The sequence below is a fragment of the Larus michahellis genome, chromosome Z (genome assembly GCF_964199755.1).
Source record: "Larus michahellis chromosome Z, bLarMic1.1, whole genome shotgun sequence".
Lineage (NCBI taxonomy): Eukaryota > Metazoa > Chordata > Aves > Charadriiformes > Laridae > Larus > Larus michahellis.
This window is the reverse complement of record NC_133930.1, coordinates 63180523-63468880: the sequence shown is the minus strand read 5'-3', so window position 1 is coordinate 63468880 and position 288358 is coordinate 63180523. Positions and strand designations below refer to the sequence as shown.

General features: G+C 37.9%; 1 protein-coding gene across 1 annotated transcript; it reads right to left on the bottom strand.

Moving 5' to 3' along the window:
- Positions 1-114641: 114641 nt before the first annotated feature.
- Positions 114642-232517, bottom strand: MAN2A1 (mannosidase alpha class 2A member 1). The gene is made up of 22 exons (XM_074569797.1): positions 232212-232517; positions 219345-219605; positions 210326-210470; positions 202695-202866; positions 200903-201030; positions 199218-199391; positions 196670-196856; positions 190595-190772; positions 186594-186796; positions 180930-181115; positions 178885-178999; positions 175884-175951; positions 158792-158957; positions 156799-157029; positions 156564-156686; positions 148376-148490; positions 145193-145326; positions 144082-144223; positions 138441-138574; positions 125293-125487; positions 120175-120285; positions 114642-117965 (listed from the first exon to the last, which is right to left on the bottom strand). The coding sequence occupies exons 1-22, from the start codon at positions 232344-232346 to the stop codon at positions 117813-117815; spliced, it is 3456 nt and encodes a 1151-aa protein (XP_074425898.1). The 5' UTR covers positions 232347-232517; the 3' UTR covers positions 114642-117812.
- Positions 232518-288358: the final 55841 nt, after the last annotated feature.

The following is a 288358-nucleotide window of genomic DNA, read 5'->3' as shown; positions in this document are numbered from 1 at the left end:
CTGCCTGACCACTTCAGGGCTGACCAAAAGTTCAAGCATGTTATTAAGGACATTGTCCAAATGCCTCTTAAACACTGACAAGCTTGGTGCCTTGACCACCTCTCTAGGAAGCCAGGTCCAAAGTGTGACCACCCTCTCAGTAAAGAAATGTTTCCTAATGTCTGGTCTAAACCTCCCCTAATGCAGCTGTGAACCATCACCATGTATCCTGTCATGGGATCCCAGGGAGAAGAGATCAGCACCTCCTTCTCCAATTCCCCTCCTCAGGAAGCTGTAGAGAGCAATGAGGTGACCCCTCAGCCTCCTTTTCTCCAAACTAGACAAGCCCAAAGTCCTTAGCCACTCCTCACAGGACATGCCTTCTAGCCTTTTCCCCAGCTTTGATGCCCTTCACTGGACACACTCAAGGACCTTCACATCCTTCTTAAATTGTGGGGCCCAGAACTGCACACAGTGTTCAAAGTGAGGCTGCACCATCGCTGAATCCAGCGGATAATCTGCTCTTTTGACCAGCTGGTCATGCTGTGTTTGATGCACCCCAGGGTCCCTCTTGGCTGCCAGGACACACTGATGACTCCTATTGAGTCTGCTGCTGACCAGCAGCCCCAGATCCCTTTCTGCAGGGCTGCTCCACAGCCATTCCTCTCCCAATTTATACTTGTGTCTGGTGTTTCTCTGTCCTAGGTACAGAGTCTGGCACTGGGACTTGTTAAATTTCATCCCTTTGATCATTGCCCAATGCTCCAGCCTATCTAGATCCCTCTGCAAGGCCTCTTGTCTCTCAAGAGAGTCAACAGCACCTCCCAGATTAGTATCATCACATCATTGCATCCAGATCATTGGTAAAAATATTGAACAGAACTGCCCTGAGGAACATCGCTAGTGACCGGTCTCCAGCCGGATGTAGCCCCATTCATTACAACACTTCGAGCTCTGCCCTTCAGCCAGTTCTTCACCAGTGCACCCTGAACCCACTAATCCCACAGCTGGACAACTTGTCCAGAAGGGTGCTGTGAGGGACCGTACCAAAAGCCTTACTAAAATCCAAAAAACATACATCCACCACCTTCCATGCATCCACTAGGTGAGTGACCTTATTATAGAAGGATATCAAAATAGTTAAACAGGACTTCCACTTTGTGAACCCGTGTTGGCAGTGCCTGATGATTGCGTTGTTCTTTAAATGCCTTTCGATATTACCCAGTATAATCTTCTCCATAATTGTTGCAGGAACTGAGTTTAGACTAACAGGTCTGTAGTTTCCTTGGTCTTCCCTCTTGCCCTTCTTGTAAACAGGAATAACACTGGCTAGCTTCCAGTCAGCAGTAGGCCAAGGACTTAAGCCTGGTTTTCTAATAGTAATTGTAAGGGTGTAACAATCCTTTCCTTCTCCCTGTTTTCCTTATTTATTCTATATTGAAAATATTTGACACTTAGCTCTTTTTTTTCATCTGGGGTCTGGTAAAGTAGCGAGAAGGTACACTGAAATAACAATCTAATACAATATTTTGCTGAGGATTGAAAAAATACAAAATAAAAGCACTTAGCATGTGTCTTGGAAATGTTCTTACAAACTTCAATGAGTAATCTTCCAAAAACTCCCTGACATACCTAAGTTTTACTATTCCTGCCTCACCAGTGGAAGGGTTAGGTAATCTGTCCAGCAAGCACTTTGATTAGTATTTATGAGCATCTGGCTCTCATTTCCTTACGGAAAAGAAATCTTCCTCTGCAGTAGGTCTGCTGTAAGTATATCACTGAATATGTGCATGTAGTTGAAGTTTGTTCACTAAGAAGCTGTTTCTAATCTGGCATAGTTCTCTCTCTCTCTTTTAATTCTATTGCTCTCAGCTGACTACTTTAGCTCCTAGCTCCTACCAGAGAACTACAAAAGAAAAAAATATTTTTATAAAATCTTATGTGTACTTGCCAACAATGGCCAACATATAATAAAGGCTAGTGTCTCTCACGGCACTCCTCTGCTGAAATTTTCTGTTTAGAGCTAGTTTATTGAAGCTTGTTGAGTAAAAGTTTCTAGGATACCCTTTCCTAGAAAAGGATAGTAATGGGTAGTTTGGCAACCTCCTAACACAGCTGCAGGTATTAAAATAGGTAATAGAAGTGCCTGAGGACTGGAGGAAAGCTAATGTCATGCCAGTCTTCAAAAAGGGCAAGAAGGAGGACCCGGGAAACTACAGGCCAGTCAGCCTCACCTCCATCCCTGGAAACTTGATGGAACAGCTCATTCTGGATGTCATCTCTAAGCATGTAGAGGAAAAGAAAGTTACTGGGAGTGGTCAACATGGATTCACCAAGGGAAAATCATGCTTGACCAATGTGATAGCCTTCTATGATGGAATGACTGTATGGGTGGATGAGGGGACAGCAGTAGACATTGTCTACCTTGACTCTAACAAGGGTTTTGATACAGTCTCCCATAACATCCTCATAGGTAAGCTTAGGAAGTGTGGGTTGAGGTGGACTGAGAACTAGTTGAATGGTAGAGCTCAGAGGGTTGTTATCAGCGGTGCAGGGTCTCGTTGGAGGACTGTAACTAGCTGTGTTCCCCAGGGGTCAGAAGTGGGTCCAGTCTTGTTCAATATATTCATCAATGACCTGGATTAGGGGACAAAGTGTACCCTCAGCAAGTCTGCTGATGCTACAAAACCGGGAGGAGTGGCTGACACAGCAGAAGGCTGTGCCACCATACAGAGAGACCTGGACAGGCTGGAGAGTTGGGTGGAGAGAAATCTTATGAAATTCAATAAGGGCAAGTGTAGGGTGCTGCACCTGGGGAGGAATAACCCCATGCACCAGTACAGGCTGGGGGCTGACCTGCTGGAAAGCAGCTCTGTGGAAAGAGATGTGGGAGTCCTGGTGGACAACAGGATGACCATGAGCCAGCAATGTGCCCTTGTGGCCAAGAAGGCCTGGTCTCCTGGGGTGCATTAAAAAGAATGTGGCCAGGTCATCCTCCCCCTCTACTCTGCCCTAGTGAGGCCACATCTGGAGTACTGTGTCCAGTTCTGGGCCCTCCAGTTCAAGAAGGACAGAGAGAGTCCAGCGGAGGGCTACGAAGATGATTGAGGGACTGGAGCACCTCTCTTATGAGGAAGGATGAGAGACCTGGGTCTGTTTAGCCTGGAGAAGAGAAGACTGAGAGGGGATCTCATCAATGCTTATAAATATCTAAAGAGCAGGTGTCAAGAGGATGGGGCCAGACTGTTTTCAGTGGTGCCCAGCAACAGGACAAGGGGAAATGGGCATAAACTGGAACATAGAAAATTCCATCTCAACATGAGGAAAAACTTCTTTACTTTGAGGATGAGAGAGCACTGGAACAGGCTGCCCAGAAAGGTAGTGGAGTCTCCTTCTCTGGTGTTATTCTAAACCTGCCTGGATGTGTTCCTGTTCAGGCTGCTCTAGGTGAACTTGCTTTGGCAGAGGGGTTGGACTAGATGATCTCCGAAGGTCCTTTCCAACCCCTGCCATTCTGTGATTCTGTAATTCTATATGACTTCAAAGCTTCATTAGGTCACCTTCAGTGGAGTTCTCTGAGTTTGAGATGTGACACCCTGAACGAAGAAATTACTCAAGTTTGCAATTCATTTCATTTATTCTGTCTGAGACCCTTGCAAGCATCACTTGGAAAGGTATGGTGGCTTGAAAGATACAAACAATTATGTCTGAAAGTAACAGAACTTTCTTTTTCTTCACTAGCAGATTTTTAATAAAAAATCTGTTATGGCAGTTAGAATGTGTGATAAAACTAGAATATTGTCTTCTAAGAAAACAGCTTCTTTTTATACACCATGCAACAGGAGATTCCCGTGGAGAAACTACTGAATCAGTTGTGGGTGATTTTCAGTATCCAATTCACAGACATGGACTGTCTAAAAACTGAATTTCTGTTTCTGCTTTTGAAAAATGCTATATTTATTACCGTGGTGACTGGCAGTTACTTGTAACAGAGCAGGCCGTGGCCTGCTGCATGCAGCTTTTTAACGCTGCCCTGGCAAAACACTTGAGCAGGTACTGGGAAAGACCAGGTATGTCGTCAGCAAGTGCTGGTGGTGTTTGCTTACTCCTTGGTCTGCTTTCTAGGAATGGTCAATGTCACATATGTCAACCACATCAAAGAGTAGATTCAAAGAGCTTCAATTTTCTTTCAACACAAAGTCCATAGCCAGAGGTTTTCTTCTAGATCCAGCTGCAACGATATGTGATATTACAACACTGTAACTTCTTACAGTTACTTTCTTCTGCCCAAAAAGGTCTGTCAACAGAGCAGTTCTTGTGAGTTTTTATCTGATTCAGGTCATATCAATCAAGTCAGGTCAAACCTGTTAGCTCTGCTGATATTGCAGGGAGTAGACTAAGAAACAGTCTATCAGCACAGCTGTGTGAGCAAAACCCCACAGCAGAGGGGTAGTAACAAGCAGCTGGAGGGCACTGGTAGCTTCAACTTCTACAGATGTTTACAAAATATGCATCAGTTCATAGTCCAGTAAATAGCTTAAGATTCAGTTCCCAAACACCGTTTGATTTTTTAGAATCCTTTGTACTCACCTACACCAAGTTAGAGACCTAGAGAAAATTTCAGTGGCAAAACCAGAAAGCAACTCCTGCTTGGAAAATACAGCAAGAATTAAATAGCAAATGACAAATGAAACAAACCTCCACAATAACTTTGGTCCCTCTGGATTAACTCAATTCTCAATGCACCAGTGCAAACAAGCAGCACAGAAAATTTTTTTTCCTATGTCTTCAACATTCCTCCCAGTTTGGTTTCTGTGGACAGCAAAATCTCAAGTGTCACAGGAACAGGTTTCTCCCCAATTCACTAAGAAGTTCTACACATTTTTTTCTGGGCTGTATTAATCTATCTAAATGTAGCAAATACAGTTTAGAAAGTGTCCGAACACAATGACCCTCACCTAAGTTTTCTTAGATTGTTTTTGTTCTTTACATCTTCAGCACAGAGTGTCCCATGGATCATCTCCTCTTGGAGAATCCTCTCTCACAATGTTGTCTGACAGAGGTAAAACAGGCACAGGAAAGACCCTTGAACAGAATCCTTACAGTGAGGGCTATATTTACAGTTGAAGTCTAAAAGTCCTCTTTACCTTCTCCCAGTCAGCTATGATTTTGCGTTCAGTTGTGGGTAACTTACAAAAGTATGCTGTAGGAGAAAAAGCAAATTCATTTCCCTTTGTCAGTTGTGCTGGTAGCCAAGCAGAAGTCCTATGAGAAGCAAATGTACCTGCGACACTAGATCTTCTACATGCGTACTCTAAATAGATAATTTAAACAGATAAACTTCCCCTGTCCAAACTGCAAGGTGTGGTATTGAACAGGCCTTTGCATGCACCCCAGGGTTGTGAGCTTGCCAAGGCACCCTGCAGCTCCTTTTTAGCCTCCATATCCTAATTGCCTTTGCCCAGAACTGGGGCATGGAACGTGGAATTGTAACACGGGATCAAAGCACAGCCTGCATGCACACATGAGTTTGGGAGCGGAGGTGACCATCTGCCTCCCTGTTTGAAACATAGCTTTAGTGGCCATTCTTTCCTCTGTTCTCAAACAAATTAATAGAGATCTCCTCACTTTCTATACCTTCAGATCAAATAAATCTGTCAAGAATTCTCTGAACAATAGCAGATCTTAGAGTAAAATGTTTTGATTTGTTGGGTCTTGTTACTCTTTATGTGTGAAAGAGTACACAACAGTGGAGGTACCTGAATCCTAGTACAACAAGTATTCTTCTGAATACCTAAACCATCTGTCTGTTGTGGTCTTGTTTGTAAAAGTTTCGGTCTACCACAGAAAACCATACATTGTGATTTAGACAACTCATAATGCAAGGTGAACAGTCAATACTTATTCCTGTATATGCTAAACAATTCAGAGACTACATCTGAGAAGTATTAACTAGTGGTTTGTATTAGCCAATAGCTGTTACATTCGCAGTAGCTGTTCCTGATAGGCAAAGAATTTTATCTCTAAGAATGGGTTAACAGTAAATGAGTATTATTCCAAATGAGAAGTTCAACAAGTTTCTTTTTCCAACTCAGTCAACAATATACCAATTCTTTGCAATGGTATCATAACAATGGCATTGCTTTGATTACAGTTTTATCCAAGTTAGAAACTCATTTCAGACATGGGAATTTTTGATGTTTCAGTTAAGAATCTGTTCTTCAGGTAGAGTACAAAATACATGTCTTCATATATTGGGTTTGCATGGCAAGGTTTGGTTTTTTTTTTTTGGGGGGGGGGTGGTGGTATGAGGGTGTTGGTTTCTGTAAGGAGCTGCTAGAAGATTCCCTTATGTCCAATAGAGTCAATGCCAGCTGGCCCCAAGATGGATCCACCGCTGGCCAAGGCTGAGCCCATCAGCAACGGTGGTAGCGCCTCTGTGATAATACATTTAAGAAGGGGGGAAATAAACCCGTGCAACTGCAGCGAAAGAGAGGAGTGAGAATATGTGAGAGAAACAACTCTGCAGACACCAACATCAGTGAAGAAGGAGGTGGAGGAGGTGCTCCAGGCACCACAGCAGAGATTCCCTTGCAGCCCGTGGTGAAGACCATGGTGAGGCAGGCTGTGCCCCTGCAGCCCATGGAGGTTAATGATGGAGCAAATTTCCACCTGCAGCCTGTGGAGGACCCCAAGCCAGATCAGGTGGATGCCCTGAAGAGACTGTGACTCCATGGGAAGCCCATGCTGGAGCAGGTTCCTTGCAGGACTTATGACCCTCATGGGGGACCCACGCTGGAGTAGTCTGTTCCTAAAGGACTGCACCCCATGGAAGGGACCCATGCTGGTGCAGTTTGTGAAGAACTGCAGCCTGTGGAAAGGACTCACATTGGAGAAGTTCATGGAGAACCGTCTCTCATGGGAGGGACCCCACACTGGAGTAGGGGAAGAGTTTGAGGAGTCCTCTCCCTGAGGAGGAAGGAGGGGCAGAGAAATGTGACGAACTGACCATAATGCCCATTTCCCATTTGGAGTGAAGTTCAGCCCAGGAAGAAAGGAGTGTGGGGGGAAGGTGTTTAAAGATTTAGTTTTTATTTCTCATTATTCTCCTCTGATTTGATTGGTAATAAGTTAAATTGGTTTTCCCCAAGTTGAGTCTGTTTTTTGCATGATGGTAAATGCTGAATGATCTCTCCCTGTCCTTATCTTGACATAAGATCTTTTTCTTATGTTTTCTCTCCCCTGCCCAGCTGAGGAGGGGGATTGATGGTGGTCTTTGGTGGTCTCCTGGGATCTAGCCAGGGTCAACTCACCACACTTACTATCTCAAGACATATAGAATCATAGAATTGTTGAGGTTGGAAGGGACCTTTAAGATCATCGAGTCCAACCTTTAGCCTACCCTGACAAGAGCCACTTCTAAACCATGTCCCTAAGCAGCAGAAGATGAACCCATATTGGCAAGGTACAAATCTGGATTTCCTTTATAATGTTTTGCTTTATCATTTATACATAACCTTAAGCAAAAACCAAAAAAATTAGTATATAATTCTTCTTGCTGAATGTCTACTTGGAAGGCATACTGAAAACAAGGTTTACAGAGGAGGAAAAAATGAAGTCAGGTTTACAGGTAGCATTAGTAAGAATAGCGTGATAACAAGGCTCTCAGGTAGGCACATATTTATAAGTATTTGTTTCTTCAAGTTTTCTTTGTAAACTCTTCTGAAAAGCTGTTAAAATGTCAGCTTTTCAATATACCAAGAAAAAACAGTCAAAAATACCTATTATCTTTAAATTCAAGACGTTGACCCATTTTTGCAGAAGTACATGGAGTTACTTAAAATAGCTGTTCCAATGGACTGATGTTTCCAGGTCGAATCCTGCATTTCGATAGACTAGGGACCCCTGGTGCAGCCTGATGTCTATGAACACGGCTGTGACTTTTGCTGCACACTGTTGCTGTGTTTGTGGTTTTTCTGGTCAATGAATTAAGGCAACTAAGTGTGTTTAGCAAGATACATTACAGCTGAGGTAAACTCAAGATGTCGTTGCTGAATAGTCATTGCAATAATTTTTTTCACAATAAACATATAAATGAAACAATGCCAAGAAAGAAACATTTCTGGAAACAGTAGCTTGAAACCTCTAGAAAAATATTTCAGAGCTCTACCATCCTGAGTGAGCTCAAGGCATATGAGAAGCATTTGCCTGCTTAAAGGGAGCACTAATCTTAAGGTTTTGCCTCTACTGAGTAAATCTGCTCAGTTCCTCTGGCCCCGTCCCAGCTTTGACAATAGTTTTGGTAACTTCTGCTGCTGAGGGAGGATCCCTGGTATGCAAAAAGTACCAGAGTGCCTCTTCCTAAAAGACCCAGTTCTCTCCCTCCCTGGTGAACTCATTATGCTGAACAAGCATTTAGTTTGGCTTCTCCAGCATTTTTTGGTGATTAAAATGTAGTTTTGACCAGGAAGTTTTCAGATGGCAACTGTCGTAGCCCCTTTTTCTTCTGATTCCACACCTGAAAAAATTCAATGTTCTTTTTTACCTGCAAAAATTACCACTGTTTGGCCCAGCTCTAATCAGGAAATCTCTTTGTTGGAATGGTATTCCTTTTACTCTTAAGAAGAATTTAATATGAAAAACACTTTGTAGAAAGCCTGAAAGAAGACTCCTTTGTGTTCTGCAGTAGGGCAACTATATTTCACTACCATGCTGAGTAACTATTCACAGAGCAGAAAGATTTTGGAAATCATGACTAACACCAAAAAGCTGAGGAAGGTTTCCATTATTATATTGGGCACAGGGAATAGGAATAGACAAACCAAAAAGGTGTTCCCAAGAGATACTCCATTCCTTAGGATTTACAGAAAACAAGGCTAAGTTTTGAAAAAAAGATGGGTTTGAATCTCAAATCTGAATTGGAATCTACAGGAAGTTTCATATCACAGTTTTGTATCATACCAAAAAAAAAAAAAAGATAAATCAATCAGACTGTAGGACTAAAAATACCTCAGCTTTGAACATTTTTTTTCCCCAATCTTATTAGAGTTGAAAGCATGCCCATTGATCTAGCAGGAGCAATTTGCTAATAATTAGACCAGCGAGGGAAGACTTGGGATTTTAACCAGGAAAGGGGGGAGGAAGAGGTGCTCAAACTTCACAATTCCTGGTTTAATAGAGATGAAGATGGAACAGATCATACAGGAAAAACCACACAATTATGCTAGTCACTATATCAAATTACCATGCAAAGCCACAAGTTCAATAGAGATTCAGATAGGAGATTATAGACAGCAACACTATTTGAGATGACCATAAAATATTTTAAAATTTACTGATACAATGTAGATCTCTGGTTCTCCAGAGTTTTTTGCATTTACCTCAGTGCACATTACCATTGCTTGTAGCTGGATTACACTAGAAGTAGTGGCTTGCATTACATAAAGCAGACAGTAACTCAGAAATACATGATTTTAAATAATAATTACCTCTGAAAATTTTTGCACAAATGTTTGTGCACTCTAGCTTAATAAAACTTTTTTAAAGAAATAAAAATAAGTGTGAAAGAATGCAGATTTTTATGAATAGTTAAGAAGCTCATCATCCTCATTGTGAATGCTTATCAACCAATTCAAAAAAATATCAAAGGTATTCATTTTCTCATAAAATATACATTGTTTTATATTTTAAAAGAAAGAAATAAATCAATTTTAGTTTGAAAGGCATATTAAAAATGTAAGCTCAAGAATATGGGATACATTTCACAGAAGATTGCAACTGCTAACATTTTTTTTTCTCATCTACCACAAGAAATAAAATGAAACCCATTAGCCTCTGGGGTTTTTAACATCATTACAATTCATCTTAATAATGAAGTTAAAATTAACTGAAAGAAGACAAAATTAAAAAACCCGAGAATCCTCAACCAAAGACCTTTCCCCCTGCCAACACACGGGTTTATTCAAGAAAAATGGATAAAGGTAATGCCTGCTGTATATGTTTAAAATGAACAGTAAGATATCAAAAGCATAGGTGTCATCGGATTCAGGAAGTACAAGACTGCATATACATTCTGCAGATACATTTTCAAAAGCAATAGATGTGTGTTTTCCGAACTCACACAAAGCATACAAAATATATGAACAAAGGCATGAAGATATGCTATAATTATACTGACAATAACACTCACGCTGAAAATATATGGTTCCAATACAGCTTGTTTATTTATTTATCTGTAGAAGAATGAAAGCAATGGCGCAGAGGTCAGTAAGGGCATCTAATCTGTCCAGGCCCCCTATAAATGCTATAATGAGTTTGCTTGCATTCACTGACCTTGATCTTAAACTGTGCTGAGAGCTTTCCATTCCTACAGTGCGTGGAAAGCACCTTACAGTATTAAGCCTGCTGTCTCCCATCCCCTCAGAATGTGCACTAAGCTTATTAGGAATGTTTTATATCACAAATTAAGTCCTTTAGGAAAAATAAGGTTGTCACATCCCAGCTATGACAATGATGCTGACAATAACGGATGGCACTGTAAAGCTGAACAAAAGGAGAGCGCTGGTCGTTTCTAGAGCTGTCAGGAAAGATCCCCATCTTACTATCTTTTTACCCTGTCTAGCTGTCAATTTTAGTAGCACTAAATCATTGTAGTGCAGCCATTTTAAACATTCTGCATGCTTTAAACAGGCCTGTGGAAAAAAAAACCAAACACGTGTTCACTCCAGCTTGTTGAAGCATGTAGACAGAAAGGAGTCTGACCCCAGGAGGTATTTCTACTTGCCTTTTTGCCCTTGATGCCTGGAAGAAATTTTTTCAACAATAACAAAACCAGAATCGATGAAAGAAGAAGGTTGAATTCGCCAAGGGGAAGTTGCTCGCCAGCAAGTTTCTTCACGGATTCTTTCAGCCTAAGCATTGCAGCGTGCAGCATAACAAAGTGGCTGAGTCAGACACAACTGAATCTGAAATTACAAACTCCCGAGAGAGGGGCATTACAGTCAAGATAACATGAGGGGCAGTCCCTGGAACTGCACTACTCTTCCTACACTTCCTCCCCATTTTGTGTCATTGCCAAATACATATAGAAGCAACACGAAAACCTTGAGTTTAACCCCACTAGCAGATTGTAGAGATCTACAATGCTCTGCAGTAGTCAGGGCAAGTACTTGCTTTGTTACCACCTCCTCACAGTCTGACTGATTGTGGAAACAGCTGCTGCCATTAAAGACTGTGGCCAATCTTCAGCACTCATTTGCCTGCTCCACACCTCTCTGCAAAACACAACCTTACCCTCTTCTGAGCATCTTTGTAACATCAGTTCCTTTGACTGGGCAGGATAGATAATGCCTGTGTGGAACTCCTTGCTTCAGAATGGTTTGGAAGCTGCAAGCCAACGAGTGTCCAGAAAGCAACCTGGAATAAAAATCTGCCACAGTCTATTAACAACATGACACCTCTTCCCAGTTCATAAGTGACCAGCTGCTCTCCAAAACAGGATACCGTGCCAGATGGGCCCTTGGTTTGACTGGGGCCAGTTGTTCTTCTTTTCACCTGCAGTTTTTCAAATTGTTGCTACTTGCTACTGATAAAAACAGACCTAAGTGAAGTGAAAGCTTCAGCTGCAAATTGTGCCCGTAACTAATTACTGCTCTATTTACCATCCTTGGCTAGTAGTTTATTCATAATACCATCATGACTTTTGCTACGACATTAAGTCCTTCACAACTTTAAGGTTTGTTTTAGTAATACATATGGCCAGCAGCTACAAGGAATCCCAATCTGATTTCCTCATCTAGGTGCTATTAGAGTGCAAAGAAAGACTACAACTCTATGATGCTTTTTTTGTGGTCAGATAGGTGGATGTCTAATTTTTCTTTTCTGAATCCTCCTTGCAACTGAAAATAAAACTCCGAGAAACACAGATCACAAGTTTAGCCAGTTTCCCTCCGGAGAAGGTGGGCAGGCTGTTATGGCTCTCTTTGAAACATCTTCTGTCCTTTCACATCTATTTGCCTACTGTACTTTTAAGACCTTTGTGGTTTGTTTCACAGAGTGAATGCTTGAAACAGGTCTGCAAATGCATGAGGTGTCCAAGAGTACAAAAAACTGCTGCAGTTCAAAAAACCCTAACCTGTTTTTTTTGTTTTGTTTTTAACTAAAATTCAACTTTTTTTGGCATTGTGAGCTTTACAAAAGCAATCTGGAGATGTTTTGTTCTAATTAGCCTTTTCAAATTCTTTTTTTCCAATGCACATTGCTTCCAGGAAAATATTACCTTGAAGATCTGAAGAGGCATAGCAGAGAAGATATTGACTGAGCTGTTAGCTGGAAGAGTAGATCTCAGTGGGCTGCGTTGTTGGGCTTTGATGGAGCTAGCATAACGAATGGGTACGTCTCTACAGCCCAAGTAGTCATTTACAGTAAATACCCAGCGTATGGGTGAGGTCTTTGCAACTATTTGGTGATATTGCAAGTGCAGGATCTCTCAGTAAGTAGAGAAAAGAATGGCGCACCTGGAACACAGTGTCAGTAATGCTTGTGATAACAGCAAACTAATGCCTCATTTTTGGTAACTCTTGCTGAGTGGATCAGCATAATTCACTCATAATTTTCCACTAAATTCTTACTTATATTTTAAGTACTCTGAAAGGACTGAGAGTGGGAACACCCCATGACTGCAGAGAATTGTCATTTCAAACAAAAGGAGCACTTAGTAATTTCATTTAGCTTTTCCCAGGCAGTTAAGTGTGACAAACAAAATGACAGCAGTGCACGGACCTCTTACGTGACGACTAGTTTATTACCTTTAACTACTTTGGAATGGTGGAGTGGAGCTTCTAAAATTATTATCAGAATAATTAATGACATGAGACTAACAAGAAGTGATGTTTTTCTGGTCATTTTAGAGACTCACAATGATCTGTTAGGTCCAAAACCCAGACAGCATTGTTGTAACAATCCGTTCTTCTGGTACTAATGGATGTTTCACTCGTGTGGCAAAAGTGATACTCAGCTCCTACAGGAAAACCGTATCCAGCATTATTCATCTGCAATCTAAACAGTTCAATAAATAAAATAGAATGAAACCATGTAATCAGCTAACCATTGTTTTGACTTCAGTGGGGTCTGGGCTTCATCCCAGGCTCCTAGAAGCAGAGAAGATACTGATACAGTAAAGAAGCCATTCCCATATCATTACTGAAACCTGAACTCAGTACTACCCAATGTTATTTCAGAATATCTGGTTACCGCTACACTTCTGAGATCAGCAGAGCAGGTCATTCTATCTGACTGGTATCTGGCTCAGCACAACAACAGTTCTGACTTGATCACGTAATTGCTATCATGATATAAACATTCAATCAAAATAACATAAAAAATAGTTTAGTTCAGATTGTTTACTATTCTGTCCATGCATAAAATGAACAGTGTTCTCTCTTCACCTTGCTAGTAAAAAATTTGCTAATGCATAGCAATAATTAATGGCCTGCTGAATGAAACAGCACTGATTATTCAGTGAAAAGTGACTTTGCTTATTAATAAATCCAAAGCAAATACAAGCTCTGCTTTGTAAAACAACCATAATCTCAGAGGTTATACATTAGAACATTAGACACAGTGCAGTTCACCATCTTCCAAGAAGCAGTAGTAATCTTTTGTGTAACAGTAATAGTAACCACTGTGGCAGTGATAATTTGAATTTTTCTGTTTCAGACTTGAAAAGGGCTTGTGCGCATGAAAGCCTCTACTTTTTTCTGGATATATTGCTTTTTCTAATAAAAGATTTTTCCCTATAAGTCTTGCTTGCCTTATAAACCTTTATGATATTCATAACATAACACTGTTATGGTGGATTTTCATCTATTCTTCCAGTGCAAAATGTCAGGTCCATCACTATACAGTAAATAAGACAAAGGAAGGCAAAGAAAGGTAGCAAGAATGGGTCCCTATCTATATGTTATCTGGAGTCTTAAAGGTAGCATATATAGATGGGAACATATTCATGTACGTGTATACAAAATAAATACATGTGATTTAACTCTTGAAATCCTGGATCCTATGGACGTCAATAGGTAAACAGAAGTCTTAGTGGTAATGGGGCCAAACAATTGAACCCAGTGAAGTATGGGAGATTTTAAAGCTGAGGCTTTCCACTGCTCACTGATATATTTCTGTTATTACGAACTGCTGGCAATTATGAAAAACCTTTAGTGCATAATGTAATGATTGGTCATGCAGAGGGAATTCTCTCTATTTTCTGTTCTGCAGAGGGTAAAGCTGACATTAAAATCAACACCTCTGTCTTCAGTTGTTTAATCCCATGGCTTACATTTAGAAAATATAATAATAGATCAGTACCAGAAAGGAGTAATAATGGTGTTTAGTTTGCTACGCATGAATGATTTCTGCACGTGCACAAAAGTCTAATGTGTTTTTGAATTTTCATTCATCAGTAGGAATTTCAGATCCTTTCATTGCACCACTGGTTTCAATCTCAGCAGAAACACAGAAATAAATTATCTACCTTTAAAGTCTGAGGCATTTGCAGGTGGAATACTACTTACGATTAACTTGCATTGAGTGAAAATTTAGGGATTTCTTCCCTGAATAAATTAAAGTACGTGATCAATAGCCAAGTGAAAGAAAAACATTCAAATAAGCACAGGAACAGGAAGAAAAATCCCAAGAGTCCCTCCCGAGTATACTCTAAATATAAATTCTGAAAAAAGAAGAATAGAAGTGTATTAATGTATGTAAAAAATGTTAATTTGAGTGGCAACCATATTGGTCTGTCTCTGAGTTATATACACCTTTCAAATAACATTCTTTAAAAAATGAACAAAGTTACTTTCAGCAAATTCTTATTTTAGTTATTAAACTGATAACAGTAGTTTGTGAGATAATTGGGTTATTTTTCCTACAGGGAAATAAATACTTACTGCTTTATGTACTTTATATGGTTGAAAGTAAATGATGTAACTTCAAGTGTAGGAGTTAGTTACTGATTTAAATTCAAATTATCTTGCAAGTGAATTCCCTGTCTTTTTAAATTAGTTAATAATTTACTTAACAACTTACTGAAGGGGATCGCAATTTCAAAAAATAAACTGTTGTGTCTATATGTTTTGAACAACTATATGAATCATTTTATGCTGTGAACAAAATTTATGTGTGGAAAATACATTGTTTTCATTGACCTAAATATAGCTTTTTAAGCATATTTATTATGTATGATTTTTCTATTTAACATACATTTTAGAGTGCATTCATTTTTTTATTCCTGATGTTGTTTTCCATTATCAAAAGTGGTATTCTATTCAGTAGAAATGGGATTTTAAAGATTTGATACTGATTTTCAAATTGCATTGGCTTGAAACAGGTCTTTACTTAGGCATATTCTTAAACCTCCGTTTGAATTTACTTGACATCTACAGATGGAATGTACATGCAGAATATTTTCCTGGATGAAAGCTGAAACATTATTCTACCTTTTGTTTTGCTTCGGTTTAAGCTTATAGCAATGAAATCACCTCATTACCTGAAGCTATTCTTCACAGCTCATTCTTCTCAAAATAAGTACCACAAATAATGAGTATAGTCTATTTATAATTATAGGCTGGAGAGGAGGGGTTTGCTTTGCTACTGTTTTGTTGGATTATGTCCTCAGGTATGCTTTTGAAAGTTAAATAATACATTGAAAGATGGAGAGTACTAAATAATGCAGGTTTGCAGGGTATGAGTTTTCTTACGCTAAGTGAGGGAACATTCTTTGAACAGAAAATTGTAACTGGAAGAAAAATATGTCCTTGTGCTAGATAATTTTTTAATTTTAGTCAAAGAAACCAGTTCATTAAGTTTCCAAATTAGCTATCATACATGTATTCTAGATCACAAATTCAGGCAACTGTTTGAAAACCTATGCATTACATACTTTTTATCAACATGTGAACTAACACAGGAAAAGAGTAGACGTTCTTTTGTGCCATAGCCAAGTTAAAAAATACTTATGGGAGAATTTACCTTCTTTACAATTTGATCAGATGGCATCTGATCGCTTAAAAATCCCTTGTTTAAGACATTTGCACTTCTCTGCGCTTTCCTGTGAATTTGGTGTCATATCTCAGGCCTAGTTTGTAACTCAGATAGAATACAACATCTAGAGAGTTACCTCCAGTATTAATTTGAATATTCTTTATTTCCAAATGAACAATGAATATTTCAGGTACCTGAAATATTTTTTTCCTTTTTTTTATTTTTTACTTTTACAGACATAGGAACTAGCAGTGGTAGCTCGGTGAATAGGTATTATATTATTTCTTTGAACATAACACTTAGGAGTGTTATGTTCAAAGCACTCTCTATACTTGAGACCAGAGCCCCCGCCTCTGCTTTAAGAGAGATGCACTTGACAGTTCCAGCCTCTGTGTGTGTGGGCTAGCTCATGTCCGCAGAGCAAGTGTACTCCATGGGGACCTCTTGGAGAAAACACTGCGGCTGAGAAATGGGGAACAGCACTCACCCAGCTGTTGTCCTGATAGGCAGCCAGGATGTGTCCTAGGACCGTGCAAAGGGATCAAGACTGCTGAGCACACCTGCTTCAAAGAGCTACAACACCTACTTCAACAGCAACAACCAAAAAAATAAAAGGTGAATTGTGAGACAACATAAGCCAGTATTGCAGCCACAATCTCAGGGAAACCATTTCTCTTTTACTAAGCAGGATTCAAAACAGCAATTCTGATTTTATACAGGTTTTCATAAAATTATGATGCCTTTTAATCCAGATGAGATAAAAATCCAGGAATTAGAGCAGAAACCCAGAAGGTGCTCTGCAAGGTTTGTGACATCCATAACAGTAAATAAAACAGGGCCAGGGGCCCAAGTGTTGACCCATGCTTATTCATACTGTTAACCCTTTAGGACTCTCTACAGTGGAGTTTTGATGTGTATCAGCTATCATGTGGTCAGACAGTTTCTGAACAGAGTTCAGGGACTTAGGACACGCCAAGCATCACATAAGGCTCTGAAGAGTAGGGTTTTGGCTTTTCTTGGGGAGGTGTGAGCAGTGGTTTGCAACCTGTTTTTGCTATCAGATAATGATTTCAGCTCTTTGGTCTCCAGCAGACCTTGAGTCTAATGCATCCATTCAGTGATGAGCTACAGCTGTCTGGAGACCAGAACCAGGATCCTGCATCACCCTGTTCAAGCGCCAGTGTCACACGTTGATCCATTCAACTATGCAGTCCATGTTACTGCGTCCCAGCTAACTACCATCACCGATATAATCTGAAGTTCAACATTAGTGAAATATTGACTAAACTGTCCGCGAATGTTTGATTAACCTGTAAGATGACTCACTGATATTCACAGTTGGGCTTCAAATTCCGTGTTCAAGCTTCTGATGACATTGATAATACTTCAGCTATCCAAGACACCTCTTCCAAGTTCTGTCTTCTGTTTATACATCACGTTTCACTACTTAACTTTTTTAGGATAACACCTGAATTTCAGTTATTTTTCTCCTATATTTTCCCAGTGATCTGGCACTAACTAACACTAAATATTTAATTCCCCCATGCTTTAATTCTAGGAGGCCAAGATTTCTTTAAAGCCTATTTACCCAAATCAAGTGTCGTAACTTGTAGTCTGATACATAAAAATCTTCCCATTAGTAATTCAGCAAGCACACATTTCTAGACTACATGGTGTTGTTTGATAAGACAGCAGCAAAGAAGCTATTTTCTGATTTAAAGATATTTTATCTTCTTTGACAGTTTTCATACCAGTTAAAAAATGTATCTTGGGAAATACTGTCTTTTCAAATAGAGCATAGATTGTGGTAGGCAGACAAAGTATATAAATATTATTGATCTCATAACTTTTTCTATGTTCATCAGGGTCAATTAGTAGAAATTGACTTACTTGGTAACATATGCATCACAAAGCTAAACCTTGAACTTAAAAACATTGCTTGTATGGCACTGACAACCTATAGGTAACTTCTGCTTACACTGATGATGAATCTTTGATATCTTAAAAAAAAGTCACCAAAGAAAGGATTGTTAAAAATAAATAGAATGTACTGGTCATGGGCATGATGACTATTTCAAGGGATGCCCTGGTGCACAAAAGAAATCATTTGTGCAAACTTCTTTTTCAGTCTGCTTTCCGTTCCCCACTCTCCTCTAAGCACAGTCAAATCAAGAATGACATGGAACTCAGGTATAATGCTTTTCTTTGAGCATTAACAAAGCCCAGTTACTATTAATACATTTATATAACCGGACTCAAATGAATTTTTTTTTTCCCTGATAGATGTTGCTCTGTCTTTTATTCATTAATTATCTCAGATCCCATTAAAACAGCTAATACCAGCCACATAACCATTCTTTTTTGGTTATTTCAAATTGTGACGTCTCTGAGAGGTTCGCATAAATATACAGTACATAACATTTTTGTTTTTCTCATGCTGACTTGTATGTATTTACTTATGTTTCAGATTAATCTTTAAATTATTCTGTGCATGTCTGATCACAAAGTGGTAATACCTGGCATTCAGTTACTCCTTATTTTAAGACAGGTGAGAGCTCTACTGCATCTGGCTAATATCTCTTTGAATGGTTTATAAAACTTCTGATGCTGCCTGCTCTGCTCTCTCACACAGCTAGAAGCTGCTGGAATTCATTAAAGCTGCTCTGCGAAATAAATATAGATATGCCTTGCGTGCTGGAGCATGCGGTTACTTGGTTTCCAGTGCATCTGCATGTGTCACGAAATGTTAATTCTAAGATCCTGCACAACTTTGAGGTAGCAGCAATTTAAGGTTTATTAACTCAGGATTAGGTTGTATGGTTTTTAACAATACTTAATAATCAGCTAATTATCAGAGTGATTTAATAAAATTCGCTATAATCAACACAATGACTTAGTTAAAGGTTCAAAAATGGTGAGGTTAATATGAGACTTATGACAGAGTTTCTTAAATCAAATTGCACACACAAAACCACAAGACTTACAACGGAGCTCCCTAAATGAAATCACACACACACAAACAGATATAGAATTTAACCTGTATAATTAAGATGTTTCCCTATTTGCAAAAGCTAGTTAATTATTGCTACCAAATTGTCTTTGAAACCTCAGGAAATGCAATAGCAGTGAATTACTCTTTTCCTTTGTTGGCATTTGTCAGCAGAAGGTCTCTGAAATCCTCACAAAATCTACTCTTTGAAATCTTTGCAAAATCTGCATTTTAATATCATCACAAAATCTACGCTGAGAGGCGTCCCAACTCAGGGGGAGACACTGGGTCACAGTCTGCTGCGATCCTGGGGGGCAAAAAGGGTCTCACTATTTATAGCATTGCAAGGCGATTGACTTTGGTCAGTGTTTTTCCATTTTGGCCACAATTTTTGTCAGGTAATTCTGGTACCTTCCAGAGTGGGCTATGATCCTGAGCAGGAGTTCCAGGTACAGTTCCCAGGCAGCAAGAGTTTCAGGTATGGTTAGGGAATGCGTGTCTCCTTCTTACTAATGGTGTTCAGACCAAAAGGCATACCAGTTCTCTGGCTTTCAATAGGGTTTCATGGACTCTTCAATGTCACTGAAGATGCCAAACAGCCTTGCATTGTTTTCTTTTGTAAAGACAGCAAAATGTTTATAGGGAGCAACACTGTTTGCAGTAATGTTCTTATTGTCTCTGCCTAATGTTTTATACCTGAAGTCACACATGCCATAGGACAATTTAAGCATTCATGGGTAACAGAAAATATACCTTAATTAAGGAACAACTGATTAATGAAAAGCTAGAGACGTTTATTATTATATACCTACTAATTTATTTATGTATTAAGTACAGCTAATTATTTATATATTTATTTATTATTATTCAATATACGTAAGCAGTTCTTAAACTTTTTTATGGCTCAGGATTGATAACTTTTATTGACATTTCAGATCACAGCACATGAGATTTTCCACAAGTGTGGTTAATGAGCATCTGCCTTCCAGACTCGGATGCATGGACAAATGCATGCAAGTCCATGGGTCCCGATGGGATGCACCCAAGAGTGCTGAGGGAGCTGGTGGCAGTCATTGCTGGGCTGCTCTCCGTCATCTTTGAAAGGACCTGGAGAACAGGCGAGGTGCCTGAGGGATGGAGGAAAGCCAATGTCACTCCAGTCTTCAAAAAGGGCAAGAAGGAGGAGCCGGGGAACTACAGGCTAGTCAGCCTCACCTCCATCCCTGGAAAGATGATGGAACAGCTTGTTCTGGGAGTCATCTCAAGGCATGTGGAGGAAAAGAAAGCTATCAGAAGTACTCAACACGGATTCATCAAGGGGAAATCATGTCTGACTAATCTGATAGCCTTCTATGATGGAACGGCTGGATGGACAGATGAGGGGAGGGCAGTGGATGTTGTCTACCTTGACTTCAGCAAGGCGTTCGACATGGTCTCCCACAGCATCCTCATAGGGAAGCTAGGAAGTGTGGGTTGGATGAATGGACAGTGGGGTGGATAGAAAACTAGTTGAAAGATGGAGCTCAGACAGTCATGATTAGGGGCACAGAATCTAGTTGGAGGTCAATAACAAGTGGTGTTCCCCAGGGGTCAGTACTGGGTCCAGTCCTGTTCAATATAATCATCAATGACCTGGGTGAAGGGATAGAATGCACCCTCAGCAAGTTTGCTGATGACACAAAGCTGGGAGGGGTGGCTGACCCATCAGAAGGCTGTGCCACCATACAGAGAGACGTGGACAGGCTGGAGAGTTGGCTGGAGAGAAACCTTATGAAATTCAATAAGGGCAAGTGTAGGGTGCTGCACCTGGGGAGGAATAACCCCATGCACCAGTACAGGTTGGGGGCTGACCTGCTGGAGAGCAGCTCTGTGGAAAGAGACGTGGGAGTCCTGGTGGACAACAGGATGACCGTGCGCCAGCAGTGTGGCCAGCAGGTCAAGGGAGGTCATCCTCCCCCTCTATTCTGCCTTGGTGAGGCTGCATCTGGATTACTGTGTCCAGTTCTGGGCTCCGTGGTTCAAGAAGGACAGGGAACTGCTGGAGAGGGTACAGCAAAGAGCCACAAGGATGATTAGTGTATTGGAACATCTCTCTTATGAAGAAAGGCTGAGAGATTTGGGTCTCTACAGTCTGGAAAAAAGGCGACTAAGGGTGGATCTTATCAATGCTTATAAATACTTAAAGGGTGGGTGTCAGGAGGATGGGGCCAGGCTCTTTTCAGTGGTGCCCAGCAACAGGAAAAGAGGTAACGGGCACAAACATGAACATAGGAAGTTCCATCTCAACATGAGGAGGAACTTCTTTCCTTTGAGGGTGGCAGAGCACTGGAAGAGGCTGCCCAAAGAGGTGGTGGAGTCTCCATCTCTGGAGACATTCAAAACCCGCCTGGATGCGTTCCTGTGCAACCCGCTCTAGGTGACCCTACTCTGGCAGGGGGGTTGGACTAGATGATCTCAAGAGGTGCCTTCCAACCCCTACCATTCTGTGATTCTGTGAAATGGACGTGAACTGGGTGTCAACCTACTGAGTGAGGAGGGCTTACAGTGTCTGTTTACAGCCAGTACAGCTGTAATAGACCACAACCCTCACAGCTGCCACTACAACACTGTGGTTCTGACCAAACATGACAGAAGCGACCCAGATGATCAAGTATTAAGTGCATGAGCAACCATCACAAAGTTGAGAACAGTTTTCAGAGAATGTAGTAGCTGACAGCTCGCAGTTTGGTACTGGGGTAAGGGAATCCATAGCATGTCCCATACCGTACACTGCTTGGAGCTCAGTTTTGTTGTGGTTTCACGGAGATGGCAAAACAGGATGAGACTAAATGCTTCATGGGTTCTCCTTGCTCCCCATACTGACTGATAGCAGTGAAGGACACACAGGTTTAGGTTTTCCCTGAAAAGCTGTTAAGCCTGGAGGTAGCCTCTGAAAAGCAGAGCAGCTGCTAGGTCATCCTGCCCCACTGCTGTACAGTGTCAGGGCAGAGCCTACAAAATCAGCTGCTTATCCTGCCCATCTACTTCTTCCCTGAGGTAAGCTGATTCCTCTCAGTCAGGTACGTAAGTATCCTCATGTATTACCTTGCTGTAAAGCAGCTCCTGACAAAATCCTATGAAAATCCACACAACAGCTCCAAAATATTTGGATTTTTTAAAAAATAAGATATTATACAAGAGAGAATATTATTTGTAGGTTTTTACCTGTCTTAAAAATCACACTGAGAACAGGCTGTGAATCAGGACACAAATCTAAAGGAGGATCATAAGAAGATGACACAAAGCACAGATATTTTGAAAATTAATGCATTGTTTTCTCCCACTGAGTGATGCTGAACTCAACAGTTACTTTTCAAACAGAAAGTTAATTGATAAAAAATACCCACATTCTCCCATTATTCTTACCACAAGCCATCTACAGTATTACCCAGAGAGGCATTCAGTTAAAACAGCTCAAGTTTGGCCTCCAGACTTCATTTTACATGATACTACTTGTTGCACTTACTGTCACTTTTTGACCTGTGAATGTTTCTGGTCCAGTCTTTGGTGGGCTTCGGTAGATCCTTAAGCCTTCTCTCAGTTATTTTTCTCAGTTATTGAGGTACTGACATACTGGATCACTTCCATTACACGAACTGGTTCCTTATTTCCACTTGGAAGTAATTTCTGGATGCTATTTTGATCTTGGAGATTTATGGACATGTTTCAAATTAATTTCCACGTCAGCTTTTCTTCAGTCTCATTAGTATTCATTACTGTTTCTAAATCACTTACTTTTGTTGGTTTTGTCATTAGTCTTTTGTGTCGCTCTTTTCCTGATGGTGTGTTTTGCTTAGATAGATATTTTTTGGCTATTCATGTTATATGTAAAGTTAATGTGTCCAACATTTTGGCATTTGTTACACCTGGCTTTCTATAAACACGTACGTGGATTAACTGGTTTTATTTACCCTAATGAAAGTTTTCTAGTGCTTTCAGTTTTCTTCTGAAGTTACACAGCCTTGATTTGTCTATTTGTTTCTTTCCAATCTCATGGTTTCTCTTAAACATTTTTGCATGGAGTGGTATCACTTTCTTTCTTTCTGAGATAAATACAAGTTTGCCCAGTAAAGCTTCTTCTGAAAATTGCCCGAAATGACATGTATTTTTCACTATAAGCTCTTTCTTAGATGAATTTCTTGTTTCTTCAAATGAAACTATAAGAAAAACTCTGTAGTGTGGCTGTGAAAGAACTTCCCATTAGGAGTAGCGCAGGTAGAATCTTACTGATTTCAAGATGGGTCTTGATTCAACTACTATTGGACAAATACACCACTGTTGCCTACACTAGCAGTGCGTTCAACCTCATGTCCCATTGTACGCGCTTCGCACCAGCTGAATTTCAAATTTCAGTCATTAATTAATTTTTCATGCCCCAGATGCTTGACTCTCTAGTAAAACACATAATCCAAATGCATTAGCAAGCTCTTGGTCTGGTAAAATTTCTTACACCACTTTAAGCAGAACATTTGGGGATACTAATCAAGCTGTTTGCTTTCTCTACTCACACTCCCAAAAGACTGTCTTTTCCACTTCCCCACTCCCCTCTTTTTTCCTTTCTCAAAGTCAGCTTCAAAATCTGGCCTGGCCTCTGTATACCTTAATTTCATCTGTGTAATCTATTTTTCTTATGCATTTTTATTTGCACTACAAAAAAACACAACTCAAAAAAAAAAAATACCAGCCCAACCCAAACCCCAAGTGATCCGACATTCTTAGAAAGACCACTAGAATCAGATAAGCTCATATTTACTTCATTTCCCTGCTCTTCATCACCCACACTCATCATCACCCTTGCTAGTATTTGGTCTGTCAGCTCATTTGGAGAGACAAAAACTTTTCTGCCTTCTGTACAACACTCACTACAATTTGGGATACCATTAAATGAAAAAGCCATCAACTGGTGACTATGCAGTATATAGTTTTCTAAGTTCTCTCCTTTGTGACAAAGCAGCAGTTCTTTTAAAGGCAGATTGTACTGTTAACATTTTCTTGAGAAAGACACGAAGATCTAGAAGGTGATCTGTGTGAATTATGGTCAAACTTATTTTTTGTGCCTCGTTAGAATCTTTGATTGTATTATCATCCCTACCTGTATGTTGCCAATAGTTTTTCTCACCCATGACAAAGCTGGGCCAGGAGACAGGGTGAGTACACTTTATCTGTGTTAGGGCAAAAGAAAACCCCAAACAAATGCAAACCCCCAAACCAGAGTAATCAAACCCTTAAAATTCCATCTGTTTTCTTTTAAAGACAATGCAGGAACACAAATGTTATCATTTTCATTATTTTTTAGTTAGGCATATGCTTTAGTATGTCTGGAACATACTATTGTTACATTAGTGATAATAACAAAAAGAGGGACAATTTACCTAATATTTGATTGTAGAAAACAGGGATTTTTCTTAAGAAAAAGACTGCAAAATTTACTCTAAGAAATGCTATATCAAGATATTGTTCAACTGTCATGAAGTTTTATGTTTTCTTCCATATTTGCCATTTCTTTTTAACTCAGAACTTCAGGGCCAATAAAGGGACTCATTTTATGTGCAGTGAAAGTCTTGTCACTGAGTCTATAGATTGTTTTCCTCAAAGGGTCCTCTTCCAAATCAGAATTTCAAATGGGTTCGCATTAAAGACAGAATTCAAAATGGTGAGTTTTCCGGTAATTAACTGTGATAACACAGGGGATGTGGAATGCCCTTTAAAATATAGCTGTAGGCTTGCAGCTGTCTTTCTGGGATGTACTACAGTTTAGTCATTGTAGTGTGCATTATGATTTAACAGACCTAGAAGCACTTTCAAAAGATTGACATGTGTTGTGGCAAAATTCAGTCAACCGAGCAAACATACAACCAGCTCTTCTCAAGCTTTTTAAAAGTACCAGAAGCCGCATTGCCATTACTAGAGTTGGCTAAAAGGTTAAAAATTTGAATTTTGCTCGCCATGAGTGAGATTTACAAAGGCATAGAAATAGCCAGTCAGCTTCCACTTAGTATTTCATGAATTGCTGTGCTAAGGTACAAAGGAAAAGAGTCTAATTAGTGATTACAGGAAAATGATTCCTGTGCCTCCCAGCTTCCACCTCCTCTGCTTACGACAGATTGCCCTCAGCTTGTGCTTCAGTCTTATGAAATCCAAAAGCACTGCCCTCCTCTCTGACGTGTGGTTCCCCATTCAGAATTAATAATAACTTGCAGGATGAACTTGCAATTAAAATGATAGGTGAACTTGTTTATTCCGTCAAAGAAGCAAACAGCTATAACAATAAAATCTGCAAAAACCGCCCACAGGGAGAGCTAGAGTGTATGTTGAGAATTCATAGTATAACATAAGGAGTTTGCACAACGCATTTGGTGCTATTTGAGCCAAAGACATCCTGAGCTGAATCTTTAAGAGAAGGCAGTGTATCTGCTTTCCTGAACTCTGCAAACTCACAAAATGTGAGTCAGCTGGTAGCAGAACAAAAGTATCAACGATGGATGGATTAATTGAATGCCAGGGGACAGAAGCAATGTAGGAATTGCCTTGAGGTTCTTGCCCTAATGATGAACTGTGAATAAGTTTCCCTCCTGCATTTTCCTCACGGGAGTACTTCACCCTCTCATGCTTCAGGAGGTTGAAAAGACAATGAGTGATAATGTCTGGCTACAATTTAGATTCACAGGTAACAAAGAGACACATAAACGAAAGCTAACCCTATATTTTCTGCCTCAGTTTGATTGCAGTCTTGATCACATATATTTGGAATTTCTAAGCACAAAGCTCTGGGGAGGTCTATGTTTGGTTCTATACATATGTATGGGATTATCAATATTGAGGCAATAATGCCTTTCCTGAGAGAGAGGTCAGTCAAATGCACAGAAGAATCATGAGAATTGATCATGAGAATTGGCTGCCTGAGACTCCTGAGGTAGTTTTCCTGACCTGAGATATTGTCAGAGGAGTCACTTTCCTCAGTAACTGGGTTAGTGGCTTCAAAAAAGCAATGTCGTTGACTGCTCTGCCCACCTGTCAGTATGACTGCTTATTTGAGATCAGGGTGATATCCTGCATCTTTAAGACAGCACTAGTGTCTGATCTGAAGTTAATATTGCTATGTGGAGTGAAAGAAAATAAAATTGAGGTAGATACTGTCTCACTCGGGCATTCAATTCAGAAGAATATCTAAAATTAGTTTTCCCCTTTATTCTACCTATTTTATTCACTTCAGGTCCACAGTCACAAAAATACTCATAGGTAGGCTTTCTTTTCTGTTTGTTTGCCTTATTTTTTTTTCCTTTTGACTTCCATATACCCTTTTTATTCCTTGACACACCATCACAGTCATGATTACTTGCAACCGTATGCAGTTTTTTTTCTCTGTTGCACAATTTTGTTTCATATTCTACTGAGAAAGGCACACAGTAGAAACAATGAGAATGCAATTATGTATTTCCAACATTTGTTTGAATAGAGTTGTACCTTTTAATGGCAATTTTTATAAAAATCAGACATATTTATGGACAAAAATAGTACTTACAGAATAATACAGGGGAGTAAAGCAGTGTTCTGCCTTACGATGTTTGGCAAGTCATTACATAAAAAATACCTAAGGAAAGTTTATATGAAATAAACTTTCCAAAACATCATAAGTTGTACCTGAAACAGCTTAAACAAACATTTTTAAGGGAACCTTAAAAATAGATTTCTGACTCTTTCCACTTACAAGCCTGGCAAAAATAGCAATTCACATTTCTATAAACATTTCTTTGGCTTCAATTTATTATGTGACAAGGGTTTTTTTTGTTTAAATTGAAAAAAGGACAAACTGACAAAGTAACGCATAAACAATAGAAAATGTTACAATACTGGATGAATAAGCAGACCAATATTTTAAAGGGTCAGACAAATCCTGAAACACATTATCCGTTATCATTCTAACGTTTCTTATAATCTATCATTGTGACAAACACACAAGCTGTCTTCATTTTTCTGGACTGTGGACATTTTGCGCACCTAGTGAATTCTGGGTCACATCTGGGTCTGTGGAAACCGCAAGTACGCCAAAACACAAAATCAGATATTGGTGTTGCAGAGAAGACCACTAAAAAGTTACAAGAGATTCAATGATACTTAAAATACCTGAAAAGTGAAAACATCAGTGGGGAAGATTTTAAATGCAGATAAATGGAACTGCCGTGGATGCTCTAAGTGCAGAGAGCTCTCAGCAGAGGGACGCAGCCACACACCTGAAAAAAGAGAGCCCTGTAACCCCCTTCCCTGGAGGGGCAGTGGGAGTCGCTGTGCCGTCTCTAAATGCACCACTTCTTTTGCCTATCAGCAGGACTGCGATACACACTGGCTACTCTTCAACTTGAATAAAATGTCAGATACCTTTAACCCATTCACGGTTTTTACCCCTTCCAATCTTACTGATCTTCATTTTATCGAGTCTTTGTAGAAAAGATGGTGAAAAAGCACTAGTAGAAGAAACAGGGAATTGGTACAATGGAATGGAAGTAAGATCGTATTTGGGAAAAGGTGATGATGGGATTTGAGATGGAAAGACTAAAAGGAGAGAGAAAGAGAAAAAAAGGAATCTTTTCTCCTTCAGCCTGTCAGACCTTTCATTCAACTCCTCACTCACTCAGCCTTCTTAACAGAATACTAAAATTTATCTTGCATGACACACCCAATTCATCAAAATTTCTCCACAAGCTATTTATTGTCTGCCACAATGCTAGAGACTCCCATAGGAATAATTACTTCTGTTGTTCTTCACAGACATTCACACGCACAATAGAGATAATTTCACCAATGGTGGGAGTGAACATGATATATGTGCACGCATGCGTTCACAAAAATCCATGGGCATGCATGCACGCACCTATACATTCCCTCCCCACTTTTCTGAACATATCTCCATTGTTATTACTACATATCCCAATGCCAATTTGCATTGCAAATACTTTTATAATTTCATAAAATGAAGCCAATGCTTTTCATAAATTGGTATCTAAAGTCTCAGCCAAGAACTACTGCTAATTAAAAAAGACATTAATGTGTTAAATATTTTGTCATAGTTCATAAATGGAGTTCCTAATTATCCTTGATGATCTATTTTAATGGCTCATGAGTTACTTCTTCTCTTATTAATTGTTTCATTTTTAAGAATCTGAAATAAAGATTTTCTAAAGCTATGAAAGCCATATTCATATAATGTCTGACATTTCAGCTTGTTGCTTTTAAGTGCCTATGATCCAGGTATTACGAAGTATTTGAATGTCTAAAGATGTATTACAGTTCTCAAAAGTATCTAGATAAATAAGGTGCAATTGGAGCATAAGCTGTGAAGTAGGCAGCTGACACGTTTATGCATTTGTTAGTCCTGTTTTGATGATGCTAAATGCTTTTGAAATCTAGTCGTGTAATGCTAAATTTAGTTTTTAAAGAGGAATATTCTGAAGGGCAAGTACAACTATAGTCCTGTCCAGAGATCATAGACACATAATTCATGATCTTGTGATACTCATTCTTTGTCCAAAATAGATATTTTTAAATCCATTGCTTCTAGTTTTGTTAAAAACCAGCAACCTTACAGATTAGGTTGCCTTTTCTTTATTTATTACAAAACCGACCACCAACATAGCGTCAGGCTGGTATGTAATAAGTGATTTACAAGCCACTATCAGAACATTGGTATAAACAAGATAACAGTCATTTGTCCTTTAAGGTCAATTTTTACAGTATTCACCAATTCCGAATAAAATGAGAATATTTTAATTAAACTATATGACAATAATATCTATGGCTAAAATAACTACATTTTACTTGCAGTTGTGGTTTACAAACTTCAGACATGAAGCTCTCAGACATGAAACTCTCATGGCAAGTCTATTTTATGTAGACAGGGGGCTAAGCCTTGGCTAGTTTAGGTTATTTATTTTAAAGAAAGAGGTTTTGGAAATACCTTGTCCTCGCCACCTATATTTTAAAGAGTCTTACAGTTCTTTCACCAAGAATGTTGGAAGAGAATATCTGGAGTACAGCAGGGCTAATCTTTTGCTTTAATATTACTCTTTTTGCTTCCCCCTTTCCCTTTCTCTGACACAGGAAAAAAATCAATGTTAGTAATGTTTGAGAAATCTGGGGTGACAGACTATGGAGACTACTGAGGATTTTTCAAAGACTCTGTCAACAAACAGACGTTCAAGAACCCCATCTGAGCAGAAAATCTCCTGCTGTCCTGTGCCATAGCCTGCTGTGGTCCTGAGGGACTGTACCTCTTATAAGCTTCCATGCCCCTTGCCAGCATTTGAAAAGAAATAACTGCATTTTAAATCAGAGACAATGAGAAGTTCTGCACAGAGAAGCTGACTGGGGAAGCCAAAGATTGACTACAGAATGAGGAGACAGGGGTTAAGACTAACAGCATTTGGGAACGGTAACATTTTGTGAGCTAGTGAAGGAAAAATTCTAAGATCAAAGTAGCAAACAATGGTAGAAATGGGAGAAAACAGGAAAAGTGGTGAGTTAAAAGGCTTGACTGGGAAAGAAAAAAAAATTAGTATGAAAAGTTTCAAAATAAAATGACAGGATGAGAAACTGGAAAGGACATGAAAACTGGTGTATAGAAGAAGCAAATGGATTTGGAAAACAGGCTCAGGGGACAGGCAATAAGGGCTCATGCCCACTGAAGTGCACTTCCCAGGATCTGATAGAAGAGTGTGTCTTGGACCAGACATCTAGATTCCTACAGTTTACTATTGCCACACTGTCAACAATACCTGAGAAAAACATGCGCAAATAAAGAAAGCAAGCTCAAGTTGTGTTTCCCATCTCTCAGCTGTCTAGTGTGATCAGGCTCTCTATGGCCTGCAAGGAGGAGTAGGCATGCATACTGCACTCCAGTATCCCCCAGCTCTACTGACATGTCTTTCTGGGGACTGAACAGATTCCAATGCTGCTGACGACCTATTTCTGTGTCACTATGAATTCAAGGAATACATTTTTTGGAGGTTTGTTTTCATTTTAGTTTTCTTAAAAAAAAAAAAAAACAAAAAACACAAAAGACAGGTAAAACTATATTAAAAAAAAAAAAAAGACTTGTAAAAAAGTGCCTATCAAGAAATGGAAGTGAAAGGTAGTGTGGTCTGTGAGAACTTAATACATTTTTTTGTGCTCTTGCATTCCATACTGGTAACCTGCATCAGCGCACAGGTGGATTAGACCTGTTGCTGAATGCAACTGTGTAATGAACAAAACTAATCTGTAGAGTACCAGTTTCTTTTGTTACAGAATTCAGATTGTGCTGCAGTCACTGGGAAAGATTGTTCTCATAAAAGCAGTGATACAAAACTTAAAGATAGAAAATGTGGAAACAAAAAATAAAGAAGGTAAATAGCAAATGTACTTACTTGAGAAGGTAAAAACATTAAGGGGGAAAGCAGAGGTTGACGTAACTTAAGGAAATAGCAAGGAGCTTTTAAAGCATCCAAGAAATAAAGAAATACCATAAATATCTTAACAGAGGATATCATAAAATTGTAAATAATGAGGCAGAAAAAACAGAGACGACAATTCTGCTCAGGATTTGGAAAGAAGCACAACACTTTACTAACATCACTTTACAGGGATCCAATTCAATCTATCACTAACTAAGGGGAATGTTAAAGAGAATGTATTAGAATTATGTAGTTTTACATCAACAGGTACATGTAACTTTCAGCCACACATTATTAGTAAGTTGGCTGAAGAATTTTCTGGACTTTTATTAAGTAGCATTACGTTAGCTAGCATATTGAAGGCACTCTAGAGGATTCAGAAAGTATTAAGAATTCTGCAATGGGAAATTGTGGGTAACTGTGTCGTACTAGGAAAAAACACGGAAAAGCTTTAGAAATTTAATGCAGGTGATAACATCAAGGTCAACTGATACCATGTAAGTGAAAAAAAAAAAGCTCTTGTAATCAAATCATATTCAATCTTTGGTGAGATTAGAATTTTGGTTGGTGATTTTACTGCACAAATATAACTTTTATGAGGCTTTTGACTCAACGTCTATTAGCCTTTAATTAACAAATTAATGGTAAACTCTACAACAAAGTGTATATAAAAATACTAATAATTAGATAATTGATTAGTTGCAAAAACTACTGACAATAAAGAATCAATATTAAACAGGGGCAGTTTCTAGATGTGAGTAGTATAAACCACCATATTTCTAAGTATGATTCATAAGTATGTATTGTATGAGTGCTGAAGAAGCTGATAAAGGTCACACAAAACTAATAGACAAGAGTAAGGCCAAGGAGACCAGCTCTGGAATTGAAACACAATGCATTTTTTACAGAGAAACAAAAATTCCCTTCCTTCTCCACTCCCTACCCACAAAATGCAGTACATATCTACACAATAAGAATTCCTATTCTCTATTTCCTGATAGAAGCGAGTCTAAAAAAGAAATTCAGGGTCATTACAGACAAAAAATAAAAATTACTTTCTAGTAAAACAGAGAGAAAATGTGGTTTAATGCAAACCTTCAAGGAACAAGCAAGGAGGAGTAATGAAAAACACTGGTGATTTTATGCCTCTAGATAGCACTGGTGAGACTGATATTGGCAAAGTGACTCCTGTTCTGCATACTACACGCAGTTCATTTTTGAAATGTCACGAAAAAAAATTGTAGATGATATAGAAAAAAGCTGCAAAATTATTCCAGGCTGCAGAAAATTCAGGTGAATGAGGACTTAGAAATATCAGTGTGTTTATCTTATAAAAAAAAAAAAAAGACTGGCAGGTAGCTTGATTGCAGTGTATAAGCACCCTCACAAGGAACTAACAAACTCTTTAATCTAGCAGGGAAAGACAGAAATCAACAGATAGAGGAGGAAGGAAGGCAAATTCAAAACAGGAATAAGGTAAAAAATTTAACAGCATAGGTGATTAACAGTTGGAACAAACTCCCAACAGGAATGGCAGATTGTCCGTTACTTGGTGCTCTCAAATCAAAGCTAGGCACCTTTCCAGAAAATGTACTTAGTCTGGAGTCACTGGAAAATATTTAATGTCCTGAATTATACAGGACATATGTGTCTAGATGATCTAATGGTCCCTTCTGGCCTTAAAATCTGTCAATCAAAGGCAAGATTGTAAAATATTGCCACACAAAATTGGATTTTAACCCTCCTTCTGCCACACAGAATACCTAGATAATGTGTGGCAAATCACTTGATTCAAAATGTCTACAAACAGTTGCTGCCAGTGTACTACTGTTTGGTGCTTGGGTCCCCATCTTAAAGCCTTCCATACTGATGCTTACAAGCACAACCAAAATCGGTGAGAACAACGCAGAGAACTTACCAGTGTGACATGGGTCACTAGCTGAGTATCAGCCTCTGGGAATTTCAGAGTAATAGGCCTTAACTTTTTGTGCCTCTGCTCCCTACATGTTAATGCCACTAAGAGTATTCTCTTCCCATCTAAGCACAATGAAAATAAACCAGTCTCCACAAACGTTATCATACCAAATGCCAAAGAAAAGCCTGTAAGAAAACTAGCGATTTTTAATCTCAAATATAGATTTCAGCGAGTAAGACATGAAAGTGTACATTACATAACAACAGTTTAATGACCAAAAAGCCTTTGAGTTAGTTTATAGATGATTTCATTCGATTAACAGGGCAAGGAACCTATGGATAGGGTGCAGTTACAAAAGACTGTATTAAACATTTGCCCAAATGACCCAAAACCCTGATGTTGCATCTCTTCACAGTATTTTTTATTTTTTTCACTGGGAATACTGTCCCATCTATGGTGGATTTCACACTGCCCTGGTCATAACTGGCGAAGTGGCCTCTTCTCCAAATTGTCACAAACCATAAGAAAGTTGGAAAGTGAGAAATATTAAATGGATGCAATAACACTGTCTGGGAAGAAATGTGGTCTATCTACTCCCAGTACAACAGCGTAACCAGATAAAAATTACTTTGGATGCCAGATGGTACAACAACAAAACACCTAATGACCTATCCACCTTGCAGTGCAGTTTGAGAAATCTCTGAGCCTCCCTGCTCAAGACCCTATAGTTCTGGGAGTGGATAAGGCACATGGATAAGGACAAGGCTTGAAGGGGGACCAGCTGCCTCTCATAATTCAGTAAAACTTGAAAGCAGGGAATAGGAATGTAAGCCCACCCCCATTGTTCTGTCTGAACAGTAAGTGAAGTGATAAGTTATCAGCTGCTTGTCTTTTGGATTTGCTTCCTCTGCAAAATTTCACATGATGAGTAAAATATCCATTTGTTGTGTTTCAGTTCTGGCCAGAATATTCTAAGAATCAACTTTAGCTTCCCAAAGTGGATAGGATACATGTACATGAATAGTTTTACAGCCCCATTGTGAGGTAATGGAGTAGTGGTTTTCATCCTGTTCAGACATGAATGTATGGTAAGCTGTAAAATGTTTTCTCAGCAGTTGATATTGTCCATTTTGTATGCAGATAAACTCAGGCACAGAAAAGTTAACTCAGTTACCTGGTCTCACTTGGCAATTCAGGGGCAGACACAGGAATGCATTTACACATTGTACAAGTTTTCATGAAATGGTCAAGGTAAAGTTTGTCTTTTACACAATTTTGGAACAAATTTAATCTGTTTGCCTTCAAATGTTGTGTTTACAGTTAAACTTAACTGTGTAAGGAATTGTCTATCCATGAAAATTCAGCTTGTGTCCTATGCACATATATCCTACCTGCCATGTCCTCTGGTGTAGATATGAATTTAAAGCTAATCATTTTAACTCAATGCTTATCAGTAATAAAATACAATTGCATTATTTTCGGCCAGCTATGTTTTCTAAGTCTGCAGGCCGGTGAGATCCTTTATAGCTTCACATGAAGACAAATATTAAAGCTTCCAGCAGCGTTCTCTAAAATCGATTCTAAAGTCATGGTAGTGTATCTTTGTCCATCCTCTTGCAAGTGAATTTCATTACTGTCACTTTGTCTAGAAATCAGGTTATTAAGTGCCATCCTTACAGAGAAAACAAATAATCATTACTTTATCATCCAAAATTATACTATTTCCAATGCATATACTTGAACATTTTTGCTGAAATAGCAAATTGCATTTATGCAGCATTATGACCGAGACTGGGTCTATTATTCAGATTCAGATCTAACAATCTTCTTTTAGAAAGGCAATGGTAGAACCGGACAAGGAGCCTAAAGATAGGAAAGGGTTGTCCTGTACCCACTTTACAGAACAATTAGTCAAATTATGGCAAGTACTCATGTACAGACAACACAGGCTGTTAGCACACACAGCAGAATCTGGGGGGTGGCACCTACACGAGTAAGTTAAAGAGAGGTCTGTACCTTTTTTTATGACTAGAATAACAAAAACTTTTCACTAGTCCTGAATCAGGGGCAATCTCAGTATTCCAATGCAATCAGTTGTATCACTAAACTTATTCTAAAGTGTGTGTGGGGTTGTTGGGGGTTTTTGGCTGTTGCCTTTTTGTTTTTGTAAACATGTAACACTGCTTTTTATTACTTGACAGTCCTATCTATGCTTTGATTGTAAGTTAGTGTTTGTGTGAAATGTGTCTGAATGGCTATAATAAATCTTGACAAATTTTCTACAACCAGGAGCATAATATCTTAACTTTCTCACATCTTGGCAGGATTTAAGAGAAGACTATACCCACAATGGAGCTGACAATCCACTAGTTGTTTTCTCTATTAATTTAAGTTTCTTCTAAAAGGTATTTTAGCCTCATTTGTTACAATTAATTAAGTCTATTTGTTCATAATGATCATCCCAAGACTCCTGATGCCAATGTAGAAAATGTAGTATGACTGAGGAATTCAGGCATCATGTGAAAGCTTAGAATAACAAAGCATTCCCTTACACATTCGATTTCTAGGAACTAAAATCTTGAGAAGACTATATGCATGTGTTTGGCTACACATTTCTACCACGTGTATCTTTGAACATATCTAAAATGCATAAACAATTATGTGTTTGGAAAGGCACAAGATACAATTAGTTTCATCTGTCATCTGGGTACCACAGAAACTTCCCCTCCACTTTCTTTTACTGATCTCCTCCTCCCATGTGTCCTATGCATAGGACATATAGGTTACATATTCTGGTTGATAAATATAAATAAATAAAAATATAAATAAAAACTGCCTCAGATCAATAATTGAGTCTCTTTTTGTCTTTTTGGAATACAACAAGCTACGGCAGTACCAGCTAATCTCAATCACACTGCAATCTGCTCTCTTCTGTTTTTCATTATTTCTTCAAAACAGACCTTTTGTTTCCTTTGTTTCACACCAGGTGCCCTATGTAAGGGCTTTAGCTTTTAAAGACATAAGCTACAAGACGACAAGAATGCAATGTTTCGAAACAAGATATTAATTACATTATGTGAAAGATTTGCATGACCATTTTTCCGTAGCAACAGTGTGCACACCCTTGAAGTACGCCTTCAATGGATGAGCCTAGCAAAGAACATTGGTACATACTGCAATTCCCATCTTTTCTCTAGCACTTAAACATTGAACAACCTACCCCCCCCCCCCAGCTTTGATATCATTCCCCTGCCTCATTCATCTATAAAATGACATAATACAGCAGAGTGAGAGATATGAACCAAAAATGAAAGTCCTAATAAAATAAGGGACCCCAGTTTCCTGGTATTAATAATTTTTATTCTCATGGCAGATCCAGTTCACCAGTAGAAAGTGAACTCTCAGAAGAATAAGAAGGTCTTTCATTAGGGGCAATGGTGATATTTCATATTAGGCAGCCACCAGGCACAGACATAGTGGGCCTGCTCAATATAAGTAAAAGGCAGCACAAAAAACAAGGGAAATTATGAGCCCTAGTGTCGCTTCTTGCCTTTTTAGGTTGTTGCAGTCATGATGTGATAAAACATACTCATGTGGGAATTAAACACATAATCTTGTTGTAAGAAATAACATCTGGTTTGCCTTGTTCTCATGTCCCAGAGGGTTAATTTGTTTGCTTTTGTTCAGAAATGGAAGAAAGACCTGCATTTGAAAAGGCAGCTGGAAAATGATCTTCTGGATACTTACAAAAGTAGCAGCAGTGAGTAATCACTCAAAAATCTGTGTTTCTGAGACCTCAGTGTGCCTGCGTATCTCTATCTGCCAACAAGCATTGACAGCCTGCAAATGCACTTGGCTTGAGACCTTCCTCTAGAGAGCACAAGTCATCGTATAGTTTCTTCTTATATATCAATCTTTATTCCCAAGTCCTTGGCACGTTACATTGCACGCATAGCCCTATAGTAGTAAAGGCATGCCCCAGGGAACAGGCTGTTCAGTGAAGGGTATTAAAAAATCCCCAACTATTTCTGGAGATGCAAATTCTGTGTCTATTACTAAAGCAAAGAGATTCAGTGAAAACAGAAATCTGAATTCCAAAGACATGCCTGCAAGTGCTGCAATGCCAATACTGATACTGTAGACCTACATATAGGGAAGTGGTGAGGAGCAAAAGCAAATAGAGCTGTTGAATCACTTCCTGTTTTTAAAATAGTGCATTTTGCTGTTTTAATATCTAAAGATACAGGAAAATTAATATTAAAAAGCATCTACTTTACATGAAACGTCACCTGCTTGTTCTGACAATCAGCATTTTAATACAGAAATTAAGAAAAATCCCAAAACTGAATAAACTGTTCAGAGAAAGTAATACATTCAGCTATGTCTTCATAAGCTTAAGTTGTAGAACTGTTGCAGAATTTCCTTAACTATGGAGCTTCAAACGGTACAGCAGGTCTGCCAGCCATATGGGCAAATGCTTACCTGCTCATCTCCATTTGCAGGATACTGCAGAATTCAGATTTCTCCTCCCTCTTCTCTACTATGCTTGTGAAACCATTAGCTAGTGAAATGAAGGCTCTAAGGTTTTCTGCCATGTTGGTAGGATGTACCCATTTCTACCTCCCTGCTGTGATGGAAGCAACACAAAAAATGACCTGAGTGTGAGTGTGGCTGGGTTTTTTTAAGTTGTCTTCTTTAGAGTCAGTGAAGCAACACTGCAGGAAAAAATCTGCAGATTTCGGTGATGATATCAGCCCTTCAAAATGAAACAATTTAGTTGCTGTTTCTTAGTTTGGCAATTTTTAGGGTCCCAAATTTAAACTCTTCAGACCTTTCAGATACATTAAATAATGCATCTACTCAAAATGTCACACTTCACAGTGTCAGAACTAGAAAGCTCCTGACAATTCTGAACTCTGAGATCTGTACCTTCAAGAATTGTTGCATTACCTCTGCAGTCTTTCATTTCATTCTCTCGACTTAAAAATAACAGCTTAAGTGCTGTTCCTCAAAGTCTGTAGCTTGAGACAAAGCTGCAATACGGAAAGAATGTGGGGGAAAAAATAAAACAAACGGCACAAGAAACTTCAAAGGTTAACAACTTTGAAAAAAAACCACCTAAAACCACAGCCTCCCCAAAACTCAAAAAACCCTGCTGATCCTTAACAATAAAGAGCATTGTCTGTGTTCACTGCAATATACATGTTAGGCAGGAACCTAAGAGCTGCCATGAGTAAAGCCTTGGAAAGCACTGAAGCTGCCTAGACTTGAGACTATCTTTTGCAGGTAAGCGATTAATCAGTTGTTGAAGGGTAAAGAGGAAAAAAAGAACCAAAGCTAAGCATAAAAATGATCAACCATGTGGAACCACTGCCCAGCCCAGTACGCAGTCAGGCTGAACAGGACACAGGCAGCTCATAGGCTGGAACAATGCCACCCCTCAGCACTGTCCTGATCCCCTTTAGGGTCGCGCAAGATACAGCTCTGAACAACGAAAGCAGAGCCACTGCGCCTGGTCTCGGTGTGGGTGGCTGCAAGGTGAGCAACACTTACCTTGGTTTTTCAGCCACAGCCGCAGAACCATACCAAGTTTAAAGTGAAAACCAGAAAGCTACAGCTGTTTGATATTAGCTTGCATTTAACAAAAGGACATGATGAGGCAGTCTTAGGGTATGCATAAGGCATGCATCTCTCAGAATACCGTGAGTCCTTAGAAAGGTGAGAAGCGAAGGCTGTTTGTGCACACGGACACGGTCTGCCCACAGTGCCATACTGATGTGGCCAGTGAATTTTACAACAGGTTGAGCTCTCTGTACTAGAAACATAATGCAGACCTAGAGCTTACCAGTGTACCACTAACAAAGATAGAACTGTAACTGCATTTGTCTAAATTCAGCTATGCCAATACAGTCCTGTATTGATTTTGCTGTAACATGAGTGAAAACCACAAGTATGAAGCTACACTGACTGTTTTTGCAGATTAAATGAAGGCTGTTCCCATAATTGACTGGATGTTGTCTTGTTGTACAGTAAACAACCACATTAATTGTAAGCTGTGCAAGAAAGAGAAAGATGAGTGTGTAGTGGGGGATGACTGTATGAGGAAAGGCAATGCTTGCTAAATGGAAAATTGAAGAAGTTGAGAAAGTACATTCTGACTTTTTATTCTGAATAATAAAAACCAGGAATTTTAGCATTTTGACAAAACTTCCTTTAAACAGAAAAAGAAAAGGGTGGGGGGGGTGAGAAAAAAGCAAGCTCATTCCTGGCATGCATGCACACTTTCTTTGCTGCCTTTAGTAAAGGATCACTTCCAAAGGTGATTTCCCACTTGGATGTGTGCCCTTTGCCTTTTTTAGCCCCTTGAACCATTTTCACGTGCAGTTCAGGCTGAATAAACTGCACACGCAGGGTTTGGCTTTTAGATAAGAACAAAAGCTATCCCCAAGACTGTGCAGGAAAGAGAGTCAGAGCTTTAGATTAATGCAATGAAATTTCAGGACATTCAGCATTTCTTTATAAAGAAATAAAAAGCTTACAAACAAACGGGAAGACTAGTTAACGTATCTCTAAGGTATTCCCCTAAGGAAAAAATGAGAAGAGATATTCCTGGTCTCTTGTGACTCATCTTCCTTATGCCATTATTTCTGCTTTATTTCAGCTGGTCTTTATATGGTATTATATTGTCTGATATATTAGTGATCAATTTTATTGTTGTACATGGGTTTTTCTCTCCTCCATATAGGGACTAAAACAATGTAATTATGGCTACAATCTCAGAAGCAAGATAATTAAATATAAGTATTGTATTTTCACATACATATCCATTAAAAAAACAAACAAACAAACAAACAAAAAAACACCACTGTTTTTTCTGCTGTGAAAATCTCCCCACAGAAGCACATTTCTATGTAAAAACCCCAGGAAAATAATACAAGAGCTCAAAGACCAAAGTGGGGTAAACTTCCATGGATGAGATCAGCACAACATGCTGTGCCCTGAATGGAGGCCCCTTCAACGCCTTGTGATGTGGGGTTCCTAGCATCTGAAGGGGTGTAAGGTTATCTATACTACTAACTCTTTCCTTATATTGTTAATGGCATTCTAAATGGTAATTCACAGAGTCTTGAGTGCTTTTCTTACTGGGATCACAAAAAAGCAGTGTAAAATTGGTGCAAAACACCTTCCTCCAAGCTTCCTGGGGAAACTGCTTTTTCAAAATCTACACCTTTAAGGCAACCAGCTATGAGTTGAAGATACCAGTGACTCCAGATCCCGTAACTCCAAGGCTGTCTTCCAGCCATAGAAACTACATCAGCACCAGAAACTTAGGAGTTTCATTGTTTTCACCAAATATATTTTTTCTGCAGAATTTTTAACCCAAAGACACACACCTCTTACATTTCGTAAATGGCAGCTCACTAAATTTATTCTGTCGCCATATGTCACTCCTTATAAGAACAGCAGTTTCTTCCCCATATAAGCCTTCTAGCTTCCTCCCTACCAAGATCTCGATAAAACACGAAAGTATCAAGATATGAATCTTTTCTCAAATACTGACAACCAAGACACAAATAAAGCTTTGAGAAAACCTTCTTTGTTTTGTTCTTCCCATTTCATGTGCTTAGTTCTTTATCTTATCAGTTTACTCATTTGCAAACGTTCTTCAATTGAGATTCCTTTAGTAAGTCTCTTTTGGATGTATCTCCAGCTATGTGTTCCATGATGCATATTTCTAATTCTTTAAAAATCCAAACTGTAGCTAGTTCTATCACGCGAATAATTTAGAAATTCAGAAACAGTTGAAATCTGAAAATTTTTGATATTGTTATAAATGCATTCCACATGAAAAGCAATATTTTTCTGGGATATTTGTTCTACTACTCAAAGATACTTAGGTGCATATGTATATTTGATGGATTTGAAGCTCTCAGGTCCATATGCTCAAACACAAATAACATATGAATTGAAGATTCATAGGCTGGTCTTCAAGTTGTTGATTAAATTACTAAGCCTTTAGAAAAAGTACAGGAAGACAAGCTTCTGCAAGTTTCAGACACTATGTCCTGCTAGGTATCTACACTGCCTTATCATATTGATAGACTTGTGTCTGGTTTTCTTTGCCATCTTTTCTGGTTTCCCGGACAGTTGAGCAAACATGCACAAGCATAGGTACATAAAATCACCAACCATGCAATATAGATAAAAATTATGATTCAGAGCTTGCTTAGTTCTTTCATGTTTTGCTGTTTCTCATAACCCAAAAGCAATGTCATAAAATTTTTAAGAGCTTGTTTCTGCTGTGTATGGAAATAAACATTAGGGTTATTAACAAACCACAATATATACATACCTTTACACTTCCTGACCAACAAGAGTCAGGCATTTGGTTGTGGGAAAGGAAATAAATCAAGTTATCGTCCAAAGAACTCAGTGTACTGAAGGTGAGTGAAATAGATCAGCCGAACCATGGTCATCAACAGCTGTGTAGTGAAATTATGACATGGAGAGAATGAATAAGTATCCTGCTTAGAAATCCTCTGGGCCGATGCAGTGAACTTGGCCAAAATTGCTACTTTTGAGAGTCTGCTTTCAGTATGTATTGTAACTTTTGTGAAAGTTACTTGTCGCTTGTTGAATTCTCTGGGTAAATTCAACTCTTTTGCATGATGGTGAGATACGGTATTTCACACCTGCTATGGTTTCTCCCACAGGTGCATACTATGTGGTGGTAATTAAATGATTCTCAACATTATAGATAATGTTTGAAAAATACTCCAGGATTTTTGGAGATTGTCTACATTTACTGAGTTGAATGACACCGTAGAGATTTAGCACACTGCATACTCTCATCTACTTAAGAGAACCAAAGTTAGGAAAGTAAATGCTCTGTATCACTAATGGGGAAATGCAGTACCTTCCAAAAAGATGACTCAATGCAACCAGGTTATATGCTTAAAAGTGGTCAACGACTCTCCCATGTATTCGCAAACAAAATATCATTCACAATGTGTATTTTGTATGAAGAATAAAACCCCACAGAAACAAAAGTGCCCACCTAGGTGGTGCTCTCTTAAGAGTGACAATATGAAATGCATTTATTTATGGAATTCAGTCAACTACTTCAAGCAGAAGACACATGCAATTTAAGTCTTACAATATACACACAATATTGCTGTTAAATATCTATGGCTAGCAAGTAACTCCCCCTTGAAGGCATCTTTACTAGCATGAAAGCAGCAGGTGGGTAATTGACATGTTGTTGTAAGTGCTCTCCAGCTCTTCAGTGGAGTAACACTCTTATGAATTAGCCATCCTCAGGCTGATGTTCTATTACAAACAGGTTCTCTGTGGCAAAAATGTAAAGATAGTCTGCATCCACAGTACTCAAACAGGGAATCAGAGGAATAGGTAACTTCCGCATGATGAGTGCAAAGCATTTATTAAAAATTGAAGGGAGTTTTGATTCATAAAATAACAGAGATAGCAGAATCAGCTTTGACCCTTTTCCAGAGTGCTCCCCTCACACTAGACCTACTGTGGTCTCTGATCAGAGAACTGAACTGATTTTTATGTTGGGTTTCTGAAGAAAGGAAAAAGAGATGGATTTTCTAAGAAAGGAAAGACACTTCAGACTTGATTATGGATTTGTTTTTTTGTTGATCAAATGCTGTTCCATAGACATTAATTCTTCTCATTCATTAGATCAGTAATTGTTATTTGTCATAGAATGTTACAGGTAACAGTTGCAAACAAGATAATGCAAGCGCAATAGAATTGATTGAGTGCTTAATCATAGACAATTTGTCTCAATATATTTGTATTGTACTCACGTTCATATCAGGCATAGAAAAAGAAAAAGTAAATAAGGCTGAGCAAATCCAAAACAAGATTTCTGCAAGTCATCTCAACTTAGTGGCTCTGAATTAAGACAATGGATTTAATCCTTTAATTATAATTTGAATTAAAATTGCCCATTTTGGAATGTTCTGGTATCAACTATTTGTACTTAACACTCCAGCAATAATACAATAACTTAATTTTTTTAAGACACTCAAAGGATAATGTTTTTTAAAACAATATGAGCCTGAGGAAAATAATCTATAACTCTTGCTTGTATTAAGTATAGAACAGGTTTGTGTTCTACTTACCTTTGGATTAGCTGAAAAGTTTTATATCAGTGAGAAATGAGTAGCTTAATCTTGAAGTCCTTCCTCAAGGAAAATTAACAACAAAGAAGGTGAAGATATTGTTCAATTCCTAAATGAAGATAGTCACAATATATAACAAACATAACAGAAGCTTATGGTGCAGCTATGCTCAGTTTCGACTGGAAGGCAAGGTTTTGGAGAATTTAATGGATTAAAAGAATAAAATATTTATTCCCTGTATTTAGGCTATATAATGCATGAGTAAACCCAGATTTCTCTGAGAATTTTTATGCATTTTTACTTATACTTTAGGATCAAAGACTTCGACATAAGACATTTTCATATTCCTTTGTTTAAAAAACTATTTGTTAAGATTTATACTTTCATATAGAATTTGAAATTCACTGTAATAAATTCTGTAATAAAAAAGGTAATTTCTGTTGAAGTTCAATACAAATCCAACAGTTAATTATCACCCGAGTGCAGTAAATTCCAAGTTCTAAGATAATGGACAATCACATATAACAAGCATTTCTCTTACTGGCATGAGGGCTCACTCTGGTGATGTCACATTACTGATAAATTCTCTTTTGTTACAGATTTTCTGTAGAATTCAGGTCATAAATATACTAAATTAATTCCAATTATTCTGCATTAAAAAATGTCCTATTGTTCTGATTTTCCTGTTTTCAAAATTATGACCATATTCAGACATTACAACAACTTTCAAGCTATGGATAAAGTTGTCTTTAATAACAAAGAGGTCCATAGGAGTAAACAAACAGTTCAATGTTCTTGTCTCACTCAAGGCAACTATCATGAGATGCTCCAGGAAAAAGGTAATTATCACAACCAATTTGAACAAGCAGATTCTGTATAGTCTGCTAAATGACAATATAGTAGCTTTGTATGCTATAAATAAAGTACGTAAATCTGAGAGACACAAAAGAGAATTTTGATTAAGCTGTATAGTAAGTATACTTCCTATCTCACTATTGCAAAAAAAATCCTGTTTGGTTTAGGGATTTAGTGATAGGTAGGTGTGAAGAGCTGTTGTTCCTTCCAAATCTGTTTTCCCTTCTGTGATATGAGGCTGTTCATTTAAGAAGATTCATATTAGCAGAGCCAAAGAATGTCTAAATAATTAGTATCTTCACCAACTACCCGAAAACTGGATTAGCATGGAATATATGCTGTACCTTTCATACTGTAATCATGTTTATTTATTTAAATTTTACCATATGGAAGCAGCAGAGACATTACAGAAATCCAGAGACTCGAACACAGCTGTTCTTCCCATCCTTTAAGCTCAATATAAATTATATTTACAAAAGCCTAGCAATTACATTCATGCTAAAAGATACTAAATTATTCATGACAAAAAGACATGCTATAAATAACATATCAGTTTTATTACAACAATTCAGTTAATATTTATAAGGCACCAAATACCCTCCAGGAGTAAGAGCTCAGCAAAAACAAGGGCAGTTACTTTATGACACCTGCTTTGCTGTATCCTCATAGAATTAGTCATTCTGAGCCAGATATTCAGACAACTAAACCTAAGAGGATCAGCTATAAATGGCCTCAGCAATCTTGCATTCTGTCAAAGACAAGGGCCACAAAATTTTAATTGCTGCTTTAAAAAATAGAAGCTGAATATCACTACAAAGATGAAACACACTGTATATAAAAGATTGGATGAGATCAGTCCCTATCTATAAAACCCTGACAAGCTTCAATTATCAAACTTTACATTGTAAAATGTCAAAATCCTTTGTAGCATTAATTGCATTACTCCATAGAGAAGGAAAACTACTGGCAATACAATTTCCAATTTTTCATCAAAATGGGCTTTGTCTTGTTTTACACAATTAGAGTTTTGTTTAATATGTCCCAAAGAGCACCATTGAATAAACTTGTAGACATGACGTACGTATTTTTTTTTTCATTGACTGCTGAGAAGACCTCCTACAAAACACAGTTTCCCAAGCTGAGCCGAAACTAGCTAAAAATGTGGAAAAAGTAGTGCCAAGATGCAGCCTTATCAGAGATTCACGTTAGAGATATCCGGCTAGAGCTACTAAATGCATTGTGCTAACCTAAGTCTACCAGTCAAGATTCACAGCTCGTGGCAAAGCAAAATAGGACAAGAGAGCTTGAAGAAAAACAGACACAAAATCATAGGATCATTTAGGCTGTAAAACACCTTTCAGATCATCAGGTCCAACCAGAAACCTAACACTGTCAAGTCCACCTCTGAACCATGACCCTAAGCACCATGTCTACATGTTTTTTAAATAACTCCAGGGATGGTGACACAACCATTTCCCTGGGGCAGCCTGTTCCAATGCTTCACAGCCCTTTTGGTGAAGAAATTTTTCCTAATATCTATTCTAAAACCTCCTCTGGCACAACTTCAGGCCATTTCCTCACTTGTTACTTGGGACCAGAGACCGACCCCCACCTTGCTACAGCCTCCTGTCAGGCAGTTGCAGAAAGCAATAATGTCTCCCCTCAGCCTCCTTTGCTCCAGATTAAACAATCCCAGTTCCCTCAACTGCTCCTCATAGGACTTGTTCTCTAGACCCTTCAGCAACTTCATTGTTATTTTTTGGACATGCTCCAGCACCTCAATGTCTTTCTTGTAGTGAGAGGCCCAAAACTGAACACAGTATTCAAGGCGGAAACTCACCAGTGCTGAGTACAGGGGGACAATCACTTCTCTAGTCCTGCTGGCCATGCTATTTCTGATACAAGCCAGGATGCTATTGACCTTCTTGGACACCTGGGCACACTGCTGGCTGATATTCAGCTGGCTGTTGACCAAAACCCCCAGAGCCTTTTCTGCCAGACAGCTTTCCAGCCACTCTTCCCCAAGCCTGTAATGCTGCATGGCACTGATGTGACCCAAATGCAGGACCCGGCAAATGGCCTTGTTGAATCTCATACCATTGGCCATGGCTCATCGACCCAGCCTGTCCAGATCCCTCTGTAGAGCCTTCCTACCCTCAAGCAGATCAACACTCCTGCCCAACTTGTTGTCATGCAAGCTTACTGAGGGTGCACATGATCCCCTCGTCCAGGTGGTGTGCAAAGATACTAAACAGAACTGGCCCCAATACTGAGCCCTGGGGAACGTCCCTTGTGATTGGCCACTAACTGGATTTGATTCCATTCACCACAACTCTCTGGGCCCGGCCATCCAGACAGGTTTTTATCCAGAAAATAGTACACCCTTCTAAGGCATGAGCAGCCAGTTTCTCCAGGAGGATTCTGTGGGCAACAGTGCCAAAGGCTTCACTAAAGCCCAGTTAAATAACAACCACAGCCTTTCCCTTGTCCACTAAGCAGATCACCCTGTTATAGAAGGAGATTGGGTTAGTCAAGCAGCACCTGCCTTTCATAAACCCATGCTGACTGGGCCCATTCACCAGGTTGCCCTGTACATGCTGTGTGAAGGCACTCAAGATGATCTGCTCCATAACCTTCCCAGGCACCGAGGTCATACTGACAGGCCTGTACTTCCTCGAATCCTTCTTTCGGCCCTTCTTGTAGATGGGTGTCACATGGGTGTACACCCATGGGTGTATCCCATCAGACCTCATAGACTTGTGTGTGTCTAAGTGGTGTAGCAGGTCACTAACCATTGTCCCTTGGATTACGGGGGCTTCATTCTGCTCCCTGTCTCTGCCTTCCAATGCAGGGGCCTGGGTACTCTGAGAACAACTGGTCTTAATATTAAAGACTGAGACAAAGAAGACAACAAGTACTTCAGCCTTTTCCTCATTCTTTGTCACTGTCTTTCCCCCTGCACCCAATAAAGGATGGAGATTCTCCTTATCCCTCCTGTTGTTGTTATATACTTATAGAAACATATTTTATTGTCTTTTATGACAGTGGTCAGATTAAATTCTAGTTGGGCTTTGGCCCTTCTGCTCTTCTCCCTGCATAACCTCATGACACCTTTGTAGTCCTGTTGAGTTGGCTGCCCCTTCTTCCAAAGGTGATAAACTCTCATCTTTTTCCTGAGTTACAGCCAAATCTCTCTGTTCAGCCAGGCTGGCCTTCTTCCCCGCCAGCTCATCATTCAGCACATAGGCACAGCCTGCTCCTGTGCCTTTAAGATTTCATTCTTGAAGACTGTCCAGCCTTCCTGGACTCCTTTGCCCTTCAGGACTGCCTCCCAAGGGACTCTGTCAACCAGCCCCCTAAAGAGGCCAACATCTGCCCTCTGGAAGTCCAAGGTTGCAGTTCTGCTAGCCCCCCTCCTTATTTCTCCAATAATTGAAAACTCTATAATTTCATGATTTCTGTGCCCAAGATGGCCTTCAACTATCACATCAGCCACAAGTGCTTCTCTGTTCACAAACAACAGGTCAAGTGGAACACCTTCCCTAGTTGGCTCACTCACCAAGTGTGTCAGGAAGTTATCTTCCACACACTCTAGGAACCTCCTAGACATATATTTGCTCTATCGGCCTGTGACTGTAGGCAGGCCACACAAAGGAATTCAAAGTGTGCATGTGTGACAGAAGGTGACGTGGCCTGTGTGGATGTTTTACTCCTGCTTTGCCATCCTGTGAGATGGATGGGCTTACTTGGTGCTGACCTTTGTGCTTGTAGACATGATGGTGCTCTTGGTGTCTATCCTTGTGGTAGGACAGGGCCTCTCCATGGCAGGGCCTTCGTCCTTGTTGCGCTGGTGAGACATCAGCGTTCCAAGACATTTCCAAATGGTGATGAGGGGGTGCAGGAGGGGAGGTGCTTGGTGCTGCAGGACACTCCTTCCTCCTGCACCTGTCCTAGCTGTGCCTCCAGCTCTCAAGCTGCTACTCTGCATTGGCTTGTGTCCAAGCCTCCCACTGCTTCAGCAAGAAGTGCATCTGGAGGCCCAGTCTGCACTTATGGTGCTTGTTCCTCCGCACTTATGGTACTTCTTCCCTATGCAGAGGGATCACCACTTGGATACCATGGTGTCCACCTTCCCAGGGGTCGCACCTGGGCAGCGCTCTTGCTCTCCCCGGGGTTGGTTTGCTGTTCATCTGGTGCAAGCCCTCTGACAAGCACAGCCACCTACAACAGACTACCCAGGACCATGTCCAGATGACTTTCAAAGGTTGGAGTCTCCACAACCACCCCAGACAGCCTATGTGAGTGTTAGAGCACCCTCAGACTCATAGAATCATAGATTCATAAAATCGTAGAATGGTTAGAGTTGCTAGACCAGGTTGCTCAAAGTTCCATCCAACCTGGCCTTGAACACTTCCAGGGATGGGGCATCCACAGCCTCCCTGGGCAACGTGTTCCAGTGTCTCACCACACTCACAATAAAGAATTTCTTCCTAATAACTAATCTAAATCTACCCACTTGCAGATTAGAAGCATTACCTCCCGTCCTATCACCACACTCCCTGGTTACTTGTCCCTCCCCATCTTTTCTGTAGGTCCCCTTTAGGTACTGGAGGTACTGGAAGGCTGCTATAAGGTCTCCCCAGAGCCTTCTCTTTTCCAGAGTGAACAACCCCAACTCTCTCAGGAGCACCTGCTCCATGATCTTGCCGGGCACAGAGGTGAGACTGACAGACCTGTAGTTCCCTGGGTGTTCCTTTTCTCCCTTTTTAAAAATGAGGGTTACGTTTCCTCTTTTCCAGTCAGTGGGAACTTCTCTGCACTGCCATGACTTCTCAAATATGATGGATGGTGACTTAGCAACTTCATCTGCCAGTTTCAGTCATCTGTACATGCCTTAGATAAAATTAGCTAATTTAAATTCTTTCATTTGATAATAGAAAACAAAATTACACTCAGTAATATTTGTGAATATATCTGGCACAGAGAAGATACTTGTACATTAAGAACAAATTACTGGATTACACCTCCTGGATCATCCAGTGCTGTCCCCTGGTGTCACAAATACTTAGTTTGTGTTCTGCATTCTGAGAAAAGAATTTTTTTGGTCCACAGTGGAAGTTTGCTTTAGAAAGGAGGACATCTAATTACTGAACAGCTTCATGTAGTTTCTAGAATTAATTCATGGCCTGTTTACCCCCTTTGTCCTTTATTATAAATAGTCATTTTCCTCTCTAGGATTAAGTCTTTGATGTTCTTATATCCATGCTTGGGTATCAGTAGGCTAAATAAAGTGAGCTCATCTAAATTCAAGAGAAAGGGTTCATACCACCCCAGCCATCCAAGGAACCCTCATCTACACCAGCCTAACTTTTATTTATTTCTTTTTTAATATAAGAAACCAGAACTGAACATGAAATATAGAAAAACCTCTTACACAAGTCCTGAACAACAGCACTAAAATGTTAATGCTTTTCTGTTTCCTAAGAATTCTTCTCCTGTCATTTTAGGATCATACTTGCCTTTTTCAAGACTACTTCCTGCTGACAGTTCACAGTTATTCTGTGATAAATCAGAATATCCAGCTGCTTATTCACATCCTTCTCCACCTGCCACCCCCTCCCCTCCCCCTGCCCAACTGATGAACCCCTATTATATAGCAAAAGCTTCTGTTATGAACTCCCAATGCAGGCATCAATAAAGGGCCTTAGGCACTGTGATGTTCAGCACTGGAAAGCTTAATAGATATTTAGGTCAGGGACTGGAATATATGAAACTGACTTTTGTAAACAAAAAGTCTTACGTGTAGAACAAGGGTGAATGAAGAGGCTGCTTCAGGAATGCAAACAGCCAACATTCTGAGCGCTAGGACCCCAAAGAAATCCAAGAGGAAATGTTAAAAATTGATGCACGTGTGAAACCTTGTTTCCTGCATAGGCTTATATACCTGTCTTGTGGCTGCAGTTGAGAGTCCTGGGAGATAGAGATGGACCCTAAATTCTCTTACCTCACTTTGCGAAGGGCATCCACATAGGATTTGAGGCCAATGGAATTCTTCACATTTGCCTTCAAAGGAGAAGAAACTGTGAAGATTCCCATGTTAGGACCCTCTGTTGTGGAGGATTCATCACAATACCTGTCTTTTTAGCAAAGTAAGAAGCCATGGTATAAAAGGAAAGGTCCTTGTATGGGCAAAATAAAAAAAAAAAGACAAGAAACAGAAAAACAATAAAAATTGGTTAGTTCTTGAAACGAAGGGAAGTTAGCGGTTCCATAGGTATATGTGGCTGTTCAACATTTCTGTATGTATCCTGAAAAAGGGGACGAGCAATGGGATGGCAGTTTGCTGTCACTCCTGTTATTCAGTGTCATGAGTACTGGTTGAGATGAACTGCATTTCACATGACCAAGGAATCTATCTAAAACGGCAAATGAGATTCAGTGTGATTAAACGTAACACTAGGCAGGGGATGGTGTGGGGGAAGACACATGTGAAGTTAGAATTGTTCTCAATTGCCCATTAACCCCAAGACATTGCTTGCAAGTAGTATGATAAGCAGTTTGGTGGTCAGCAGAGATAAAAGAAGAGAACAAACAAGCAAATCAAAAGTCAAGAAAGGATTAGCAAATAAAGAAGAGATCATAATTGCTTTGCTACATAAATCCATGCTGCATATGAGCCGTGAATACTATCTGCAGTTCTGGTCTCCTTATCTCAGAAAGGATATGGTGGAACTGGAAGCTACTCAAACTTCCTTGTTGCTTTAGCTAGAATTATAAAACAGTTTCTTTTTAAGAAATAGTTAAGCAGGCTAGGACTTTTTAGAAAAATAGAGGACCTTGAGGGAATATGACAAAAATCTACAAAATCCTGAGTGGTACAGAGAAGATGGATAGATGCTGACAATAACCAAATCTGAGGTATCGTCTGATAGCAGGAGGGGTTGGAACTAGATGATCTTTAAGGTCCCTTCTAAGCCAAACCATTCTGTGATTCTGTGGTTCTAAGAAGTATGCTACTGGTTTTCTTTTGTTTATGGTGCTTCATAACATTCCATGTTTATGGAAGCTCGAACAGGTGAAAAATCTGTGTTTCCACCAGATGACTGGCACCTTCATGTCAACAAGTGTCTTCAGCCATAGCAGCTCAAAACCTTTTATGCTTAATCTTTCAACAGTGGTGCAGGGCACAGTGCAAGACAGTGGTACAGATAGTGTGTGCCACAGTGGTATTCCAAAGGGTTTTGGGGTTTGTCTGTGCAGATAACAGCCTCTTGCCTTCAAAATGCTCACTTTGTTGTCACCATTCAACAATAACTAAGGCATAATCGAGCTATTTTGGTGGGATGCACTACAGTAATCAGAGTACATGCACATAAGTAAAGGCAGAAGGTAACTGTCAGTCAAGCACATTTAAAGTAAAACAGCATCAAGAACCAAGGATTGCAACAGGCCAGTCAATGATCAAAGAAGGCACAGAAAGGAGGCTAATAGGGGAATAGTCTGTATGCAAACACAGTACATTAGTATTAGGCTGACAATAGAAATGAAAAATTAAACGTGTTATTGATTGCTTTCCCAGGTAACAGTGCCTCCATTTCTACAAAACAGCTTGCACAGTTCAGCTCCATGGAAAACTAAAACACATGCCAGCAGGAAAATAAAAAATATTATTCTAAGTAAAACTAGTAAACTGATCAAGTAAGCATATAGAAGATAAATAAAAACTACAGAGCTTCCTGTGGCTGGTTGAGCACAAGCTAAAATACAGTATTTTAGCTGTTTTTCTCAAAGTGGGGGACACAGATCCTTGACTATACGTGGCAGTGACTGAACTCTGCATTCTAAGGCACAATCCAGCAAAGACTCACTCACAGGCTGACAAAAAAGGTGCATGTTTAAGAGGTATATGGTGTTGTGTCTCCATTAACAAGGAAGGAACAAGTCTTAAACATAGCCATGTGCTGCCTCACAAAAGGCTTTTAAAACCCACAGGGGCAGTGTAAAGCTAGTCTGCCGTTCCACTGTCAGCCAAAATAAAACAGGTCAAGCATTATGCGTTCACAATTGCACAAACCAAGAACAAATACGTTACTCCATTCTGAACAAGCTTTAAGTGGTGTAGACATTGTGCTTCTAGGAAGAAATTACAGAAATGAGCCTCCCAGTCAAGCAATTAGATGTTGCTTCACAATTTTTTCATGAGATCATTAGGCTAACTGCTTGCACGCATTAAACCAGTGGGAAACTTACACATGACAAAAAAGCAAGTCAGAAGGAATACATAGCTTCTGCAGGAGCTCACTAACACTAAAAGTATCATCTTGAGAGAAGAGAAAACCCTTTTCTGGCTCGCAAAGATTTCTTCTCCACAAAATAGTCTTCTTGGACTCACTGGTGAGGCATATACACAGCCAATCCAGACAAGGTGAACCACAAAAATAAGTAAATTAAAGTTTAATCCAGTAGGATAAGCACTATCTTGAAATAAGCGAGTAGCATTTTTTAGTCATTTGCGTCCTACAACATAGATTAAAACTTTAAAAGTCCACAAAAAAGAAGCTACATTACGCTTCTCAATAAAAACACTGTTGGGTCTCCTGAGATGCTCCAATGAAACATAATTTCTCTCTTTCTGGAGAGTGAAAAAAGGAGTGGATGCCAACAATGCTTTGCATAGAAGAGGAGGCATCAAAACCTGTGGGAGTTAAAGTTAGCTTTCCTTTCTGTCTATTCCGTGGTCACGTGGGAACATAAGAAAAGGCAGCAGAACAACACTTGTGTTGTCCCTTAGTTACATGAGTTGAGGATGAGTACACGCTGGGAAAAAGAAGAAAGAGTATATATACAAAATAAATTATAAGAATACATACATGATATAAGCTGGGCAAAAACCAGGACAATAAAAAAAAACAGATATGTTTGGCTTTTCTTAATGCCATAGGATACATGGCTTTAAAAGAAGAGATAAGGAAGAGGAAAAAAGAAAAAGTTAGAAACATGACCTAGGGCAAAAAGTACGATGAAAATGAAATGAAAGAGGTGTTTGTGAGAGCAATGAAGGAAAAAAAATAAGTGAAGGAAAAGAAAGTAAGTGAAAAAGAAAGACAAACCAAAAGGACAAGGACAATAAAGCTACTTTTAAGAGAAGTATTGTGGCTTAAGTGCTACAATACGAAAAACAGGTATCTCCATTAGTTCAGACAATAGACATTTATACTTTTATCGCTGAAATGTTCCAGCTTCCATCTCTGTGGACAATTCTGCTGTCTGGATTTGTGGCATGACTATATTCGCACAGAATTTGGACAGAAAATATGCGTCTCTGTAGGAAAAAATAAAGCAAGAATAAAAGAACCACTTAACCCAATAAAGAAAAACCAACCAGAGATTGGGAATTGCCTATAATTTAAAAAAAAAAAAGAAAAAAGAAAAAAAAAAGAAAAAAACAGTTACAAACTAGTGAAAACATATGAGAAAGTCATCCCCAGAGTCTACAAAGGTAAGCTGTTTAAATGGCTTATTCTTTGATTTTTGTATTATAAAAATGTATACCAAACCGACATTCCCCTGCTACTGCTGTACATGCATATTTATTTTAAAGCATATCTGCACTCTGGGTAGCTATTTAATCTTTTGGTTTCTCTCCTGTAGCAGGACTGGAATCTATTATTTCTTAATGGACAAAAACACTTGAACAGTCACAAGTAATGTGCAGACATATAGACAATCTGGCAATTTGTTTAATTAAGGCTTTAAAAATTTCAGATCCTTCTAAGAAGTTGGTGGCTGCCAGTTTGGACAATGCCAGTAATGTGAGGGTTAAGCAATGCATTTAGAAGTGACAAGTGCTCAAACACTCCTGAATTATAAGAAAAAGATTCTGGACAGCATTGACATGACACAAACACAAGCACTGTCAAACATGACAATAAATCACTTGTCACAGGAAAAGAGCAAGAAATGTTTAATGCAAGCAGATGCTTCTGTGATTTATATGCAGCCCTGATCTTCGTCAAGAACTACAGTGAATAGGAACAACATGAAGTTTATTGTCACCAAGGAAGAGAATGCATATCCTGCAACTATGAATGAAGCAATTAGACTATCTATTGCCCACACATGTACGCATAGCAGCCCTCTACAAATACTGGCAGGATTAATGCTGTCTTTAGAATGACAGATCTGCTGCTTTTTTTTTTTTTTTTTTTTGCACAGCATGTGCTAGTAGCTTTTCGTTTAAAATGTGAACATTGATTTTTGCCTTTTTTCCTTCATTTTTAAAATGGCACATCTAAAAAACACACACCATAAATAAGATAATTTAAAATGACATCTATATCAGGGAACAAGAGAAAATGTTTTTAAATGATTCAATACTATCCCCTTTGCCGCACATATAGCTTCTTTAGCTGTGCAAATATTTCAGTTATTTCTCTCCTCCTACCCTGTCACTTTACCTCATACTCCTTTAAAATGTTGCTGGATAGTAGCTTAAGAAATTATTCAAACTAGAAAAAAAGCCTGCAATTTTCAGGCTAAATCCACAAAGCCATTTGTCTACAGTGCAAAGAAAAAATAAAGACAAAATTAAAAAAATAAGTACTGAGATACCAAGTAAGATCCAGGTGCTTCAAATCTTTGTGGCTTTCGCCTTAAATGATTCGTACCTTTGACCCACCTTTCAGAGACAGACCCAAATGATTTGTGATCTGGAGCCCAAAGAGGCTGAGGAAGACAGATTTTTCAGCCTAGAGAAGAATAATCTGAAATTGATTTTATCAGCTGCCTAATAGGGTGTTACAGACCCAGAATGCTCAGAGGTGCACAGAGAAGAGGCAGAAGTTGTGATAATGCAAATGCCAAACAAGGGGAAAATCTTCCACAGAGAGAGCAGGTAAGTGAAGGGACACATTGCTCACAGAGGTTGTGGAACCTTTTAGATGCTTTTCGAAATTCAATTTGATAAGGACTTGAATAAAACACTCTAACTTGGAAGATATCCCTGCTTCGCGCTGACTACATGGGACCTACAGATGTCCCTTCCAAATGAAATAATTTTATGATCCTAAATGAGTTTCGAAAATAGAACATACAACTAAATCACATGAGGACTTTTGGGTTTTTTCCACATTTTCACAGTGTATGAATGTGAAGGCTTCTGGATATTAACTTTAAATCTAGACTGATAAGCATTACCAAAATAACGAAAAGTGTTTACTTGTAGTTCTGATTTTGACTATCCTGGAGTATCAGCATGTCCAGACTCTAATCAATAGAAAATGAATGAGTCATGAGACTGGATGCTCTGCATCATCATTTAATTCTTCAAATGCAGCTCAACTCAGTGGCAATTCATAGATTCTTACCATGAGAAGGCTGCTTAACCTGAATAGAAATGAATTAGCCACGCAGTTACCACACACCCATGCTACATAAATATACTTTCCTTGGTAGATTCAACACTTTTTCCTAAATTTTAATGAGCATAAAATACTCGTATTTAGAGATTGTCATTTCAGCCCTTTGTTTACTTGCACAAGGAAACCAGACAAAATTTTAAACCTTTCCTGCATTTTATTGTGTGTTTTCAGTGAATAAGGAGAACAGTCCATCCTCCAGGAATATTGATCTATTCACAGGCACTAAATTCATTTTTTAAAAGACAGTATAAGAGCTTTTCCACACTGGATATCTATACAAAGCTGTGAAAAATCAAAGAAAATTAAATTTGAAGAGTAAAGTTTCTTTTGATATATGCATGGTGAACTACCAACACAGAAAGCCCTGTTTATTCAGCAACAGAAAAACAGATTCTATAACAGAAAAAAAAATATATATTACAGCAAAGGTGGGGAAGGCAAGAAAGTAATTAATTTTTATTAATACTAATGACTGAAGGAATGTGGGGTTTTTGCAGAACCCTACAACACTAAATCATCACATTTTCTTAAAAAAAAAGATATGTGGTCTTCTCAATTAAACAAATACAAATTCAGAATAACCCTACTCAGTGATTTACTCCACTCTTCTAAGTGAGCTAACCTAATGCAACCTTGATGTAAGATCAAAATCTGCCCCTTGTTAAAATTGGCTACTCATAAATCCAAATTTACTAACTATCCTTTTAAATCTGCCAGAAATTTAAGTGACACCCACAAATACTTGATTTAAGGTCAAGGCATATAACTATATTTCAAAGAAAGCACGTCCAATGAGGTATGCAAATTAGGAGTTATGAGTAATAAAAATATAATGTGCGTAACCTCAGGGGGGTTTTATATGGTTATAGCTTAAGAACAACTTCATGAAGAAATCCCAAATGTTAACATTTCTCGATTGTGTGAAACAAAACCATCCAAAACACCCTTTGATAAATTCTGTGGATTTACTATGACTTCAATTTACAGCAGGAGTCTATGGTGCAGCACAGGTTCAAGTGGAGGGTTACTTGTCCTCCTCTTACTAGCAAAGACATTCAAGATGGAAAACAGCCAAGGTGATATGGCATTCACAAACCTGACTGAATCTGCAGCATTGGCAGTCTGGAAATCAACATCATTTAGTATATAACGTAAGCGTTCTTAGTACAGAAACAGACAAAACAAAATCCCAGATTGCCAATTTCACAGTGCTTTTAGGGTAGAAATTTACAGTATTGTATTACTGCTGAAGCTGAAATGGTAAAATTCTATTAAACACTTCAAGTTTAAATTATCATCTGAGTTTGGCCGGTACCAAACACCAAGCAACTCTACAAAACTATTCTGAGGTACATCTCCTATCAGAATAGGAATTGGATACATTTATCAAAGCAAGAATTTTGTACAGAGGTCACACTTTGAAAGTTCATTCCATTTGTGGAGAAGTTGTCAGTTCCAGTGGTATCCACCTTTTAACTATATGGATTCTCTCTCAAAGCTAGGGAAGCAACCAAAAGAGAATTAACTTTTTAAGTGCAACCACTGTACATCAAATCAGTCACCTTTCAGTGAATTACAATGAGCGTACCAGCTATTGAATCAAAGTTATCACCTCGTAAATCATACTAGGATCAAGCCAATGTCAGATACACCGCATGGTTGAGTAGTTATTTCCCCTGGTAAATTAAAATCCTGATATCCTACAGCTGCTAACATTTACAAAAGCAATTATATTCAGACCTGACGTGGTATAACTTGCTGGGAAAAATCCTGATACAGTAGGTTTTTAGGAAGTCATTGTACCTTCCTTTAGAGGGAAGACAGCAAAAGCACTGGATTTTTCACGTGTGCAATCTAATACTAATTCTAAAATGGTCATCATGCTTTATAGAGCAAATTACCAAGTAACAAATACTGCACTCATACCTGGAAAGTCCTTTTGCTTTATGAGGCTTCCTGTAAAATAAACAGATTAGCAGATATGCATTCACTAAATTTAAAAAAAAATATATTTGAGATTAGGAGTACTAATTTAATATAATATAATGAAGTTGTTCAATCACACACAAGTAATCTCACACAATAAGATCCTCTTTATAATAACTTTGTAACACTTCAATTTTTTGTCACTATATTTTCCAGATGGGCAACTTAAAATCTGTAATTTTATTTATAGTTGTATAATTCATAATATGTATACATTTAAAGTTGAGGTAATATGCTTTTTCAATGAATTGAAAGAATTTGAGAAGGTCAAAATATTTCACTGTCAATGTTATTGAGACAGTCTTATACTGTTTTGCTTTGAAATTTTACTTTTATTATATTTTTCCTTACATTGTGATTTACAAAATGGAAGTTAACTGGCTCACTCCAATCTATTTTACAAAAAAACCCAAAACTGTTTCAAAATTAAATATTTTGTTCCAATTCAGAATGAAAACTAATGTGTAAAAATGTACCATGTTTTGAGAAATAAAACCTCTTCTTCCTATGCAGCTACTTAAGAGAAATCAGTTTGAAGTAGTATTCACAGTGCCTTCATCATTACCGCTTTTGGAATAAATAACATACCCTCATTTATATTTTATTTACCACAAAGCTTTTTTCTATAATACTTAGGTCAAGTGTTATAAGATGCTGCCCTCAGAAACTAGAGTTACTATATTATTCCATTCCCCAAAATGTCAGGAACACAGAGTAGGAATCAATTATTTCCTGCAGCACTCTTAAAATATTGTACTTTCAAAGAAAAGAAAGTGAATGTTCCAAAATGAAAACTCAAGTGACAGAGAACTGACATTATAAAAAATCTGCAAGATTGGCCCATTTTATTTAATTTAATTTAATTTTATTTTAATTTAATTTAATTTAATTTTATTTTATTTTATTTTATTTTATTTTATTTTATTTTATTTTATTTAAGAAATCTGAACTGTAGGGCTGAAAGAGTAAATATTGATGTATGTCTTTTGTATGGAGATATGGGGGAAGGGACGAATTTGGGTTGGAATAAATGAAGTTTCTGGGAACCCTTTAGTCAATTCTCTTTCCCCTAACATGGATGCGGTGCCCGTGACAGTGAGAAAAGAACAATACGTTATGTAGATAACTTCCGCATGTACCTTCCAATTTTTCATACATATAGTTTTGAATGTGAAAGCACACAGCAAACACTTCAAGAAAGAGGACATTAAGAAAATAACTTAACAAATCATAGTCACGTAATCCCATATCTTTTCAGACCACTAACCCTACAAATTGGGAATAGTTCCTTAAACTATAAATTTTACATCCCGTGTTGAACTAGCAGCATAATTTCTGTTTAAATCCCATATAAGAGCAGCAGAAATGGCATGCAAGCTTACAGGTTAAAAAAAACCTGAGCCAGCATATGTGATTTCCAGGACGTAGACCATTAGAGCTAGGCATGTCTGTTAAGATGTCATGATGATCAACTTTCAAATCCTTGCTAGAGGTTTTTCTGGTATAAGCAGAACAGGCTATGGGAAAAATACCCTGACAATGTTCTAAGCTAACCTTGAAAAGTAGTATATATATTATACAGTAATATATGTAGTATATATTTTATATCTTAAAGTTATATTGCATATATTATAATACATTATTATTATTATATAGACTATATATTATATAAAATAATCACTTATTATATAATTTATTAAAATATTTCAACACAAAGCAGTATCAACTTAAATGAGTGCATCATGTAAGCCATGAGAACATGTGATTCTATTAAATGTTTCATAATGTCTCACATCAGAAGATAAATATTGCTCCTTAGGAAATTCTCATAAATAATGATTCCGCAACATCTGGTTGCTTATTTTTGTCAGGGGGTGAAGCACCGTTCTATTTTTATAAAATCAGTATTGAGGAAATGTTAATTCTTAAGTAACTGTAGACTTGTAGTCTGAAAGAGCTCAGGGATTTTCAAAGGACAGATTTATTGAAGCCAACCTCATATCCAAGCAAAACAGACCATATGATTTGTAATGCACAATTTATTTGACAAATTTTCCTGTTTCTTTGTAAATTAGCCGCTAACAAATGGCAGTGTTCTCAGATATTCATTATTCAAAATTATTTGTGAACACAGTGAGATAATAATTTCTATTTGGCACATTGTTTAGGACACTTAATTTGTACTGTTTTGCTCATTAATATAGCAGATGTTATACTATTCCCTAACAGAACACCTTATTCAATAATCATTACCTGTGTGCAATTTAAGTTATGCATCTGAACGCTATACTCAACATAAGAGCACTAATTGTGTAGATTGAAGTTAACTTTTTTGTAATATTCAAACTTACTTTTTTAAGCTTTTCTTGAATCTTTGTTCTAGTGAAGCTGTGGTGCTTTAGAAAAATACAGAAAAGAAAACTAAAAAAAAATTTCTTACACCTCCAGGATGACTTAACTGAAAATTAATATTCATCAAATATTGATCAGCAGTTTTGCAGCATGCACCACATTCCATATGCAAAGCTGGAAGTAGAAAGACTATTCTTCTCAAATCGGGAATCATTAGCTGAGAAAGTGCAACCTACATCTCAAACAATAAATGTGTATACATATATTTTTTTCCTCCACAGAGGTAAACAAACATTAACATAAATTACTCCAGAGGTATTCTCATATATTGAAAAATTAAAATTTAATGAACATAGGAAAATTATGGCCATATTTCTCTCAAGCATCTAAGGAAAAAATGAAAATATTCTCATTTATTAAGAAAGGAGCAGAATGTTACAAAGAACCTTTATTGTTTGCTTTTTATTAAATCATTTTAGAAAAAAAATAACTTTTTGAGACATAAACACAATTTTTCTGAAAACTAGTTTTCAGTACAGTCCTTTTTTATTACATTTTTCTAAAATCTCTATCCTAGTGACTACAACTCTTTAATCTAGATAAGTCATTCTATTTACAAGTTGGTGCTTTTTTTATTAAAGCACTGTACACATGGCTGGTATCTCTCATTGTTTCTCAAAACTGGATGCAGAAACAAATAGAACAGGTGCATAACTGTCTTTTCATTTTTTTTTCCTTTGCAGCCCCTCAGAGACAATTGATATTTCAAAATTACTACTTTTTTAAAAAACATTAACTGAAAACTTTCAATACATCGAATATTTAATCCCATTTCCGTATGGAAAAAACTGTTGACCTGTGAGAACTTCTTCAGCAACAAATATTCTAATTTTCAGTCAGCTCATATTGGAAAGATCCACAGCACAAGGACAGATATTGTGTTACTAATACTGGAGAGCACGTGAATAGATACAGCAAACCTAAAGTTAGAGAGATTAAATAATCCTATTTATGTAAATAATCCTATTTAAGTAACTCCGAACAAACCTAATAAAGAAGGAGATACAGTGAAGAGCATGAAAGTGGACTTGAGATGAGTCCAAATGTCTGTTTTGTTGGACACTTTTTGCATTGATGTGTTTTTTATGTTCATATATCATAAACACAGAATGATCAGTGCCTTTGTGTCTTCCATCATAAACAATTCAAACTAACCTTGTTAGGGTTCTGTATACTTTTGGATGATTTAGAAGAGTGTTTCTGTTCATAATTCAGAATCTCTGAGTGCCTCATAGTAAATAATTAATTACAACTACTATTGAATTTCAGTATTTTTATTTTTTCAGGCTGAAACAAGGATTGTATCTTATGTACCCAAGAACAGCATTTCAATTTTCATTTTTTCATACAAATATTACTGGATTCTAGGGACATAGCCAATAAAACCCATTTCTAATTACTTTAATTTTGACAAGTTTGACCACTGAAGCCGAAAGTTTTCAAGCTGGTTTGTCTGCCTTCAGTCAAACAGTCTGAAAAATTTCAGGTTCCACTCTTGTTCAGAATAAGGCTAGCGATCAGAGTAGAGACAACAGAAGAGGGGAAGACATGCCAGAAAAATATGGTGCCGGAACTAACTAAGCAGAAACACAACCAAAAATGGCAGAAGAGGGGTTAGCAAAGGATGAGAAGGCTCAGGGAAGGAGGAAGGGGTGGACAACAGAAAAAAAAAGGCAGGAAGTAAAATCTTGGAGAAAGATACTGAGACTAGACGACCTATTAGTTAAGTTTTGTCATGTGAAGACCCATGTGGAGAAAGCATAAAGTAGGACATAGGGTCTAGTAGACAAGGAATAGCTGAACAGAGTGACAGAACACATAGCAGGCCTCAAGAAACAGAAAGGAGACAGACTGAAGCAGAAGTGGGGTCTGTGAGCATTGGGGAACCCTCTCCTTTCACAGAGCTTCAGATGCTGGCTGCTCATCACTCTGTAGCTATCAGCATGTATCTGTGACACCTGCTAGAAACAAACAAATTTCATCGCTCTCCAGTGCCAGTTTGCCTGTGGAACAACTACGTTTCACATCAGTTACTTGCTTGACAACTGGCAGTGGTACACACAGCAAAGGTGTACACTCACTTTCGTACTGCACATGGGCATTTTTCTCTCCAGCACACAAGAAAAGAATCACAGAGATAAACTCCTCCTTCCACAGCCAAAATGACCATTAAATTAATTCTCCTCTCCTTATCTCTTTTTTTTCATACAAAAGTGAAAATTCTTTTTAAAATTTTCAAAATAAAAATTACCTCAAATGAAAAAGACAGTTGCAGAGGATCATTCCATGTATAATACCTGTATATATATGATATACTTGCTTTCTACTTTGTGTTTTTCTTGCCTACTTCGAGAGTTGGAACAGGAATTGTCTCTTGTTTTGCAGAAGATGGCTTTGCTCTTGATTAAAGTACAACAGTAACAAATAATTAACCCTCTGCACATATACAATGTCATATACGTACACAAACATTTTGTGTGCATAAGTCTGGCAAACTTGTGTGCAGTTGAACCATTTAATTGCATGTACTGTTCACAGAGCCAGCCTTTATTTTAAAAAGTAGACGTAATTTCTGAGTGTATTCACAACCGGAGGTTCTCAGCATATACTCTGCCAGAAATAAGGGCACACAGACTGGAGTTGGGACTTTTGTGAAGGATCTTCATTGAAAATTAACTGTTCTGACTGCACAACTGTCAGCCATGTTCTCACGTATCATTAAGATGGCAGAATCCTGTGCTTTAATAGTTGTGTCATTCCATGGAGCAGAAAACTCTGCAAGAATGTTTTTGCAGTAATAAATAACTAGTATATATGACCGGCCATTTTGCATGCAGAAGTTTGTTGGCAAAAGAGTTGTATGAGATGAGACTATATCCCTTTTCCTTCCTCAACACCCATTAAATCACCAGCACTACTTGAGCCCTCAAATCTTTGAAGCTTTTGACCTCTAAGCACAGCAGGATAAATACAGCTTAAGATTACTAGCATTTGCTCCATTCATTACACTTTTCTCCTAAAAGTGGCAAAATGGCTTCAGGTTCAGCCATTTTCCTATAGTCAGTGTTCATACAGGGTCCTCTAGTCTGCCTCTCCACAAAACAGGAAATTTAGTCTTAAACAAAGATTAGATTGGCACTGGATTCATGTCTTAATTGATCTGCATAAGGCAGTATGGCAAAGAACATATTGCCAACAGCAAGTATGCTATCAGTCAAGTGACAATATTGTGGAGTCTAGCAATGACAATGAGCTGCAACTCCCCAAAAACGTGGAAAAACACACATTACTTTTTCATGCTGGTTTTAGTCTTCTAACATACTGATCATATGTTTCTTAGTTGTCTAGACCATGCTTTTGCCAAGACAGGTTGGACCGGATGATCCTTGAGGTGCCTTTCAACCTGTTATTCTATGATTCTATGATTCAATGATAATGAGTTAACTAACCTAGCCACAAACTAAACAGACCCTACAGGCAGAACCAGTTCGTGTGCAATGTTGTATAACTGTGAAAGCCAACTGAGATGCTTTGTGATCTGTATATCCCCTGACTTTCCACTGCTTAATACAATCTTCCAACACTCATCATTTCGCTATGGGCAGCCAAACCACAAAGACAATTTATATCTTTTCCAGACAAGCACCTCACCTTAGCTACCAGTTTAGTCAAAATTAAATCTCAGCAGAGATAATCAGGCTTCTTGTTTTCCAAATATGAATATGTAGTGTGCCATTTCAAGTCCAAGTCTTCATAACACCGCTTGGCCTCAGCCTATACAGCATTGTTTCGCTCTGTCATTCCTGAAAACTCTGGGCATTCAGCCCCACAATGAGCCCAGCTGGCCACTCTTTGGTAGCAGTTACACAAGTAAGAAAATGACGCCATTAACTTGAGTGCAGGCTTTTGTTTGGCCAATTATTAACTGAACAGGCTGGTAAAATTTTAATAAATACTGAAGTGATTAAAGTGTAAGAAAACTGATATTTGCAATGACAATATCAAATGGCTTAATATGGGTTGCAATAATAAATCAACAAAATTAGCAACTAGCCTTATCAAAGAGCAGTTTCTCAACCAACTATAAGAATATTGGCATTTTTCCAGACTGACCTCAAATTAATGTTTAAAGGAATGCATTTACATAACACATTACACAGCACATACACAGAGTTACTAACAGCTTGTTGAAACCATCCTGTTTTCTCACTTAGGCAGAAGCAGAACAGCAGCTGCTTGCATACTAAGCTCCCTGCTCGGTACTCCCTTACCGCAGCTGGGTGCACGTAGGGAACTGATTTGACTTCCTCTAGAAGGCAGAGGTAGGGGTGACCTGTTCATTAATTCAGTTCATTTCCAGGTATATTTGTTTTAGTAAATGTGTATAAGCAATGACATTTGTGCACTTGATCTATTAAGTGATAAGGGTAATGTAACATGCCTCTCCTTTTATGTTGACTATTACTGTGATGCAACAGACTGTATTCTGCAACACGAAGTACAGCAGTGTTCTTCATCAGTACAAAACGTGTAATTTATTGTTTTTCTACCTCTCTGTTTTACCACCACTTTTTCTGCATTTTCCTCAAATACTGTTGACAATTCCATCTTTGTTCTTGAAATTTGTCCTTCATAGAGGCATATGAGACTCTGTTCACTACCGCTGACATGTGCTGGGCTCATTATGGCAGGCAGGGCCATGCTGGAGCCGGGCAGCGGCTGTAAGGGCCGCATCCACAGCTCCTCCACCACTTCTGAGCTTCTCTAAGAACTAAAGAAATGCAACAGGCAAGCTCAGCGGTAACATTTTCCTTCATGAAAAGGCAGCAGCAAAATCCATGCCTGTGGTATGAGCGAACCAGGGGTACACACCTGTGTGGAGAAAGAAACGGGGTTTCCCCCACACCACTCTCCTCCCTGTGGGTGGGCAGGTGGCCAAGCTGCCTTGCTGGGCTGTCTTCCAAAGCCCACACATCCGCCAAGGGAAAATTTCACCGTATTCCGCAGGGAGAGCAGCATCCCAAAAACATGGAGTTTATTGAAGCTCCACGGCAGTCTGGTGTGTCCCAGGGTGGGCTGTCCACGGTCTGATAAGCCAAGAGGGGTTAAAAGCGTCCTACAACATTGTGGCAGCTCCTCCTTCTACCAGCCAAAGAAGGGGGCAGCGGGGGGGTGGGGTGGGTGGCCAGGAATTACTAAAGGAAAAAGTTTGTGTGCAAACAGGCAATCACAATTCACAGGGAGACTTCTGTTAAGTCACACAACCAAGTACACAACGCGCATTAGGTTACAAGTGAAGTTTCTGCAGAGCTAATGCAACACTACAATGAATATAAAGACACAGTTTAAACATATGATCACATACCATTTTTTCCCAGGGTTCCCTCATTTATTCACTGCACAGTGTGGATGGTACTTACTTCAAAACCAGCTGTTCAATATTTTATTTCTCTCCTCATTGTTCTTGTGTAGTTATAACGTTATTCAAGCTCTGCTCTGAAGATGGAATTTCTAATTTCCCTTTGGGCTCTTTTAGGGCTCAAATCAGCACTAAATACCTAAATTTCTGAGTGAGTGCATTTATTTAGTTTCATGAGACCCTTGTACAGTGAGAGCCTGGTTAACTCCATTTAGCAGACAAATCAATACCCGAACTCCACAGGTGTTTAACTAGCCCAACCTGGTGCTATCACCCCACACTCCTCCCAGCCCCAGCCCATGGCCACCCATTCCTGCCTTCTGGCTACGTTATCCTTCTGGCCCAAGTGTCCACACAGGCTTTTCTAGGAAGGAGTAGAAACCAAATTACCTTAACCTACTGAAAATCTCCTTCTTCTGGCAGAAAACCTACACATCTAGGACACAGTACCAGAACCGTTGCTTTCAGACAGGCTTCTTGTGGGTATGATAAAGCAGCTATCTCAGACTTGGAACATTAAGTAAAGTTGCTTTGTGGCTAAAAGCACTTAAATGGACTTTCTAATAACCTGAAAGGTATAAACTAATCTATAAAGCAGCTTTTAAAGTATAGCAAAACGGCAAAATGAATGGCCATTTCCAGGCAGGCCTGACAGAACCTGGCACTCTGGCATACTGCAGAAGATTCAGAACCCTTGTAATGGCTTTGAGGTTTTTCCTAGTCAAGACAGGAAAATATCTACATAGGAAATCTGAGAATGTAGTAAGTGTTTATTCCTCATTTGTGAAAAAGTGACTGCCTGCTCTTTCTTACCATTAAGCCACAACTAGATCCTATTTAGTATATAGTGAGAAGAGGTCAGCTTTCAGTTGTCTTTAGGGCATTATAGATGTCTTATCTTATTACAGTTTTAATTTCTGTCTAGGGAGTGCAGAGATCTGGAATATTCTCATAAGTACAACCCAGTCAACATTTCTCTTTGGCTCTTTCTGCAAATGTCTCACAGGGCCACAGCACAGATCCAGTTTAAACCATGCTCCAGGTCCCGTTAGCACACCCCTAAGTAACTAAAGACTCAATTTGATGAGTTTGTAAATGACTGCTTCTTCTCCTAAAAGGAGATATTTGTAAAACCCCTGTTAAGATACATGTTGAATTCCCTGGCAAGTACTCAAACACAGTTCCTTAAAAGCCTCCATGACTTGAACTTTGCAAACGGGAAGTTCTCATTAAGTAACTAAGGCCAAGATAGTTGTAACTTAAAACTGCCCTGGGCAGTTGAGGAGTGTTCATATATCATTTTTGAAGCTGAGGGGGACTATGCCTCCGTTTTGATGAGATTATTTTGAATTTTTCAATGACCTTGATGTTCCTTCTGGCTAGGTGCTGCTTACAAATGTAATAACTATACTTTTGCTTTCATCATCTATATCATAATGAAAATATTGACTAGTATATCCCTCAGGACAGTCCCCAGCAGAATCCTAGTCAATACACCCTTTCATTTAGACAATGAAACATTGATAATTCTAGCGAGCTTCTGACCAGTCAGGAAATACCATCTTTCAAACAAAGAATTGTAAACCATTTGACCATATGATTACTAGTCATTGTTTACTTTGCAGCATTCTACGTCATACAACACAAAGTACAAAATAATTTCCACCATTCTAGCAGCTGAAAGGAGGTTGCAGATGTTAGGGATCAGCGAAGTGACTTTTGACTGGTGCAGAGAGACACCACTAGCCAGAAGTAGACATAGCGTACTGTCTTGAGCTAGGCTGTTTCTCAGGGTGGAATTCAATACTGCAGAGCAGGATTCCTCTGTTGCAAACTGGTGACTAATCTGCCAGTCTGTCTGGAAAAGTAGGCAGCATTGATCTGCAGAAAAAGTGCTGAACAGCATGTGGCTTTTCCTGTGATGCTGCTCAGAGCCTGCTGCATAGTGGTTTCATCCACCTCAAATTCATACTTTCCTAAAACTGCAGCTGCCAGAATACTTTGAGTAGCTTATACTGATCCTTATTTTAATACAGTAATTCCCAAACCTAATTTTCAAGATAGCAGCATCAGTCCTAATGAACTGGAACCACAGTACCTGGATGGGTCAGGTCCAGCCAGGGAGAAGGAATGCACGTCCATCTGCTCCACCATGCTATGTATCCTCTTTCTTTGCAAAATTTACAACACTAGCTTTCCCCTATCTCCTACACTCACCACAAACAGGCACTAGTCCTTTCTCCTTGCTTTACCACCCTGGCATAGGTTGTTCTGAGCTCTTTGTCTCATTCTGCCTTGCCAGCCCACTACTGATACATGTTCTGGAGACCTGCATGCAGGGCAGCTGGCTGGTCCAGGGCTCACGTAAGCACCTGCACCCCAGAAAGCAGGCAGGATCTGGTACAAGGAGCTCCTCAATGCCTGTCTTCAGCTGCTTATCTGTGAGTCATGATTAAATCAGCAAGGAGCCTATAATCTGGTGATTGCTGAATGCATGTAACTGCTGATGTACAGGACCGTGGATCCAGGAAACACCTCTGTGCAAGTAATTCATGTCATAAGCCCCCAAGACCATGACTTGAGTACGTCTGTTGTCCTGTGGTTACACAGGGTGTGCAACAGAAGAATGTCACCAGCTCAGTAGGTAAGAGGCTGGGCAGATGCTCAAATAACTTTATCCTGTTCCTGGGTTTTGCACTGGCTTAGTCCTATAAAATCAGATGTAACTTCTCTAGGTGCCTATACTGACCCTCAGACCTGGTTTCTTTTGCCTGTTTTGTCTGAAAAATCTTTGTGATTGATACAGATGGGTCCATCAACGTGCTGACATGGTGCCTTGCAAAACAGAACCCATGTCCACAGGAGCTAAATGCAAGGAGTCCAGAACACTCGTGCCTGTGGTCTTAGTTCAAATTGAGATTTTCATCAAGAAAAACAAACAAAAACTGACTTCAAAAGAAGCCTAGCCAATCTGTCAAAACAACAGAGAGGAGAATGCCTTTACTCTAGTTTAGCTTTTGGTCCCTTCCTACATACCCCCTTTATTGTATTAGTCAACTAATACAATAAAACAGGTGCATGAAAGACTATATTCAAAGGTAGTCGTTATCTTTTTTCAAAACAAAGATGAAAGGTATTATCTAGAGTTTTCTTTCTGGAAAACAATGTTATAGTAAATATTAGCTACACTTCTTTGATATAACACCTTTAATGAGAATTGTTCAAATGAAAAGTGTGTTTTCTTTTATATGAGAAACGACCACTGAAATAGGTTGTTAAGGGTAATGTTTTTTCATGGCATGTTTTCCACTTTTTTTTTCTCCTCCATGTGAAGAAAATCAAGTTGTCTGGAAAACCTTAGATTCAAGTATCTTAACCTATAGTGGCTATTCAACTACTCTTCCGATTTTTTTTGTTTGTGTGTGGTTAATCTCTAAACAGAGACACCAAATTCTGCGCTAGTAATAATAATAATGATAATTACTATCTGTAACCTGTATCAATAAGCATGCTTTCATAGAGATTTACTACCATAGAAGAGGACAATGGTAGTTAGGCCCCTTTTTTTTTTTTTTTAATTTATTTATTATATCACAAGATACTGAACACTTACTTGTTCAGGTAAAGAAAGGAGACTACTTGGATAATCGAGTTGAACTTAGCAAAGGAAATTAAAATAGAGATTTTTTTTTTTTTTTACCCCCATTCCTATAATTAAGAGGAGGAATAACAAAAGAGGGGGAGAGAAGAGAATGCACAGACAAGTATAAAGTTTATATGGTTTGAGGGCTTGTGGCATCAGTGGATTCTGAGCAGCCCATAGAGTGTGACTGGGTGAAACTGATGCTGGAAACCTTGGAAGCTAACCAATAAAGTCAATATTCTTCATGGTTTTGTTACCATTAGTAAAAAGACTAAAGTCCAGGGTGCTTTCCATTCATAGGAAATTACAAGAAAAATGGAAGGGTACAAAGTTGGTACGGCTCCAAAAATTAATATTTTACCTGAGTTTTCAAGATACATAATAACTTCTAATGTACAAACAAAAGCAAAAAGAAATTATTTGTTTTTCCACTAGAGGACAGGATATTTTTTATTCCAGAATTGTGAAAGAGTTGGGAAATGAAATCACATACCCAGCAGTGAGAATTCACAATGAATCTTTCATTCCAGAGAAAGGTACCATCAATCTAGAAACCAGAACATGATTCAATATTAAGATAGGCTCAAAAAGGAAGTGTTAAAAGGGAAATGAGTTGGGAAACCACATGGGCAATAGTTTGGCCTCTGCAATAGTTAGGGCTCAAATTAGTCTTTACGTGAAAAATTGTGGGTAAACTGAAAACAGACTAAGCATACAACAGTGTTAGAAAGGCAGGTTGTGTCATCAAGCATTTTTCACAGATAAAAATAATTCATATTCTGGACAAGGGAAATGCTCCAGGTCTCTTCTCTTTGGAATTCAGTGGAGGAATTTGACTTAATGCCACGTAGGAAGTTATTAGTTCAAGTGGAAAAGGTGGGAATTACTACACGAATAATAAAAGGATAAAGGTTTACCTATTGGGAAGGTAACAAAACCAAAAAGCACCCTGTAGGGATGTGATTAGTGGACTCCCCAGAAGTTGTAGAAGCCAGCCTGGAGTGAGTACTTTTGTTGATGATCTTAGCATAATATGCTGTCGTGTACTTCTGAAACAAAGTCCCGAGGCATTGTCACTACAGAAGGGGGAATCAAATGTAGCTCGAAAACCAAGATAGAGTACAAGTGTCTTTTGTTGTACAGCTGCCCCAAAAATACAAACTCTTTTAAGGTTATTGCTGAACCTGCCAATAACTTGCATAAATCTAATCACTTGGGCGGGTGGAGGAGGAGGGATGGGATTGTCAGAAAAGTGTAGAAATTGTATTACAGAACACTGTTGATAGATTTTTAAATTTTTTTTAGAAAAATCCCAAACCAAGCAATGTATGCATTGTTGTCAACTTTTAGAAACAAAGATCAGACATATGATTTTTCTACAGATTTTAGTGCAAACTCAAGATTAGTCCTTAAGCAACAAGAAATGAGCATGCCAGAAACATGAACCAATTTAGATTTCTTCACATCCACCACTGGAGATATTTGTATACCTCAGGCTAGAATGACAGAATGATCAGCAACATGACTCTGCAACTATGATCTGGCTAGATGTTCGGAGTCATGTAAAATTAGAAGCATTACTGTTTCTGTCCCTCCCTGTCACTGCAAATGCACTAGTTTAGGGTTTAAATACACTGTTAATTACTGCTATAAATGAAGGATAGCAGAGAGGCCTTTCTCGTTCTAAACAAGGTATATAAAAAAAGGAAGTTATGATTAGATGATCTTACCCTATAGAATTTCCTTTCTGAATGTTATCTTGTGTAATTCAGGTAGAAATTTTGTGTACATACACAAATTTCCAGGGTGAAAATGTTCAGAAGAGACTGGAGCTCCTGGTGCAGTCATGCCTTAAAGCACTAGGTTGCATACAGGAATCATCTGGCACCTCATTGCAGAGATAGGGTGTATTTCAGAATTTTTATCAAATTGTTAAATTGGATCATAGAGACAGCTGTGAAATATGCAGCTGATAGTTTAAGATATGAATTTGACCATATTATAGCTTTCACTACAGAAATATTGTACTAAAGATGAAATTTAGAAAAAAAAAAATGACTTACTATACTTGGTCCAGCATGCAATGTTACATGGAATTCATTAATATAGATGTTCATAATTCTGCTGCATCTTCTCTCATGTTGAGGACTTATTGTGAATTATTTTGGTTTAAAAATAAGATTATTCAAGATACCTAAGAACAAAGATAAAAGGGAATACACGTTGGTTACTGCAGAAATTAATAATGCTCCACTAAAATAACTTATTTGAAAAACACTTGTTGAGCCTTAATTGCTTCCCATGAAGCATCACAATTTCCATTACCTTTCACCAAGTCCAAGGAGTCTTCCAAGGGAATCTGCAGGAACTCCTTTCATACCGCTTGAAACTGGAGATGCCAGGGTCTTACCTTTGGCTTGCAGGTAGCCACAGTGGAGGCCCTTTCCGAAGCTGGGTATCTGGCAAGTTCCGATTCCCAGGTGGTGGAGAAATATCTGCCCCACAGGACTCCATCCAGGCCTCCCAAGTAGATTCCAGCAGCTTAGGAGGTAGATTTTCCTGGTACGTGGCTCGAGGTCAAGGGCTGCAAATGAGTGAGAGTAATCAAAAGGCAAAAGCAGCAGGAAGGTATTAAGAACCCCAAACAGAGCCAAGGCACTCAGGCTCCTATCTGCAAGGTTGAAACTCTAAGGATAGAAATCCTAGGGGAGTTTGGACGGTCCCTGGCAACAGAGCAGTCCGTATAGAGCGTGGATGGCTGCAAGCAATGCCGGGAATCCTGAAAGCCAGCCAGTGAAGCTGATACTCCTGGGTTGGTTTGTGGGGTTTTTTTGCTGCTAGTAAGCAGAACAAAGTCCAGGGTGCTTTTAGTTCACTGGAAATTAAAGGTAAATACTTTATGTTAATTTTGTATGAAAACACACAAACAGTAACCGCCACACAACCTTACTGTCTGTACTTGCAGTAAGTATCTTACTGCCATACTTGCAAGCTTTGGTTCAGCCCATGACTGCTGCTGTTATAGGTTCAAAGAGGTGGATTTGCACTTAACATGGTGCTCTAAAAAGTACTGTGCCACATTGTGTGCATCTAGACTAATACTCTCAGGAGCATTTTACTAAAAGCACACAAAGATCGAGAGAAACTATATGTCTCATGCAACTATATTCAGTTACCCAACATAAAAGTGCAGAACTTTATGTGAACAAGAGCTACAGGAATAATGAGGTACTTAATACTTTAGATAAAGTTTTTAAAGCATCTTACAATTGCAAGTAGGCCATGCTACCAGAATACATTCTGGTGGACAGGTGAGAAACACCTCCAAGCAAAATAGTAGAGAGAAAGAAACCGCTCTTGAACACTATCTTACGTTTTAAAAACAAGCAAATCACAAGCATCTTTCATTGCTAATAGTAAACTTATATTAAAGGAGTCTTAAATACAGATATCAATAGTTTCTCTTCTGATTTTCTGATATTTGATCCTTATTCACTGCCAAATGATCACTGATCAATAAAGACAAGTTTATTTTTTTAGCAGAATTCAAACACTGAAATGGTTCAAGCTTTGGTATAAAAGACTTTCCTGTAAAGTAGTTACTCTACTGCTTGGTCACTATTTTCTCTCAAGAAAGAAGCAAGGCAGTTGTTAGTGAAATTCCTTCATCAGTAACACAACTCTCACTTGTAGGAAATCAGCAGTGGGGAACCTAGATGCAGTTTGCTGGTCACATTGTTGCTTACGTATCTGCTTAGTTTCATCTAGCAGTTTTCCAGCCAGTGCGCCTAGAACAGCCTGAGCCTTTGCAGAAAGAGAAACCACCTTATTTGGGCCTCACATTCTCAAAGTGTGGGCCTCTTTGTCAGCAACACGGGGGTTGTATAGAGCTTTTCTGATGTCGTCTCTGTCACAGGAAGTCTGCCTCATCCCTTTTCTTTTTTCCTCTGTTTGGATTCCCTTTCTCGGTTTTTTTTTTTGTTTTTTTCCCCCTCATCCCTTCCGCTTTCCACAGCTTGTACTCTCAGATATTCTTTAACTGGAATTTCAACTTTCTTCCAACTCATACAGAAGAATTTGTGGTGTATAAACAATTGCTTTCAGACTCATGACTAGGAGTTTTAGTCCTCTGGGGCTCTGTTCAAACAATTGTGTTTCTTTCTCTGCCACGCTGTTAATTTTTTCCTTTGATAAGCCCTTTTAGCAAAAGGCATATCTATATTGTTTAGTATGTCAGCTGTATTTAAAACACAAATCCATCAACACTACTGCCAAACTACCAAGCAGACCATACTATATAACCTGTATTCTAACAATAAAATAACCTCTGCCGTTATAGTTTGAATGTATAACTTAACAGTACAATGAACTGTGAAGGCTGGAAGGGATAAACATGAAATGGCTGCACTGTCATGTCCTAAGCAGTAATAAATGTACCAATGAAACATTACGAATAACAGGCAGTCAGAAACATCCTTAAACAATGTGAGGAAAGTAGCCACCTCTTTGTTTGCATTCACAGAATTACATAGTCTGCACTTAAATTACTACAAAGAAAAAAGGTCTCCCAGAATTTCTGAGCATACCTGAAAGATCATCTGTGGGAAAACACTGGATAAAAAGTCAAACATGAAGAAAGGAGATATTCTTCTCCTCCTTCTCATTTTGTTCCCTGCCACAACAAACATCCTGTATTTGATGTGCAATTTGTAAAGCTCCTTTGACATCTTGGTTGTGAATACTTGCTGTGAGTGTCACAGCTGCACTCAAGACACAAATTAACACCCTCAAGGTCAGGCAGCTGTGGGGACAACTCATATACTATCATTACTTACCTGCAGAGTAGCCCTCTTAAAAGTCTTTGTTCTGCAGATAATGCGTGTAAGCAAGTCATTTTAATTTCTTTTCCACTTTATCATTTCTAATGCTACTTGCTATGTTATTCTGCAGCTTAAAACTGCCTCAATCAGTAAAGGATTTTTTCAGTCACTCTGGCCATGCTTTGAACTAGGTCCCCAGGCTGAACAGCTGCAGAACTTAATCTAGCTTTTCAGTAATGAATTCATTCACCTCATTCATATGCAAGTCATGCATAAGTACCACAACTTTAAAGTAAGACCAAAACCAATCTTTTTAAATGGAGTGAATGTACAGTAGACTTAAACTGAAGAAGCTTGCACAGAATTCACAAAGGATTTGCTGTGTTAGTGAATAAGCTGCACACATTGCAGTTAGAAAAATTCCTTTCAGTGTTGCCATCTAATTCTCTTTCTCTCCCACAAAATGCTATCAGTCATTGCTGTGTCTTGGGCAGAGACATGAACAGCTGACTTCCAACAGCACCCCTTAAGCTGTGGCCTTTTAAAGGGGCCTGTAGTGCAGCCATAGGTGTAAGGACACCTTGCTTCTTGCTTGCCTGCTGCACTCTAACCTGGATGTAGAAGTGGCAAATGAGACCTTTATCGGGAGCGTCTCAAATGGTTGTCAATGCATTGCAGCATCGTCTATCCAGAACAGCACGCTTCAGCTGAGCAAACTGCCTCGTGGGTAACCTGGGTCTGGTGCAGCTCAGACAGTATTACAAGGAGGGTCTCTGTAACAAACTCATATATTAGCATGCTCCAGGGTATACCTGGAGTGCCTTCAAGCCTAGAATCTTCCTATTTTTTTATTGGTAGAGAAGATAAAGTTGAAGGAATAATGGTTGGAAATAGGTAGGAAAATGATGCTACTATGGGCAGCCCAATGCTGGCATTGCACATTTTATATTTGGCCTTTCTAGTGTGGGGTTATTTTGCTATATTCATGTGCCACAAGATGCTCTGCAATGGTCAGATCAATCAAGAGTCTGTTACCAAGGACTACGGTAAATATACTGCTCAAATGCCATTCTGCTCAGTGCTAGAGAGGTGGCTATCTGTCTGAAATGTATTTTTCCTCTTTTTAGTGCTGCCAGTAGTGTAGTTTCAAAATAAATTAAGTTGAAAATTTAATTGCATCAGTCCCAGATAATTTTTTCGCACCTCTCATAGATCCATAGCATGCTGAGTGGTATAGGGCTCTTCACTGTTTTGCTTCTCCTTTATATTGGACTACATATGATTATTCTTAAAAGAGTGTATAAAAGCTTTGTGAAGAAAATTTGGATAGCTGAATGCCTTTGTCACTGTGGATGCTAATGTATTAAGTGAGAGCAGTGTTTTTCTTTAAATGTCATTTTTTTGAAGAGTAGTAACTTCTTGACCTCGTAAAAATTTCATTCTGCAAATTGGGTTTTGTGCTTTGTGGAAGACTCTTTTGTCCAGTTTTTATTTCACTGCCAAAGCTATCTACTTGAGAAAAACCTGAATTAAGGTCACCAGCAAGCCACTTGAAAAATTATGCTTGTTTAGTCCATTCCACGTGTGTAAGTGTTGCTCTGCTGCATGTTCCAAAAATGCTCTAATACAATATTGCTCAGTGACATTTTTTTTTTGTCACAACTGTAGTACTTCACATATTTAAACAACTCTTTGAACAAATGATGAAATGGAAAGTCATTGTCATTCTGACAGGATGCAGCAGCGTCTGTATGGCTTTTGTTTGTCAGAAGTGCCACTGTTGCCAGGATACTCTGAGGGAAGATGTCAAAAGACAACAAACTGAAAGGACAGACTATCTGGACTTTCTGGAAAACTGCCCCTTGCATACTAACAAATTTGGGGAGTGCTCCTTTTCTCACTGACTTCAACAAAAACAAAATTGAGTTGCTAGTTTCACTTAGGGACAAGCTGGAAAGGATCCCATGAGGCATTGTTAAATTTCTGACACCAAAGAAGCAGCTAAGATAGTATCTCTGCTTCCAATAACTTTTACGCTTTCTCTGGATGTAGCTAAATCATCCCTGCAAGAAGCTTGTAAAAGTTGTTTGCCTTTTGAATGGATTCTGCTGTACAGTGTTTTCCTGGAGCAAGATCTCTAGAAAGTGTAGTTTTAAGACCTTCTTAAATTGTACAGTTCCTGATAAGATTTGGTTGTTAGTACAGGATACAGTTTAGGCCCTGATGCTGTGCCCTCACTTCGGTGGGCAGGTTGACAAGCCTCTCAAAGACCCAGTGTCTTAAAAGGGAAATTACCCAAATTAAGACTAGAAATATGATAGAAATGTAACTGACAGCAGCGTAACTCTTACTAAACTTTCATAACTTTATGTGTGGAATCACCTTTGCCCGAAAGAGGACGACTGCACTTCTTTATCAAAGTGGTACCCACAGTTCAGAGGCTGCCAGCTGTTTTTGTCATTAATGCTGATGAATCACTGTGTAAATCAGTGCTCCAGATGGCCATCCTTGCAGCTGGCACACAGTGGAGACACAGAGAGGACATGCCCAGCTGTGCTGCCATACCCAGCGATCTATGCTCAACTGCCCATACTGCGGATCCTCTTTCATTTTCTCTTTACCTACCACTCATTTCCCCCGTGCTGCTAAACCCCTCTGTCTGCGTCTGTTGCTCATACCCCTACACAAATAGCCCTTGCAAGCCGCACAACAAACCTCCCCCCCAGCCTGGGTCCTGGCTGCAGAACTCACACCGAGACCTGCCCCATCTCCACAGCCGTCCCCCCAGCCCGCTCCTCGCCGGGCCTGCAGCCACCGCACTTCCCTTCTCTGTTGGCACAGGCACGTTTCACACTTGCTGAATAAGAAATGTTCGTACTGCTGTTTCCCTTCCCGGAAAAGGACCCCCTAATTGCATGCGCTGCCGCATGCACTCTCCCTCCTCCCTGATGAAGGCAACGGTTAGCAAAGGCAATAAAGAGCTATGTGTGCAGCAGGCCGTTTCTTGACAGGTTGGCTGCCCCTGCGGTCACCAGTGGTTACAGAACTGATTCACCACATCGCCCCTGTGTGCCTGCATTATAAGAGAGTCTTCAGAATAACCTTGACATTTGTGCGCCTCTGGAACAGACTGCAGTCTGAGAGGGGGCATGGTGAGCACGCCGTGCCAGCCCCAGGCTTCCCAAGCACTCAAGTGTTCTTCTTCTGCAGCTTATTTATGAGTAGTGAGGAGTGGACACCATGCAGCGTTGTCAGTGTCATCAAAACAGATTTCAGAAATAGAATACAGATGTTACCAGACGATGCCCTTGAGATTGCACTGTATGCTTGGTGGGAAGGCACCTTTCCTTGTTTTGATCATAAGGAAGTATTTTTGTTTCAGACAGAATCCACAGGTCTCTTCATCTTCTGTGGAGAAAATATAGCTTGAGGTACAGGAGCTTATCACAGGCTGAGTAAAAGTGTTTAAGGGCACATGAAGTAAGCTGAAACCAGAATACTACCAGGACTACCATTCTTTTATTCTGTGTTTCCCATTGCTGGTATAATAAAACAAGGCTATTTATTTGAATTCTGTGGAGACAGACAGAATCAGTTGTTAAAGGTGGCAATAATAACCCTTTATTTAAATATAGCACTAGCATTTAAGAGGGTGATTCATTAGTACATACCTCTGATTCATCATAATGCATAAACAATTATGCCACCAAAACATAATGTTGTCATAAAGCTTTGCCTAAACCACGTTGAAAGCAATAAAAAAATTAATTCTGCTCAGTGAACTTTGTGTCAGACTCTTCGTAATATAAAAATAAGGCTTTTTAGACTTCCTACTATGTGTTATTCAAGCCTTTTTTTACAGTTTATTCAACATGAAAAAATTATATTCACAATGTGAGAAAATAACACAATTTTCAACTGGGGCCATTCATTAAAATTTTTAATAACTCATTTCCTATATGAATAGTTGAAGAATTTGTGTTGCTCAGTGTGTGGTTTTGAGACATTCAGAATAGGTATGAAAGCCTGTAAAGTACATTTAAAAGGTGCACTTTTTCTCAGCCTTCATTAAAAATATAGTCCAGAGAAATGCAGAAGTGCGTGTGCGTAAAACACAGACTGGAAGGTATATAGTGGTGCATTTACAACCCAAATTGGAACATCCCCTCATAAAGATTTCTGGGCTACCATGGAATTATACAACATTACTATCCAGAGTCCTAAGTCAGTATGTGAAATGACTACTGTGTATATTCTTGTTGTTTGTGTGTAATGGCTGTACAAAACAAGGGACTTGGCTTTGACTGCTGAGTCAATGAATTCATTTTCTTCATACAGATCTCCAAAGCACCTGGCTGCTCATGATTTGCAATTCTTTTTGGTAAAAGACTTAAATATTAGGGCATGACATGACCAAAATTACATAAGATCCTATGGAGAGCTGCTGCATTGACTGAAAACTATCCAAAGCCAAAATGCATGTGAAAATTTAACCTACAAAACGTCAGTGTAACTTCCTATAAAAGATGGAGCAGAACTACACTTTGAGCACTTGGAGTTTAAGATCCTGTCTTTTACAGGCTCAGCTATTGCAATTGCTAGATGGTTACTAGCCCCTTGTAAACGTGAACATTTTCAGAAACTGTGATTGCATATGGCAAGATTTATTATTATCAGAGGCCAAATTACAAAGATAACTGAGGAAAAAGAGGTCTGAAATTTAGAACGTCTGATTGCTCCAAGGTTGCAAAAATAAATAGATCATAGTCCAGCCACCACCCTGGAGGAGTTTTTCTGCCTCATTTCTTGCAGCCCCAGCTATATTTAGAAATGAAAAATGGAAGGAAAACACTCTGTCTATATAGACCTAAGGGTATGTCTGTATTGTAGAAAGCAGCGTGTCACAGAAACTCGTGGGCAAAAATGGCATAAGCTAGCTTCAGAAACAACTTGCGTAGTCCCTTCAGATCAAGACTGTGCCAAAGCTCATGAGCACTGTGCTGTGCTATGTTGACAGTACATCATGCACTGAGCTGGCAGTGGGAGCCCTGTGCTCTGTACTAATGTCCTTCATAGACACACCCAAAAGGCATCCACTGCCTTAAAGCATCCACAGTTGAAGATATAAAACCTGACTTTTTTGCAAACGTCATTCTACCACTGCTTTCAAAGACAAACAGTGTTATCACCATGCTCAACTTATAGTACATTTATTGTACAGTCAATTGATTACAATGACTCATGGCAAATGGCAAATAGGATATGATTGCAAAAATGCAGCACAAGGGAAAATGGGCACATTTTACAGAAAACATGTTTTACGTAGCTTCATATCTTAATTGTTTTACTTCACCTTAGCAATTTACAGTGTGATGTCAGTATGTCAATCTAAATATGATGTACACAACAGCCAACTCCAATTTCTTACATGCTCAGGAATGCTGAAGCCTAGGTACCATGAGAAGGAAAAAATAAAAAATAAAAGGCAAAGCAGCTCAGAAGAAAGGGAAACAGAACTCCTTCATTTAAACCAACATCTTGGAAGTAAACTTGGGAGCTTATGTTTATACTGGATTTTAGAAAAATGTATTGTACAAAAAAAAATGAACAGAATTTGCTGGAGAAATGTGTCGGATGTCATGTTATAATGATTGTCTTTCCCTGAATCCCCAAGGATACACATTAGTCTTCTAAATTCTCTATTAAAAATACCCCACAAAACCTTAAGTGACAGATTCCTGGAAACAAGGATTAAGTAGAAAATGAGAAACTTAAGTTTTTGTTTTGTTTATGGTGTGTTACAGATTTTTGCATGCTTAAAATCCAGACCAAGAAGAAATTTTACATTGCATAAATGCATCCCATTAAGCATTGTGCTCCAAGCTAAACCTGAGAAAGATTAAAACGCAATTGCAGAGTACATACTGACACACTGGAAGAAGTGTGATGACTTCAGCGGCATGGAACAAGGCATAAGCTGCCTGGATGAGGATCAGGGAAGAGTATTAAGCTTCCACAGATGCTGACTTTATAGCATTTTTAAAATACTACTCAGAGGGTTATTTAAATACTCTCCACAGTTCACCCATGCTTCTCACCAGTCTCTCACCGTTTGCTCCATTTTTTCCTTTCATTTTTGATCCTTGCTGCTCCCAAAGGTTCCTTTTCTCCCCTGCATTCCAGTTTCCCTTTTCAAACATCAGCAGGTTCCAGACGCCACCTTCCTGTGTCCCTTCCTCATCACCTGGGGTGGCACTGTCCCAAAATTGCATTTATTTCATCTGTACTTGCTGCCCATGCAATCCCCTTTGTTTCCTTCTTCCCTTTTACATGCTGCCCTGTACCCTTCTCTGAGTTTCTGAAGTGTACGCTCCATCTTTAACATGATTCCTAATGGCTGTTTCTAGGGAACTAAGACATTCATGACCTTTCAGCTTGCTTGTCTCTACTACAGCCATTCCTGGATCCCTGTGTCACATACAGTGACACAGAAATTACCTTGATTTTCCTCATACAGAGAATAATTTAGGCACTGGGCTTCTTCATGTCTTTCCACACCCTGTCACTTCTGGCTTCGTAGCTTCTCTCGGCTTTTTTTGGGCAGCAGCCTCAGAGCCTCTTTCCTCCGTTTGTTCTCATATCAAATGTACCTAGCCATCAATCTGTTTTCTAGATTTAAGCTCTTTGGTTTCCTGGATTTTTGTCTTTTGTGATAGTCTGTTAAACATCATCTATGATGATGTCAGCCTTCGTGTCAATGATCAGTCCACCCCCTGCTCTGCACATTACCTCACCCTGATGTTTTAATATAATCAGGAGTCTTGGTTTCACATCCACCCAAAAAGCTATTATTTGATTACAGTCTTCACCAGGTGCTACTTTAATTTAGCTTTTTGCTGCCATTCTCCTTTTTAATCATCCTTCAGTCTTTTTCCACAGTACCTACCAGTGTCAATTTTGTGCCCTTGTCTTTAGTATTTCTATGACTTTCTCTCGTTCACCACCTGTGACTTTTCTGTTCTTAAGTCGTTCTTCCCTTTTTTTTTTTTCTTCAGTATGATGACTGAGTCTCTCAGTGCTTCACATTTCTCTGTCCACAAGTCCTATTCATCTCTTGCCTGTTGGAAGGTCCATAGTTCTAGTCACTACCTAACAGCCCTTCTCATGCTCTGCTGTTGCCCTTGCCCTTGCCCTCACCCTTGCCCTCACCCTTGCTGTGGAAATCATAGAATCATAGAATGGTTCGGGTTGGAAGGAACCTTAAAGATCATGTAGTTCCAACCCCCCTGCCATGGGCAGGGACACCTCCCACTAGACCAGGCTGCTAAAAGCCCCATCCAGCCTGGCCTTCAACACTTCCAGGGATGGGGCACACACAACTTCCCTGGGCAACCTGTTCCACTGCCTCACTGCCCTCACAGTAAAGAATTTCTTCCTGATATCCAATCTAAATCTACCCTCTTTCAGCTTGAAGCTGTTACCCCATGTCCTATCATTACACTCCCTGATAAAGAGTCCCTCCCCATCCTTCCTGTAGGCCCCCTTCAGGTACTGGAAGGTCGCTATAAGGTTTCCCCGGAGCCTTCTCTTCTCCAGGATGAACAACCCCAATTCTCTCAGCCTGTCCTCACAGCAGAGGTGCTCCAGCCCTCTGATCATCTTTGTGGCCCTCCACTGGACCCACTCCAACAGGTCCATGTCCTTCTTGTGCTGAGGACTCCAGAGCCGGACGCAGTACTCCAGGTGGGGGTCTCACAAGAGTGGAGTAGAGGGGATGAATTACCTCCCTCAACCTGCTGGACATGCTTCTTTTGATTCAGCCCAGCATGCCATTGGCTTTCTGGGCTGCAAGTGCGCATTGCCTGCTCATGTTGAGCTTCTTGTCCACCAGCACCCCCAAGTCCTTCTCCTCAGGACTGCTCTCAAGCCATTCTCTGCCCAACCTGTATTTGTGCCTGGGATTGCACTTGGCCTGGTTGAACTTCATGAAGCTCGCACAGGCCTACCTCTCAAGCCTGTCCAGGTCCCTCTGGATGGCATCCCTTCCCTCCAGTGTGTTGACCGTGCCATACAGCTTGGTGTCATCAGCAAATTTTCTGAGGGTGCGCTCCCTTAACCAATGTAAATCCTTTAACCAATGTAACTTTCTCTATGTCAGCTTCATTCTTTTCTTAGTTTCTCCTTAGCATTTCTCTTTCTGGATGATGGGCAAGATTCCTGAGCAAGACAGTAATGCGTATAGTGAATATAAAATAGTATTTCTGAAAATTATATTAAGAGGTGGAAGTAAGTCAATATTCCAAAGCATTCTTACAATCAATATCTGTTGGTAATATTTGCTCTTCAAGGCGCATCTGATTTTTTTTTTTTTAATTTTATCTTTCTCCAATAAACTGATTTTGTTTTCCTGTGCAGGATACAGAAACAAAGGTTACAGGCAGGTAATAAGCTTGTTGGATATGGACGAAGGGTCACTAATAGTTGTTGGGTGATTTGTTATTATTTCAAATAGCACCTAAATCTTGAAATAAATATATTGTGAGACTTATCCCCAGAGAGAACATGGATCATTTTTCTTTCATTAAATGGAGCTGGAATAGCATTGTTTTTATTTATAAACACATTTCCAGGCCTAAAAGCTTGTCCCTTTAAAATTGCTAGTATTAAATTCTGATCAGCTCTTGATGAAGAAAGAACAATTGTTCAACAGCAACCCTGTTGACATCTGTGCTTGTTAAAAAGAAACCTAAAAGCCTAAAAAGGTTTTGCAAAGTTTATCAGTTTTTCCTCCAAAAGTAAGATGGGATGAATTGCACAGTTCTAAGTCAGTAAAGAGGTAAATTGCATTATGTTTTGCAATATTGGAGTCCCCATATGCATTGTAATGTGCAGCTGCCCTCCCTAGAATGTTGAGTGTGTTTTTGCAACACATTGCAGGATAGTAACCTCTGCTTTGTACACCAATAACACTGGAACGTGGATTTTATAAGTCCTTCTACATACCTACTTCAATATTTAATGCACACTGCTTAACCAAGCATTTTTCACATGGTTAGTATGGTCTAAACCTCAAAAGCTGGGGCTCTAAAGCATCGCAGTAACAGATGATGGTCACTAGATATAGTTCCACAATTTGGAGAGATCACAGAACTTTGTGTGAATTTATCTAAGTATAGGACTTAAACTTAGAATTATAACCATGCTATTGTTATATCATTTAACAGGTTCCACAGAACAAACAGAACACAAAACAAAGGTGTTATGAAATGTTTTCAGAACCCTCAACCATGAATTCTGGATTTTACAACCAGAAAATTGTCTCGGTATTTTTACTAGAGACAATCTAAAGCAACTTAGGTACCAGAGGACCTCTAGCCTCTCAAATCTGTGTTATTACTGGCTGATGAATCTTTTGTCAGAATGACTAATGGGTCATTCATTGTAGGACAAGGCAAATGGTTGCAATTCTCTATGAAAGATCAAAACACTCCATTTGGCTTGTTTCCATTTCACAATTACTGTTACATTATAAATAGTGTCTGAATCCAGTATCCAGTCTCCATACATGAGAAGGCAAATGTGCCAATGACTTTTGAAGAAGAATCCTTGTAATCCCTACATGTGTGAACAGGAGCAATGTAAGTAATTCAGATGGAAAACATGGAAATGGTGAATCATCTGACAAGTCTGCAGAATGTCTAAGACCAGGTAGAAGAACGAAGTTCAACATGGTAAGCAGAGCCTGTTCTTCTCAAGATACGTATAAAGGATGTTGTTCCTGCCCTTTTCATAAGTACCATTTTGTGAATCAGACCAGTTTTTTAGAGGAGATTGATGTTCCTTCGTACCTAAAACAGCATGTCTTTTCTAGACATAAGGGTCTAATTGATTCCAATGACTGTCTAGACTTGAGTAATGCTCTCAAGAACAGATGCTTCAAACACCAATCAGGTGATTATTTTTAAGTGTCTTATTGTAACATTGTTAGCAGAGGCATATGAATTCTCCATGTGTAGCTTGTGATATTTACCCCTGTAACTTTAAAGGAGCTCTAGTGTGTTGTGGTTCTGAGATCTAGTCAAGGATCAGTCTTGCTGACAAACTTACTCTGGGTTCCCATTCAAGATGGATGCTAGGCATGCAGCCCTATATCTGCTTTAGGTCCTGTCTGTCACTGAGTCTGCTGTGACTGAAGCTAAGGCTGTGTCTTCATCACTCTTTGCTGAGCTTTTTAAACCTGTTATGACTTTTGACAGACAGGATCCCAGTGATTACTTTTCAAATAGTAAGAATGCTGAATCTTTTTGAGTGCCTTGTTTGAGAATGATATAACAATATCGCCTGCTGGGTAACTTGCAGCAGTCAAGTTTATTAATTTCCATTATTTCTCCTGGAAGCTGAGTCCTTCTCTTGTCTCAGAGGGGCACATCATTTTGTATTTTATTACAAATTTAATATGCATTTTGAAATATCTTGTGAAGACCTTTTGTAACAATATGCATTTTTTTGCATACAGAACATTTTCAATTGGTGTGTCTCAAAACACCGATAAACACTAATCAATTAAAACTCACAAAACTTAAAAGATATGAAATTTCTGGTTTTTACAGTGATATAAAGAGAAGTTTAGTTACTTCCATAAGATTTCACAAAAATCCCAAACTTCAGTTCTCAGTCCCATTTTTGACTTTTTAACCATTCCCCCCAGTTGTGATCACTGTGCCATTTCACCTGCTATTCACCTCTTTGATGACATTTTAATTTTCATCCTTCTGAAATATGTTACTAGCAGAAAACAAGATACACTTGAGTACATTGTTTATTATAGCTCAGTTCCTAGGAAGTCAATCCCTTAAAAATTTATATGTCAGAGAACAATGAAGAACATAGAGAAACAACAAGGTATTAGAAGGCCTCTTGAGGAAACTGAAAGGTCAACATCATCATCATTTTGGAGAGATAAGACACTCTTTTGGTTTCTTCGTAGTCTACTGCAAGAAATAGCCTCTTTACAGAATGCACTGGTTCTCACAATTCTGCATGCACTCTGAAAAGGTCTCTTCCCCAGTCAAAACATCATCCAACAGTTCAGGTTTTTACACCAGAAAATACCCTAAGTACCATATTTGATCTCTGTAAATGTCCATAACTTTGCAATGCTATTGCATTCAGTCTATTCAGTCTGAAGAGTACAAACATTCAGTCTATTCTGCAGAAAAGCGTTGTCTCACATTGGCAAAGTCCCTTCCAGTTCAGTATGGAAAACCACTAATTCCACTAATTAGTGGACTGTTAATTCATAAGAGATTTAAAGTTGATAAGGCATCAATTAAATTGTGATAATGGATTTATATAGCACTAGACCATTAGACTTGTTCAGTTTATCAGCTTTCTTTCCCTCCTGAATTAGAATAAAAGACCCAAGCTCTACAGATGATGCTACCGTATCATTTATTCATAGATCATCAATAGAATAGATCATGCTTCCATGTAATTTACATGCAATAAAGCTTTTTCACACACGAGAAGTCAGTTTCTGGTCCAATTAGTGGTTAACACTGTTTCTGAAAAGAAGAGGAAGAGTCGTATACGCACTTTCCAAATTTGCAGTGCCACCCATGAGACACAGATGTCCCTTGTGGTAATTAGTTTACACCCTGAAGCAAGAAGCTTGATTACCCCTACATAATTAAATTAACTGTGGCTACAAATGTAATTAATGGCCTGAATGTTATCCAGCCTTTAAAAAAAAAAAAAAAAAAAAAAAGGCAACATTGTAATCCAGTGATCTCCCCAGACTGATTACAGTGTACATAGCATAGAATCATATAAGCATAGAATCCTTTAGGTTGGAAAAAACCCTTAAGATCATCGAGTCCCACCATTAACTGAGCACTGTCAAATCCACCGTGAAACTATGTCCCTAAGTGCCACATCTACAGGTCTTTCAAATACCTCCAGGGATGGTGACTCCATCACTTCCCTGAGCAGCCTGTTCCAAAGCTTGATAACCCGTTCAGTGAAGAAATTTTTCCTAATATCATAGAATCATAGAATTGCCTAGGTTGGAAGGGACCTTTCAGATCATCTAGTCCAACCATCAACCTAAATCTGACAAAAACCATCACTAAACCATATCTCTAAACACTATGTCCACCCGTCTTTTAAATACCTTCAGGGATGGTGCCTCAACCACTTCCCTGGGAAGCCTGTTCCAGTGCTTAATATCCCTTTCAGTGTAAAAATGTTTCCTAATATCCAATCTAAACCTCCCCTGGTGCAACTTGAGGTGGTTTCCTCTTGTCCTATCGTCTGTCACTTTGGAGAAGAGACTGACCCCTACCTCTCTACAACCTCCTCTCAGGTAGTTGTAGAGAGGAATCTACACCTCCCCTGGTGCAGCTTGGGGCCATTTCCTCTTGTCCTATCACTTGCTACTTGGGAGAAGAGAATGACCCCCACCTCACTACAACCACCTTTCAGGTAGTTGCAGAGAGCGATAAGGGTGATGAGACAATGGAACAGGTTGCCCAGAAAAGCTGTGGATGCCCTGTCATTGGAAACATTCAAAGTCAGGTTAAACAGGTCTTTGGCCAACCTGATATAGTGAAAGATGTGTCTGCCCATGGCAGAGGGGGTTGGAACTAGATAATCTTTAAAGATGCCTTCCAACCAAAGTGTTCTATGATTCTATGATTTATTAACCTTTTTCTCTTGTGGAGTCCAGTTCAAGACACAGGTTCAAAACAGATCTAGTGAATTGAGTCAAGGAAATTAAACAGCAAGAAATAAAATTTTTCCTGGCTGCCTATACTGCATCAAGTACCTCAGTGGCTGGGGCAAGCAAATTAATATGATCATTATAATGACTTGAGTAATGTGTATTCACTGGGGAGAAAGTCTAATTTTAAGACAGCAGATCCTCACCAGAACCCTATTAAAGGAACTGCAAGTCATTTCATAGGCGTAATTTTAGACATGTAAATGCCATGTTGCTCATGAGGTCACGTATGTTATATTGGTCAAAAACAGTTTGCCAAAATTATTTTAAATTATCTAACCCTGGATATTGATCAGATGCAGGACTCTCTCTCAGACTGCTGAAAGTATGTGGCGCTGACCTAAGGAGGTCTTATGGCAGAGACATAAGCTAGTGTACAGCCATTTTAACCTAGAGGGAAACCTTGGGTATTTGGCACTAGAAGAGTAGTTATCCAGTGACCAAGTATTTGAAACTGATTTGTCCCTTCTTGTTCTAAAATTTTTCACTGATGATATACATTTATTAGTGATAACTCAGTTTGATACAATATTTTCATAGAAGGATATAAAATAGCCAAACTTTCCAAGTATTTATAAAAATAGGATCCAATTAGGATTGCTGTACAATCGTATGAGAAATGGTTGAATTTTGGAGCTTTCTTTCAGGTAGGAACAGTATAGTGACTGTAGATGAAGCTACCTGGTTCATATTTTCTAACTTGACTTTAGTTTTCAAAGAAAACAAAAAAAAAAAACAAAGCAGGAAAGTTGCTTCTTTAGTTTAACAAGGCTTCTTCTCTTCATCAAAGTTTCGTTTAATTCATCAGTCTTGCTACTGCATACAAAGTTAATTGATGTCATTAACTATATTACATTTCTAAAAAAAAAATCTCCCCTTGCCTCCAGGGAAGGGGATTGACTATTTACACCTTTGAAAATAAATTATTTGCTAATCTTTCATTGTAAATTACTGGAAAAAGTCCTCTGACTCAGCACCTTTAGGACAACATTGTTCCTGAAATATCATAAAACAACCAAAGTACATTCCTGCAATGCAAATGGAAAGTTATGTTACCTTAATATTGATGACAGTTTACTTCAATGAGCCACTGTGTAGCATGGAATTTAATGCTTTTTTCACATATATAATTCAAGTAAATACCTGTAGATCTAGGATAAACAATGTTGAATTTTAGTCTGCCCATAGCTTTCCAGCATTTAATAGTTTTTGCTTCACTAATCTGAAGTAATTTCCAAAAAATTCAGACCTTTACAGATATGGTTAACTGGTTATCCTGGGCAAATTAAATTAAGCCTCTGGCATATGATGAAAAGTTTGTTTCACCTAATTGAGCATCTAATGAGTATGGATGAATTTAAGCTACTCATAGAAATTTTGTTTTTCAAGGCTTTTCTGATTAACATCCATTCAATTGGAGAAAGAAACACATTGTATTTATATATACAAAAGGTTTTGAAAGAAAGCTTAAAATAAGATTCTGATCCCTCCAGAAGGTTTCACCTCAAATTTTTGTGTCCTGTAGTAATAACTGTAATTATTACTGAAATACCCTGGCCCACTTTTCCTTTTGATTCATACAATTGCCTCTTCTTATTTCCCTCGGCTTTTCTGTGCAATATTGTGTATATTCACTAAAAAGGTGCGCTCTTCAGAAGCTTTACTATTACTCTGATCAAACTAGCATGTCAGTTTTCTCCCTCTAGAATATGCACCTGGAAACTAGATATAGCCTTTTTACCATCAAAATGTCAAGCAACAAGAGAAAGGGGTGGATAAAATTTTGGACTCTTTTGAGATTACTGAAAGCTTTATACCTTTGACCTTGCTCCATTTGATAGTATTCCTCTATGAATTCTTCATCTTAATAGTATTGCAAAAGCCTGAGATGGGCACTTTATTCTTTTTTACTCGTTATTACACATCAATAAAGCTCTGGACTCTATCTTGTCTTTTGGGTTAGGATAAAGGAAGAAATTCTTGTAAAGTAAAAAGTCAAAAATTTTTATCCTAGAAATCTTCTCATTTTGAGGAAACCCACAGGCTTTTAGACAAAGGATTTTAAATGAAGAGATTGTGTCCGAAGAAAGTTCACAGCCAGTTTTTCACACCACACAGCTTGGTCACAGTCCTGTTACTAAGAGCTCGTGTGGTTATCTACACTTGTTTCCCTCAATTCCACATTAAAAAAAAAATAAGTCTCTTGTACAGCAAAAACCTGATTTGACCGTGTCTTTTTGAAGCTTGCACTAGCTTTTTTCCTTCAAAACATTTTGTTCTGCCTTCCCTTTCCTTTTAAATCACTACACATTTTGATCCTGCCTACATCCAGACCCTAATCCCTTCTTGCTATTACCCTACCGCTTTTGTTTGTTCAGGCTTTTCTTGCCATTTCCTTTGTCTTGAACTAGGTGCTTTCATTTAATGTCTTTATACCACCATCCATTTATCCTATGCCTACACTGAGTTTAAAGATGTGATTGAAGCACATGGAGGTGTGCCCATGCTAGCCTTAATCTACCTGTTTGTGCTATGAGATTATTGCCTTCTAGTGCAAACCTGTCAGAAATTTGAGTGACCTACTCAAAATGTGACTCCCTTTGCCCTGAAATCTATGACTCTACTTCTTCCCTACATTGCTTCCAAAATTGCCTGGTTTAGAGCTAGTGTGGATATATATCCCAAAGAGTGCCAGTCACCTTAATTCTGGCTGCATAGATTCACATATAGTATATTTTTAACCCAGAGCAATGCATGGCTTATTTCATTGGGGTGGTTGTGTTCCTTACCCGGAGAAGGATTTGTCTCTGTGCCCTGCTTCCACGAGATTACAGATTATGGTTTAATTGGATAAGGTTTCTTCCAGTTCCTACAGATACTCATGAAAGGACCCTATGTCATTTGCTGTTAAAATAAGCTTTTTTCTATTCTCAGAAGAAATCAGATATTACACACTATTCACTGATGCCCTATGTTTCTCAGTTTCAAAGCATCTGTTAGGTGAAGCAAAAGGAAAACATAAGTAGGAACTTAACCACTGCTGGGCTGACAAACTGGCTTCTTGCTGTAATGAGGTCCATATGAGGTCCAGCGAGTTGTGATTCACCTCCCATTACAGGTATGGTCTTGGGCATGGGAATATTTTCCCACAGAAGTGAAATTAATACCCTAGACGACATATAGTTTTTTAGATAATCTAAGTAAAGCTATATTTGCTTTAATACAGAGGATCATTTTTTCCTGTGGCACTAATGTGGGCTTTCACTTGACCTGGGCTGTTCAGTTATAGCAAGGTTTAAAAAATTCAACATTGATCATCTAAGGCTAGAATAAAACATTCTTAGATTTTCTCAGGATTTACCATCCCTAAAGGCCTTCATTTATCCTTTTACACAAAGTATTCCATAATACTTTATGAATCTTCGTCCTTGTATTAAACCAAATAATGCTAAAAAATGAAAACACACCTTCTTCTCTTCTCCAGCTTGCAACAAAACCCAGGAATATACTTTCACAGATGCCCATGCTAAAAGGTACAATGCTTTCTTTGTGGTCTCTCCCAAAGCAGTACCTTAATCTGTGATAATTCAAGTTTATGGTTTTGTTTTATTTTTACTAAAAAAGTTAACCACTATTGTATTCGGACTTTTCTTTGCTATATTACACTTAAATGCCAGAAGGACTGCAGCTGCTCTCAAGTGCTTGTGCACGTTCTGATGTTTTCAATTAAAGTATTTACAATAATGACATACCATGGACTAAGAAGAATTTTCAGAGATGAAAACGGACTCAAAATGGAGTAGTTGGGAACCACTTCTGTAAAGAATGTTTTTGCTCTCATTCATTTTAACAACCCTTGTCGGCCTGTATAGGTGGAAAAAAAATCATCTCCACTTTCTCTCGGGGGAAGGAATAGGGAAGGGTAAAAGTGCCTGTTTGCCAAGTCCCCTGCTGGTAATAATAATTTGAGATTTTTGTTCCATTTTGGGTAATGCTTGCCTTCCATCAAGACTTAAAGGCTTTTGTATTCAGAGAGTTCCTCTGCATTTATGATGCTTCATTTCTGCTCGCTTACCTCGCATGCAGACCAATGGTCTTCAATTTTGAGCAGCAGTTTTCACACTGCTGAAAAGAGGATTATGCTAATACCCCCTTTGGAGTCATCTGTAGACAACTGAAATTGTTCTTCCTGGTGTTGTTCCTGACCACTGCTGCTTCCTTAATTCATTATTAAGGGGGGAAACGGGTTCAAGTTACGTCAGGGGAGGTTTAGATTAGATATTAGGAGACATTTTTTCACTGAAAGGGTTATTAAACATTGGAATAGGCTGCCCAGGGAGGTGGTGGATTCACCATCCCTGGAGGTGTTTAAAAAAAGGGTAGATGGGGCACTGAGGGACATGGTTTAGAAGTGGCTCTTGTCAGGGTAGGCTAAAGGTTGGACTCAATGATCTTAAAGGTCCCTTCCAACCTCAACAATTCTATGATTCTATGATTCCTCAATTAACTCCTTCAGCTTCTTTTATTTTGTGTTAAGGTTTTCATTTAATGTCCACAGGACATCAGTCCAGAGTGGTATTCTCAGATTACTGTGCTGAGCAGCTAGATTAGGCACACTTCTTATGAAGCATATTGTTCCATAGGATCTTTGCTGGAGCAAAAGTATTACTGATGGAAACAAATGTAGTCTGTGCTACTCCTAGGCTTTCTTCTTTTGAGGATGATTTTTGTCTCAGGTATGCTTTTTTATAGAATTACCTGTGTAATACCCATGCCTGTTTTCATTGTTAGTACTAATTAGTACCACTTCTGGCAACACTCTCTTTTGTACATCAGGGTCCAGCTCAAAATCCAGCTCATTTAATAACTCATTTCCTTTCAGGCTTTTATAGAGAATTTGACTATGATGTTATTGGCACCTTTGCCAATTTTGTGCATATTATGCAAGCTCTTACTAACTGTTGTAAAATGATGTAATTATGTTTCTTGCAACATTTATATGGGTGCTGAACATTGTCTTGGCTCCAGTATCCTCCTGAGCAGTTGTTAGAGCTCACCAGTCCTGAGGTCTGCCATTCTAAATTATGTCTTTTTTCATGAGATTTTTCAGATTTGGGGGTTGGGGGGGTTTTTTAACCATTCTTGTTGCTCTGGAATGGTGCCCACATTTTATAAATTTCATTCTGGGCTGGACTATTTCCGATGCCTGCCCAATTGCTTTGTCAAAAGGCAGACTGACGTTTTTGGTTTTCTTGCCCTCCCTTTCTATTCCCCCAATTCTTTTGTTACACGTCCAATCAAGGTGTACTCTTCGTCCTAGAGTACTGTTCATCTTTTAATTCTTAAATAAAGTCGCAGGGGTTTTTTGGTAGTTTCATTCGCTTTAGGTACAACACCCTCAAAGATTTTACTTTAATGTGAAATGCAAAAATACTCCCCAAACTTTTTTATTGGTTTCAGCTAGCTTCCTGTTTGATTTCGCTGCTGTGCTCATCAAGTGTGTCAGAATTAGCCGTTTGGTAGAAATATGGCAAGGTTTTCTCTGTCTTTCAGTTCTTTCAGATATAGAGTGCGATACAGGTAAAATTTCTCCACCCTCCCTCCATATCTAGATTTTTTAGTCATTGACCACTTCAGCCTCTCATTGAGGCAGTTTTCTTAGCTCCTTTTTAATTCATTATGCTGTGGTATTCAGCAGCTGCCCAGTGCTTCTAGCATTTTGTCCTCTATCGGCTGAGCTTCACGTCTGAAGCCAGGATGAAAAATTCTGCACTCAAACTGCCCCCAATTAAGGATCCAGCCAGTTCCCTTGCTGTGTTAGAAACTGCGTAACTTTGAAATGGGCAGTGGAGGATGAGCTACCATCTTCAGGCTGTGATTCCCACCAGTGATACACCTATCTCAGTGCTGTGCCCTTAAGGTTTCTGAGATTTCCTGTGTCAGACTCCTCCCCTGCTGGGTGCAGCACAGAACTATCTCACTTGGGACATCAGCAACCATGTAAGCCCATTCACACAGAGAAAATATGTCAGGGGAAGGACCCTGGCAGCACTTTGGACTTGCCTTTAATGGTTGTTGCCCCAACAGCTCCTTTACTGTGTCTGATGCTGTCCCAGAATGATTTACACTTGTCATCACTAAGATCCCAATGAAGACCCAGAGCAATCTTGTCTCCTCATGCAGGACCCTCAGAGTAGCAAACTATCTACATCGGTGACAACTTTCTTCCTCGCAGCTGAGTGAGTGCAAGCTGAAGAGAGAGGGTTGAACTGCTCATAAGAGTGGAAGAGTCATAACACAACTGAAGCTTCACACCAAACCCACGTACTTGTTGCATTGCTCACTGACCCCTTGCACTGGTATACCTTCATCTCTATCTCCTCTTTCCATCGTCTTCAGCATTACCAGTTATTACATTAACCTCCTCTCACCCAGCAGCACTGCTGTTCAAGCCATGTGTAGCCTGCAAATACTCTAATGAGCAATTACATTTCTAAGATTTCCCTCAGGTGAAGTAGTGAATGCTTGCACAGCATCACTGTGCTCAGTAGGTGCAGTCTTTTCAGCTGGCTAATTCTCTCCCCCAAAGCAATGCAAATGTGAGACTGGAAGAGTTAGTCTCCTTCTCCTTTGTCAGAAAGACTTCACAGAAAGAATATTTGATCACTTTGGGATTCTGGATTGCATAGAGCTAGAGCTTTATCCTCTGTATCAGTAAATTTTCTTGTACCTCTTTATGTCCTCCAACACATTTCTCTGCAGAACATGGTCTCTTTTTCTTTGGTATTCAATACCTAATAAACACTGAACGCTTTTAAAAAACAACCATGTGATTATATAAAAATAAAAACAAATTATCTGCTTCATTCCAGTCTGGAATCTGGTAGGTAGGAAAACAATTCTATTTTATCTAGATTGCTGAATCTGGATAAAGAAATATTCTTCCTCAAGAAGTCTCATTAACTGTATTTCTGTCTCATCACTTCAAATGCTTGTGGAAATAAGACAGCTAACATTTCTTCTCTAGAACGAGCCATTGCATTCATATACTAATAGAGATCTTGGGAAGATTCTCTCCTTTAAAAACTATGAGACAAGTTTATCTGTAACTTTGAAATTGTTGTTCAAATGTTAAGCTAAAATCAGTGAAATTTGATTGAGTATACCACAACACCTTTTTAAATCACACTTATTTTTAGAGTTAGGAAGCCAATGAAGTTTTTCTGCTCAGTTTTTCTTCTCCTTTACAGAAAACTGATAAAATTAGGTTCAGATGTCCTAAGTGGGCAATATATCTGATCTTACAAAACAGTCTAGTCTGTGAGAAGTACTTAGATTTTTCAGCAAATTTCTCTGTAAGAATCTAATAAAACTTTCTTTGTGTAAGCACACTATTTCATGTAAAACATCTCCACTTTAAAATTAAATTTTCTTCCTTCTTGCACAAAATATTGGTTGTTTTTTTTTAAGACTTAGGATTCTAATTTCAAAATTACATCCTGTGAATTAGAGCAGAACCTAAACCGCCTTTCTGTTGAAGCCTTAGAAGAAATTTTTGAATATGTGAACACATGGATTATAAGTCTTAAAAAAAAAAAGTAAAATAAAATTGTTTTTTAGATGAATGAGTGCTATAATAGTGAGAGCATCTGGTATAACATTTTGCTGACCTCTACATGAAATACAGTTTGGCTAACACTTAATCAAAATTGATCATTCTTTCTGTAAACTAAAATGCAATCCATACAGCCTGAAAAGCCTCCTAAAACACGTTCGGTTTAGATTTTGCCTATGACTTGCACTCTAATTTGAAGACCTCCATCTATGAACAGAATAATCCCCCAGCTTTCAAGGCACTATTTTCAGCACAAACTGCACAACTACCAAGCTGAGAAGTTCTGGCATGGCATTGGATATAACTACATCTCTATGTATTTATACATATGTGCACACAGAGAGAGATTTTTTGTGTTTAGTTTCTAGCAGAAAGTCATTCATTATTCCATGAATTTCAGACTGGGACTTGCAGTTCTTTATTAAATGAATGACAAAAACGTGAATGATACTGAACAGAAACATTAATATAAAGACTAATCAGTTTCCTTTTTTGTATGACTTCCATTTCAAGGTCTTCCCTTCTCAATTAGTCTCCATGAATTGATTGTTTAATGCATACCTAATCTTGAACTTGTTCTTCTCTTGCTGATGGGAAAATTAAAGTTAATTTGGTTGAAGTCATGATGCTTATGTTGCCCATTTATCAAATGGTGATATTTTCAAAATCCGTATGGCAGCTGTTCTGTTTCTCCTCAGCAGTACACGGAAGACAATTCTATTTATAAACATGCAGACCTCTACCCTGTTTCCTGGAAATAACAAACAAACAAACAAACAAATATTTTCTCCAGTAATATAGAATTTTTCTCTCATGGTGGTAGGAATTATGTTCCCATGTGCTGCATTACAATAGGTTAAAAAAATATTGCTTAGGTTGGAAGGTCTAAGCTGCTGGCAAAAAGGGATAGAAAAACAACAGAAGTTTATTTCTCTCTAGAAGGCACACAAAAAGAAAAGTTGCAAAGGTCTGTTTATTTGCTGCAGCAGTTATATTTTAACCAAGTAAAACAATACCTGTGTCATACAATTACTTGCAATGAATCTGAACCTCACCTCCATGCCTTTTGGGAGTACTTGACCAAGTTCACCTCTGTTAGTTGTTAGTCCCCTATTTCCAGCTTTACCTTTTTCCAAGGGAATTTTGCTTCATAAAACACTGGGACAACTATATTCTCATTCAGAATATAGTTGCAGCTTTTGCATTTGCCTTCCGCTGATTTTCAACAAATCTTTTGTAAATGCGTTATCCAACACAAAACTCCTATTAAGTGTCTTGGAGTTGTAAAGAAAAACGAATGAATAAAGGTGAAAGTAATGATAAAACCAGTATCAAATCCTCACTGCAAAATCAACTAGGAAAAGACTGTGAATCCTCATTTACAGCACAGATACAGAGTGCTGACCATTTCTAGAGCTATTACTTAGCAGCTAAGAAATAGCATAAATTCAGACTATTGCACTAATTTTGCAAGGATTTTTGTTTCCCCGGTAGTGCACTATCCAAATTCCTTCAGGCCTACTAGAGTCACGTCAGTCATTCGTACCATATTTTTTTGCACGCACAGATGCCGTGGGTTTATTTCACTGGATGAAGTGGAGATGGAATCTGCCTTTCTCTCCTGTGCCAGCATTGTCTTGTGCCCCAAGACACAGCAGAGCATCATGTGCCAGCAGGAGGATGGAAGAGATTCAATTCTGTTCACTCAAGTTTAGCCACAAAATTATTCATATGGTCTGAGCCTTGAGCTTTGGAATGCCCAATCCCTAATCTTGACCCAGAAATGATCCCCAGATCATTTCATTAACTATAATGAACTATGACAAGTGAATTTCCTCTCATTTAAATAAGGGTGTGACAGTTTTGCTTTTCTGTTTTTTCACTTTACCAGCTAGTTTTTTCTTAGCAATTACTAAGAGGTCATATTAAGTTTAGTTGAATCCCTTGACCTATGTGCTCAAGCATCATGGGAGTCTTGTGATTTAACATACCACAAAGAAGCTTTTATCATCATTTGGAGATAGAAAAATACAGATACGTATCCAAACATATATAATTGATGAAATTAGCAGCCTGAAAGCACACAACATTAGTAAGCACTGAGAATTAATATATGAACTTAAAAAATTACTGAGGAGCTGCCTGAAAGGGAGATGGCCTGGAGCTCTGATGAAAGAAGAACTACTGGGCTGGAGAAAGCCAACTGGGGAGTTTTTCAAGTATTGGTTTTAGAACTGATGGTATTTAAATATTTTCATCAATGACCTTGGCAAACATAGTAGGAGTATGCTAATGCAATGTGCCAGCACCATGTTTTGTCAGGTCATGGCGACATTCCAGCTGCAATATAAAAAAGGCCATATGGATTTCTCTTCACTACATAATAAGCTGCTGCTGCCAAAGCAGTTTGGCTTTTGGATCACTCCATGCCACTGTTCTCCCCCAGCCCCCTCACACGTGGAAAGGGAGCAAGATACAAACCTGAGGACTGTTTTCAGAAGCTGGTGAATATTCTGGGAAGATTGCAGACTCTTCCCTACCATTTGCTCTCCCAAGAGCCTCTTTGTCTCCTCATATTGACATGACCAGGTATGTGTATCACATGAATAAGTTCAGTTACTTAATTATCCCTGGTTACATACCAGACACACACCGAGTTAGGGAATGGGAGCACACATGCATTTCAAGCCACATGGGAAGAAAGAGCATGGGAGTCCTATCTTACGACCTACACAAAGATTAGGGGAAGACATTCAGGCCAAGGCAAGAAATTCTGTGTTACAGTCTTAACTGCCTCTGTTGCCAAAAGTTACGTAAATTAAGCTACCTAACAAGGCTTTTGGGGAAGCAAAATGTGAATTACCCAGATATCCTACTTAGGAATGTTCTTGATGTATGAATAATATACTTGGTTCAATATAACTTTTAGAATGTCTTTCTGTTGACTTTTATTTTAGCACAAAGTGAATGTATAGGATACAGATGAAGTTTCTACCGGAACAGCTCTTCTTTTGAGTCAGTCATCTTCTTATGTACGTAACCTAATAAGGTTTTCCTTTTGTTATAAGAGTCTGATAAAGAACAAGAACAACATGTGAACCTGTCTTCAACAATGTCCTCTAAGGCTACATACCTTTCATGTGCTTTTCATGTATTCCAGCCTCACAGAAAATGTTTCTAAACTCACACGAGTTCAAACCTTCATGATCTCTGAGGACCCAAGAAAAATGCATTTGCTAGTTTTTCAGATTATTGTTTTCAAGTTTACAAGTTTAAAATTATGAATAGTCAAAAACAGGAGGAAAAAGGAGAGTCACTGCTTTTTCTTTCCTAACACTCTTCTGTAGGTAGACAAACCTTTCCTTTCAGAATTTTGCATTTTGCAGATGTTTTATTTTCTTTACACCAAAGATTCTGAGGTACCTGGAGGCATACCTCTGTTCTGGAAACTATTCAGTGTTCTTATGGCAAATAACAGTGGGCAGCTGGGTGAGCTTGACTGACATGATATACTCCAAATGCAGAAGTCATTTACGCTACACAAGTTCTCTTAAGCTTTTGCCAACAGAACTAGACTACAATATCATGCTATATCAATTATGTAAAAGAGACTACAACTCTCTATTTCTAAGAAAAAGCAAATTTTTGTTAGTGATTCACCTACTGAGTCATTAAAATACTTTTTAGTAGAGATGCGAAGAGGCTACGCATACTTTTTATTTTTAGCTACAAGGGAGGTAATGCTTATTTATGAATTTTAGTCTGTGTGTCTGAATTGCACTTATTTTCCTACAACCACCATTTCAGTAGAATCTTGCCTGAGAATTACTCTGCATAATTCTGCACAAATGGACGCCATTCATAAGAATAGCCATAAAGTGCTCTACAGAGAGGAATACATGATTTATATCTCGTGTGAGCAATTTTGCATAATAATTGCTAGATTTTTCAGATGTGGGGTGTATGTAGTTTAACAAACAGTGGCCAAAATATTATTTTTAAGAGAAGACCATTACTACAGGACCACCATAAAATAATCTTTATCCTGCTTTACTCTCCTGACTTCCAACAATTAATGGCTTAGGGATTTTCAGTACCTGGGTGGTTGTTTATAACAGCCCCTGGAAAACCTATCTTTTGTCTAACAGCTTTTTGAATCTATTTACCTATTGGGTTTCCACAAGTTATACTACCTCCTTTTTTTAGTTTAAATTTGTTAATCAGTAATTTCATTCTGTCTTAACTAGTTCTTATGAGATAAAAAGATAGTAAGTAATTTCCTATCATCTACTGTATCCACACACATTTATAGTTTCATCATTTTATAAATGCCTTTCAGTTTGCCATTTGTTGATGAGTCCCAGCTCTTTAGTCTTTCCTCATATGGCAGCCACTCTAATCATCCCTGTTGGGCACCTATATATTTTTCTAGTTCTACTATATCCTTTTAAAGATGAAATAATTAGAACTGCAGGCAATATTCAAGACAGGGGCATACTGTTGATTTGTGCAAATTCAAAACAGTATTTTCTGGTTGGTTTTGGTTTGGTTTTGGTTTTTTTTCCTCCACTCTCCTTCTACCAATAAAACCCAATGTTATGTTTTCTGTCTTGCCTGAGCACCGGAACTGACCTTTTCAGAGAACTGCATGCAGTGCATCCTGCATCTCTTTCCTCAGTAGCAGCTAATTTAGAGCCCATAATTTTGTATATCTATATCGCTTACCATATGTACTTACCCATTCTGAAATACATCTCCCAGTCCCGTTGCCCTGTCTCTGGTATATACATCGCAATGCCTAATCCCGAATAGTAAGTGTGGTGCCAAAAGAATACAAAAGTATAAGAATTATAGAAAAAGCCTCAATAGATATGTATGTCCAAAAATGAAAGATATGTTTCTGATTAAAAGTATTTACATGCCAATAGAGAAGATATGTTTAAGGGAAGATGCTGAAGTATCAAGTCTATTAACATTGTTGCAAAGTTAGTTAAAAGTCTGGACAAAGTGTTATAGCAAATACTGGAATTATTTCACAGAAAAAACTCTAGTCTCAAAGACATCCAAAGACTATGAAAATATTAACAGGAATTTAATCTTCATGAAGGCCTAAAGCTACTGAAAGCAGAGAACATTCAAGTCAGAAAGGTTTGATACCAAAGAAATATCACTGAATCAGAAAAATGAGGGAAGGATATTTTCCACTATTGTTCACAACATGTGTTTCTTCTGATAATTTTTTTCAGTCCAGGAAACACAGTATCAAGAATGAAAAGTGCTGTGAGAAGACATTTTTCTTTCTTTAATAGATAGAACATGCCTATAATATCATATTCATCTAACTATGGATAGGTGAAGAGATCTGGAAGGCCTGAAATAAAATTTATAATTGACAAAACCCCCTTTCTTTATCAATAGAAATTTAAGACAATTCAGAGAACTGCTTATATCACAAAAGCTAGTTGAAAAGAAAATTAAAATTTTTCAAACAGATTAGAATCAGAAGAGATCAATCAAATAAAACTTTTAATTTGCATACATAGAAGTAAGCATGTCATTGTAGCAACCAATAACCTTGTATTCTCTCTGTTGGTCATGTGATGCAAATATTGACATGAATTATGTAGTCAGCCTTTGGGAATACTAATGAACGTTTCATATGGTAAATAAAGTATTGCTCTCTTTTTCCTTTCAAATCTTCTCCTAAGACTCATTACTACCTAGATGCCTACAAAAACCTTAGCAGATATATTTTGCTAGGTAATAGGTCAATCATAGACAAGTATTATTGCTTATTTATGACAAAAAGATGAACTGAGAAATAACTGGTCACATATTTAACAGAAATAGAAATGCTCTCTAATAATTCATGAACATACAGGTTAAGTCTAATGGCAGGTAGGACAGGGACACAGAGGTTGGAAGAAGCAGAAAAAAAAGGAAAAAGAAATCAAAATAACTTCTTCACATTTCATTAGCAATAAAGAGTTAAGAGAAAATTCTATGAAAGGACACGGCTGATGATAGATCAGAAAGGCTACTGCAATTCTTTTTTGTTTTTTAAAGAAGAGGTTAGCTGCTGTGGTAGCTTTTATAATAGAATAGACAAATGCACAGACACCTATTGGAACATCTGAAGATGATAAGCATTCCAGGATATAGGATAGATGTGTATATATAACACTCTCTCTTTTAAAGTCTTTCTGCTCTGTTCTTACCATTAAAATAAACCATGCATTGTATTGGTATCCATTTATATACATCCGTGCTATGGGTACAAGTGTACTGACATTGTTAAGCAGAGACTTTTACACTTTTATCCATCCTGGAGCGTCCAAGACTCCTGCTCTCACTTTCAATTTATACAGAAATACAAATGGATAGATCTCTCCCAGTCACTCCTTCCAGTCCAAGAATCTGAACTGAGGATTCTGAGGGTGACAAACAGAAAGGTAGGTTATAAAGGTACATATTGGAAACATTTCTAAAGAACAGTTATTATTAAGTAACTTTTTTTTTTTTTTTTTTTTTTACTTTGCTTGATCATCTCTGGATGTATTCCCATTGGGGAAGATTCTCAGCCTTCCCAAAAAGTGTTACGTGGGGAGTTTTTGTGGCAAAGAATAGGCACTTGTTCGTGCTATCTAGCATCTCTTCAAAAGCTTGATTTTATTGTTGAGCTTATCTATTACAAGAAGCTGGTGCCAAGTATAAAACTGAAAAAAAGAAAAAAAAGAAGTCAAGAAATGGCACTTAAGAATTAGGAAGACCTGAAGAAAGCAAAGAAGTTTTAGTACTGGTGACAGAGAGAGTTTCAAATGGCAGTGAAGGAGGACTGAAGGATGTCACAGTGCAAGGGGACATCTTTAAACTATGCATACTCTGTAGAATAAAGCAGATCAGCCACCTAGGCAGCTGATAGCAGGCTGATATGTATCAGCTCACTTCTGGGTGTTAATCATGCCCCAACAAGTCAGGATCAAACATGTCCAATAGCAACATTAGAGAATACCACTCGAAGAGGTCATCCACCATTGAGTGAATTAGAGAATTAACTTTTTCAGCACAACTCAAGCAGATTATCAAATCAGACAACAAGAGTAAGTGATGACCCCTAAGAATTTCTGGGTGAAACCCCTTTGTCATGAGAGATTAACCATATTCTGTCACTTTTACCTTTGGGGAGAACTCAAATCACAAGCCTAATAGAAGGGAATTCTTAATTAACTAAGAATTATCCCTTATATATCTTAATATCCCAATATCGGTTTCTGTCATCATCCCAGATGCAGACATTCGGGAACCTATAACACAAATGCCACTAGCTAGCTAACCTACAGCCTTTTGGAACTCTGTAGCTTCCTGAATCGGATAGTTGGTAAACAAGTGCAAACCACAGAATGCCATGACACCCCAGCTAAAATGCCAGTAAATATAAATGATAGTCAAGGGATTCTTGGGCTGCTGAAGAGCGGAGTCTCGTAGTAAGTGACATAAAAGTACAATATATGCATACATTATCATTTTAGCTTACATTGATTTTCTAACATATATGCTACTTACTATGCTCCTCCATCACCATCCTGCTGGCCAGCACAAATTGTTGCACAAAAGAATTTTTAAAAATATCTCAATATTGAATAAAAACATTCCCGAGGGTTATATGGCAGGCTGCTATTTCCAAGCCAACTCACATGATTTTTCATATTTCATCATTTTCAACAGCCACAAGACAAAGTGAAATTAGAGCATCCAGGTATTTGTATACATTTTTAAATTTTATATATTTTGAAACTTTGATCCTAGGAAAATACTCATGAGACAAGTATCTTCTTTGAATATTCATCTAGATGTAGGAAAATTTGCAAATTTGGATCTCTGACTTAGCCGTTTGAGCCAAAATGCCTCCCACAGTTGTGCTACATATGCATATTTGTTAAATATTATCCCCTTTCTCCTGCAACTCTAAAGCAACCCTGTGTATTCCCAGCTAAGGGACAGATGTGGTTTGTCATCTACAACAGGCAATATTCTGACTTGCACTGATAAAAAAATTAAAGTTCACTGTCTAACAGCTTAATATTAATAGATATTATTTATAAAGACAATATGAAAAAATACCAAGGTTCACAATAGCTGTCAATGTACTTGTAGTTCTGGAGAGTCATAAACTATTCTGCTTTTAAAAAGTAGGATATTCTAATAAAGAGAAGAGTAAACCGAGTCTCTGAAAGCATCAGTGCTTTCCAAGTTCTGGATAGTTGGCCTTCTGGTACCAGACAGGCTGACAGAGCTGGAAGAGCTTTGTATACTGGAATACAGGAAGTATTTTTCCGACATGCAGAGGAGCAACCTTTCTTAAAATTCACAATCTAACATCCTTTCTCGTAACACCAGTGGCTGACTGGAAACAAACTTCCTGAGAGATACCTCTCAGTGTGGCGTTCCTGGTATCTTGTTTATCTTACTATAAATTAGCATACATACACATAAGAATATTTATTAGACAACTATTGCCGATTGTATCTGAAATGGCTTCTTTGTAAACTCTAAGAATACAGTCTGGATCTAATGTGTAACAGAATGATTTGTGAGAAAGATACTCTTTTTTTTTTATTTTTTTGCTAGAAAGTAGTACTTGGGAAAGACCTGCATCAGTTTTATAGCGTGATTTCGTTTAGTATTCATAAAGGAGATAGCAGAATTAGACTCACTGAAAAGTACACAGTAGAAAAGCAGAATGAATTATGAGACTTAACTCTATGAGATGGCTAAACTGAATTGTTGAATTGTAGGGGTTTGCAGTTTTCTTAACCCTACAGTCCCTAAACTTCAGAGTGGCTCATCCACATCTGAATCCCTAGAAATTCCAGCAGGCATCTGGAAAGGAAAATCATGACCATGTATGTATTTCAAGACCAGTTCAGATAGCCTTGTCAATCTGCAGATACAGAATCTTAGAACCACAAAGGACTGGTTGAAATAGCTGAACATTTACAATTTATACTCGTTACTGTCTAATGTGAATAGCAAGCTTGCAGAGCCCTCTGGAGAACACACAGTAGGCACCCTTTGGGATACAGAAAAGCAGACGTATTCTCCCCAGGCCAACTGCACAATGACCAAACCCACAGTGCGATCTCCAGCACAGCTGCCAAAGTCAGCACACGAGCAGTTTTAAATTTCATGCAGCAAAGTCAGCAATCGAGGGCTACGTCATCTTGAAAGAATGGGATCTGTGAGACATAACAAATGTGGTCTAAACTCAGAAGCAGCCAAAAACACCATGCTGAAGGGCAATACTGTCAGCATCTAATTTCTCTGAGGGGCAGCATGTTCTCATTCCAGAGAGTTAATTTTAGAAAGACCCATCCCAACATACCATTTTTCCAACACAGCAGATGACAGGGATGTTTGCAACATGCCGAACAGATGTGCAAAATGCTCCCAACTTTCTTGGAACCAGAACTGACTTGCTATAATGGAAGTGGCTATGATCACAATGTGTAAGGCCTTTCTGGCTTTATTATTGAAAACTATGGCTTTTAGCTATATCTCTACAGCTAGGAAGTCAGATATAGCAATACTAAAATGATGTGGAAGCTAGATTCTTCTGTTTTTATTGGATATGAACAGAAGGTTAATGGTGTTGCCTTTATACTATGCATCCTCTCTGTGAATCCAACAAGTAACATCCCGTTGTGATAGCTGCAAGCACTGATTATTATTTTTAAACTCTCAAACACTTTCTAGGATGTTTTCTACATAAATTAGGTGAGAAATTTTTTTTACATAGGTGATTTACTTTGTGCAGCTTTCCCAGGCAATTTTTGCCAAGTGATAATAAAAATTTGGAAAACCAGGCATAGAACTGCTAGTGAAGAGCGAGAAGTGCATGTAGTCCCTGTCTGCAAGAATTACTGTTATTTGCTACTGAAAGGACTGGAACACTGTTACATGTACTAAATGGTACTATGCAGAAGACTCAGAGATTTTTGCCAGTGCGAAGTTACTTTACCTGCTAAGAGACAGAGGACACTGAAGTCACTTCCTGTGCTAAACTCAAAATTGCATTTTCCACCGTGGAGTAAGTAGCAGAGGAATGACTGGAGATGTGTTTTTTCAGATGAAGTGACCCTAATTGATTGCTTGCACAGCTGAACACAAAAGTTTAAACAGTGAACAACAGAGAAAGTGAGCTGGAGTAGTAAAGCTCTCTGTTTTCTGCAGTGTCAACAGTAGGACACTGACTTTAGTAGAACTTCAGGAATGTAAATGACACTGTATTTTGGCCTGCTGGCTTCAGACACAAACCTCATCACGTCCTAAAGTACAGTGAAAATCAAAATTCTCATATCCTCCACTTCATTGTATTACCCTTCTTATGAAAGCAGAGATGTATAGTCGGACAAACTTGACCATACATAGGCCTACATTTTAAGAAATTCTGCATTCGCAACTTTTCCTCAATTGTATTTGAAGGCACACTTACAATCAAACATGTTTTCTTATCTTGTTTGTTGTTAGTCTTCTATTAACTTTATCTTATCTTTCTTCATGTAAGGAATTTGGAGCAGGAAAAGCAAGCTGAGCGTCAGGCTTGGAGAAAGAAAGCAAGCTCTTCCAAGCAACAAAAGAGGGACCAAAGCCATTGTCATGGCAACAAGAATCAGAAGTGAATGCTCCTGTTGCCCATATTCTAGTAGATAGGTGAAATAATTTATGTCTGAACTGGAGGTGCAGTATTCCTTGTTATTGATTGCATCTCTGAATTATAGAATAATTCATATAAATTGCAAGGAAAAAATATGCAGAGAAACAGATTTGTGTATTAAATGATCTAAATATAATTTGTAAGAATGTGGAACAGTGTACAGGTATTATATAAAAATCAAATCTCTCCAATATGTTATTTTTTAAAAAAATCATCCATTCTGAATAGTTGCCTCTCAGCATTTTGTGTTGAGAAAATATTCTGTTTTCCAAATAGTATGTCCTAAATATAATTATTTCCTGAAATTCAAAATACAAACAAAATATACGTATCTGCACACTATAGTGTACTAAACAACAAATTGAAAAAAGATCACTGTAATCACTTCACTAAGTAATCTAATAGGTACATGATTTTTAACTGTGTTCTTTTCCTTTATATTTTAAAAGAGGATTACATACATTTGAAAAGGCTTTTGGAAGACTACAGATCCAATGATCCTGTACTATAATCCACCAATATTTGCAGAATACATTAAACACTTTCAAGCATTATGTGCTGAATATTTAACACATGAAACACTCAGGAAGACCAGAAAGTCTGAAAGTGTTTTAATTTAAAAGCTGGGACTCTGGAATAATTTGTTCCTTTGCTCACAGGAGTTACACACGGTACCACTTTAGGTTTAAAGGAAAGTATCTTTTCTCCCATTTTTAACATAGAATCATAGAATCATGGAATGGTTCGGGTTAGAATGGACCTTACGGATCACCTAGTTCCAACTCCCCTACAAAGGGCAGGGACATGTCCCACGACAAAGTCTTACCAGCTTTCCATCCTGACTGTGCTAATTCTAGCTGCTGCCTAACACCAAATCTTTGGTTTCTCAGCAAGAAGCTTCCAACTGAGCTGCCTACCCAGCAATTCACTTTGCAGAGCCTGAGCAGCACCTGCCTGCCTGGCACCGCTGCTTTGTGCTCCACTGCCTGCCGCAGCTGGGAGTGCTGGCTTCATCTTCACCTCCTCTGCGGCATTGGTCACTGTTGGCCATGACTACCTCTACACCTGTGTGTCACCTAGGAAACATGGTGTGTGGAATTCTTTCCTGAAGAAAGAAACCCCACAGACAGTAACGTGAACCTGCATCATGACCTACTGGCTTTTCAGCCCCCAAATCTCACAGGAGCATTTTGCTTGCAGTACCAGCCAACATGCCACCTATAGGGAATCCGCTGTTTTGGTGTAAATCAGAGCTCTAGCAATATGCAGGTGATAGTCCCTCTACTTACTATCCTTGGGTGATGATCAGAGAAATGCTTCCGTGCTTTAATTTAACCAAGTACTGAATGAAAAACTGTGATTCTGTTCAGCTGCAAGAGAGAGGCTGATTTCACAAAGTCATTGGAGCAACTTTCAGCCACAGCCCACCCTTCTGTGCTAGAAGGTACGTATACAAATTAGTCAGTGTAGCCTGTATTCTAGTATTGATATTATAATCTTCACTGACAGTAAATTGTTATATTGCAGCGTCCAAAAATATGTCTTTTTGCCTTTTGGCTTTATATCCTGTTATATCCTTTCTTCAATTTTTTTTTATTTTTTTTTTTTTTTAGATATCTTTTTGGCTCAAAGGCTGCTGTGCCCAATCTTGATCTCTTGATGTGAGATGATATTCGGAAAGATAAAGTTGAGCCCCAGAAGATTAATCTCCCTCAAAGCACCTGTATATAAACATGAGAGAGGGCTGTGCAGTGAATGTTTCAGTGCACATAAAAGCAAACTTCTCAGAGTCACTCTGCAGAAGACTTATTTACTCTCCCTGAAAGCAGAGAACCAAGAGAGAAATTAGCCTCCTGTAGCTAAAGTATGCTCTTCCACATGCTTTTCCATGGTTGCTGCCATGGAGCATCCTCCTTCATGAAACTACTGAATGCCTTTAGTACTTCTGTGTTATGACAAAGTCTGCCACAAACATGTCAAAACACATCCTCTGCCTTATGCGCTGGTCCCTTATATCGTAGAGAGACTTTTCCAACGTCTCAGTTCTAATTTTCAAGAGTCTTATGACTTCAAACAGCATATCTAAATGAATTCTTTCCATGTGAATATGATGATAGTAAGAAACTTACAATTTGAATCAAGATGAAACATTCAAACAGCTGATGAGAACTACACCAAGGTCTCTCTGACTTCAGCCACTACTGTAAGCCATCTTTCAAAGTAAACTTGAGGAAATCTGTGTTTTCCAAAAATCTGCTTTTCCTGGCTTTTCTGTTTTAATTCACAGGCACAAAATTTTTACAGCATTTCCTCAACTAAAACCTCAAAATTGAGGATTTTTAAGTAATGTTGCCCTTATGATAGAAAAATCCTTAATCAGACTTTAATGAGGAAATTTAGGTAAACCCTTGAAACCTACATTCAACTTATACATCATTTTGCTACACAGGTCAGAATAGTTATAGAGTCTCTCCCTTTTCTGGATGGAGGCCGGTCTTGTACTGTTTATTCTTCTCAGACTGAACCAAATCAAATATCCACTTTTTTTAAAGGGCTTCTTCATTTGGCTTGTCACATTTTCTCTACTCAAACTGAAACAATTATCAGTTTGAGTTGGCAGGATCTGTACACTGCTCAAATGACAGAAATCCATTTGCGCTTTCCAAATCTCCAAACAAGAGTTTTGTAGGGTTCTTTGCTGATGGTCAGCTATGAGGAATGCTGCTGTGGGCCAACCAGATTGTTACTGTTGTTGAGCAACCAGATGCTGTACACGGATCTCATCTTTATAGCATTAGTTTACAAAAGTCATCATGCCAATCCCCACTGTCCCCTCCAAATCCTACAGAAGTTTGCATGTTTCCTAAGATAGTATGAATTTTTAGATTTCAAGTATCTCAGCTTGCCAAAGCACTATAGATTCATGTTTCTCCCTTGGTCTGTAATAGATGCAAAAATGTGCATTCACTGTAAACTTTTCTTTCTGTTTGTTAAGTTTCAGACCTCTTACACAATTCAAAGCCCCAGTTATGTTAACAATATGTACTTCATTGTTTTTCCAGTGACCTAGTCTTGGCTAGGTGCTCGCTTGACCCCACTTTTTGCACACTTTCCACTGCCCAATTTTCTTTTTCTCCAGATAAATTCTGCCTTACCTTGACTGAAGTTTTTAGAACTGCAGAATGTCCAACAGTTTAAAATAATGGCATAATCTTACAACCTTCCTCTTCCTGGCAGAAGCAGTGGAGCCATGCTCTGATCATGAACCGCCTTTCATCTCTCCTGTGGAATACTTAACCTTTGAAATCCAAGCATTCTCTCTGTGATCAGGAACAATTTACCATGGACTTGAAGATGGACTGTATTTCTAGAATGGATCCTTGCCTGTTGATTTTCCAGTTCCATAAATTTACTTATTTGTCTCTTTACCTTAAAAAAAATATCTGCTGCCTTTGAGTGCAAGCCTGCTATCCTATACCTATTTCTCAGCTGTGGAAATGGGCATATTTATATTTCTTCTAATCATTAAAGCATAGATATAAATCTCATCTTCCAGAGCAAACCACATCTTTTCCACAGCAAATTTATTGCTATTTTCCTGAAGGGCACTGATTTAACAAGGATGAAATGCAAAATGAATATAATAGAAATTCAGATTTGCTGATTAGCAAGTAGTTACTTGTCCATTACATAAGATGGAAGATCTCTGCAGTAACCGCAGACTTCCTTCCATAATAATAGTGATACAAACAGTAAGGAAGATATCTATATACTTGATTCTCTCAACAAGTTCTTAAAGTAGATGTTAGCTATTTTTGTAATATGGACATCAGCTTTGCAAAACTTTGGGGTTCTCATGCCTGTGTCCAATGTGGACAATATAGGTAGATGAGTGTATGAACAGCTGCCATAACTTTACCAACTTTGACCACTAGAGCAAAAATTGGTGTTTCTTATCCATAAAAGAGTTCTGAAAAATTGGCAAATCCACAAGCAGATGATGTATAATAGGAGCAAACTCCAACAAAACTCCTTCCATCTATGTCTGTCTGGGAAATTATCCAGTTTTGAGCATTCTCAGTTCTGGTTTTGCTGCTGGAAATTTCTCTTTGTTGATTGTGTGGCTAAAATAATCACTTTTGAAATGATTCACATTCCTTCACCTTTGTTCATATTGACAATCTTGTGTTTTCACAGGCCAGTCGAAACTATATTGATTCTTGTTCAAACTGTAATACGGACAAAGATACCATCTTGCAGCAAACAAGCAATAGCCCTCAAACATGGTTTGAGGCATTATGTAAGAGGAGAGAAATCACTTTGTATTATCACAGCTCTGGCATTACCACAAAAATTTTTTCACTTTGCCCTTTGGATTAGTTTCCATTTGCCTACCTACTTTTAAAGCCAAGTGTAGAATACAAAATTAAACCGAACACTGGTGCCAAGTTACTATGCATCAATGACAATTGATCAAAATCCTTTTAATCTCAGTTTCCAGCTTGGTCCAAACATAAGGTGGCGTTGAATTGGTGATTGCCCTCACTTTTATAGGAACTATAATGTCCCACCCTGACCACCCACAGTTCCACACCTCCCATCACAACACAGACAGCACCTTTACAACCCAGTTACTCTGTGACCTTCACATACAAAATGCTACCTGTCATCATGGTCACAAGGCTTTGGGCACCTAATGACTTACATGGTGCCAAAGTGAAAGCAGTGTGCCTCGAAAGGCCAGTAAAATGCATATCTTGACAGTTTGTGCTACAAAAGTGAACTGGACTTTTATAGACCTTATATTGTGGAATTCTAGATATCATGACAGAGATGATGTGACATTCCCAGAGATTGGATGAAATATAAGTGTGTTGGGGGTGGGGGTGTTTCTTCCACTGAGTTTTTAGTTGAAACATGGAGAAGATGACAAGGACTGCTGGAAGACTCCTTACAGATTTTTGACAAAGTCCCGAGGAATGAGATTTCAATGCTTGGGGTTTTTTTTTTGGCTACTGATGTTTATTTAGGTGGTGCCTGTTTCACACATACCACCATACCAGATTGCTGTTAGGTCAGTGAATCATAGCCATTTTTTTTTCTTGGATTTAGAAGTTTGCTCTTGAATCCTAGCTTTTTGGTTCTCCCCACTTAAAAGTATGTCATCATCAAAGAAGGAAACTGTATTTGCTTTTTCCTCTTGGCTAGTACTTGCATGATTCATTGTTTCTTATATTAAAAATACACACCACACACCCCCTCTCCCCCACGCCCCCCAGCACTTGGTTACTAGTTGTCAAAAACATCCAGAAAATCAAGAGAGATCCATTTCTGGTCCGTATCTGCAGGAGGTTTAACTGCTAAAATCTCCCAAACTATGGATTTTCCCTTTTCAGCTACTCCTCATGTATTCTGCACTGGAAAGCTACTAATAGCCCACAGATCACAAGTTTCACACAGACCTTATTTTTAAAGATGAACCTCCACAAACTCAATTTATAAGGCACCTTTCCTAGCAGCAATTACACATTTATTAGCTATATTAAAACCCAACTCAACCCAATTATTAGTGTCTTGGCTTATATTCCAAAGGCCCAATTTTTGATGAATGAAAAATCACAACTCATTTTCTCTATTTGGAGACCAATTAGGTTAATAGTTTGCGGATCTCTGTGCCAAAACCATTTGAGTAAGTTCGCCTTACAGTTACATTTGAGCTTTCACAGTTTCTTTCTCATGTCTACTAGCCAAGCCGGTAGAATTCATTTACAAAGATATAAGCAAAAGAAATGGAACTGATTTTGGCACTGTCAAAATAAACAATTTCCTTTATGGGGTGCAAACCTTAAGTCTCTATCTGGATGAAGGACTTTTACTAGAATGCTCCATTCAGAATTAACACATTTGTAACATCTGTATTCAATCTTTTGTCACAATCAAAATTGTCTATTTGAATTTCTTCCATTAAACTGATATTGTTTGACTTATTTTGGCTTGGAATGGGTTACGGTTTTAAATAATTAAAAACATATGGAACAAAGATGATACTTCTTTTCACTGTCACAGGTATTAAACAAAGAGTTTTGCGAGCAAAGGTCATCAGTTTTCAAAGGTGTTTTTCTCAGTACACTGCTGCAAGTGATTCAGACCACACTGCTTAGGATGTATAGCAACCCCAACAGGCATTTTAAAGGGCAAGTCCAAACTCAACTTTAAACTTGCCCATTTCCGTTTTCTCCTGGAAATGTTCAGTGCTGCACATTGAACCAGGAAAAACATTTCTGGTAAAGGTTGTTCCTTCTCTGAATTTTCAGCGATCATCTTTGGCATCACATCCTCAAACATGCATCTGATTCTCGTAAAAGTTCTAGTTATCAGATGAAGCCTTCCTTCCGCTTCACAGGAACAGGCCATGCAGCACCACAGAATGACTGAATTAATGAGGTTGGCAGGGACCTCTGGAGGAGGGGGCTGGCAGGGACCCCTGCTTTGGCAGGGGGGTTGGACTAGATGATCTCCAGAGGTCCCTTCCAACCTCTACGATTCTGTAATTCTGTGATTCTGTGAAAATGCTGCTCAAGCAGGGCCTCCTACAGCCAATTGCCCAGGACCATAATGTCTAGACAGCTTTTGAGTATTGCAAAGGGTGGAGATGGCACCGCCTCTCTGGGCAACTGTGCCAGTCCTTGGTCACCCTCACAGTGCAAAAGTGTTTCCTGATGTTCAGGAGGAACCTCCTGTGTTTCAATTTGTGCCCATTGTCTCTGGACCTGTCACTGGGCACCACTGAAAAGAGCCTGGCTCTGTCCTCTTTGCCCCACCACTTTATGTGTTTATATACATTGATAAGATTCTCCTGAGCCGTCTGTTCCCCAGGCTGAACAGTCCCAGCTCTTTCAGACCCTCCTCATATGACAGGGGCTCCAGTCCCTAGAAGAACAAAACTACATAATGTCATTAACAGGCCTTTTTTATTATTTTCTTGCTCCTTTTCACATCTACTGCTTTGGCCCCCATGCTGAATTAAGCCTAGTAAGTCACCAAGGAATTTTCTCAAAGTTATAAGACTTCTGCATGAATTGGATTGGGACAATTTGCTTTCTCTTCCTCAAGCCTTCTTGAACCTTCAGAACTGCTCTAAATGTACAGTATTGCTGATAACATTTAACTGATATCATTAAAAAGATTGACCTTCACTGTCATCTAGAACTGCGCATTTTCTTTCATCAGTGCATTTTACTGATGAAGTCTTTGAAGCTCTTTCTGTTATTAAGTTCAAAGTTGGCCAAAACTTTAATATACTCTATTTTCCAGACAGCTTTCTGATCTAGCACAATCAGGTTGCTGTCTCTCTCTTTAATGTGACTTGAGTGTCCAGTTGTTTTATGGCTGGGTTTCTCAATATGCCTAAATCTTTTGATCTAGCAAATACTTCATCTGTGCTTACAGGTCATTTTTTTATCTTTCCTGGAAATCCTCCAGTTCTTCTTGTTTTTTTTTTAAAAAAAAAAAAAAAAAGCATACCTACTTTTGCTGTCTTAAAAGATGGTGGAACCTAGCAGTTTCAGATATTTTGCCTGCAACAATATGTGTATAATACAGATCATATACCTTTGCTCATGGTACGTTATTTCTCACTTTTTGCGGTACTAGAAGACAGTTGCTATGCAGAAAAGTCTTTGGAATTGACTTGAAGCTATTATTTACTGGAAAACTGAGAACTTGCAAATGATTTTGATTTCACTGTTCTTATTAAGTTCTTCCAGTACAAAGCCTATGGTTTAATCTGATTTGAGTTCTAAAGAGAGAGCTGTAAAAAGCCTAATTTCTTCAGAATGAATTGGGTTGCATCCCATTCTTACTGAGATTTACACACACAAATTACTTGAACTAGAGATTTCTTTTTTCAAACTATCTATACCTATAGTTCACCTGCTTCTGGAAAACAGAGAGTTAGGAAACATCTTACATCAAACTCAAAGTGAAAGTAGCCCAAACCACAGAAATTATAGATTTTGTTGGTCACTGATGTGAACAGGTTGCTCTTAGAGGGTGCCTGGTAGCCAAAGCCCTAACAGTGGGCATTATCAAAATGTCTCTGATTTATTATTGTCTGATCAAGACAGATCAATTGATTCTGAGCATATTCAGGACTTCTGGAAAGTAGGTTACAGGTAAACTTGGGGATGACTGACAGGTCCTGAAATGGAGATCACGTTACATCATGCTACCACTGTCAGAGCACTCTCCCATCTCTCTTGATGAGCGTCAGGAATACCTGGATTCTTCACCACACACAATTCCAGCTCACAAATGTATAAATTTATTTTGGAAAACTAGGGAAGGAAAGAGAGGAGGAGAAAAAGGGAGAACGGCAGCAAAGTGTGTTCAAATGGATTTTCAGAGACAGAAAAATGTATGTGCCTGAAGAGCAGGCTAGAGATGGAAGGAAGTTGTGCCAAGCAAATAGGGTTTGTGCCCCATTCACATGCTGATTGATGTAGATTAAAAAGCTGGCTGAGTGCTCACATCCAGCCCATCTCATGTTTTGGATCACACTGCAGGCAGTCGGACTCCAGAAAGCTCTAGGCAGAGCTGGAAGGCTGTGTACATGCTGGAGTCCACAAACGCCTACACGCTTAGCTGGCATGCTAAGAAAGGAGAAAGTTGTACAAAAGGAAAAACTCAGACATCAAAATAAAAATAGACTAGCCATCTGAGGAGATCACAAGGTACTTTGCAGGTCATGATTTGAGAGGAAGAGAGGCACATGCCATCCATGTGTGGTGGTACACCACAGGGCCTGGCGGTGGTGGTAAAGCAGGACAGACACTGCTGGGATTAAAGTCTTCAGTTTAGTCATACCCATGATATGAATGATTATATAGATTGACAGTAAAAGGATATCCCCTTAGCACACAGTCTACGAGGAAGAGTATAAGAGTATGTTATACTGAGAAACTAAAGCTCTGAAGCTTACAATTAAAAATATCCATCTTTACAGTTCAAATACCACAAGTTTACATACGTGATGGAAGTTTTTTATTTAATTATTTTCTCATTACCCTCAGCGTTATTAAATAATTTACCTAAAGGAAGGAGAGTAATGTAAATAATATATTATTGCTACTCTGCATAGAAATTCTGGCAGACAAAAGCTCGTGGTGCAATATGGACTTCAAATATCTATTAGTTCATAAAAATCTGTATATTACAAGACTGACGGCTCCACAATTTAGTATTATAATTTACAGAAATATTTGGAGACAGAGAAACTATGTATCAGTAAGAACATTGCCTGAAAATCCCAAGTCCTCCACTGAATTGAGCTTATTCTAGGTAATGTACTGCATTTTTTGTATGTTCCCTCTTTTAGAAGACAAAATTAATATTTTGTCTCATTTTTGTTGTTGCAATTCTTAATATTATGAAAGAGTCATTATCCCAAAATAAATAGGACAACAAATTGAATGTCTATTTTATATTTTGCCATATATGAAACTCATTACAAGTCAGATAACCATTTAAATCTCAGCAATATATTTTAGTGTCGGTATCAGTAAAGATACAACAATGGACAGGTATATACCAAATACAGTTAATTTAATTTCAAAAAGTAAAAGACTTTATTGGTAAAAGGAATTAATGGAGTATGTTCTGTCCAGATGGCCATTCTGATATTAATGGATTCCAGAATAGGATGACCTTAAGAAGGTGAAGGCGTGCTTCAAATTGGACCCATACCCATTGTTGTCTGCTGCAGTTAGATGTTACATACTTTTTTTATGTTGAAGCACCTTTAAAATTATGTGGATTTACACTGTATATGTTTATGTATACTTTTATATTTATAGCTAAGACTATGCAGTCCAAAATCAAATAGCTTCAGGCACTGACTGAAATTTATACTAATTGTCTTTGCAACTCATTATGCTCAAGCTCCATCAGCACTTTGGGAAACCTGCAAAGCATCTATGCCTGTTCAACCTCTCCTATGTAATTACAACATATTACAATAGCATTATATTATTTTCTTAAAAATGTTTCATCTAATTACAATTGAACTGTTATTTTGACTTTATTTTCAAATGGTGTGTTAGTTAATTTAATTTACAAGAACAGCTTCGAGTCAGTTACTCTCAAATGCTTAAAGGAAAAATGAGATTAATTCAAGTAAAAAAAAATTTTAGAATTTTACACCTTCTACTATTTTCTGCTAAGTCACTGCAAGGTTTCTTTTGTGAAAGAAGAGCTACCCATTATGTCTGAAGTTAGCATCTATCTTCTCTGTTTGGCAACTGTGAAATAGATTGCATCTTTCACCAGGAGTTCATCTCACTACAGGTAATTGTCACTCCCAACCTTCTCAAAGGCGGCATGCTTGTTGTTTATCTTTTTTTTCTTTTATTTAAATTAAAGGTATTAATGACACTGACCACATCTCACAATAACATTATCTTTTATTCGAGATCTTATTTTACATATCCCCATAAGATATAAAACCTTCCAAAAGAAAATATCAAAAACCTTCAGTTGAAATCAGTTTGTTTCAGACAATATGAGCAAGTCAACCAAAGACATTTAAGATAAAGAAATGTAAAAAAAATTCAGTACAGGTATAACTCTGATATGGAAAGTAATTACGAGGTTTTAAACCATTTATTACATAGCATTGTCTTTAAAACCATATTGTAAGGTAAGGATGCTTGGTTCTCTTAACCAGTAGTTATAAACCCAGCAGCTATAAAAATAGAAAAAAAAGAAAATAATATGATTAAATTAGCTGGCTAATGCACAAAAAGCCCAAGAACTTAAATGAAATATCCAATGTAAAGAAAATACGGCGTAAGAATTCATTAAGAGTTGTCAGGAAAAACAAAACAAAACAACAACCAAGCCCATCGACAGCCACATTCTGAACCAATTAAAGTAAAATTTATTATCAGACTTTGACTGGGGCCTACAGGAAGGATGGGGAGGGACTCTTTATCAGGAAGTGTAATGATAGGACACAGGGTAATGGTTTCAAGCTGAAAGAGGGGAGATTTAGATTGGATATCAGGAAGAAATTCTTTACTGTGAGGGTGGTGAGGCAGTGGAACAGGTTGCCCAGGGAAGCTGTGGATGCCCCATCCCTGGAAGTGTTGAAGGCCAGGCTGGATGGGCTTTGAGCAGCCTGGTCTAGTGGGAGGTGTCCCTGCCTACGGCAGGAGGTTGGAACTAGATGATCTTTAAGGTCCCTTCCAACCCAAACCATTCTATGATTCTATGACTGGAGTTTTGACTTAGTCATGGATTTCAGGAAAGGATCAGAAATTGAAGGCTGTTCTGTTGTTCACAAAAAAAAATGCAAAATAAAGGAACAACGATTAAATCTGCTGGTTAAGGAAGATTCAGGCATCATGATTGTACAACTGATGATAAAAGAAATGATCGAATGTTATATGAAACATCTTTTGGAAGTAATTCCAACAGGCAAAATACTTTAAAACTTTATTGCATCAAAATTTTCTTTCTTCTGCCTAACAAAACTGAAATAGTATTTTGAAAGCTCTCTTGCAAAGAACACATAAAAGTCTCTGAAGCATTTTAATTTTGAAGATGCAACAAAATAGATGTTATGAGAAAATTCTGCTGGCAGGTCTACCAAGCTTTAAGTTCCAACAAAAAATAGGATTTTCAAATACTACAGCTAAGAAAAGTTACAGTACATGTTTATTGCATGAAAACATCCATTTATTGGATCCATCTGATTCTTCCTTTTGTGGTTAGTGGTTCTTATATTCTTGATATAACTTGCACCAGATCCTACTAAGTATTCCATTAATTACAAAACACACAGTAGCTTGAATTAATTAGGGAAATCTACACAATCTCAACAGAGATCCAACCTGTGACAATGCATGAAATCAAAGTTTCACATTCATTTTCTTTTAAGATAGCCTGTAGCTACATGATATAATTTGATACACTGTGGACCAACAATGATGAAATTAAATACAGTAGGCAATATCAGAGTTAGAAAATAGCAAATCTTTTTAACAGTTATGATGACTTTTCATGCATTAGTATTAAAGATAAGCAATGATGTATGGAAAAGTAAAGCATAAGCAAGGGATAGAAGAAAGAGTTATGAAGATAAATGAAGACTAGGAAATGGGATCACACTCAGGTGCCTGTTTATATATATAAACTGTAAACAGCAGCTCTACTTAGGGAAATACTTTTCACACTTGAACAACTTCAGCACTAAATATGGATTGCTTGATATGTGAAAACAAAGCAAAAAGTAAAGATTCCATTTTTCAGTAACGTGAGCACTGGCAATGTAAGTGAGGTTGCAAGTTTGAAAAATGTCATTTAAAATATAGGCACATGATTTTGAATTAACAGGTCACCACAATCTGTGACATGCAAGCACATATTTTGATGGGTTTGCAAACTATGTCTTGCTTACTATCAACTCTGCATCAAGTTGCAATTTCCTTGAAAGCAGCTGAATTTAGATTTTACAGTAATTCTTTTTTTTGTCTGTCTCATGTTATGACATCATTTTAATACATTCAAATAGTCAAAATGTTCAGAATAAGATAGCACAAACTTGGTGCAGGAGGACATAGATCAGAGTGTGGCCAGCATTGTCAAATAGGAGATACACAGCTTAAGTATTATATAAACTACCTTTCCCCCAAAAACATTAACATAGACACCAAAATTGTAACAAGACGTATCAAAAAATAAGGCACATTTATCTTGATATGATAATCTTGAAATAGAAAACTCATTTCAGAGAACATCGGTATCTAAATGAGTTTTATAAAAAATCTTGTATTCATGATAATTATGGACATTTCTCATCATACATGATAATGGAATAATTGCACATATCCCAGTGTGTCAAGTAACAAAATGGGAGTTTTATTAAACATTTCCATTGCAAAATTATTTTGTAGGTTCATGTTTTCCTATTTACATAACTCAGGTGAAGGATAGAAGTATTAAAATCTACCATCACTTATCACAAGTACTGCAGGCTTTTATTTTACCACAATTAATAATCCCCTTTATGTTGAATAAATTGAAATTAATTGTGGAATAAATTGAGATTATTGTCATTTATATAAATGATTGTAAATATTTGGACATTAGCTACTACACAAGAACATTTTATTTCATTTAATTTCCAAGCTGCATCAGGACTTTCTACACTGAATTATTTGTACATAAATTCATCAAGGATCAGCAAAGAAGGCTGTTTAAAATCCAATCCCCTCTTTATGAAAATTAAAACACCAGAAAACATCATTAGTTAGCATTTAACCTGAGATATAATCTGTTGAGAGGTTAACATCCTTAGAAATTTCTTCACTTGTTGCATTAAATTATACTGATGTTGCTATTTTATGAAAACAAAACAAAATAAAAACCCCCAAACAAAAAAGTTGCTTGCAACATGGCTTTTCACTGTGTTGGTCAAAAAAATTATAGAATGCATGTTTTTGTCACAGTATCCAGAAGCTGGAATAATAATAATGTGCTTCTTATTGCACGTAAAACTTAGAGGAGATATATTTGCAGATTCCTGTTCTCTATCTGAGTAGTAAAGCCAGATTTCATCTTAGCCGAATCCGGAACGTATTTATCTCCATAGAATTCATATTTATTTCACTTATATTTCTGGCATCCGGAGGTGAATGCATCAAAGATAAAGATGTGGGTGTAAGACTTTCCACTCTGAATTTGTTAAAGAGTTTATGCACCTTTATCTGAAAAAAAAATAAAAAAAATTAGAAAATATGGCATATATCTTAAAATTGACTTTAATCTAATCTCTAACAATGATTCAAATGATACATCTCCTTATGGGTATTACCACAGCAATTCTTACACCAAACATTATGAATATTTTTAAGTACCATCTCTCAAATGCTATACACTATATCTTTTTAATCAGCGTTCACTTGCCACATTTCAAAGCAGGTAAGTTAAAATGACACATTAAAAAACTCATCAGAAATATTTGGATTAAAACTCTTCTTGTTTCTAAACAAAACAGCACTTACTCTTCTGTTTAAAGAAAATCTCAATCAGATTTCAAAATTTGATTACAAAATTGCTACAGATTCATAACCATCCAGTCCATCTGTAACCCTCAGAACAACATTGTATAATTCATACTTCATAATTTTACATATCACATCAATTCTATAGCAACTGCAAAACACTCAGGTATTTGCAATGGCGTAGGCCATGCATGTGAACATGGGTAGACAAAGGACATACTATAATAATCAACAGTTTTCAAAGTAACAGACACATAACTTGTGGATATGTTAATAATATTCAAAAGATACACTTCACAGAATCACAGAATTGTTGCGGTTGGAAGGGACCTTTAAGATCATCGAGTCCAACCTTTAGCCTACCCTGACAAGAGCCACTTCTAAACCATGTCCCTAAGTGCCCCATCTACCCTTTTTTTAAACACCTCCAGGGATGGTGAATCCACCACCTCCCTGGGCAGCCTATTCCAATGTTTAATAACCCTTTCAGTGAAAAAATGTCTCCTAATATCTAATCTAAACCTCCCCTGACGTAACTTGAACCCGTTTCCCCTCGTCCTATCACTTGTCACCAGGGAGAAGAGGTCAGCCCCCATCTCTCTACAACCTCCTTTCAGGTAGTTGTAGAGGGTGATAAGGTCTCCCCTCAGCCTCCTCTTCTCCAGGCTAAACAACCCCAGCTCCCTCAGTCGTTCTTCATAAGGTTTGTCCTCCAGACCCCTCACCAGCTTTGTCGCCCTTCTCTGGACACGCTCCAACACCTCAATGTCCCTCTTGTAGCGAGGGGCCCAAAACTGAACGCAGTACTCGAGGTGGGGCCTCACCAGTGCCGAGTACAGGGGGATGATCACTTTCCCTAGTCCGGTTCACCACACTATTCCTGATACAGGCTAGGATGCTGTTGGCCTTCTTGGCCACCTGGGCACACTGCTGGCTCATATTCAGCCGGCTGTCAACCAACACTCCCAAGTCCTTTTCTGTCGAGCTGCTTTCAAGCCACTCTGCCCCAATCCTGTAGCACTGCATGGGGTTGTTGTGTCCCAAGTGCAGGACCCGGCATTTGGCCTTGTTGAACATCATACTATTGGTCTCAGCCCATCGGTCCAGCCTGTCCAGATCCCTCTGCAGAGCCAACCTACCCTCAAGCAGATCAACACGCCCGCCCAGTTTAGTGTCATCTGCGAACTTACTGAGGGTGCATTCGATCCCTTCATCCAGATCATTGATAAAGATATTAAAGAGAACCGGCCCCAGCACCGAGCCCTGGGGGACACCACTTGTGACTGGACACCAACTGGATTTAACTCCATTTACCACCACTCTCTGGGCACGGCCATCCAGCCAGTTTTTTACCCAGCGAAGAGTACACCTGTCCAGGCCACGAGCAGCCAGTTTCTCCAGGAGAATGCTGTGGGAAACAGTGTCAAAAGCTTTGCAAAAATCCAAGTAGATAACATCCACAGCTTTTCCCTCATCCACTAAGTGGGTCACCTTATCATAGAAGGATATTAGGTTTGATAGGCATGACCTGCCCTTCACAAACCCATGCTGACTGGGCCTGATCACCCTGTTCTCCTGTAATATGACTCTTTTTACTTAGTAAAGTCCTAAAACACTATCAAAAAAATATTTGAGAAATACCGATGTGTTATACCAAAATAACATTTACAGGAAGATGATGACATTAAAACTGACCTAGAAGTTTACCAGTTGATGCTTACATGCCATTCCCCCACACCAGCAGATCCATACATTTATCAAATGGAAAGCAGTTTTCAAGATAAACTTAACTATTACCCTGAAAGTATAACTCTTGAGAAATAAGTACCTAGACTTTTCCTATAATTTAACTTAAAAGATCAGTGTTTCTGCAATACTTGTAAGGTAAGCTACCCATAAAATTTCAGTATACCTTTCCCTGAGTAGTGGAACAGAGCAGACCCATGTCTCTGTTTGAAAATCTGCAGTCAAATCCCTTTCTGTGAAGAATCAGAGCAGCTTCATCAGACGGCTCAATATCTACCTACAAATAAACAAAATAAAAAATTACTCAGAAAGTAGCAGAGCTGGAAAGACATTTTAGGACCTCACAAAATTATCACTACCTTACAGTGATAGAGCCACTTATGCCTTAAATAATTAATGTTCAGCCTAGATTGAACAGTCATGTTTCTTTTAATGTTTGTAAGACTAAACATTGAAAGAGCTAAACAGCAAAGAGAGTTTAGATATACAAAGTACCACAGAATATGAAGGTAAGTGTTAAGCAAAGAGTTCAAAGCTCAATAGATGCACATGTACAGACTCAGAATTCAAGTGTATAGTAGTATTAATTGGCTTCCCAGAAAAATGACATGGCAAAACTAAAAACTGACTAGAAATCACAAGCTAATTACAATATCCAGTTTTTAACAGTCATCGTGACTATATTCCATCAAGCTTTCATTTTGCAAACCAGATCTCTAAAATCTGACTCAGATTAAGGTGTACATGACATACAGTGCTCTTGAGCCTCAACAGGCATCAAAGAGTAATCCACAATTTCAACTTCCTAGTTTGGACCAAATCACTAACATCACTTAGGACGAATGGTCACAAGGATAGCACATAAAGACCTCTAATCAGAATATTGTTTTGATATGTACTTCATAAAACAAAATAACCTAGAACTGGCTGGGAAACTTCAATTTACACAAAAACTTCATTATTTCTTTTTCTTTTACACTAAGATGTAGACAACCACTCTTGTTCAGCAAGAGTAACAGAAAAGAAATTCTTCACATTACAGAGGGATGTGCATGCAAGCTATCTTCATGTCACAAGATTGGCACATGACAAGATGTCCTTTGTGCTGCAAGATGGCTGCTGTATCGCTACACTCACCTTAGTAATTTATTTTCCATGATGCATTCCTTTATTTATTTTTTTTTGTTGTTGACATTGTTTTACATTCTTCAGCTCTTCATCTTATTGCATATATAATAAGGGTATAAAAAAGATGGCTCTATCCACAACCATGACAGGTCTTCAGGCTATTTTTCTCTAATTTATGTCTGGTTTACTTGTTTTTGTACTGGTGCTTTTTCCCAAAAGTCTCTGCCATGAGTTAGGTTCATTTCTGGTACTTCAGTAAGTATCTATTGCCTTGGAGAAACCTATGCCAACAAGCATTAGGCACTTTGTGATGCTTTAGCTCTTGAAGGTGTAACAAACAAGAGAGGTCTTAATCTAACACACTTCAGTTCATAACCAATCTTCTAATAAAGGAGGTCTTGGAACAGCTTGAATCAGCTTCTTTGAAACCCAGCACAACACAGCTTCATGGGAGTACAAATTCATAGTACTAAGTAGTCATTCAGATAATAAAAAATGGTAAACTGATAAACTTAATGTTAGTGTTTTCTAAATATTTAAGTATTTAAAATAGCAAAAAATTATTTGCTCTTTTCATATTGATAGCAATATTGATATTGCTAATATCAACAGTATTTGGAATTGAAATGAGATACTTTTCAGTAAAACATTGCCTGGTAAAAACTCTGCGTAGTTTACAAATCATGAATAAATCTCAGTATGAGAAGATTTTAATGAACAACAATAGCTTATAACCACGTAAAATCAGATTTTTAATTAATGAATGATGTCTATAGTCAGCACAATGAAACTAGTTTGCAGCACTTAATATCACTGATGGTTGAAAGAGTTCTTATCCTATTTATTGGAACAGTAGTACCACCTTCTACATTAAGTAAGGTAATAATGACGCTGTGACAAAATTATTTTCTGTCTCCAACTATGAAATACCTGACTTGGTTTTCACTGTCACTGATGTGACAAAGTTGCACTTGAAAGTAGACATTTTTATGTACACAAAATAATGCTGTCTGCCTAAACATCAGAATACTGAAATTTTAAAATTCATACTGCAAAAGCCTCACTTCCTATGGAGTAAACTGGTATTAAAAATGACAAGCCAATAATGGATATCAAAATTTTCTCTATTAAAGTGGAATTATCTTGTAGTAATCTGCATAACAAATGCATTTCTGCATTTCAAATGATGGCATGAATATTTCACCTCTTAAGTTTTTAAAATTAAATATTATCTTAATTAAGATTCAAAAGATTTAAAACATAAAGATAATAAACAATTAATGACACCTTCAGGAAAAGAGTTTTGGTGAGTATAAATATCTATGATACAGCAGTCAACCTTTTAGAATTCCCAGGACTTTATCATGCTCACAGCATTCATATGTAATAAATTAAGCTGTTCTAACCTATTATCAAAGCAGGTGTAAGACTGAGTAGGTTACCACAGCCTCTGCATCTACTTTAACTTACCTCTTGTATCCTTTCTAGGTGAATTAGATTAAGTGTATGCAAGCCTCAGGAATGTCTGAGCAAGGATGAACCTAATTTACATCAAATACACCTTCTAAACATGATCATGCTAACTGCATGAAAACCTGTAACAAATTCTCAATTTTCAACGAACACCACCACTTTTAATTGCAGAACTTTACAGCATTGTTATATGACAAATACTGTACTATCAAATCTCTGTCTGCCTCTCTTGGAAGAGCTGCCAAAGCTTGATTTGATTTTGATCTCTGAGAAATAAAATGTGGTTCTCACATCAAGATGTCTAGATGGAAAAAAAAAGAGAAAATTCTCATAAGCAGCACTCCAGGGCAGTGCTGCTAAAATTTTGATGAGAAAGAAAGAAACGTTTAAACACTTTTTTTATCTGATTACCGTAAGCTAACAGGCATGCATTTAAAAGTTCAAGGAACATGACAAAACTATGTATTTATATTTAGTATAAAGGGACAAAAATGTACTTAGTTTTTAAATCTTGAGGGCCAGTCTATTTACAGTAAGTAAAATCTGTGTCAAACAATCTAAAAACCGGAGCTTTATTAAAAATTCATAACAAAAATTTCATATTCCTGAGGCATTGGAATCTTCCATGACAAGATCACTTATCTTACAACAATAGCAGTATTATTCCCACTAAGAGGAGCAGAGTTTAAAGGGAAACCAGGAATCCCCTTAAGTTTTTTCTCATTTATGCTTTAATGCACTTGCTTGCATTTGATTTCTACCTTAAATCTTAAAAATATTTTAATTTGGTATCCTTTTATGTGGAATTGTAATGATATGATTTCTTGAAAACCAACTTCAACGGCTAAAGCAATGGAGAAGTAGCCCACATTTCTGGAAAAAATGGCACTGTATCGATTAGCCAGAATTATGACACTTGTCATTCAAATTCTTGGAAGACAAAAAGGAAGCAGAAAGTGAGAAAAGATAAAAAGAGGCCACTTTGGCATGCAAGAAATTATTTGCAAGGCATAGCACCATTTCTGCTGTGGGGAAGAACTGTTCTGTACCTATAACGATAGTGCTCCTACCCTATGACTACTGATAACTTTCACTTTGAAGTGCACAGAGTAATGCTGCAAGCTCAAGAGCTGTCAAACAAGTAATCATTGAAATATACAGTTGTGGACAGGGAAGAGATCATAGCCTCAAACAATCTTATACCAATTGGGATAGTGGGGCCAGTATAGCCCAGATAAAATCGCAGAATTCACCTATGAATAGTAACATTGAACTCAAAAAACGCAGACACAGAGCCAGCCTTCCATTTCATAGGTTTCACACCCACATGATACAAACAAGGGGAGGAAGTTTAGTTCTGGAAACGGGAGAGGGGCACGTTCATGAAGGTCTGCCCTGAACTTGACATGCTGAAGCAAACAGGTGCTGCTGAGCTGGCTGAGGTAAATGAAAAGAGTTTACAGTGAAGTGTGGAATGTGAACTTCGCATAAACATTTAATTCATTACAAAGCTTCCTCCTAACTCTTCAAAGGCATAAGACCTGCAGAATCAAGAGTTATTCCACTTTGAAATTTAAAATAATAAATGGTCACAGCTGAAGGAGCGTACATGAGACTGAACTACTAACAGAGGAAGTGTGAGAAACTAAACTAATTCTTTAAGTTTTGAAATAAGGATTAAGACAAAAATGAAGAACTACAATAAAACAGCAGCTAATGGCAAGTTTTTTAGATATTCTGAAGATAATCTGGGGCTATTATAGATGAGCAGTTCTACCTCAGCCACCACAGAGACTCTATGGGAAGAGGGACAACTGTAGTTTCTAAGTATCTAAGCATGGTAGAATTAAAAAGGGATTTCACCTATGGTAACAGCACTGGTGAGTGATACTGCAATACAGCATAAAGTTAATATACTCACATTTTAAAAGGTGTTGAAAAACTGAAAAGAATTTATACAAGAGCTGGCAGAAGAAGGATGTCTAAACAGTCCTACTTCTACAGTTTATCAAACAGAAAACAGAAATATGGTTGTTAACAATTGTGTAAGTTCCTTTGCAAGGAAAAAAAATATTGAGTAGAAAACAGGTTTTTTGTTTGGTTATTTTTTTTTTGGTAAACCTACCAGAGAACAGTTTCACAGGAACCAAGGATTGTAAGCTGATATAAGAATAATTAAAATAGGTCTTGTATTTAAGCTTAACGATATTTTAACAATTTATTCCTATAGATGTTAAGATGTGGTAAATTTTCTTTAAGCCTTCCAAATGGAATCAGATGGGTTTAAAACTATATGCTTTAATAAAAACACAAATTATTGTACCCAGAACAAAGTCCAATTACCTTAATTTCAATTCCTCTTTATAGAGGAGAGGCCAAGGTATATGAGCCCTTCCGCTCTTAAATTTTGGGAATGCATTGAAATGTGCCTCCTCCAGACAGAGAATAATACACTATGCATATTATTATGTTGTGAAAAAACAAGTCCTGTATTTCATGTTACTCAAACAGACACAAGTCTCTAGTTCTTGCAGAATTAACCAAAACTAGTCATCACAGAGCAGTTTATCAAATCATACAAAAAAACTCCCACAAATTACTTTCCTAGAATGAAGCATTTGATTAGATTATATTACTAAGCTATATCATATGTTTACTTATAAGAATAGTGGTTTGAGCTTACCTTTGATTGGATTGTCCTCAGATTGACTATATGCATGTCACAAGGCATAGATGACACGAGTGGAGAAAAAGTATTTAGCATCTCTGGGACACCTGAATCTGCATATGTTGTCATTGGAATTACAGGATGATTTAAGAAAGAAGAAGTCATATGGCTAAGAAGTGAGGGAAAACTGACTGATGCCTTCTCTTCATTCTGCAAAATACAAGAGAAAATATTTGTAAAATCAAGTTAATATACCATCACGTTTAAATTTTGAAACCCATTTACTTTATACATGACTCCATTAATTTAATACAAAATTTTAGTTTATAGACTGTCCCTTTAATTGGTTTTGGAAATTTCTAATCATCCACTAATTCTCTTCTAGTTCTAGGTATACTTCCTGTTTTTACAAATCATTAGTACATCTTTCAAGAAGATCATTAGATGACACTTCATTTTACAGTATTAGCCCTTGATGTGTAAACAATGTAGTTTAGAGAAAGAAACTAGCTACTACTTTAGCAAGTTACTCCTATCTATTCAGAATCTACCTGAATACTGACAGCCAGCTAGTCTTTTGGAGGCTTCCTTTTCTGCATAAATTTTCTGTCCTGTATTTCTTATCTACTTTCTTCAGATTCATCTAACTTTTATCCTACATCCCTCTTTCGTCTCAAATCCAACTTCTTAAAACTTTTTGCTGGAAGAAACTGCAAGTAGCATCTTTGTCTTAGCCTGTAATGTAAAAGATTTCATGTCCTGCCAGCAGGAACTGAAGGGGCTCTCTCCCAAGATTTTACAAGTTCTGTACTTTCCCAAGTTTTGTATTTGCAGTGCTTTTACATGACTGCAGAAGCTGTGTTACAAACACAAGACGACCCAGTCCTATGTATTCACAACAGCTAGTTAAAACTCCATAGAAGCCAGAAAACAAAGGAAGTTCAAAAACACGATTTCTGTTTTAGAATGTCAGTGAAATTAAGGTAGAAATGGGTGAAAACTTATTTTGCTCTTATTTTAACTTGCATACTTAATCAGATAAATCCCTGCTTGTTTATAGTTAAACAGGTGACTTTTAGTGAAAACTTCGCAGAAAGTTTATTGGAAACATAGTATCTTAAGCATTGATATCTTAAATTTGCATTTTACGACAGGCTGAAAATATGAAACAAAAAAAATAAATGGAAGACACTTAAAGCAAAAGGGAGGATTATTTATCAACTTAAAATGGACAACCATAACAGTAATTCCTGTTTTAGGGTGCATATGCATGTATGTATATTTATTTATACCTCTGCAGAAACATTTAATACATCTGATAGTGTAGCAATTGAAAATATGCCAGAACTGGATTGATGCAAAATGATAATTTCTGTTTTATTCTTGGTGCTTTTCTTAGTAATGACTAACACTGTTTGCCTGTTTGGTAGCCACTAAGCATTAAGGCTAGTATTATAACACCCAAAATTGCTTTCCAAAAATGGTAATAGTTGATAGTTATAGAGGATTGCTTCTCCATGCACTTCACTAAATTTACTTACATTGAATTCTATCTGCCACTTTACTGCATGCTAAATCACCGAGTCCTCCAACTGCCCAGTTAGCCTTGATTTTTTTTTTTTTTTTTTGTACTACCTTGAATAGTTCAGCATCCGTGGAAAATGTGTTTGTCGTGATTTTATTCTTTTCCAATGAAAGTATGAGCAAGCTTACTCTAAGTACAGCAAAAGCTAAAAGTCTTCCATTCAAGTGACTGCATGCATGCCCCACCCACACGGAAAATGCGCATATACATGTTCTTTCAAAGAATTCACTGTTTCACACCAAAAGGAACACCGTTTACTCTGTTGCCTTAGATGTGGTAAAGTCAGTCAAAACATGTTCTTGTCAGTTTTCATATTATTATTCTATCATTTTTTCTCTATAAAGTAAGTTGATTGCTTGCATCTGAGAACTTTAAAAAGGATCTCCTAGAATATCTTACAAATTACTCATGAATCAGTCAAATAATTTATTTATACTATTATATTTAAAACAAAAGATTTATCAAAAGCCCTGCAACTGGTTCCTAGTTCTAGGCATGTAACCTGAGAATGAGCAGAAGATAAAACTACTGTCCAGCTACAACAGATAACTGAGATCAGTTTTTCACACACCCTTTTAAACTCAAAACATTTGAGATCAGTGATTTTGCCTAAGTGGGATTCACAGTCCATCATTTCCTCCCCTACTTTCAACCATTGCCTAATATACACTACAAACACGTTGAAGCAAGAAGTGCACACCCCATATCCAACACAGTTCTCCTCAACTCCATTTTTCTAAAATTTAAGAGACTCCAAGGAATTGCAAAGACGAAGAAGGGTGAGCCTTCACAGAAACAACTGGGGTTTTGTTTTTTTAAATAAAATGTTTTATCTACTTGCAAATTCTCACTGTAAGACATCCCAAATACTTACTTGGAGAAGGGCCACAGTTTGTTATGAGAAGAGAGACTGAAAAACCATTCTGCTATGTGCAACTTTACACCTGGAAATACAGTGCTTGCTGTAAACAAACAAAACTCATTTAGATGTACTCAAAACTTCCTTTAAAAGCTTTTAAGCTTTAAAAAACTTCCTTTCTGTTCCTCAGAAAATGCCACCAAGGTCATCTGAGATGAAGAGACGTGAGATCTTTATGAAAGCTTCTGTTCCATGTACAGAAGAATACCACGTACATAAACACAAGCATGATACCATGGGTCAAAACCTTGCCCAAATCCCAGAAATCAGAACTACAGGAAAAGATGGGAAGCAAGTTTGTATATTGGCGAACATGACTGTAAAAAATCACCCATGGCAAAAATATCACGCAAATCCTCAGCTTTGTCTAGGAAAAGATAGCACAGAGCAGGTCAATCTTCTAGGACCGAATCCTTCAAAGCCTTCTATAAGGCTAACAGAAGTAATGTGAACAAAAAAAAAAAGCTGTTTTTAACATAAAGATGCAGTAACATATATTGCAGATGAGAAATCAGGAGAGATGGAAGGAAAGACACTGGAAACTTTGAAGAAGAATGTGGGTGGGAGAGTATCATCTACTATTTTATGGGCAATGGGACAAAATTCTCAGATAACCTGTAGCAGAACCATGAAGAGTGGATCCTCAATTCCTTGATTCTGGAAATAACCGAGGACTGCAGAGAAACACAGTCTTGAAGGTCTCTGGCAAATGCTAGAACCAGAGCTGATTCACCTTGACTCATTTTTCTCCTGCTGTGTTTACATGTTTTATCACGGGCACAAGCATTCTATTTAAGCATTATGCACTTTGAAACTTTGAAAAGCTGCACTAAAACTTAAGTGGAGATTTTATCTTGAATCTTGTATTCCCACAGTTCAAACAACAGTCAGTTATGCTACCACAGAAGATCCAGAAGGGATATTTCAAATCCCACTCCCCGCAAGGTACACCACACTCACAAAAGGACTGGAGTACGTCTTTGCCCTCTCAACCTAGTGATCCAAAATTTCAACAGGACTCTGAGGAAAGAGAAAGATGGGAAGGTTTTGCACGTACAGACAACACATTTGGAAGAATAGTTACTCTATATGCACATTCATTATATGGGCAGCTTTCAGCAGTACCCTGCTAATGGTAAGTCAGAAGACATAGTCCCACAATCTCCATCTAATTAAAGTACTACTCTCTCAAAAGTGGCATTATTTCCTCAACTTCAATAACAGTGTTTAGCACTCAAAAGTGTGAATGGAGCTCCACTGGCAGCCTTACAAACATTACGTACTGGCAAGATTCGGACAAATGCCACTGATATAGCTGAGTGCTGGCTTTATGAGCTCTAATCAAAGCAAATACTGCCTTTTTACCTACCTTACAGTGCATTCATATACAGTTATCCAATTGGAAACTGTGTTGAAACACAACCCCTTGAATGACTGTGCAATAGATGTAAATGAAGGATCTTTCCTTGTCATCAAAAGTAAGGTGAATAATTCTAAATTTTTCGTTTTGAGGAAAAACAAACAAACTAACCACACTCCAGTATAACCTTAGGTTACAACTCGCAACAAGTTCTGAGAATGGCCTCATCTATATAAAGTGCCCATATAACAGAAATGAGCTATTTTATCAATAAATGGAGGATGGAACAGATTAAGAAAAGACTCAAAGGGTTTGCTGCAAGAGTTTAAATTGAGGAACTGAGGTCCTTAATTAGAGGGGAAAAACACTAATTAGACTCTTCAGGAATCATTTAGTAATTGAATGGAAGAAAGAAATGGAAAATACTGTAGACAAGAAAGTAAAGCTGAAGCAGTTGATAATTAGAATTCAATTGAGCTAACAGAGAAACAATTAACTTTTCAACACAGACAAGTAGTCTTAAATTTCCCATACAAAAGTAAGGAAAGGAAACTGAGGCAAACAGAATATCAAATCACAAATCTTGACTATTTAATCCTCCTCTAAACTGTTCTCTGCTATGAACAACCCTGGTCAGGAAAGAAATTTAATTATAAACCAAAAACCCACCAGCATCCAAACTATCTGATCAAACATGCTGAAATGTGGATGCTGAATTTGGACGCCAGTGCATTCAAATAAAATCTGGGAACAGATAGAATTCTGGTCCTGCTAAATCAAGGGATGCAGATCAAAATAGTCTGATACCAAACAATCTGGACTATTCCTGCAAGGAAAAATTCTCTCACTCTCTCTCATGTTGTGTGAGGAAACAATTTTTACCAACTTTCCCTGTTACCAGTTCAGAAAACCAACTGGCAGCACTCTTCAAAGACTGGTAAATCTAATCTGTGCAGTAAAATGACTCTTCAGAACATCCCTAGGCCCAAGACAGAGGGAGACAATACTATTAAATCTCTCTCAATCATAATCTAGCAACTGATAGCAACCGCAATGGTCCGCTGAAGAATCTAAAGCTTTCCAAAGACAAACATGGAAAGAAAAATTTGTTTCTTTCTGCATGATCCAAAGATTCACAATCCATCTGCATGTTTGATGAGATGCCGGAAGTGGTTGTGTAATACTGTGCTAGCCTGCTTATAGGTGAGAAACAAAATGGCAGACAACATCACTGACTATGTGAATATGCAGTTTTACAACACATAACAAAAATAAGTTACAGGTAAGGACAGAAGCCTTAGCTTTAAAATTACATATATTCTTCCCCAAATGCAAATATCTTGAATCCTTAACTATTTAGAGTGCTCCCCGCTTGAGGTGTCTGTAAACCAAAAGAGAGCGAGAAAATCGCACAATATTCTTGCATGCACATTGCCCTAAAGCTTCCAACTTGAAAGAGAAATTCAGATTTTATTTGGGACTGACACTAGTCAAGTTAATGAAATTGACATCAAGCTGTGAATGGTTTCAACTTAGTTGCAGGTTTTACACACGAGATTGCCTGGCTGTTCCCTCACTAAATGAAAATCAGATGCACGTGCTTTAAATTCACCCAAAGTTGCACACTGTAACACAAAAAGAATAATTGAAGTCTGACAAGTTGTGAAAGTCCTCCAGCTATGGATAAATCATTCCCTTTCTTCTGAGGTCAATGTCTGGAGCTAGATTTTTGTGTGTCTGTAAAAACTCCCAGTGCTTTTGAGAAAGAAAGGAGGAAGATACATAACAGGGCTTAAACCCGTAATGCAACAAATGGCGATTAGTCTGATGAAAACTGGGTTAATTCTTCTGAGGTGAGTAATTCCTTTTCAGTGTCCAACAGTACAGTGTGATGTAACCAAGTGTCAAAGGAAACACTGACCATCACTTCAAGCAGCCTTCAAACTGCCTAGTGGTTGCAGAGGTAATTTTGTATGGAAATCAGATAAGGTGATAGGAAGACCATCTTTTCTGGCAACGGGATTCAGAACACCCAAGACCTCAAAGCTGTACAAGAACAATCTTCAGGTACAATGAATCAGACTTTTAGGAAGGCCTGGATAAATTGCAACCAGAAATAACAGCCACAAATGTGAGTACTGAACAGGCAGTTACCCCGGAATCTTACAAAGACTATAAACAAGAATACCAGGTGCCAGATTATTTTCTGCTATACTACAGCATCAATCTTCCCTGAAATCCTGGGGGACAAAAATACTGAAAAATATAAGGATGAGATCAGCCTGAATTGTTCATATACACATTTTCGTCAACATTGAAATATTCATCAGTTACGTTACAGTTTTGCACATCAAAGTATAAATTCTTTTGGCAACATGTTTCAAGTCCTTTATTGAAAACCATGACCTGGAATGCTTAGGGTTTTTTGATAGCTATTGAAGTGACCAGCAAAGGGGGACTCAACTGAGCAGACAAAAACTGATATTACCTCTTTACCTCAGGGAATGGAAAAATTTCTATCAGTTCACTTGGAGACTATTACACTGGAAATGAATTTCTGCCACACTAGGTGAAAGGGGTCCCTGGAGGCTGATTATAGAAGTAATGAAAATTCTGAGTCACTGTAAAATGTCCACGAGCCTGTGAGTTGGTTCAGAGTGACTCTAAAATCACCACAGAACTTCTGTACTGCCTGTGGATTCTTAGCTGGCACTAAGACTTCAGGTGAGGAAACCTGGGACAGCTACAGGTAACCAAATCCAGGGAAATTTGGACCCACAGGAGGAGTTCCTCACAGGCTGCTAGAGCCAAATTTGATGGTCTCTAAGACCAGGGGACTCCACTCTTCCCAGGTCAAGAGATGGGAGCCTGCTATACTTCTGCTCCTCCAAGACCAGGCTGGAGAAAGTCAGAGCATATATTTCCAGTAGGCATGCACACACACATGGCCAGCCATACAAGCGAGCAGAGAGCAGCACTTTTACCAGCACCCACATAAACACAAAGCACTTAGGTAACACGAGCAGAAAATCCAAACCTGACTGTGCTCTCCAGATGATCAGGTCTGAAGTTCACTAGTCAAAGACCCTGACCTTCATGATTCACAAGTACACTCAACAACCACTGATCCCTCAAAAATCAGTGTGGGCCTCAAGTCTGTCTGACATCCAGGCCTGGACTCACCAGCTCAGACTCCACATCCTTACAGGTGCTGGACCCCAACCTGTCAGCTTGAAGTTTGCTAGCTGTTTACATGCACTCACAGAAAATATAGGTCTTGCGAGCAACTAGCAGCCAGTTGCACTGGTCCCTCAGTCCCGTGGTGTCTCTCTCCAATAACTAACACACAGAGCTCTTATTCTACTTGCTTCCTAATTCTTACCTGAAGTTGGCTAATAGCTCACACAAATTCAGAGAAGATTGTGCACTTGCTCAGAAACAAGATTTAATACGAACACAGGGTAGGCTGTGGTGATCAAGCACTGACCTATTTATGCCTCTTTTACCCCTATTTTTCCCACTTGTTCCTCCTCAGTCCTTTTCTTTCCCCTCCTGCGGCACTTACACTGAACATCCCATAACAAGCCTCTAATTTTTTTATTTTTTTTAAAAGTACAAAATTCACTCCTCCTCCAAATCCTGTAAATCTTGGACACCTTTGGGCAATAATCCCCTTAGTCTGCATAAAGTGATTTCTGCTGAGTTGTCCTGCTAGGTTTCACAACAGGAACAATCTTAACTTCTCCCTATCATGGCCTCAGGCACAGCCAGTTCAGTGCGCTCCACTCCTCGCTGGTTAGGTTCCTTCACTTTCTCCACCTATCACTGTTCTTTTGATGACTGTCAGGTCCTTGCGTTTAATTTAGTTAGTCTTTAATCAGATGCCATAATACCAATCATGTTCTATAAACAGATCATTTGGAGAACAGCTGCTCACTGGTCTACAGAAGAGTGCAGACAGCAAAGAAAGTAACTAGTCACTGTGACCATAAGCACACCACCATAATTGCTGAGGTTGACAAATATGTAGCCATCAGTATAGTCGGATGAAAAGGACCACAAAAGCAGACCAACAACACAAAACACTTTTCTCAACAATAAAAGTATTTTATACTTTAGTTATAGACTCTCCCACCAATTTTATTTCTTCTCTTCTAGTTCTTCTTACAGTGTTTATATTGTTCAATAACAGTGCAGGAAGAAGGAGGAGGGACTTAATACCTAAATAAATAAACCATGTTAAGAGTTACGGGAGGGACATGGTGCTAAATTTTGTTTCCTGTTGACTGGTAAGAGCTTATCCTGTTCCCGACGATGGCAGAACACAGTGATCAGAAATTTTCTGGAATTCTGCTTTGATGAGAAAGTAGGTCATCAAACTGATGATAAAGACAGAAACTACATAGTGATATCCTCCTGAATTTTGTCCTCCAGAGAGACTACCTGCATTGGAAGACTGCTACTCACGGAAACTTCTTGTTCCATGTGTAAGGAAATTATCCCTTGAGAGTTATATGTCTTGAGAATACAAAAAGCCGCTCTGGACTTTGCAGCCTTTCTCCCTTCTTTAAGAAGGATTCTGCCCTGCTGCCAGACCTTACAGCAGGAATGAGCAGGCCTTCCTAGAAGTACTGATACAGAAAGGTTTAAATCTAATACCTCAAACTGCACCAGCTCAGATAGGCTCAGAAAAGACCTTAAAGAGGTAGACTCTCCCACTTTGGTGAATTATATGGGCTAAAAGTGGAGAGACCAAGCTTGAATACTGTGCATACTACTGAATAAAATACTTCCTTTCAAAACAGAGCTGGCAGACAGGTTATGCACAAATGAAGACAAATAAAAACAACACGAAGTAATTCCCTGTAGAGATGTACACACATACATACAAAGAAAACCCACAAAAAAGACACAGCTGTAAGCCCAAAAATCAGAGGAAGGCAGTCCTCTGGACTACCTATTGCACCATGAGACAGTTATAACAAGTGGCTGCTGCCCTCTTGTAGGGGGAGAACATTCACCCCTGTGGCTTTGGACAGTTTCACATGAATGGAGCTTGGAGGCAAATCTGTCTTTATTTAGAACCTGTCTGCAACACATCTTTGTCACAATGTCAAGAAAAAACATGTGAAAGAAATTAAGCTGTAAGGTGCCCTGGCATAAAAACAAAGACAGTGCTGACCTGAAAGCAGATAGTATTTGTAGATAAATAAGAGATGGAAACATTGTTCTTGAGCAGCAGAAACAAACTTCCAGCATAAGAAATACAGTATCATCTGTATAGTAAGTAGCAGTAATAATTTAAATGTAGTGTTTTAAGCAAATTTGTAAAAGAACTAATGCATGCCTGAATCTCTTTTCGAATGAAACAAGAAATAAGTGTATTTCCTTTACTAAATATATGTGGCAAGGCTCTAAAGGAGAAGCATTGTGTTCTGTTTAGAGAGAGGGAGAAAGGGAAATGTCTTTTTTCTTCTGTGGCTACCATAAACCCCTAAAATTTTAAGTTTTAAGATTTTGTGTACATTTGATAAGTTCGCTATGGTAGTCATAACTAAAAGTGATATTAGAATATCTGAGGTTGTCACACATGGGCTTGAAAATGCTTCTAAATGGTAGTAGTTAAGCCAATGTTAAGATTCTACTTTTTTGAAACATCAGTTATGCTTGTTAAGGTGTGGTTACACATATCATAGCAATGCACAGTATAGTATATAGCTACTATGTGAAAGATACACATGCATTATAAATATGCACATCAAGTAAGTGGAAAATGCAACTCAATAATCAGACAGAAATGGCTGTATTACCAAGCAGACATTTTCAGAGAAAGTGGATACTGATGGATATTTAATAAGAAAAAAAGAATAGCTGTACGTGGTGGAAGAAAAGGGGTTTGATTATCTGACTGCCATATATCTGTGATTTTATTAACTGTCTGTATCATTTTTTCTCTAAACAACCTCCCACAAACCATAGCAAGTATTTGAGCCACTGAATCCTGGATCTCTTCTTCAGACTAGGCTCTAAATCCAGTTATATAAATTGAGCAGGTCAAGGCAAGGTATGAAAGAGGAATCTGAACAAGAAAGCATGTGCCTGGCACAGCATCTTTTCTCCAGCTATGTCATTGATGAAATAAAGATATTATTACTTCCTATAAATTCTATTTCATTTTCTTATACTAATATAACGCACTAAGGGCCAGAAAGCAAAACAGTATCAATGCTTATTTTTAACCAAACTTATAGTAAATGTAAAATAAAGATACCATATTTTCAAAAATAAAGAAACATTTACTCTTTTGACAAACAAGTATTGGTAACTGTACTCAGTTTCATTCTCAGCTAAATAATAATCCCTTCAGTTTAAGAATTAAATGCATTCAGTTCTTGCTTAAAAATCTCAATTAATATTAGGAGAGAAGACAAAAAGATATGCAGAATCAAAAAAGGCCTGCAAGGACAAAATGAACATGTAAGCAGAATTAGTTAGATCTAGGTAGGAGGAAAAAAAGATGTATACAGAAATTGTATCAAAACACAGTAACAGAATTCATGAGCCAAAACCCAGGTAACACTAGGACTAGAGACTTAGCAGAATACAGGCCACCTCAATTAAGAATTCCACCTTCCCACTGGACACGTCAATCTTACACTTCAGAACACTCATGCAGTTTGACTCTGCCATTAAAATACACTGTTCAGGGTGGGGTTGGGAAAGAAAAACAAGTATTTCAGAGATGTAAATTAAAATAATTGGAATAATTGGTTGAGATTGTCATAACCAAAAAGCTCCTCTGTAATTGCACCACAGTGGTGCATGTTTATTTGAATTAATTTTAAAGAATTGTACATCTTACACTTCACACACTCTCCTTTCATGGAGAAGTTTCCCAGAGAAAAAATCCTGTTCTTCAGAACTGTTTTTGAGAAAAGACAGAATGAAATATTTTGGAATACACTTTAGGAAAAGCTTGTACTGGCAAAGATGCCAAGTGATCAAAACTCTCTCCTCCTGTAGCTTCCATGGTTCCTCAAGTCAATAACAAAAACGGGCTTGACAATAAAATTAGGGTCAGTGTATGAGTCACGCTGCAGCTGGTTACATATATAAACTGCATATAATTTCTTCATAACTTTCTGACAGGGCTATTTTTAAACTATTATAACAACTACCTTCTGAGTAACAATGCACTAAAAAAATATGTTTGTACATTTGAAAAAACTGAAAGAAAGGGTACTACTACTCTTCCTTACTTTAACACATCTGAAAACGTTACATTAATCAGAAAATGTTACTGAAGTTCAAATAAATTTTGAAAGACAAAATGCTAGAACACTCTTAATATAGCAAAGGGGAATTCCAGATACAGCACCAGAAAGATAATGTTTCCTTAAAACACCTTGCTTGGCTCCTGGGCGTTATGCACGCTGTATCAGTTGGGCCAACAGCACCTCTTTGACTGTGCCCATTCCCCCATAACTTTGATCCTCCTTCCTTTCGAGTCCCTGCAGGCATGTATAAGAACCAACAGTCATTAAAGGCTTACTCTGCAGCTATTTAAAACCATTACACGCTCAGCAGAAAGAGTCAGGGAGAAGCAACATAGATGCTGTAACACAGGTACCCAAAACACCTCAAAGATTTTTTGATTGTAGTGGGTAACCGTCCCTGCTCCTTTGAATGATTCTCAGCAACTTGCACAGAATCTTTCAAAGATGGAGGAAAAGAGGAGGATTTTAGTAATAAAAGAAAAATACATTGTTATTCCACTAAGCTTATATCTGACTTGTATCCCAAACAAAGTGGTAAATGTATGCAAAGCCACATGTAAATGTTTCACTAACCAGATAATCCCAGAGTTGTTTAGGCTGCCTGTTCTGCTGCCCATTCTAATTGAGGTTTGTCTGTTCTGACATTAAAATAGACCTGCTCTCAGCAGGACTAGAAGACTTCCAGAGATACCTTTTAGTGAGTTATTTTATGGTCCTATGGAAAATACCAAAACTGCACACAGTGTCAATGCAAGCACCATGGTACTAACTGATTTGATCTGCTCCTGTTGTTTCAAATTATTTGCTAATGTAAACATAGATGTCCATGTCCAATAATTCTTACTTATCTGCTTCATATTCTAATTTAATACAACACAAATTACCCTCGGAACTCAAAAAGTTTTCTGTGGTGGTATAGATCTCTCTGCAGGTTTCTTCTTGTGAAGGTAGATTAACCTGGGCAATGCTCATTGCTGTCAAAGCTAGACTGCTGCAGAACTCAAGTTAGCTTCTTTCAAGTTAACTAGGATATTTGCATACCACACTGATAAATGCAGTTAATATGCTGCCTGAGTTATACAGGATGAGGAACTAGAAAATCATAATGACACGTACAACCTGAAAAAAACACCGGCAATCACTAAGTGGTGAAAATTAGCTTTAAGCTTGATATTATCATCTTCTCACAGTGGTTAATGATATCCATTATAAACCAGAAATAATTCCAATTTATCTGCATATTCATTAGTAGCTCGGTATACAACCTCTCATGTTTAGCTATGTGATGTTTTTAAAATATACTCAGTGCTATCATCATGATTCTACTGCTTCAGTACGAAGATGTACTACTTATTTTGTCCTCAAAAACGACAGGAAAAAAAAGCAGAGATGATACGAAAAGAACTGAAAGAGAACTGAAGAGTTATTTGAAAGACTAATACAGGAAAAGGTGAACTGAAATTATCTGTGTGAGTAAAAAAACCCACACCCTTACAATAAAGGGTGTCAACTTTCCCAGGATCATAATGAAGTGAGAAGGTTTATATGTCTGACAACTTAATATTTCAACTTAAATCTTATTTCCTAAGAAAACTAAATTTATAACGTTTTTTCTTTTCACCCATTTATCTAAAACAATTTGTCAACCTTTTTCCAGATTCAGTTAACTTTGTTAAGAAGCAGAAGTCTCGCTCATTAGCAATTTTTTAAAAGCTCCCTCATTAAAAAAGAAAACAGGAAAAAAATAGAAAGAAAAAAGAAAAGACTTCCACAACAGTACCCCAGTCATGTGTCGAAGTGTGAGTGAGAAAGTACACACTGCAGGTACTTGTCTGAGGAGTAGTGAAAGATGAAGTCTTTACGATAACAATATGCAAGCAAGCTGACAAAACTCCCTTGAAAGTTATTTTTCCTTAGTTCTACTGGTCTTAGAGTAATTTCTTTCCTGAGTTCATGGCTGCTGCAACAAAAATAAATATTTATATCTTAATTAGCTGGAGAAATACAGACAATGAATCCTACCACATCTGTTCCATGTCTTCTTTCCAGCAGAAGTCGGAAGATATTCGCTGTAATCTTGTTATCTTGGACACCTTGTCCAAGGCCACGGTTGTCATCCTGCATAAGACGACGATCCATGATCACTTCCAACTGACCTGAAAGAGCAATACAAGGATTAGGCTGGTAATAACAGCATGTAAAGCTTCTATTAAACATAAGAAAAATACTCTGAAACATAACTTACAAAGAATCACAGCTGTTCTCTTGTGTATGCAATAGCAGATCTATATTGTTTGGACTGATTATGAAAACAGTTAATACCCTTGGGTTTTGGCTGTTAATAATCTTCCAAAAAATTTTCACTAGCCTTTCAGCACAACGTCCTGCAAAGTTTCAATGTAAAAGTCTAAACTGAAGTTTAGCACTGTTAACAGTGACAAGTGGCATCCCTCAGGGGTCCAAAATGGTACTGGTACTGTTCAATATCTGCATAAATGACACAGATAGTGGATCAAGTGCACCCTCAGCAAGTTTGCGGATGACACCAAGCTGAGTTGTACGGTTGACACACCTGAGGGACTGGATGCCATCCAGAGGGACCTGGACAAGCTTGATGAGTGGGCCTGTGTGAACTCCATAAGGCTCAACAAGGCCACCTGCACCTGGGTCAGGACAACGCCCGGAGTCAATATAGGCTGGGGAATGAAGGGATTGAGAGAAGCCCCATGTAGAAGGACTTGGGGGTACTGGTGGATGAACAGATGTACATGAGCCAACAATGTGCGCTTGCAGCCCAGAAAGTCAACTGTATCCTGGGCTGTACCAAAAGAAGCGAGACCAGAAGGTTGAGCGAAGTGACTCTGCCCCTCTGCTCTGCCCTTGTGAGACCTTACATGGAGTACCGTGTCCAGATCTGGAACAGGAAAGACACGGACCTGTTGGAGCGGGTCCAGAGAAAGGCCACAAAAATGGTGAGAGGGATGGAACACTTCTCCTATGAGGACAGGCTGAGACAGTTGAGGTTGCTCAGCCTGGAGTAAAGGCAGCTCCGGGGAGACCTTATTGCAGCCTTTCAGTGCTTTAAGCGGGCCTACAGAAAAGATGGGGACAAACTTTTTAGCAGGGCCTATTGCGATAGGACAAGGGATAACGGCTTTAAACTGAAAGAGGGCAGATTTAGATTAGGTACAAGGAAGAAATTTTTTATCATGAGGGTGGTGAAACACTGGAACAGGTTGCCCAGAGGGGTGGTAGAACCAGAGAGGTAGAACTTTGCACCAGATGAATGCTGAGTATGAAGTTCTGAATTTATGTTGAACTGTAACATTGCCATTCAGAATAGCTCTTTAAGCATGATGTTAAATCATAAATAGCCTTATGGAAGATGAAGTTCATATCTTTTCAAGTTTATATCTCCAGAGGGAAACCAGTTCAGGGCATGTAATTAAGGCTGTTACGGTTTTTGCACGCTGAATCTTCAAACAAATGTATTTGTTTCCTAAATAAAACTGGAAGATTGAAGTACTTGTTTCCTAAATAAGAAACGCACAATTTAAGCTACTAAAAGAAGCTGCTTAGTAAGACGGTCTCTTTTATAATTCTTCATTGTTTTACAAACACTTATCCAATTTTCCTAAATACTTATTCTTCTCTTCCTGCAAGGAAAAACAGATTTTGTGTATTCAGGACAGAAGTCAGCTGGCAATAAGTAAGAAACAAATTTACTATTTCATACTAAGGTATAAGGCTAGGATTGTGCCTCAAATTGATGGTCTTTGTGGATCGCTGTACGAACATGGGAGACAGGCATGATAAGTCTCTGAAAAAACCTAGAGCCACAGTAAGAAGGACAAACCTACGATACACTTAGGTCAAAGTTTTTTAAAAAAACAACTTAGATCCAAAACTATCCAACTGCATTTCCAACTTTATTGGAGAAGCTAGGATAACGAAGGCTAACAAAATAAAGCTTTATGATTCTTAAAGCCATTGTGAACAGCAAATACAAAAAAAAATGATCAGTCCTGTTATAAAAAACATTTGAAAAGTGGGTCAAAGATTAAAGATTGTTTTAGGGAAATTTCTGGCTTAAAAGTGGTGTAAGTGTACTGCATGAAGCTTCAGGACATAAGTGATCCCTGCTACGCCATTAGTTATCCACTAGACTGCAGGGAAGTCCATCTCTAAATGACTGGTGCATCCCATCTGGAGGTCTTCCCTAGGTCATGGAGGATAATCCACTAAGCAGTAAATTAGAGCAGAACTGGATGGAATTTACAAGGTGAAGCACGTTCAGCATCTAACATTAAAAAATGCTTATGCATCCAATTCCACAAATGGAAGAGAGATGGAAAGTAGGAATAAAGTTGTGGCATATGTACTTCACAGTTTTTGATCAAGTTTCTTAGAAGCTGATATTGAAGACTAATGATAATACAGTGAGAAATCCTAATCCATACTGCTGAGATCACCTGACAGCATGACAGTTAACTAACTGCTCCTTAGTAAGGAACGTGTCTCTAATCCAAGAATGAGAAGTGAGAAATAATCAGCTGTTCATGTCTCAGATGGTGGGTTATGCCTTGAGACACACAGTCTCAGACACACAGATACACAGCTACTGAAGGTGGTTGCCTAAACTGTAATGTTTCGAGATCCTGAGGGGCCTTCAAAAGGAGTGTGACGAGGTGTATGACTTTCAGCAGCCACAGAACCTTCAGCTTCATTTTTTGTTTTCTTTCAAGGAGTCCAACATGCCCTCAGGACAAAGGCAGTAAACACACATTTCATTAAATGTTACCTAATGATAAGAAGTCAGATTAATACATTCTCCTGCTTTTTTTAGTGGGCACTGAGTAAATATTTGATGTTGCTAACTATCTCTTAACCTTGAGTGGTATAACAGAGTTTGCCAAAGAGTGACATTGTTAAGAAATTAATGCCATGACCAGGTATGGGACACATCTTTTGCTCTTTTATATTACTGGAATAGGGGAAAAGCCTCTAATGTCCTCTGACTGTGGTAAAATCAATGCTCACAGAAAGCCAGTTTCTCCCTGATACTTAACTGCAATATGTCAATCAAAGCTAGCCTTAATTTCCCTAACTTGGAAGCAGATAGAGGGGGTCTCTGTGGATTTAGATGTTCCACTATTCTATGATGCAGAGACTAGGATTGTTAAAGAACAAATGCAGACACTATTCCAAGGTAACTGAGCCTCTGCACACTAATTTAGTCTCCAATACCTATGTAACAAGTGTCTACAAACATTTGGTGGTGTCAAGATAATTCACAAGATCAGGCCAAAGGGAATTTTGTTCCTATCAATGAAAGACATGAAAATACGTATCTTGTATCAGGCAGCCTTGGAACAAAAGGCTGATATTTTCCACTATGGCTTTATTAAAGCATCGGTCTATAGGCCAGTGTTAACTCTTTGCCCTGAAATAAATTAGGTTTGCTAATACTGCCATCAATCTAGTACACTATTCACCTTTTGTCAGAACAGACATTAATACGACACTTTTCTGAAAAGCGACTGGGAAGTAGGTTTTGGCATAGTTTCTGATGGGCTATTTTTCTAAGTATTCATTCCATTGTTTTTTAAAACTATGTAGATTTAAACTCACAATATACTACTGCAAGGAATTATACATCTTAAATTATGAATTACATACCTTATTTTGTCAACTACTTGCTAGCTTTAATTCATAAAATCATAAAATGGTTTAGTTTGGAAGGTACCTCAAAGATCATCTAGTCCAACTCCCCTGCCATGGGCAGGGACACCTCCCACTAGACCAGGCTGCTCAAAGCCCCATCCAGGCTAGCCTTGAACACTTCCAGGGATGGGGCATCCACAGCTTCCCTGGGAAACCACTTCCAGGGCCTCACCACTCTCAATAGTGAAAAATTTCTTCCTAATATCTAATTTGAATCTACCATCTTTCAGTTTGGAGCTATTAGCCTTTGTCCTACCGCAATAGGCCCTTGTAAGAAGTCCTTCCCCACCTTTCCTATAGACCCCCCTTAGGTACTGGAAGGCTGCTATAAGGTCTCCCTTGAGCCTTCTCTTCTCCAGGGTGAACCACAACTCTCTCAGCCTGTCTTCATAAGAGAGGTGCTCCAGCTCTCTGATCATGTTTTTCACCCTCCTCTGGACTCACTCCAACGGGTCAATGTCCTTATGTTGGAGGCTCCAGACCTGGACCCAGTACTGCAGGTGAGGTCTCATCAGAGCAGAGTAGAGAGGGAGAATCACCCCCCTCAACCTGCTCGTCTCACTTCTTTTGGTGCAGCCAAGGATACAGTTGGCTTTCTGGTCTGAGAGAACACATTGCCAGCTCATGTTGAGCTTCTCATCAACCAACACCCCCAAGTCCTTCTCCTCAGGGCTGCTCTCAAGCCATTCTCCACCCAGCCTGTATTTGTGCTTGGGATTGCCCTAACCCAAGTGCAGGACCTTGTGCCCTAACCCAAGTGCAAGGTCCTGCACTTGAGCTGGCTCAACTTCATGAGGTTCGCACAGGCGCACCTCTCAAGCCTGTCCAGGTCCCTCTGGATGGCAAGCCATCGCTCAGGTGTGTCAACCACACCACTCTACTTGGTGTCGTTACCAAACTTGCTGAGGGCACGCTCAATCTCACTGTCCATGTCACTGACAAAGATGTTAAAGAGCGGTGGTTCTTTAATACTGACCCCTGAGAAACCCACTCATCACTCATTTTCACTTTGGTATTGAACTGTTGAGAGCAACTCTTTGAGTACAACCAGCCAATCCCTTTTCCATCGAGTGGTCCATCCACCAAATTCAGGTCTCTCCAATTTAGAAACAAGGATGTAATGTGGGACAGTGCCAAATGCTTTGACAAATGTTTGTCAAATGCATTTATTTGAATTCCTCCTCATTCTGGTAGCAGTATAGACTGAACAACTGACTTCTGTTTCCACCCCTCCAAGGCCATTCATCATCACCTTCTTTGCTCTGAGGGACAAGACTGTGTATCTTTTGGAATTCTTAATATGAATTGATTTTTCTTGCCAATGTATTCATCAGCTCTTTCAAAGTACTCCATTAAATTTGTGGGGTACAATTTTGCTTCAGAAGAAGTACATTGATTCTTACCCAGGGTAATTTTTATCCTTTATTTCACTAATTCTTGTCTTCAAAAAAGCTACCAATGTTTTCTTTGATAGGGATGTTACACTATATAGCCTATACTTTAAGACTTGTGCTTTCTACCCTAAAGCAAACAAACAAATCAAAAAACATAATCAGCAACACATTGTCCATCTTAAGCCTTCTGCTACCAGAGCATTACAAAAAAGAACAAATCACTTAGTTTCGCTGTTTCACCCTTGAGCTCCACGTGAGTTCTTGGGTGAAAAACACTTGGTTATGACAACTTATTGCTCATTTTATCTTCTTTGTAATCTCTTTCCTCTGTCTCTAGTTTGAGACAGAATTTCTATTGAAGATGACAGGATCTCACGTGGGAACAACCTCTACCTCCTTCCTTATGGACATATTCTAAAACTTGTCAGAATTGGAGAACCGTATTTCCTTTCTTCAAATGTTAGTAGGTACGGCAATCTCTGAATGAACTATTTCAGACAATCATGAAGGACAGACCTTTATAGTATCTATCCTCTTGTACTTACCATTTTTCAAGCTTGCAACACCTAGAGATTGAGCTGAATGAAGTGTCAAACGCACGCCAACATCTTGGATATAAGCCATTGTAGTCATAGGATAGATATTTGCTTGAAGAGGTAATTTGCTCATCGTCAGTCTGGGCTGGATCTGCAGTATGAACAGGAACTTCAATAAAATACATTCTTTTTATGCATTTAAATTTCAAAGACCTTTTCAGACATTTATCCCATGTGCTTTAGAAGCACAACTGGCACCAAAGCACTCACTCAACTGTATTATTTAGCTTTTTGGAGATTTGTGGCTAAAATTACCACTTTGGAAATGATAACTTCAATGTACTTTTAGATCAAAGACTATTTAAAAAAACCTGAAAGATTCATCAAGGGAACCTACAAAAAAAGCAATAATCACAGTTATAGAATGAGAGAAAAAAAATTCTCCTCTAGAGAGAAGGCAGAGAATAGATTCAAGGTAGCAGAAAATGAACTGTTGGTTTATAATTGGAACTTATTAAAGTGCTAGTGGAATTCTTGAATGGTACATGACAAATGAGTGGTAGTACTAAAATTATTTTCATGTTTATATATTCACTTTACTGTCTCCAGCAAAACACAGGACTACACACTAACTGGAAAAAACACAGGTATGATTTTAAATGTATTTGCAAAACTATTTTTAGCAAGGAAGGAAGATAGGGAAAAGAAAATTTTCTTTCTTTTGTGTGTGCTGCAGTGTCCAAGTTAAGAAAATAGTCACGCTATATTTCATCAGATGCATTACCAATAGAATAAGTTACTACACTCCAAAAATACATCACTTATTTCCACCACAGCAGCAAGAAAGTGTTCTCTAGGTCTGAGTTGCTGGGCCTTATGCACCTCTAGCGTTGTGCTACCCAAAGGGCTCTAATTAAATAGAAAAATCAGGGGGGGAAAGGCACGCAGATATACAAGCTACTACATGGTAGCTTGTCATAACTTCCTTTATTACAATTCTTATGTTAAAAAGGACATAAAGGAATATTTAGCAAACACTTTGAAACTATTTACAATCAGAAGTATTAAGACAATCCAAAACTGAGACCCTAGGCTTTTATAATTAATAGACGATCATTACCTGATATCCATTAAGATCAGTATAGAATTTATTTTGACTGTTTATGTCAGATGAAATTCTCATGGCAAGCTCACGATTATATTCTCCTCTAATATCCACAATATTGGAAACTTCAAGAGACTGGCCTTCCAAACCTACATGAAAAAGATGCATTTAAAATCTCTCAAATTTTAAAAGTGATTGACACATATATAAGAAACACTATGCTCCCAGAACACAGTGATTTATCTAGTTTTTGCCTGCTAGTTTTCCTTTTCTGTTATATCTAACCAGATATCTGAAGCCAGTTCAGTTTTATACCATATGATATAGCAATACTTCTAATCCAGTACTCACTGAGCAGACAGTCTGAAACCTTCACTGAAATAGAACAGAAGCAATTAATGGTAAAAACCAGTGTGGGTTCCAGAAGATCAGCAGGAAACAGTACACAGCTGTTAAGTGCTGTCTTTAGCAGCAGGTAATACACTGGAGCAAGAGCTAGGCATTTATGTGGTTGTCGCCATTCACAGACAAGAAGGAAGTCCCAGCTCCTTGACAGCAACTGTTCCATTAAGCAGGAAACTAGTCCGCTGTTTTAACCAAAACAGGGAGAAGCTTCCGTAAGGACAGTGAATTAAGAAACCACATACTCATATGACCACAACCAGGACACAAGTCTTTGCTGACAGGGAAAAGATGCCTATTTATTAAAAGAAGGATTAAGTATTTGAAAAAGCAGACATATGTTCACTGAGATTCTTTTCTACAGTGCCTTGCCCTGAAAATTGAATACCATTAAAAATAACCTGACCTTTTCCAACAGTTCAAGACAGAGTTTGGACTGGAATCATACCATCATTCAGCATGACCACATCTACCCCTTCTGTAGTCTAATGGGACTAACAGTTGTGAACAGAATTACGCCAAGCACAACACAGATATGAAGTCTCTCTTTGTAGTGAGATGAAATTACGTGTGCTTGTCTGAGGGATTGCAAACAGAAGAAAGCAAGGCATTGATTAACCAGCGTAGTCCTTTAAAGTTTGAAGTCAGGATTTAAAAATCTTAGGTACTTAACACTTTTTTTTTTCCTCCCAACACTTCACTGTCAACTCACAAGACCCAGAGGTGTGCTAATCAGTTAGAGGCTCATCACAGACAGAGGTTAGTACAACCTCTTTTTCCTTCTGCATATACAGTTTTAAAATTTTTCTAGCAGTTCTGTTTGAGAGCATGTTGGAGTAGTTTCCTTAAGAAGGTCTTTACTTTGTCAAATTCTAAAACAAACACTGAACCTTTACACAATGGAATGCTGAAAGTGTCCGCCTGCTTCAATTTTTATGCTATTATTTTGTATGTAAAATGCATACTAAATGGGTTGTGATTTTGTCACCTGAAAAAGAAGGATGTCAAGCTCTATATCTGTTATAAAATCTGAATGCCACCTGCAGCAGTACCAGCAACTGTTAAAATGTTAACATTTACCAATTACTATTATGCTACATTGCTAAATTAAAAACATTTGATTCAGGTAATTATTTCTATTTTCACAGACATAGTCAGTAAAAAGTGGATCTATATGTTCCACTTTTGACGGTCTTAGTCATAGACTTTCCACCTATTTTAAAGTAGGACTATTAAAGCATGAGTACATTGAACAAGGAAACAATATTTTAGTTTACAATTTCGGAACGACCAGACCATTAATTACTCTCAGCTCTTTGCTACTGCATTATTTGAGTTAATACAAAAATACAATTAAGAAGATAATGAAACATAAGAAGCTTCCTATAAAAAGATTAACAAAACCCTGCTGATGCCAGTGGAAGCAGAAAAAGACAAAAATCACTCACTGGCCAACTACTGAGCAGAGTTGCCAAGCCAGACTATTTTCTGCTGAAAATTAACAGAATCCTAAAGCCATAAGTGGAAAAAGCAGTGTTTTACTAAAATTGCTGAAGAAGTCATAGGACTAGGAAGTACTGTCTAACAGTTGGATTAGGCACATGATCAGGCTTTCCAACACCTGGCAAGCAGGAGTACCAGGTCTTTATTTAAAAAAAAGGTACATATTCACATACACATATTTCTTTCTCTCCACGTGATCCGTTACTGTGCATATCTAGTAAGACTTCAAGATACCTTCTTTTAACTGAAGTAATGCTATACAAATAACTTCCCTTACAAAGCCCAGGAATCAGATCTCAGCAAAATGATGATGCAAAGACATCAAATTTTAAATTTTGAAAAAGGCTATTGCATATGAAGAAATTAAAATAAAACAAATCACAAAAGTAAACAGAGACAATATATAAAATAATGGCATCATTTTTCCTTGTAAAAGCTGTGAACGTGGTAAAGGACTTCACCATGATGACTGGATAGGTAATGGTGTAAGTACTGAACCAGTGCGACGAATTAAAAACTGTCAAAAAAAAGAAAAAGAGGAAAAAAAACTAGATAGTGCACTCAGAATGAAAGATAAATTTATGTTTTAGGAAAGATTTTCACTGACAGCCCATTTTCTGTGAACTGTGAAATGGAGTATAATACTTCTGGTTAGGTACTTACTAACAAATTAAAGAAAAAGGAGTATTATAAAGAAATCCATTAAAAAAACCAAACAACCTCACCCTAAACAGACAAGAGAATTTTCAGGCTTTTTCTCTCCCCTTCACTACAATAAACATCCTCTTTATGCAAGTTCCCTCCTTGCTAAGAAGTTTAATTTACTGGAAGCCACGTAAAGTAACTTTCTTTTCACATTTTTGGCAATCTAGTATATCTTCACCTCAGGGTACCTTTTCTTTCATCTAGACATCATTGGTCACATAAAACCAAAAAAATTTCACATCACCTCCAAGATATTTCTAATTATTTTTTTTCTCATTTTCATAAGTTATAGCTGCCTACAGCATTCAGATGACCCAGTAAAGCTCAAGACGCCCTTGTAGGTAATTTATAAAACAAAATTTCCTAATACTGAGAGGTGTATCTAACAAATATGTTAAGTCTAAGCACGCCAGCTTAATGACTAGCATGATGCTCAGAAAGGGATCATTGTGCACTGGACTCAATAAGACTTCAGTCTGACAAATTCTGCACTAGTTCAGAAGTGCATTTAAACATTAGTAAGTCAGGTAGGATCCAAGACTGTAGCAATGAAAAATAACTGCTGAGACAGAATTTTACAAGTCTTACCCTGGACTTTATACAGTCGCATGGTGTGTGTCACGTGGTGGAAAAAACAAACAACTTCTGAGAAAATCTTTCCATGAGCAACTCTTACGGTAGGTGGATCTGTGAAAATATAAGGCTACAAAAAAAAAAGGAAGTTAGACTAATTATTTTGAGAGTTTTGCATAAACATAGTGTCAATAAATCAAAATATTTAATATGTATTAAACAGCCTTTTAATTTTCTTGAGTTGTTCTATGTATAAGTCTAGTCTAAAAACTGGGAATTAAAAGCTACTCCTGATCTTAAATTCAGCATCTTCTCTTCAGTGCCTCACTTATCCTTTGGCTAAAATTAGGATAACCCTCATTACATATCTCACACGTATTTTATGAGGATTAATGGATACAAGGACTACATATAAACACAGCAATGTATTAATATTGCAAACATACAGATTGAGGTTTTTTTGCTAGCAAACTACAGTAATCAAATACTGTAGTTTCATAATCTGTGGCAGATGATTTAACTGTTGTGTTTGCTTACAGTTTACTGTATCACTGGTACACAATGCACGAGGAAAACTGCCTCCACATTGTCTTGTGGATCAGTTTGCATATCCTCTTGACAGTGAAAGAGGAAGCTTTGTCTGCATCAAAAGCAGCTACAGGTGTCAGGGGAGTCCCCTGGAATGCAGGGTATTGCTGGGAACAATTAAGAAACCTCAAGAGGGACACTGGCTTCTTATTAATGTCTCTCAAAGACTAGCAGAAATTTTGCACATTCACAGTCAAACCAAAGAGATGAAGAAAATTATTTTTCCATGTAGTTACAGTATTTTGAGTCTCAGCTAAGCAAAAAATGACTTTTTTTTTTAAGTTGATCCCAAACTGAACTGTATATACTATATAGAAACACATGGATGGCTACAAAGGTAAAAATGGGTTAAATATTAAGCGTGTACAAAGCCAAAAATAAAAACACAACACATGCAACTACTACTATAGGGCAACAGCAATAAAGACTTCACTCAAAAAAACCCAACAGAATACTTGAAAAACATGTTATTCAGAAGGATCTATGCAGAAAGCTCTTAGAGGGTGGCTGCCTTCCTCCTGTATGTACCAATGTCATAAGAACAGAACATGCTTTTTTTCTCAAGAAAAAAACCCAAAGATCAAATGTATCTTGAGGAAGAGACAAAAATCAAGATTACATACATACAGAGAAAAACAAGTACAGATACATAAAATCCAATCATCTTCTTCGAGCATGCACTATATGTATATTCACAGAGAAGATTTCAAGAAGTATTGTATAAAAGAAGAAACTGAAAGAGATTTTCAAAGACTAAAAGCCTGCCTTTCTATTCACATATTTATTCTTAAAGCTTCAGCCAGAACACTGTTTAATATGAGCTTTGCTAGAGCTCCGAGAGGCAACTCTGCAGCTATCAACTAGAGGAATACTTCGTACAGGAATTTGGTAGAGGAATCATAATTGCTTACACTTCGGTAAGATGGGTTGTTTTAGGGAGAGAGGGACTTTTCTGCTGATCATCTTACACCAATGTTGTATCCCGTTAATCAGTACAAAAACCCAAATGAGGAAATGGTTTTTTGTACTTCTTAACAGTTGACATAAAAAAAATGATGAGATACTTCCAAGGGGTCTCATCTTGTCACTAAGACAAAAAAGTGTTATCTATTATACAAAACTGATTTTCTAGCTGAGAAATAAAAGAGGACTATGGTATTAGGAAGGCACGGAAGCCAGACGAATTATTATGCTGGGATTATTATTTGAAGATCAGATTTTAGCTTAGAATTTGAGATGGCTTTTGAGTTCTGTTATTTCCATGAAAAACTGCCAACATAAGTAAATGTAGACTGAATCTTCCCCTTTCTTCTGGCAGAAGAGATTGTTATCTATCTGCTTATCTATCACACATAGGTATAGAAGACAAACTCATTTAAACTGTGACTGTACGCTCTTAGAAGTATAGCTTTAGATTAAAATCCCACAGAGGAACTGGATTACTGACAGGAAGGTGGAATAATCAAACCCTTCAAAATCCTACCTACAGGGTAGGGTGACATGAAGATCCTCAGGTTAGCAATGAAGGACTGAAACAGCAGCTAAAGCAACTCTCAGAAAATGAACTGAGAAACCCGAAGTTTTCAGATCAAGCAAATACCCTCACCAATTATTACCTAGGAGAACACTACTTGCATGAATAACAGCCTGACAAATACATTCTGTTAGCACAGTAACACCTATCTTATGGGCTTATTTCTGTTGTTTGTAAGAACATTTCTCATGAGATCTTTCACTGGAGCTATACAGGACCAAACCAGCAAAATACAAAGATGCTGCATGAGTGACAAAGGAACGCAAAAGGCTGTGCGCTTATTAAAAAAAAAAAGAGAGAAAAAAAATAAATTACCTGAAGTAATTTTTTTTAAAACAAACAGTAAAAAAAATACTTGGAGGAACTCTGTTCCATCTAGCTTGTTAGTATAAAACATGATGGTGACATTGACAACTACCAAAATACGTTGTTCCCATACAAGTAGAAAGCTGCAATTAGATGCATTTAACAGCTCTCAGATTCTGGGATATTGCCACAAACACTAAGTTAACACATGCAAGCTGCACATGTAGCCAGATCAGCTCCCCAGCTGAAGATAATGACAACCATACTTACCATTCTGAATTTAAGGAAAGATGACATCGTAAGAAAGAAAAGTAATTATGTGTCATTTTACAGATATTGCCTGAAACTAATTATTTTTCTTTAAATCATAATTTGTGATTCCACTAGCATACTCACTGAGAGAAATGTATCAAACCCAGTTTGCAAGCCTCTAATTCAGACATGGTGCAGTGAAAAGGTGCAAACGAGGAAAGAGAGTTACAAAGGCACATGCTATCATGTGATTTTGGGGGTTAGACAAGTTCTTTCTGATACAAAGAGTGCAGATATTTGATGTATACTTGAGTTCTTAAAGACGCCTGTTGCTTCCTGATTGTTGGACAAACAGGAAAAATGAAGAAAAAATACAGTACTGAGTGAAGAGGGAAGCCTCCTAATTCATATTTAGTTCTTAGAGAAGCACTAATCCTAGAACATTATTTCTTGATAGTCATCTGGAGACATACTGAATTCACAAGCTACAAAGATATAATTGACCTGCTTTGCCACACTGAAAACTTTTCAATGATTCAGGCAGGAAAACACCTTTATGCATTGAATGTGCAATTACTCTAGTATCATTGTAAAAATCCTCAGTGAGATGCACAAAGGCCTGTGAAATGATCCTGGTCCTGGATCTGAAATATAAAGATAGCTTTGATGTGAAAGTCTGGCTAAAATGCCAAAATAAGCCTCTTACTACTCAGACACAATCCACTGTCCTTTCTAAGTGGAAGGAATAAACAGTGATAGAGCTATTTGCAAAACTGATTGGACAAAACCCTGGTCTGAATTCAGTATTTACTCTGCTTTGAGTGGGAGCTTGGACTAAATGACCTTCCAAGCGTGAAGGACTATGTTTACTTAGACCTTAAATTAGGAAGAAAAAGATTTGGGTCTCATACCCAGTGGTACTCTCAAGACTCCACTTCCTCAACAGTTAAAATGAATAGTTGCTGTAAAATCTGTTCCCCTCAGCTCCACTGGAATGAGTTCCATTCTAAAAGATTCAGCAGCTACTGTGGCAGGTTTTCTTGAGCCTGGAAAACAGTATATTCAGAATAAGGGTAACAGAACTATGGGTCAAAGGGTCCAGAAACCATTTTTCAGTACTTATATTGAAGAGAAACATGTCAACCTCCCCTTGTGGGAAAGAAAGAAAAAAAAAAAGCAATCCAGAAATTTTAAGAGAGAATACTTGGAGCAAAATAATATCCCATAGTTCCCTAGCATATTTTAAAATACTTGCCATCAAATTGTGTGCCAAAGTGCCAAGGGGCAGTGAAAACTGGAGAGAGGTTTACGGGCTCACTTAGCAGCTGGCATGGCATATTGCAGTCTGAAGGCATGAAGCATGGGCAATAAGCCTTTCCCCTTGCAGTCAACCGAAGCACTACTAACCATCTTAGTGCGGCCTAGAAATTTCTGGCAGCGCAGCACACCGTTGGTGCGGAAGTCAAATAAACTATGCCCAGAAGAAAGGTTTCCAACACAGACTGAATTGCTCTTGATATGCCTGAGATTTTATTAAAGATCTCAAGACAAAGCCTTCAAGAAAAATTGCTTCTCAATAGCAGATTACCCTTCATTTGGCAGGGTTTGAGATTAGACTGGGCTTTGGGGCTGTGAGGGGGAATAAAAATCAAATACAATGAACTCTTGAGAACTGTGTTTTTAAGAATTAGGTGTCAGAAGTGAGACAGTTGTCATTTTAAATACTTTTGTCTGCAAAACCAACCCCACTAATACGTGGGGCAGATTTTTAGACGACAGATAAGATGCTTGAGGAAAATACATAGCACCAAGGAAAGAAGAGAAGCTTAAAAGGCAGACGATTTTTGAGCATTGTGAGCACCCTCCAGGTAATGGTGCCTGCATACTTGTCTTTTCCTGTTATAAGGCACACAATAATGACGGAAGCATTAAAAATATGCTTGAATGAGGATCCTCTCCCCTTTTGAGAGAGAAGATCTGAAGTTGGATACAGTGGGATACCCTAAATGTATAGTCTGTCTCCTTTTGGGCAGTGGAACTTCCCAATCTCACTTACAAAAATGCAGAAAGATACCATTATCTCTTCCTTAGGTTTGAAGGCCAAGCATTTAGATAACTCAGATAAGTGCTCTCTGAGAAGTAGAGGCAACAGGTAATCCTGACAGATTAAAAAAGAACCTGTCACGAAAAATGTTTCTTGAAGCTAGTGGCAGCAGCTGCAGCTATCCAAGTCAGAGATCATCATCAGTAAAGGAAGTCCAACCATGGAGACAAAGTGTGAAGAAATAAGGAGAAAAGCTCTAGCACTAGAGATCCAGCAGGCTTAAAAAAAAAATAGATCTCTCTTCTTATATATTCTGTTACTACTTAAGTATCTCCTACTAGTACATACATAGACACAGCTGCCTGAGGGAGAATCACAATTTCCCAGTCTGGGTCTACCAAAAAAGTCCACTTTTATTCTAAAAAACTGATTTGCAAAAAAAAGAAACTGAACCACTCACATTGATCCCACAAACACTTAGCATCTGACTCCTTGGAAAAAAACTGTTTTGTTCTATTTCCTACTGATATTGAACATGGCTACTAAGTAGGTCATCACATACTGAATTCTCTTGAATACATAGAAGAAAACGTAGACAGTTAACTGTTCAGAATTTATTGAATGCTGATCTAACAGATTTATGGAGGTGGCCATCCTTCACAAAAATCACAAGAGATACAAATGTTTTCCCTTCATAGGCAGAATGCTTTTGTTTATAGTTGTTGTGAGGTCCACGGGTCCAAGGGAAGCCCCTTCCTTCCAAACCTTGACAACATTGTCAGTCAGTTAAGCAGCACTGATGTTTTAAAAACTTAAGATACTCCCTGGTACTTTGCTTTTGCTCTATTTTGCAGAAAATACAAAGACATGGTAGGGGTACTGCCTTATCTCTACAGCTGCAGCACGGAGCTTCTGCTCTGTGTCAATGTCCTGGCACTGATGTCCCAGCCTGAGGCTGCCACTGAACTACTTTCACACTTCAGAGACAGCAGGGACAGCATGGTCATGACCCTATGCCACAGTCCCAGAGACTCCTCTTACTGGGGGCTGTCTAGCTGCACCATGGCAATGTTTGCCAATGTGTCATAGAGCCTTAAGTCCAGCTATTCTTTCAGAGCAGTGACAGAGTTATCAGTGTTCAGTGTACCTTCTATTTAATACTGTGTAAACCACTGTCATTAACCCAGGCGTCTGCTGATGACCAAGTTAGTGCTGATACTAAAGGCTTACCACGTCTTAGCTGGAATGTACTCTTTGCAGTACTCCAGGCTCGTTTTTGGTCAGCCATAAAGATAATTAATCCAAGGAACCTCTTGAAAGATCCAGATTTGTGTACATTCTAAGCACACAGACCATCATCTGCAGAAAACATGACATTCACTCCTTACAGCCTACTGATGAACAGAGCTGCACTGTATGTGTCAAGTGTGAACATGGCTTTAAGTCATGGCCTACAAATGTAGCATGTTACAGAACCAAGTTTCCAAAATAAAACTGGCAGAAGAACTCAAGACCAAAAAGGCTATATAAGTCCTATAGTAAGACAGACAATTAAACTAGGTGAAGAAAAATAATGAAGAAAAATAATTTCTGAGTATTGCAGAACTGAAAAGAAAGGAAGCAAAAGACTTAATCAGGTGACAAAATAATCAGCTAATAAAGGCAAAGAAAACATAGAACTGTACTCATATACCAGAGAAAAATGACCCAACATCAAATGCAATTTATTCTTTGCAATTTTTGCAGTAATACATAGGGTAAGGGGGATAGAAAAAAACAACCACCTAGCCAAAAAATCAAGAAAACTGCCTGTAATCTACCCTATATCCACTCCACACAAGAACTTTGGAAGTGTCAGTCCACCTCACGTTGAGAACCGTGAACAGATGGCATTTCTTTAAAGACAGAAATTAGTTCAAACTGGTGTAGAAACTACTATAGAATTACATCGTTATTCCCAGTTGGACAACCCAATTAATGTTATTAAAATGTAAGCCAAATGAGCCTTATGGTATATTTATGAAGCAGAATTTTTAGAAGTATCATGATTTAATTTTTATTATATAAAAAGTTACAAAAGCTGAACCCACCATCCTTTTTAATGTTAACTAAAAATGTACTTTAATTTCATTTTTCATAAAAGTTCAATATGTACCTTATTTTCTAACTGTGCTTGCAGGCATGTGAGACAACTTCTGTTCAAACCATAGCATTATGCTATCTAGATTTGTCTACGTTATTTTATAAAGCAAGTAATTCAAAAGTGTAGTTAAAATTATATAATTGATACATTTAGGGATTATTGTTTTTATAAGCAAAAGACGAAGAAGTATCTAAAATAAAAGTGTCACCATGCAGCTGATGAAAGGTAAAAAATCAAAAAATATAATTGATATTATTCATGTATTCACAGATCAAACCCACTGACATTTAAAAATTAAGAGTAAGTGAACCCTGGTGAATATAACTAATGCAAACAATTAGGGGACTAAATACACGAATTTAAAACTGCCAACTCACAGACCTCGGAACGTGTGCTTCTAGGACAGGCTGCGAAAAGGAAAAGAAACTGTTCTGTCCACTTCCAGACTGATTTACGAGTGATTACCCTTGTGTATTTCCTGAAGTGGTGAACATAGAACTCCCAGTTTGCCTTATGCATGCAGCTTAAGTTTCCCCAGGAGAAAATGGGCAGAAGAAATATGCTGCAAACTAGCTAGCTTTTTATAAGTCTTCATTATCTCTTCATTTTCCTCCTGAAATATCGTCTTTCCAGTTCCAAAAGTGATACAATACATTTTGTGTATTAAGTCAGTATATTCCTTATATTAAGTCACTGTAAGAACACTGTCATTTTCTGAATTTCCAATTTGAAAACTAATATGAGCATGCTGTTCCCCTCCAATAATTACACAGATTAAAGTATTGATAACTCTAGACAACTAAATCAGAACAGTTGCTTGTTACTCCAGCTTTATACTCATCTGTTGGGACTCAGTATCTTAATTACTGTATTAAACTACATATGCTAATATCAGCTTTAAAAGTACTACACTCTGAACTGGAATCTCCTAATTCACAATAAAGAATGCTTAAGAATCAGAAAAGTGAAGAAATGCAGGAATGCATCAGTATGTCCTATACATTTGCACCATAGGAAGTGAAAGTGAACTTATTTTATTGATAGTGAATGGTCACATCTCACTGGCTTTCTTGCAAGGGTGTCATCTTATTTAAGTTTTTTGTTGAATCATGAAATAATCTGTCTATTTTTACGCTTCCAAGTTAATGCTGTCTTTTTACCCAAATCTAGGGTTATGAAGAATGAAGTTCTGAGAATCATTTCAATAACTGATGTCATTATTTCTAGTCACACAGCTGTATTTCAGTGTTGGGGAAAACTAGGTCTTCCAATCTGTATTTGCAGAATGCTTGAAGTTACTTCAAGATGAGAATCTCTCTGCAAATGGAAGATTTACCTTGGCATCTCCATCTGGTAAGAAGAGATAAGCTCCACTTTTATCCCGGTTACTTGTCGTTCCATACCAAGAAAACTCAACCTTCATTTGATGATTTTTACCATCTTCTTTGGTATTTATTTTCTAAGGACAGAGAATCATGTTTGAAATAGTTGACAGATTTACGTTTCCACAAATAAGAACAAAAATTCTTAAAAAAGTAAAACACCGTGTTTCTAAATATAATGCAACACACCTCAAGTAATCCAGACATTCCAGAAAACCACAGTTTCATATAAGAATTTTCTAAGATGATATTATCCACAGAATTCTGCATCTCTTTTATCTTGAAAAGTCTGTCCGGCTTCTCCTGCCTACTATTCCTTGTGTATATATTATAGTCTGCTAAAACTGCTTCTGAACTCTGAACCTCCAAAAGCTGGTAAACTCCAAGCCCCAGAGGTGGTAGATGCGCCACGAAAGAGATCTGTTGGGATCAAAGAAGAAGCCATTATTAAAAACATCAAAGTATCAACTTTCTATACTACATTTATGCTCAAACTAACTCCTTTTGTTTCAATTATTTTAGGATGGCTGAATTCTTTCCAATATTCCATAAATGAATATGAAATTACAAATGTCAGTCCAAAATTAATAGCTGAAGCATATTAAGAAGAATTAGGAAACAAAAATGTCTGCATTGTTAATTTGTTAATCAAGAGCACTGTTACAATAATGCAATAATGATTCTGAACCTTATTAAAAAGGAATGTTAGTTGTGATGTGCAGTTCTGAGCATATTTGCTGTACATTAAAGATGCGTGTGTAGCGTATCAAGCGTGCACAGACCCTACTTCTAAGCTGCATTTAAAAATTCACAAGTTTAAATCGTGAACTATAAGGCAACTGTCTCATTTTTAGTCGCCGTAATTTTATTTTTCCTTCTTCAGACTCATACAGTGCTATGTTTTGATATCAACAATGTTAAAAACAGAGGGATGTTTTATCTACAGCTGAGTAGTGCTCATGCAGGACCAAGGCCTTTTCAGCTTCTCAGTCGACCCTGCCAGCGAGCAGGCTGGGGGTGCACAGGAGCTGGGAGGGGACACAGTGGGGACAGCTGACCCCAGCTGACCAAAGGGATACCCCAGACCATGTGACGGCATGCTCAGCAATAAAAACCGGGAGAAGAAGGAGGAAGAGGGGACGCAGAGAGTGATGGTGTTTGTCACGTAATGGAGCCCTGCTTTCCTGGAGATGGACAAACACCTGCCTGCTGATGGAAAGCTGCGAATGAATTCCTTATTTCACTTTGCTCACACGCACAGCTTTTGCTTTACCTATTAAACTGTTATTATATCAATCCTCCAGTGTTCTCACTGTTACCATTTCAATTTTCTGCCCCATCCTACTGGGGGCAGTGAGCGAGCAGCTGTGTGGGGCTGTGCTGCTTACCGGGGTTAACCCATAGCAATTATCAATAATTACCCCTTTGAGGGACGACTGAGAGACACTTATTGAATTATCTTCACAGGAACATTATCCTGAAACATGTTCAATTTAGCTCCCAAGTCAAAAGGAATCACACTAAGAATGTAAGCCTGCAAGTAATACAGTGCTGTTACACTAATACAATACTATTATATCACTAAGAATTTAACATAATATAGTTTCTGATGTGTGATCATTGAGGACAATCTTCTATAATGACGTAGGATTCAAAAATTATCAGAAATTTTGTTTAAAGCCAAAAACAAGAGGTGGACCCAAAGTCATCTCCCTGGCTTGAGTACAAGAGTAATGAAGATTACTATCCAGCCTCTATATCCGAAAGATGGAAAAAAAAAAATAAAAAAAAATCAGAATCTAACTGCTTAAGCCATTGCACTTACAAACCTTCCAGCTGTAGTGCTTGAGCACATACAGACAGTGTGACTGTGTATAGACTATCATTTGAACGAAAAAGCAGCTTTGGAAAGACACACATCCAGTATTTTCTGTTCACACAGCTGAGACTGACCCTTCAAATGTAGTACACCATATCAAAAAAATTTAATAACTTCTCAGTTTAAGAAACATTAATGCTAAATATATGTATTTCCTTTTTTCCTTAAAATGACTAAATTAACAGGATGATCTGCAGAAGACAGAATTGCCAATACTTGAAGTATGCTTTCCATTTCCTTAGACTGTGAAGCTACAATATCTGTCAAAAAAAACTTTAATGCCTTTTACTTAAAGCAGCGTACCTGATATGCTTCATGTGATACTGTAGTTGCTCCGTCCCAAACAGCACTGATCTGGACACTAACAGGTTTTCCCAAAGGAGATAATATTTTAACTCTGGGTGAATTCACATTGACTGAAACAACTGAAAATCGCTCCTGTTCCGTAGGATTATATATCAAAAGGTACCTGCAAAAACATATTTACCAAATTATCTTTTGGCAAACAAGCTTCCTCCTTCAGGTTTAATATTATTGCACATAAATTTTACATACAGAGCGTTAAAACAATGTTAGAACAACAGATACATACCACAACAAATAAATATGCAAAACATAACCAGGAAACAATGGATATTTAACATCAATTCTTGTCAGATCTTCTTTTCTTAATGCTATTATTTTTCCAAGCAATTTTGAAAATACCTTACAATAAAAATACATCATTTTCCCCATCTTAACTACTAAAAAATTGCTATTAACAGTTGCAAGCACAATCAAGATATTTAAGGACATTTTAAATGTACTTTTCAGGGTGAACTACTAAATTCTTATGCACAGTTGCTCTCCGTTTAACATAATTTAAAAACAACGAAAGAATGAACAAAGCCTCCTGTATATACATATAATTGATATATATTCTTTAAAGCAACCAGTTTCTTTCTGCTATAAGGGAAAGTTAAAAATTATTTAAATTATAATTTACCAAAATTCCCTATGGCAACTGCCTACGTATACATTGAAATCTTTTTATTAGGTACATCGTGAACAACTCATTTTTATGTAATCTTATGCCTGTTATTCTGTTTGAACACAGATTTTGTTACTAACCAAAAGAATCATCCCTGAAATTGAACAGAGCAACTTTGTCAGCCTCTATAATTTTTCTTTTTAATTACAAGTTCGTACATTGTAAGGTATAGAAAAATAAAATTATACTAGAACATTTGTCCCTCACGCATCTCTAGGACTATCGTTGTACTTCTTGTCTTTTCACTGCCAAGCTCAAAGAATACACTATTTTAAACTGTTCTCTGAAGTTTCCCTCTCTTCATTTCATCTTTTAAAAAAATTGTCTTTTAACAGTGAAAAATGTTCTTGCCAAAATTTCTAATAACTTCGATACACAGCAGAACCACTATTCTATCTTCAACCTCCTTGACCCTTCCGCACTGTAGAACATAGTTTACTTCTTCATGAAATCTTATCTTTCATCAGTTTCCATGATATCCACTTCTCATTTATCAAATCACTCCTTCAGCATTTCTTCTAAGTAGATTCTCCTCATTCTCTGCTCCATTTTCTATGCAGATTCCTCAGGGTTTTGCCGGTGATTTTCTTCCTTTCTCTTTCACATCTTAACCTTCAAATTCAATTACCACCTTCACAGAACAAACCGCTTCATCTAGAATTGTTTCCTTCCACCCAAACTAGAAATCTCATTCTGTCACTCAGGTCTTTAACTTAAACATGACCTGTAGCTTGAATCTCTTTCTATAAGCGCACATTCTGACTGTAAGTCTTCCAGGTTCCTTACCCATACATTTAGATGCTCTGTGCTCCATTATTCACTAGCCTAGCACTACAGTACAACTAAGGTCCTGCTAATAAGTTACTTACATCACAAACCCTTTCATCTTTTCTCTTTTCCAACATTATCTCTAAACAGACTGAGGGTAGCCCTCCTCTACACACACGCCAGAGGACAGTGAGGTCTTCTTGGCACCATAAAGTCTGGCAGGCAGTGGACAAAACTGCTGAGACGATACTTTGGAAATAATGAAACAGCAAAAGTTCAAGGCTGAGAAGCAGCAGCAAACTACTTAGAGTTAATAAGGAAGTACAAATTTAACTCCTCTATTCTGGGAGAGAGGACTTCCACGCAATTTCAGTGTAAAGTCTGAGCAACTATGTTAATCCACCTTTAAACTACAAACGCAATACAGGCATAAAAGGAAAATTCTTCCTCCTTCTCCATACTGCTGAAAAATTTCACCTACTTTCTTTCCATCCTGCTCTTTTATTTTTTTTGCAACACTACTCTAATTTTAACAAGTGCTGTTTTGCTCTATGGATACTCAAAATCCTCATGAACACTAATGAGGCTACCATTTTCCCGTTTTCTTTTCCTTGGCTCCCTCTTTTTTTCTGCACCAAACTTAGGTTTTTCATCTTCAATTTCATAGCCCTTCACTGCTATCCTATTACCTCACAGTCAGTAGAAAAGAAAAGATGAACTCCAACTTCTCATTCATTGAATAAACTAAAATCAAAGGCTATATTAGTTTTTCTATCCAGCAGCTTTGGATTACCTGCCATATATAGGATGAGCTTCCCATAAAAATTATTTTCCTTTTAACTCTTCAAATGAAGATTCCTGTGCTTAAGTATTGTTAAATCATGACTTCTGTGTATAACAACTACTTTCCTCCCATATTTGTGCAACTAACTGTGGTCAGTTACCTTCTAGCAGAACTAAAAGTGCTTTGGGATGCTCCTTTTGCCCTGTTTCATGTTGAAGACTCCTAGATTATGAGATATCACAAGAGTTAACTGTATTCTTGGTCAGCTATTGGAGTCTTTAAGAACTTGCACAAGACTTTGTGAGGGCCTCCACTAGACTTGGGTAGGTCATTTTACAGTTCTGCTTTACTGAAGATGTCTTCTTTTTAGATAAGATTTTAATTTAAATATTAAAGTAAATTTCTTTAGTAACAGTTGTGGAACCAAAACCAAATTAAACCAACACTGCTCTCAGTCTAGACCCTTTAAAAAGTAGGAAGCCACAAAAAATAAAATTAGTGAAATACTTTTTTCAGAACTCCTCATATACTGTCAGAAACTATACATATCTAAGAGATGATCCAACACCAAAGCTCAGAATAAATCATCATTCTCATCCATCAACAGAACATTACAAAAATCTTTTGTTTATTCTTTCTATACAGTGGAATTCTTCAATTATTATGCCTCCAAGTAAAATGCTAGCTTATGCTTACAATTCATTTCTAGTAATGCTATACATCTTCATTAAATTTAAATTATCTGTAAAAATATTTCCAGAAACTTTGTTCACTTTCCCATTGATACAAACATGTTTCAAAATTTTAATTAACTGCATGACGAATTTACCCATGACAGAAGACCTTAGGAAGTGCCATAATATCATTATATTTCAGCAGGTTATTTTTTTGTTATGTTTGGATAAAACAAAGCTCCTCTTGTACCAAGGTATATATGCTTTGTACCTTCTTGAATCAAGGTACTGTAAGTGCATTATGTGTATGTAGAATAATAAGGCAGTCAGATGAAGCTAGTAATGACAGATTTTCAGCAGTTGAAATGCAGAAATACTAGACGCTACTATTTTATTTTCAAATTCTATTACAGCAGGACTGAAGTTTTTATGCTCCATAAGATATAATTCTTGTGCATATACAAAAGCACTGATTAATGTAACTAACTCATGTTAGTTCTGAAGCACCATTCAACTCCCAGCTTTAAAACAGAGTGGGATATTATTTAAGTTCTTTATGAAACGAAAGAGCTACACTTAACTTAAGCTGTATCATTACAAAGAATGTCATCCACAAATGTAGATTACAACTGCGTAATGTATTGTGGTTACATTACACAGAGAACCAACTTGACAATATTTAAAAGTTTTCTATTCCAGATTTTAAGGAAAAAAAATTAAATTACTGTCTTTCAGAAGCAGCAAGCAATTATTTTCCTTTCATTTTTCAGATCACTGGTCTTTGGCAGCAGCACCGAGAAAACTACAAAAGCTCACATATTGTCCAAATAAAGGGGGAGGGTTTTTAATGACTACTGGTAAAATTCAGATGAAAAATTTTACCTGAAATATTTTACTTTAGAAACACCACTATGGCCAAGTGTCAGCCATCATTTCTTTCACTTACTCAAGAAACCAAAGAATTCTGAAACTATTTTAATATAAACTGTATTGAAACAAAAGGAAATCATGTAACTTTCTACAGCTAAAACCACGGCCAATTTACTCACACAGAGACCACATATTCCATCTGTGCACTGGAAGCAGGAGTAAACTGCTCTCAGCCCCTCAAAAAAATGAGAAACAGGTGCACATTTGAGCTCTTAATCCTAAATTGGACGCATCTCTGATGTGCAAATATTTGCAATTTCAGAAAAGCAAATCCTGCCACCTGCTTTTCAGACACTTTTGGAAAGATTTACCTTGAATTTTTTTACCCCATACTTTTTTGGGTCTCTGAAACCTAGAATAAGTACTTTTTATTCATTTTCCCTATATAGCCTACCATATGCCATTAATAAACCCTTCTAATATTCGCATACGTCCAAGCATCAAGGAATATTTTGACTAGTCTTTCCTGTAGTAAAAATTTAATTTGCTGTGGAACATTCTCAGCCAAAGCTGAAAAAAGTCACCCCCTATTTCCCCCCATTCTTATTTCAAATACTTTCTTTACTAAATTATCAAGAAAACACGTAAACTGGTGTAGCTATATTCACAGGCAAAATGTGAATAAAGCTGATACAGATCTTTAACAACTTCTTGGTTTCCTGGAAGAATGCTATTGCAAATTTTGTTTCTTAAACTGAAAAGTTACAGTATTTCAGACCACTGTTCTTTTTTTTTCCATTGATGTGCATAAACATATGGGCATACATATATATTGATACATAGACACATTTACTGGTAACACCTGCAACACATACACCATTTTCTTCTAAAGTTCATTCAATGCTGTCTTCACAAGCAATGCCTTCAACTAGCATGAGAAACTAGAACTCATTACTAGTAAAAGTCAGAGGATCATCAAGTTACAAAGGATTATTCAGAAGACCACCTCTTCAAGACACTTGGACTCATGACAGCTTAGGACAACAGCTTGCATTGCTCAGTGGAGAATCTTTATTCAAGTTTGCTTTGACAACCAGTTCTTTCAGGCACTCTAGCTCAGACTGATCAATTTTACTGGAAGCTCTCTGACAAACCTGCACAGACAGATGAGAGAATTTCCCATTATAACTCATCAGAACCAGTCCTCTGGGCACATACGGATGATTTCAATGCAAAGTTATGTGAACAGCACCTTCAAAGCTGGTTAGTTTCTTTCCCTCTCCTATTCTAGAGGCTAAGCTAGAAAATCACTAAGTGGTGAAAAAAAGCAAAACTGCAAACATGTACAACATCTCTGATGAAAAGACCTCAATGATTCTTGCATTGAAGCCCAAGAAAACATGTTAATAGACACTTAGTTTCCTCAGTTTTACTCTCGTGTTATTTAAGAAGCTCTTTCCTTGCTTTAGAGGACCATGGGAAAAAACTCTGAACAAAAACTAACCACAACAATCCCTTTTTCTTAAGAAGAAATACTCTGCAGAGTTATTTACTCAAAACACTAAATTAAAAACCAAAAAGTTATATCAAGTTACTTAGTTCTGTTCAAAGCTCTTACGGTCTCTCACGTAAGAGTCAAGGCCTCCTTAGTCAAAAGTATGACTAAAGTGACATTTTAAGTACAGATCCCCATATCCACTTTTTTACATATCTGTCCAAGTTTGCATTCATTTCTGCTATGAATTACTAAAGATGGAAAGAGTCTACAACATCATTGCTCTGAAAATAAATGCCATGTAAATGCCACATATACAACTTGAAGTGTCCTTTAATCAACTTCAGTTTTTTGAAAACAGGGATTCAGGATATCATCTGAAATCATCTGGTCATGCTGCTCCTCTGGTTCTACAAAAATTAGACATCTTCTAATATCTCAAGCCATGTTCTTAATATTCCTTTAGGAACATGACTAATCAAAAGCCAACTATACAGGCTCATGATCGCGACACTCTCCTTAACAGCAGATTAATGCTTTTTCTACAACTCTTCTATCAGTTACTAAATTGAGTTTTAGAAACTATATGTTTCACAGCATTTCAAGACACCTTTAAATCCAATTCAAAATATATTTAGGAAGAAAGTTAGGTAATGGAGAAAGTTTTGGACAGTCATTCAAAATCTACTGCATGAAAACCATGTGACCAATCCACTTTCCAAAGGTATTCAAGTCTGATCCATGCTTGTTTTAAAGAAAATTTGACTCTGCAGGTATTTTTTAAAACCACCCTCATTTCCCACTCTGCCACATGGGTATTTATTTCTGAAATGTAAAAAGTTCTCCTGATTTCACCAAAATTATACTTTTTCTAATACATGTTATTCAAAACACTGAACACCAAGCCTCTGTGTGTCAAAGACATCTGGCTCACAACTTTCTTTTAACAGTGGCAAACCCTACCAAAAAATAGAAAACAAAGAATGTGGAAACCAATTGTCTGTTAATTTTTAGTTAAAAAGTCCATAAACCCCTGAGGAATTTTTGAATGTATTTTTGAAGACATATGCATGGATAGTTGTCCAATAATACAAAATTAATTTTCTTCCTAGTTCATATTCAGAAAGGAAGCAAAAATAGTAATACCCATAAGATGGAATAATTGTGCATCAGAGTCTGTTTTTTTCCCAGAAGGGGAAATACACTTTTATATCAAGCCATACCCACTAATTTACAGAACTACAATGTTAGGGATTCAGGACATTTCTTTTATAAATATAACTGGATACATACACATAGTATATATGCTACTTATGGGTGGGGGAGGGGTGGGCCAGGTAGAGGGAAAATCCAGAATTTTCCAGTATTAGGACATATCTTGACCTGTGCATTCCTATAGAAAACTGATCTGTTGTTACTAATGTAAATAATTATTAGTTTACTCAACACTTCGCACTTCATCAGAAAGCCACCTACCCACAGTAAAAAAACATAAAATAAATGTATTACTTTGCAAACATTTAATGTGTAAAACAGTTAAAATACCTAGCACTGAGACAGCTCTTTTATCAGAAGTGATACAGAAACACTTTTCCTTTTATAGCAGATCCGCCAAGTGCCAAAATAATGCTTGTCAGAAGAAAAAAAAACCCTTTTTATCCAAAACAGGAAATTATTTTTGCCTGTACGACAAACTGAACACAAAATGCAGCGCTTGTGCATTAGGGACAGCAGTTGTAAGCAGAGCTGTTCTCATTAGAGCAACTAGTTCTCATACAAACATCAGGTAACGTTTCAGGTCACTGGAAGGTCTTGTATGCCTTAAACCTGCCCACTTTTCTCATTTATTCCAGTTGGTCAAATAAAAGACAGTATATACAAAACACACTACCCTATAGCCTTAGGCCATGCTCAGTACTGCAAAATATACTGGGTTATTATGACTCTCAAAAGTCAAAAGGCAAATCTATATATTAATAAAAAACCCAGAGGACTAGAAGGTTGCTGTAGTTTGACCTCTTACCCAGATGGAGAATTCAGTAGGACAAGCTTTGACAAATGCTTTAACCACTATTCTTGAAAACTTCCAAAATAGTTTATACTGTTCAAGCCTTCTCAAAGTCTCATCTCCTGAAGTATGCTTTCTAAAACTATATACCATATTTTTGATGCAGCCTTCATCACACAGAGATGTGATAGCACACTATTTCAACTGTATTTTACACAGAACTTCCATTTAAATAATCCAAAAGCAAAATTGTCTCTGACACCATACAAGTAACTCTTTCAATTTGATCTTTTGTAATGCCTTGTCTTTTTCTGCTTCACTAATGTCTACTAGGTTAGTCCCCACATTATTTTTCCATGTGGTGTTTAATACTTCCACTTGCCTGCTTCATGTCATTCTTTGACTATGAAACATTGGCTCCGTTTTATTAAGATATTTTTAAATTTTAATCCTATATGGAGTGTTTGTTCCCAGTATGATTTCAAATTTTATAATCTATTTACATTCTACTCAATCAGCATGACTGATACAAATAGAAAACAATTTGTGATTTTATGATCAGAACTGAAGAATTTCTTCTTTGTTTTTGGCCTCACTTTGCACAAAAAACTCCACCCTGTTCAGATGGATACTCAAGGATATAAGTTGAATAATATGTGATATCCAAAATTTAGCAATGGCCATTTGAGTCATTGCTAGGCAACCGGCAATTCTGTCTATTAACTGAGTGAAGGTAGCACTGGCAAAAATATATTTACAACAAACGGACTAGAAATTAAAGTGTGGAATTAAAACATGACGCTATGTCTTATTTTTTACTTTCTAGTTTTAAAGAAAGGGGATCAGATGTACTTCAATATTCCTGTTTGGGTTAGTGTTTTTTTTTTTTTAAATTTAATCTGCATATTATGAGAATAAACTTTCAGAAAAAGCTGTAACAAGTTAAGCTCAAAGCACCAAACAAAACTACAGTGAAGGTGTCCTTTAAATTGCATCAACACACCTAATTGTATTACAACATTTAGTTTCAATAATTGCTACACCTTTAATGTACACCTCCTCTAAGATATAGTAGATGCTGAAACTTATGTTAAGAGTTCATAACTATACAATCCTAGACATTTAATTGAATAGAGAAGTCTTGTGTAAGGAAAACCTTATGCTTACAGAGCTGCAGTCTCAGATACACTGCCAAATGTAAACATGAAGTTTGGGGCAGTGGGAATATGGGTGGCTTAATAAAAATTCAAGTTAAGCAAGCAGTTCTCCTCTATGTAGTCAGAGAAAAGCAAGTTCTTCCCAAAAGGAGATTCCGATACCTTCCCAAGGGCCTTTTCATTGAGTGGATAAAGTGTAAGGAGATTTTTCAGCTTACTTAACTGGGTAAGATAAATAATGCTAATATGGTCCTCTGCATCACATCCAGCTAAGCTTCTTGTAAATTTAAAAATCCTAATTTGTGACTACCAATACTGTAACAGATGTAACAAACAAACAAAAAAAAAATCAATTTACATTTAAGCGCCAATTCTTATAATCCAATTACACTGTTTATTATAGAGTAGAATATTAATTTTAAATATATATAATCAAATATTATCATATGTGAACAAATATTAAGATTTTTGCCTCCTCCTAAATAAAACATCTTTTCTAGTTTATGAAAAAAATCCTACAGAAGAATTAGTAGAAATCAAATCTCAACTTGAAACTACAAGCACACAATATAAATTTGTGTTGCTTTCATAAGGTATAAAAACCAAGGTGGAAACAGTATCTATTATCCACAGATCATCTTTTCATTATAAAATCAAACTGGTGACATCAAGAGATTAAAGAAAGAGATAGTATCAATAAATCAGTAAATTCACAAGAACTCAGTAGCTTTTCAACCAACACAAAATAGAATTATGCTATGTTTATAACAGCATTTGAAGAAGTAGTTAAATGCACAGTATAGAAACAAAGGTATAACGTTAAAATTACACATTCCTTCTAAAAGAAGTAGTGGCTGGCTGACAGTTCTGATTAACATACAAATAATTAAAAGCAATGATAGTGTGCTTAAAAAAAAAGTTCCATTATCTTAGCTTGACATTTCAGAATTCTGAATCACTCCAGGAACGCCCTTCCTAATGACAAACCCAAAGTCGAACTTTAGATTCGTTGATAAAGGTAAAAGAACTCGCTCACACACGTTCCTATCAATTCTCTTTTCATAGCTCTACAGATATATCTTTATAATAGCCATTACTCATGCAAAAGGCAGAGAATTAGGCAGACAATCGGCACATATTCCAGCCCTCTACTCTCACAGGAAACAGGACCTTTGTGTGGCTTTCTCAAGAACAAACCATGGAACACCCTCAAGAAAACAGCGTTCACGATAAACACAGACAACAGCACAGCAAGAACTATAAATTTTGAGAACACAAAAAACCAACATCAACCTAAGACAAGACTTTTAAAATGTTATGTACCTACTACATATGCCAGATACACATACTTCCTATGATTTGGATGGATTGTAGTGGCACACATATCCTAATCTGGAGCACATAACTACTCTCCAATTAAGGATAAAAGGATTAAGTCCAAAGGCACTATTTTAAATTTTTCTTTTACCACAAAGTTGTGAGGTGTTCTGAAGTCCAAGATGGGCTTGAAGCCCCCTGACTTTTTCAGGATCAGGAAGTACCTTCACTAAAATCCTTTCCTTGTTCCTCTTGTAGTGCAGGCTTTATAAATCTGCATTTAGAAGGGAAAAAAAATCTGGTTCAGAAGAGCAGAAAGACTTTTAAGTATGCCATATCGCTTCAGTCTGTGCCTTGAGAGCCTTGGACTAACTACAGTATTGCCTCAAAGCAACTCCAGTAAAAAGGCTGAAGGGGCCAGTGCCTGGAAAAAAAAAAAGAAATAATACACAAATATACTAATATACTGAAAACGTGTATCTTCTACTTCCAAAACTGCTTCAACAAATACATGCATACAATGCAGTATATTTCAGTTATATTCAGTTCTTTACTAGCATATTCCTTCATAATGATCACTTTTTGGTTTTTGAAAAACAAACACAGTTTTTTTTCCTCCCCCCAAAGTATGTTTAGTTAATCTATTCTTTCTATATTTCATATGACACTTCCATTACAAACAGCATTTTCAGAGAAACCCAGAATTTACTTGTAACACCTAATTGTGGGATTTTTCATTTAGTGTTTAAGTTTATATAGCAAATGAAGCACTCTGATTGCATTGGTACTGCAAACCCCAACAAAAACTGTGCATTGAACCGAAAATCCTAAATTTGTGTAGTTTTGAGAAACTGCAAAGATTCTACAAATGCTACAAATTGTATCAACTTATTTACTGGTTTAATTTTGCAACTGTAATTTCAGAGACAATCAGTAAACAAAAATACTTAGAACAGACCATCATTGGTTTACCAACAATAAGACAGACCAAAAACTGAAAATGCTTGATTTATAAGAATTTTTATGCACTGAAAAAGTAATTATTAAAAGTTCAAAATTTAAGAAATTTTAGAACAACTTGAATTCAGAAGCATGACAGTCAAAACTGAAGTTTGAAAAATAAAGATTAATTACACAGAAAGCTTTGGAGTGCAATTAATTGCAAATCAAAGCTGCTTTTGTCTTCTTAATAATGAAAATTTATAATAACTAAAAAAATGAACCACTGTTCGGTTTTAAAGAGCTACACCTTACATCAAAACAGACATTCATCCCTTAACTTATTTGTTGTTTTGTTTTCAGAGTTCACACATAAACTTTTAATGAAGTCAACTGCCAGTGCAGTTCTGAGATAAGCCTGCATGTGGTGTAATTAACACAAGTAGTAGAAAACACACAATAAAAATGGAAATCTCTGAAAAACTGCTGTGACCTTACAGAAAAGAGTGGGAATTAATAGACCAAGGTGCTGTGAACTCTTCCACACCCCTCGCTTCCTCTCCTATTAGACATTGTCAATGCATAATTTGCTGGGTTTGGTCATAAAGATAGCTGCACAGCTAACGTACACCCATACAACAGAATGAATGTATCCTGGTTTTTGTTTTGTTCATTTTGTCACCACTATTGCCAGAATGACTTTTACTGAAATATTTATTTCAGGTTCACAGTAACTGATGTTTCAGGATTCAGATGCCTGAGTTACCCTGTGTCAGCCAAGCATTTGATTGCCTTTGCAACTGCTCCTCCATCATGAAAATCAAAGTGAGAGACTGCTTTTTAAATACCCATTCAATTTAGTCAAAATGACCTTGAGTTTACTACAAACAGAACATGTTCATGGCAGTTATAGGTCACGGGAAATCTAGTAAATTGATCAGGCAGCTGAACACTGAGATTAACACTTTAAAGTAATTTTTAAAAAATCATTAGGCTGATTTTCAGCTTAAGCTGCCAGGGTATTGGAAACTGAAAGTGCGACTCTTCACATATAATTTCAAAGAGTTTTCTCATTTTTTTAACTTCTTGCACTACTGTGCTGAGAATATAAGTGCTTAATTAAGTGTTGTTTCTTAAGAGAAGAAAAGAGTCTTAAGGCTTGATTGCACGACCATTCAACCTGTCCACCTCCCTTAGAGTTATAATACAGAGGTTTCACTTTAACAAAAACATAACAAGGCTGTGCATATTGCTATCACTATTTCATCCAATAAAAAGCTAAAACTGTCGGCTTGGTTTTGGTTTTTGTGGGTTTTTTCCTCCCTGGGAAACAAGTGTGCTTATTAACAATATATGGACCCCCACAAATATTTTTGGCTTTATTTTAAATGTTACTGTATTCTTTCTTGTTTTCTTTAAACATTTTTCCCCCTCATTGACAACTGAATATACCCTTGTTTCAACTGTGGGTTTTTTTAACTGTTTCAGTATTTAACTAGACATACATATGCCTCAGAACTTGTGCAAGCATAAAAGGTAATTAAAATGTATATTATTAAAATGTCAAATGCTGTCAGAGCAACCTCTGCTTGTACAACTGTTAGGCTGGACAACTGCTTAGACTGATTGTCCCAACATGGAAAACACAGGTGAAAAAAAAAATTAAAAAACCCCACCACCAAGGTAAAGTTGCCAAATGAGAATATTAAAACATTACCCCAATCCAGTCACCTTCTAAACTCAGAAAGATACAGTTTCTTTGGTGTGAAGCTTTAATCAATTTCTTCACATCATCAGGACAGCTTTCCCTTTTGGCATATCACACCAACAGAGTTTCCTTCTCAGGCAAGTTATCCTTGCTGTCATCTCCAACAAAATACACTAACACAGACACTGCTCTGCCAAGAATTTTTGACCTTTGTACATTATTCTTTATCACGCATTAAACTTAATAACTTAACTTCAATTTTCTACATTATAGTGCTGTGTTGAGAAAGCAGTAGGTTCACGTGCCAAGCAAATTTTTGAAAAGGTAAACAACTTGCAAAATCTTAATGGTAAATCATCATTTTCTTTCTCAAAAAAGACCACAAATCTTGGACCTAACAGGATGAGCACATCTTATGTCAAAAGTTTGTTAATTACAATCTTATGCCAAAACTTGCTCACAGATACTGAAGTACGGATAATAGCCCAGAATACTGTGAATCCTCAAATTTGGAAAAATGAAACTTTCTTTTATAAGGTGGATGTCACTAAACTGCTTGGTCCTTTGACAGATCTTTGAAGAACCATTGATTACAGTGTATCCTACCCAGAATTAATCCCCTAGGCAACCTGAATATTTAAACCAGTGGAAAATGTCTGCTAAGCTATTGAAGTAGCTTGATAAGAAGGATATAATGCCATTCCTCCACGATGAGCTAACAAAAGTAACTCGTGGGCAAATTACAAGTATTGTTGGTTTAGCACTAGAAATAATCCCAAATAAATAATTTTTTAAAATCTTTCAATATCATAGTATCTTCAGTTCAGATGGGATGCCTTATACCATGCTTGCAGAGTGCAATGGAGTTCAGGACTGAAACTCCACAGCCAGGTACATGAAGGTTCAGAAATGGATAAAAAAAAGGGGGGGGAAAGGGAGGAGAGGAGAGTGTGTCTCATTCACTCCTAGGTTCATCATGTTGTGCGAAACAATACTACTACAAAATCCAAGCTGGTACAGACTGCCAATTCAGTTATTTGGTCATGTATCACATTCCCCTTCAATGCTGTCTCGGGAAACACTGTAGATGGAAATAGCTATGAAATCTTACCAATCACTTTATCAACACACCCTTCATCAACAGCTGACAGCTTAAACTGGATGGCGTGAGGTTCAAACCCACATCCCCCTCCAAGTCCAGTGAGTGTGAGTCTTTTGCCATTGGGAAGTATGACCTCTGACAGACTATTCCCAAGAAACAATGATTATATCAAAGGACAGGGCTCTCGCAGAAGTATGATGCAGCATCCACTTTATCAGCACACTCACGGGCTTTGTTTCCAAGACTCACTGTAATAACTGTTAATTTCAGAACAAGGTAAAAGTAGTTCCATATCTAGTTGGATATTAACTTGTGAAAAGCTTTGTTTTTCAGCTGGAAGTAACCATTTTTTAAAAAAACATGCAACTCCATTTATCAGTTAAAAGGGGGTTATAATAATTAAATACACCATAACTTCAGTACTTAAAAGCCTAATCAAAGACCACTTAGTTCGTCTAAGGAGGCAGAGTCACAATAAGATTTAAAATACTCTACATACCTGTTTCATTGAAATTAACACATTACTTTTCTTATGAAACTACGGATTCATAAAAAGATGGCAACACAGCACTACAAAGAACCAATGCAGGGTGTGGTGAGGGGGTGGGGGAACCACGTCAAATATATTAGAAGTGGTACCTACTTAGAAGCGGTTTGAAAGATACTTCGCCACTACACAACCATCTGGAGCTGCTTTGTACTACAACAATGACTACCGAAAAGATAGGTTCTTTTCCTCTTTTTTTTTTTTCCATGTAATCAAATTGTACTAGCTCTCCTGTATAGTCTGTCCAATCAGTTTGCACTACTGACTACAACTTTCACAAGCAGTGAAGAGAACACAACTAAAAAAAAAAAAAAAAAAAAAATCGAAAAGGAAGGCTGTTTGAGAGAGGCAAAAGCATACTATGAAATTGTTTCCTGTTGAAAAGCAGGTTAGATTTGAAATTCAGTATCAACTCAGTAAAATAAGAAAAAAAATAGGAAAATGACTGAATAATTAATCAGATAAAAATATCCATTATCTTATGAGCTTCCCATCAGCAGTGCTTCTCTAAATTTATAGCTGATATGAACCAAACTTTTTTAAGAATAATCAATTTACAATACAGTTATTTTTAAAAATCTTGACATGGAAATGCAAAACTACAAAAACCTAAACAGTCAATTAAAGGAAAATAACACTTTGCCAGTTACATTGACTTAATTTCTATCCCACATAATGGTATATTAGAACACATCAACAGAAAGAAATCCAGAGATTTCATGCTCCAGACATAAATAATAAAGACTATTATGACTAGAGGATAACCAAGCAATAAAGTTTTGAAGATAATCAGTATTTTCAATCTGCTGATGCCTCAAAATTTGAAATGAAAAAATCAGCTTCTGTCTTAGAAGCTTCAAACTCTGGAGTTTAAGCACAGTAATCCTTAATGATAAATTTATCAAGTTAAGTTTAAGATTCTACTGAAATGAACTTTTCATATCTTTACTGGTTACCTAGAAAACTCAGATGCACAGTCATAATATTCACATACTAGATTTAAGCAAAAGTTACTGTCTCAGCTTACATATTACTTTTCACAATAATAATAATGTTAGTGGAGATTCAGACTACACCCAGAGATAAAGCTAAAAGCCTAGAAAGACTATGCTCATTTTTATAAGAGAAAATAATTGAACATACAGATACTCAAATGAAAATTTTAACAACAAAGTAAACATGATGTAGTGTGCACTTCAGCATTGCTTTGAAAGCGTTTCCAAACAGGAAGTCATTACAAAAATACGTTTTCAGGCAGCAATATCAATATTCTCTTGTAATCCTTCTCCTCCCCTTCTCCCTCACATTTTTCTCCTGTTTAGTCTATCTCCCATAATTCTTATTACACAGTCTTTGGAACACGAACTGCATCTTATATGACTGTATGGTACCTTCACAATACCAGACAAGTTAAAATTAGCAATTATCTACCAATGTCATCTTCTTAGTAAGTTAAGAAAAGTTTGGAGAACAGCAGCAAAAGGCTGCTAGGATAATATTAATTTTATAATAAAAAATCTTGACATATATATCTATTTAATGAACTACTAAGAGGGGGAAAAAAAAAGCAAATGCCTGAAATGCATAAACACCAAAAAGGGAAAAACTTACTTAGCATACTATGCAGAGAGATAAGTGGAACGGCAGATGTAAACAAAAGGCATATCAGGGGATGGAAGGGGCATGGGGAAAATTTCAACAGTAACCTAGGCAAGGAAAGCAAAAGCATTAAAGCTATCCTCAAACGGAAAGAATGTCTATATTATAACTTGCCTCCAGCCAAGTGTTTATGTACAATATATACAGTCCTCTCCTAGTGAGGATATCTGAGGGGACATTTTGAGAAAGTTGAAAGATTTTAGTTAAATAAATAGCTAGGCACCTGAGTTTTTGACCATTTTGGACAAGTTTAAGATAACCTATTAGCATCTATCTAGTACTCCAATACAAGAATAAAACTCCTATCTTAGCAAAAATGTGTGTCTACAGGACTGCTCCGGAAACAAACTTATATTAAAACTACATATACACACACATTATATACATTTAACTTCAGAGCACAAAAGACAGCTTCCCCAAAAAGCTCACAAGGACCAAACTTCACTCATTTTTTCAAAGAATCTGATTAGAATTTTTTAACAGCAGTTAGTCTGCTGAATAGCCTGACACCTTCATGAATTAGGCATGTAAGTTTTATTAGCTTGCCACTTGCTAGAACTAGAGAAATTAAATACTAACAACAGCAAAAATAGCATTCACTACTTTTTAAATGGATCTTAAATCTTCTCTTCTGTAAGCAAAAACCTTGGTACTACTTGATTTACACTCATAACAGCTCTCATATCCATACAGTTTATTCACTTGGTGTGGATTAGTCAGCATCGAACAGATGTTTAAGTTTTTTCAGGTTGGATACAGAATGTTCACAGGGAGACCAGAATGACACAGTTTCAACTAATACTCCAATGACAGTTTCAACTGAATACTCTGGAACTACACATAAAGAAGTAAGCCCTCTTAATACAATGGAAAGTTGGAGTTAAGACAAAACAGAGTCCTAGTTTATCTTCTACTTGAATTTTAAAGACAATCCAGCACTTATGTATTGTGATTTTTAGGCCTCATAAAAACTAAGGTTTTGCACACAGTGTTAGTTGAGCAAGCTGTAATTACATTTAATTAGAATTTTCTACTGCTAAGGATTACAATGCTCTAAAAGCACTTAGTAAACAGACTCTTTACTTGCTGCAGCTGAATTAGTGATATGTGAGAAACTTCTATGGTTTTAAAGTGCTGTGTCCTCTTTATACTAGACATACCAGTATTAACATAATATGCCAGACTACCTTTTTAATTCATTTATTTTTTTTTTAATTTTACCTTTATTTTGACTGAAAGTTAAAAAGGAATGAATTGGCATAAAAACCTAGTAGGCAGTGAAAACACACACATTGCTAAAAGAATCTCAGAAACTAAGTAATATATAAATTATTTACCTTGGTTGTGATGTCAGCTTTATAACTGTCTTACGTGGCAAAGAATCTTGGGAAGATTGAACATCATCCTACAAGAGAACATCTTTGAATTTGTTTGGAATACACTTAAACATATAATATATGAGCTTTGTCTATTATGTGAACTTTATGAAGTAAAAAACCATGATGGCTGTACCATAAACAGAAACCTGTTTTAGCATGTTACACAGGACGATGAACCACAAAACTGTATAAACTAAGTACTTCAGACTGACAAAAGAAAAGGGCTCACTTTGACCAATTCATTGAGAAACCTTTGCTTTCACTAAACGTCTCTTACCAGACCATTACCAAATTGTTACCCCCATGTTTTCATTTTTTGCATAAAAGACATCATAATCACCAACTTCCTTGAAGTTTTGCATATACTTGTCATATTTTTATTAACTTTCTCTTGCTATAATCTACTCTCTGAAACCTTCTGCTCCTGTGTATTTATCACAAGAATTTAGAGTTTAGTTTTCTGACAGACCTCATTGTTACCTTATATTGTATGTAAAGAAAATTTTCAAAAACATATTTTGGGATGTGCTTTTATGATTTTTATGTGATATAAACCACTTGAAGAATTGTTTCACAATATTGGTTAATTCTTATTTTTCACTAGTTTCTCTCTTTTCCTAAACACAATACAACTGAGGGCTCAATTCCAGTGAGAAAAGGTAGTGACAAGCCATTGCTGTCACTATTGTGTTACTCTTTAATTAAAAGAACAGCCAACCTGTTGATGTACTGTTACATTCCTATTGGCTCATATAATGGTGACAACAATAGACCTTGCAACTGAAGTACAAAGCTCCTAGTTCCTCAGGGCACTCCAAAACATCCTCAAAATCATGGTTTTCAAATCCAACTATTGTCACTTAGACGAAATTTTTCTTTCTACACTCAAAGAAATAAGACTAATATACAGGAACGGTGCAATGGTTGGATAGCTTTACTTTTATACATTGGATCTCATCCTGTTGGTTGGATCATTCAGGGATCTCTAGGTTTCTTCCATTTTTCAGTGTGTTGTGTTCCAAGAGATCTGGGTTTTGTTTGTTTACTAGTGTAGAGTCTGTAAAACTTACACATGATGTACAAAGTATTCAGTTATCGTCTGAGAAAACCATGATGCTTTTGTGTGTAACTAATAATTAAGAATAGCAGAAACACAGTGCAAGCGGTGTCATTCTGTAATCTTTCCATCCTTCTCTTTTCCAGCTTCCTTTTTTCTAGCTTCAAGAAGCAATTTTACCCTGGTTGCACCTACTACCTACTGGAATGCTGCTAGTTTCTTGCTCTGTTCCTTTGACCATGTGTTTTTTTCCTTCTTCACCCCCGCAAAGACAAATGAAGCCTGTTAGATCAAAAACAGCTATTGTCTTTCTCAAGTCTCTCAGCATTCACTCTGCATGCCCATCTCTGAGCAATGATTGATGTCAGCTTCCATCGGCCACAAAAATACCATGATAGTATTTCAGAACAAGTGCCTCTGAACTTTCTACTTGCTCAAGGTTTGCAAAAGGTTTTTCGTAAATATCCTTAAGTTCTCCCATTAGCATTCCCCACATTAAAAACATTTTGTTGTGGTAAACAAAGTACTGTGGGAATATTAGGTTTATGATATGCTGTAGTTACTGTATAAGATACAGATAAATCATAATCTACTTCTTTAATCATCTTTTCTTTCTGTGTTATATAGATATAATAAATTCATTGAAATAAGAGCTTTCTTTTTCATTTCTGCTTTCACAGTAGTAATAATGGTGGGTTTGACTTAGTGTGCTCCTAGGCAATATACAGTTTAAACAGCAATTAGTACTTCTACAACCCATTAGTATTAACCCAGACTCATAAAGAACAGGAACAATGAAAGTTTATCAAAATATAACATCACAACATCCTCCAATATAATTCAGAGCAGAAATGAAAACTTCCTCCCATGAACAACTTCCAAAGATTCTTAGTTTATGAAGGTGCACATTCTCTTTGTTACCCTTTCCAACCGGGAGAAAAAGGACATATTTTTGTCACACAACCACAGGCACATATATGCATCATGCACATATATATTAGTATCAAAGTCATAAAATGCATAAAGAACTGTTTTAATAATTCATTATTTTTTTAAATATATGTGACTGAAGATTCAAAACATGATACACCTGGCACATCTAAGCCAGCACGATACATGTCATGTTAGTTACATTAGAAATGTGAGGTAATCATATAATAAAAATTGTATTAATCCTGCTATGTTTATCCACAAAGAAATGAAAGCATCTTGTTTCCCCTGTAGTCCAGGTTTATGGACTTAGGTAGACTTACGAAGACTACCTAGCTATGACAGCAGAAAGTTTTCATTCAGAAAGTGAAGAAACTAAACGGAACAATATTAGCAAGCGTGTTTCTTCAAGGTGCTCTTCACTGAAAAATGGGTCACAAAATGATATGTGTGGATCTGTTGCTGACTTTACCATCAGTAGATCCTGTTTCAAATAATTTCAGCTAAGGAAAAAAGCACAAGGTCATGTCTAGACCTGGTCTTGCAAATTTAGCTTAGGTTTATTTCAGGATGGAAATTTTCAACTTCCTACATTTGTTAAGTAATAAGGTGAAGTCAAATTAGAGGACTGCATACCATTCTGTATTCATTTATCATACACATGTCACTGAAGTCAACAACAAATTCATGCCCATAAGAAAATTAGAACACCTGGCTTTACTATGTGATTCACGAAGTGGAACAAAATAAGCCTATTTAATTTAGGTATGTGGTGGTTTTTCAGCATTAACTACTGAAGTTTTCAGTTTTTACTTTCCAGTATCTTCAATTAATAGGAACAATGATAAGCAGCAGGTTTTGAGCAAGTATTAGCAGCAAATTTCATTCTGACTTTTAGCAGACCACTTAAACTGTATTGAAACTGCATGGTTCACATTTTATTTTTGGAGAAAATCAAGAAAGATAGCTCACCATTTTCAGGAATGGAGTTGATGTGTCATAATTATAAGCACCTTTATCCTTTAGGATAAGAATATGAGCGGAGTCAATTATCACTTTCTTCAAGTTCATTATTGAATGGAAAAGCCTGTTAAAAAATTTAAAGTCTTAGTTAGTTTTCAGTTGTTTTTATTCGATGTGATAATCGAAATTTAAAAACATTAAAGAACTCAAAACTATGAGTTATAAAAAAATAAATGTAATTTTTAATATCAATATAGCATGAAATTAACAACAGCTAGTTGAAATAAGTGACTAGACTGCAAAATGCAGACATATTCTGAATTTCATTATATTCCTACCTTGCATACTGAAAATGAGGTACATCTCCACCCCACTGTCATGCTACAAAATGTATACCCTCAAAATAACAAGTACTTTTTCAAAATACTAATCTTAGGAAAGTTTATGCTTTCTATGTTTGATTTCCAGTATCTATAGTGGGGACAACGTGAAATGCTGGTCACAAAGTCAAGTCAGTCTGCCTTTAAGCAGTATTAGAAAAACAATCAGAAGCACAAAAATTTAAATTATCGTTATTTCCATTGCTTCAACTGACACAAGGTTTCCAAATTCTTATATACAGAGTGCTGTGTAATTTTATTTGCAAAGTGAAAAAAGCCTTTATTTTACTCTCTCATAACCAAATGCATTGCACATGTTCACACCTTGATTATACCTGTGCTTTAATAGATAAGAAATTAACAAATTTATGGAACTTAAAAATACTTGTCATGAATGCAGTAGTTTAAACCAAAAAAGAGTATTTGAGAGGCATTTAAAAAAATAACTTATTTAATGGACATGCTCTGCCATCAACCATCTACCGCAATTAATCAAATGTACTAGTGTTTAACATCCCAGTATGTAACAATTTTCTGAACAAATGCATAATTAAAGCATGTATCTGCATACACAGACATACACATATAAAATTCCACAAAGTTGCTAGTAGACTAATTGGTCAATACTGAGAAAATAACTACCCACCAGATATAACAGTGTCCTGGTTTCAGCTGGGATAGAGGTAGTTGTCTTTCTAGTGGCTGCTGTATTTTCAATTTGGTATGAAAGGAATGTCAATAATGCATATTGGTTAAGTTCTTGCTAGGTGATGTTTATATAAATCAACAACTTTTTTCAGCTTCCCATAGAAGCTGAGAAGGCGTGCACACAGAACAATGGAATGGCCAATGGAATATTCCACAACATAGGCATCATGCTCAATATATAAATGAGGGTTGGCCAGGAGGAAGGAATCCACAGATCACTGCTCGGGATGAGCTGGGAAACCAGTTCACCAGGTGGTGAGAGTGACTTGCGTTGTATTACTTTATCTTATATATTCTTTTACTGCTATTATTATTATTGTTATTTTCATTTTTCTGTTACTGTTCTATTAAACTGCCTTTATTTCAACCCACGAGGTTTTTTTCCCTTTACTTTCCACTCCTTTTCTCCCTCTGGGGGAGGAAGGGGCAGAACCGTGAAAGCAGCTGCATGGTACTAGCTGCTGTCTGGGGTTAAACCACGGCAAACATCAATACAGAACAACAGACAAATTAAGTAAAGTTTGGCAATATGAAAAAGATTTCCCACATTGAAGAAAGGCAGGTTACAGAGGGTGTGGGACTTTCCAAGGAATATATGCCTAAATTAGCATGTCTCTTGATCATTGCTTAGCACAGGCAGATACAAAGTGTTCTCCTATACAATAGCTACTGCAGAAAATAATAGCCCTGTTAATAAAGAACTCTCAGCATGATGTCTACCTAGCTTCTTTTGAAACCTCAGAAAGTTTGTTTGGACATCAAATTCTTACTTCAGAGGATTAAAAAATATTTCATAAATGAAGAGCATGGGTAATCGAATCCACTTCTTATCTACAGCACCACTACACTTTGAGTACTGAGTATGTTGCTAGCACTAGCAAATCTGCATGTCTGAAATAAATACCTGTGTTTTAAAAAAGGTAAAGGGAAAATAAGATTTAAGTTTATATAGTCATAATAAATTACCTAGTGCCATAATCCACAACTACCCAATCTTTAGACGTTCCTGTAATAGCATCATGATGCTGAAAGAGTCCAAGGTTCCTCCTAGCTTCTGTCAGCAATTTATAGTTATCCACTGAAGGAAATAGACCCATTTTCTCAGATTTGCTGGACTGTACCAAAGCCAAGGAGTAGAGGATTTCAGCTGCTCTGGAATTGCAGAGAAGAATCAAATATTTATATAGGTTTAAAAAACAAAAAAACCCACACATTTTATATGAAGAAGATACCAATGTTTTTACATCTTTCCTCATGCCTAGTTCCACGGGTTCTTTAAACCTTAATCTTGTACTTTTTGGCCTGTTTCTAGCTTCAAACAGTTAAAAATCACTGCTGCATTTGATCGTCACTAGTTTTGCATCTTGTAAACTTCCTGCAAGTTTTCAGTGATGGAAAACAGAGGTTGAGAACAAAAATAAGACAGTACAAAGTACCATAGCATTTTCACAAATGTGTGAGGTATACAGAGCTGAACTCAAATGATACAGCAATGATAGCCTGCATTACAGGAGGCATACAATTCCCATTTCAAAAAGCAACTTATTAAACCAATAAAATTATCTTAAAATAAATACATTAATCTGTACACTCTATATAATATCTACTCTGCCATTTGTACTCTAACCAAAAATAACTTCTAAAGACGTAGGCAGCTGCTCACTAAACATTCACCTGAATGGTGAGAACATTGGATTCAAAGACCCTTAGACTGAACCAGATGCAGAGCCCTTCTCTCCTTCTTATACAAAAGCCTAGCACTAAAATATTGCCATCAGGTTCTCACTTGATTTATGAGAATCTAAATTTATTTTACCAAAAAAAACCCCCAAACAACAAAACTAAAACAAAACAAACTATAATTGCCAGTCATTATGAGTATCTGACTAACAAGATGCCTGTAGAAATTCTGGGAAATAATTTGTTAACTTTTTTTGTTATCTCCTTATCCTAAAATGTTACAGTTCTGTTTTTCTAAGTCTGATAAGTGTCAGATTCTTTTTCAAACTTTATTTGATCTTAATCAAGGTTTCTCATGTGTTTAAAGAAATCAAGAAGATACAGGTTAATGTTATAAAAAACAAAAAAAAGCAAAATAGCATGTTCTTGAAACAAACGTAAAACTAACTTCTAAGCATATAAAGAAAAAAAAAAAGATTTAAAAAGGGAAAATGTGTTAACTCTTATACTTACCCAAACTGTCAGTGAGTGCATGTGTTCAAATTTAAACTAGGTACAACAACAAATTTTAAAATAATTCTCAACTTGGGTTTTCAGACTGTGGAGTGCTATTAACTGTTAGCATGAAAAATAAATGTATTCATAAATGGATTCAGCTTGATCTCTTTCTCTTTGTGCATCACATAGTTGACAATTATGTAAAAACTGCAAGTAGCATGCGTCAAACTAAACTGAAGTGTACGCTGTACATATAACAGATCAATTCACTTTCATATTGTCAATATTTGAGGAATAGGGTGAGATTTTGCTCTTACAGGTAACATAACTGCTCAGAAGCTACGCACAAAATCAAGGAGCTAAAAGTTGTAATTCCTTTTTTTATTACTAGTGCACTTAAGCTTAATGGCTGTGATTTTAATGTTCCGTAGTATAAATTCATACATCTATGCATTCCTCCTACTTTGTTCTATTACAGCTTAACTTTAAATGAAAACAATTACATTGTAGTTAAAATGGCATCCGATTCACATTCATCTAGTGGATAAGCCTTGTCTGAAAGTGTTTTACTGTTTTTTGTAAAATTTGACTTAGCCACTAAACACTGACCCAACTGTCAAGTAGAGAACACAAAAAATTCTAGTCCTCAAAATACAGGTTTGATTTCCCTCCCCACAATCCACCTCAATTTTTTTTTGTTAAATAGGGAAGTCCATTATATGTAAACAAGGTAACAACCTTAAAGCAAAAGAAATAACATTAAAATGAAGTTGTATAGTAAATATATTCTGAGTTCATACTGCTTCCAGAACTTCACTTTAAATCCATTTTGTCTATAAGGAGCACTCAGAACTCTTTTGACTTTCAGAAAAACAACTGATTTTGTTTTACAGATCCCTTCAATACATCAGTCTTTTAGATGCAGAATTTTCCTTTCAAGTCTCAATATTATTCTAAATAATAGAATTGTTCAATGGTCTCAAAGATGAAAGACACTCAGAAGTGAAACCACAAGAAACACTGTATTAGAGAACACTTCATCTTATAAGTAAACATTTACCTCTCCGTAATACCTTTCTACAAAAGCTGTATAAAGCCTTGGTTTTCTCACCTCTATTTCAAACTACTGCAGATCACCTGAAGTAGTTACCCCAGATTATCTACTTTGGTGTAATTTGTAACTGTATCTCTACCTAATGGGACACTGCAAATAAACCAAAATTTCCTTCACTGATTGCTCAAAGTCTACACTAGGTTACATTTAGGTATACTTTATAGGCAATTTACATAAATAATAAATGATTTCTACAAGAGTTTCTGAACTCTCAAGATGTGGTCTTATCTATCCGTCTGTACAGCTAGAAATATCACTGCAGCTCTTCTTCTGCTTTGGAATTACTGCAACGATCTCTTTTGCAGACTAATCATAATTTTCCTCCGATTACATCTGTAAAGAATGAAATCACAGAATGCATTCCTAACTTACCCCCAACTACACTATTGTTCTTTGCATCTTCCAATTACTACATTAAAAAAACTTCTGGTCACTGATTTCATCACCCTTCAAACTACTTTGATCCATCCATCCATCTCTCACTTAGGATTAAAAAAATCAGTTATGTCTCAAATTAGCAGTGATGTCTATCTCCATTACAAAATCCTTAAACTTTCATGTACTTTAATGCACAAACCAAAAAGTTTTTTAAAAACAGGAAAAACCCATCCAACCAACTGTTTTTCTGGCTTAAATGGCCAGCCATCATAGCAGGTCCTGAGGCTGAACAGTTTCCTGGCTATTAAGTAGCAGCGAAGTACTTCTTAATCCTGATACTGCTGGAACTTAAAAGCATTCATCCTTGGTAAAGAATACACGCACACATATTTATCTCCTGTTCATGGTTCATTCCCCTACATGTATACACATACATATGAACACTAGATAGATAGAAAGAACTTAGCTCAAAAAGAACTATGGAAAATTTAATCACAAGGGTGGGATGAGGGTGTTATTGATTAAATATGATCATAACATATTTCTTCTGACTCTAAAGAAAATAAAAAAATAAAAGACAAACCCCCTAATTCTGCTAATATGCCAGCCTTGAAGATCCTCCAGGTCTCTGAAAGCACAACTGCCAAAAAACCTGATACTAAACTGACAAGAACACTTCTATACATTTTGTTCTTGCACGGTATTCAAAGAGGATAATGAAGGATGAAAAACTTCCCAGGTACATTTTTAGAAATGTGATTTGTTTTAATTCATAAGACTGAAGGTTTAGTTTTCTTCCAGAGATTCTTTACATGTAAGACTAGCAGCTTTTTCATGAGTTAAAGGTAATTGAAATCCTTATGTGAAGGAACCTTTTAAGAGTGTAAAGTTCTAAATACTACAAAGAAACTTGAAAGCAATTAATACTAAGTTTTATGCAATGTAAGTAATTAAAAACAGAAAAATGTACAGTACAATAAAGTAAACATACTTAAAAATTTTGAGAGAATAGGCTATGATAAAGCTAAAAGAAAATTAAATCTTGGTGCATTTTAATAAACAGAAAGGAATTTAGGCAAAAGTATGAAAAACAATTCAATAGGGAATTCAATTTACAAGGACACCATCTTTCTATACATTCTATATTTCCCAACAGCAGTATTAAACAAGGTTGTTTTCACTGAAAAGCAAAGATTCTTACGATAAGCAAGCTAATAAGAACAGAGCTAATTAGTATTTATAATGTCAATACAGCAAACAAAAAATAAAATGCTTCTAAGAAAATCATATTCCTAGTGATGCTTGATAATCTATTTGTAAACTATTTCTGAATAGCTGTCAAAATTCCTAATTACTGTTAGCCTTATAAATGCCCCCTTTCTAATCTTCTAACATTCTTGGTTTTGTACATAAGTTAAGCATAACACTTTTAACATTCCAAAGTTCTGATTAAAACACTGAATAAGTCACTGCTCTAATAACTTCTTACTATATTATTTTTACATTCTTCTGCCAAAGGGATCCTTGCCTTGCTTTTTGTCATTCCTCTAAGCATTGGTCTTATTTTTCTTCTTCTTCCTGACAGTCTTTGGCTTCTTTCATCCCTGCTTTCCCATTTGTGAGCACCAAGGAGAAAAGTTTCAATGTGATGCCTTCAAAGTTACATTACCTTGTCTCTTTCCTAACACCGTTCTGTTCTCAGGCCCTTGATCTCACTTCTCCTTACACATTTCTGAGTCTATTGCTTTCATTTGTTCTTCATTTAGGTTCTTGATTTCCCCAGGTCTCATACTCTGTATTCATAGAGTGCAGAGAGAAGGCTAGAAAAAGCCACTTTTATTACGAGAAAAACATACTACGGATCACAGAGTAGCTACGTCCCAAGTTTGCGAAACCTCCATTGGACCAGAGTAAAGACTTGATTCCTTGTCAGAACGAAAACAAATTCTTCTAGATACGGAGGTTTCTCTTCCAAAAGGTACTTATATCTGCCTCCAAACTGCTGCTTTCCATGCTCCCAAAACACTACTTTCCACACCTCTTTTGCTTTCTCCACTACTGCAGCAGCCATTACAACACAAAAAAAACATAACTGTAAGAAATCCTTAAGGAAGGATTTCTCAGCTTTACAGAAGTTCTTCTCTAGCATAAAAAGGTCTGAACAGCATATAGAAGCACGAATATAGGTATATTTTAAAGGGTCCTTCCAAAAGACAAAAAGCGTCCTTTGACTAAGGATCCTTGGAAGAGTAATCTTTTGGAAACCTAGTCTCCAAGTTTTGGCAATAGATGAAACGTCCAGGGTTTACATCACATGCATTTGCCCCAGAGTTCTTTCTGGAGCTTTAAAATACAGTGTGTCTTATCTACAGCTGCTACATGGGAGAACCACTTAAATACTCCATTATAAAAATTCAAAAATTCAGCAGTAACTTTTTCTGTAAAGGTGCAAACACTTTTCAGCAGAGCAGTACCTTACAAACTGAGATCACTTGGCACACAATATTCCTGACTACTTCTCACCTGTATCTAACAACCCTTGGAAAATTGACACCTTTGTATTTCTCTCTAAGAGTTCACAGTATAGCTATAATGACCAATTGATCTGACAGCTACTCAAATCTGATCCAAAAATAAAAAGCATATTACTTGCTATTTTTCACAGAATCAAGCCTTGCTGATCACTTGAACAGTATTTTCCAAGAACTTCATTTGTTAGGATGGAAAAAATATCATTGCATTTCTCTCAATTTACTAAAAAAACAGATAGACCAACTAATCCTTATAACAAGAACTACATTTGAGGGCCATTTAGGCTATCCTTATTGTAAGTAGACTTAAACTGTGCATTTTGAAATCACTTTTCCATCTGCCCAACAGATTTGGAGTACTTATACGTACACTCATCTCTTCTGTGTGCCAAGACATATGTTATGAATTTACTGTATGGCAGTATTTACCGTAAGTAGGATTCCAGAACTCTATCCAGTCGTTTATAGAAGGGTCGCGATGTAAAATATCCACTCCAGTAATGATGATCTCTGTCTGCATAGGTGAAGAAGTCTCCACTTAAAACAGGGAAAAATGAATTGCTGCTCTTTTCACCCAAATTGCTTTCTTTGCGCAGAGCTTCAAAGTAATCTGATAAGGTTCCAAACTGGGCCTGAATGAAAATTAAAATTACTATAACATAGTTCCTTTTTCTTTATTTAGACATATGAAGAGAATTAATATGCTTGGTTTCATATACGTTTCAGAAACATGCCAGTCTTTCAGCAGAATTGTAGCACAAATCCTATCCTAAAGAGCTTTAGTTTCCCTGCACACTTTTCAGACAAGCTGAATAACTCTTCCAAAAGCATTTCAACTTTATTTCAACTCAGTACAAGGAAGACATGGACCTGTTGCACCAGGTCCAGAGGAGAGCCACAAAAAAGATCAGAGAGATGGTACACCTCTCCTATGAGGACAAGCTGAGAGAGTTAGGGTTGTTCAGCCTGAAGACGACGCAGCTCTGGGGAGACCTTATTGCGGCCTTTCAGTACTTCAAGCGGGCCTAGAGGAAAGATTGGGACAAACTTTTTAGCAGAGCCTATTGCAATAGGACAAGGGATAATGGCTTTAAACTGAAAGAGGGCAGGTTCAGATTAGATATAAGGAAGAAATTTTTTATGATGAGGGTGGTAAAACACTGGAACAGGTTGCCCAGAGAGGTGGTAGATGCCCCATCCCTGGGAATATTGAAGGTCAGCCTGGACGGGGGTCTGAGCAACCTGATCTAGATGTCCCTGCTTCTTGCAGGGGAATTGGACTAGGTGACCTTTAAAGGTCCTTTCCAACTCAGATTATTCTATGATTCATGAAATATGAAAGACGCAATATTATGTAAGTAGACGTCTGGACCAAACAAGGAACTTAATGTAATATGACAAGAACATAATTGTCTTAATCCCATGTTTTCAAAACTAACTCTGTTGTGCTCCAGATCTCCGACATTTGCCTAATCCAAAATGACTGATCAAAAAATTAGCATTTGCTTTCAGAAGCTCGGGGTTTTTTTTGAAAACTATAAACAAAGAAATTGCATTTAGAGATGTAACACAGGGGAGTACCAAAAATTCATTACCTTCTGGTCATTTTTAAAAATGCTCAGTCAAATAAGGCAGTAACAGCCCTTCACAGGGTATGTCAAAAGATGGGGTACAAAAAAGGGAAGAAAATAAAAGAGGGACAGGGACCAATGTCAATGCTGCCAGCTTTGAGAGATGTTGTTAAAGAAGGCAGAGATGGCAAACTAGATTTTGAATGAGAGTGGAAAAACAATTAATGGAAGTGCAAACAGCACAGAAGATCACATTACCACAAGTATCCTCATAATAAATTATAGTGATAAATCTTCAAGTTTAAATTAAGTCACTTTTGGGTGGGGTTTTTTTTTTGGGCAGGGAGGTGTATTTTTATTTTATTTTATTCTGAATTTTTAATTTTAATAACAAGCATATGAAGTAGCATGCTACAATTTACAACACCAGAAAACAAGTTTCTAGTAAAAATTCTTTTTAAAGTGACTTGGAATATAAGGACTGTTACTGTGACAACGAAGATACACTATTTCAATGTTAAAAAAAACCCAACAAAATCCCAACAGTATTCACTCTTCAAAATCATTCAGAAGATCCAAGTATTTGTTAGGTCGATACAATTTGATAACTTGCTACTTTGAATGGAAGTAAAGCAGAAAAAGAGACACGCTGCCACAGAAATCCCATTATTAGTGATCCTTGCCTTATCAGGCACTTCTAGGACACCTGGCATTTCCACTCACTATCATAAACAACTTCAAGACGGAATTCAGAAAAAGTAAAAATAAAAATCAATGGAACAAAAGAAATCAGGTATAGGTGGCCTCCCTTCTGCATGCTGGGCTACACCAGAGGAACAAAACCTCACCAGAGGAACCGACAAAGTTGAAGAAAACTCACTCTCATGTCAGGTGAGTGGAAACAGTGAAATAATCTGGTAGACTCTTCTACTGGCACATAAATCTCAGCTTAATTTATGCATAACAGATGTAAAGGACATCTCCAAAAGGGAGATTAAACTCTCTGAGAGCAAAATAGATATCTTTTCAAGTAATCTACCACATCCTTTTAGGACCACAGAAGAGTGGCTGGCATGAGAATCTCAAAGCTAACAGACATATCCACTAGATAAACATCTCTAAATTTGTCTGAAAGGGTAAATCTCTCATAAAATCATAAAGGCAGAGTAGGCAGTCCCTTGTGTAAATAGAATATCCTAGGCATCTCAGAACCTAAGAAATGTGAACTCTTCCTTTACATAATCTAGGTTCATAGGAAGCTGAGTGTGACCCCTTACTTGCCTGTGGAGTTACAGTCCAGTGAGGAAACTAGTACAGTGTGAAAGTTCTCCACCCAAGCTTATATTTCCAAGGATAAATGACATCAGTTTATAAAAAGAATGAACGAACAAACAAAACCAAACATTAAACAACCACGAAAACCTAATCCCAAAATACAGAGAGAGAAGGAAAAAAAAACCTCAACTAAATAAATTAAATGAAAAGAGATGCGCTCGAGTGCCAACAGTGCACCGGCTAAGCAAAGTACCCTACGTATGAAGTGGCTGAATCAGAGTATTGCATATCTTTTTGTCTGGGTATTAAGAACCAGAAAAAGGGTTGGATAGTCTATGAGGGCCACAAGGCATGTTGTGATTACTACAGCATTAATCTTGGCAGGCAAGCCAGGGCTAATGAAGTAAACTTCTGGAGTGGCTGAGCAGAACCTTTTAGATAAGGATCTTTCAGATAACTCAGGACAGGATTGGTCCTTGAAGAATGACGTCAGAGCTAAAGCCTGCAAGTTTTTGCCCCAGAGAAGAGATCATTCAGCGCAGGTTAGCAGGAATGGAGACTACAGAAGCCATGCTGCTGTTAGTATGCAAAAAGTAACTACCTGCACACTATATCCAGTTTTGAGGGGAGTAAAACTGGTGAGAGCAGCAAGCTTTAGGTTTAAAACATAGACTTGAGATTTAAAAGATTTTAAAAATACTCTTCAGCCCCATCTCCCTCTACTGAGACATAACAGGCATTCCCACACATCATGTCACCCACAATAGCTCTCTCTCATGTGATACTCAAGAAAAAATAAGGTTGTGGTCCCCTATTTTCTTATTCCCATGCTGAAAGATGATGAAAAGGTGTCTCAGTACAGAAAACATCTATAGTACAAGAAGTCTCTAAAGTACTCAGCTTACACATTAGAATGTATGAATGTGTATTATAACACTCAAACATAATTAATGAATTAAAGTGAAACATAATTAATTATTTAAAGTGATATCTCATCCCATAATTGTGGTAGTATATTCACATATATTTTGTAGCCAGGTCACTCTCCTTGATTTTATTGTATTCAAGAACATGTGCTAGCAATGGCACCTCTTTGGAATATTTTTTTGGTTTGGGAGATAAAACCAAGGGGACACAAGCAAAGGAACAAAATTTGATTGAAATTCTAAAAAGAGAAAATACAATAGTTTTAAATAACAAAGCCTGCAAGCCTCAAATAACTATGTCTGATGCCTGTGGAAACATGAGTACTAAGAAAACAATCAAACCTAATAGCTCCTCTCTAAAATAATCTAGCTTGGATACTATTTACAGTTTTCAAGCGGATATTACTAACAGAAAAGTTTTTGTTTTGGAGGGAGAGAAGGCGGTAAAGGTAAAAAAAAAGTTATCTGCCAAGACAAACCAATGTGCTGTTAAATAAGATAAGAAGCTCCACAGTTTAAAAAAAAACAACAAACACACACACAAACCAAAAAAACCCAAACACCAGCAAAAAAACAACCACAACTTATTTCCATGAAGAATCTTAAAATACTAAGAAATATTGTTTCCTCCAGAAATCACAAAAAGTGTTGTATTTACCTTAACATGCCACTCAGGATGAGAATTCATATAATCAAACAGCTTCTGATAATTCTGGTACTGTTGATCCCATTCTGAGCTCTCAGCATAGCGGAAATCATCCCCTAGTGGAGCCAACAGAACTTTAGTACGGAAAAGCTTTGACTTCTTCCTGTATTGATCTAAAATCATCCAAGCCCTTGAGGCAGGGGGGAAAAAAAGAAGACAATTTAGAAAACAGAAGAATAAAGGTCAGATTTTGACAAAACAATTCTTAGATATCAAGTTGTGCATTAGGGTGACCCTACACAAGAGATATAAAACTCTGCTATCTCATTTTGTAACAAAAAGCTGGATGCAATTCCCCCCACTGAGACACCACATTCAACCTACTATTGTTGCAAACGCTATGCTAATTAAATCCTTCAATAAGCTTATCAAGTTCCATCTCAAACAGTAGGTCAGTCTGCATCAATTTGTTCCTGTGCCAAAACTAACCTTCAGTTTAAATTATGTTTACCTGCTTTATATTTAGATAACAATCCTAATCCTCTCCAACCCTTATTTACAACAATAAGCAAGCCCTTCTCATCCCCTCTGGTAATTCCCTTGGATACTTTGCTTCATATCTTCATGTCCTTGACAGAAAAGCTGCCCATAAATTAATCTTTGAGGAACTCCAGCCTTGCCAAAAAAAAAAAGAATATTCTGGAGGAAGTTCACTAATAACAATCATTGTTCTCCCTCTCAGAGACAGCCCTCTTAAGCTTTAAGCACATTCTAAAAAATTAAACACTCTGCTTTTCTGCTTTTGGCCTTAAAAAACAAAACAAAACACAAAAATACCCCAAAAACCCCATACAAACAAAACCCACACATGTACACACAGAAAAAAAGGCAGTAAAATTATCCTTTGGCACTTACTAACTCTCTGACAGGTAAAATATCGGTTCTGTCATTAAGCAGCAATGTATTAGAAGTTACAAGTCTGATGTCTTGGTTACTGAAAAGTTCCATTTCCCCCTCCCTCCCCCTCCCAACCACAATCACTATCAACATTTTCAGATGCTGATCCTCTATAATCAAAGTTATGAAAATATTTTTAGTAGGAAGTATAAACCGTAGTAACATATTTAAGAAAACAGGAGTATAAATTACATTTTAAAGAGAAAATAGCAGCAAAATCCAGATTCCAGTGAGCTTTTTGTTTCTACAAGTCTGTTGAATAGATGGTCTAGCAAAATCTACTTTCAACTCATACTCTTGAAGATTTGTTACATAAACTTTTATGTGAGAATTGAATCTAGTCCAATATACTTGAAACCCATATTTCTTTGACCAGCATGTCAAGGTTTATTTATCAGATTATAAAAGTATTTAGCAAACATGTGGTCTGACTGTATTCTGGAGGGAGAAAGGGGGCACAACAACATCTTTAGTTAAGGATCTACATAGTTCTGCTGAGACTACAATAGACCCAGCTAGTGGCTTCCCTCTCTCTCTCTAGTTTGATTTACTGTTCAGATTACCAAGTATTTGCTTGACTGCTTGACTCGGTATTTTCCATGACTTTCAACAGGCTGACGATTTACACATAAAAACTTCCTCTCCCCACAACTAACAGAACAACTGGCACAGCACAAGACTTTGTAATTCTGCCTTCTAAGAAGCCAGCCTAACTCAACTTTTCTACATGCAGACTACGGCTGGAAATATACTTTATTTTAGACCGTCCAGAAAAATACAGGTTTACAGTTAACACAATATTTGACTTTGACATCTATCTTCAAATTATTCCTCTAGTTTCTTCCCAAATCTCCTGCAAAATTCATAAGTGCTGCTGTTCTTCCTTTCTTCAAAGTACTTCAAACTGCAGGATTATTAGGTGTTTTTAAGGGGGCAGCAGGATCTTCCTCCATTGCAAACTAGTTTCAATTACAATAACGCTAAAGAAAAATCAGATATCCTAAGTCAGGTATATCCTCTTACATTTCTCTCAAATAACTTCCTAAATCACTATTTCATACAGGAGTGAGAAATAATCAGCAGAAAGCCCCTGACAGAATCTGCTGAAGACGAAAAACACTTCTGAAGGAAAAAAAAAAAAAAACAGACTTCCCCTTCTGGTTCCCCAGCAAGACATTATTATATCTATTTTGATATATGTTTATCCTGCCTACCTGACTGAAAATTTGAAAACCAAAGAGATTGGTCATGATAAACTTTTTACAGCACTGTAATTACGAATATAGCATATCAGCAGCAACTCCATTGTAATGGCTTTAAAAAAAAAACCTCAAATTTTCAGTTTTATACAATTAAGAGTTCTTGGAATTGTACACAATGCATTATGTAGTTTTCACTATTCAGAGCAACCCTAACTGCACTCTTAGTTGACAACACTGAAGTATATCAACATTGTCAGTAACATTGTCAAGAATATTTTTCACCTTTCTTTTGGAAGCTTTCAGATTATCATTGAAAGACTAAGACCTTTCAGAAATGAAGAAAATCCCTTCATATGACAGGTGTGTTCTTTTAACACAAAAAACCCAAATATTTGTCTAAAACATATCAAAACAAGTAACATGTCTGGTTTTGCCCCTTCCTGTGTCAAAGAAGGAGGAGCAGTAGCCACCCAGAATCTGTGGGAACCACAAGAAATTTTGCAGCAGCTATAGCAAGTCCTATGTAGACAGGTTTGACAGTGGTCATGGCTTCACAGTCCCTACTACATCAGCCCATACTGCACATGAAGCATTAGGGACTCACTCTGCTCAACTATCTCAATTAGAAAACAAAACCATTTAGTGGATTGGCAATTTTCTGTTCAAGTAATTTTATGGAGGACATGGCTATGCAGATAGGACAAGTACTTCCTAAGGGGGTGATCTCAGATTCTTGAGGTTGGCAGTCACAAACATTAACGATCAAAGCCACATGAGCAATATAATTCTGAACGCCAGTTGCATGTTGTGCAATGTCACCAACCATAAAGCGAAAAAAGCTGAAGCATAAAATTGGGCTCTCGAACAGCAGAAGGTAAAGGGGAAAGTTCATTTTCTACTCCTTCTCTGAATCATGTAACTTGGAGTACAGATTCTGTCCTATTTTCCATGCACAGGAGAGAGACATACACCAAAACAAGCTATGCTTCCTTTAACAAAACAGCTCATTCCATTCAAGGAAAAAAACAGCAACAGCTGTTTTTTCTTGCTATAAGGACAGGCTGAGAGTTGGGGTTGTTCAGCCTGGAGAAGAGAAGGCTCCAGGGAGACCTTATAGCAGCCTTCCAGTACCTACAGAGGGCCTACAGAAAGAATGGGGAGGGACTCTATCAGGGAGTGTAATGATAGGACATGGGGTAACAGCTTCAAACAGAAAGAGGGTAGATTTAGATTAGATATAAGGAAGAAATTTTTTTATGATGAGGATGGTGAAACACTGAAACAGGTTACCCAGAGAGATGGTAGATGCCTCATCCCTGTGAATATTCAAGGTCAGCCTGGATGGGGCTCTGAGCAACCTGATCTAGTTGGAGATGTCCCTGCTCATTGCAGGGGAGGCTGGACTAGATGACTTTTGAAAGTCCCTTCCAACCCCAATTATTCTATGGTTTATTCAAACATATGGATAAGGATGCAGTTGCAAAACAAGGCAAGTGCAGCAGCAATCTTTATAAACTAAGGTGTGATGAAGTGCAATTGAACAAGTACAGGCTTTCAATTAGGCTGTTGTTTCATTCCTTCCTACCAAATCATAACTAAAGTAGCAAGATAATGATAAAACCAACAGCTACTAGTTTTAAGTTTTCAATTCAATATCTCTTCAGTAGGTATATACGGCCATAATATTATCAAAATCAAAAGCAAGAGTCCCATCTGAGTATTCAAGATCTGTGTTTTATTAATTTTGTTGCACATTTAGTATTGAAGAAAGGTCAGTGATCTAAACCTTGCCTCTAAATTAATCATGTGTATCAAATACATTTTTCAGATCCATGTACTGTAGATCTCCTGTATTTTTCCAGTCTTAAAAAACAAAGCAATCAGAGATGAGAGACACATTAGTGTGCTACAAACTTTTAACCTTGGAAAGCTTATTATGTAAAGACAGATTTTACAATTACTTCTGCATCTCATACATCTCCTCATCATAACAGCTGTAAAACTTGTGTTGTTACTGAGGTCACATCAGAGAAGTTTTTGATTGCCTACAGTATTCCAACTTTTTATTTTATGTGACATATGAGTAGCGTCTTTAGCATTCTCCAGCAAAACACTGCTTCCTATGTTTTAGTGGATTTATTTGAAACTACACTCTCAAAGTATGGTTCCTGTGTTCCTTCCAGTGTTCAAAATGTAAATAATCCAGGCTCACCACTCAAAGACCATGTTTGAGTTTTTACTTTTCCTTTAGGTATTATCTTAGCTATTATAATACTGCTCTTTAAACTCCCTGTTAGAGACCGAAACTGATTTTGTCTACCAAAAGCTGCCACAAAAAAATTAAGTTTCAGAGACTATACTGAGATGATGATCTCTTCAACTCGATTGTACGTTAACTACATACCTGCCCCATTTCTTTTATTCTTTGATTTCATATGACATGGTGAAAGAAGCATTTCTTTTACAAGGCCTAATTTAGATTATGCAAAGGTTGCATCTTGGAAGTGCAGGGATAAATTAAGATTTAATTGAAAAACAAAAACCTTAAAAAGCATTCCGAGTAGGCTCACTCTACATTATATTTATAGCCTGTATGTTCCAGGTATTCATTAAACAAGCTGTTACTCTTCTACAAATATTTGTCTCAGCTAATTGGGACACATATTCAATGTTTTTCTTCTTACAACTTAGATTAAAAGACACATGAGCTTTCCTTCACATTTCATAAGCACTGGGTGTGTCATAATGATTCTTCTATTAGGTCTACTTGTTCTCCTGTCACCTTCAGCTTTCATTTTCCTATTTTTAAAGAAAATTACTTTCTCCTATCATCATTCCAATTTCTACCTTACAATATGACAGTTGTGATGTATTCTGTTTTATTTTGGTTTTATCTTCAATAAAATTTCATAATTGAATTCTACTGACAAAGTGCAGTTTTCAAGATGCTTGGTAAAATCCACACTCAAAAAGGACATGCAGACTTGACATGTAGACAACCAACGCATCATCATCAGATCATCACTTCAGAACTTCAGCATCAAGACTAGAACCAAAAAGTCACCCTGCTATCCTTAATACATTTGTTATACGCAGCAATTTGCAACAATTGTAAACACCTACCTGAATTTCTAACTCTTGAGCTTGGGATGGTTTGAAGGCCTGAAGACAGTAACAGGGCCATAGAATATAATCTTTTTCTGGAAAAAACCTTCAGCAGTTCCATCTTGCCTTTCTTTTTTCCCCTTTCTGTTTTGGGGTTTGTTTCCCCCACCCCTTTTTTTTCCCCCTCCTCCACAAACTGAAAAGTAGTTTTGTAAAACTGTAGACTTGATTCTTACCCATGGCAAAACAACTCAGTGTTTCTATTTGAAAAATAAAATTGAGGTTAACATGATTACTCTCCCTGCCAGGACATGTAAGACATAGGACAGATTCACTTGAAAGTGCCCACTTCAGGAAACCTAGGTCACAGATTGCCAAGTTCTGCAAAGATACACCATGAAAAATACCTCATTGTTTGCAGTTACAGCATACTATACCATGTTGTCCCTGAAGTCTTCCTCTGACAGAAGACAAATCACTGTCTATTCATAAAATTTGCAAAAACTACAGTAACATAACTATAATCAGTTGACTATGTTCTGTCTAGCATTCAGAGATAGTAATAGACTCATGCATTATGAAAGGAAAAGAAAAAAAAATTAATGCATCCTTCTTAATCATAACCCATCTTCAAATTTCACTGTCAATTACATTCTGAACTTATGAACAAACACTAGGCTAAGCAATAGGTATCTTGTTTTCCAATTAAAAGTTTCTTTTTAGAAGCATATAAATTCAACAAACTATGTTAGATACCATCTTTGACCAGCATGAATATTTTTGTTTTAAACTTAGTCCCTTGAAGAATATGTAAAAACTGTACCTGTGCTGAACATTTCCAGCATGAATGGCTTCTGGTGGAACTCTCCACGGACAGCTTACTCGTCCTCCAGGAAGACGTTTGAAATCAAACTGGCAGCAGATTTTCGGATCTGGACCGCAAGTATGAGGAACATCATAGCTATAGAAAGGCATCATATGACAAAGGATATCTGTACTGGATCCCAAATCTGGAATTAAATACATAGAGCACATCTTTAAAATAAACCCTCTCAGATTTGCCAAAAACTATATCAGTTCCATGCTCTTATTCCAAGACTTGTATTAAAAACATCAGATCAAGACAATTCCTTGCTTTGAATAGCCATACCTGGAGTCTCCCTTTGCATGTACCTTACACATAAAAAGGCTGAAAAACAGAGATACAAACAAGATTGGCATGCTCCAAACAAGCACCAGCTGGTGGACAAAGATAGGAACAGAATGTTAGGGATTTTTTTACCCAGGTAGGTCTCACTATTACCAGAATTTTAGAGGTGAACACACATCTTTTATACTTCGAGTGAATCAAAACCAAACAACAACAACAAAACAGCAACAAAAAAACCAAACCCAACTATCCTGTTGTCATCACTTCATTAGCACAACATATTAATTGGTTGACTTTAGCGATATCCTTATTTCTTGAACACATAACTTCAATACATTAACAGTATGATTCTATGCACTTGTAGATAGATTATGTGCACTTGTACATAGAACTGCATGGAATCCTCTGCACTTCTGAGACCATCGTTGCAATCCCAACTTTTCCACCTAGTCATTCCATTCCCTTAAGTTTGACCCACCAGGAGCAGATATCTACCCACATTTTGTCAAGTCTCAGTAGAAAGTCTTTCAAAATTTAACTTTAAAGAAAACCTGAATTTCTCATAAAATTTAAGAGAACCTTAAGTTTACTCATCTGGTAAAACAACTAAATGCTGCTTAGCTATTTCCAGCACTAACTTACAGCAATTTTATGCCCAAAAAAAGGGATGAATGCTGTAGATGCGCCACAGAACCTGGCTCCTAAGTATGTCAACAATACACAAAACCTTTAATAGCATAAGTCTTCACAGTTCTAATCCAGATCTTTTGTTTAAAAACTCCTATTTTACTACTACTTACTTATTACTAAAAAGGTAAATATATTTTATTTTTCAGCTACAGGTGTTCTCTTTATGTCAGATAGCATGTCTACATATTATGCCAGATAACTGTGCAGTGATCTTTGATTTGTGATCTGGTTTGAAAAGATGTCTTCTGAAGCCTGAACACTAGACCATACACGTGATTTACATATGCAAGTATTTTGGAAAAAGTCCTGTCAACTAAGTATTCTGTAGACTGAGTGGCATACACCAACGTTCAAAGAAAAATCTCTGAAGTGTCAGTATCTGACAAATTCTTTCACAGTGGCATGCTTTCCTCAAATGAAGCTTACTTGTGCAGCAGATTGCTTTCTCTGAATAACCTCCTCCCTACAACTTCTGATTAAAAACACAGAAGAACTAAAAAAAGCTTCAAAATCACCACCATCTTTCAATAGTAAGTACTAAACACATTTGTTTCACCCTGTATCGATACAGCAGTGACATATTAGCTTAGTTTAAAAACCAGAAAGACCAAAACCTACGTACATTCATCATACAGTTTACTGGAATGACAGTGCAGTACAAAGAAAAAGAAAGTATTCATATAGAAAAGTACATTCATTTACAAACACATCAGTTTCCTAAGGCATAATCACTACATTACCTAAGAAAACTTTCATACTCTATATTGTATAAAGAATATCAAAGAAGCAGTCACATTTATTCTAAGAATAAGGTTTTAGATGAGACTTCAATTGCAAATTAAAATGGTGACATTTTTAATCTATTTTTCTGACCAAAGATAACTTACAAATTTCAACTCCACAGAAAGCTACTGTAACTAATTATGCTAATTTGTTACACCAGCTGAGGAAAACTGGTTGCTTGAAAGTTTTTTCCGTAGTAAGAACATAAACAAGACGGATCTCTTCATCTTCAAATGTTCACTTTTGGCCTTTTTTTTTTTTCCTCTCCAAAAGAAATGTTCCTTCTCCTCCACATTATTTCCACATAGTAGAGTAAGAGGAAGAAGACAAAGAAGTGAGAAAAGGAAAAAGAATATTTCACTCCATTTACTTTTTCTATATATATTTGTAAGGAATGTGGGAGTAGGGAAATAAGAGGAAGTAAAAGCACAAAAGAAAGTGAAGAAACAGAAAGATTGGAGGAACAATGGCAATAATACAGCTGGGTTTTTTTAACTCTTTTCCCAACACACAGGTACTCACATTCCCTGTCTGTTATTTAAAAAAAAATATATATATGTATTCCTGGAACTTAACCTAGAAGACTTTTTTTTTTTAAACAGAACTACAAGTCAAAGATTTTCAAGTCTAGGTTGACTTCTCTAAGTAAACTATTCTGTAAAGATTTCCATAGTATTTATTCAAGTTCTCTCCACATTTTACCTGTGTAAATTAACAAAATAAATTGACATAAAGGAAAAACACATACCCCAGTTCTGTCTCCAAAAAAATTCCAGTGTCTTCTGCATTGCAAAATGTTTTTTAACTGAGTAATGAACTCTCTGTATAAGCATATTGGAAAATCCTGTGCGTTTTAGAAGGTAGGCCATTGTTGGTGAATGCCCAAAAGGATCAATTGCCCAACCAGACTTTGGTTTTACTCCTGTTGACAAATGAAAAAAGTAAAAAGGAAAGAAAGTTTTACTTTATACTCAAAGAAAGCTATATCAATATAATTCAAATCAGAGCACTAAAGAAGATAAATTAAAATATACAGGTGAGTATTAAGCCTCCTGCAGAACACACCCTGGAATTAACAAGCTAGAATTAAAACAGATAAACAATTAACAAAAAAATCAGATGTCTTAGAGGCAAAGCATTCTGTCTAACTACATAAAAACCCTGAGATTAGTACTCTACATTGTTACAGTATTTCAATTGTGCCTCAAACATCTTTACATGGAATGATAATGAATGCACCTCCTTTTTCACTTCAAGTAGTTTACAGATGTTACAGTTGGAAAGCTGACAGAAAATGAACGGATGTAGATGGACTGATGTTGCGGCTTGTTGCATTTTCACTGTAATTTAAATAATGTTAACCTTCGTTGGCTTTAGAACTAACTTTTCTTTTCTTTTGATTTATTTGGTTGGCAATCATTAGAATCATGTTGATTAATACTGTCCTTTCACTGAACTTCATACTAGCAAATAAAGAAGCTATATCTAACTCTTGTTTTACTGATTCTTCAACATGGTTCCTTTACTGTCGTATCAAAAAAAACAGTAGGGAATGCATTATTCTTTTATCAGGCCTTCCTCCCCGCCCCTTAATTATGGCAAGCTGCATTTATGGAAATTTCAATTTTCCATTTAAGAAAAACAGTGAAACAGCTTTTCAAAATAATTTCAGTTAATTGGATGAAGACATGTGAACTTATTATTAAAATCACTATACAATTTTTTTCTGTAGAAAAAGGGTTCTCTACTTACAGAACATTACCTCTATTTATAGAACTAAACAAAAAAAAACCCTCCCAAAGCCACCAAAACAGTTCAGCGAATGTTACTGCAGCCAGTAATTCCTCAAGTTTCAAAAGTGAATGAGTCAGCTTTTTTTTTTTTTTTTTTTTAATATGAACATTACAATGGGTTTAGGTTTTATAACTACTACTGGTACAACAACCACTACTAAATTTCACATTTACTTTTTTGAAAGCCTTACATAAGAGAGCCTAATGAATACACAGCCTGCAGAACAGATTCAAACACATGAAAGGAATATTAATTTTTAGGTCATTTTAAGGCCTTTGTCATGATTTTCAAAAGACAGAAACAGCAAACAGAAACTGTTTGTGACACCAGAGACATGATCTACAGTTCAGAATGATCTAGTGTTAAATTTTATTATACTAATATACTACACACTTCTTTCATTGATCAAGACAAAATGTTACGACATAAAATTGTTTAAATGCACTTCATCCAGGAACTTCTATCTGCAAACAGTAATTGCAAATATTAGATTCAATCCTCTAGCTTACAGTAAGTGGTCTGATTTAATGTTTCAGGAAAGCAGAGTAGAGAGTCTTCTAAGCACCTCATAAATACAAAAAGCGTTTTCAAATTTACTTCTTCTATTAACACAGTTAAATTTTGGATCAAGATACATACCGAGGTTCTTTTCTAGCCATTGATGTCCTTCTATCAGTTGGTCAATTAAAGCAAAATAATGAGGAGAGGCTTCATCAGGCATGACCCATCCTCCTGTTACTATTTCAAATTGTCCATCTTTTATCAACCTGAAAAATACGTAAATTGTGTTCAGAATCTTGCACACGAAAACACACTCTTAAAAATCAATTTCTGAATACCCAATAGCTATTTACCAGGGACACAATACCAAAATCTAAATCGTTTGTGCTACTTCCATCACTGGACTACATTTCTTTAATCAAACTGGGAAAGAATGAATAGATGGAACAGTGAATCTTTTAATGCCTCTGTGCAATTAAAACTACCAGCTCTACTGCATATGCCATAATACTTGATTTTTTTTTTAAATCAGGAAGAGGCTATTTCCTGCCTAGTTTATCAAAACAAAAGTGTATGTGCCACAGTACCAAAGGTCAATTGAGCGAGACCTTTCCAAGCACATTTCAAGCATTACTAACATGTCCCCATCTTTGATCTACTCTTCCTTTTATTGTTTTAGAGAGCTGATAGAGCTTCAAAGTTTACTGTATCTATAAAGGCTTCAAACCATCTCCCTCATTAAAATGCCTTCTTGAAACAGATCACAGGACGATGACATCAATGAAAACAATGACCACGCTTACAGTACCAGGTAGTCCTTACAGTAAAATAATGTAATTTCAACACTTATACTGTACACTGGCATATAAACGTTTAATGAATTCAAGAAAGGAATACAGTAAACTTAAGTCACATTATAGATAATACCTGTAAGAGTAATGAAAAACATACAGCAAAAATAATCGCCAGTGCAGCTTCTGTAAGTCTTACAGCAGTTTAACCAATACCTGATTCCCCTGAAGAAAGGACAGAGTTTCTTAGCGACTATCATTTACTGTTTATTGTGTGCCAAGGGATCTTTTTAATCTCAGAAAACAACAGCTGTGCTATAATACCCATGCATTGTACATAAATTTTTAAATAGACAGTTTTCTGTCATACCCAAGATTTCCAGCTCTACCTAACCTTTGCAGCTGTGAGGCTCTCATAGCATAATGTACACTGCAACTTCTGCATCTTGAAGAGGGGCATGAGAAGGAGGGCATCGCAGAGATGAGCTAAGAAGTGTTGGATCCTGTCTTAAAGCCAGCCCCTTTTGGAAAACTTCAAACTATATCCTTTCTTCAAGTTTATACAAGCAGCATGCTTTCTTGTCTCAATGTGTATGCAAAACTTTTACTTTTGTCTCACATTTTGAACTTGAATTTTAAAAAGAACTGAGAAGAGCAAGGGTGTGGAGTATGTACTACTTTACCATTAAAGCAGCTGCATGTTTATAAAAAAATACTCACATTTAACACCAAAAAATTCTCATTTCATAATTGTGTTAAAACTGAAGAAAAAATTACCACATATAAAGAGCTAATATGAAAAATTATTTTTATTCCATTGCCAATACTTCAATGTGACTTCAAATAAAGTTTATAATCACAACTCTATTACAATTATAATGACATCTTTATGGTTGTACGTGGAAACTTTTAGTCAATTTTTTCAGTAACTCAGTAATTTGTCTTCAAAATCTAAACGCATTTTTATTTTGTAACTGGCAAAAAAAAGAACCAAGGCCAAAAATATTAGGACTTGAGTAGTCAATTATTCTAGCAATTCTGCATTGCAGAAAGTGAAATCTCAAGTTTACCATGTAGTCAAATACACAGAGTCCCAGAACATTCCACATAGAAAATAAGAAATAGTTCAGTGTTCAAACCTTTTAACAGCATCCTTTTTTTGGCTATCTATTCCATCCCACCATTTTGAAAAATAAGAAATCTCAGACCACATAAATTTCCTTCGATTGTCTTCTTGCAGTTTTATAACCATATTACTTAAGATATGCTGTGTCTGATCTCTGAAGTAATCATCAAAAGTCTTCAGCCAACCTAAAAAAAAAGAATATATGAAATTCAAGTTGCTTTCAACAGTCTTAGAGATCTGCCTTCTTCCCAATGCCTACAAGAAGTGAAGCATTTTCTTAAAGAGCTGAACTTTACACCCTGCGGACAGTTCAAAGTGCTAAACTCTCCAGGAGTTTCTTTCTACAAAGTTTAGATGCTTTATTCCCTAAACACGTAAGTATATGGAAGGCTTTCCACTTGGATCAACAGGATACACAGATTTAAAAAACTGTGGATTTTTCTTTTTTAAGCACAACCTAAGTAGTTGAAAAGGAAGATGTATACACCTGCAAATTGATCTTTGATAACTTCCACCAGATTTCCTCGTGTCTCACATCAGGACTGTAGCATCTACTCACAGATCATCTTCCCAGCCCCAGCACTATTCCAAATACACACACGCACAATACCCTCTAATACTTCCCCCAATGTCTTATTTCTTTTTTCAAGTCAAAGCACCCCAAACCTACTTTATGTAAAACAACCAAACAAAAATCCTTACTAGCAGCATCTTACACCTACGGCTTGAGGAGAAAATTAAGAGTTATCCCACAGACCTTGAGGGTAAAGAAATCACATGGGGGCAAACCAAGCAGCAGTAAGCCCTGCATCCCATGTTCAGCATCATTTGTGAATGAAGGGCTTGTTAGCAACGACTGAGAAAAGAAATATGTTATAGCTGCAACCCTCATTAAAAAAAAGATATTGGTGAGACGCGGAATAAAAGAAAACTCAACTTTAACCATATATTCAGACCTCACAGTACAAAGCCTTCCATGAAAATTTTTAACCTCTTCCTAAAACCTTGCATGAGAAAGTACATGTATCTTCCCTCCCAGAACCTGGAAGGGGTATATTCTTTCTGTAACTATAACTAGAAAAAAGAAGCAGTTAATCCTGGCTACTAAATACACAAGTGGCATATTCCTACTCTTCATACCATGTCACGTATGGGCATTTTCATTAAAGTGCTTCCAAAAGGGATTCAGCAGTTGAGTTTGAAGCCTAAGTATCATGTACAACACAGTAACAACTGAAGAATGGAAGTGATGTTATGAAACTGTCCTATAGCGTGCATCCACACAGTGTGAGGATTGTGCTCCAGAAAAATATGATCGTAGTGATTCCACTCTGATTTACCAGTTCTGTTCTGCAGAGGCACTGCCATTCTAGCACAATGCCAGTCTGCTTATAAGATACAGGATGAGGCTGCTCTGGACTGAGATTATATTGTTCCAAGGCAGTTATATAAATGCAGAAAATTTCAGTATTAAAAAAATAATTTTTAAGTCTTATAAAAGAAAACCACTTTATTTCCAAATAGGGTCCAAATACGGATTCAGAGAGGATATATTATCCTTTATTTTAAGGATGAAAAACAAGTGATATTCACCTTAGGTAGAAATGTAGAGCTAACATAATTTGACAATACGCACATTCTTTTCCAGTTCACATCGAATTGTTCATTATATTTCAAAGAAAAACTCTTGTAATTAGGAATAACCACTAGGCACAGGCTCACTCTTACATTTGTTGCAATACTTTCAGGCTGGACTCTCGCTTTGTAAAGCTCAGATTTTAATAAAGTAGTCAGAAACAAACAAAATCACCACGAATTTCCAAAAACCTCCCTTTTTTATTTCGCAAATGAGGAAATAAACCTGTAACACTCGAGAGGAAGAGTGCTAGCTCAGTATTTTTTATTTTTTTTTAACAGATGTTTAGCATCAAGAAAAATCATCACATCTGATGTAAGTTTCTATACAGATAGAACAAGAGAGTCTAAATTATCTTAAGGAGGAAAATACATTTTGTCAAGACAGTTAATATGAGGACTTGAAATTTAAAAACTTAAAACATTTTCTTTAAAGGCATGGAAACAGCTTAGTAGAAAAAAGTTGTCAGTAAATTACTATTACACAATAATTTCATGGAGACTGAAAACAGAAAAGCAATGAATAAGCTGAATTTATTTTCTTTTTGTGCTCCTTTTACTCAAAATTTGTTGTGATCTCTGCCTATTTCAGTGTTTTTTTTAATGGAAGTTTTCACTCAAAGAATTGAGATCACATAGCCAATTAATCTTTTTCAGTGCTCTTTGACTTTTCAACAAATCAAAGAAATATTGAACTGATATTTACATAAGAAGATCCAGATGTAGCTGACTACAAATTTATAGCTTTTTACCAGGAATTTCTTCTGCAAGAGACAGTATCATGCTGGCACACAACTAATGGAAGATGAACTTAACCCATCCTATGTTTTTCCTACACAGAAATATATCATAATCATAGAACCATAGAATGGTTCGGGTTGGAAGGGACCTTAAAGATCATCTAGTTCCAACCCCCTGCCATGGGCAGGGACACCTCCCACCAGACCCCTGTGTTGAAGCACTAAGTCTGATTCAGAAGAAGACAAATAGAAGATGAGCCCCTTGTTCCCCAAAAATATTGTCTGAAATAAAGTCATTTAGGTAGAAGCAGAGACACTGATATTAGAAAGGCACGACCATATTGATTTTTCCAATGGCATACTTTAACTTGTAAAAGATCTCTGCTCAATGGACCACAAGAATCATTTCATATTTATCACATTTAATTTCATAAGCATAGCTAGAAACTCAAATAATTGCACATTTCACCAAAAGCAAAATCTGTCATGAACCATAAGGTACTTCAAAAATTATAATTAGACTTCTTATGTATTAGGCTTACACAGTGCAAGGTATTGTATATATCAAGTCTGCTGCCCTCATAACTAAGATGGGAAGAAAATTTGTACTGATCAGAAATTAAAAGTGTATTCTCTGTAACTGTCCTGTCAATTTGCAATGTAACTTCCCTGAATTTTCTTCCCCCTGCCTCCACCACCTGACAAAGGAAAAAGAAAAAGTTCTCTTACTAAAAGTACCCTACCACCTCATACACAAACACAGAAACATTGAGAAGTGAGCCAGCAATAAAATTTAGATTTCTGTAATTCAGCATGTCAAGAAAAACTCGTGAGCTGCCCGGTTTCCCATTCTATTTCTAGGTCTCATCATCCTCTACAATAGAAAAATTAGGTGTACACCATTCAATGTGTATTTTTATAGTCTTTTCATAGCCACAGAATCACAGAATCTTCATGGTTGGAAGGGATCTTTGAGATCACCGAGTCCGTAGCCATCATAGTTGTTTGGGTTTTTTTTTGTTAGAAAACTCTATATACTGTTCATGTTTACAAAAAGGAAAACAAGTTCTGGACAGTGGTGACAGATTTTTATTTTTTATCTTCCTATTAAAACACAACACGAACATATTAATCATTGAACTTTCAATTTACAGTCTGAAACTTTTAAAGGTAAAGTTTTCAGATGTTATTCAACTAGCATTTTTTCTTTTCTGCTTCAGTTCTATACTAACCTGTTCCTACATTTTGGTGGGTCAGACAACAGTCTAAATAACCTGTGTTTCAAACATGTCAGAGAAACAAAGATACCTGAAAACCATATCCAGATCTGGTCAACAGAAAACAAACCTGAATCTCCATGGTATATCAACAGCCTCAAACTGCTATGCTTAAGTTTTCTCTTATCTTAACACTGCAATTAGCTTCACAGGGCTATACAGATTTCCTCTTGAGAACCAGAGACTGTCTTAAGTAATAAAAATGTATTAACATGAGTGCAAGTAAAGTAAAGTTACCGATGTTATGGATAATTAATGAAGTGTTAAAAAGTAGCATTTAGACCTGACATATGTGCACATACACTATTAATTAGGTAGAAATTAGGGGTGGGCAGGCAGAGGGGCAAGGGAAAAATCTATTTTTCCTCTCTTTTAATTCCACTTAAGCACTGTTTGTACTAGGTCTGTAACAACCACATTCAGCAATAAAATAATCTGATCTGCTACACACATATATTACAAAGCTCATAAGTCTCAATTCTTAAATAATTTATTGAGAAGCCGTTACCAAAATCATCACTGCCAACAGAGCAAGAAATGCTAGAGGTGTCTTTCAACCCCTCAGGTGATATCTGAATATCATCTTTCAAGTCCAGTTGTGCTGGTTGACAGTGTCTCTGTCCCTGACCAGGATTCTCCCCTCTGGAGTTCAGCTGCCTAATCCACCTCAGGCAGTCACATGAAACTGCTGCTGAAGCACATGAGAGCTAACATAAGGGCTTTGCCAGCACATCATGTTATATGATCGCTCATTAATCTGCTCCAGAAAGAAAAGTCACCCATCTGCAACAGCTATAACCTCACACAACACAGCTATTTGTAAATTGAACATCTCTCCATGGCTTGAGATTAATCTGCACTGGGTGAATCCCCCCCAGATCAGGCATGCTACTGAGGTGCTCAAATTTTCATCAGCTGTCAGCAATTAAAAGACAGTTATGCCTGCCACTAAGCAAAAGTGTGAAGGGTATCCATCCTCATACCTGATTTCCCAATAACAGGTAAATGTATTAGCTACTGAAGGGAGAAGCACAGACACCCCAAGTTTGTGGGTCCTGGTTGAATCACACAGAAGCAATTAACTCAGATTTAGCAGAATTTAGCAACATAAAGGGTTTTGGAGCACATAAATTATTCCCCAAAACAGAACTTGGAACCTAAGACCACTCCCTTCACTACTGATTCTGTTTCAAGGCAGTTTCTTTGCCTTTTAGCTACAGATTCTCGCTAGCTAGCATAACTGGTTATGTGAAAAGTTAAAGTAGCCTCAGATAAGAAGACATAAAACGTAACGAGAATTTAAAGCTTCTGCAGCTAATACAGTTATAACTTTACTGATCCCATTTCTTAGTAAATATTTTTCACATACATTGTTACGCTATAGGTTCATTATGCCTTAAACTTTTTCGCTAGAAGGCATTTCCTTTGCACTATGCCTTTTAATCCTCTGTGGGAAAGGAATAATGTAACCATTAGCTATACAAGAGGTTTCAGATCTCTGTTACAGATAAATTTTCCTTCTTTCAAGTGCTTATTAATATGCAGTTTCATACTGCAGACAATTCCACAGAAATGTCCTTACCAAAAGCAGTACCAACTCAGGAGATTTCTATATCACTCTTTGTAAAAGCAAACAATAACCAGTCTCACATGATCGCCTTTGGTGATGAACAGTTTACGTTTACCAGGATTATATCTCAGTTTAACTCTACTTGATATCAACTGAGGAGCCTGAACCAGCTGCGAGATACTTAGATTATATGCATGAGGAGATGCAAATGTTTTGATTTTAGTTGCTGCTGGTGGAAGGACTGATACAATTTTATAGTATAGTAAAGGCATGAAGAACTTAGGTATCAAGAAGGAAGACCTTAGGAACCCAAACTAGACACCAGTGAGAAAGTCAACTATTAAAAGTGAATGACAACATCATTAACAACAACTTCAGACTAGTCCTTGGGAATAACCTATGCAGGAAAAAAGTTGTAACAGAAAGATGCGAGACAGCTCTCATAACTTCACAGAATTCTTCAAGCCTTATTATTGAAGGGGCAGTCATAGAAAGGACTTCTTTCAGAGAGCTGAAAGAACAAGTACCTTACTATAGATTTAATGAGTGACTCCCTCCAAAATAGATATCTGAATGCTGAGAAAAAATCCATCTGTGAAGCCAAGTTCATTATGGCCCACACCCCTATTTGGAAGAGGGCCAGTGCAGTGCTGGAGAGGGCAAAACAGAATCACATTAAACTTCCCAAGTGCACCAAGAGACATCATTCAGATGTAAAATTAAGGAATAGACAGACACATCACGAACATGTTTCCTGCGTAAGTAAAAAAAAATCCTACTGGAAAGTACAGGAAATTCCAAGATTGGTAAGAAAAAAAATTAAACAGGAAAAAGTGTTGGTGAGGCTACCTCTGGTTGTAGAGCAGTATCTATGCTTTATCTGTCTTAGAAGTTTAATAATTATTTTTTTAGAGAGGGTGGCAGGTTTTGGTTGGGGTTTTTTTGTTTGGTTTTTTTTGGTGGTGTGGTTGGTTTTTCTTGTTTTTTTTTTTAGACACAGACCAAGAACCCAAACTTGACAGAGAAGAATGCTGTACATAGAGAGGGTCTCCAGACCTGGAGAAAACCCTTGTTATCCTCTGACCTTTCAAATGAAGGTGTAACATTTTAAGAATCATAGCAAATATATAGCAAAGCTCAAAGCATTCCTCACTGAATGAGTTTAGTAACTTGACATCCTAATTTGGAGGCTATTAAGATATGTGTCCATCTTCTCAAGGATTCCACTATTTTTGGGACCCTTCTCATATGAGCAATACAGAGCTATTCAGTCTGCTAGACCCAAAAGACACATACCTAAAAATTTGGAGGCTCTGATGAAGCCCCCTCCAGCATAACCTGATATTGATGGCTTCTGCTACTGGCCAGCTCAGCCAAAAAATGACTGTAAAGACTGGGGCTTCTTTCTAGGAAAGTTTCCAGAAAAACAACAACCAGAGAGGAAATAAATAGACACCGGTTTAAAAACAGTTCTACAGAAAGGCAGATCAAAGTTTATACTGGGATTATTTTACCTGAATATTTTTACTATATCCATACTTTGTTATTTTAGCTGTCATAACTGGACAATACAGTCCCTCCAAATTCCATTGCTCATTTTCTTTGAAATGGCTCGATATGTGCAAATGGAAGTCACTTACTTCACTCAGATCCACAGTACTTCAAACAACAAATTAAATTGTTAGACAGATACACAGCACTAAAGTTTGAAATCACTGAAATTTTGGCTTTCCACAATAACAAGTAGCTTCACCAGCTTCTCATGGTCAGTGTACATGTACCAGGAGTATACTACAGCAGTATAACTCACTGCTTTTTGGTGCGTTTTACAGTCATTTCAAAATAAAGTGACACTTCTCCATTTTATTCATTATACAGTAAACATCCACCCAGGAGGAAGTGAAATTACGTAAGCATAACTAGGTTTCGTTTAGATCCAGACTTTATTATCCCACTGTAGGTTGTGGGTGGGGGCATGCACAAAACAGTAAAGAGTGTTACAGTAAAAACCTCAGATTTGCCATTGTCACGTCTTCCAAAAAGCACAGGCTGAGGGTTAAATATCTATCTATGACAGACCAAAAAGTCAAAATCAGAGCAGGCCATATTTAATGCAGCAGTGAATAAACTGACTGGGTTACCAGCAGGATGAACACAGAAAATCCATATTACCTTCCAATATCAACACCAAAGTTCTAGTCCAGTTAATAAATAAGTATGCATACAACTTTTATCATAACAGTTGTCACTCAAAGTCAATGGTACTTGAATTACACATCTGCTTATGCACCCTGCTAGACTTAAATCTAACATATTAAGTTGTATGCTTCAAAAAAATAAACCCAAGTCTTAACAGAAATGGCAATATATTTCTTAATTCAAAAGTTCCTATATATTCAAATCAATACAGTTAAAATATTACCTGGGTCATTATGTGAGTGAGGCACGACAAAAACTTGAAGTGGTTCATTGTCCCATTCATTTTCATTGTATGTGATATCAAATCCTTGTTTCCACACGCCACCATCTGGATTATCAAAAGGAAGAATGTCATAGACATCCAACATCTAAAAAAAGAGTAAAAGAAATACAAAACATGAATTCACAAAAACACTTCTGCTATTAAAACCCAAAGCTCTTTTCATCAAAAATGGATCAGCTTGTTCATTACGCAAGGAGAGACCAAGTGTCAAATGAATAGAAAACTGACAAATGAGAGCTAGTTTCAAGTCACACTACAACACCCAAGACACAGCTGCCAGGAAGAGGAGCATTTTGGCAGGCCCTGTTCTAAGGAAACTGAAATTCATTAGATAAACAGTAGGAATAAGAGCCTTAAGTCACAAAAATTATGACAGCTCACAATGGCATTGGAGCAGGAAAGCAGGGAGAGGATTATAGACAATTGCACAATACCCTAAATAGGGGAATGCAGAAGATGATGAGGACAAACTAAGGAAGCAGTAAGAAGGGAGGACAAAAGGAGAGAGAAGGGAGGACAAAGTGAGAGAAATTGAGGCAAAAATCAAACTCACAAAAGGGAACTGAAAGAACCTATCAAGGACAAATGTTCAGAAATACAGCCAATTGCTATAACAAAGTTACTTATATATTTACTGTTGCCCAGTATACTAATTACACAAGGAAGGACATATTTCACTTGTCAAGGCAAATAATAAGGTTACAGGTAAGTAAATCAACTCTAAGAGTTATTTTAACAAGTTCCTATGAAATTCAGAAACCACCAGATAGCTTCAAAAGAGAATTTTCTAATGTGAGTTCAGACCAAAGTTACCATATCCAAGGTTTTTTTGTTTGTTTGGTTTGGTTTTTTTCTTTTGTAATGCTCTGGTCTGCTTTTAGGAAAGAAGGCAAACTTTATGAAGGTGGACTATCATTTGGAAAAGCCTTTTACTGGCAATAGTTTAAAAAACTTAAACTAAACTTTAGTTCTAGCCCCATGTTAGAATAGAACTGTATACTTGACAAACTTCCTTCAACAAACATTTCACTTGCACAAAAATAGCCTACAGGAGTCATTTGCTACATGAACACCACAAGAGTTAAAACTTTCCAGTGGTAAGCCAATTTCTGTCCTGCTATGAAACTTTAGAAAAATACAGGTATCTGAAACAAACATCTGACTAAAGAAGTTAAGGCCTTGTGATGGGTTGACCTTGGCTGGCTGCCAAACCCCCACCCAGCTGCTCTCTCACTCTCCCTCCTCAACAGGACAGGGAGAGAAATAAGATGAAAAGCTCATCAGTCAAGATAAAGGCAGAGAGATCACTTACCATCACAGGCAAAACAGACCTGACTCAAAAACATTACATTAATTTATTGCCAATTAAGAGAGTTGGATAGTGAGAAACAAAGACAAAACTAAAACACCTTTTCCCCACCCCCCTTCTAGCCTGGTTCAACTTCACTCCTTCATTCCCAACTCCTCTACGTCCCCCTACCCTAAGTGGGGCAGGGGTACAGGGGCTGCAGTCAGTCCATAATGGTTCCTCTTTATTACTTCTTCCTCGTCACACTTTTTTTCTGCTCCAGCATGGGGTCCCTTCCACAAGCTCCAGTCCTTCATGAACTGCTCCAGCATGGGATCCCCCATGGCCACTGTTCCTTCTGAAATTATCTACCTGCTCTACCTTTAGCTTGAGACACAAAGAGAAGTAAGCAATGTTAGACGGGAATACAAACCACTGTAATCCTAGAACTAGCAGAGCATCAGTTAGGCCTACAACGTCCATACGCTAGATATCTATGGCCTGTACGAGATCATCTTGTCGCATCACTGCTCTACCAGGATTGCTTCCACCTTTGGACAACATTGCTTAGTGGAAAATACAGGTGCAATACTTGCAGATATACGCATTCTGTAAGCCCAGCTTGAAGGGCCCAAATAAAGGTTACAATGAAATTACTGTAATACCATACTTTCTTGCTTTTCTAACATTTGATTTTGAGTAACTGCAATTTTTCTGTGAAATGCAACCTTCTGAAGAAAATTAAATGAATGCACACTCTGTAAATTTGCCAGTTACCAATGTGTGATCTTAAGACTGATAAACTCATAGGAATGTGGGCAATTCCAGGAATTGTTCTTTTTAAACAAATATGTTTTCAAGGTTGAAACGTCAAGAGCTTCTCTCATGGACAGAGCCTGAATTTCACAAGCAACTTTCTGCAGCCTGCAGGACACCAGTTTTTATAGTCCATAACATACATAACTGTAAGGTAATAGATGTTAGGGAAAAAATTATCTCAAACCATGCTCCCGTTATTATGAGCTCAAGAGCTGTAAAGTGCAACTCAGGAAATAGATCTTGGAATCTTAATCTATAGTTGTTTGATGTAACTGGCTCAATGACCTGATGCATCTTCTACAGAGGTTTGCTCCCTGACAAGGGCACGGATCCAGGATGTTCTAGAGGAACTGTCAAAGCTTGTCCAACTTGATGACTGCTACCCCTTGCTCTTCTTCCATGCGGGTACCAACGATACTGCCAGGGGCAACCCAGACTGCATCAGAAGTGATTACAGAGTTCTTGGGGTAGCAGTCGAAGTCATGGAGGCCCAGGTGGTATCCTCTTCAATCTCACCAGTGAGGGGTAAGAGTAAGAGTGTGAGAGGAGGACACCAACAGCACAGGTCAATAATTGGCCTCAGAGCTGGTGCTGGGAACAGGTTTTGGGGTTCTATGACCACAGGACCCTGTTTGCAGATCAGTGTCTGTTTAGGAGAGAAGAGATCCAACTCACTAAAGTGGGGCAAAGGCATCTGTGCCAGGAGGATGGCTAACCTGTTAAGGAGAGCTTTTAGCTAGGAATAAAGCCTGAGGAACAGAGTTACCAGCAGGCCTGTGATGGAGTGATGGACAGAAGTAATGTGACACAAAAGGATTTAAAAAAAAATAGTTAAAAAAAAAAACAAAAATAATCAGGGCTTAAGTAGGGTCACCTCCAGTGTTTGCATGTAAGTAAGGAAGTGCCTAAGGCACAATAACAGAGAAATCCCCAAAATTCTCTCTGGGAAATCAGCATCCTGGGGTGCCTCTCTGAAGCACACTAACACACACAGCACGGGGAATAAACATGATAAACTAGAGATCTGTGTGCACTTGCAAGCCTATGATCTTGTCAGGATCATGGATATATGGTGGGATGACTAATGACTGTAAATGGAGGGATACAAGACAGAAGATCTTGAGGAAAGACAGACCAGGAAAACAAGGAGGGAGAGTTGGCCTTTATACCAGAGAGCAGCTGGTATGCATGGATCTCTGCCTGCAGATGGATCAGAAGCCAACCGAGAGCTTATCGGCAAGGACTAAAAAGCAGACCAGTACAGGTGACGTTGTAGTGGATGCCTGCTATAGGCCGCCTGACCAGGAATACAAGTGAATGAGGCCCTCCACAGTCAGATAGGAGCAGCCTCATATTTGCAGGACCTGTTCCTCATGGGGAACTTCAACCATCTTGTTATCTGCTGGAGGGACAACAGAAAACTGGTTAATATTCAAGGATCACCTCATGCAAGCTCAAGTCCATCCCGACAAATAGGAAGTCAGGCAAAAATGCCAGGAGGTCTGCATGGATGAACAAGGAGCTCCTGGCAAAACTCAAACACAAAAGGAAGCATACAGAGTGTAGAAGCAGAGAGAGGTAATGTGGGAGGAATACAGAAACATTGTCCTGGCATCCAGAAATGAAGTTAGGAAAGCTTAATTTCAAATGGAATTGAATACAGCCAGGAATGTCACAGGCAAGAGGAGGGCTTCTATAAGTACATGGGTGACAAAAGGAGGGCTGCTGAATGAGACAGGGGGTCTGATGACATAGGACACAGAAAGGGCTGAGGTACTGAGCCTTCTTTGCCTCAGTCTTTACTAGCAAGACTGGCTTTCATGAATCCCAGGTCCCACAGACCAGGGGAAAAGTCTGGAGCAAGGAAGACACACACTTGGTGGAAAATGGCCAGGTCAGGGAATACTTAAACCAACTGGACATAAGTAAGTCCGTGGGCCCTGGTGGGATGCACCCACAAGTACAGAGGGATCTGGCTGATGTCACTGCAAGGTCACTTGCAAGATGCATTACAAATCATGGTGGTTGGAAGAAGTGCCCAAGGACTGGAGGAAAGCAATGTCACTCCTATCTTCAAGAACAGCAAGGAGGAGGACACAGGGAACTACAGGCTGCCCAGCTTACCTTGGTCCCTGGGAAGGTGATGGAGCAGCTAATCCTGGAAACCATTTCCAGGCACATGAAAGACAAGAAAGTCAACAGGAGTAGTGAGCATGGATTCACCAAGGGCAAGTCATGCATGACCAACTTGAGAAACTTCTATGATGAAATGACTGGCCTGCTAGACGAGGGAACAGCTGCGGATATTGTCTACCTTGACTTCTGTAAGGCTTCGGCCCTGACTCCTCTCACATCCTCACAGAGAAGCTGCAGATGTATGAGCAGTGAGATGGACCAAAAACCATCTGAACAGCCACGCCCAGATGGTAGTGATCAATGAGCGGCATGAAGTCTAGTTGGTGGCCAATAACCAAGTGGTTACTCAGGGGTCGCTACTGGGTCCGATCCTGCTTAACATCTTCATTAATGATTTGGATGATGGCGCAGAGTGCACCCTCAGCAAATTTGTAGACGATGCCTAACTGGGAGAAGTGGCTGATACACCAGAGGATCATGATCCCTCATCCAGAGGGATGCCAACAGGCTGGAGAAATGGGCTGACAGGAACCTCATGCAGTTTAACAAGAGGAAGCGCAAAGTCCCGCACCTGGGGAGGAACAACCCCAAGCATCAGTACATGCTACAAGTAGCCCAGCTAGAAAGCAGCTTTGCAGAAAGTAACCTGGGGGTCCTGGTGGATGACAAACTGAATGCAAGACAGCAATGCGCCTTTACAGCAAAGAAAGCCAAGGGCATCCTTAGCTTCATTAAGAGGAGTTGCCAGCAAGTCAAGGGAGGTGACCCATCCCCTCTACTCCACACTGGTGAGGCCACACCTGGAGTACTGTGTTCAGTTCCGAGCTCCGCAGTACAAAAGAGACATAGACACAATGGAGAGAGTCCAGCAAAGGGCCACTAAGATGATGACGGGACTGCAGCAGCTTTCCTATGAGGAATGGCTGAACTGTTTAGCCCAGAGACACTTGGGGGATCTTATCAATGCATACAAATACCTCAAGGAAAAGTGCAGAGAAGGAGGAGCTAGGTTCTTTTCAGTGGTGCCCAGTGACAGGACCAGGGCCAACAGGCACAAACTAGAACACAAGAGGTTCCTCCTGAATATCAGGAAACACATTTTCCCTATGAAAGTGACAGAGCACTGGCACAGGTTGGTGGTAGTCTCCATCCTTGGAGATACTCAAAAGATGTCTGGATGTGGTCCTGGGCAACTGGCTCTAGGTGACCCTGCTTGAGCAGGGGGTTGGACCAGATGACCTCCAGAGATCCCTCCCAACCTCAACCATTCAGTCATTCTATGATTCAAACATTAGTCAGAAGCAGTTAAGAAAATACAAGAAAAAACTTAGGACTCAAAAACTTCCACTGGAATAAACTGAAGCCAGATCAGGCCGAAATCTATGCACTTATACAAAGACTTCCAGAAACAGATGTTAAGTCTTTTTTACCTTTCACAAAACACCATCCTCTGTAAGAATTGTGCAAAGGATTAATTACAAATTGCACCATCACTTGACCAAGTTACACAACTGCAAGTGAAGAATAAGTTCCAAATACCCAGTCAGTAAGGAGCAAAAAAGATTAAAGACAAGCATTACCTGGATATATTTTAATTTTATTTCTAAGTATAAAACACCGATATACTAAGCAAGGACTTTGTAAAAAGAGTAAACAAACAGAAACTCAAAAAAGATGCTGCCTGCTTTCATTACAGTTGCTTCAGAAGACAGTCATGTTTTTACAAGCTTTTCAATTAAAACATTTAAAAACTTATGAGTTTTCCTTTTTCCCTCTATATGGCCTTATTCTTTCTCTACACTGAGGACTCAAACTGCTTAAGTAATGCAAGTCTTGGGCAAACATCACAACATTTACCCCACTGAACACTAAACTACCACACGGAAGAAATAAAAGCATAGTCTGTGCCTCTTGAAGTCACCTTTTTAAAGAGTGATTCGTGACTCATTTTAAAAGGAGCAACATTACTAAGCACAATGTTAGATCCTTCAGTACTTGAAAGGGACAAGAGAGGAGACACCTTGCTGTATTAAAAGACCTTCCAGCTTAACATGATGGCTGTTCAGAATTCTATCTTCTTTGAGCACAAATTCCAGATACTTCTTGAACTACTGACCTAAAAAAGCATCAGGTCACAATGATATTTGATCCAAGTTCTTCATTTTGTTGGTTTTATTACCTAGCTCTACTTTTACCTTTTGAAAAAAGTACACATTAGTCTTCTATTTCATTTGAATTACATCAATTCTCAAGTTAGTGCTAATTTCAGTGGCCAGCTGTACTACAGTTTCCCACCTACTTAAAAACACCACAAGTAACAGTTGTACTTGTGGTACATGTATATTACCTGAACCATACAAGTATACAATTTCTTGATTTACAATTCCTTCAGGAAAAAAAATCCTTTAGCTCTCCTATCCAAGAATCTTTTGAGGCTCATGTTATTAGTAACTTGTTTTGTCTGATTTATGCAAAGAAAATACATCTCTGAGTAGCAAGTCATGGTAATATTTCTCACTGAAATATCACAAAGGTTTTTAATCCATATTTGAATGCATTCTCATAATGGTTTCTCTATTATGAGAGACTATAATAAGTTCCCATAATTTATTCAGTGAAGCCTCTTTCGCCTTAATTCTCTAAAGTGATCTTTATCCAAACACTATGTCTCACCTATATTAGCTTTTACTTCTTTCTAGTCTCTTGTTTCATTCTCATACACCCACTTAAGAGACAAGCCATGGAAAAAGTAAGGTCTAAATCTGTAGGTTTAAGTTAATGTTTATGAACAGCAGGTAATTAACACAAGCTGGTTTAGAATTTAAAATATAATTAAGAAAAAATACTCCAAGTAATCTACTCAGAATTTTTCAGTCCTTATAAAAAAAAAAATCTAGAAGAAAATAAATTAACTGAGCTTGCAGAGCACGTCAGGCTTGGCAAATTATTAAATAGTAAAACCATATTCAAATACAGTAATTTAGATCAGCTTTTGAACGTGGTGTTACAAGAATTCTGCTAAAGTCAAGGTCTTAGATTTCATAACGGAAATGTGGGTCAGGCTCACAGGATGAGAAGCCACATACAGAAGCTGTATTAAAGTGACTTAGTGACGATGGTGGATAACCTGCTGAGTACAAGGTACTAATGCAATGACACAAAAAACACTAGAGCCCTCCCTCCCTGTGCAAGGCAAGGAAAGAAGCGTGAATATGGGAGTAGTCTAAGAATATTCCATGCTATATTTATTGCTTAAGTACATGCATATAACTTTAAAAGTAAAGTTACCAAAAAGCAGTTTAGCTAGTACAGCCTACCATTAAGTGGGTAGCTACATTAGCTGACAGTAGGTACATGTTCTGACATTCTGCAAATATGAAGCAAAACATGGGAATAGTTTAAGCAAACATGTTTTGCTTCCCATTCACAACAGGTTAACACATCCAAGAATTTAAACCAACTCATTTTACCTCAAAATTCACAATTCACATTTACGATAATTTATTTCTAACGCTCCTAAAAAGCACACCACTCATATGGCAACAGACCATACAAGGAATAACCTGTTAACAATCCAGTAACTTGAAAACATGTAATCATAGATCCACATGCTTTAGTTTTCTGCACAGAAGTCTTAAAATATATTAGAAATATGAACAGTCAGATATTGTCTTTAAAAACTACTTTTCCTGTAAAAGACATTAAGGTGGTGCCTACCCTTGAAGAGCTTAAAGGAATTATGAACAATAATACATCAGAGGTTACAATTGTTCTAATATGTGTACTTATTCATCCTAAGTCCACTGTCTTTCTTCTGCAATAGAAATACTTTCAGTTCTAGACTGAGAAAGCTGGACTTCAAAATTTAATCTTTGCTTTAGAGTACTATGAATAGTTATAGTACTCCCACAAGACTCCTGAAAACAGTACAGATCACAAACTTCACATAGTATTCTCAGTGCTCCAGAAACACTCCATTGAAACTGCATACATAAGAGTCCATGAACTCACAAGCATCACCAGAAAGCCAAATAAATTCAACTTGAAGTGTTTGACTTTAAAAACTTCAACCTCCCCAGTTCATGGCAACCAGTCAACATGGTATATGTTCCTCCTTTCTGATCAAAGTGCCTATACAAACTGGAGACACACGAGAATGCTGAAATACAGAAATGTCATTTAAAAGGTTATGCAGTACCTGAGATTTTTTTTAAACTGTTAGTTCTTGAACACTCTTTACCTCCCCATCAAGATCCATCTACACAGATATCCCTAAAACGTAAAACCTATTTAAATCAAGACTATCCACCATTTCCAGTCAATTTCTCATTGATTTTAGAACAATTTTGGGAAACTGAAAGAGACTCTCAAATAAAGTCTTTCCAAAGAGCTTCTGACTGGACAATAATCTGGAAAATAATCTGAGTATAATTGTTTTAAAACCCTGGGTTCTGTTTAGCATTTTTTAAGAACTTTCAAGCTTTCTGAAATGTTGGCTCTTCACAATCATTAGTCAATTTCTAGACAGTTTAAAACCGGTAAAAAAGAACAGTTTCATAACATCTGTTAAACACAACAGTCACCTGAACAATTCTATTATGTCTTAGATTAGAAGCTTAGTACCAAGCTTTTACCAGTAAATCAGACATTTTCAGAATTAAAAGGTAATGACAGCTAGCACTTCGGTAGAATGAAAGAGAACGACATACGGCTTACCTGTACACTTGAACCGTGACTTCCACTTTTTGAAGCAAACAAACAATCCTCAGAGTCAACTGAAAGCAAAACTGAAGCAGAAGGAAAGAGCTCGGAGACAGATCCTTGACTGAAGTTTATAGCCTCTGCATTTTTTTGACCATCCTTTACTGATTCACTCAGATTGATCACAGAATCTCTTATGTTTGAAATAATCTCATTATTTTCTGCCAATAGGCGTTCTAAGTGATCTATTTTTTCTTGCAACATTGAAAGTTGGCCCTGTAAAAAAAAAAAAGTAAATTTTAATTATTTCTCAGACCAATTCTTGACAGAATTTTAAAAAAAGTATCAATTTCACAATAGTATATGATCACACACACAAAATCAAATCTTTATTCTATATTTTATGTAAAGTCAAACTAATAAGAAATTGAATGAACATATGAAGTTTTCTCCTTTCAGAAAAAGGGAAAAGAGCAAAAATTACATTTTCCACTATGAACTTGAATTCTCAGCACAAGATTTAATCAGTGATACAAAGGTATCCTTAAAAGGTCACACTGTTTCAAGTACCAATTATGCAAACTTCAACTTTTTTCATGTCTTTCACAGATTTGCAAAAATCTGATCTTTTCATTTATCTTCACAGCAGAACATCAAAGAGAAAATCATTTTTAGAAAGACGTCGCATCGTTATGGGATTAACAGGATATATACATTTTAGGTTTTTCCTGTACATGGAAAATAGTAAGTCAGTAAATACTGAGTTGCTTATTTTCAGTGAAATTTTGAGACAAACGAACAAAAGCACTTAAACTGCCTGATCATAGTAATAATCTGTATAATTGGAACATCACAAACATCAAGATAACCAATAACACTTTCAGTCGGAAGGTCCTATTCAGTTGCCAAACATGAATTTGTAGATGATTCTAGTCTATACCACAAGAAGGATATAGCAGTGTGAACTGACAGAAGTCAAAGTATCTCCCAAAAATACTTCAAAGGAGAGACAGATACCACAAAGCAATTTAATAGCATCTAATCACTGTATTGCTGGAATACAGGAGGGAGCATAGCAGAACAAGGTATCTGGAAGTGCTACTGCCCTCTCATGTACTAGTAATCACTCCTTCCAGATGATTTGAGGTATGCTTTTTCAGGCATGAATGTGTTAGCTTTTACACAATCACAAAAGGCCAGATTATTTAACTTGTTTTTAGGGATATTTACTTAACAGTAATTTCTTTCTTTCCCTAGATTGACTTCAACCTAACACTATTAAGAAAAGATAGAAAAGAAAAAGCCGGTCGCTCCTTGTTATTAAAGTTGTGGTTAGACCCCAACATACACAATACATGTTTTTTTTTCAAGAAGCTGTCATTACAGCAAAAACCCCACTGCAGATTCAGGCATTTTCATATTACCCATTACATTCAACACAAATAACATTGATTTGGTAGACAGCTACTCTGTGACCTATGATTTTAAGGACAGGTAAAACTTTTTCCTAGCACCAATGACTTATTTTCTAAGTAATACAGAATAAGATTAGAAACAACAACTGTACATGGCAACTTTTTTCCTCTTTGACAATAATTCATTTGAGGTCTTTGCATTTTCCTTTTAAGTGACAAAGTGCTTTCCTCAAATGCTAAATTAATTCCAATTTCTGTAGTTAGGCTGTAGTTTGCAAAGGACTAAGCCTCCTTTCTAAATTGTGATGCGTACTTACTTTTAAATTCTGTTCACTTTGAGAATAAAAATAAAAAACAACCCTTACCAAGAGACATTAATCAGCCTTTTGGGTTCTACTAAATCGGCATTCTTAGAATTCTATCTTTATGGAAGTTCTGTGTAATTTTGCAGAACATATGTTTTAGTATTTTTTTTTTTTAACCTGTTGGTAAGTTTTTCCTCTCATTTTCTGAGCTGTATAAGGCGCTGACCCACTGCTTTGGTTTTTTTCTTAGATTGATACATCCTAAAAATGCTTACAGGTTATAAGATGCAACATGGGCAAACTGTTATTGCTCCCCAAAAGACAAAAACATATTTTGACAATAGATCCCGATTAAGCTAATTGAGATGTAGGGCAAACATTCTAGGATCTTGGCAGTTTAAAGACAAATACTAGAAACTTAAAAAATAGATGAACTGAAAACAATAGGAAATCAATATGCAGATGATGGGATGCTCGAGAGAAAAAAAAAAAAACAAACAACTGTTGTCCCATGCCCCCTGGTGGCACAAAAGAAACAAGAACCAGACTGAAATCTTTCAAATGCTACATTAAAGACAGGGTACACACATTTCTGTGTAAAATTAGTATTTTTCCTTTCAATGTCTGCAACATTTTAAAAGAAAACAAGGTTTCTCTACTCAGAGAGAGTACTCAGTGGCTTAGTATGCTGCTCACTCTAAATATAACATATATAAAATAATACTGATTGGGGCTTTATAGGCTGCCCAACATAGGCTCTAATCTTTAGATTCCTAAGAAGCTAAAGTATAGCTGCCATCTATACAAATTATTACCTGCTTCACTGCACATGACTATAGTTCACCAAAGTTACCAAGTGTGTAAGCAGCTAAAATGCCATTCACACCTATCCCACCACTATATACGCTGCCTCTACAACTGTAAAAATCAGACAACTGTTTAAAATTTATATTCTCACTCACATATGTTATAGAAATACTTTACCTCTTCCTACAAGAAAAGCATTTTATACTGCTTAGCAATAGCCTGTCAACTACCTGGTCATAGATTACACCACCAATCTGCCTTATGTCATTGAGCCAATTATGGTCTCTCCAGCACTGACCGACAACAGGCACACACAGCAAAAACCAAAAAAACCCTGAACCCAAGATTAAAAAAAAAAAAAAAAAAAACAAAACACCAAACACACATTTAAACTGATCCTTTCATTATCATATACTGCCAACCCCTAGCAGTCAGATATAAACTTCCAGTTTAGAGGTCATGTCATATTTCACATCTCCAAGATGGACCTTTCATTTAACTTATCACACTTCAAACCTTCAAATATCTGCAATAACAAGTTCCACCATTTTACCATTTATTATGTGACAAAACACTTTTCTTTGTAAACTAAGTTCTCTGCTTCCTGTTTCACAATAAATAATAATTTGTTCCCTGATAATCTTCAAAAAACAATGATTTTATATGTTGCTATATACTTCCAGTAATAATTTATTGTTAAGCTGGAGGGTTCAAGCCTACCTAGGACTCTGAAGAGCAGTGGTTTTTAGAATTCTGTTAAAGTATGTTAGTTTAACTTTGAAGGTAGATATTCTGTTATTTGGAGAAAAAAAGAAAAAATCCTTACAAAGACCTCCCATTGTGGAACTTAACAGAGGACATTAATAAAGACAATCCTGCTTTCTTTTCTGAAGACTATGAGATGCATCCTGCCTCTCTTTTAAAGCATTTTGACATGCTATGTACTAACTCAATTTGAATGTAAAACATGAAATAAAAAGCTACAGTTAAGGACATATAACTATGACCTCATGCAGTACTCAAGTTAAAACTGACAGGCAACCAAACCTTTTGAGATTTTAAAAATATTTTCCATTTGAGGTTTTAAAAATATTTTCCACTTATGTTGTGAAATGCATCAGCCATGAGAGTTAACTTTAAGAAACAATAGTGTGACAAACTAGAAACAAATCCCAGTTTTCATTCAGTATGAAAATAGTTCATGTCAGGAATCCATTCTCAAGTTGAAAGTTTCACATGGATCCAAATTATGCAAAAGCTAAGTCTATTTCTATTGCACATTCACCTTTTCTTCTCACTCTTTTTAAAAGGGAGTAGACAATGCCTAGAACATAGTATTCAAGAGAAAAATTATTTTAAAATGTGAGCTAAACGTGGAAAATATGGCAACTCTTCAAGACAACAAAATTAACATATGAAAATAAATGAAGTTCAGTTTCAACATTTTTAGAGGAAGGCAAACAACTTACACTGCCCAACTTCAAATGTCAAGGCCAAACAGTACAAAACAGTGAAGTTACTCTAAAACTGTTTCATCTTATTGATTGCTAGTAACAGATGTTGATTTACTAGTAAAACAGATTAGAAGCATGTTGCAGGTGGCATTAAATAGGTCTAATTAAAAAATTAAAAACACAGGTCCTCTCCACTACAAAAAAACATACTCTAAAAGTATGTTGGTTTACAATAATTTTGAAAATTTTTCATCCATTTAGGGGGCAAGGGGGGATTATTTTTCTTTTTTTTAAATCTGAGCAAGAGATGCACCATTTTTACCTTAACCAATTCTGCCTCAAAAATTTGTAATCTACATGGCTTTGTGGATAGCAAAATTTGGCCAGCTGCACGATCCATAAATGTCAGCAGACCTCCCCCTGACTTTACAGCATCAGTTCTTCTCAGAAAAGATGCAATCCTGATCTGAGACTTTGAGCCCTGCCTAATTGCACAGAAAATTGGAGATACGTTGTCTGGATAAGTATGTCTTAGTCCAAATTAACGTCATTAAAGGATGCTCTGTTAATGTACATACTTGTTTTAAAGAAAGGAAATGCAATGTAAAGTTACGTGAATCACCTGGCCTATGCAACCACTTAAAAAGTTAATAACAACTTTGGTGAAAATATCTTTCTTTCGTTTCTCTCTGACTTTATATATCGATCAGATGGTGCAAATAAAGGTCTTACTAAAAAAGCAAGAAAGGCAACCCTGCTGTTACTCCACGGCAAAGCAACCACTTCTACAGTAAGTACAAAGTGCCAACAAATCCAACAGTACTGAAAGTAGGTACAGCTGCATCGGTAGAGAAGTGGCATCACACGAGCAGCGCATCTGGTCACCATCCCCATGGTTACACAGGGCTGGACTTAACCAACAAAATCTGCCCATGGGAGATCATCTCTGAGCAGAGACCAGCACACCTTCCTCCCACCTGGAACAAAAACTGTCCATACCTGCAAGCTGCACTGAGCAACCCGCCACTACCACCACATGAACCAGCTACATAAACAGTTCCTTATGCTTCAGTCAGTCCGAACCCTTCAGCAGTTTTCATGCCCCAAATACTCCAAAGCAATCTGCTTTCCCACTGCCCTCTACTTGTCCTTCTCTGTTTGCTTCTGACACTGGTCCAATCTGCAGCAAGGACTCTCTCCAGAAAGGAGTATACTGCCACCCAGCACAAGGAGGCAAGTCCAGTAAGACAATGAAAGATCATAGAATCATAGAATGTGTTGGGTTGGAAGGGACCTTTAAAGGTCATCTAGTCCAACCCCCCTGCAGTAAGCAGGGACATCTCTAACTAGATCAGATTGCTCAGAGCCTCATCAAGCCTGACCTCGAACGTCTCCAGGGATGGGGCATCCACCACCTCTCTGGGCAACACGTTCCAGTGTCTCACCACCCTCATTGTAAAGAACTTCTTCCTAATGTCTAATCTAAACCTACCCTGCTCTAGTTTAAAGCCATTGCCCCTCGTCCCATCGCTACATGCCCTTGCAAAGAGCCCCTCCCCAGCATTCTCATAGGCCCCCTTCAAGTACAGGAGGGATCAAGGTGCTTTATTCTGGGGAAGTGGAAAAAGGACAGTTTCTCCCATCTAACCATTGTACACTGCAGAAAAGATACTAGTTGCAACTTTAATTTCCTCAGTGAACGTTCATGGCTTCTCTAAATGCAGTGCTTTCAGCAGGCCACTAACCACCATTTCATCAGGAAAAAGACAGATAGCTCAAATAACTGATGTGGGAGTATGACAGGCCCACAAATGAGGAAATCTCATGGAAACAGGCAGGCAGAGGAGAAATCCACATTAGAGACTTCTGACGTTAGGTCGGCTGGAACTTGATTATTTGAATCCAGACTCAGCCAGCAACCACTAAGCGCTTGGTCCAAAACCAGCCAGAGTCCATGCTCCTTCTCACCCACATGAACAAGTAACAGACCACAAAGGAACTGGCAGTGTCCTGCATATGAGGCTCTGGTGCACCGATGAGTGGTAGTGAAGAAAGCAGAATACCACAATGAACAGAGTTCTCCAGGGGACGTGGAATTCAAGTCAAGATAGTTGCCTATACAGATTTACTGCAGTAAGAAGTGAGGAAATTGGAACTCAAATCTCATTTTCTGTCTGCGCTGAATGGCAGTCATCATAACAATATTCCACACCAGTCTTGTAAACTATTTCCAGGTACATTTTCAGAAATCGCATACTACCTTCACTAAAATCTTAATATAAACCTCTGATCAGATGCCAGTGTACCAAAATGGTAAGACCAGCAAGCATTCTCTGTTGACTGTTAGAGCACTGTACAGTGAACAGAACATACTAAATGTAGAATTAAATGGTCAGCTCCTGTACAGAACAAGCAAGCAGGTAAAAGTTAAAAATGCAACCTGATGTAGCATCAAAGCTTAATATTCAAAGACACTGTTTCAGCATGTATTCACATTGCAAGGTAGGTCACAGAACAAAAAACCAAGCATACAAAGCATCTATCAAAAGGACAAGTCAAGGTTTAAAGCCTTTACTAATCTGAGCAGAAGACTTATGTGCCTTTGTAATGATGAAAATTGCATAAGTAACCTTGTTAATAATTTCCTACCTTTAAAGTACCATTCAAAACAAGCTTACTTTACAAAGACACTGGAATTCTTCTGAAGTAACTGAACTACAAAACAAAAGTCGTGTTCTCTTAAAAAATGAGAAAGTTCTATTCCAAAGATGCATCAGCCTAACAAATGGATTCGAAGAGGCTGATGGACTTCCACATTCTATTTTACCAGAGGCAGCAATAACAGGAGTACTTAATGTACTATTATCCTAGACTTAAGTTTCACGTAATTTACTGAGATAAAAATAAGGCATGCTGTTAGGGACTAATTTGACACCATCATCAGTGATCTGAAGGTAAGGAGAAAGGAAAGGGAGATGGAGACAAATCTAGAAATATTCCCTGTTTACAGTCAATTACTCTGAAAAATGTTCACTACTACTCTATCTGATATGTTTCAGGTTCATTTCCTTTTTGATTCCCCTCTCTGTTCTATGTTTAATCCTTATTTAAATGGCTAGCAGTACAAAACTGAAGCACAGCTTACATGGCATTAAGAGCATGACCATTTTAATAATGTTTATTTTTATTTGAACAAGTCAAAACTTAAAATAACAAAACCACGTGTCAGACAAAGAAAAGGTCAAGTAAGAGCAAATTAGGAAACTTTCTCTCTCCATTTAGTTTATACAGTTTAAGTTAGGCATTGACTCTAGGTAACAGAAGGAAGTGTTCATTTAGAGGTGGTGGTACTACTTTGCCGCAAAACACATTTCACTCAACAGTTTGCACCAGATCTAAAGACTGTAATTGAAGGACACTAGCTTCTGCTTGACTGCTGCTTAGCCAAATAACAAGCAACAAAGACAAATACTGTGAACATTAGGAAGTACAAAGAATTGTTACTGACCTGCAATTATGTTCACAAAGACGCCCCCTCCTTCTTTACAAACCTACTAGAAACTCAGCAGAAGAAATCCTAAATTTTTGTTATCTTACATTCAAGATAATTCCCATGACACTCAAAGGCTTGTAGATTGTGAACTTTCTGGGTGTTGTTAATAGTATTTTGTTTGTTTGTTTTTTAAATGAGTCAACATGTTTCAAATCCAGGAAAATTATTCCGTCTGTGGATTTCTTCACTCAACATTCAATCTTCTCTGATGTGAAACTCATAAGAATGCTAATAAAAGTCACTGTGCCCACAATTTTTCAGTACTCAGAAATCAGAAAATGCCAACTTCAAAATTACGTACAACCTTAATTGCCACTATTCAGATTTTAGAGTAAGCCAAACATTTCCTAAATACCTGATCATACTGCTTCCAATACTTCTGCATACAGAAGTCCTGTTTCTTGTTATACAACATAGGTCTGAAAGCTGCCTAACAAGCTCATAAAAATACAGCAATTGCTAAGAACATGCAGCAACAAAACGTGTGTATTTGTAGTCCATGTAAGCCATTTATTTCAGCTACTTCACTATGACAAGGCACCTAGCAAAACTATAGCTGGAAAAGGTGTTTACAGTGCATCAGGAGCTATTTCAAAACAGGAAGCATACAAACTTGCCGACACTGGAGGGAGCTGAGGTTTGCACTGCACAGCATTGGGACATGGTAACTACCAAGCATAAGCTGATACACTACAGTTACAGCCACCTAATAGAGACTCAGGGCTGACTAAAGGTATTGCTTCCTTACAGCAGGGGAAATACTACCTTAGCCGTGCTCCAGAGTAAAGTTCACAAGGTGCCTTTGTTCAACGCAGATTCAGAGAACTGCTGGTGTTTCTGCCATGTATTTGGTCCTAATTTCCTACTGTTACTGCTACACCCTACCATGATTCATATTTTGGCCAGGTGGTACTACTATCAAATCATTGGCAAGCTCGGATGAAATAACACTCCATAACGAAGGAATCACCACTTGCACCATTTGTGCAGAAGTATTTGATGCATTGTGTCGATGCCTTAAAAGTATGAATCCAGTAAAGAAGCTTTAGCAGTACCACCAACAGCCAGGCCACTTGATGCTTTGCTGGAAGGATACTGCAAACAAAACAAGCCAGCTGCTTTTATAGGAACTGTACTTGATCACCTCTGCTCAATGCAATGCAACCAGTGAGCCCATAAAAGCAGTTAACACACATGAGAAGATCTAAGTAAGCTTCAAATAATGGTGGTGAAAGGTGGGGGCAGAGAAGGTGAGGGGGTGGGGAAGAGAAATCTTATTCAAGTAAGAATTTGTTTAGAAAAACGGAAACAGTAAGGATGGAAGTTGCTGTACGTTTGTGCTTTGCCTTTTAATAAATTTTAAGGGAAAGACCAAAGATAAAAAGGAGCAATCGCTCCTTGCCATTCCAGTTATCAACTGGAATCATGGCAGACCTGAGTTTTAAAAATGTATTTACAGAAACAACAGAATGTCTCCATGGGGAGACATTCCATAAAAGCCAAAGCAAGCTGTGTGAAAGTAGCTAGAGGGAAAAACTCCTGTCCAAAGCATTCACCTATGAGGTAGTATCAGAGGATGCTGCGTTGTGTTGCTGTTGCCTTACTCAGGCATAAAATGCATTAAAAATAAACTTTCATGTGAAGACTACACAAAGGCCATATATTTCTGAAGCAAGATACTCTTACAAACAAATCCCCAGCTTTTTTTTTTTTTAAACTGGATTTTTAATGTGTGCCATGCGTGCTTAGGTGTGAATCTAGCAAAATTTAGAATTGAAAGAACTATTCCACAGACTTCTATAAATGAACAGCTTTTATGGATCTGTTCTAAGTCAAGATAAAGTTAGTTAAGAAAACAAGCCATGTTAGGCTAATGATTTAGTGTTTGGGGTTTTTTTTCCCTATTTAGGTCCAAAATACATAATAGATTAATATGGGCTTATCAGTATTTGGTATTCATCTGTATACAGTAACATAGGTTCTTTAATACAAGGTGCTTATGGACTTGTTCCAATTTAGACTTGATTTGAATGTAGTTTTCATTTAGTAGTTATCAATTTAGCCCACAAATCACTTGCACCTGACACTAGTGCAGAAGCGATGGCATAGGACTAACCACCACTCTGAACCTCCCTCCACTCTACAGTCACACAAGATTTCTCAGAGAAATCTGTGTTATTACAGACAAAAACAATATACTCAACCATTTTTCCACTATATTCCACTAGACAACTCTTAGACAATGATCTGTACTGACAACTGGTACAATAATAACCTAAAAATGCACCCAAGGCATTCCTCCACCTTGAGCTGGTCTCTGCACAGTGTTGTAACATTGTTCCTAGACTGAGATAGGACGCTAGGACACATCGTATACTGATATGTGTCCTGAGACAGGAGCATCCTATGGCTATTAACAGGCTCATGAGAAAGACAGAGCTTGCAATATGGCCATAGTAAGAATAGTATACACCTGACAACTAGGCAGGATCCATAAAGATATATGCAGGAATTACAGAGGAGAAGCCAGTAAGTCTTGATCTCTTGGGAGAGAGATCCCACTCCTCTTGGGAGATCTTGTTCAAAAATTATTTCTGCAAGACATTTCCATTGGCATCCTTGAACAACTACCTGAACTCTCAAATGGGAAAGCAAGCTCCAGAAGGACAACTCTTGACTACACTGGCAGATAAGCCTGAAAGAAGATGGGTTCACAAAATTGAGTCTGATGCAAACTTCCCCAAGACCATGCAAAGAGAAGGTGTTTTGTCTGGAAGAAAAAGTAGAAATGAAAGTGGAGCAGCAATCCTAACCATTTATTTCAGTACTGGTATTAGGTACTGTGACACACTAGGTGAATGCAGACCAACAGACACTGCCAGTTGAAGAATTCCAACTCTAATCCTGGCAGAAATTAAATAAAAAGCCTAGATAGACAAACACTCATAAACTAAACAGGAGACCGCTTGCAGAGGTACCCCCTTCTCTCCTCTGAGCTTAATGTAAGCCACGTAAGTCAGGAAGAAACTAATCAATATGCAACTTCCAGGACACAAAAAGGTGACGTGTACTGTTACCAGGACTGCAAAGAGGAACAGAAAAACCAAAGAATTAGCACGCTGTCAGAACAGAAAGAGGTATGAAGTGAATCAATCCAATAATCTGTGAAAAAAAGTCTCAGTTCCTTTTTCTAAGCAAAAAAGGTTCCGATCTTTGCCATCAGGAATGAGAATGCCTTCTTAAATCTACAGACAGATGATCTACTGCTGCCGTAACTTATCACAAACAAAAACAGCTTCAAGTTTTTACATCTGTGGCTAGTTTCACTTACAGTACAATGAGTTCTGGCAACACTGCACTGACACAAACAACTTTTTGTCAGCTGAGGTAGGATTAAACTTGTTTTTTTCAAATATTTGTGGTGGCTTCTATTTCACTTTTCATCTTTTGCATTTACTTTAAACTGATGTTATAAGGCTCTGAAAACATTTGCTAGCTGTCAAGAGGTTTCCCAGTTGTAGCAAAATGAAAAATTTCTACCCTATGGGCGGCAAAAGGAAACGACAAAATCACATCGACTTCATCCGTAACTTCCTCACAGGATAAAGCAGTAAGAAAGGAAAAGGTAACTGTTCGCCTAAAGGAAGGACAAAACCAGCAACACACAGAGGATTCTCCAGTGAGAGTCAGCAGCCCCAAAGAAATTTAGGTACGGAAAAGGCAGAAAGAGTAAACACTGACAGATTGTTCTAGAAGATCAAGGGGAAGGAGGAGGACGGAAGGAGAAATGGTTGTCGCCAGCTGACTAGATCATGTAGAAGTGTAACAACAGATTAAGGTACTAAACCCTTGGTGACAAGAGATAAGACCATGTTACACAGCAAACCAGTGTTACATGTAGGACAGAGACAGGAATTTCAACTGCAAGACACTGACAATGGAATACAAAACACGTTTAATAAATATAGTGCCTGTTCACTCAAGTATTTCAAACCAAAATCTAACATCAAAAAAAAAGACCACCCACGTACAAGATTTCCCGTTCTATACTTTAGCTGTATTATACTCAACTGGTGGTTTAAAGACACATGAAGTGATTTCCACATATAAGATACTGACTGTATCACCAAAGCAGCGCTTGTACTTAACTGTTACAAGTGTCACACATGGCATTACTCTCCTGCTGGAGTTATATATTGAGCAGACACCGCTGCTGTAGCCAGACTTCTTTTGCTTTCTTCTCCTAAGCTTCTTTGCCATTCTCTTAGTTCCTGAAAAAAATAGTGGCTGACCTCTGAACTGTAACTTGAAGGAAAAAAGGCACTACAGATCTGCACTCTTTCTTTACATTTAAGTCAAGGATTTTATCGTTACTGCTAACAAACTGTATCAATTACTTTTGCATTAACCGAAAAATTTGTGATTCTATCAGAGAGAGAATTGTCACTTTTTAAGTAAGCCTTTTGAGTTCTTCCATTCACTTGAAGCCTCACTGCTGTACTAAAAAAAAAAGTTTCATTCCTTTTATTTCCAAAAAAAAATAGTACAGTGGAACCATAAATAAGCTGTAACTTCACTTTCTAATTGTTATTCTTTTTTGTCTACTACTATAAGAAAACAGACCTATTTATACACGGCGGTACTCTGACAGCATACCATGTGCTCTCTGAAGTACTTCTGTCACGGTTAAACATTCCTTATTAGAACACTACCACGATACACAGCTTTTAAATTTCTCTGCCGCACAGACAAGAAGGGAAAGTGAGGAACTAAAGAACCGCTTCGTTTCACCATGCGGTGCAGTCAGGTATCGGCCAATTACGGCTCCAAAGCAAGGCTTAGCGAAAAGGAAAGCAGTAACATAAAGTCAGCATTTTTCTAAACCTACCTGTTGATGCCATAGCTGAGGTCTACCCCCGAGTTCCCGACTTTCCCCGCCAGCTCCCGCCCGTTCTCAACACTAGTTTCCACAGCGCGGAGTTAAAGCCCTGCGCTCCCCCTGCCCCGGTGCCGCGGAGGGCGGCCGGACGGTGAACCCACAGCGCGACCCCGGCCCGGCCCGCCCAGGGGGAAGCCCCCCCTCCAGAGGCCCCGGTGCCGGACGGGTGGGCTGCGCCCGCCTCCCTCCGCAGCCCCACGCCGGCAGCAGCGCCGCCCCGAGGCGGCACCGCTCGTCCCCCGCCCCTACGGCCCGGCAGCCGCCGCACCTCGCCGCCGGCCCGGAGGGGGCGAGCCGCGCCTCGGCGCTCCGGCACCCCCCGGCGGGGAAAGGGGAAGAGGCGGGGGGGCCCCGTGGCGGCACCGCCGCCCTCCCCTCCGCCCCGCGCCCCGGCCGCCGCCTCGCTCACCTTGGGGAAGGTGCCCTCCCGCCGCGGGCTCTTCGGGTGGTCGAAGTGGCCGCGGTCCAGCATCAGGTAGAGGGAGAAGATCACCACGCAGAAGACCGCGCTGCCGAAGACCGTGAACTGCCGGCTCAGCTTCATCGCCGCTGCCGCCGCCCGGCCGGCCCCGCCGCCGCGCTCCTCCCGCCGCGGCCGGCGCTCCCGGGCCCCACTCGCCGCTCCGCGCTCGGAGGGGAAAAGTTCTGCCGCCGCAGCGGGCGGCGGGGAACACAGGCGCTGCCGCCGCCGCCCCCCCGGACGCGGGGCAGCGCCGGGTCTTCTCCGGAGAAGTGCGAGAAGTTACCTCTTACCGTCCCCCCGCTTCCACCTCGGCCGCTGAGCTGGGGCGGAGAGCCCTGCCGACACCCCGCCGCAGCGGCGAGAGGCGAACCGAGAGTTTCCGGGAGAGGATCGGGTTCCCGGGCAGGCTTAGCGCCCAGCGGGGAAGTGGCGGCGGCGGCGGCAGCGCTGCGGGGCCGACTGAGCGCCGCTGCTTCCTTCCTCCCTCCTCCTCGCTAACCGCTCCGCTCCTCCTCGTTACCGGCAAAGCGTCGCCGGAGCCTGACGCCTCCTCCCCCTCCCGGCGGCCGGAGCGCTGCCGCCGCCGGAGCACCGCGGGCCGCCGCGCACAGTCTGCCCGCGCCCAACGAGACCTCGCCGCCGCCGGAGCGCCGCGCTCCGCCCCCGCGCGCCCGGGCGGTTGGGCGGCGCCGCGCGCGTGTGACGGCCACGGCACCGCCCCCGCCGGCCCGCCCAGCCACGGCGCCGCGCTGGGTGGGGGTGCGCGCGCGGCGGCCGTTGGGGAGGCGGAGGCCGTTGGGGAGGCGGCTGGCGCCCCTTCCTCTCACCCGCCGGTCCGCCGTGAGGAGGAGGAGGAGGACGAGGACCCCCTCACGCCCCCCGCCCCGGTTCGGCGCGGCAGGGCCGGGCACCCGAGCTGTCTCCCACCTCTCCCGCCCCGCGGCAGCGGCTCCGAGGCGCCGCGTAACGGTCTGCCTGCTCGCGGGGAGACCGTGCGGGGCAGCCTCCGCCTGGTGAATCGACAAGGCCTCCGCCGTCCTTCCTGGGCCTTGCCGTGCCCAGCTGCGGAGCGGGGAACGGCGGCCCGTGAGAGGAGGGGGGGTGTGGGGTGACCTCCGGCACCGAACGAGCCCCCGCGTACCCGCGGTGTTTCGCAAAGAGTCGTCCCGCTTTTCCGTGCACCTTTTCCTGTTCCTCAGCTAGCAGCATCAGACGCGTTTGCGGGTCACTGTCGAGCTCCAGCTTTTCCGCCTCTGAAGCAAGCTTCAGGAAAAGCACCGCATGTTCCCCGTAGGAACGGGCCACAGCTGTGCTCGAGGGCCAGCCGTTCTGATTGCCCCCCTCCTCCATTGCAGCGCTTAGCTCCTTCTCATTTTCACAGATGTCGTCTGCTCAGATTTGAAAACGTTCACGCCTGATGTCTGCTTCTGACCATATTTTGGGGAAGTACTTAAAATACATTGGCTGCCACTGAGAACTAGACACATGCTGAAAACATCTTTTACTACTCTGTGTGTGCTGCTTTTTTGAGCACTATCATGGGGGTATACCCCTATGACTTGAAGTCAGGATGTATGTGTTAGCATTGCTATGTTCTTTCTCCATGGAAATCTCACCAATCGTACTGTATGATGTTAAAACTGTAATAACACATAAAAATTTGGCCAATAAAGTTCAGTAGGCTTTTTGCAGGAGCCAAGAAGCTTAAATCATTGCTAATGTTTTCCATATTTGGAGCTTGTTCCATTATCTTGCAGAACATACTTGAGGGCTCGATTATTCATAACTTCTCCCTCCCTTTCTCCCACTGGACAAAAAGTTAAAGCATTTGATTCTGGTGGCACAGGAGTCCTGCGGTTTCTGGGTATGGACATTATGAGCTGCTGTGGTGGGAGCAGAGAAACAGCCTCTCTTGTGCGTTGTGCACTATTGTGCATACTGACTGCATTCAAGACTTCTAATGCAGGGGAAAGAGATAGAGAGGTTGAATAGAAAAGCAGCTGAGCAGTGGGGACAATACAGGGAATAACCTGAGGAAGGACAAAAAGATGGGGGCTAGTGTAGGAATGGAAAGGAACTGACAACCAGGGAAAGCTAGGAATAAGAGATGAAGCAGGTTAGGGGAAAGAATTACACTGGAAAGGCACAACGCTCAGTGTCAGGCAAAATAGAAGAAAGCTTCAGATGGGTATCCTACAGAATCTGGAATAAAACTCAGGAGTTTTGAAACCTGATATCTCTGTGCTGTTCAGCAAAAAGCTGCAAACGTAAGGATCTTGCCATTTCGCATTTGCTCTATTCCCCCTCTAGTGGCGGATCTCCACAGAAATTACGATGCTTTTATTTTCCATCTCTAGTTGTTAGTGGAGTTCAGATGTCTTTGTGAATCCAAAAATCTAACTTTGCCACGATCTACATAAGATGTCATTTCCAAATTTCTTTTTCTTAAGAGGGAAACTGTATTTAAAGCTGGAGTAAACTAACACTGAGATTACAAAAAATGGCCTCAGGATTTGGGATATCTGTTATTAAAATTAAGTCTGAAGCCTCTGTTCATCTTGTGCATGATCAGATAGATATTATCTCTTTTTTTGCTGGAATATATAGTTGATTCATTGAACAGGGTAATGGTGTGCCTAGAGGGAAAAAACAGGACTGTGAACAAACCAGTCCTCTGCAGACCTTCTGTTTCACCTGTTAAAAAAGTCAGAAACTGATGAACGAGACAAGAATACCACAGAGAGACAGTAGTTTTCAGGTGGCTAAGAGAACAAATGTTGCCACAGACAATCAGACCCTGTTCTCCTCCCTGCTGGAAGATTTCTGGGTGATATTAAATCACACGAACGGAAATACCTACGGAGAGGTGGTAAGGATTCTTTGCTTTCTGTAGTCCTTCTCAAGACACTTGTAATCTAAATGGCAGAAATATGCAGAACTCATTTGCAGCTGAGGCCAATGAAAGCAATGAGCTTAGACCTCTCCTCACAAGGACCTTTTACATATAAAACTGTAATGTTTTTAATAAACCATGATTTTTTAGAACATCATTAAACTATGAGGAAATTAACCGTTCTACTGTCAGTTCATGTTTCAATGGTGTATATGGAGTAATGTGAGAGGTCACAATTTACAGTTAGAATAAAACCATATTTGAATCCTAAAAGTTTCAGTGAGAGCTGTCTGAATAAACCAGGGGTCAAGTGGAAAGTAGTATCTGGTCTAACATTTTGAAGCTGTGTCATAATGTTCATAATGTATATATGGACCAACTCAGGTTTTCTAGGCAACATTGTGACATGTTGTTGCTCTGATTTTGCAACTCTTCATATTCTTGTGGTCTGAGATTTTTGTCAGGTGACACTTAAGATTAGATATTATTACCTGTTTAGATACATGCTTTGTTCTCTTGTGTTAGATACACTGTAGTATTCTAATGTTTAATGGCTGATAAATAAGAATGTATCTTCTGTAGAATGAGGGACTCAGCTAATGTGTGAGACTAAACTTTTAGTCTAGGATCATCTCAATGTATCTGGTATGGCTGGTATCAAAGTCAAGAACTACAATGTTTCCAGTTCTGATTTGTTGGGGTTTTTTGTGTTGTGGTGTTTTTGAGTTTTGGGTTGGGGTTTTTTGGAGGGGTTTTTTGTTGTTTGTTTTTTTTTTTTTCTTTCACACATAATGTGAAATACCAGTAGTACACAGTATTAAAACCCATGTGGAATTCTGATTCTCTTAGAGATGTAGTGCTAGGCCCAAAAAATTCTTCTTAGGTAGAATTCAGGTTCTTTTGTTAGATACCTAAATTATGATACACAGGGGATAAGGAGAAGTGCTAACCTCATAAATAAGGGTCAAAACCTCAAGCTGTTCAAAGAACTCTCCTGGGCAGTCACCACTAAAGACACCACTTTAGTCACCACTAAAGACAGTCATTTGAGTAAAACCCCGCCCTTTCCCAAGATTTAGGCTTATTAATAAGAGACTGGAAATGTGTGTTTTCACCTACTTGGGCCTGTAACTTTGAATTTTCTCTTGAATATAGATGTTCAATGTTCATTTTTCAAAGATATACTATTTTCACTTTTGATGTGGAAGGAAGAAAATGGTGACGCTGGCCACTTTTATAGACTAGCCATCTTTACTTAAGGCTTTATATGGATATCTCTGTGTTTATGAAGCCATAAATAAATACATATTATAATAATCATGTATGTGTGTGGTTTTGTTTTTTAAGTTTTAGTGTCAAGAATTGTATTTTGTGAAGGATGCAATCTTCTTGCTATATCTTTAGAGCTACGCCTGTGTTTTTTCTACACATTTAAGGTTAGATGGGAACCTGGGTACTGAGGTTGGGGCAAACTTTTGTGGAAGTGCAGGAGCTGTATTCATATGAAAAAGTTTCATCTTAAATACAGATATGTCTTAAGCCATAGGCAGTTGCTGAGTGAATTTTTTTTTAGATCTCAGTTTTGGATTTGGGCACCTAAAGTTTGTCTAATCCTTTCCTTAGATACCAAATTATTTTTCTGGATCTCTCCTCTAATAGCAAACAGAGGAAACTAGTTTTACAATGGTTATTTTCTTACTGACCAGGCTGATGGTATCTAAAATATATTTTCCACTACAGACTATGGAAACCTTATCTCTGGCTGTTAAGAAACTGTAGAACCAAGTAAATACCACACATGAAGGGATCTACTATCCAAAAAAGGATGAAAATATAAAAAATATTGTACAGGTATAACTTTTACAACTTTCTTAACTGCATGCTAACTCTTAAGAGAGGATAAAGATATAATTATTGTTGTTAATAATATTGTAAAAAAAAATCTGTCAAAGTATTTACTGATAAAATTTTGTTTTCCCACCAAGTCAATGAATATTAAATTGTGAGATTGAGAGATGGTTTGCCTATTTTAAAATATATATAACTTGTATAATTAAAGTATATATACCTTTAGTTCTTGGAGACAAATTATTTTGGTCAGGGTATTGGAAGTGTGTAATCATGATATAAAACCATTATTGTTGGATTGGACAACCAGTGATCTATAGTTGCTTAGTTGAAAACTGTAACTAGCATCAGAAATTTGGTAGGAACACAGAAATTTGGCAAACTTTGCCTTTCATCTTCAAGAAACTGATTTTTCTCATTTGCTTCTTGAATCAAATGCTTATACATAACATTCATCCTTTGTAGCAACAGTTGTAATATAAGAAACGGAGACATTTTCTTAAATCTGTAACATACTGTGTTTGATGGGTACTTATATTTCTAAGTATATAGAACATTTCTGAGGGCTAGAACATTTTTAGTTTGCCTAAACTAAACTAAAACATTTCTATTGGAAATGGAACTCAGTGTTGTTGTTATACATTAGAAAAGAGTTGTGGTTGTTCAGAAATTTTTATTTCTTCTGAGTTTCTCTTGTATACTAAGCTTTTTGTAAGTGTTTTTTTAATAATGCAAAAACAGCTGAGGTAAGAGCAGCACACGCATATATGCATGATACTATAACGGGAAGAACCTGCAGGTGTAATAATGGTGGATAGTATATTTTGATGTACAGATACAAGCACATAAGTGAGAAGAATTCACCTTTATCACAATCTGTCCTCAAGACTTGAGATCCTTCCTGTCCTTCTTCACTTTTCCCCACCATTTTTAAACATACGTATTCCTAGGATATAAATTTGGTACAAATGGACATAGGAGGGGACAATTCTTAATTTCATTTTCTTAAGAAACTTAGCTTGTCTGAACATACATTCCTTTTTCCTTTCCCACTTCAGTAATTTTTCAACCTGTGGATGCAGTAGACTGCATTTGACAAAGATGGAATCTTGAAAACACTTAATTTCCCAGACATGTATGAGAAGTGGTGGCTGGGGTACAGTAGGGGAAAAAGCTACACAGGTACTGACTGTCCAAGAGGAAATGTTGCTCAGAACATGCACAGTTTGTGCTGCCTTTGCCTGTAAGGAAGGCACAGACAAACAATGAAGGCACTGTGGAGGAAAAGGTAGCTAAAACATTGTGTTAAGGAAGAAAGGAAGAGTGAACTGGAAACACTGTAAGGAAGAAATGCAGGAAAAACAGAGGGAACAAGGAGGGGGAGGGACACTATTGTGATTGGAGATGTTTAGTACTTCAAATACAGCTATAGAAAACTATAATCCATTAGTTAATTGTTCATGGAGTAACTTGATTGAGTTAGAATTATTGCAGGCTTCTTTTTCCCTTTTCTGTTTCTTTCCCCCTTCCTATTCACTCTCCTTCCTCTTCCCCGTCCCCTTCCCCTTTTTAAACCAACAAGGCCCTACATTCCTGCCAGGCTATTTTTATTTGATGTTTCCTCAATGTCAGATCAATCACTTTTGTTTAAATACAAATGAAAAATCAACCAGGAAACAGTTTAGTAGTGCCTCGTTGCCTACTATTAGTATCACGTAGCAGTACTTGCCAGTCTTTGCATTTATTGAAGGTGTAAGGCTCCAGACTGCAAAAATCAATCAAATTTCCAAGCAGTCAGGTCATTCTTCTCTAAAATATTAGTAACTACTGGAGGAAAATAAGGCATTGCTCTCACCTTTATTGAATTTCTTTGCTTGGTTTTTTGAATATAACTTTTAAATATTGTGTTTGACCACTTCATTGACTGAAGGGCCACAATAATGTAAATTTTAAATAAATCATTAATGTGTGTATATATAGAGAGAGGTATTTAAACACTGATGGCTTTAGAACTAGACTGCATTGTCCTAGTATAGATCTTGAAACACTGTATAATAGAGTGGAGCATCAGGCAATTAACAAAGCCTCTTGTGTTTTCTGAAGTGAATTGCTACAGAAATTTGATTTTTATAAGGTACTTGTATGTCTCTGGTTTTTTTATTCCCTTACATGCAGAACTTGCCTCCATCTGCTTTTAGAGTGCGTATTTTTAAGTATCTGTCTTCATTTAACAATATATTATTTAGAGAGGAAAAAGTGGTGTGGTACTTCTTTGTTAAAATCAGAATGTTGAAACTATATCCATGCAGAAAGTTAATGCAGAGGCTGACAATCGATTATTTCTGATCTGTTATTCTGATAGGCTAAGTAACTCAATCAGTATATTAATGTATTATAGATTGCACTAAACTGCAAAAGCATAGAGTAAAACAATGCTAAATGCATGTCCATTAAGATTCATGGCTCTTTCAAACCCATGAAGACTTTTTGTTTGTCTACAGACAAAAAGGCTGACCATTCTTGCAGGTCAAATTAGAACTATATGAACTCTCTCACTAAGTGCTGTCTGACACCCTTTTCCAAGCTTTTCAATGAACCATTTCATATGTCTTAGTCCGTATAAAAGATGTTTGCCTTGACCACTGAATTCGTTTTTCCTAATGGATGGCCAGTTTGCACACTAACTGTAGCAAAGCCCTTTTCTACTGGAGAACCTTGAACTGAACAGTCCTGCCTTAATCCTAGATGAGATGAATCAAAACAGCTGGATTCAAGGGGGCAGATAGCTTCACAACAAATGTTGATTTAATGAGCGTGGCATGACAAAAATCAGAAAGTTACCTTCACAGATCTGAAAGTAAGCCACATGTCATTAAATGTGGCTGAATGAGCGTAAACCCACATGAAAGCTTACTGAAGTTCTTACAGAAAAATAATATACCATTCTGTAACAAGGAACACTCAAATCAAAATTTTAAATTAAAAAAAAATGTTGTTGGACAAGCCTGTTCATTCATGGTGAATTAAGTCATTGCACAATGTATCAATGTATTTTTACAAAGTGAAAGAATGCCTTGTTTCTTTGCTGAATGCTATTGGATATCTGTGTTTTATTTGTGTGTTCAGTCATGTCTTTAATTATATGGACATTCTCTAAAAAAACAGAATAAAAACATGAGAAAAAAAATCAACACTGTATCTGCTATCCATATATTTTATTCTCAAAATGAAAGCTGATTCTTTCAGTATTAGGCACAAAGTGAAGACGGAGCACAGAGAGAGAAGCCTTTATTGTAAAGAACACAGCACTAGCTTTAAGAGTAAAGCATAGGCTGAGCTAAGGAAAGAAAATCTGAACATTGTAGAACAGAACTTTCAGGGGCCTCTTCCAGTGTCATTCAGTTCTCTAGAAAAATAGTGATTGTAGAGATTATATAATGCTATGGTTAGATCTCCAAAACAGGTACAGTCAGTTTTCTGCATCTCCAAATATCCGAAGTGTAGTAAATACCATGTCTAGAAAGCATAACAGGGAAGGCAGTATTTAATAATAGTCAAAGTATATAGTACTGTCCTGATTATTCTCAGAATTACCCACAACTGGGAAAGCATTCCGGGAACTGCAAATCTTTAAGTACAAACATAGTTTAAAGGGAATAAATCAGCAGCTAATGGGTGGAGATAAAGTTCTGCATTAGCAACATCAAAGTAAAGGGAAAAGTCTCAGATATGTTGTAAGAAGTCACATAAAAATATCAGTTTAGATATTAAATTAACTAATATTTAATAAATATTAAAAAGCAAACAGTAACAAAAATGTTCATCAGAGCAGCAAATGTTATACTTGTTAAAAAGGCCAGTTACAAGTGTAAAATTAGTACTATCTACTTCAGAAAGTCTGTTTTATCATTGTAAGTCTAGTAACAGAAATAAACATAAATCAAGCTTAGCTTATGTTTTGCTGTGATATATTTGATTAAAATATAATCCTGCCCATCTGACTTAGCCTCAAAGTACAAAAACTGGGTCAAATACCACAGTCACCTGTATTTATGTAAATATTAAATGTATTAGAGACATGTTTTATTCTTTTTGAACTTTTACCTGGGGCAAAAAAGCTAATTATTATGGAACCTCACTAATGCTCTTATGCAGGTTTTGAATTCACAAGTTTTAAACCATGTGCTATAAGACCAAAGCTGAACACATCCACAACTCTCTCTCACATTATTCAGTAGTGGCCAAAGTAGCCAGGGTGGTCCAGAAGTACGTTTGGTAGTGAATATTTTGCTATGCTTTGGAGTGATGCCTTGGAGTATATGCAAGTATATGAGAACATGTTATTTCATGGCCCACCATTTCTACAGAAGTTCTAGATCTTTATTTGAAGAGATAATTCACTGTAACTTCAAATGCAAACACCCCTAGGAATATGTCAGATGTTTCTAATGTTTGGTATACAAACTAATTAAATCACAGCATATATTTTCAAATTTACTTTTCTTGCAATAATGTTGAGAATATGGAACAAAATTTGCATATGTCTATTGTTGCTTACTGAGTATTGAAAATAAGGCTTCAAAATTGCAGGAACAAAGTATGGTATATTTTCAGATGATATTTTGGTTCTTATTTTTTCCTTTGATCTCTTTTCAATTCAACTGAAAAGTACATCCTGAAAAGAATATTACAAATCGACTTCACCTTTTGAGAAATACCTTTTTCTCTTGCTTGATGCAGTTGACTATAGGCAAGAAGGTTGTGAAAAATTGTCCTTAATGTGTGAAGCTCTGTACAAACCAACAAAAAAAATCGTGTGGGCAGCCGAATTCTAAAAAGCCTCCACAATAAATGTATTATTAATTTAATAATACACTATTAAAAGGAGAAGACAAAAAAAAATGGACAAAAAGTGACAAACAAAAATAGACAAAAAGCAACAAACACCACAGGAGTACAGATTTCACTAGTTACATTTCTTCAGACCAAACTAATCCTTTTTGCCTTCCTAAATTTCTCTAAAAAACAATAAAGTATCTACCTTTCATGCTGCCCACACACATATCTCAGAAATGTGCTGAAGATTAATTCTAACTGAACAAAGCTAAGAATATTACCCTAACCAAAGCGATGGACAGCACGTGTCTCCGCCTGCCCCAGCACCCCCTACAGAAGGGGAATGCTTTCCATGGTCCCTGGCTGCTGCTCTGGGCTGTTTGGGGTTGAAGGAGGTAGTGTCCATAACCACAACATCACTTAGCTGCTTGAGATTTCAACAGAAACCTTTGCAGTACCTTTGTGTCTGCATTTGTGTGCGCAGCATAAAGTAGTGGACACTTGAAGGGCAATAACATAGAAAAAAATTAACAAGGTGATAATATTGTTATATATTGGAAAACAGGAAGAATGCCCATTACCTTGTCAAGCATCTTGCCACTTCCTCCCATCAGCCCATTTTTGTGTTTGGACTGATTTGCCACATATCCAATTCTGCAATCGAATAACCTCCTAGATAGACAGACTATTTAGGGCTACCAGGCAGCAATACTCCTGTGGAAGAACTCTGTAGGATGTTGAAGTGTTAAAACTAATAAATAAATAAGCAAACAAACAAACACAAAAATAAATAAATAAATAAAAGGGGGGAAAAGAGGATTTTTTTGCATGTTGTTGTAACAAGCTTATATGACCCTTGCAGTGCATGACCTACATTGTAGGAAGGCACAATACTTGCTTGCATTATTCTATTACTTCATGTCACAATTTAGAAAGAAAAACAAAGAAGGATTTTAGCACTAGTTATACAGTTCTGGTGAGGATGCCCCCACAATTCCTGTGGGAGATGCACAAAGGAAGAATTTTGTAACATGGTGTCCTACAGTTACAGCATTTTAGAGTTTTAGTTTAAAAGTAAAAAGGGAAAGGTAGGAGGAAAACGAGAGGCTTTTCTGCTGCTAGCAGAACAAATAAGATGTAGTTTCCTATCATTTTGCTCCTTCTTCTTTGATTTGCTGTAATTTAATAAAGGACAAGCACCATTTTCCACAGTGGTGGCATTTATTATCCTCTTTTCCCCTATGAAACCTTATATGTTTAAATAGGAGTTAAGCTAACTGTGAAACTTCTCCATCAGAAGGGCATTAATCAGATGTCTGTCTTCTACCTGGCTGCCTATTTTTATTAATTCTGCAAGACCATAGTATCTTTTTTATCATTGCTTTTCTCTAATATTTTATTGATGTTTGCTAGTGCTTTTAAAAGTTGTAGAAGAGAGAGGATGCACGAGCCTTCTTATTTCAGAATTTTTATCTTTCCTCATTAAATAGGGAACAGTGCTGAGATTTTTGAGAAAATATTGTTCTCTGTCATGTAAAGATTTCATAATAAGCATAGTGCTCTCCACCACCACAGCATGGAAGACTGGAAACAAGTCCTAACAGAAATGTATGCTATCAAGTACTGCAACTATCCTCAACGCCAGTAATCCTCAGACATTTCATTATCAAATGGCATCAAACAGGAACTGCTAAGTAGTTATGATAACATCCTGACATTGTATCTTGGCTTTTCTGTTGGCGATGTTGCATTTTTTCCATCAATGATTAATTAGCTCCTTAGGTCTTTCATCTCTTTATTTCTGCTGTGAGGAAAAATGTGTGAGTGATGGGGAGGAAATTATCTCCCAATCTCCTCTCTGCTGGAGGCAACAGGGAGAGGATTGACTTCTATAGCTTATTCTTCACGGCATGCTAACTGCATCTCAAGCAATCACATGCTTGTCAACATGACCATGACTGCTCCATGACTACATTGCCAGTGTCAGCAAGATACAAGACTCAATTGGCACTCTCTGCGGTGATGACAAGTAATACAGGTGTCTGATCTGTGTGCAGAGATTCACACTGTATCATTTTATTCTTGCATTTGTAAGAGCTGGATTTAATTTGCCTGCTAATGCTTATCATCATAGAAGGAAACTGTTCAAGTCAACACATGTCACTTCATTGAAGTCACATGCTGCAAGTATGAATCTTTGCCTTAGTAATTACTAGGACCAACACCTGCTTTTCAGAAGGGAAATCTGTTTTGAGGAATTTGTGTTGATTTTGTGTTTTGTAACTGTTTGTTTTACTGCTGTAAGGGAAATTGAGAAGTTTGCTTAAGGGACAGAGAAAATGGAGAAGAAAAAGATGTCCCTTAGAGTAGTGTAACAACTAAAAAGGAGCACATAAGCATGCATATATAGATCAAGTACAAGATCTCCGCAAAAACTAGGACCTCAACAATGGGTGGGACCACTTAATGACAGAAACTTAAGGTGATGAAGCATGGGCTCAGAACTTTTCCAAGAAGAAAAATAAATTAAGACATTTTTGTAAGGAGCTTGCTCAGTGCTTTAATGACAGTATGTCATTAAAGAGTATGTCTGGAGTGGTAATGGTCTTGAAGACACTGCTCAGTGTATACTGGCAAAGGAGACTTCAGATCAGACAGGTGCTAGCAAATTCTAGGTGGTGCAGTGGTTCTAGTGGTTCATGCCTGCTGTGCTTTCAGGAAACCTAAAAAACCCTTGCTGCCCTTTGGATGAACCTTTATTTTGATGTGTGTCAACTGGATAAGAAAAAATATAACTATATGCCAATAGTGAGAGAATGTACCTTCAACAAGTTTTACAATACCTACAAGCCTGAAAGAGAATACTTTGGAAAGGATTGATGGTACATGATAGAATTGCAAATAACCATTAAGAGAATATTCACACTTAAGCATTTAGACTGTACAGCAAAACCACTGATGGAGTTCCATGGTGTACTTTTTTGCTTTCAGTTACACCAAAATTTTGTGTGTTACGAACCGTGGTTATTGCTTTGTATTTGATGTGCAACTTGTAGATGCCTTACAAACTACAAACTACCATCTCTTTGCCGCTGATGAAATTCTATGCTGCCCAGAAAGTGGACACATAACTTGATGAAAGTATATGATAATGTAATTTTCTAAATCATAACGACAACATAAATCATTAACATATTTTTTCTCTTCTGTGCTTTATTAGATATAAATTACTCAGCAGACTATTGACTTATTAATGTGAGTATTTTGTAGTACATCAAATTAGAAGGAGTCTAGAAATTTAACTTTGGTTTTAAATCAAGATCTTTATTAGGATTTAAAGTAGATTAAACTTTTACTTCAGTTGCATAAACACTAAACTTCTAGTAAACATTTGAAAACTGCTCTGTAGTTAGAAAATCAAGTGACATGAGTTTCTGTTTTTAGAAACCATAAACTATATGCCACTATCATTTACTTAATAATACAGCAGTAGTCTTCAAGGGGGGAAATGTGGCTTTTGCTGAATCTTTTTAAAATTTAGGATGAAGGAGAGTGATGAATCTGGAATGATAATGAATTAGTGGTTTTGAAGTTCTTATCACCTAGCAGGAAGAACCTCTCTTTTTATTGTCATCACAAAAGAGTTGTTAGGGATACTGCCTCAAAAAATTTTCTTAGATGAGAAAGTATAACTTCATTCTAGATTTGCTTTCACAGTTAAGCTGAGGCAGCAAATCTTTGGCTAGATAATGTGTTTCTTGACAGAACAATTCTCTTTCCCTGTTTTTTTAAGACATCCTGCTTTCTTTTTTGTGTATTTTATTTCTACCAGTGCTAATGCTAACCAGTATTTAAACTGATGTTTAAGGGCTAACCTGTCCACCTTTACGTAGAATCATAGAACCATAGGGTTGGAAGGGACCTCTGGAGACCATCTAGTCCATCCATCACAGCTTACACAGGGAGGGAAGTCAGGCCTTTAATGGTACAGTTTAAGTTTACCTGAGTTGTCACTAATGCTAACAGAGTCAGTCTTAACTGTTTTCCCCATTCGTGAATTCACATGACCTGTCTTGTGCTGCAGTGTTAGAGATCACTATGGTGCATGGTTAGTGCAATCAGGCAACCAATTAAGTTGATACCTAAGGAAACAAAAAATAATTTATTTTGAGCCAGCTGGGTTCCTGAATCCAGCTGTCCCTTTGATTGCAAAATACTTGTGCTGGCATAAGCAAGAGAATATACATTTATATTGGTTTAAACTGAATGTTAAACAACACCTTTAATTGTAAAACAGTTTAACAGGCAAACAAAGATGAATTTACTTACAGTTTTAAGTCAGGGATGCAGTGATTGGAATTTTGCCTGTGTCTGGATTGTATGTAAGAGTCAAACATGCAAGACTGAAATTCATTACTGGGTTCTGGATCTGTTTGTTTACTAGTGACTAATGAAAAGCTATCAATAATTCTGTTCTTCTAATGTATCCTGCCTCTGCAGAGCTAAAATACTCTCTAGGCAGTTTAAGCCTTTTGGGACAACTTTTCCAGAGCCAAAGAAGAAAACAATGTGAATTTTGAATTCAAACTGTCATAATGGATGAACATAGAATTACATTTCTGGATCTGTATTATTTCTTTGAAAGAAATACAATATATGCAAAATAAGTTGAAGGAAGCTGAGTATCATATTGGACAACAGAATTGTTCTGATCACACAGGATTTTTGCATTTATGCAGTTTAGAAATCATCTGCCTAACTACATAGAACTTAGAGAAACTGAGTGAAACTAGATAATCTATTTTAAAACAGCTTGGGTTTTGGAATGGAATTAATTAATCAAAATACATTTGAAAACCACAAAATTCTGGTAGAAAAAATAGAAACAGATTATTGCCCTTTTCACCTAACAGTTGAAAGGGCAGTTCCTAACCTTGACCCTAGGCCTGGTGTCTGAAAGATATGTACAGTATTTGTTCTGAAACTATCCAACTTGCAATAAAAACAGACAAATCTGACAAATGTTAGGTAAACTTTTCTTTTGTCACTGTTTTCAGAGTGATCTGTCAATTAAAGAGTAAAGCTCTGAAATTGTATTACTGCTACCTGTTGTCAGGGACTAGATAAAACCTTAACAGGTTTTATTCACCTTAACAGGGTGCATAGAGCAGTCACTTTTAATCTGTTGAATTAAATAAGTTATTAGAATATTTTTATTAAAAAAAGTAGCCAAACAATAATAAGGTCAAAACACAGCCTTAAGTAGCATCTACAAGTCTATGCAGAGTGTCATGCTGCCTTACTTAGGCTTCTGTCAGTACCTAGATGAATAAATAGCTGCCAATATATTAATCTTTCTTGAAAGGAAAAAAAAATAAAATTAAAAGAGGAAATCTATGAGCTACATTTGACTACAGATAGAATAGAGCTGTGACCAAAGCAATTTTCAGCTGTTTGATGACTCCCGAGTTCTGAAAAATGACTGTGCGTTCCTTGTAAACAAATAGAAGTTAGTAGATTCCATCATCTTCTCTTCTCAATTTCTTTTTTAGTGGAAGGCTTTGATTTTGTTCAAAATCTAGACAAATAAAGCAGAGGCCATGTTACTCTTGTACTATTTTCTAACTGAAACATTATTTTTCATTTAACAACAGTTCAGGAGTAGATGCATTTTTAGTCTTGTAAAATAAAATTGCTCTTCAGTTACAGAAATAATTTCACATGCATCTAGAAATATTTAAATATGTATTTGTAAATTTCAGCAAAGATTAGATACAGTGAGCAAAAGAATGTATCCTGCAATAACCATGTGGCAATGAGAAAGCTATACACTCAAATACAGTCTAGAATAGCTTTACAATTACATGTTTTTAAATGTTGATAATGGCAAGTGTAGCAGAAGATATTTTAGGGAATATCAACAAGTTGAAAGCCAAAATCTGAACAGATAAGAAGATTACCAGTCGTTTTTAAAAAAGTCATTATTTTATTATTACTGTGTGGTATTTTTCTGCATCACAGTTAGTCTGGACCCATCTTTACTCAGTAAGACTAAACTTCACAGTTATGTTACATTGCTGCAGCGAATTATTTTAAATGTGTAACCTTACAGATTGTCTATGATTAAAATAAAAGAAAACAACAAAAACCAAACCAAAACAAAACAAACTATTTACCCACCACAGTTGGCACACTTGCTCAAAATCTCAGCAAAATTAAAGATTATGGAATTCATATGTTACTTCCTAGTGTTACTGTCAGCCTGGTCATTACTACAAAGACTTATCAATGACACTTGGCTTCTTTTAGCACAATCTGCCTGTATTCATAGAGTTCTCTAAATAATTCTCATGCATTTACCAGCAAATACAAACCTGTTCCTCAAACAAAGTAAGAGCTCTGTTAGTATATTTGCATTTATGCAGTGCCTCAGCAGAAAAAGAATGATATCACAGTTTAAACAGTTCTTCCCCAGCAAACTGACAATGCAGCTGTTCCTGCAGAAGAAGCTTCACTGGTACAATGTTTTAATTCTGCTTCATGGAGCAAAGCGCAGTTGAAAGTCTGACTGTCAAATCCCAGCATAGCTTTCCGGGAATGATGCCTGCTCCACCCCACTTTTATGCTGTTCTGTGCTTTAGGAAAAATCTATTTCCTTAAAACATTGATATACACATATTGCATCAGCAATAGTGTGGATTTTTTGTTGGAATGGGAGGCAGGGAAGTCCAGAGGTACAGCAGGACGGGGTCTATGCCAGCTAGAGAGAAATGAAATACACCACATTTACCAAGATTAAGGAGTAAAAATATTAGCCTGAATATTCTAATTGAGATATGCTTTTTAAGTATTCATCACTGACATGTTAAATTGGAACCGTGGTATCTTCCTATTAGTAATAATGGACAGTGATCTAATCTGAATGGAGACTTGTCCTTAAAATGGTGCCTGTGGGAGAGAATGTTAAAGCTGTAAATGCAAAAGATGTTGAGAGCAAGAGTTAAATGCTTGGAAACGTCTCTGGATACAGTAAAAAAGGAATTTGAGTAGATGTGATGCAGAAGTGGCTGCTTCATGAATATAGACAGCTTATTTTCTCCAAAATCCTTTCTCCACCTTCTTCTCAAAATGATAGCTGTATGTACTTTCTTGTTTGAACTTGGACATTTATTTTCATTATAACATGGTGCTTGATAGCAGTCAAAAATGAGACATACTTTGCAGAGATGTTTGCTAAGTAGTTATGTTATGTTACACTATAAAACTGAGTAGGAAAGACTGATCTTCAGTACTCAAAGAGATCTTGCATCTTTCAGCACAAAAGACTTAAGTGTCAAGAGTGCACTATTGATCAAAATACCAGCAGGCTTACAGCACAGCAGCCACTTGACAATACAGAAAAAAATTACTTCTGTCCAGGTAATGTAAAACCCTTCATCGGGTTTTCAGTCTTCCTAGAAGTATACCCATAATCTCACTCTGGCAGAAAATAATAAGAACTGCTATGAATAAACTTACTGTCAGTCACAATTATGCTCTGCGTGGGCTATTAAACGGCAGAGAGCACTCTGGCAGAAGCCAGTTTCCTACATCGTGATAACCTGGCCAAATCGTGTAAGAAATAAAGGCTGGCCATTAAGCCTAAATGACTGATAGGTGTCCATGCTGGTCCCTCTGCTGCTGTATTACTCGGTGGACTACTTTGCACCAGGACCATAAATACAGCATCCCCTTTGCTGGGGCCCTGCATGGGCTCCCAGCTGACCAGTCATGAGCACTGCACCGGTCTGCCTTCAGCTTTCCTCATGTCTGTCCCACAAGCTGTCTCGGGACCTGCTTGGTAGGGTTACTGGCAGCTAAGCTGGGTGCTGGGCATGCTCCTGCCTTGCCTTTGGTTTGGCTTTTACTTCTTGACCTTGTACAGTCCTTACTTCCATTCCTTGTATTAGCCTGCTCAGACCAATTGTGACAGCCCATGCCTTGTTCATGATCTTTTAACATCTACTGCATACACTGAGAATCTTGCATATTAATATTTCCACATTTTAAGTAATATTTTCTAGACAATTCCAGTTGAAGAAAAAAAAGAATGTATTTTCTTTGTCCTGAGACACACACAGATGTCAACATTTTGCAAAGCAATTATTCCTTTTTGCATTGTACGATTTCATACTCTGTGTAACCGTTCTTTGAAATCTTACCTTGGCCACATAGCAAAATATTGGCATATCTCACATTGCGTGAAGTCAGCAGGCAAATTGAACCTCTTGCCATCAGCCTTGGAGCTAGAATGTCCTCTGGGCATCACAAATGTTATGAAATGCAATCATGCCACAATAGCATGAGGGATATTGTCTCTGTCTAGACTGTCCTAGGTGTAAGGCATTTTTAACCTTCCTTCTGTCTTTCTGTCTTCCAAAGATACACGCCATGACCTGTGCTGGGCCAGGAGACAGTTAAATCTTACTCTGGAAATGCTGATTGTCTTTCCTGAAGCTGTCATTCTGCAAATAGAAAAGTACCTCTCACCCTCTCAATATATATGAGATAGTTCCACTGATCAATACAGCATTCATGTTACTAGCAGCAAGACATGTTAAGAAAGATAAATGGTACTAAAAAGAATGGAAACAGAGGGTTTTCTTGGAATGTTGCCCAAGTACTCAGGCAGATTTTGTGGAGCTGTGCTATACATTACACTAAGTCTAAAATACAGAGAAAAGAGAACCCACAGAGTACTGCATCACATGCTCTCCTGTGAGACACAAGGAGGCCCTCGCCCAAAACCTTATATATTTTGCTATAGTCTTTTTCTTCTAGGTCTTGATGAATCTGGGAGAGGCAGACAGCTCTGATTACGCCCTATCAGAAGAACAATACTGGCTTCACCGTGTCTGCTGGTAAAACCTCCTAGGCAGTAGACAAGCATGACTTAGAATGAAGTGCATGATCCAAGCATCACTGGAAAATGAACATCTCTGGGGAAAAGAATATGATTTCTCACTTTTCACCAGCATTAAAAATCGGCTGACAGAAAGGAAAAGATGTGACTATTAGGATATCGATAAATTTCCTTCATTTTTTCATTTGTTTTGCAAAATTCATTCTGGGAGCATGACAGTTAAATCATACTATCTCATGAACGTAAAGAGGTAGCGAGTTTACCTTGATAAAAATCCTTATTCTAAAAGCAAACTTATTTGCCTATTTACTCAACATCTAAGGAAGTTTCTAAGGAGGCATGCATTAGCATAACTATCTTTCTAAAAGATGGTCTTTTGAATCATCAAGAGTGTAATTTGAGGAAATTGATATAGTAAGAAAGAATGTAATAGTATTTAAGGTTTGGAGAAGCTGTAGAAACAGAGGACTGTATCACATTTGCATTCAGAGACTAACCACAATCCAGTATGCCTGTACCTCCACTGCAGCAGAATAATTCACTATTGATATTGAACTTTTGTACCTCTGAATTCTGAAAACTAATCTGTGCTTCGAACAGTTTTGGCAGAAATGGCACTGTCTTGCAATTCAGACTTTTGGATGTTATCCAGATACACTAACTTTATAACATGATAAATAATATCTTAGCATACTGCATTGACCTGTGTTACTTTTGTATGTTTTCTGGCTTGTGCTTAATGAATTGCCTTTATCTTGCCAATCTGTTTTCCTTTTTGTTCAGTTACCAAGTACCATTTACCAAGAGAGTAGATAATAAAGAAAGGCTCATTCAGTACTTTCTAAATAAGCCAGACTTCCACAGAGATGTGAGAGAGAGGTGTAACCTTCCATCAGATTTCATAGGTCTGAACTAAGTAATACAGGTGTTTGAGTAGCTGATCCACTAAACACAGAGAACTACTACTTGCCTCCTGTCCACTGAGTGATGAAAGGAAAACAAGAAAGGATTTAGCTATGATTTTGTTTAAAATACATTCTTGCTAACAATACTTGTAGTATTTCTTATGCTGAATATATTTTCTTAGCACTGAATTTATTATGGATAACATAAAAAATGAATACGTATTATATGAATTTAAATGGAGGAATACCATTTTTTTCTTGGTTTTGTTTTTCTTTTTTTTTTTTTATGAAAGGTATTATCATCATTTTGTCTAATACCTCCTGCATTTATTTAGGAAATTATTTCATTTTTTGAAATGTGTGACATGACATATTAAATCTAAACACTCATGATTTAGAAATAATCAAAAGACATCAAAGTGGATACTAAAGGTATGAATTTCTTTAATTTTACCAGAGTAAGCATCTTGTATATATCATTACAGACAATGCTGGCTATAGTAATTCGTCCAGCTTGAGTCGCTCAGACCATTCTTAGGGTCCTTTTGCACAGCAGTCCTAGGAGAATGTGATCAGCAATTTGCTCATGCAGATCTCCTACAGAAATTATCATAAAAAAGGACAAAATAAAGTGGTTTTCCCCTCTTAGAAGTCAGTTCTGTCAAACATATCTTGATCACCTTGTGTTTTTTCCAGGATCTGATTCAAAATCCAAACAAGACCATGGGAATTTTTCAGAGGAAACTTTTTCAGACCTTTATTCCATGTGTTGCCTAATTCTTTTCTCTTTATCTCTGCCCTACTTTAGCACTAAACAAGCTATGAGATACGTAGGCCAAGTCAGACATCTATCGTGTATATAAAAAGAGTTTCAGTTCTGATTAGGCATATTCTCTCCTAATAGAAAAGAGAAGTACTCTTTAAGGCTAGTGGAAGAATGACGGAACAGCGTTTATTGAACAATAAGACATACATACAACTAGGATAGATCCAATTAGGAGTGCATGAATAGTGATGCTTAAAACTTTCTTTTCGTTATCAGTGGCTTAACATACTTTCTGTGAGGTATAGCAAAAGCAATAGTTATTACACCTATAGTTGTCATAAATGTTACAATACTATGAAATATGAAGAAGACAACAAAAGACACTTAAAACTTTCTTAAACCCTAACCTTACCAAACCATCAGTATATCCTAGAAGTTATTAAAAATTGATTAGGCTTATGATTCAACTCTCTCAAGTATGAAGCTTCCTATTCAGCTGAGGAAAAAGGGGTCTGCAGGAGGGAAGATTCCTTGGACAGGCAGAATGCCTATTTCTTCCTCTTCCCTGGAGGTTGTGTGCCTCTCTATCCAGAACCCTGTGCTCAGATTTAGCCTTTGTTTTATTTATGCTTTGTCCTTACTTTTTCCCCATTTATGTGCAGGTTTCATTCTAAAACTGTGAATGTCAGATTATTTTTAAATAGCCTTAGTTAATCCACTCTATATTTTCATACATCTAAAGTATGTTAAAATAATGTATTAGTCTGACGCTCCTGTATTACTAGCCTTCATTTTATTCATAGAGCTGTTCATAGCCCTTGATACCATCCAGTATCAAATTGGGTTTATCTTTCCTTGTCCCCGGACATATCCAGTATTTTTAGGAACATTTCCCAGAAGCTAGATGCCATAGTCTATGGTAATAAACTTTTATTATTTTTTCTTGACACAGATTTGGCATATTTCTAGCAACACACTTTCTAAATAATTCACTGGCATAATTCAGCAACTTCCAGGGAATGTTTCCTTTCAGTATTCCAGATGAGACTGTACCTCTTCTGCTCGTTGCCTCCCACAGCAACTGCAGCAGACAGAAGCAACAGCTGCTGAAAGATACCTCCTTAGCTGCCAGCTAGACCACACTGCAGGGTCCTGCCACCTCATCTCACCTGGTGCAGTTAAAGCAAACACAACCAGGCTTACCTGTCTTTCAAGCAAGAATGACGCTGGCAAGCATTTTTATATGGCTGTGTGCATGCACACATACTCAATGATCCAGTCCTCTTCTGCTCTGCCCCCTCCCAACAGAGGACATGGTAAGCACACACGGAAACTGACACTGGATACTCCATCCATAGCTATTTTCACTATTCAAGCCATCTTTCTTAGCCCAGGCTCAAGGCTACTATGAACAAAACCAGCAGCTTTCTCAACCTCCCTCTCCTCACCCCAGAGCTCCTTTCCACATCCCCATCATCTGCCCCATCTTCCAGACAGCTCTATCCATGTCTGGTGAGGGTTGTGACTGCTCAGCATGCCAGCAAGGGAGGGTCCATACACAACCCAGTATTGCAGAGCAATGTGATCACCATGTAGGTCCTCAACTAGGTCAGGGTCTGGATGCAGGAGAAGCGGACACACATGTCCCAGGAAGGACTTATTCTGTTCTGAGCATCATCTCAAGGCATGTGGAGGAAAAGAAAGCTATCAGAAGTACTCAACATGGATTCACCAAGGGGAAATCAGGTCTGACTAATCTGATAGCCTTCTATGATGGCATGACTGGATGGATAGATGAGGGGAGGGCAGTGGATGTTGTCTACCTTGACTTCAGCAAGGTGTTCGACACAGTCTCCCACAGCATCCTCATAGGGAAGCTTAGGAAGTGTGGGTTGGATGAATGGACAGTGGGGTGGATAGAAAACTGGTTGAAAGAGAGAGCTCAGAGGGTCGTGATTAGGGGCAGAGAGTCTAGTTGGAGGTCAGTGACAAGTGGTGTTCCCCAGGGGTCAGTACTGGGTCCAGTCCTGTTCAATATAATCATCAATGACCTGGGTGAAGGGATAGAGTGCACCTTCAGCAAGTTTGCTGATGACACAAAGCTGGGAGGGGTGGCTGACCCAGCAGAAGGCTGTGCTGCCATACAGAGAGACGTGGACAGGCTGGAGAGTTGGCTGGAGAGAAACATTATGAAATTCAATAAACGCAAGTGTAGGGTGCTGCACCTGGGGAGGAATAACCCCATGCACCAGGACAGGTTGGGGGCTGACCTGCTGGAGAGAAGCTCTGTGGAAAGAGACATGGGAGTCCTGGTGGACGACGGGATGACCATGAGCCAGCAATGTGCCCTTGCGACCAAGAAGGCCAATGGCACCCTGGGGTGCATCAAGAAGAGTGTGGCAAGCAGGTTGAGGGAGGTCATCCTCCCCCTCTACTCTGCCTTGGTGAGGCCACACCTGAAGTACTGTGTCCAGTTCTGGGCTCCCCGGTTCAAGGACAGAGAACTGCTGGAGAGGGCACAGCAAAGGACTATGAAGATGATTAGGGGACTGGAACACCTCTCTTATGAAGAAAGGCTGAGGGATTTGGGTCTCTTCGGTCTGGAAAAAAAGACAACAGGGTGGATCTTATCAACGCTTATAAATACTTAAGGAAGGGTGTCAGGAGGATGGGGCCAGGCTCTCTTCAGCGGTGCCCGGCAACAGGACAAGAGGTAATGGGCACAAAGTTGAACATAGGAAGTTCCACCTAAACATGAGGAGGAACTTCTTTACTTTGAGGGTGGCAGAGCACTGGAGCAGGCTGCCCAGAGAGGTGGTGGAGTCTCCGTCTCTGGAGACATTCAAAACCCACCTGGACGCGTTCCTGTGCAACCCGCTCTAGGTGACCCTACTCTGGCAGGGGGGTTGGACTAGATGATCCCAAGAGGTCCCTTCCAACCCTACGATTCTCTGATTCTGTGATTCTGCGTAATTGCAATTAAGGCTTTCCTTGGATCCTAGGCTTCTAGTAGAATATTGTCATAGTAGCCACCCTGGCATCCCACAACTTGGCTGAGGTGTGTTGGCATATTTTTGCAGTCTCACATGTAAGACAGCAACAGGAGCAGCCTACAGAGATTGGAGCAACCCAGCCACAGCTGGGTTTGTGTGCCCCACCATATCACTCCTGGATCCAGACGGGCAGCAGCTTGGCAGGTGCTGCCCACCTTCTGTGGATCTGTGTGATGCTGAGCTGCAGCTGTGTGCTCTGCAACAGCTTCAGGTAGGCTGAATGGTGTAAAATGCAGCTAATAAGCTAGCATACCTAGGTTTTTCTGAAAACCAACTTTGCAACCATCCTCTAGTGGCACCAATTAGATGCTTGATTCACTGATGGTACAAAACAAGCTCAGCAAATGAGCACAGGGAGCCTCTCATGGCTCCAGCCATCTTTTCTCTACCTGCTTTACCCACACCTCTCTGTCTCTCTTCCTACAGTCTTGGCAGCAGCCTATACACAAGAGACACATGTCAGTCAAAAAACATTGCCCAGAGTAGTTCCTGTGCTGGGAAATACTCAGATCTTCTTGGACCTTCCCGTCCTCACATTGGGTCAGCAGCATTAGGGTCAGTGCTGCTGCGTAGTTCTGAGGTAAGTGATACAACTGAGCCTTTGCCATGAAGTGGCTTGGTGTGTTGCAGCTGATGGGTCTAATCATACTACAAGTATTCCATCCAACTTGCCTCATTCTTCACTATTGAAGTTTTATAATTTGTAATTTGAATTTTGTATTATTTTTCCACCATTTTCCATAATTTTCTGTTTGAAAATAGCACATATTTTGCTTCAGCACTTGATTACGTAATAAAATTAAAATGTCAAATACTTAATTAAATTTGATGGTAAAATAATTTTTAAGAAAGTCTAAAGGTGAAAATTAATAAAATGAGTCACCTCAAAATGACCATCCAATGGAATGAAACTTTCTATTTCACTGGCCAAATAAGTGACTGTTTTTCAAATTCAAGACGGGTATCTTCTAGCTGTTTAACTGTTAAACTGCTTAACTGTTTATTGTTTAACTGTTCTGTTATTGTTAGCTGGTGGGAAAGTGGCATCAAACATTCCACTTGAATTCTTCCGATTTTATAATAAACCTTAGACTATCCCTTGGAAAAGTATGTAATTTTATCATTGTAAAAGGACTTTGATCTGCCTCCTTCTTTTGATGTTTCTAATGAATCTGTAAAGGTACTTCCTCTACATTGTTCTCCCCATTTCCTTGGAAATATGAAGCTGCCAATGCGTTAAGGTACAATGTTACATCTCGATGCATTCTGCACTTGCAGATCCATTCTGTACACGTTTGCCTATTTGTCTTATATTCGTAGGCAATTCATCAGTCCCGCTCCCAGACATTCAAAACTTGTGATAGCTCACCATGTCACAAGTCTGGATGGTCTAAGCTGCGCATTCAGGAAAAATCAAGTTATAAAAGAAGACTTCACCTGGATTTACATGACTCTAAACAACTGCCACAATAAATCTGTGTTCTGGTCGCCTATGTTCATGTAATGAATATCAATGTGTGTGGTAAAGCTAACCGAACTGAAAAGTGGCCTGGACACGGCACACAAAAAACACTGCAAAAATTCACCCTTTTGCCTCTCCCCTATTGCTTCTTTCTCTTTATGTTTGTCACCACTGCAAGTTCTTCCATCTCCACCAGCCACACAGATAGTGCCAGGCTGGGGGATGCTCGCCCCGGGGCAGGCAGGGAGCGGGTAGGCCATGGGGGCCAGTGGGGGCAGCCCCAGCCCAGGGCATCCGGTACCTCCGTGGGTGCGGAAACTCCCACAGTTCCAGGCAGACCGGTTGGGCTACAAATGTTACTCTCCACTCTGAGGGTGAAAAGCAATTTTCATGAATTTTCTGCATGAAGCAGCAGAGTTAGAAGCTTCGTGCGCTCCTGTCCTACAGAGTTACAGCCAATTCCCTTAGTTAGAGCAGGTGTGCTGGGTCAGTGATTCTCAGGATTGGGTCAAAGAATGCACTAGCACTATATACATTCACCAAAAGCCGCTCGCCTCCCATTTGCTGTCCACTATCATGAACCTGACAGATAAAATGTGGCAGGTACATTCTTACCTAACTTTATCACTAACTTTTGAAGCAGCCAAATGCACAAATTAAATCTCTTTGAGAATTTGAATGTGCTTCAGGTGTTGTATCAGTGAGGAAATGGGACTTTCTTGGACTTGATATAATGTATTTTTAAACCTTTTTTAGACTTATGTTGTCAATACTACTCATTATGTTTTACAGCAGGGAGGGAGCAATAGCTGGAAGTAAACTCTTTTGATCTTGGCCAAACAAACAGAAAGTCCCATGGAATGGCATGAAGGATGGAGCAGCCTGACCACAAAACCACAAAGATACACAAAGAAAACACAAAGATAACGAAGAAAAAGTCTCTTGGATTTTTTTTTCTTTTAGAAAAGATTCATTTGGGTTTGCTCCTATAGTTCTCCAAAGAATTATTCATTTTCTTCCTTGTTTTTAACACATTTAATGCATTTTTAACCCATTTCACTGCCTTTAAATAAGCCAAAATATTCTAGAGTTTCTTCCATTAACAACAGAAGCAACTAAAAGGACTTTTTTATTTTATTGATTTAATTGCAATATGGCAGGGTTGAATTCAGATTATTTAAAAGAATTAATGACATCTAACATTTTTAAGTTTTGGCCTGATTATGAACTAAAAGCAGAAAGACTTGAAGGCATTGTTTTAATGAAACTAATCTTGTATTTCTATTTGTTTAAATCACTGCCACTCTTCTAATTAAACTAAGAAGTACTGATTGACATAGAACATTTCTCATATTTAAAAATATCCAAGTTAGTCAATATTAACATATTTTCTTGGATGAGTAGCTAGGAGATATGAAGGACAGACGTTTCTTTCACAGATGGAGAGAAATGGGTCAACTGTTTTGTTTTACTTGACGATTTAAATATGACTTGTAAACAGCCCAGCAGGAACATTAGGAACATTAATATTTGACTCCCTTCTGCTAGAAAAGGTCTGGTTTTTTTATCAGGAAGTGCAACATTGCCACGTATTCTCTGACGCTGTGTGACACCCGCTTCGTTTCGTGCACAGGGAAGCTGGAGAAATGGTCGGGAGCGCAGGTATCCCCTGCGGCCCCGGGCAATGGAACGAGTTCCGACAGGCAGCAGCGTCTCCCACACCCTGCTCCTGGCTGCAGGCTTCCTCCACTGCACCCCGCTTCTGCCAGTATTGGCACTCATCAGTCTTGTGTGACGACAATTCTGTTACCAGAACGGAGAGAAAACAAACCTAACAGCGAACTGAATACTTTCCTGCTGGGCTGGTGAGTTGAAGCAGTTTGGGAGAGTGGCCAGACACCAATCAAGGGAAAGCCTCTGGCTGGGAGAATGGACATGGGATGCAAGGGCAGGAGGCGGCAGAGGAAGCAGGATCTCCTCCCCTTAAATCTTGTCAGCTATCTTGTGTAAGTTCACCCTGGCACACAGAACATTGTTTGCATGGCAGCAACATTTCTTCATGTTCGCTAAAACAAATGAGTTATCCTCAGACCTTCTTTGTCATTGAAAGATACACATATAAATCAAATATTCTTTAATAGGTCACCCGTAGTGGATACAGGTGCTTATCTTGTGAACGGTAAAGTGAGTCCTGGTTCATGACTAGGACTCCTAAGAGTTACAGTATAAATAATAACAATTGCTGGGCACGGTGGATTTCTTTTACTTCGCTACCAAACACACAGCTTGCAGAATCAGGAGTGGCTCAGAATTACGATGAGCAAACTAGAAATATTCCTTCCCTTTCCTCCATCAAGCTATTTAATCATCTTTGAAGGATCAAGCCCTTTATGCTGGTTTGAGACGAAACCAATCTCTTGGTACTGCGGGAAGAGATTGCACAGTTTGAAATGAATCTGGAAATTACTCCAATCGGTAAAAGAAAACAAAATGGATAACAAAGCTCTTAGAACTGATGTTTTCTGTTCATACTTAGTCTTCAGTCTCATTTGTGGAATGATGAGATTTGTGAAATGATGAAAAGATGATTTTGACCCATGTTTTTTTCTTTTTCTTCAGAACTGAAGAAAGTTGAAAGTAAACATGTAAAATTGCAAAAGTACAGTCTTAATTACCATCAATCTCTCTTAAATTGTTTGTTTGTTCCAAATTCTGAAACTTGTATTATTCTAGTCCAAAAAAAAAATGATTGTTTCTATTGCACTTTTCATGATCTTATGCTTCTTCATGCTAATCTGAATGAGCTACTTCATCAGCCTCCAAGCCTAATCCAACCTGATAATTTTCAAATGGTTGGCTCCCTCCTCTGTTTACTGGAACAGCCCAATTTAGCATTATCAGCAAATTTAGGTACATTTGAAATTGCATGCTCCCTTCAAGGTCATTTACGTCCACAAAGAAACCTGCAATAAAAGAATGTTAATGAGATAGAATAAAAGCAATGAAATTCACTTACAGCTGAAATGTATCTTGTATGACCTACAAAACAGAAGTACAATACAGTACTTTATAAAGCTGCTCAGGTGGCACCTTGTGGTGGTTAATTTGAAAAGGCATATGGTACATTTCAGTCTTGTTTGTGATTTTCCTTCCTCTTATTGCTTTCTTTCATGACCTTTAACCTAGCTCTAGTAAAGCAATAATAAACTAATGTCCTTTCCTGACTGATTTTGAAGAAAGAATGCCTCTGGAAAGCCCCATCTTTTCATAACAGCACGCTGTTGGAAGAATGTGGTTATATAACTTCTGAATAATGATATCAAAAGCTTCCATTTTCAAAAAAAGTACTGTGTCCACCTCCTCAGTACAGTTCTTTTTCCTGCGTGATAGACCTGAGAGGGAAAAGGAGTGGGAATTGGCCAAGCTGCAGGGAGAAAAGGTCAAAATGAAAGAACATTCAGGAACGTAAATGTTATTAAAGATGGATATCTTTGCCTATTCCATGGTGTGCCACCATGGAGGGAGCATCTTGAATAATGGATCCCAAATTAAGCCATGTTTCTATGGAAAAAAAAAAAAAAAGGTTTCTAGGCAGCAGACAGATGTCCAGAGAATCAGCTGTAACGTTTCACTCCTGAAGTGACTGGCCTGTTTGGGCTATAGATGTCTTATTCGGTGTAAGCTCTTCAGAAGAAATAAGTGTTTGTATATTGAAAAACTCTTCACTGAGAATAAATTTTACCTCTAAATATCTGCTTTAATAGTAGCCTTTTACAGAATTCCTTTTAGAACAGATGTCAAACAACCCCCATTAATTTAGCTGTCCAGCTTTTAACTCTCTGAATTTTTTTCTCTTTTTTGATACAGTGAAAAACAACTTCTGAACATATTCCTTCTTGCCTAGTGCACCTTTTCCCAAACTATTTCCGTAAAGCCTTGCTTGCTTGCTGAGTGCTGTATATGACTGCATTCCCCCTCCTTTCTCTCTGTCCCCGAACATGCTGTCCCTCGCTTCCCTGCCCTGGACAAAGGGGTTTTCTGCAGAGCACTGCTGCTGTCCCGCTCGGTGGCTTCCAGCATCTTGCTTCACTTCCCCTTAGTTACGGTTTCTCCCCCAAGCCACCGCTGCAGTAATTGTCCTCACTATAAAGTGTCCTGAGATCAACCAGTGAGTTACACAAGCACTGGGTATTCTCGTCAGAAGGCACAAATCAGAGCAATTCACACTTTTGGCGTCTCCCAGCCCTGAATCGTTCATTTCACACGGCTGGCGCGCAGCGGGTGCACCCCCGAGCGCTCTGCTCCCCGTCTCCCTCCTGGGCACAGGCTCTGCGCCCACTTGCAGGTGGGGCAACCCCTGCCCCACGCTCAGCACAGTCAGAGTCCGGCTTTTTAGACACACGCAGGATAACTACCCCAGGTCTGCTGCCTGCATGAACGGCGGCTCCCGGCTGGTGGACAACCTGGAAGTTGCTGTCCAAAGATATTGCGGACCTCTCTTATTCTGCACTCCATCTCTTTAATTCAATTTGTTCCACCTGTCTGTGTTGCATTTGGATTTTTCTTGAATATGATGCTGTTCTTAAGTACGGAATCAAATGCTTTAATGAAATATGGATAGACTTTTTTTTCACTAAATCAGCAAGATAATTAAAGAATTCAAGCACAACAGTGAGACATCTTTTTTTTTTTCCCCTTCAGGAATTCATAATGAATATTCATTAATAAATTACAGCCTAGTGGTACATGAACAGATGTGCCTGTGTGAACTATTACATCTGCAAAGAATGCGATCATATTCCTCACAGATCTTAAAATCTGCATTAGTACCTCCCTGTTCAGGTCTGAAGCTTTCTGTATGTTGCTTCTTAAGAATTTTTATTTTTTTTCTATTATTTTCCAAATAACTGTAATCAAGTCCACAGGCTTGTGGTTTGGTTGGTTTTCATTATTTTAATTAAACAGAAAAACTACTGCAGCCCACCTACAGGTCTTTGTAATGGGCCATTTTCACTGTACTCCAGCTTGCATTCAGAGAATTTCCAATGCTATAAAACTTCCATTTATTTGTCTTTGCTTTTTCCTAAAATCAAGATTACAGTACACACAAATTCCATGCAATTGCCTCCAGAGAACAATAGAAAACTGGGAATGACTTGACTTGATTTTCCGTTCTCTCTGGAGGGTGCACAGAAGAGAGGATTTAAGCCTTTAAGTTAAGGAGATTAAAAAAAAACCCTGAATTAGCTGTGTGAGTACAAAACTAACAAACAAAATTATTTAAGTCAGTTGGTGTGTGCACTCCTTCCTAAGTGGTCCTTAGCTAATCCTAAAGAAACAAAATTATAAAATAGAAGCAATCGTTTGCTAGCATAAAGTTTGAACCCATGTACTACTTCATCATGGCGAACCATAGTTTTTATATATTTTTTCTAAAATCTAAAACAATCTTAAATTAGTTTTCCTAAGCATTATAGCTATCTTTTCAGGAACTAAAGGTGCTTTTAAAAAAAATATTATTTTTATATCTTTTATATATTTTTAAATGGGTCTCATTCTCTTCCTTTTTTCCATTTTGCACTTGAATCCTAAAGTACACAAGTAATTGCCATGTTTTAAAATTAATAAATAAATGAATGCATGCATTTTCAGAATAAATCTTTGTACATCTTTGCTATTGAAATGTTAGCACTTGGTTTGAGTCCAATAATTTTTAAATTCAAATGACCTAACATCCCAGGACTTTTTAAATTTTGCATTTACAATGTTTCTCTTGTGGTGCAGAAGTAGCATGAAAAAGGACTTAAATTTTGCAGATGTTCCTCTGCAAAAGTGTACTCCAGATATTAGTGCTGTATAGCACAGTTTTCACATAGCTGGAAACTATCTGCCTCTGTTTCTTACCCTTCCTCCTCTCATACGCTTAAAAATACCTGATATTCATATTTTAATTCGACAACTGTTCCTTCAAGATAGTCACTAAATAGATGTGCAATAAACATTAACCTATGCAACACTTTTCTTCTGTAGTCCTCAGTTACTCAAATTATTCATATTGATTTTTTAAATTATTCAGCTTGTTCTTATGCACAGTAATTTGTTGAAACAATTTAGGTTTAATTTCCTATTACGATCCCATAAATCTTCGATGTGCTGCTTTGCCTTAGTGATATTGACTCTGTGCAAACAATTCAGGGGCTTTAGACATTTTTCGATATTCATCACTTTAAACATGATTAAAATTTTTCCCTCAGATCCTTATTTCTGAGACCTAAAATTTAGGTAATAACCTATTTAGGGCCCAGAATATTTCTTTCATTACAAATATTGATGAAGCTGATTCAGGAAGAAGTGAGAGAGCATGAAACTCATTGTTTTAGTATATCACATGCCACACTTCTGTTGTTTTTGCTACTCAATTTCCTCCCTCTCACTGGAAAAATAGTGAGAAAACCATTTTTTTAATCCTTTTAATTGTACAGTCGAATACTGTTTAATCTTTCATCTTGATGGATTACAAAAAGAAAGGAGAGAACATTTTAACCCTCAAATACAAGCTATTTCCTGATCCCATGAATTTCAGGCAGTTTGCTATTCCCCAGAAAGCCCGCACATTTCTCCTTTGGTTGGATGTCACTGCCCTGTGCAAAGCTCCGTGAGGAGAGAAGTAGCATCCTTTGCAGGCTGATGGAGTCCCAACAGCTACAAGGATCAGGTTTCTGGATTTTGCCTGTTGTCTATGGGTACTGGCTGCCCATATGGGTAAGAAGAAAGGTATTTCCATACCTTCTTGTTACACGCAGAGACAGTTGTGGGAATGCCTGGAGTCTGACCACATCACTGTGTGCATTTCCAGGAAGAGACATTAAACTACCAGAGCAGACTGTGCTGCCTAAATCACCTTCTCTAAGAAGACCATGAGCTAGATGGCAGCCTTCTGTAGGTGGAACCCATCCCAAGGTTTACAATAGCGAATGCAGACTGCTTCCTTCACTAAGACTGAGCCCTGACCACTACATGCTTCAGTGCATAAAGTGAGAAAGCAGGAGTGCATTCAGTCTGACCAGGATTGATTCTGCTTGGCTGCAGATTGACAATCATCCAAACCTTTAATTGGTTTTCTTGTAAGTTCTTACTTTCCCTCTACTGCTTCCTTTGAAAAGCATGGAATATCAGAGATCTTAAAAAGTAGCTGTATATGAATTCTCAAGAAAAAAATTTATGGTCTCCTAAAAAGTTGCATGCTGCTTCTGACTTCACAGACATGCAAAAATCTAATTGGCGGTTTTGATTGCTCAGGGAAGATGGGACTTTTCCCTAATTGTGTCTTGAGTTAGGCTAGGTAAAGACAAGCACTGATTGAAATCTATAAAGAATTCATAAACTTATTAAGAAAAAGATCATTTTAAGCTTTTTTTTAGGTTCTTCTTTTTCTAATTGAGCATATAGAATCCTCCAAATGCTATATAAACAGTAGATAAGTGATCTTCATATACTCCACTTCCCTGAGCTATATAGCCCCACTTCATGGGTATAGAAACCCAGAAGAAAGTATCCACATGAAGACAGAGATTTTTTTATACAGTTTTTTATTTGCATTTCAAAAAACAAGAAAGACTTAGTTCAAACTGCAAGCACATCTAAGTATTACAGATTTTTCTAATCCCTTTTGAACTCATGCAGATTTTTGTTCTGAACAATATTCTGTTGAACTAAGTTCATGTTGTGTGAAGGAGGACTTCCAAATATTCATTCTGTATGTGTGAAAACTGAGCATATAATCTGATGTTTAGTGTTCTACCTTTTAACTGTGTGCAATCCCACCTTCCTGTTTTATGAGATTCCTTTCTTTAAGTGTTTGTGATGCCAGAACTTTGGTATCCCTATGAACCTTGGTTTCTTCAGAGAACCCCGCCTCTGTGTGAGGAGTGACTTCTCTTTACAGAGTTGGGTTGAGTCTTCCTGAATGTGTTAGTTACACCCATGTGCCAACTAATTTTGTTCTTTAAAAACATTTCTGCTCACTTGTCCCATCTGGGTAACATAGTTCAGGTCTGTGGCTCCCCAGGTCTCCACTGGAATCTTTTAAAAAGTTAGCATCACATTAACTACCTACCAGTCCTCTGGTACACACAGTCAGTTTTGAGTAAAATATTATACTTCATGGTTGGCAATTCCTGGTGTCCCTGTGGAACCTGATAGGTGAATACTATCTGGTCCTAGCAATCCATTATTTATTGGTTTAGTCCATTTTACCAATATGTCCTGTAATCTCGTCTAGCAGCCCTCTGCCTACCTCTAGTTTTGCGTGTTTCTCAAGTTGTTTTTTAACCTTTCTTATGTTTCTACCCTGAACTTAAAAGAACTCATGATTCTTTCTATTTTGTGCATTTTGCTACATCATTACCTCTGCTTCTCAGGCATGCAGGCTTTCTCATGGGATTCCTAAAGGGAGCTTTTTTGTGAGAAGTGGTAAATGTTTGCTCTGTGCCTCCATTAGGGTGGTTTCTAATTGTCTGTGTCACTTATAAAGATTTTTTTGTCTTTCCTCTCTTAACAAATCTTATTTTTATGCAACTTTGAACTAAGCATTAGATTTTTTGCCTTTGAATATCAAGTGCCAGTACCCTATGATCACTGTGACTTTGTACAGTAACGTTATGAACAAGGTCTGGCAATCAGGACCAGCTGAGGTGTTGCTTCTCCTGTTGAGGTTCCCTGTCTCACTGCTCCACAAAGCAGTCATTTACGATATCTAAGGATTTAGTCTCAGCTTCATGACCTGATAGGACATCTGTTCAAACTATGTGGGGGTAATAGCAGTCTCCCATTACCATTGTGTTTCCTTGCCCTCTCAGCTTCTTTGCTGTCATTCAGGATGTCAATCACCTATCAAGCTTATTGTCATGTCCTTATTTCCACTCTGGGCAGGTTTATCAAGACATATGAGATGGATTGATGCCACGTCATTGGCTGCAGGGCTGATAGCCTAGGCACAGCTTAACAGGGGCTGTCAGCAGGTGTTCTCACAGTACTGCTTATTGTTGCCAGAAATACTGCTTCAAGAAGAAAATGACCTGATAAAGGAGAGGGTACACAGCGTGGGAGAGGAGTAACGTTTCTAGTCAGACTATCAAGTAAATGCCGCAGTGCTGTCCGTGTGGTATTTCGATTGACCGTGTGCTCTTGAGACTGTTATTTTAAGAAGAACATCTGGTGACTCTCCCTCTCATATACTGCTTTTGGTTTAGTAATTTCATGACCAAATACATGCATGCAAATTTGTGTTACACTGTTGGATAACTAACCACCTTTTCAACAATCCTGAAGGACCTCATGAGGACACAGTTGCAGTGGCGTTAGCACTACCCTCCAGTGACATGCTGGAGACACGACTGACGTACAGTTGGTTAAACAAGCTTCATTGCACAGCAGGATGGTCAAGTCAGCCCATTTCAGAAAGGACCTCTTCTAATTTCTAGAGCTGAAGAATTTGCACACTAATTAGTAAGTCTGTTAATCACTTTAACATCTTTTGGTGTATGACATACAGAGTAAGAATGTATCCAACATATCACGTGATACATCTTTTATAAAACGTTATTAGATGACTGTATATAAAATAATGAGGCTAACTTGCTTGTTATATATATACACATGTATATATTACCCACATATACCACGTGGTATTGTTTGAATTAAAATCTAGTCATTGAATTTTTGTTAATGTGTGTAAACTGTACTTCAGATTTTGCCTGCATATATTGACTAATGGAATGACTGATCATAGAAAGTAAAAAGGCTGAAAATAAGCCAAAATTAAAAATGCTTAATGACTGGTGCAAAATAAGCATGAAATAATTTCTCTAATAAATTTCAATATGACATCTTTGCACTGAAATTCAGCTGCACTGAAAAGAAATTTGAATGAAAACTTACTCTTCTTCCCTGTACCTGCTATATTTTGAAGTGTGAACAACATTCATTGATAAAAATATCTGATTAACAATATCCATCAAATAAATAATAAAAACATCTGATTAACAATATTCATCAAATATACAGCTTGTATTGCTAGGTACAGATGTGGATATAGATACAGACATAATAAGGACATAGATAAGGATATAGATGGAGATGGAGATGGATACCATAAAGAGTAAAAGCTAGTATTTTTATTTCCTAAAATGTAATATTAAGATAATCAATTACTAATTATATACTAATTACATACCATAGCCTTAGGTATAATCCATGTACACAGGTGTGTTCATATTTACAGTTCAAGTCAGTACTAAGGATGGTAAATTGGTCAAGGAACTGAACAATACTATTTATATCATGATCTCAAACTAGGGCTCCATACTTTGTTTATGCTTGGAAAGGACACATTGGTCTTTCTTGATTCTTTCACAAATATTTTTAATTATATGGGATCAGATGCATGCTTTATAACTGATTTTTAACTACAGACATGAAAAATTGATTTCTTAGGAAGCAGTCTTGACTTACTTTTGAATGACTGTACACGAGTAACCTTCACATATAGAGTTGCTTTACTTCTTTTTAAGCATTCTTTATATGGATAGTATGCTGAAGTATTGAGATCTTTTTAAGTTTATAAACTAAGCCCAAAGCATTTGAGAATAGAATTGCTTACCATAAAAAACTGAAGAACTGTAAGAGAAAATGAAACATAAAAATAAATTTCCATGCAAAATTTGAGTCAACACTTTCAAACCGTATTACGTCTATGCAAAATCTATTATCTTTAATCCAGAAAACTGCTCCAGAAAACTGAAAAAGTGAAAACAAATAAAATCAAACAAAAGAGTAAGATAAAACCCATTATGTTTGTGGACATGTTGTGTTATCTACTGCCTTTTCTGGGAAAATATATTTGTTATATTTGTTTCTGAACACATAAAAGGTGTTACATTGCAATATCAAGCAATCATCTACTTTTCAGTTTTGATTTTTAACGTATTACAGTATTGAAATTTAGAACAGAAATAATGTAGTAATCCTGTGAAATCAATGTGCCTTTCTTGTGTTTTATATCATACTTCATATTCGATACAGCAATTTATTATTGCAGCAATTCTTTGTAAAATGTAAAATCATATAAATCATTATTTGGTAGTTGAGACTGTAATCCCTATTGCTATGTTTCTCTACTGAACATACAGATTTAATGAAATTAAAGCACTTGTTCATCATCTTGTCAACCTAAACATCCATTCTGTATTTAAACATTAATTTAATGTAATGTTATGGGTAACTGGACTTGTGTCAGTATGATTTAAGGACTGCCTCTACTGCTGTCTCAGTTGGACTTATCTAGAATAATGTGCTTTATAACAGCTTTTTGTGTTGTACTAGGGGTCTACTGCACATGTAATGGCAACACCATCAAATGTTTAACATTGATAACAAATATCCAGAGCTAAGAGCACTGTATAGCTAAAACATCCAAGGGACAGGACGCTGTGGAGAATCAAGTACCTAATGCAAATACCAACAAGTCCTCTGGGCACTAAAAGAAAAAGGCAAATAGAAACAAGTGCTTTGACGTATTTTGTTGACAAACTAATGAAATCTATACACGTATATGTAGGATCAGATGACAATTTGTGTGGGTGCTGTATTTCTAATGTAACCAGAGTTTAAAATTTATATCTTGTACTTGTCTTCCTTTGTAGTTTGTAATCTTTGACTCAAGAAAAAAGTAAATCGGAAAATATCCAAGAGTGTCAGTGACACAGAATTTTCATCATGATCTCAAGCATGTTTGAGAAAATTTAAAAATATTTCCGTGTCTTCTCTTTGCTCTACAAGGGAGCTCTGTGAGAATATCTATAAATAAATATTACTTAAGCATTTTTAAATACATACATGAGGTAGATATAAATAAGTGTCAAATGGAGAGGTTAGGCAAAATGTAGGGGTGGACATTAAAATGAGAGGAATGACAAGACTAATTGCCCTCATTGTTCATAACATGGTATCACAGATGTAGGTTAAAACAGCTGTGCTTTCCTTCTGCTCAGTTACACATTAACCATTGTAAACCAGTGTGCATGAAGTAAATTTTATGGGTTAACACCATACCTTAACCACAGTGAAGATTTTTAGTGGGTCTCTAGTCCAGTAAAGAAACAGCTAGCTAAAGGCAAAGTGCCCAAATAACACACAGTTAATAATAGTTTACAGTACATTTACTCTGAGAAATTAAATGTATACTGCAACATGTAGTTACTTAATCAACAGGGCGGAAAAGCAAACCATCTCTGAAAAGTCACCTGAGATCAAATACCCGCAGGTATTTTCTCCTTTATGTGAAATGGAAGGGAAAGTTGGAAAGGGTCTTATGCCACTCTGCCTGACGCCTGTGCTATAGGCATTTCAGAGGGCTTTTACTTCAAATTAGCACTGGACTGAGTGCCTGATACTCATTGCACTACCAAAGCTGCTGCCCTGTGCTGCCTTTCTGGTTTAGTGTCATCTGAAGGAAGCGTCTGCCCTCTGGGAACTCTGAACCAGAGCGTGTGGGGACAAGCAGGAGATTCACTTCAAAAGTGCACACCTGACCCAAACCAAAATGCTCATGCAGGTACATCTACGAGGACCGGGATGCAGAGGGTACGTGCCTGACTGGGGACGTGAAGAACCCAGCCTGTGTGTTTTCCAGCGCTGTTATGGAAATTGCTACATCTCCAAACGTCTGCACTTAACCAGAGCCTGTGATATTTGCAACACTTCCCTTCTCAGACATTGTTTGGAAAATGTCTGCTTCTCTTCAGTGCCACATCTGAGTAATTATTGGTACCTGAAATGCATCCAGCTCTTACCTCTGAGCAATATGTGGCTGACACTGCTAATTCCTAGAGATACTGGTGGCCACCATGCTGAGCGTCTGCCCAAACAACCCCTATTAAAAAATCTGCACCTTGCTTTACTCCATTTGCATTCTTCTGTAAAAGTCATTAGCCACTGCAAGCTGAAAAATTGCATCTAGTATATCTTCACTGAATAGAAGTTGGAGCAACATGTTTACCCTGGGGGAAAGCTAAGACCTACCTTACTATCTGGGATGAAAAGCACATCCAAGGTGAGTTTAATTCTGAAAAATGCAATCATAAGCTGCTTTGATGGGATCTGATCACCTCGCAAATGGGGAAATTCAGTACACTGCTTACAAAGGTGAAGCAAAACGACCTTTGAATTTTCCACAGAATAGGATGAAATATTTTGTGAATATCTGTAATACCAACAGAGAACCTAGCCGCCTTTTGAAGAGCTGGATTGAGCTGTGAGCCAAAATGTAACTCATCTTCATAAACAGCAGTTTGACTGAAATGAACAACAAAGGCACAAAGGAAAAAAGGAGCAAGAAACGGCGACATTTCATTGTTGCTCAGTCTGTTTTAGACTGTTTGCCAAAGTGAAATGGACAGAAAAAGAGCAGGAGTTGGAAACATATCTGAGTTACTCCGTATTTCTGACCTTTTTCTTACTTTGTGTAAGAGTTCACTCCTGAAAGCAGAATACATCTTCGATGTGTGCCTCGTCCAGGAGACAAACCATTTTCTCCAACTGTATTTTCCCTTGGTTACATAATTAGCCATTTTGTGTAAGAAATATGTTAGGATCTTTAAGTAGTCGCCAGGAGCTCTCACAGGATTAAAAAAATACATATATTGAGCACTTATTGCTCCCCACACTTGTCATGGGAAGAGCAAAACCTGGCAAGGAAAGAAGCAGGGCGGAGGAACTTAAATCATTTTAATCATAATTTAAATCAGTAAGCACGAAATCTTGCTTTAATGGACCTTATTATCTTGTTTTTCATGAGTAATTTTTAGTTACTTTCACAAAGGAAGTTTGATTCTCATTAGCCAGTAAAATCATTGTACAGCTTGTTTTTGGCTAATACAGAATTTCCAGTAAGTATATTTTGGTTTCTGGAAGGATCTGTAATATTTGTCTGAGCAACTATACACTTTAACATAAATTTTATCTAGATTCAAGTATTCTTGTTTTATTATCAGCAAATCATTCTCCTCTACTTTCCTGACAAGGAGTATTTAATTTTCCTTTGTTTATGTCTGTATCTCTAGAAGTTATAGAAATGTAGAAAATGAGATGGAGTTTTAAAAAAATACATAAAGCAATATTTTAAGTTATCTTATTTATGATTGGAAAGACAACTTTAAATAATCTAACTAACATAACGTAGATCTCTAATGTCGCAATAGTTTTTATTTTGAAGTGATGTAATGAAAACAAATTATTACATACTGTTAGTGGACTGAAGGAATTAATATTCCCATGAAGTTTTTTAAAACTAGCAAGCCCTACCTTTTTGCACTTTAATCCTGTAGGTGAGGAAAGGGGGGAAAAAAACTCCGGTCTGTCTGCTTCTTAAATTCACTGTAGGTTTCATAGTTGTGGAACTAGTCTTTGGGCTGAACTATATGAATAAATTAAGATGAGAAAAGTCTTCTCTCAGCATCATCAGAAACTGTTGATAATTAGAAAACTCTGAGTCTGTATACATATTATGTGTCTCGGTTTAGGTACGGTGGAAAGGATTTTCACCTGTTGTCTTATTTGACTCTGTCTAATTTCAGAAATAGCTTTCTGACTTACCCTTTTCTGTTAAACCAATCTGTGTCAAACCCTGCAAAGAGATTTAAGTGTACTGGAAACCTGGATTGTTTGACAGCATAGATCTCTGTTTTCCCACTATTCTGAAAATTTAGAGATCTTATTGATGTTGCAGAAACTGATGGCTGGTATGCCATCAGAATGTTATATTACGAAGCAGAATACATTCTCCATCATGCCCTTTTTGCTCTAAAGTTCTGTATCTGCCTGAAAGCCTGCAAGATGTTGAAACTGTAAAATGATTTCCTGTTCCCATATGTTTTACTTTAATAAGAACTGTAGACCACCTGGTTTAACCAGTTAATTTTAGAGACAACCAGGGAATATATAGCTGTGGCTACAGCATATAGAAAGGTGCATTAAAATGAATTATGTATTTTAAACCCATAATAAATGAAGTAGCAAAGAAAATGATTCAGGGAGTTGACCAGTGGCCCAGATCCCAAGCCGTACTGCAGTATTTGTGCAAGACACAGCTTTGGTAAAGTGTCCCTGCAGCTGATTCCAACCAGTTTATTATTTTAAATGCATAGTGATTTGAGTACTTTGACTACCACTTACTTTGCTACGTTATTAACGTAATATGCCCTCGTAAAGTCCAAAGATAGTTGCAAAGTTCAGTAGCCAATCTCCATGGCCAGCTTCCAAGCTACTGCAGTAACTCTCTTATCTGTGGGAACAGCTGAAATAATACAGCAGTTAGTTTTTCATTGCAAAGTGGGTTCTACTCTCATCTGTCAGAAGTTGAAAGCTGACCTAGTCATCTGCACATGTCTTCTTGAGTCACTGCTTCTCCAAAAAGTGAAAAGATATATTCCATGAATTTAGTTTGACAAAGACAAGTAGGTAATCAGAAAAAGTCAATATGGATTTACCAAGGGAAAATCAAGCTTGATCAACCTCTCTGCTCTCTACGATGAAATGACTGACTATGTGAATGAGGTGGGGTGGGGGGGATGTGGATGTAAAATAGCTTGAATTTAGTAAGGCTTTTGACTCTGCTTTTCACAGCATTCTCATTTGGAAGCTGAGTTGAGAAAGGCAGGACAAACAGACTGTTAGCTGGACTGAAAATTGGCTGGTCAACCAGAATTACAGGCAAGTAATCAATAGTCTGACATCTGGCTGGAATACCTACTTAGACAGGTGTCTGTACTAAGGTCTTATTGTTCAATAGCTTCATCAGTGACCTGGGTGACAAGACAGAACTCATCAGCAGCACATCTGTGGACAATACTAAATCAATGGGGGTGGCTGGCACACCCAACAACAGTGTCTCAGTCCAGACGAACCCTGAAAATCTCAAGTATAGGACCAACAAAGGATCGGTTCCACCATAAGAAGGACAAAGATCTGTACCTGTGAGTACCTTTCACCAACCAAGGCTGGGAACCAACTGGCTGAGCATTAGTCCTGGTGGAACACACCTGGGGGTTACAGCAGAGTATGTGCCAACAGTACACCTCAATCACAAAAGCAGAAAAAAGTAGCTACACCCTGGAAAAGCCAGATCCAGAAGGTTATTTTCTTGCACTGGGCTAAGGTGAAGCTGCACCTAGAATACGGTGTCCAGTTTTGGGCCCCCTGTTTGAGACGGATGTTGATTAACTGGAAAGAATCCATTGGGGCTACCAAGATGGCTAATGGCATACAGCGTGTAACGTAGGAGGAGGTGCAGAGAGAACTAGGCTTGCTTAGTCTGGCAAAGAGGAGACTGAGAGGCAATTTAATACTTTCCTACAACTACCTGAACAGTTGTTTCAAAGGTGACAGGACCAAATTCTTCTCTGTGGAAGCAGAAAAAAAACAAGCAGCAGCAGCCACTAGTTTCAACTTGGAAGTTCAGACTGGACCTGAAGATTAACTTCTTCAGTAGGAGAGCAGAGCAGCACTGCAAGGAGTATTGGTATCCAGAGAGACCGTGGAAAGCCCATCCTTAGAGAAAAACTGAGCTGGACAAAGTCACAGCTGGCCCAGTTCTTGTGTTGCAACAGTTCTGCTTCAAGCAGGAGAGGTTCCTTCCAACCGACATGTCTGTGAGTCTGTGACTTCCTCAAAATTTGCCTTCTGCACTAGGTTCATTTGATGATGCAGATGGATAAAATCCTCTTAATTTATCTTTCCTTCTTTTTATGTGCCAGGCTGACGGGGACTAATACAGTTTTCATTTTGTTTTACATGAAATTTTTCAAACCAAAAATCTTAGGTGGTTGAAGATGAAACAACTGGAAGTACCAGACCTGTTACTATAGCTAATATCGATGAATTAAAAATTGAATAATATCAAGCAAAACAGGGAGAAATCTGAAAAAAAACCAACACAAACAACAAACACACAGAATATTTGTAATCCTCGGCAGAGGCTTTTATATGGAAGAGCTAATGAATACCTGATAATATGGTTGTAAAATATTCTAATAAAAATACAGTTGGATAAAGGATGAGCTAGCTGCACATGCAAAACATTGGCTGCCGTGGTGGGAAGAAAGTTCTGTAATTTGTAACCAGCTAAAATAATTTGGAATTTATTTGAAATTCACAGCTTTAATCACTATATGGAAGAGAGCTTCAGTCACACTGGATTGATGGCATTGTGACACTTGAAAGATATTGAGTTGCTTTATTCATAATTCAGATAAAGCCAAGACTTATCCTTCTGAAAACAAAATGGTTTCTGAATATACAGTGACTGTCTATGGAAAAAAAGGACTCTCCAGACAAATATATAAACAGTATTTACTGTTTAAGAGACTTTAAACTATTAAAAACCTTTATACTGTTTAAGAGACTATAAACTATTTAAAACCTAATGTATAATACTTTTGTATATATGTAGAATATGTAGAATACCACACAGTGTTCAGGGCCTCACATGAGAAAATACATAAGTTCTGTTCCAGTAAATTCTATTTTTCAGATCATAGAAAATCTGCAAAGAAAATCCTGTTGAGGGAAAACTACAGTACATGCTAAGAAAAGGAAAGCTCTCAGTTTCTAATTCTGACCTTATTAATCAACTGTGCACTGGAGCTGCACAGTGCACTGGCATTCATACATAATGAGAAATGGGGAAATCATTCTCAGCAGACACACGGCACGGAGAATGCCGGACTATTTTAAAAGCTCATTAATGAGGATCAGGGACTTTCAAGTCCCCTTGCAGAGTTTCTGTTCTCCTTTGTTTAATTGTACCAGTTAGGAGTACGGTGTATTTCCTTCCTCAGCTACCATTTTACAAAAGCACGGGTAAATATAGCTGAAGCACCTCCTAATTTGTCCCATCTCACTTGTTGTGGGCTCTTGAACTGAGCAAGCGACAAGAATCCTGCTTTAGGCTGACTAGCATTTGCACCTGCGTGCTAAGCATTCAGTAAATCTGGAGGAATATGTGAGCATCAAGGGATACACTCCTTTGACAATATTTTCAGGAACTGATCTGGACAGATTCATACGTATTTTTTTCAGGGAATCAGTTGTCTCAGCATAAAATCATCTAATGTGTTGCATGCTAATTTTATATGGGAAAATATGTTAATTGCTACCATCAGTCACAGAGCTGGATGTTGCTCACGGGTAGATTGAATTTAAGCAGAAAGAGCAAAAATGCCTTTTTAGGTAGTGATAACCACTAGGTCACATGGGAAACCTGACAAGACGTACAGCACGTGGTTGGGAATGCTTGGGGAGAATTACAGCCAAAGGAATTCAGGCAGCAGCATTCCAGGTGGAGACGCAGCTGTTGCAAACTGAAGCTGCGCAAAACTCAGTCTCGCATGATGTCACGATGTTATTCTAGATATCATTAAATTATCAATATAAAGACACGCTCCCACCCAGAAAATACTTAAACTCCTCCTTTTTTAGGGATATTGATTGCCTCGATGTGCACAAGCATGAGATAGGCAACAAAAGCGAACATGAAAGAGAGATTGTGGAGATGGACATTTTCTTGTATGTCTGTTTGTCTGTACTATGATCAGGGATAGGAGACTTTAAGTACATTCGATATAAACAAAAAGATAACATCAAAGAAATATCTGATTTGCATAATTGATTTCCCTTCTAGGGCAACATTTAAAGAGAATCAAACAAAAAAAGATAAACACATACTAAACAAATCTTCAAAATCAATAAAGTAGATGTTTACAGTACTAGTTAATGAGTTTCTAATCATGGTAGATCTTAGTGTTGATACTCTTCCCAGATACACACCTCTCTCTTAAAGAAAGAAAAAATTAAATTACGCACACTTAAGAGGATGTCTGATATTCAATGGCTGTGGATGCTATTTACTTTGTTGCCTTACCGGTCATCATTTTGATATACATGTTATACATAAGGCCATTTTGAATATCTGCCTATCAGCACTTAGTATTTAATTTTCAATTTCCCTAGAGTGCTGCCTACTCAAAAAATTATTATTTTAAAGCCAGTATTCTAAAAATAGATACCATGCTAGCACTCATCAGACCACAGAAACTAACAAATTATTTCCCAGCTATAGCAGAAATAACACCATGTTATTTAATTTTTATAGGCAGAAAAGCCTATCCTAATGATGACTATCTGGCTCCATCTAAGTTTTGTCATTTTTGACATGTAGCTAGTTTTGGCTAAATGAAAGGATACAAAAATAATAGATAAACATTTTGACTTTAAGTGTTATTTAAAATTTTGTGAAGTTTTACAGAAAAACTGGTTTTGTATGTACACATATATGCATACAAATATATATGAATTTGACAGTATAAAGTTGATCTAAAGTTAGGATCCATGTTCATTTAAAATTATTAGTCCCGTCAACTAAGAGGGCCGTTTCAGCTTCTGAATACATAAATAATTGCAGTATTATCTTTACAAATATTTTTAGCAGTAATGCTCTACATTTTGCAATTTAGTTAAAATATAATATATCTAAAATTTCAGAAAGCCTGAAAGTAGGTTGTAAAAAAATCAGCTTCTGTGCCAGTAGTTCCTCTGTATCACTGCGAATGCTTGTGCAGTGGGTTGACCAGATCCAGTACAGCTAGGAACATAAGAACAGGCCATCCCAGCCCTTCCCAGAGCTTTGTGTACATAAACCACCGCTGCTAAAATGTACAGATTGATTATGATCCAAACAAAAGCTCCCAATAAGGGAATAGTGATGAGTCATTATTATCTCAGATATAAGTGTAACAATGAAGTAATAATAGTAAAAAAGTGACTCTCTTGCTCAAAACATATACAAAAAAACCCCCACATTGTGCTTAGGTACATAGTGTATAGGCACCAAGTAAATAGCTTTAAAATACTTTCTAAAAAAGAATATCAGAATGGCTGTAAGATTATGATATGAGAACTAATTAACCCAATACTGGCAGAGATTTTTCAGTAATCTGTTGCAATCACAGAAATGTGTTAATAAAAAAGAAGCCAGGTAATGTAAAGCACTTTTTTTTTTTTCCCAAGTAAATTAACGAAGTCTCTCACAAGCAGATATTAAAGAAAGTCAGGAGATAAAAGACAAATTACTGCCCTAGGCAAAAGTTAGGAAGGAAAAAGATAAGCAAAAGGTATAAAAGGGGACACTTTATCAAGACAGAAGGATAAAAGCAGACCTATATTAAGTCCTGGTTTTGTTTAGTACATAGAAAGCAAGGTAACTACGTTGTTTAGTTATGCCAGGAAAAAAAAAAACACACAGAATTTCACAGGGACTCATGGAGTGGACTGGAAATGACAGAGGGAATTCAGTGATGATAAATGCAGTGGTAATGCACACTGAAGGAGAAAAATGAGCTACTTGTACATATTAAGTCTAAATTAACTGTACTAACTGACAGGACATAGGCATTATTCTGGACAGCACTGCAATGAGAAACTGCAGATGGAGAAACGAAAAGATACAAACAAGTGGCAATAAGGAAAACTACATAGAAATTACCATCTGCTAGAAAGATTCAGGCAGATGCTTACTTGGAGCACTGCTGCTAAATAAAAAAAAAAAATTGAAATCACTTATTGTAAGCAGATTGATAACAGAAACAAAGAATTTCTATTTAATCAAGTTTTGCATTTGTACTTTGACTAATTTTCCTGCATAGTTGTTCATTTGCATTGACTTATATAAAGATTAAACCTCGGAACCTTTACACTTTCTTTGCTTTCTCTGCTGAAAATTACAACACTTTATATCTAAAATTATTTAACTAAATCACTCTATAGCTTCATAGGATTTGTTCACATTATTCATTCTTTCTTTTCGTTATTCTAGAAAACTTTCAACAATTCATCTGTTTATTACATTTTCATATTCTTTATAATTTCCTCTTTCTTAATTACATTCAGACATTATATTCTAAGTTTGGGTTAAGCTGTATCTGGATTGAAAAAGGAATTCAATTGAAAGGTAACAAAAAGTATTTTAAATTAGTCTAAGAAAAGCCAGTGGAAACGGATACATTTTTAAAAAGAGAAGATTGAAAAGGGAGCAATAACTGGAAAAAGGCAAGTGTTAAACACACCTTCAAAAAGGCAAGCAGGACAATCTGGAAAAGTACAGGATCATCAAACTCACCTTAGTACCTGGGTGTCTTTATATTGCAGTTCCTCCTGGAAACCATTTTAAAGCAGGGGAAGGACAGAAAGGTTATTGGGCACCGCACAAAGGGGAATTTGTGCTTTACCAACCTGTTTGGCTCCTGTGACGAAATGTCCAGTGTTATGTAGGGATGTCATTCACCTTGACTTTCTATACAGTCTCCTGTAGTATTTTGCTAGCCAAACTGTAGGATGGGAGGGCCAAAAGGAAGATCACGAAGATCAACAAAGAAATATTCTAAGTTTTACACTTAGGATGTAATAAGCCCAATGCAACAGTACATGCAGGGGATTGACTGGCCAGGGACCAGATCTGCAGAAAAGGAGTTGGAGGTTGTGGTGGGCAAACTGAACAGGAGTCAGCAGTGTGCCGTTGTGGCAAGAGCACAGCCACGCATCCTGTAGTCCCTGTTTTTCATTCATCATCTGGAAGTAGAAAACCAGAATTCTGGCTTATACAGTTTCCAGCCTTTTGAAGAACTGCTTTCAATTTGGGGAAAAAAAAGAAAAAAAACCAAACAGGTATTTACTGAAGTAGTTTGCTACAGCAGAAGTACTAGCAAAACATTTTCTACACATAAGGATTCAAAAAGATTTGATTTTTGTGTGAAACATATCCACATTTGCTGCACTGGAAATACTGAAAGCAATATATGTAGACTAATATATAACACTAGGACATTTTCAAAAAGCTTGAGCTACCTTAAAAAATTAAATGTTTCCCAACTTTCTGGTTCTGTATATAGTTTTGCAGCCTTTAGCTTTCATATCTGAGGAAGGTCGTAGATGTAGCACATAACTTGATTTATTAAAATAAATTGCCAAGGTTATAGTAGTTTCAGGCCTTAACTTAAGATTGTTATATTTTTGCATTTAATTTTAAATTGTTCCTTTTAAAAATGTATTCCTTTCATTTAAATGAACATAATGGTAGTTATTTAGTCTGCTTTCGGTGCATTTAATATTAAACAGGATATTGGAAAATTAGAGGGAATTCATCAGAGAGGGAAAAAGGATTAATACAGATATGAAAAGCTTTGATTTGAAGAGAAATACAAACTATTTTCCTGCAAGGAGGGGAGGCATGGTAACAAGGTACTCAGCAGGTACCCTGCTCCTGCCTTCACTGCTGCCTATGAAAAGGAGTGTCTGATGCTTTCCTCCCTTCTCTTCTCCACCAGTCTTGACCGTGCATCAAGCATTAGCCATGCTCCTGCTATTTTCCATCCCCTGCTGTCATGACAGTGGAACACCCTGAGTCTTTCTCAGCATAGGGATACCATATATTTTGTAGTTTGTCTGTTTCCATTAGACTTTTTATCTTGTACCCTGTCTCACCTGCCTTTCGGGACCAGTCGTCAGTCATCTGGTCACTCTGAGCTTTGTATATGTCTTTCTCCTGCTATGTTAAACTTGTGATGCAGACTCATAAGATGATTCAGAAGACAATTCTAATCATTTAAGTAACCTATCACAGTGATCATCATGAGGAATATGATGAAATGAGTTTATGGTATCAGTTGCAAAATTTCCCAGGCTGAATCAGAAGCAAATGGTATTCAGTTCAGTGCCTTCTTTTGTAAGACTGACACTGACACAAAACAGAAATAATCATCCGGTCTTGACCACTAGAATAGATGTTTTGTTATTTTTTGTTCTGACAAATACTTTGGCGATCTTCACTAAAGTGTGTTATTTGTATTTCCATTGGAACATTAAGTCTGTACCTCTTGTCATATACCCATATTGTAGGAAAAGCCCATTCTGAGACTAAAGACTAGATGAAAGTGTTCAGGATTTGCTAGAGCATCTTGCTGTCCATCAGCTAATATTTTTCCTTAATCAGAAAGCTTTAGATCATATTAACTATACTTATGACCTCTGCAACCATTTTTCCATCATCATCCAACTGTGAAGAAAAAGATGACGGAACAAGCAGTTAGCAGTCATGTTGTCTGTTTCAGGATGCATTTTAAATTATATATAAATTCAAGAAATCTTGTTAGCAGTTATGTAATTCATTACACTGCTTGTTCAGTTCTTTTTCCTCTTAACAGTGTCATGGATAGATCGTGATTGCATGTAGTTTGTTTGACTCAATGATAGGCTATCTGTTGTTCTGTTGGCCATATGAGTGAGTTAAAAACTGCAGTTCACACATCTAATACTAAACCAATGTGAGATAAGTTGCCTCTTTCAAGGTTTCATCCTAATGTTTCATAGTCAGATACTAGTTTAAACCTCAAATAAAGAGATTTTTTTTTTAGCCTTTCCAGTTATAACTGTGCTGTAGGCTTCATATGAGTAGGAAAGTCCGGAACTTCTGTATATCCTTCACATCTTATGGAAATGAGTCCTACCCCCTAATTACCGCATGTTCCCACAGCACTGTGCAGCACAGTATTGTATCAGTGCTGTTGACAGATCTGCAACCTTATTTTGATGCAAGGTCTGCAGTTTGCAATACCACACTGCATGAATGCTTACTTTTGAATTCTTTTCATGAGGCATAATGCTTTGTTCCCTTTGCTTCTTCATACTTTGTCTGTAAGTTCACATTTCCCATCATAGAATAGAGAAGATATGCAGAGAAAGAGAGTAACGCCAAGGAAGAGAGGAAAATGCAGAATATTAAAAAGGTCACAACAGTATGGCACACTATTTTAATTCATAAAATGTGAGACAGTCTAAATGCTTCCTGACACCTCATTCTAATGATAAATACTGTAATAAGAAACATAAATGGCAGAAATTATTCCATTCACTTGACAAAGATTATGAAAGCAGGAAGAGGTGCAAAATTAATCAGTTCTTTTTTGTATAATTGTATTCATGTAGTGGTCTTTAGACATATTATTTGGAATGACTAAATAACAGATCTAACTTAGCCATTAACTATAATAACAGAAAATAGGGAGAGATTTTCCTTAAATTGATTATTCCAATTTTTAAATAAAAATCATTAAGGAACTGGATTACTGTTAAATCATTTTCTGTTCATTTCAGTATAACTTTTTTCTGGCATACTGTGTTGTATTAACTTCCTTCTTTCCAGGAAATGCTCCACTGGAGCAAGAATCACATTTAACTTGAGAGGACAAAATTGATCAGAATTTTTTAATCGGTTTCTTACTGTGCCTGCTAGTATGCTGACAGACTGTTCTTTGGTATCCTAGATATGGTAGAGAGCATATTTTTATTTGTATCCAATCATGTTTTATCCAGTTTTGAAGGCTGCATAGAGCAAGGTGTTTTGTTAATAACGATGCTATTTTCGATGTTATTTATTTGTCAGAATGGGAACTTTACTAGCACAGCATATAGCATGCAGAGAGCATGTGCTCTTTCAAGCAGCCCCACTACAGTAGCTGCTGGTACTGAACTGATTAAGAGCTCTTTATCTCTAAGCAACACTAAGCAACACTGCAGTTGAAGCTCACCATGGGTTTACCATAGTCACCGCTTTGGCCTTGTTAGCTCCCGGCTGCATGAATATTGCAACTGTTTTAAGATGTTTTATCATGACCCTTGCTCGTAAGACAAAACTCTGGTGGCTGTGGATAGCCTGTCCATGTATATTCCATAGCCCCGGTGCTAAGGGTCTCCAGGCACTCATGCCTGTACTGTTTGGCCAGATATATTCCCTGAAGAACATGCTGAGCTCTGGGTGTCCTTTGGTCCTCCCTTCACACAGCATAAAAGTGGGAAGGTTACCTGTGTCTGAGAGCATAGTATGCAACAGTTCTGAGATGTGTGCGCCGGCTCAGTGAACATTTAAAAGCCATAAGGCTGCTACCTCTCCAGAATTGACAATACTCAAGTGATAGAAGAATCTTGTAGAACTCTGCTGAGAAGTACCTGCCTCTGTACCATTTCTATCCAGTGATAATGGATGCCTCCATTTTAGATAGTGAGCTTACATATGTCAGTTCTAGACTCAAAGACATGTATCTACTCAAAAAGTTCATGCAGCATTTGACTCCTAGAGCTAAGAAGTATTTGGTAGGTTGAATAACACTGTTTCCAACAGTAAGAGGACTGATACGGGTGACAGTTTACTGTCATCTTACCTGCATCTTCACCTTCTTCCCTGTGCACTATGCAAGGTATGTGAGACCAAAAATAAAAAGGAGCCATGAAAGAGTTGAACATCTTACCTGCTGTTGATTACAACCAGGAAAAAAGGAAGAAGGGACAGATAAAAGGAAGAGGGGACACAAAGCCCTTTCATATTTCCCGTTGAAGTTTTACAGGCTTGGGTCCAGAATGCACATGGGTCCCAGGCTTATGATCTTTTCCCCAACCACATATTCCTTTTTTATATTTTTATCAGTCTGAGGAACAAGGTTCACTCTCCTTGATTCTTATAGCAATAAGAAGTTTTTGAAAAACAGCGTTACCCCCTCTCGTTTTACACTGTAAGGACATGTACAAGGCTTTCCACCTCGACTGCTACAGTTTTTACTTATTTCGTGTTATAAGCAAGCCATAGCACAAGCATGGCAAGGCTGTGGCTATTAATACACTGATGTCTCTCACACCAGGGCTATCACAGACGATAAACGGTGGCATGAGGCTGCTGGGTATTCCACATCATTCTTTTAGCAAAAAGTGGGCAAGGAAGAGCTGCTAATGTCTCTCACAGGGATTCAGGTACACATCCTGTCCAACTACCATCCTTAGTAGAGCAACGGCCACTTGGGAGCCATGAATGACAAAATAATTCAGGCTGGAAGGGAGTTCAGGAGACCTCCAGTCCAACTGCCTGCTCACAGCCAGGTCAGCTTTGCAGTCAGAGCAGGTTGTTCAGAGCTCCAGTTGGATCTTGAAAACCTTAGGTGTTGAAAATGATCAAAGAGACTGCGCAACCTCTCTGTACAACCTGCGCCACTGCTTGACTGTCCTCATGGGGAAAAAGATTTTTTCCTTTTATCCAGTCTGAACCTCTGTTCTTGCTATTTGTGTCCATTGTCTCTTATCCTCCTGCCATACACTGTTGTGAAGATCCTGGCTCCATCTTCTCAATAATCTCTTCATAAGTATTGGTTGTTATTTGGTCAGCACTGAAACCTCCTCTTCTTGAGGCTGAACAAGCCCAGTTTCGCTGCAGTTGATCCATCTCTTTCTTGCATTTGGGGCCCAATAATCTGCTTGTCTCAAGAGTGCTGAGTAGAGAAGGATATTGATTTCCCTCCACCTACTGACTGTGCTCCCATCAATACAGCCCAAAATGCCGATGGCCTGTATTGCTGCATGGGGTTCTTCCTTTGCAGGTGCAGGACTTTGCATTGAATTGTTGAATTTCATGAGGTTCCTGTTGGCCATTTCCTCCAGTCTGTACAGGTCTCCATTCAATGGCAGCTGTGTGGTCCTATCTGTCTCCTCAACTCTCCAAACTGTAGGGTATGAAACTCATACAGCTGAGGAAGCTGGCCATTTTTACTACTGCAAATAACAGTGCTTTAAAGAGAAGCTCATAACTTATGTGCATTTCCACTTGATGAGGACTCATAAACTTGTTCAGAACATAGTATCCCCCCCTACAGAAATGCATAAATTCTCCCTGTTCCTCTACACACATGACATGGAACCCAGTAAGTCATATTTTTATTAATCTGCATGCACTGCAATTTGGTCAATAAAATAAACCTTCTCCTCATTTGTCAGTAAGGATTTAATATCAAGCACTTTGCACTACCGTAACCTTATAAAACTACAAACTAGAATGTGAGCATGGGGAATAGACATACATTGTTTAATGGTTATTTATATGAAGCATCTCACATAAATCAATGAAAGTATTCATGTAATTAAAGAGATTACAATCTAGTTCTGGAATGCTGTTACATGTGCAAAATATTGCACACAAATTTTAAGGGTATGTTACAAGTACTAAGAAAGTAATGAGATCTAAACTGTAATCATCCATTCCATTATACTTTGAGATTACTTTGATACAGAATGCTTGGTTTTGTCTATTTTTTGAATTCATGTAATTCCAATTTGACTAAGTCAAATGGATATCCATTTTGAAATGGATAGTCTGAATTTCAGTATGGATTTCAAGTATCTTGTGAAATAAACCACAACAGTTTCACGAAAGTGAACACATGAATATGCATATACATTCAAAAGCCCTACCTCACCACAGTTGGGAAAACTCAAACACACTGTTGTGAAAAGAAAATCCACATACCAAAAAGCAAAGAGATATAAGATCTGTGAAGCACCAGTACCAATATTCTAGATATAAAAACTAAATAAAGCAAACAAATGATAAATCACCTTTCTTCAAAATGCATCCTACACAAGATAATGTATAAATCTTTCATCTCAACCTCTTCCTCTTGTTCCTCCTGAACCTCCATCATCAGGGTGTCAGACCTCACTGTAGCTCCTTCATCACACTATCTCCAGAGCAGAAGCCAGGTCAGCTCCCCCAACTCTGAAAGTCCTGTTCTTTAACAGCTATAGCTTCCACCTTGACCATTGATGGTGTTTCTCCTTCACCTTCTAACACTCATTTCTCCTGAGTTTTGAAGAGTCTTTTTTCACTACTTACCCTCACAAGCCTTAAAAACTCTTCTTGCTATGCTGCTGGCCATTTCTACTTGGTTTTTTTTGCTCCTCTGTTGTTACAGCAGTGGTGCATGCAGTTTCATTGCTGCCTGGCGCCCTTAACACCTGATCAGCACTGACAAGAATCGTTCCATGTGTTAAGTGTGATGTATTAAAACAACCAGCTCAGTCCCAGCAATCTCTGACCCTTTGGTCATCAGAATCACTGGACTGGTGACTAAAAACTGTGCATGCAGGTGGAGAGAGCGCTGTATGTTCACCTCTTACTGTTTTTTCTTTGACCACAGAAGCTAATGGAACGACAAGCAAGCTGACCTCGTGCCCATGTGGAGCTAAGGAGGAGTAAGAGGAATGTCAGCATTTGCTGCCTGTCAGCCTTCAGCTCCTCTGGTATTGTCAGCCAGTACAATGCAGACTGCATCAGTCAGCAAAGAGAGAATAGAGAAAAATTAGATATATTGAGAATCTAGATGAAAAATAGCAATACTATCTCTGTTTTCCTAATCTACAAGAATTTCTCAGACTTCCTTGTGCAGATTATAGCTGTGATTGTATCCCTCTTCTGCTCACCCTTTCTTCTTCCTCTCTCCTAAATACCTAGAGACAGTTGCTTTGAGAATGACCATCGCTTGTTATCACAGGTTTACAGTGGTATTTCAGTAGTCTCTGTCTTAAAGATTAATCCCTAAATTTAAAGATATTGAAGCCAGATCCATCTTCTTCAGAGAATAGTGGTGTACCACAGGGGACCTTCAGTCTCTATCACAGCAAAGCCAATTTCCTCTTCTTGTTTACAAAATTGCCTCTTAGATTTCCTCCATCACGACCCTGTCAATTGAGAGCCATCTACTTTGAATACCCTCATCTTGGTCTCCTCTTGGTTCTCCCATGACTATGTAGAACTACTCCTTCCCTTGCAATTTCTCGTGTGTTGGCAGTTTTCCCCTCTGCCGCCTTCCCTTATTTAATCTCTCCCTCATCTCTCTGTTCACATTCAAGTAGTATGGACAACACTCACGTTCTCCAGTTTTGTTACTTCCTCCTGACATGAATATTACTCTACTGACTCAATTACAAAATACTTACCTCTCTCTTTTATATTTTAACTTTCATTTCTTTCTAATCTATCACATCACTTTGTTGTCACTTTCTGCATGCACCAAAGACACTGTTGTCAGTTCTGCAAAGTTTTATCTTGCTATTACTCTTGTCTTTCAGAAGCATTTTGTAAAATTTTGTATGAATGTCATTATACAAAAATAAATTGAATTGTTACATTTTGTCATTCATGCCTGAGTGAATGCGTCTTATGGAAAAAACCATATCTGAATTTCAACGTCTTCACAGGATTAGGATTTTCAGGGTTTTTTAATGACATATTTTAAGCATTGCCCGCAGTGGAGGAACCAAAAAACGTGGCTAAAGGAATTACATATGTGTATTAAGTAACCCACTGAAATACTGAGGTATAAAGTAATACACTGAAATAACCGAAAATAAATTAGAGATAATCCAAATTAGTGAGAAGAATTATTATACTGAATTAATGGGGGTAACAAATGATGACAGTGAGTCATACAAATCTTATTTTCTATCAATTGCTCCAGCAACCACTTAGCTCCATAGTACTATAAAACATTACACGACAGCATTAAACAAATGGGTGTGCTGCTGGCTCCCTTGCATTTATATTAAAAGAATGGAAACGTACATCCTGCATAACGATGCATGTACAGTAAAGCAAGACAGACAATCATAGGCAAATTTGAATGTCTAAGGAAAACCAGATGTTCAGTGGGATAACAGACATGTAGTATAAAGAGACCAAGACTGCCACAAACAGGATGTCAGATGATGATGCAAAAATGGCATACTTATAAAAAATTATATCATTGAAAATCATTATTTATGTGAGAAAGATCTGTTTCAAAATGGGAAATTCTGCTATATTTTTTTTTAAATACTGTGATGTGCAATGAACAAAAATACCACTTTGAGAAGACATTACGGTTCATACCCTTCTCTCTGGAGGTGGGAGAACAAATGAAATGTCAGCGCACCTCTCCAGAGGCAGAATGATGCGGGGCTGAAATCTGTTGCTCTCTCACATCAAGTGTCACAGAGCGTGTGCCTCACAGGATATGTTGAATCAAAAGCTTCAAGTCTCCTCAGTAAAATCACCCTGCTTTCTACATCAAATTTTACATGAAGATTTTCTTTACACGTGGAAGATTCTTCTCTTGACTGCCCTAAGGGTGTCTCTGTATCGTATGTTACAGCTTCATAAACTTTCTACAGAGCTGGAAGGAAAAGGAACACGTGTCTTCATTTGAAATAATATATACAAAGCAAATATCATAGCTGTAGGTTGGGTGATGGTGGAATCCATGACTCACCTTTTCTTTTGTTATTGTCTCTTTCTTTGGAAATGGACATTATAAACTAACATTTCATTGTCCTATCCCCTCAGCATCCTGCCTCTCTCACCAGAGAGATGTGGTTCTTCTCCCATAGTAGAGCCAAGCAGCTCAAAAGGACTGATTTCGGGTCAATCCCAAGCACCGATATAGGCTGGGCAAGCAGCGACTGGCTTGAGAGCAGCCCTGAAGAAAAGGACTTGGGGGTGCTGGTAGACGAGAGGCTCAATATGAGCTGTCAGCGTGCACTAGCAGCCCAGAAAATCAATCGTATCCTGGGCTGCATCAAGAGAAGCATGGCCAGCAGGTTGAGGGAGGTGATTCTCCCCCTCTACTCCACTCTCGTGAGACCCCACCTGGACTACTGCATCCAATTCTGGAGCTCCTACTACAAGAGAAATATGGACATGCTGGAACGTGTCCAGAGAAGGGCCACGAGGATGATCAGAGGGCTGGAGCACCTCTCCTATAAGGACAGACTGAGAGAGTTGGGGTTGTTCAGTCTGGAGAAGAGAAGGCTCCAAGGAGACCTTATAGTGGCCTACGAGTATCTTAAGGGGGCCTAAAAGAAAACTGGTGAGGGACTTATTAGGATGTCGGGTAATGGTAGGACTAGAGGGAATGGATTAAAACTAGAGATGGGACGATTCACACTGGACATTAGGAAGAAGTTCTTCACTGTGAGGGTGGTGAGACACTGGAACGGGTTACCCAGAGAGGTGGTGGAAGTCCCATCCATGGAAGTTTTTAAGGCCAGGCTGGACAGGGCTCTGAGCAACCTGATCTAGTGGGAGGTGTCCCTGCCCATGGCAGGGGGGTTGGAACTAGATGATTTTTAAGGTCTCTTCCAACCCTAACAATTCTATGATTCTATGATTCAGTGTTTTTGGTAAGAATCAGAACGCGACTGTGTTGCGTTGTTCTCAGAACATTTCCCTTTGATGGCTAGACCATATTATTTTATTTCTTCCTTTCTGTCTCCTCACCACCAACGACAGAAACCTTAGCTCTTTACTAAGTACTGTAGGAAAGGACAAGAACTCCTGAAGAAGAAATACTTCTTCCCTGCCAGCACCAGAACCACGAAAGTCACAGGACTGGCTTATAAGAAGCAGAGTTTGCATTTTATCATTTGTAAAGTTGCAACACACACCTTTTCTTTATCTTTTTTAATGAAGTT

Excerpts from the sequence above, each read along its gene's own strand:
- MAN2A1 (XM_074569797.1), bottom strand. The coding sequence starts at position 232,346 with ATGAAGCTGAGCCGGCAGTTCACGGTCTTCGGCAGCGCGGTCTTCTGC. Across the intron at positions 210,471-219,344 it reads GTCACGGTTCAAGTGTACAG|ATGTTGGATGTCTATGACAT; the intron begins GTAAGCCGTATG and ends CTCTTTTTTTAG. Across the intron at positions 138,575-144,081 it reads TGTTGCAAGCTTGAAAAATG|GTCAGTTGGAAGTGATCATG; the intron begins GTAAGTACAAGA and ends TTGCTCTTTCAG.